The sequence below is a fragment of the Gallinula chloropus genome, assembly GCF_964237585.1.
Source record: "Gallinula chloropus genome assembly, chromosome: 17".
NCBI classification, from domain to species: Eukaryota; Metazoa; Chordata; class Aves; order Gruiformes; family Rallidae; genus Gallinula; species Gallinula chloropus.
The window spans coordinates 10,872,994-11,153,276 of record NC_140102.1 but is presented as its reverse complement, the minus strand read 5'-3'; the positions used below and the strand labels follow the sequence as shown (position 1 = coordinate 11,153,276).

The window sequence follows — 280,283 nt, the reverse complement described above, 5'->3', positions numbered from 1 at the left end:
ATAAACAAGCCCATTGACAAACACCAATTGACAAATGCCAGTTGTAACAATGGGGAGAGGTGAATTCTTCTTTCTGGAACATAAATCATAAAAGAAGAGACGTGGAGGGGAAAGGATCTGTGGTGTTTTCTGAGTAACATTCCAAGACTATCAGTGAGATGTGTTCAGCATCATTGAGAGAACCTCTCTTTCTCTCTGCAGTTTTATAGCACCAAAAGTAACTTCCAAACCAGAAAAGGAAGTCTCTCTTTATTTTACTGGTACTCTCTATGTTGTGTGAGTGGATATCTCTAGAACTGCATTGGTGTTCCTCTCCTTATGTTGTAGATTTTGGAGCACCTCTTAGTGCTTAAAATTTCGTCTGTTTGTTTTCCATAGAAGCTCTAGAGACACCACCTGTAGAACAGCCTGAGCTTCATACCTTGGGCAAAGGAGCCCTGAAGGGTTGGCTGCTCATCAAGAAGGAAATCCTGGTGGCACAAGAACAGGCTGTCCCTGTGTACTGGAAGAGGAGTCGGTGAGGAAGGAAGCCAGCTTGGCTGAGTGGAGAGATCTGGGAAGATATTAGCAAAAAGGGGGAAATCTATGAGCTTTGGAAGAGGGGGCAAGTGTCTTGGGATGACTATAGGGATGTAGTAAGATCATGTAGAGAGAAGTCAGAAGGGCTAAAGCTGAACTGGAACTCAGACTGGCCAGTTCTGTGAAAGATAATAAAAAATCCTTCTATAGATACATCAACAGTAAAAGGAGGGTCAAGGAGAATCTCCATCCCTTACTGGATGCAGGGGGTACATTAGTGACAAGGGATGCAGACAAGGCTGAGGAACTCATCTCCTTCTTTGCCTCAATCTTGAATAGAAAGGTAGGATGTTCCCTGGGTATTCATCCTCATGAGCTGGCTGACAGGGAGGGAGAGCAGAACAAAGCTCTCATGATCAGTGTGGAAATGATTAGTGACCTACTTGGCCAGTTAGATACCCACAAGTCCATGGGGCTGGATGGGATCCACCCAAGGGTATTGAGGGAGCTGGCAGATGTGCTTGCCAAACCCCTTTCCATCATCTACCAGCAATCCTGACAGACTGGGGAAGTTCCACTCGACTGGAGGCTGGCAGATGTTACACCCATTTACAAGAAAGGCCAGAGGGAGGATCCAGGGAACTACAGGCCTGTCAGTGTGACCTCAGTCCTGGGAAAGATCATGGAGAGGGTTATCTTGGGAGCTATCATGCAGCACATGTGTGATGGCTGGGGAGCAGGCCAAGTCAACATGGGTTTATAAAAGGTAGAGCCTGTCAAACTAACCTGATCATCTTCTATGACAAGGTGACCTGCTTAATGGACGAGGGGATGACTGTGGATGTGGTCTACTTGGACTTCAGTAAAGCCTCTGACAGCATTTCTCACAGCATTCTGATTGAGAAACTGGCTGCCACTAGCCATCTAGCTCTAACTCTGAAGAGCTCTCTTTCCTCTTATGTTTAGTACTGATACCAATGGATGTCACCCTCCCTTATCTCTGGCCACTGTGGATTCCTCGTCCATAAATGTTTTAGGCTGCTTACAGATCATGTAATTGTACTCTTTACTGGTTACATCAGATACTATGTGAGTGATAGTCAAAGAATATAAACCAGTTAATTATCCAGCACTTCTTGTTAGAAGTTCAGTGTTTTGCCTGTTGCTGTTTCCATAGTGTTATGAGGAGTCAGCCAAGATTTATATGGTGTTAGATTACTTATTTCCAGGGACATGACTAAAAGAAAGTGACCTTTTCAACATCATTTCTTACCTGCAGTCCCTATGAAAAGCAGTGCTGGCATGAGGTTTATTTGCTGCTTTTTCCATCTTTATAATCACAGAATTGTAGGGGTTGGAAGGGACCCCAAGAGGTCATCGGGTCCAACCCCCCAAATAATCACCTCTTTAGGTTTCTGGGCAGGTGGACAGTTCTTCCATGCTTCTTTCTTTCCAAATGTCTGCCTTGTTCCATATCCTCTTGATAAAACCCCTTCATTTTGCATGATGAACAGTGACTGTGTGAAAATCAAAACTCAGTGTGCATGTCTGCAAGTGGAGTGAACTGTTTGTAGAATGATGCTTTTTCTGGAAGACACAGCAAAATCAGAAGGCACTGTGTTGTGTATGATGATAAAGTTGAATTCTCTGCCTTTCACTTTCATTGGATTTAAGATTAAAGTGCTAGAAAGATATAAAGTCATTGCTCAATCAGTGGAGCAATTGGTTTATCAGCATTTTGTAAACAGTACGTTCAGTGAGTGTTTCTGGTCAGTGCCTGTTACAGAGGGAGGCATCCACATCCTTTTGTGAGTAATTGTCTTCATCTCCCATCAGTAAAACTACCCCAGTTCTGCAACTGGAGTCCTCTTCTTTCTGCCAGGCTAGGTAGGTACCCTGTAAAGTAGGTTTGAAATAATTGAGTAGGAGGAGAAAGCAGTAGTTGCTTATATATTGGAGCACAGTTGTCCAGTATAAATATATGAGCTTTTTAGAACTAAGAGGTGACAGATTTTTCCAGTGTTTAACACACAAGAAGGCTATGGAAAATAATATTATGGGATAATACAAAAACTGACCTGTAATTATCATTTTCTGACAAACTCCCGGTTGTTTTTCCTTTTCTGATGTAGAGCTTTTATATTTGTTGTGAAACAGAATGTTAGAGGTGCTTGTGAGTGGTGTTTTAATGTTCTCTACTGACTTCAGTCGTAAGAATTAGTTGGGCCTGTGCATACTCATCAGATGTCTGTTATTTCATCAGTATGGTTCATGTAGTTTAAGGTTTGTTTTCTGTGGATGTGAAATACCCTCCTGTGATCTTTAGAGGATTTCACAAACCATGCTGAAGGCCTGAAAAAGACTGCAGCCTGTTTCCTGTAACAAGTTGTTCTGTGGAAAAATATGAAACAACATAAGCATCTTGGGTTTTTTATCCCATATTTCTTCAGGATAAACCCCAGTGCAGTCTTATTGGGTGCATTTAATTCCTGGAATATCATCCTGCTGTTTTTCATTGTAGAATATTTAAGTGGACAACCAGGAAGTTAATGAAATCATACTGATGGAAAATAAGTGAGGATAGTTCTACCACATTGCCTTTTGCTTGACTAAGGACTTACCTCTGACTTACATGTAGCATGAAGCTTGCAGATACTAAAAGCAGGAAAGTGCAGTTTGAGTGATTTTGTAAAGACTAGGGGAGGCTCTGGCTCTTCTACCAAATCTCCACTGCAGCCCTCACTCTGTCAGAGCGTGGATCCACTCTTCTGAATGCATAATGTTTTAGAAACCTTGTCAGCTGGGATCTCTGGCATAGCCCTGTACACAGCTCATATGCAAACCTTATTAAAAAGCACATGATGTGTTTGTTGCCAAGGAAACATAAGCCATTAAGCCATAGAAGCATAATTCATAAGAAACAAATATTGGCTATTAACATCTACTTTCTCCACTAGTGCCACGAAACCTACATGAAATAGCCTTGCAGTCTCCTAGCTAATGGAACCAACATAACTGGAGAATAAAAAAGTAAAATGAGGAATTACAATTCACTGAGCTCCAAGTATGGCCAGAGCAATGAGGATGCAGGACTGGGTATGTTTTCTTCTCTTGTGTTGGTAGTCCACTGAGCACCTGTTTATCCTACTCCTGTTATGGTATATTATGAATCACAAGTCTTTGCCAAGCAAAACAAGATCAGGTCTACATTTTCCAAGAGGTCTATTTGGAATAAGAAATAAAAATTGGGAGTGGAAAAAGGCAATGGTAAAGCACTTCCTATTGGTTTTGTTTTAAATGTCTTAATAATGTAAAATTTACTTCTCTGAATGAAATATGTGTATCCCATTGTAATTAGTTAACTCACAGTGAGGTTAACACAAAATGTGGTTAAAGGTAGCATTTTTAATTTTTTCTGTTATGATCAATCTCAATTTGTTCTTAAAATCTAGAATCTGTTTTATTTCTCTTCATCCTTCTCTCTCTAGTAATTACATGGGATTCGTTACTTTTTTCATACTAATACTGCAAAGCACCTGGAAACATCTTGTGACGAATTTATGGCACCTACGTGTGCTACTCTGTGCCACACCTCCACTGTGCTTGTCTTCTAGGAAATATTTCTAGCAAAGAATGAGGAGGGCAGTGAATCTGGCTCAGTTTTTGACTGGTTTGAGCAGTTGCCACTCCAAAGTGCCATCCAGGACCACAGACAGTCAGGATGCTGAGGGTGGCCTGTGTTATCGTTGATATCTTGTGGTCATGCTTGTCAGCTTTGGGATCAGGAAGTCAAAGAGAAATCAAAGTCATTATTGCCCTTCATTCTCAGCTGTACCACTGATACTGAACTACCCTTTCTGTAGTTGAGAGAATTAATGTTGCTGTCTGAAAAACCAAAAAGTGCTGATTTTACTGTAGTGGGGCAAAGCTAATGAAATACTGGGATATGTGTAGCCTCAGGCTCCAAGTCATCCACTGACAGCTTAGTCTAATAAATCAGTTGTAGTCAATTAGTGAAGTCCATTGTCAGCTTTGCTCAGACTTTATTCAGGCACTGTACCCACAACTCCAAAGAGAGGTCTATGTAAGAGCTGAACAAACAGTGATTAGGAGCTTCCAGACTTTGTCCCCTCAGCCCTAATGTAGTTTCAGTTCTCTCACAGGCAATTTCTGTTCTGATAAGTCACAATGTAGTGGTGGCACTGATGTATACTCTTGCTTTCTCCAGGGTTTTATGGGAGTTTTCCTGCTATTAACTCCAAGGATTTGGCAGTAAGTATTATTAAATGAGTATATGACACCACTGACTGTTTTAGTGGTGTACCTGTGAGAATGTGCATTGAAACTCACTCTGGTTTGTGAGCCTACTGACAGCAGTGCACCTGAATGCAGAGGTGAGCTTGCCAAACAGCTCTGTGTAGCAAGGTGGCCTCTGGAGAACAGGAAATGTGTCAGAGATCTCCAGATAACATAATTTAGCTGAAATAGACCTCCAGAGTCCATAAAGGTAAAGGCTAACTTCAAAGTTAGATCAGATTGCTTGGGGCTTTGTCCAATCTGGTTCTGAATACCTCCAAGTGCAGGGATTCCTCAGTCTTTATGGGCAACCTATTTCAGGGCTTAATCACGTACACTGAATTCTTTCCTCCCACAACTTCTCCTGCTGCAATCTGTGACCCTTGCTTCTTGCCCTTGCACTGTGTACCTCTGAGAAGAGTGGCTGTCTTCCATGGAAATGCTCTTTAGATATCTGACGATGACACTTGTCTGAGGTGGTACCTCACAAGTATAAAGCAAGGTTCCCTTTGGTCAGCCCACTAGCTGTGCTCTTGCTTAGCCCTCACCAGTGCAGAGAAACATGGCCGTTGCTGACTTAAGTGAGTTTGCTTTTCACCAGGATCCTCTAGCCTGTCTCAGAGATTTATTCTGTCCCAGGTGCAGAACTTGTGTTTGCCTGTCCTGAATTTCCCAAGGTTCTTCTTGACCCATTCCTGTACCTTGTTGAGATGTCTCTGAATAACAGCCCTGACCTCCAGTGCATGAATTGGTTTCTTGTGTTTGATGTCATCTGTGAACTTGATGAAAGTGCATTCTGTGCTATTGTCAAGGTCTAGGACATTGATGAAGATATTAAACCTGATACATAACTTGTAACCAGCTTTCAGTTAGACTTTGAACTGCTGACCTTTGAGCCTCATGGTACAGCCACCTTTTAAGCTCGCTCATCCAGTCCAGACCTTGCCAGTTTGGCTACAAGGATGCTGTGGGAGACCATGTCAATAGCCTGCTACTCCTGATCCATGGAATCAATTAGTTTATTGTTGAAGGCAGACAGCTCCATCAGGCAAAATTTTTCCCTTGGTAAATCTGCAACACCTGTTCCCACTTGCCTTCTTAGTCCCCTGTGGACCTGGAAATGACTTCTGGGAGGACTCGTTCCTCTTCAAATAAGGAAAATTCCTGTTTTACCACATGCTCCTAATTTCAGTAACAGAAATTAAAGCTGCAGCAGCAAGTTGGTCAAAGACTTAGAAAATTCTGCCTTGGTAGCCTAAGAAAGAATCACCCTTTTGTTAAGTTTGAAGTCCTAACATCCATGAGTTTACCTCTATAATCTAAGAAACAACAAGTCTTATGAGGAGTGACTGAGGGAGCTGGGATTGTTTAGTCTGGAGAAAAGGAGACTGAAGGGAGACCTCATTGCTTTCCTCCCTGGTAGCTAGTGACAGGACAAGGTGAAATGGTCTGAAGTTGCATCAGGGGAAGTTTAGGCTGGATATTAGGAAAAATTTCTTTACCAAAAGGGTTGTTAGGTGTTGGAAAAGGCTGCTCAGGGAGGTGGTTGAGTCACCATCCCTGGAGGTGTTAAAAGAATAGATGCTGTACTTGGTGACATGATCTAGTCTTGGACCTAATAGGGCTGGATAGGTGGTTTTACTCAATCGTGAAGGTCTTTTCCAACCAAAACCATTCTATGATTCTGAGATTCTAAATTGGGACACATTATATTATGCAGAAGTTTGTGGAGAAATTTATTCTTTGAAATAGCTTCTTCCAGGTTCAATGTCAGGGAAAAAACACTGGGCTACTGGGAGGACACCTTTGCTTCCTGAGTGCCTGGGTACTGTGCCATTTTTGATCAACCATTTAAACAGAAATTGCTGGGCTGCAGCAAAAAGCAGCCTGAAACTGCCTAGCAGCTGTACTACAAGCTGCTCCTTTCCTTTGAAAGCTGGCAACAGAGATGCAGACAGACTCCCTTTGCTGAGAATTCACGTGCCTGCTCATCACAGAATACATCCAGTGAAAAAAAGGCAGAAGGGGAGGTGCAAAGGCTGCATTACTAGAACTTCTGTTCAGATGATGACAAGACATGTAACTCAAACCTGAAGGGTTTAAATTTACCAATCTAAGTGGTGTCCTGGTCTGATAGGAGCATCCAGAGTACAGGATCCTTCTGCAAGTGTACAGAACTGACTGGTCGATGCAATAGTTTGGAATGGAAGAGACAGCACTTACGGTATTGGGTGGGGAGCCCAATGCTTATTTGGCAGCAACCAGCATGGAGCAGGCACTGAGCAGTGAGAAGGGATATCTTGGGACCTGGGACAGCTGTTGCTCTATTTTCAGACAGTTTGGGACTTAAAACCTGGTGTCAGAACTTGGGAGGTGACACTAACCATGTGGAAATTTCTCAACTTGTTGTTATGGATGCACAAGTAGTAGTAGCAGGTTTTCTTCATGCAGCTGCAGGGACTTACCTTTCCTCTTATAAATTTGTCCTATCCTATCCTCAAAATGTTGAACAAATATATCTTGATGGATTTTTTTTTGACAGGTGACCCTTGTGAGCCATCACTCAGTTCTGACATACTGAAGCACCCTATGTTCAGAGTCACTGAAGCATCTCATCATGATGGAAAGTCTCTTCCATGGTAAAATGAGTCTCCTTTCTATTATTGCCCATCGTTCTGGACTCTTAAGGAATCATTAACAAGTAGTAAAATAATAGCCACTCTTAATCAGTTTGGTGTCCTGTGATTGTACAGGAACGTTTAGTATTTACCCCTTGTGATCTCTGAGAGGAAGGGTACATTGAAAGTACTGTTTCAGTCAAGTGAGGTCATTTCTAATGAATGAATGTGTAAAAATGTGTCTCCTAGTTTGGGGATTCAGCTTTCCTATAGAAACTTCTATTACTGATATGGAGGAAATATCTTAGAATTTTTCCAAGTGGCAATATAATTTAAAAACTAATGTTGGAAAGAATTCCAACAGGTTACAAATCTACAGTTTTCCAGCAAACATAAGTGTTTATTCACACACATGCTATTTCTCCTGACAACCAAAGGGCATCATTTCTTCATGTAGTCTTCAAACATTTTCTTTTTTTTTCTCTTTTTTTCTTCCCTCTTTCTTTTTTTCTTTTACTTTCTTTTCTTTTTTTTTTTTTTTTTTTTTTAATAAAGTGAGGTTTGCTTACTCTCCAAAGTATTCAGATCAAATTTTATCTGTGAGCACGAATGGAAACTCCAACTCTAATTGTCCCTCTGGGCTATTACCAGAGTGTCCTGGAATGCCAATCGCTGGTTCTATCAGCGATCTTTGCATGATGTTCCCAAAACATTTGCACTTCTTTTGCATAACCTTAAAGGAGGATTGCTGAGATCTGAGGAATTAGAAGAGATTTTTGCTATTCTGGGACTAATCTCTGAGAATAGATTGTGAATTTGTATTCCAGGGTTATGTAGTCCCTCTGGACATGATCTGTTTGGATGGCAATGGGAGCTACATTCTTCTCTGGGGTGACTTCAGTACTTAACCTGATCTACATAGGTAAGTCTTGCAGCCCTCACAGAGTTTCCAGTAAGCAACGTCCCAGTGCTATGAAACTCCTTAATTGAAACAGAGGTTCCAAATTTCACACACCCCTGTTAAACACAGTGTGCTACTTTGCAACTGCACCTGAATCACAAAAGTTCCACACCTGACCTATTGTGAAAGGTAATTTGAAGCTAACCACCTTCTCTTGCTGTAAGCATGCACAGAGAACCTGTCATCAGTGCTTAACTTCCTTGCCCAGTTACCACCCAGTTCACATTAACTATCTTTAGTATGTGTTGGGCTATCAAAAGCTTCATTCAGTGGTCCTTCTTCCTGATAGATTACCTTTTAGGGTTTTAAATACTGCATGAACGTGGCAAGCTTGTGGGGCAAAAGCATAGAGATTATTACTACAAGAGTAAGTAATAGAGTAAGTATAGCTCCCCAGTAGGCTGGATTTAGTAATGCTCTATTCTACATACCCATTACAGATCGTGCTGGGCCCTGAGCTCTCTGGCAGGTAAACGGGCTGTCAAAAGCTATCACAGCCCATAAGAGTTTTTTCCTTTTAGCAGCATTACCTGGGAAATAGGTGAAGTTGATGTCTTGCTGCTAAAAGCATTCTTGATTAGGCTCTTTTTGACTTGCCACTCCTAACTGCTAGTAGTTTCCTTCTCTGTCTTTAAAGAAAACTGGAGATGTTGAATCCCCAAGGAACCAATATGACAACTTTTAGGGTTTTTTTTTTTGGAGGGGATAGGAAGAAAGGAAAAGCACTCCAAGAGTTTTTCCTCCCCTCCGTTCAGTATTGGTGCAATTACCCTTTACATGGATGTCAGTGTTTCCTTTTACCCCTCTTGAACTGAATAATTTTGTATCTGACACTAAATGTGTATTCTAGATTTCAGCTACAGGTTGTGCAGTGGATTGGATGGATGGATGAAAAACATTAATGACTGGTTTGGGTAGAAACATTAATTTTTTATCAAATCTAGGGGTAAGAGCCTGATACCATTGAAGAGAAACAGAGAAGGACACAATGCTGAGTTTTCAGTTACATTAGGCTAATCCTTGGGTGGCTGTTTCAGGAATGCACAGAACAGCTGCAGGAGGTTTTCTCCCTGATGGAGAACATCCATAACTCAGCATCACTTTCATCCTCTGTGTTCTCTACATTCTGTAGCGGTTTGGGGAATACCCGCTCATCCAGTTAGTCAGGCTTTCTGCTCTTTGAGTTGTCAGATAACAGGAAAGATACGGCTTTTGAAGACAGTGTGTTCCTAATTTTATTCCTTCTTGTGTCCTAGTAGTGCATTCTTTGGTGGTAATCAGCCTCTGTGTTCCCTTTAACAAAGCAAGTGTCGATAACATTGAGAATGCCAATGACTTCTTGACTGTTGCCTCTACTTTAAGTACTGTTTGAAATGAAAAGCAAGCTCAGCACAGTTTTAAACGTGATGTCTAAAACATGGGCAACCTGTCCACCTGCAGGACTTAGCAGTGTCAAAAGTGGGAGAGCTGGTTTGTTTTTAGCAAGAGCTATAGGCATTATGAAGAGTTTCATTACTGTAAAGGGGCTATTACATTCAATTATCAATTTCTCTGTCTTTCTAGTTTAGCACCTTACATCCCAATATGAGGAAACAAACTTCATAGCACCTGTAAAGATCAACGTGTTTGTTTGTTCTTTTTAATGTGCTGGTGTCATCAGACACTCATCTGAAGAGGTAAGTGACCAGTTTATGCCTCAGCCAAAACCCCGGAAATGCCCACACCCCTCAGTACATCAGCTTCTCCTCAGTACGTTCCCATATACCTGGGAAAATCCTCACATAAATACACACAATTAGGTGTTCTGGTAAACCACAGGTGTTCTGTGTATACCACAGGCTGAAACAACATAGATCTCATGTATAAAGCTGTTAATCTGTGAGGTCAACGAACTAAAATTCCTTTTACGAATGTTCAGCTTTCTACAAAGTAACAATTACAATTTCTCCAAAGACTGCATCACACTGATTATGGGGGAGATTTAAATGATGAGTGGCTACTAGTAAATTCGTTCTATAAATCCTCACAGCTAATTTGGCAGTGCCAGTAAAATGATAAAATTCTCATATATTGAGTTTTCAGTTGTAGTAGTCACAAAGCTTTGCTGTGGCTGGTAATTAGCACAGTATCAGAAAGGTCCATGAAACGTTTTAAACAGAATGTATGTAGCTACTTGACTTGGATTGTACATCAGACTAGTTATAAACCTCATGATTAGATGTAACTTTAATCAGATGTGCACAGTCATTAATATTATGATTGGAGTAATAAGGATGTGCTGGTGAAAATGTATACTGTGAAACAATCCAAGTTTTGGATTTGAATGAGAGATTGCTTATAGCTACTGTTAGCTGTTATGGCTATGAGCCATGTGTCATTCTGCATTATAGTTTAATTGATTTAAGTTGTTATTTACATAGAATTTAGAAATTGGAGGGTGGATCTTTTTAAAAGAAGGGCATGGTTCCCTTGGAATTGATTTATTGCTTCACTCTAGCAGTCAATACTATGTTCCTTCTGTTCAGGGTGTCTTAGCAGTTCAGTTAGAGGTGCAAGATTCTGGAGATCTCCTATGCACATAGGATCAGAGCGTTTCATAAAGTTTTCAAGTTCTGTCCATGTCTTGCCCTCAATGATTAATTAAGAAAATATGGCATTAGTTTGTATTGTATGTTCCTTTAGTTCAGGGTACTTGGCTCATGAGTAAACTACTTTCCATACCTGCTGGGAAAGTTTACAGAACTTTTAGACACCAAACTAGGCTAGCCTTTCCCTGCAAATAGATGCTGGCTACTGCCTTAATGTCAGAAGTAGTAGTTTGGTTATAACTACTACAGTCAGTGTTAAGTTGATTATAAAGATTGCTACCGTAGACCATGTATTATTTTGTTTTGAGATTTTATAAATTGGCTAACTTCAGAAGGGATCTCCAGCTCATGCTAAAGTAACACTTGTGTCCCTTGTTCAGTTCTAGATTCTGGCAGAACTCAAAGTCTGGCCAAAAGATACTTCTGCACAAATGCATCTGGCAATTTATCAGTATCTTCTGCTTTCAGAGCATAATGAATATGTTGTGTGTTATATAGACTATAAGAGAAGAATCATACTTCTGTTCTAATGAGAATACTACTCATTTAAGAAGTTGCTTGTGGGGGACAGTGTGGCCAGTAGGTCTAGGGAAGTAATTGTGCCCCTGTACTCAGCACTGGTGAGGCCACACCTGGAGTACTGGGTCCAGTTCTGGGCTCCTCACCGTGAGAAGGACATTGAGGTCCTTCAGTAAGTGCAGAGAAGGGCAACCAGGCTGGGGAAGGGGCTGGAGGGCAAATCATCTGAGGAGCAGCTGAGGGAGCTGGGGATGTTTAGCCTGGAGAAGAGGAGGCTGAGGGGAGACCTTATCACCACCTACAAGTACCTGAAGGTTCTAGAGAGGGGGGCGATGGTCTCTTCAGCCAGGGGACAGGAGATGGGACAAGGGGCAATGGCATGAAGCTGTGCCAGGGCAGGTTTAGATTGGGTGTTAGAAAAAAAATTTTTACTGAAAGAGTTGTCAGGGCCTGGAACAGACTGCCCAGGGAGGGGCTGAGTCACCTTCCCTGGATGTGTTCAAAAAAAGGGTAGATGAGGTACTTAGGGATATGGTTTAGCTTACGATGGGAATGGTTGGACTTAATGATCTTCAAAGGTCTTTTCTAACCTTGTGATTCTGTGACAGTCTGGCCCTCTGCCTGGTGGCTAAATCTGATGACACTGCATTGCTCTGGGGGAGTATTTTTTAATGTGCCATTAAACTTCATTAGTCCCAGTGGAAATGTCAAACCCATCTCTTGCTGTTAATCCTCTGCCATTAATCTCCTGAATCAGAAGAATTAATAAATAAAAAATTCAAGTTACTTTATTTGCTGTCTTAGCCTATCTAGTAGGAAGAGTACAGTCCTTGGACTGTTGTTTTTATAACATTGGCAATGCCTGAGCACGCTGCAGGGCTGGGTACACGGAGTGATCACACGGAGATAATTTAATCAGTTCCTGAAGAACTGCATATCCACTCGTTTCAGTTCTGTTGGTCTATCTGCACATAAACTTATTTTATGTCCTATGATATTTTTCCTCTGAAAAGATACTAGTTAGAAAATTAGTCTAGAAATAGTGTTAATGGTATTTTTGTTCTCTTTTTTGTTGATAAGTAGGTGGGGTTTTTCATGTTTCTTGATTTGATCTGTGAAGTAAGAGTAGAATGACCTTGCTTTCTTTCTGATGACCTTTTAGGAAAGAATGATTTTTTTTTCCCAAATGATTTTTTTCTTCTACCTGTATCACACCTACTGAAGTTTGGATCTTTTTCCTTTTAGTAATTCTTCTTCTGCAGATTTTACTTTTTATTTTCCAACATTTTTGTTATGCTTCTGTCACTCATTCTTCTAATTAGACCCAAATTTTGCTCCCTTGATCAAGATGCACAAAGAGAGAAAGAACTTGTGGCACCAAACAAAAGGTGCTAAATGATCCTCCTGCCTGCTGCTCTAACTACCATCCTCTGTTATTAAGACTGTCTTAGGAAAAATCTGTTGGGAGCCTTGGAATTTCTGTTTTGTGTACTTGCACATATGATCTCTTTTCTTACTAAGTTCATACTACATGGATAGGAACTCAGCAAAGGAGAGGAAAGGCTTTACTAATGTATATAGCCCTCCACATGTAAAATAACTGAATTTTTGTCTGGCTTTGTCCTTTATTAATTGTACGATCGATTCTGTATATAAATTAGCATTTCTGGAGAGCATCTCTTAAAGAAATCTGCTCTATAAGGAAATTTGGAGGAATGTCAGAAAAAAGATTAGAGAGATCCTCTGTGGGAAGTAGTTTGCATACTAATGTATCTTTCTCTCTGTTTGTAGTTTGTTTTACTATTTGTTTCATCATTTGCCATCTTCAGGAGGAAGACTCATACACAAGTTTCTAAGGCACTAGGCTAAGTGGCACCAAGAGTTGTATTTCTCAAATTGTCTGTGCTACAACCCCACTTTCTAACGAGGACAGAGCATTTGCTGCTTCTGCATCGTTTCTGTATCTGCCCTGTGCCCCACAAGACAGTGATCCCCAGTCAGCCCTTGGAGTTTTATAGTTGGGTATGCAAATCCATTCTGTTTGGTCTCCATCAGCAATCTGATGTGTGGTTTTGAACACTCTGTAGCTGTTGTGCTCCCTTCCATTGTCTGTCTATTCAAGTATGAACAGAGATGTACACAGGAAGTTAAATATTATCAGACATGATCCAGAGGGGAGCAATCATTATAGACATGGATCACAGTCACCATGTTATGCTAATTAGACTAATTGTTTTTCTCACTCCAATTAAAGTCTCTCTTACTTCAATGAGTTGGCCTGGCCAACTCAGGACAGGAAGGATTAATGTCCACAATGTATCAAATTATTTGTCATTTTCTCTAGTATCAGAGCCCCATACTGGCTTGACCAGACACCTCAGAGTGATGAGAGCACCCACTGAAGCACACAGCTGGCTGAGGGTGAGGAAAAAGAAGTTATCATTGTGTCCTGATGCGAAGTTCACTCTTCTCATCAGGAGGTTTACTCATGCTTATCTTTGAGAGCTTAATACAAAGATTAAGTTTGGTTCAGCCTTTTTCAAATCTAGAAACTTGGCTGACCTTTCAGAGACCATTTATATGCATTCAATTCATTAAGTGATTCATTTAGTACACCAACAATTTGCTGAGTATAAAGCTTCTAAGTTTCTCTTTGGACTGCAGATGAGATATTAAGATTAAGGGCCTTGACAAAGGTGGCTCCCTTTTTTGACAGTCTTGTAGAGAATGTTTGGTTTGGGTTGGTGACTTTCATTGAAAAAAGATCTAAGTTTGTTTCCACTGTAGGTAAAGCTAGGGATTGCATGATTATTACTTTTTATCAGTTTAGAAACTGATTTTCCCATGCTGTTTCAAACTTTGGAGTCTTGATGTGGCCACACTAGGAGATGTGGACAGGAGGCTGCAGGGCTTGTTAGCCTATGAGCTCTTTTCTGCAGAGGTCTGGATGAGAACACAAGGTGCTTTATGGTAGATAAGTTCCTATCTAATGTTTGGGTTTGGTTTGTTTGTTTGTTTTGGGGTTTTTTTTATTTACCTCTGCAGAGGTGCAGAAATTGAATTGGAGAAAACCAAACTTTTTGTTAGTTGCAAGGAATCCACGTCAATCTTTGTAAAGAAGTGCCATCTACAGCCTATCTTAGGCAAACTGTTTCCTGATAGTTAAGGTTAGTAAATAAGTCTTTTATTTTCCTCTGAAATACACAGCAGGGAAGGTTGCAGGTAATGGGAATTTTGGATGCTCAGCAGCTTCCAGGGTTAATTTTTTCTTGTTGGATTTAAAGCTAACATTTCCCAGTCCTGTAAGACAAATGGAAGGACATGTTTTGGGATAGATGCCTAAACTATCAGAGGACGGGACTGTTTTATGAGAGTTTTATAAGATGCTCAAACAATAGTGAGCTTTTTGTTTTATTCTTGTAGGCAATCACACTTTATTATAGCTTCCTGGACTTTGATGCTTTTAATTAGCCACAATTACCAATGAGTAGTTTACCTAAGAAAAAATTGTTGCCAAAGCAGAGTGCCAGACCTCAATTTCAGCTCCCAAAGAAAAAAACACTGGAAGATTGGTCAAACTCACTGTGCTTTCTGTGTCCTGCACTGATTGTTCTGCTCAGTGTAACTTCAGGGTAACATCTTACTCCCAAAAGGCAGCCTAGTCAGCTGTAAATGAATAATGATTCCCTGGTTTTAAGCAGAGTAGGACCTTCAGATATCCTCAGAGCCCAGAAATCTGCCTGACACCTGTGTCTCTTGCTCTAAATATCCTGGATTTTCCTGACCTCTCCTAGCTCAAGCACAGGATCCCAGGCATGGTTTGGGGAAGCTTCCTTACTGAAAGCTGTGCAGATCTGTCTATGATCAGTGTGTTCCACATCTTTGTGACCAGTTATTTTGCTCAGCTTGATTCTGAAGGCAGAGGAACAAATAAAGGGAGAGCAGACCCAAGCTCTGACGAACTTTGAACTTATTTGAATGTGAAGCTGATTAGCTACAATAGAGAGAACCAGCACCACAGTCTAAACACCCTGAAATTCAGCACAGCAAACTCCTGGGTCTGAGTCCTGTGGCTCACATGCATCTTTACTTGTACCCATGTGAGAGATGTAAGCAGCTTCAGGTTGTCTCCTTCCCAGAAATACAGGGCTGTTTCTCCATTGAGTAATGCTGCTGAGTTCAGAGATGACACAGAGGGTGTCCCAGCTCCTGGACCCCTGGGTTTTCCCCAGGTGTCAGGTCACTCTTCACAGATAATTGCTTACCATCATCATCTAAAAGAGATGCATCTTCCATGACTAGATTTACAGGTACAACCACTTAAAAAAAAAAAAAAGTATTCACACACGGTGAGGTAAATATGTGGGTTTATTGCAGCTAAGCCACTCCTTTCCCTGCTCATTCCTTCTCAGATATCTGCTCGGGGATGTTAAAACCCTGAGTGCCTTTGGCAGGGGGACTGGACTCTGAAATCTGCAACACCTGTAGCAGGGGAGCAATATTTGGGAAGGAATTCTTGTCCAAGGAAAAGCAGCAGCTTCAACTTGTGTCCATTGGGAGACAAGTGAATCTGAAGTTAGATATTATATAAGACGTAGGGGATGACAGCAGTTTATCATTAACCTGAACTCTGCAAGAAGCATATAAGGAGAGAAAGAAGAAGAAAGCCAGAGAAGCAGCCAGGATGGAAACCATCATAAGGATCAACAATGCTGCGGACATCTCTGTTATTGTCATCTATTTTTTGGTAGTCCTGGCAGTGGGACTATGGGTAGGTTGGGATTTTATTTTATTTTACTTAATGAGCAGGTGGCTGACAGGGTCCTGGAAAAATAACTTAGTAAATGAAGATGTATAATTGCATAAAGGTTTTTGTGCCTAATCGAGATAGTTACTAAGTGCATGGTGGCAAAAATGCTGTCATTTGCTGGAGAGGGGATGGTGACCTGGGGAGGCATTGCTTTAAGTGGATGAATGGAACTTGTGGGGAGGTGAAATGATGTGGTTTGTGTGGGGAAGGATCAGTAAAGATCAGACTGGCAAGTGTCCCTGTAAGAAAGCCAGCTAGAGGCGAAGAGATGGGATTCAGCACTGCCCACGGGGCACAGGGGCTGCAGTGAGAATTGGTGTGAGGTGATGCCATGGGAAGTAGTGAGGAAAAGGATTTGGGGGAGAAGAACAGAGATGAAGTCACTGTGCAAGGAGGGCACTATGGTGGTGTAACAGCAAAAGTGCAGTTGTGACTGTGTGACAGACCAAGGACTGCAAAGGAGTGAGATAGGTGGAGATTTTGGGTGCCATTTGAGGGCAGCGTTACCGTGGATAGTTTTGCCAGCAGGACCTTGACTACAGGGAGCAGTGCCGTGGAAGCTATGAGGAAGGAACACTTTCAGGGGTGACAAGTGATGGCAATGACTTTCTATTCCTGAGCTAAGCACAGTGGTGCCTCCTGCCCCCACCTAGGCAATGCTGAATGTCCTGAGGAGTGCGAGGGAAAACTCTGTGCTTAATCTGAAGACAGAGCCCCGTGCTTCCACAGCTGATGGAGAAAGGCAGACACGATCCTCAGTGCTGAAGTGTTTGAAGATAGTAGGTCAATACTGTGAGCTGCAAAGCTGTAAACAGTGGAATGTCACTAAATTTCAGTCTCCTTGGGGCATGCTCTCCTGGTCACCTGAACACACCTGACCATTAAAAAGTGGAGAGGAGGCATTGTCCCTCAGTTATCCAGTGCTTGCTGGAGCATCCCAGGAGTCTGTTTCACAGCTCAGAGAAGCCAGCTGCAAAACAAACCTCCCTTTCTAGCAGCCTGCCAGTGTTTTGAAGAGCATGAAAAATTTGGGGTGTCCACAAAATGGACACAACCTTTTCTTTACATCTTTATCATGATAGTAGATGCTGAAAACGTAGCAAACAATCTGAAGCCCCCAGTATAAACCTGAACACTTTGTTGTCTTGCTGGAGGGAGCTAGGTCTTTGCCATGGAAGTCTGGCTGTTGCTGTAGTTGAACTTTGTATTAAAAGTCTCTGATCAAGAAGGGCTCATTGGTGGCTTGTCAGACAATTGTGTGCTGAGTAATTCCAGAACCATTTCTTTCCAGCAACAACATCCTCTTTTTTGGAGTAATGCTTTGTGTAGTTAAATGCAAATCTTTTGTATTTAGTTCCAGACTGATTTTCCCAAGTCTTCTTTCTTTATTTGCCTGTTCAAAGTCCACCAGAGGAGAGAAAGAAAATCCAATATTTGGATCAGGTTCATTAACAAAAATTGGATGAAGCTTCCCTCTACAACCCATCCCTCGACAAATACAAAATGAGTGTGGGACAAGCAAATTTAAGCTGGCTTCTTTTTTTTGAACTTCAGAGAGAAGCACATATAATGCTTGTGTGATAATAATCACATGAGAAAATGGATTTTTGTAGATATCTGCTGGGTCTGGATGGTTCTGAGTAAAAAAGCCACATACTTTCTCATAATAAAGTTGCAATGTATTATCTTTTTCATGCCTGATATTAAAGGCATTGCACTGCTGATGAAAGTTTCATATAAGCTTTTCTTTGAGTGATGATTTTTTTGTTCAATTTTATTTTAATATGTCCCACTGATGAAAGGTGATGTAATGAAGCTTGAATGCAGACCTAGATACAAAATTCACTGCTCAGTCGTATTATTTTCTTCATCATAAGCTTGTTCTTTTTAGCCATTCTATTTCTTCCACTTTACCTTCCCCATGTATTTTATCCCTCCATTCTAGCTGTTTGTGTATAGCATGCCTATTACACTAAAAACATCATTTAATCTTTTTTTATTTGTGGTTTTTTTTCCAGGCTATGTACTCAACCAACCGTGGGACTGTAGGTGGATTCTTCCTGGCAGGGCGAAGCATGGTTTGGTGGCCGGTGAGTGAGATGTATTGTTTATCTATACAAAAAGTGTGTGTGTGTATTCATCCACTTCCCTCTGACTATGTCTACCCTTTAAATATTAAGTATCTCCACAATACTGTTGAGACTGTGGTGGCTCTATCATGTAGATGCACTTCAAAGTCTGTCTCTAGGCACAGTGATACAGAGCAAACTGCCCGACAAAAGACTCCTGATAGGCAGGGAAAAGTGTTGGGCTCTGAGCTCTCTTGATTGTGACCCACTTGTTTCAACCTAGATACATTGGTAATGTCAAGGTAGACAAAATCCAAAGAATTGCCTTTCAGGACACTTTAAAAAGTCTTTATTTTTTTGAATTTGTTACTTTCACTGCACTCAAGCTGGGTCACTTTGAGATGATCACAGAGAAGATTTAATCTACTGGATTTTTTCCTTGGGTTGTTTCACTGTTGCTACTTTTGGTAACGAGTTCTGGTCTGAATGAGGAGAAGATCCTGGAAATATTATGGCAAGTTATTGGTAAATTTATTTAAAGATTATCTGTGACTCAGTGTTTGTCTTCTGTGAATTAATATTCTCTTCCAAAATGGAGAAAAGGAGTTACAGATGCAAAACATGTCCAGTCATCTAGCAGACCTCTGTTGGAAATTATATTAGAAGTAATTAGCTATTTCTTCCAGACCAGACACTCTGTTTCTTGTGATTCTTGTAAAAGAAGAAAACTTAGACAAACCTGCATTATTTGTATTACTTGTACATGCTTCCATGTGCTTGGATGGGAATTTTCAACAACCCCAACCTTCAGTCAGTCTCCAAAAATGGTTTTGCCTTTCGTTAGAGACTTTTGATTCAATGTTCCACCCACGTGGATTTGGGCACCAGGTCAGGGAGAGTGAGAGTAAATATTTCTTGTCTAAAAGATTAGGAATTTTCCTAAAGAAGGCTGCAGAAATACCTACATGTCTTTCAGTCTTATTGTGCTTCAGGGAGCTGCTGCCTGCCTTTAGAAAGGATTGGGACTACCTCTTTAATGACATAAAAAGATTAAAGGCTAATTACAGTAAAAAAAATTCCTTGTTTACTATAGTAGATCTAAGAAAATTCAGGTTCCACTGGAAGATCGAGGAAAGGGAAGGTTTCCAAGTTATTTTAAAATAAATCCCGTCATGGTGGAGGGAGGGATGGAGGGGGAGGGAGGGGGGAGACCCAAACAGATGACTCTCTTTAGCTGTCACTTTTATTAGTGTCCTGGTTTTAACTTTCTGCAATTCTGTATGCCTGACAAGGGTGAATATGAATGCCCTTTTGTGCAGATGTAAATGAAGGTGGAAGAAGAAAGGCAGGAAAGACTCTACATTAAAAACTGGTGTCTTGCTGCAGTGGCACTGAGAACTCCTAATGATTCTCCTGAGATCCAGGGAAGATTATCTAACATGGAGTTCTCAGCCAACACAAAGCCAACAAATTCAACTGGCTCCCTTCCTCCAGTGGGAAGATGAAAGGATGACCCCACAGTGCAGTGGTTGCTACTTAGCAGCATCCCTCTCTCTTCTTCCCAACCTCTGTGAGCTCAGCATGGAAGAAGTGCTATTCCTCAGTGGAGTCCTAGACCACCCCTTCCCTTTGGAATGCCAGGAGTGTCTTTTTACACCATTAAAAACAAACCCTTCTTGCTATTCTTCCTGGTATCACTCAAAATAAACAAATGGCAAGCACTCAAACCACAAACTAAATACCATGTCAGCAGCACCACCTTGGAAAGTTTGCCTTGGATAAAAAGAGATTCCAAAACACCTATTCCCACAGTTTAGCAGGTAGATGGGATGTCCATCACCTGGTGCAAACAGGGCCAAAATGACTGGGAAACCAATGAAAGTATAGAAAGTTCAGTCAAAGATCTCAGTTCTGCAGCAGCTGAAGCTGTGTGTATTGTTTCACTTCTGTGCTTTGGTGTTTCTGCTGTGCCAAGTCAGGACCATGTCATCACTCTGGAGAGCCAGATAGATTTCCAAAGAGAGGCAGGGTGGGGGAAGTTGTTTTGTAAGTGGACTCTTATTTATCAGATTGCAAGGATAATGACCCTTGCCATGTAATTGCTTTCTGGAACAGAGAAAAATGAAAGAAAAAAAAATCCTTCCACAAACTTGTTATAAACTTAATTCCCTTAAAATGCATTTTTCAGTGGTTGTGTGATGCTCTGTGCTCTGCAGGGCAGCCCTTAGTGGCTCTTCTCACCCCACAGGGGCAGGGGCTCATCAGCAGTGTGTTAGGATCTCTTACTGACAACCTGGGAAAGGGATTCCAGTCACTTAAATGACATGATAGCTGTGGCTTAGCTCATGAGCAGAGACTGGCTATTGGGGAGGGAGGTCAGTCCCAGCTGCGATATGGACTTTGTGTGTTTGGCAGTTACTTTGCCTGACTGTGATTCCATTTCTCAATGTATAAAGTAGGAGCAAGACAGTTATGATGGGCCAGATCTGTCCAGCTTTGTCTCTGGATGTTGGCTCCAGCAGAACCCGTGATGGTTGCTGAGTATTTTGCAGAACCTTACCCACTCTTTGTCTTTTCTGGCTGTTCTACAGAGGTAATAAGTTACTTCTGTGTCAGCTGACTGAAATCAATGCCCTTGTGTAGTGGATGAGCCAACTCAGTAGTTCCAATAGTTAATTAGGGATTGAGTTATATAATTACATTCTCACTGATTGCCAGAAATTGAAATCTGTTGTTGGTTAATCATAATAGTGTGAAATACTGTGCCCTTTCCACAGTCTTTACAGAAACTGAGAGAAAAATCATCAAGAAAACAGTTTTGGTCTCTGGGCTTTGAAGGAAATGTCTTCAGAAAAGAGACATGTGACTCTTCAAACACTCATAACCAGCTTTAAAAAAAAAAAACAACCCACAGAGAAGCTCAAGTAAAGTGGCAGCTTTGTGACAGTGGGCCCTGCCAACTGAACTTTAGCTTCTTCTGTTAGATGGAAAGGAACTAGGTTCATCCCAATACCATCTACCTTGGTAGGAAATGAAGTAACTCTTCCTGGAGAAGACTGAGCTTTGGCAACAGCCTCTAACCCAGGGTTAACAGGGTTCCATGCACAATTAAAAAAAAATATAAAACAACCCCCCAACTTGACTTTTGTAGCTTTCCTGCTCTGGAATTTTGTTCTTCAGGTTCTGTAGTTTTGCAGACAGTGCGACTGGGACAAAATTATGGGTTACCTTACATGGCTCAGTTCCTGAGGCATAAAGGCTGAGGACAAAGAGTGTCTGCTGGACATCTGAAGTCCAGCTATAGAAGGATTTATTGCACACCAAGTAGGAAGCATGCAGAGTCAGTGTAACTCAGCTCGTTATTGACACTTCTGTGTTGAACTTTGTGAGACAGGTAAGAAGAAAGGAAAAAAAGTCCAAAACCAAACAGATTTTTGCTTCAGTTCTGCATAGCTTGTTTTCCTGAGCATCAGAACTGACCAGTGGCATGATTTCTCTCATCTCTGCATCCAGCTGAGTTTCACATATTTTCAGACTTCTACCCACTTGCTGAAGCTGACACTACTGTGAAGAGCCAGGATAAGATTTGTATTTTCTTTGTTAGGAAAAATGGAATAAGAAGTAACTTATTTTGTCAGGTTCAGTGCAAAAAATAGTGTGAAATACAGTATTTGGAGTAAAAAGAATAATGAAGTAATCAAAGCAAAGCAGTGGTAGAAAAGGAAAAGTTCAGTGAAACGGATTTCTATAGAATCCATCAGAATTTTCCAGCTGGCTGGGAGGTGTTGTTTCTGTCTCAGAGGACAAAGGTGGAAAAGGTATCAGATCAGCCTGCTTGTGACTGACTGTGCTGTTCCAACAGCCGTAGGGCTTGTCAGAGGACAGGGACACGTTTGCTGTGTGTTGTATACCCACCTCTCTTGCTTACTGAATTGGGAGTTTATAAATGTGGTTTAAATTGGCAATAATGCAATATACAAAACTTGCAGAGCAAGTGGGAAAGAATAAAATCCTACACGCCTTTCTTAGGGTCTCACAGCCTTCAAAGGGTGGCAATAATATTTCATTGTAAGCAGTGTTCTGGTTTTTCCAGAGTGACTAAGGGTGATCCCAAAAAATCTCAGGTGGGAAAAATAATGTCCATCCTTCAGGGTAAAGTCACGTGTTGTAGGGAAGAGTTTGAGTTACAGAAAAGCATCAATAGTGTCAAGGAGTAGTTCTCAGAAAAGGGAATGAGAAATTTGTCCAGGGAAGAGGGATTTGAGAAGCAGGTTCTGCAGTGACCCATGGGAGGAGCGGTACCTCAGGGCAAGGCTCTGGACCTCATGCTGATGTGAGGGAGCCTCTGCTGCTCTCTGTAAAGGGCTGAGGGCCATGTATGTCTGGGACTGGGGAAGAGTGTGACACTGAGCTAGCTCTTTCAAACAGGAAAGTGGACATTAGGGGCACAGAGTATGTATTAGCAGGTCCTGAGATGGGGAAAAGCCAAGAACTGTGAAGTGCACGCTGTTGCTGCAGCGATCACTGATTTGCAAAGTGCATCGTATATGATTTGGAACTGCAAGCACCAGGATGCCAATGCATCCTTAAGTTAATGAAAAGAGCAAGGTGAAACAGTTAATGAATAACATGGAAAAAACATAGTGATCATCATCTGCCTGCTCTGTGGTGGTGCTTTTCCTGAACAGATTACTCTTGTTAAAACCTGACCTCTTAAAAGTTTTTAAAAGAGTTAATGTTCCACGTTGGCCTCAGGTTAGTTCAGTTTTCTGTCCTCTCTTTCCCTCTTGACAGCTTTTGTTCCTTTCAACCAACTTTCTTCTTCCCTTTTCATCCTAGATCTGTTTTTTAAATCAATTCACTAACACATTCCCTGGGAACAGCTGACACTTCTAGGAAATTGTTTCCCTCTGTCATCCTGTTTCAGCCTGGTGTTCTGTAGGTCATGCATAGGTGTATCGCAGCACCTACCAAATCAAGGAATTCCAGTAATCAGCCTTTTCAGTACAAAAACACCACTGCAGTGTGTTCTTCAGCAAGACAGCTTGAGCCCAGAGCCCGTGTGCCATCTTCCCTCACCCTTACAGTACGGTCACGGCAGGTCGGAAATCTCTTTCCTGTCTGGCATCACAGGGTGCAGACCGACCTGGTAAACACACCTCTTGCTTTAACCACGCTGCATTTTCCCATCTATGAAGCCATGTTCTACCTTCCTCACATATACACAACAATAGAAAACATCCTTTAAAATCTCACCTGTTATCAGCCTATATTGACCTTACAGTTCTGCCACACTGGGTGTTCCCTAATTCAGAGAAGAAAATTCGGACAGTGAGGGTGGTATCTGCATTCACATTGTTTTGCCCTTGGTAATTTTGCACTGTTGTGGTTTGGGTTTGTGTTTTTCTTTCAATGGGCTGTACTCTGTGTAAAGCTGGGAAGGCAGCATTGTCAATGAACGCTGCAGGATGGCCCAGCAGCTCAGGCACTCAGCCAAAGCTTCCTGCAGCTGTCAGTTCTTCAAGTTCTTCATTAGCTGCTTTTGTTACTTGGATCTGCTTGCAGCACATTTCAAGCTTTTGAAACAGGAGAGGGAACACATTAAATAAAATCAGTGATTAATGTGGTTAATCTTTTCTGGTGATTGCGTTTCTAGTAACCTAGTTTTAAGTCTAATTATTCATCTCCAGGGAAAGCACTGGACAGCAGTGCTAATGCTTGGTATAAATGGTATTTACTTCTTAACGATCATTGCTGGGAAAACACTGTTGCCATCACAGAGAGGTTAGAAGAAAAAAAATTCTTTATTACCAGTGATCTGTCTGGCTTATTTGCTAATGCTTGTTGCAACACTTTTCATTCCTGTGGAAATATCTGTCATATGACAAACTGGTTACATTTCTGTAGGGCACAACTGACTTCTAGAAATGTGTTTTAAAAAAAGACAAAGTAGAACTGAATGAACTTAGAAACAAAGGTTCTGTCACAAGAAAAGAACAGTTTGTCTGCAGAAAGACTGGAAGAAATCAGGAGATTAGGACAGGAGGAAAAAGTAAGCTTGAAGAAGGAAAAATTAAATCCTCTGAATTTTTTTTATGTTGCATATAGGAAATGGGGGAGGAAAACCTATTTTGTGATTAGACATCAGGATTGTGAGCTGAAGAGCATGGTTGCCCTTCCTGGCTGTGGCATAGGTCTATAGGTGGATTGCTATGATGAAATCCCCTTTCTCCTCCTGAATCTCAGACAATCATCCTTGTGCTCTCAGAAAGATTTACTGTGTTTTTACTGCCCCTCAAATAACTCACTTTGACTGCAGACCTTGAAAATTCCTAACTATTCCCCTTACATACATTTTAGGACCCCTAATATCTCCCAGTGAGTTGCCCACAAGGAATATTTCTCCGTTTTGTAAGGTGAATCCAAGCTTATTCCAACTGCATGTGCTTGGTAACTGCACAAGGAGAATGTGCCAGATGCAGGTCATGCATTCCTGTCTAAAAACCCATTTTTAAACACCTTGTGGCCTTGAGAGGTCTACCTCAAATTAGAGCATTAGAAGCTGATCAGCAGAGGGTCTTTTGCCTTCTTTCCATATGCTTTTATTTTTAACCCTGTTTCCCTTGTTTTCTTTGTAGCTTTCAGAGGAAATAAAGAAAAAATAGAAGTGAATAATACTCAATACTACAATACTCAATCCAACCTCTTCTTCACGCTCGAGTTCTCACCCTGCATCCTTCAATGCCTGACCTTATAAATTATGGTTGGGCATTTCGGCTGCTTTTAATGGTTTCTTTTGGAGGAAATGAAGCTCATACCTTTTCTCTTAATCTTTTCTCTTATCTGAGCTATTTGATGAAGAATTCTATCTTTTGGCACAATCTCTCTTTTGTGACTGGCTCCTGCCTGTCTGTAATCCAACACAAACCTTTAACTTGTTTGCATCTCTCCCTGTTCATCAATTCCTCTGTTCTCCCCGCTGTTTGTATGATCAGTGCATTATGTAGCAGTCTTACTGATCCAGCCTTAAATATAACTCCTTGATCTCCTATGTATCTTCCCAAAGCACTTTCTCTCAGCAGGTATTTCTACTCTACTACTTTCAGACTCTAATTCTGTAATCTAATATCTTTTGACTGAAAATGAGCCAAGTACAAAGTCTGTACAACTTTCACCGATGATACATTTAGATCCCTAGACTGTGGAATATGAAATAGGGAGTGCCAGCTTGGCAGGTGCGTATGCACTTACTGTGTGCTCCTTGAGCTAGGCAAATCACAGTTGTGTTCCCTAATTGTTTGAATATCACCCAAATGTCAGTCAAGTTTTGCCCATATTTTAAACTCTGTATTGGTTTAATAAACTGTTTGACTCACCTGTTTACGTTCACACTCCATCTCCTCCCAGTTCTCCAAAACAGACACCTGGAGTGGATGGTGCTCTTAGCACTGTGCACCTACTGCACACTTCATGTTAATTACTGTAGTTATGAGAGATCAACTGATATCAAGTAACTTAATGATAAATGGGATGGAGAATGACTTGGATACTTCTACCTACTGAGCTAAGGAAATATCATGCAGAGAATAAAAGCAAGTTCGGCAAGTTTTACTGTGCAGGAAAGTTAAACTTTTAAATTATTAGCATCTTGGTCTTTACTACATCTTGAACAATCTTAAATACAGGAATCTCTGTCTTTAGTGCATGTTACTTGATCTCCCATTTCACAGAACATTACAAGGTGGAAGGGACCTCAAAAGATCATCTAGTCCAATCCCCCTGCCAGAAGAGGTTCTCCTAAATTAGGTCACACAGGAAAAAAAAACAAAACCCCAAACTGGAAGAAGATCTTCTATGGAACATCTTATTCTTTCTGGTTCTTGTAGATATGATGGCTGAAGTCTCAGGTGCTTGAGAGGGAACAATAAAAAGGAGTCTTGAAAGTTGTCAAAGAAGTTGGTTGTCAATCATTCTTATCACTACCATCTGATGATAGATAGGCATGAGTTCAAAATGCAAAATAAACATTATTTTTTCAAGTTACCATGAACAGGACCTAATATTGCCAAATATTGCTCTTTCTGTCTCCAGATTGGTGCTTCTCTGTTTGCCAGTAACATTGGCAGTGGACATTTTGTGGGAATAGCAGGAACAGCAGCAGCTGGAGGAATTGCCATCGGAGGATATGAATGGAATGTAAGTGACCATATTCGTGACACCAGGATTGCCTTATAATTTAGGACTGTCAAAGTTTGTGCTCAGCAACACTTGTTTTCTGTACAGACAAGTAAGTGCCAATGTAATCTACTCTTTAGCTCATCCTCCTCGGTCCTTGCCCAAGCCACCTTCAGATGACCCTTTTCTGGCAAGTGAGGCTTTTAAGAGAGCATTTGAGTCAAACAAACTGGTATTCTCTTCTCTGTGCACATCTTCTGATTACATTTAAAGTGTTTACAGAGTGTGCTTTCAGGCTGCAGGATGTTGGAAAGAGTTTCTCACTTTTGTAATCCATAGTATTTTTTACACCACTTTGCTCTGTAGGAATTGTCGAAGGGGGTTGATTTCTTCATAGGCTGTAAGAAATTCTGAGCGTCTATCAACACTGCTGCACTCCACAAATCTTTTCCTCTTTACTTTCTCCTTCCTCTAATTATGTGTGGCTGTAGTATAGGGTAGAGATATCCAAGCTGACTTTAAATGAACTACTTGGGGTAATGTTAACAGTAAAGCATGGAGATTCACATGAGCTAATTCAGTCCATTTCCTTGTGTTCTCAGGCTCTGTGGGTGTGGATAATAATGCCTTTGTTCTGCTTAATTCACCTTTATGGAAGGGATTATGCCCTGACACAAAGGCCTTAATGAGCATACATAGGTTGATACTTTCCTTGCATTTAATTCCCTGCAGTGTAAGAAGCATACCACCCTGAGGGATTTGGCTTTTTTCCTCAGCAAGTAGGTGTTTGCTGCAAATAGTCAAGCACTCATACGATATAAATATTTAAGGAGAAGGATAAAAGCTAAAATGAATGCTGAGAGACACACACAGTTAATCTGTCTTCTTTCTCTATTTGATTACACTGGTCCTGTAAGGAACCCAGTTCCCCATCTCTTTGTACCAAAACTAAACAAAACAGAATGGGGATTGCTTGAAATTTCATGGTACTCAAACCTCTAGGACCTTATTTAAACATATCCACCTCTAACACTTCATCTCCTGGGAGATTGTCCCTGGACTAATATCAATACACAGTGTACAACAATTGTTGTTTAGGAAGAAGCAATGATGCATGTATGTATTTGAGCGGATACACTACATAGCTCATTACTTACAACATCGTGGGACTGGTGTACAGGTTAATAGACCTGGTGGAAATACTGCTTTTGACTGCATAATCTGATTTTCCTCTTGAAATAAACACTAAGTTTCTCTATTATCATCCTTGGGTATCACTTTTGTTTTACTGAAATTATATTTTTAAGTTACACGAGTATGAGAGCAGAAGCTGTCCCAGTATTTCTGGTCCATCTTATGGTTTGATCTAAGGGCAGAACTTAACAGATACAGTTTAAAAAAAGCCCTGTGGACAGAATAAATGGAGAGTGCAGCTCTGAGAGCAGGATTTTGTTCTATATTTGTCAATTTAAATATGTACAACTCTGTATCAGACAGCATTTGCTAGTCAGATAGTAAGAAAACTGTGAAACTGCAATACAATAAGATCTGTAGCTCATAAAATTGACATGTAACACAAAATATATTATAAAATGGTAATGTCCAAATACAAAATATTTTACAAGATGCCCATTATGTGAGATTGTTGTAAAACACACAGCCATCTCATGGAAACCCATTGCTGAAGGCAGTTAATAATCAAAATAATAACCAAAAGAAGTGCTACTCTCCCCAGTAGCTACATTTGCAGATGTCACAACATACCACTGTAGCATATGTGACTTAAGAGGGCTGGGATGGCCTGGGGCTGCTAGGGGAGTGGTGCTATGATAGTAGAGGGCAATTCTGTTTTCAGAAAATCATCTGTTTTACTAGAAAATGTGTTAATATCACATGTCCTTCTCTGGGACAACTAGCATGAAACCCAGGCTGCATTATACTGGACATTCCCAAATTCTGAACTGTGGATCAACAGACAGTAGTTCCTCCTGTCCCCATCCCCACAGTACTCAAGTTTATGAGGTTTCTATGTGCTGATTATTGGTCTTCATGAGTTCTGTCCTCTGCAGAGCAGAGTCTAACTCGGGTCATCTTGTCTTGGCTGCAGGCTCTGGTATTTGTGGTTATTCTAGGATGGCTGTTTGTACCCATCTACATCAAAGCTGGGGTAAGTCAAAACTGTTCTTTATGCTTCTCTCTGCTGCTCATGTTTGCTGACCAGTTCTTGAATATTGCAAAGCCATTATGAACGGCATAAGATCTGAGCTTGCTAGAAGTGTACTACAGTATGTCTGTATATATTTGAAATATGTTGACTCTCTGTTCCAAGACCTCTCTGGTCCAAGACCTGAGCTGAGAAGCACTTGGTACTCTCTCCTTGATCTCTTTTGATTCCTGGAGCTGCTCTTCCTTGCCCATTGCATTTGCAGCTCCCCTCCCTTTGCCCTCCGCTCTTATACTATCTGAGTAGCAAAAAGTTCTTCTGATTTGCTTTTTATCTGTTCCCCCTTATCTGAAACCTTATGTACCCTCCCTGCAGGTGGTGACAATGCCAGAGTATCTGAGGAAGCGTTTTGGTGGGAAACGGATTCAGGTCTACCTGTCAATCCTTTCTCTGATCCTGTATATTTTCACAAAGATCTCAGTAAGTAGTTTTACAGCATTTCTGCCATCCTATGTTGACCTAAAGAAAAGAAAATCCCATTTACAGTATTGCTCACACAACTGGTCAGTTGTTTCTGATTAGAAGCACTTGGTTGAATTAAGAGTGGTGTAAAAATTTGGGGTTTTGTTTCCTTAATTCTGTCTAGTAAGATTGTGTATCCAGATCTGTCCAGCAATCCAAGTGTCTTCCTCACTGTCTGCTGATGCTTGTGCTTTCTCCTTCTTTCTTAGGTTCTTAACGTTCACTTCTACTCATGCTCTCCTCTAGAACAAGTCAGAGTGGAGGGAAACTTGTCTTACATCTGTTATCTTAGTGATCTGTGAAACAGGGAGGAAAAGGTCACAACCTACCATTTTGTACCCTTTTGTCTGCTTTGATTCTCTGCTGCTTGTTTAACCATGTCGTTTTAGAACCTTTCTGTATTGCTTTGGGCACACAACCTCCCACTCCAAATCCCTGGCCCTTCTGCTAAGGGGAATGAACAGCTCTTTTTTCCAGAAGAAAGTGCTATTGTGTTTTGAGGAATTTTTGCCCCTGAATTTCATATTTATCTGTTTTAGCATGGACATGCCATCAGCAAGAGAGATGAGGTGGAAAGAGCAAGAGGGCTATGGAGAAAAAGAGTAATAAGAATTAGGAAAAAAGGGAGTGGGAAATGCAAAGGAGGGAAAAGATAACAGCTGAGGTGAAAGGAGGGGAGAGGAGAGATTCTTTTAATGGGCAAGTAGTTGATATAAAGTTTAAGGTGCTATGAAGTTAATGTTTATTAAGTAAGTGGTTGTGTTGCTGTGAAGTAGTGGAGAGAGCTGGTATTTTCCATATATCTTGAAACTACCAAGCCTCTGAAGAAGTCCACAGTTCAGGCATACCTCAATCTGTTGTTTTGCAGAAGTTGCCATGGCAGATTACTCTTTGCCCTCTGAATGGGAGCTGAGTGATAATAGTGCAATTTAAGCTAAAAGATTGGCCTTTTGCTCTCATTCTCACATCTTCACGATAACTGATCCTTAGAAAGGTTATAAATTAAACAGGTTGGTACTGTGGAGCTGGCCTCAGAGTTGAGTTTTCTATATATTTCAAAAGCATTAATTAATTTGCTGCTGTTGTGCTTAACTACCATCAGCAGAAATCCCAGGTATGACACAGAGTTCTGGCAGCTCTAGCAGCTGAGAAACTCTTTCAGTCAGATGACTCACAGTCCTATTCTGCAACACATGTTTGTAAAGGCCCATCAAGGTGTTATGTAGGTTCTGAATTTACTATCTTTTATTTCTAGCCTCTGTCATGTGTAAGGATCTGGTCATGGGATTTCACCCCATTTCAGTTTGAGTGTCTTGCTTCCAGGCAGGATAGGTTCTTCACTTAAGCTTCCAGTGTGGTCTTCTGCTTCTGTGGTCCTGTCTTATTTGGAGCAAAGCAATAGTTTAAAGATCCATACAGCAGCAGATTACCTGGGCCCCACTCTATCAGCTTCCTAGGAGCCAAATTATTCCAGATCTGCGTGGGGAATTGCCATGGAGCTGGGTCTCTGTGCCATGCAGGGGAAAAATAGGGTTTCTTTTGTTTCTCCCATCTGCCCAGAACAACAACAACAGTGTCTGTCCCACCCACAAACCTGGCTCTGGTTTCTGAGTATACAAACACATCTTCTGCACTGTTGTCTTATGTCATGATATTTCATAGAGCAGGATTTGCTGGTCTGATTTACTTGCCTTTTCTTACTTGGAGTGGGCAGGGCAGTCAGAGCTCATAGAGGTTTCAGGTACTGTCAGAGGATGTCAGAGTAGGTTTCTCTACACGGTGCTATGCAACACTCTGCCCAAATTGTCTCCAGCTGAATCAGGTCCAGAAGCAGAAAGGGAAGAGCTGTTACACCTGGGGCTGTCCCTAGCTGCTCTGCGCTGAGTAGGGATACACATGCTACGTGAATCTACACAGGTCTCTCTTCCCAGGGACACATTGTATATCCAAACATACCCCTGTGTTGACAGTCCATGACACAGCTGGCTTGGAGATTTGCATTTTACTTCCTTGACTGCTGTCTTTGCAAGCACTCCCTTGTGATCTTTGGGGCTTATTGAGATTTGATATAGAAGGAGGGGTTTCTGCCCTGCCCTTAATAGGCGGTCACACCTATCAGTTTGACTGGCAGTGATACTTACTGCCTCTTACCCTTGTAGGAGAGTGGCATCATGTTTCTGAGGTTGTGATTTCATGTGCTGCTTCCTTATGTATTAAAATATCATCTAATTATTATGGTGTTTTCCAAGGAACAAGAGAATGCATCAGGTCATGTAACTCCTGGCATGCTCTTTCTGGCACAGTGCCCACCACCACGTGATGATCAGATTCCCTTTGCACAGCTCTGTGCAAGGTCATTACCATTGCTCTCTTGTTTCTGCACATTTTCCATGTGTTTTTAATTGATTTCTCACCATTTCTTTTGTGGCTAATCAACCTCTTGCCAGACAAGGCCATGCTGCAAGGTGTTGATCTTTGGGATCAGGACACATGATCTCTGAGGCCAAAGGATTTCTCTTGCACAGGTACCTTGCATGTACATACATGCTTCCTAAGCATGCAGTAATGCCCGTAACAGCTTTCAGGGGCTTGCTGCCCATAGTTTGGCTGCTATTGGACATTAGGGAAAAAAATGGCATGGTAAAAATAAATCTTGAGGGAGAGTAATTGACTAAATTATGGCAAGACAGAAGGGAATTAAGACCTGAATGCTTTTGAAGAAATCAGAAGTTGTAAACTGGAATTTATAAGTGTGTTACAGCAGTTTCTTTACATCCATTGTGTGTAATTCCCATAGTAAATGAATGGGCATAGGCTAACTGGGGGAAGACAAGGGAGAAGGATAACCTCCTCTTAGGACTGTGTGGTGTAGGGGGCAAAGAGTATGTGCCACTGCCCTCTCTCCCAGATTGACCTTGCAGCCAGATTCACTCTATTTGCATGTGTTTGGCTACTTGTTCCTACATGGTCTGTGCGTGGCTGTGGAGAGATATCTTGTACTGCGAAGGAAAGATTTACTCTATTCCAAGATAAGATAAAGATTAAATAGTGTCCATAAAAGAGTATAAATGGAGAGACAAGGAAATATTGTAAGGCAGTAATCTAATTGGGAGGGAGGAGCAGTGAAGTTGGAAGGTAACTCAGCAATTCAAAGCAGCTGATACATTCCTTGGGATGCTAAATAATTAACTATACATTTCTTTCTGGGGGTCATTTTAAGACCATTAATATTTAATGATATTCAGGCTAGACTAAAGCCAAGAACTATAAAAGAAAGATCTGTGTCATAAACTGATCAGCTGTACAAAAAGATATTACATAGAGAGAAGGGTTGAAAGCTATGTATGGTTTATCAGGGCATGAGAGCTAAAAGTCCTGGTTCCCAGTTCCAGGCTAAAACCTCTAAGAAATCAGCTCATCTCCAGTTGCTCCAGAGGCAGTTTTGGGAGTGGGACCTCTGTTGTGATTCACATGGTTGTTTTCTGCATGTCAGGGCCGTATGGTTGGTGGACCTCTTGCTGCAGGTCCCTACTTCTTCCTCGTTCTCCAGAGTGAACTAAGGGTGAGATCATACCCTGCAGTCTCGGTTTCAGTGTCTCTGGAATGAAGAGGCTTTCTTCATCTGGCATCTCCCAGCTAGCCAGACTGCATAACTGCATATTAGTGTATCTGCCCTGCCTTCCCTCAGCCTACCTGTGGACAAAAGCGGTGCGAGTGCCTGTTCTGTGATCACAGGTCTGGTCCCGCAGCCTGGCTTGTGGAACCTCCCACTCCTCCAGCAAGCTGCCACGGAGCAGCTGCCCTGCAGTGACTTTACCCCACGGCACACAGCATCTTGTCTGATTTTGTTTCTCCATCCCTTCATTTGGGCAGTTCCTGCAGCATTTTGCCCCTCCTGAGCTTGCTGAATGCAGCAGGACTTGGACTGGTACCCGAGGGCAGGGCTCCCTGCGTGGAGCCCCCATACAGGTGGTGTGGGGTGCTGAGAGTTGTGCAGGTGGGATTGGACAGGAGCCCAGGAACTGGATGCTGAAGAGTAAAAGCGTAATTTACAGTAATGCATAAAGGTTGTTCTGGCTGTAAACTTGGATAAGTAACATGCAAATTATCTCTAAATAAGGAACTGATTTAATGTGATTAAAATTCCAGAGTGTTACTCTGAAACCTGAACAATTCCTTTCTTATGCAAGAGTTAAAGGTCTTTTCTGTCAGCCAGCCTATGTCAATTGTTCTGACATGATCTTAAAAGTAGAGATAATATAAGATGTTTGCCTTTAATCACCGTTTGTCCTGAACCAGCAAGACGAGCTATACCACATGTATGCAAGCAGTAAGGAAAAAATGCGACACTCAGAGAGTAGCATTAAACGGAGAGACCCACACTGTGTCTCAGAGGTGTCACAGTCCAGCCCCACACAGCAACCTGAATTGCAATTAGTTGTTGTCAAGTGCAGTATGTAGGCACAGAGCAGTGAGGTGACTGTCTAGCTAAAAGGATCCACTGAAAAGGAATTGGAAGTTCTTTGAGAAGCGTTACAATGTCTGGCACTGAAAGCACCCCAGCCCTGAGAGGAGACTGGCAGTTGTACTAAAACGGCCCCCTCTTTTCTTTTGGCTGTTTTTTTCTTGTGTTTGTGCAGTATTACAAAGGGCAGAACTGTGTATTTCACTATCATCATTATGGATGTGTAATATGCTATCACCACAGATTTAAACATTGCTTAATCTATCACTTTTTCTCTTATAGGCAGACATATTCTCTGGAGCTGTATTTATACAGCTGGCCATAGGGCTGAATCTTTATGTGGCCATAATTATCCTGCTTGCTATTACTGCTCTTTACACCATCACAGGTGAGTTTGCAGAACAGTTTGATAAATTAAAGAATTCAGGGGAACCAAAAAAAAGAAAAGAGGGGAGAAGTGAAAGCCTTAAAGAGGAGTTACTTACAGTGGTCTTTCTTTGAAAGAAAGGGGGGGAGAAAAGTAAAAAAAAAATTAAAAAATAAAGGATTTCATCTGAGGCTTTTGCACATAGACTAACCTATTTGTCCTGACTTTTCTTTGCCATTAGGTGGCCTTGCAGCTGTGATTTACACAGACACCTTGCAGACATTTATCATGGTCGTGGGATCCTTTATTCTCATGGGATTTGGTAAGTAAATCAGATTAATTAAACCGGAGTGTTAAACCACAAATCCCACAGTGTCTATGGAATGGATCCTGCAGCATGGTACTCTCTTAAGTTAACTAGCAGATTTCAGTTCAGTTTATCAGGGAAGAAAGTAGCCGTGTCTGCATTTCACTTCTTGGTAAGTGCTGTTGAGACAGTGGACCCTAAACCAACGTTTGTGAGCTGTACAGAAACCTAAAAAGAAAGGTCACTGTTGTATTTAGATTGTGTGTATACTTACCTTGTATGCTGTTTTCTGAAAATATTGATGTATGCTGGCTAGGGTTGCTTAACATCTGTGTTAAGGAGGTTTTCCTTCTCACATTCTCTATCTATTAAATACTTTATCATTACTTTTACTTTCTATTTTTCAGCATTTGTCGAAGTAGGAGGATATGATGCTTTCATGGATAAGTACATGAAAGCAATTCCCTCCAATGTCTCCTATGGGAATATTACGATCGATGCAGCGTGCTACATGCCCCGGAAGGATGCCTTTCACATCTTCCGAGATCCTGTCTCTGGGGATCTGCCGTGGCCAGGGCTCATCTTTGGTTTGAGCATCCTTGCCATGTGGTACTGGTGCACAGATCAGGTAATGCCTTGGAAATGCTGAAAACAAATTTCTGCAGTCTAGTGTGATCTAGGGATACTATTCCCCCATGGTAATTCAAAGCTGGGTCACAGAAATAGCAGTTATTTCAAGACTGGTCGGTGCCTTTTCAGTTTCTGGTTTCTAAACCCCTCCAACATGGAAAAGGTGTTCTTTCAATTTTTCTTACACTCTGTGCCCAGCAGTTTCTGTGTATAATTTCTCATCTTGTGTGTGTGACCATGTGTAAAAACACAGAGACCTTGTAATGTGATCACTTACTTAGGAAACCATGTATCAAATGATCCTTGTTAGAATGGGTCTAGATATGATTCCCCATCCACTAAGGCGAGTTTGTTTCCTGTCTCTGTGACTTCAATCTTTACATTCACAGTCTTGGGAGGATGTTCATTTTATGTCAGGTCTTACAGTCTGGACACTCTTCCCCAATCCACCTTCATTCTCCATAAAACCTACTGTCCCCTGCTCACACTGACATGAGTAAAGTGTGCTTCTGCAACTGTGACATGAGAATATGTCCAGACTCTAGCAAGTGATCTATCTGCTTTCTTAATTGTCTTCACAATTTGTAAACAAATGAACAAGCCCTACAATATAACTGTCTCAGGTGGTTGGGTAAATATTCCTTTTTTGGCTTTTTAGTCCACCTGCTTTAAGAACAAAAATCTTACTCTTAAACATACACCAGAGAAACAATATTTTCATTTCTTTATTTCAACTATATCAATTGATTTTTCAGTCAGCTTTCATTTTTCCTGGTGACAGAGATGGTGAATACACTCTGTCACCGTTACAGGGATTAAGTACTTTGTATCTGGAACTTGGTACATTCATAGAAGTGCTGTTCCTGGGGAGTCATGCCTGCTTGTTGTGTCTCATCAACAGGTTATTGTCCAAAGATGTCTCTCTGGCAAGAACATGTCCCACGTGAAGGCTGGGTGTATCATGTGTGGGTACCTGAAACTCTTGCCCATGTTTATTATCGTGATGCCTGGAATGATCAGCCGAATTCTGTATACAGGTATGTACATTTATACAGAAACTGAAATTCTTGCTGCCTAACTTTCACTGATAACCCTGTTAATTTCCCATTCTCTGTCTCTTCCAAGACACCTGTTAAACTGTCATCTTGACATCCGAATTGTCGAGGCACACGTATGCACAAAAAGTAACTGCACTGTAAGAAGCCACAGGTCTTCCTCTCTTTCTTGATCCCAGGTTTCTGCTAAACACTATTGCTTTAAGGGAGAGAAATTCCACAGTGTCCTCCCCAGTTGTCTGTTACAGCCCCACTCTGTCTGAATGGGAGAAAATGCTGTCCAGGACAGATACTCCTCTGGCAATCAGAGGAAGTGGGTCATCAGTCACAGAGACCATTATTTTGAGCCACGGGCAGTCCCGAGGGCAGCGTGGGGGAATTGCCAGTCTCCCTTCTGTTTACACATCAGTATGTTTAACAGCAGGCAGAGGAGAGAAACGCAGTTTGGAGGGAAGGGTCTTTGTGTTCTGTACACTTGTACTCTTCGTGTTGTTCAGTCCTGGTCTGATAAAATCAGGCTTGCTTTCTTGTTTGCTTTATTTTGGGTTGGTTTGGGTTTGGTTTTTTTTTTTTTTTTTGGTCCTGCAGGACTTTGCAGTATTCTTTTGGAGTGGAAAGGAAGAAGTTTAGAATCACCTTCCTCCTTGTCAGCAGACCAAGGATGATATCAAGCATGTCAATCCTGTGGTTCAACATGGGGATAAATTTTAGAAGCTCTACTAATTTGGGAGCAATCTATTGTTAATACGACCTTGTCTCACCCTGTCTCTTTGTCCTCTTCTCAGATGTGGTGGCTTGTGTTGTGCCTGAAATCTGCCAGAAGTACTGCGGGACTGCAGTTGGCTGTACAAATATTGCTTATCCAAAAATGGTAGTGGAGCTTATGCCAAATGGTAAGACACGGTATTGATTTGTTTGTTTTGTGAAAAGTGAGACTGTGAGACTGTGAAAACAGGTGATAGGGAGCCCACATCAGATTCAGTTAAATTTTTTTTCCTAAAACTATGTCCTATTAATCAAAGGGGTCGTCTGTGTTAGTTGTAGCTATGGGTACAGAATAGCTGCGTGCTGATAATGTCAGCTGGCAAACAGCAATAGAGCTCCCTTTCTGTGAAGGTAAAAAATAACCTGCTTTGCCAATGATTTATAAAAGACTGACTCTTTCTGAGTTGGAGACACACACCTGTAGCCCTTCTGCTAAACCCACTGAGGTGGGAGGGGAAGATACGTATTATCCCGTAGAACACCTGTTCAGTGAGAGAATAAAGCACTGCTCTGGGGAGGACTGCATTTACATAGGAGATAAATTTCTGTGGAAAACCACAGAGCTAAGGCTAGAAAGATTATGATATCATACAGACCATGGTATTTCCCTGCTATCTTTAGTACTTCCCCATCAGATTATAACTGATATACGCAGTGTTGTTAAAATACTACAGTGCTTCCCCTTACTGTGTTGACTAGATCACACGACCTGGAAAAGTGCTTTGCTCTGATTTCAACTCACCTGCAAACAAGAGAAATGACTTGTTGTAACTGTTGGGGCACGTCTGCTTAGTACTTTAGTACTTTTTTTCTTATTATCTCAGCATTTAGTCAGACAGCATTCACAAAAGAAGTGCCTATCTTCTAAAAGCTGAAGAGTTGCCCTGTCCCTGCTGGGAATAGCTTTTCCAGGGCACACCACTCTGTGTGCACTGCAGGAGAACATCAGGCAGGCATCAGCACAGAGGTTCCTCAGGTTCTGACTGGGAAGGTCCAGGCTAGCACAGTGGGCTGTGCCATGTACTGAGTCTCCGTACTGATTCTCATCCCAGTTCACTCATCGTTGTATTTCAGGTCTGCGGGGTCTGATGTTGTCGGTCATGTTGGCCTCCCTTATGAGCTCCCTGACTTCCATTTTTAACAGTGCCAGTACACTGTTCACCATGGACATCTACACCAAATTTCGCACACGTCCATCTGAGAAAGAGCTTATGTTAGCTGGAAGGTAGGTGCAGCCAGCGTTCCCCAGGCGTACAGACGGGCAGTAGATGGGGTACAGGCTGCGCCTTCCAGGTGACAACCTGCTGCTCTGGCAGTGTGCGGGCAGTGCAGCAGTGGCCTCCTGTGGCCAGACAGGCTGTCCCACAGCACCCTTCCCGAAAAAATAAGAGACCTGGCTTCCGATTTCATTGACAGTGGCGCATGAAGTAGCTAAACTAATTCTCAGTGCTTCCTACTGCATCCCGTGCTGCACAGAGCAGGGAACTACTCTAAAATATCTTCATAAGCTTTATGCCACACCATGCCACGGAATCAATGGAGGAGTTCCTCTTCATCTGCTATCTATTTGTCTTTAATCATAATGAACAAAGGAAGAAAGTGAGTTTCTACATTTTGATTGCCTGTTTAGCTGTATGCTGACCAATATTTGACAGACACAATATCCAGCCAGGATTTCTCTTGCTGGTTCAATGGTAATTGGCCATTATCATTGATTTTGCTGGTTGAAATGCAAAGAGGACATTTAAATTATTGATTAATTGCTGTTCTTTTTTCTTTCTGATAGATGCTTCTAAGCAGGTGGCTAATTGAATATCTGGCTATGTTTGCAGGGCATTTATGTTACTTTTAATTGGCGTCAGCATTGCCTGGGTTCCTGTGGTGCAGTCAGCTCAAAGTGGGCAGCTCTTTGATTACATCCAGTCAGTTACCAGCTACCTGGGACCTCCCATTGCTGCAGTCTTCCTGCTTGCTGTCTTCTGCAAAAGGGTCAATGAGCAGGTAAGTACAGATTAGGAAGCAGGTATGCTGCATGTTCCTTTAGCCACTGGGAGAACTGTGAGAACTGTGCTTTTTTTTTTTTTTTTTTTTTTGTGTGTGTGTCTTTGATTAGCAACTTCTTCCTGTTTATCTCCATCCTGCTACAGCCCAGGGATTCTGTATTTCCATACCCCAGGGCCTGAGAGGGCAGAGAATGGGTTTGAAGAAATTGTTCTTTTACCAGATTAGCAAACAGTCACTTAAGAGTTCCCAGATACCTCTAAAATTTAGGTTCTCTCTCACTTGGCCAAGGGTGTCGAACGGATAATTATGGGGACATATTTGAAAGTGATCTTTTAGGCTGTTGCTCACCAAACATATCACCTTTCACCTTCCTCTTGAGCACTACATATTTTCTCAAGAGTCTTTCAAACTAACTTGCTGTTGTTTTACGTGGTTTCCCATTGCTTTTAGGACCCAGCCTGGGAACCACTGGTTTTGATTTGTAGAGTAGTGAACTGAGAAATATTGTACCTATGCCTCTGTAAGTAACTCAGAAGGCATGAGGTCAGTCATATATGATGAAAAAGATCAATTCCATGCCTGAAATGACTCATTTTGATACCTTCTGTCACTTTGTCTGCAGGGTGCCTTCTGGGGCCTGATATTTGGGCTGCTATGTGGACTCAGTAGGATGATTGCAGAGTTTGCCTTTGGAACTGGCAGCTGCGTGAACCCTTCCAACTGCCCATTCATCATCTGTGGGATTCACTACCTTTACTTTGCCCTGATTCTTTTTGGGGTTACTACTATCGTCATCCTGGGAGTCTCCTTCATGACTAAGCCCATTCCTGATGTACATGTGAGTATTATCTCAGTCCTGCTCCTCAAGAAGTGGAACTGAATGAAACCACTCATTTTAAACACTGGTACTGGTATATTTACCTCCTGGCACTTCAGCTGCACTTATTGTATAGTCCTTGTGAGAAAGCAAAGGAAATAGTCTTCATTTATCAGTCACAAATCAGCAGTGATGCCTAATGCCCTTAGACAGCGACCTAACAGCCATTTGGGATGCCATGGTCTTAGTGCTTGTTCATGTGCTTGCCAGGCTGATCTGTCTCTCTGTAGTAAGGCTGTGGATTTACGATCTCGTTTTGTGTCACGGCAGCTTTACCGCTTGTGCTGGTCTTTGCGGAACAGCAAAGAAGAACGTATTGATCTGGATGCAGATGAGGAGCAGGACAGTGCTGATGAAAAAGATCAGGAATCAGGTAACTGGCGAATATCTATAGATTCTATCAATTTATTTGAGTAACCCTATTTTATTCCTGAAGAGGCATTAACATGCTTGGTATTCAAGGACACACTCCCTCACCCCTGACAACACAAGCTCAAACCCCACATATTTAAATGGCTGGTAAAGCTGCCTTTACCAATCTGTCAAGCTCACTGAAATCAGAAATGCAGAAAATACTGTGGTGACAGTTCTAGGACTAAAACAACGGACGTGCTTTAGGTCAGCCATTGTACACAGGCAGAACTGCGTGTGACTCCAGCACTTGGAATGAAACAACAAGAATTCACTTGGAAATAGTGGGTAGTAACCAGGACTGAAAGAGCAAGGACGTGGTGCAAGGCACCATGAAAGCAAATTGCCAGCATCCATCTGGGTAAAACCACCTGCTCTCTTTGCTGGGTTTCTGGCTCTGCTGCCAAGTTCCTTTTCATAAGTATCCTCAAATTCATTTATTTGCCTTTTAATTAGAACTGTAGAAAGTATAAAAAAAATGGAGTTTAAGCTTTGGAGAATGGTTTGCTTGTCCAATACCAGACCAAGGCTCTAGGCTGCAAACGGTACAAGTGTCTTCTGCAAAGACTCTCTTGCAACTTGTAGAAAATAGCTTTTTCCAGGTGGGCTGTGAAAAGACAATATTGATTTGATTCTTATACTGCCTTGTGCTAAAATGTTTCCATGTAACTATGACCATAAATCAGAACTGCTATATTAAATATTGAGGGTTGGACCAAATGATCACTTGAGGTCCATTCCAACCCCTACAATTCTGTGAAACATAGGAATGTCCTTGGTCCCAGAGATCTGCAGTGTGTGCAGTGGTCCATGCTTACATTTCATGACCAGTATGTTATTCCTTCCAGTTAACGAGGAAAATGAAGAAGAACCGGGATGCTTTAAGAAAGCGTACAACTGGTTCTGTGGCTTAGACCAACAGAAAGGACCCAAACTGAGCAAGGAAGAAGAGGAGGCACTGAAGAAGAAACTAACTGACACAAGTGAAGTGCCACTTTGGAGAAATGTTGTGAATATCAATGGCATCATCCTATTGACTGTGGCTGTGTTTTGCCATGCCTTCTTTGCATAAACCTCTTCCTACAGTTCTGAAATTGTACTGTGTTGTCAAGCAAAAACAATGACTTGTAGATTTACAGAGTTAGTATTTGCATTGCCTATGTTTGTAAAAAATCAGGGTGATTTCCTCGTTGATTTTCAGTAGTCTAATGATGAAGGCCACTGGGATTTCAAGAGAGAGAATTTTTATTTAGATATTGGATCAATCAAGGGCTAACCAGAGGTTCAGAACTTCCATCCAATGTTCTCTCTACTCGTGATACATTTCATATTTTAGGTGCAGAACAAGTCTGCATGAGCTGTATTTCATACCAGGGTTTGTGAACTACCTTTTAGGGTTGATTTTTCAACCTTTTTTCTTCTGATCATTCAAATTTCTTTTCCCTTTGGCTATTGATAATTTGATAACAAGAACCCACAATAATTGAGGGACCGTATTAGGAATTCAAACTAAATAAGTGGGTTCGTTCCCTCCAGGCATGGGGTATCCTAAGGATTTATGTATATACTGATGCATTTGACAGTATATCTAACTTTCCATTCTAACTGTTCCCCCTTTTTCTCAGTTTTCATTGTGCTGTGTTTCTCAGTGATCAGTGGAACATGAACCTTCTGAATCGATCACATTCTGAAATCAGGGAAAACATGTCTTGATGATCGATAAGAATTCTTCTTACAATAGATTCTCTGTTTAAGGTTAACTTCAAAAGGTCCTCCTCTCTTTATATTTTAATATGTATCTATACTTGAATGTGATACTTTTTTATACAAAATACATATATTATATATACACATGCAATACATTATATATAGCACTATATATATTATATATATTTAAAATATATATGTGTGTGTGTGTATATATATATTTATTTCTTAAGGATCAATTCCCATCTTGGTATGTCAAAGTTCATCTCTTCCCACAATTACTAGGGCCTCTTTATCATGGGGTTGGTGTTAATGTATTCCCTTTTTCTATGCACTGTACCACAAAACAATCCATATACATGGTTAAAAGTCCACAGCATCAGAATGCTGGGTTGGCATTTTCCTTTGAAGTGCGTTCGAGGGCTCTGTATTGCTTTTCTGCAAAGCTTTAAGTCTTTCTTCTGAAGATTTCATTAAGAAATGGAATTCATGCTGTATGACAGTGTAAGTTAACATATCATGAAGGAGAATAGCCACAGCTGTGGGATATCAGCTAAACCACTCTGAGTGTCTCCACGTGGTAAGTTGGATACCAGCTGGAGATGCAGAAAAAGATAGATTTAACACTTCAAAGCAAAAAGCAATAGATCTTTTTATCATCTAATTCAGCTTCCTGTGGAGTCAAGTGTAAAGAGACGACATCGCTTGCTCTAGTCAAGCTGCACCACAGTTCCTTGCACACGTACAGGGAGATGCTGCATTGTCTCAGAGCATTTCAGTGCGCTTCTACAGCAGGATGCACCGGACTGGCAATAACAGCATCTAAATAGGTAGCCAGTGTAATCTCTCTGCGTGTGTTGCACCACAATGCTGCTAACTCCTGCAGCTTTAATCACTCTCACTTCATGATCTTCTGACAGCATCTTCTCTTCATTTGGATCTAAACCAAAATGCTCTGGATTCTAGCACAATCACTGCTCTTCAGTGTAATCCCCACAGCACACTGAAAGGTTTTGCATAGGCCAGATCAAATCAAAACTATATAAATACCAGTGCAAACCTTTTCCTTACAGTTAATAAAGTGGTAGAGTATTTTAAAGATCATGGAATTAAATATATTTAATGGATTATGAAGACTTGTATGTATTAAAGTATTTGTATATTTTGAAGTATTTGCTGTCCACAAAATGATGGGATTTTTGTATCGTTTGATGGGAGAAAGTGAAGCAATTTGGTGTCTAGGTTTGGCTCGGGGTAATAGTGATGGATGACAAACCAGAAACACCTAATGAGGATTGCCAAGATCCCTCTTTGTGATGTTTTGTTACAAAAAGAAAAATATGGTGAAATTATGCAGCCACTTGGAAAAAACCCAAATACTACAAGTGATTTCCTGGCAGGCCTTTCGATGGCCTCACTGTCACTTCATTTTCCTCCCCAGGACTAAAGGATTTTGAAAAATGAACTTGGTTTCCCAGGGACATTCACTGTGCATCCTCAGCAGCCTGTTTTCACCTGGACTGACAACTGGATGTTATTGAGGGCAGAGGCCAAGTGGTTACATCAGGTCTGATCGCTGCTTAGAGCACTTCTCTGATTTTGTAGAACTTCACAGAAAAATTGCCTGATATTGCGGACAGATGATGAAACTTTTGATGTTTAGATTAATACTTAAGTGCCCCCTCAGGTTGGTAACTATTGCATCTTAGGCAGTATCACGATTTTAAGGAAGAAAGTTGACTTTTCCTCAGCTCTCAGAGGAACTCTGTCCATGTTACAGCTGTTGTTGTGGGATGATCTCAGACAAAACCCAAAAAGTACCTGACACTGGGCTGGCCATTCTCATGCTTTCGAAATGGGAGCAGTGAGTGTATGCTCATCCCCCATGTATGACTGTAAATGTCAAATACTTCTGGTTAGTGGAGAGACTCCAGATCCATGCCTGGCTACTGGCATGGCACACGTGTGTGGCATGTGCAGTGTAACACAACTGTATTTCAGGTGGTCCTAGGACATTCCCACTTATCCTGTCAGGTAAGATGCAGGGTTACAGCTTACTTTAGTGGACTTAAGTTAGATACAAAGATTTATTTGAAATGAACTGCACAAAATAAAAATTCACTCTAAGTGGATTACAAGACTGACACATAAGGAACACGCACTAAACAAACCAGATCTTCCCTTTAAGAGTTACTGCATGGTTTTCAGGCCAAGTCCTGAACAAGGGTAACCACTCTTCATTTGTTTTTGATCACAAATGCATCCAAGTAGCTCACAAATATTAAATATTTATGATCATGAGAACACTGTCCTCAGAATTTGGGTTTATCCCTATTTTGTTATTGAGAAAACTCACGCACTGAACTACAGTAACCATGGGGTGGTTTTAACCAAAATGTCTGCCCAGGGTGAATGAGGACACAGGTGCAAGTGCTTGCTGTGAGCAGGGCTCCAGCAGCAGCTGGGATTGCCTGTGGGCTCAGGTCGCTGCCTTAACTGGCAGAATGAGGAACGCTGGTATGAAGTAAAAGCTGACACAAAAATGAGGAGTGGAAAGTAAGGATAAATCTGTGTGTCACCAAGTCATGGCTGGCATTTGGGGGGAAAGCTGCAGAGCCTTCCTTACTGCCTTTGAAGAACTCATTGGCCTGAGGCACGGAGCTGGAGGAGGCTTCAAAGCTGGTCACAGCACAGCGCTGCTGAGGGAGGTTACTGCGCGGGAGCAAGAATCGGGCGGGTGGCCGGGAGCAGCCATCAGAGCGTTTCCCTTCTGCACTTCGCTTACAGTATCACACACACAGCGACAGAGGGCGATGTGCTACAGGGATGAGGGATGCAAACCCCTCACTTTGCACTTGGTGCTTCACGGCGTTTTTTCATGGGGTGCGTGGTGCAGGCCTGTGTGGGGTGTGACGGGCGGGGTAAAATGGCGCCCACCCCAAGATCGAGCAGCTGTTCTGATGAGAAGCAGCATAGCCAGTGCCTCAGGTTATTACTCTTGGTATTGATAAAGCGGCTTGTCTTTTTTGTCCCTCCTGGAGAACACTCCATCACATCATCTACCAGGGGAAGCTGAGAAAAAGAATTACATGGAGCAGTTGTGCCTGAGCCATAGTGCTGTGCATGTGCCCTACCAGCAGCTCCCCTGCTTTTCTTAAAGTATCTGGAAGAACTTTAAGCTGAGGTAAGTGTGAGCTCATCCTTTCTCTGCAGCATTTTTATTTACAGCACCATAGCCTATAACTTTAAAAAATGTAGCTTAGATTCAAAGTGTCTTAAACCAAATGATTGCATTGGGTTTTTTTCCTTCAAACTGCAAATGTGGTTTTGCTAAAAGCAGGCCCTGTGTGTAACCACAGCAAAGACATTCTGTGCTTCTGGTTTAATGCTATTAGCCAAATCTGACTTTTCCAAACCCTTTATTTTGTCTTCAGACAGACCTCTCACATTCATTTTTAGGTGTTTTGGGGTTTTTTTGGTCTGATTTTTTTTTTTTTTTAATGGGCAGTAAAAGTAGTCCCTGCTTTGGAACATGAAGAGCTGGAATTAAAAGCTGCTGCTTTCCAGAGCAGGCTAGAATGTTTTCCAGCTCCTGTCCTTCTGAAAGCAAATGGGGACAGGGAAATGAGTCTGTAATTCCAAGAACAACAAGCCATAATATTCTTAACCTTCTGGAAACTGTTAGGAAACAAACTCTAACACAAACTTTTGTGCATTCAAAATCAGTGCTGCCTGGGTGGGACATGAGGCTTATAAAAGAAGGTCTTGTTTCCCATGAGCACAGCTGCCTTCTCTTGGTAGTGCTGATAAGTGGTAGGCAGCTGATTTGAATACTTGGTCTGCATAGAGTGTAACTGAATTAATTCCAGTGTTGACCCCAGACCACATTAATTACATCTTGGCCTTAATAATTTTTAGCTTCAAGCTAAAAGGGCAAATTGTTTTTCACTGATTTTAAAAATCTGCCTAGGTGCTAATATCATCGCAGTGTAGAACATGGCGGAGCATATAGCACCAACAGCAGAGTCTGGCTGTATACACAGCATTTCTTTTGAAACAATGAGTTTAATTATAGCACATGGGAGTGCCGGATCCTGACACGTTAATTTAAGTATTTATAATGTGTAAGAAGCAATTCAAAAGGAACTTTAGGATTTTTGTTACCAAGTCTGTGGCAGCTTTATTATGGAGTATGCTCTACTGAAAGCTAAGTCAGTCCAAGGGAAAGCATTCATCAGCTGTGTTTCTTTGATCCACCTAATTGTTTTACTGACACCCAGGGTGCTAATTAATTGCCCAGCTTCACAAACTGGCGACTGTTGTCTCTCATTCCAAAGCCACAGACACTCCCCACGTGCGTTGTATTTCAGTACTTCCCCTCATGTTGAATCAGTGTTCAACACCAAGACCACACAAAGCTACCAAGCGTGTCTCCAGGACAAAACCTGTGACTTGGGCCAGCAAAATGTCCTAATTTGAGTGAGAATTTCTGGAGAGAACTATCAGTACTGCAGGTGGCAGTAACATCAGCGTCATCATCTTGGTGGTGAAGTTCATGGCGAACATGACCCAAACTGCCCCTGCCCTTGGACTTGCTAGGAGTGGCGACCCTTTCATTTTATGTCAGTAGAAGAATTTTAGGATGTATTTTTCATTTTGTGCACTGTCTTAAGGGCAACACTGCACTTGGCAGTAAAGTCATAACTGACAGAAGTCAAAATACTGCTCGGGTCAATGGGTATCTTGGATTAACTCCAACCCAATTAATAAATCAGCATTACTGTAGCTTCGGTACCTCTTATTTTCCTTTGTTTTAAGTCTTTGTGTACCTCAGAAGAATAAGAAAATCCCTAACCATACATTTTTAGATGGGAAAATTTATTATATGATTATTTGCTGAATTATAGAACAGAGGTTAGCTTAACAATGGGTAAGAGTTCTGAGAATTCCAATCCTAAAAATCCAGGTTTATACCATAGTTTTTCTACTCAATTGTTTTCACCTTGCAATTTCTATTCATGCCACCGGGTTGTTTTTTTCTCTCTCTTCTAAAGATGTTTTGGCCAACTTGGCCATTTGCTCTTTTTTTCACCATTGGTTTCTCTATTTGTGAAAACTTCTTCAAGGACTTATTTTTGATAGTTTTAATTATGTAACTACTCTTTCAAAGCTATAATCTCATTGCCCATCTTGTAATCACTGCTTGAACAGGGACATTCAGAAATACACTGAAACCAACATTATTGGGTGTTTTAGTAGCTCTTAACATTGGTGGATGGTCTTGATATCTACGTGCTGGGTTTTTGCCTTTTTTCCAAATATATGGGGGGCCAGTAGCATAAACCCTGTAATATTATATGTTCCTTCGTTTTGTGCTGTATCTTCTGATAAAAAAGGGAGTGTTGTTTCCTGCCAAATAGCATAAAAAGAATGCACATCTACATTTTCCTGGAGGGAAAACAACCAATGCATTGGTATGTTAGTTAGTTTTACCTATTTGCCTAATTTCAATTACATTTGAGATCTCCGAGGTCTTTATGAAGAATGTGAAGGGACATTTCAGATGCTGAATTGTGCCTGAGAAATTCATTTTAGGAGGAGATTTAGGAATCAGAATACTACTGTGGGAGTAATTGTGTGTTACATTTTAATATACACTGAAAAATGATTTTGTAGGAAAAAACTTACCTCTGAATTCAGGTTCCCTAGACTCAGGATTATAAAAGAGATAGTGAGATATTTCTTTGCTATATCAGGTAGATCTGTGCATTGTTCCTGTGTCTCCCATGCTGTGACAGGGTTTGCTACATTCTGTCTGTGCTGTTCACCCTCCTGCACTGGCCTCCTGCAGTGTGAGACACCAAACATCTGAACACTGAGGTAATACAGCTCTAGAAACACCAGAGATCATGAAAGAGTGTTCTGCAATAAACGGGATCATTTCTGCATCAGCTCGTGTTCCCTATAGCTTCATGTAGGCTGGTTAACTCTGCTGCCATTGTCGTGGGCTGTGCTCTGCTCCACCACCTGCAGCCCTTCCAATAAGTTGCAGCAAGCTGCACCACGCTGGAATGATAGTATCTGCAATCTTTGGGTCAGTAAATACAGCTCTGTAAGTAAGAAATTAGTAATTTAATAACGGTTCATGGCTGTTCTGTGTGCAGACTTTGGATTCTGATGTTTCTATAGGCAGTACATGGTCAATACAGCCCAACAGAATTACTGTTGGGATTGAAATACCCTGTTTTGTGTTGTTACATGTCAGAGAGCCAAAGAATCGCTGAGACAGAAGCTGGCATGTGGAAGGGGTGCCACGAGCATCCCTATATCTGAGTTCAGTTAGGGCTTTATTTTGTTTCTGCGTTGTGTGTGTACGTGAGACAATACCAGTTGTGTGTGTAGGACAGGACCATATAGAGCCTTGGTGGGAAACCCTCTTTAAAGCAACCATCAGAAAGCAGTACTTAAGGTCCAAGTCAGCTAAATTTCTTCTAATCAGAGGAGTTCAGTCTGGATGGTCTCATGTCTGCATCCCAACAAGGTCATTCTTTTGCTAACACATGAAGTGTGATACCTGAATTAGCAGGGAAGGTGGTGACATAAGTTGGAACTGGGCTAAAATGATCATTGTTACTGTGTCTTCCTGCAGCAGTTCTGTATGTATGGAAAAGCTGACTGTCCTGTGCTGTTCCCTAAGCCATTTGCTGAGCGTTTTCCCATGTTATGAAGCTGCCTGGCTCTGTGCTGTTGAGTTGGATGCACTCTGGCATCAATATGTAGTACGTATGTGTGCCTTATGTACGTAAAGTGTGTTTAAAATGCAGAGTTCCTCCGAGATCCTGCCCAGAGGGAACAAATGCAACTGACTCAATACTTCTGAATCATATCTTTATAGAAGAGGAAATTCACCCTTTGGTTAGGTTATGAGAGAGAAACATTTTAACTTTGATCACTGCTACAGTGTAAGCTTATGCTTTGTATAAGGATAATGCTGTTTACAGTGGCTGTGGGTTTCCACAGCAGAAAAACAGCCCTGACAAATAACCCCTTTATACAGATAATGCAGCTTCTTCGTAGCTACAACTTGGTTACTTCTAGATATAAAAATACGCTGTGAGAGCAAAACCTGGGTGAAAGCAAATGGGACATCCTATGAAGCTGAGCCAGCTGCATTATCGCCCCTTTCTTGGTCTGAGAAGGACCAGGATTTGTCCTGCTAGTTTGCCCAGACCTCTTAAATTACACACAACAGCAGACAAAGAGATTTGCAGTGTATCTGTAGTGACCTGCCTTGACTACACAGGGAGTAAAACACTACTGCATTTCCCACCACTTAAGTACCCATCAGCTCTGCACACAGGAACTACCTTATTTCCTTCAGGCAATTCGTGCCTTGTTAAATTGGCTTCCACAGTCAGCCTGCACTGTGTTATGCTCAGTTCCATGAAGTGAAAGGCAGCTGTTAATCATAGAATATATGAGGTTGTAAGGGACCTCCAGAGCTTGTAGAGTCCAACCTGCTTGCCAAAGCAGGTGCCCTAGGGCAGGTTGCACAGGGAGGCATCCATAAGGGTCTCGAATATCCCCAGAGAAGGAAACTACACTCCACAGATGTGTCACCCTCACTGTGAAAAAGTTCTTCTGCATATTGGTGTGAAACTCCTTGTGCTCCAACTTGAGGCCATTGCCCCTTGTCATGTCCCCACAGACCATTGAGAAGAGGCTGGCCATTTCCTCCTGTATCCCACACTTCAGATAGTTATAAAATTGACCAGATCCCCTCTCAGTCTTCTTTTCTCAAGGCAGAACAGCCCCAGCTCACTCAGCCTTTCTGCATAGGGTAGGTGCTCCAGGCCTTTAATCATCTTCGTAGCCTCTTGTGAACTCTTTCCAGGAGATCCCTGTCTTTTTTATCCCAAGGAGCCCACTCCAGGTGGGGCCTGACCAGGGCATAGTAGAGGGGAAGGATCACCTCCTTTGACCTGCTGGCCACGCTCCTCTTGATGCCTCCCAGGATCCCATTGACTCTCTTAGCCACCAGGGTACACTGCTGGCTCATGGCCAACCTGTCATCAACCAGGACCAGACCATAACATTTCAGATGGGGGTCAGAGGTGCTGGGGTCTGCCCCCAACAAAGCTTCACCAAGGGCTCCCCTAGTGAAGTCATTCTGACTTGATTTCCTTTTACCCTAAGTGTGGACAAGGGCAGCCCTGAGCCTGTCTCCAAGCATGTGGAAGGAGAAAAGCTGCCTGTTGAGGTCTACCAGTTTAAAAACAGGGGAGCAATGACCACAGGTAAGGCTGAGTGAGACATAAAGCAAGAGCTCAGAAGGGGCTGCAAAGTAGAGCAAGGCCTGCTACTCAAACTCCTCAAGAAGTCATTAGGTGACTCCTCAATGAGATGGACATATCTCATTGCAGGGACAGAGGTAAGCTGAGGGTTTTTTTTAAGGAGAAAAAAAGGGAGAGAACATTATGAAGAAAACAAAAAGGATCAGTTTCTTGTCACGGGGAATTTTTGATAACATGGGAAATAACCCCTTAGTGGAGAATTCTAGACTTCCTAACTTTTCTTTCCTCCCATTATTCTGCTCCTGACCTGCAATATGAGCCTGAAACAGTTGACAAATCACTTTTCAGAAGGAATTGATCCAGAGTAGCCAAAGAAGAGAGTTTTGGAGGTCTCATATAATCATGTAACTTTTACAGCCAGGCAACAACAGAGGGCAATAGATCTCTATGAAACATCACGTCTTCAGAAAGGTTTCCATGTGATGACGCTGATGGCAGCTCTTTCCACTGCCTCACAGGGGTCATTCAGACAGTGCTCAAACGTATCTGTATGATCTAGGAGCGTCTTGCGGCCCTCTGGTAGCTCAGCCAGCATAGTGAGGGTTTTGATTGCGCTCAGACGGGCTTTGCTGGTTTCCTCAGCAACCAACTTCAGTAAAGGTGGAATGGCTTCAGCACCTAGGGCTGAGAATCTCCCTGTAGAGAAATAAACTGGCTTTAAAATGTGTTACTGCATATTATCAACATGCTTTTGATTTGCTACTTTCTACTCCCTGCCCAGCTACAGCTCTGAACACCCCAGAGGTGCAGTGTGAAGAGCTAGGACATGCTTTGCTTTTGAAGTCCAAAGCTAGCTGCCAGCTGTTTATTTTTAAGAGAAAAAGATCTTTCTTAGTTAACTCTCTGCCTTGCGCATTATTAATGGCGTTTGCAACAAATTATGTAAGAATATATAAGGCACCAAATGATAGACAAACAATTTGGGGGGGGTGTTAGATGCCCTTAAGAACATCTTCCATCCTTTTATTTTTGAAGACACTTCAAACACTGAGATCCATTCCTGTGTTGCCTTCGGGAGCCAGGGGGCCGGTTGCAGAGGAGGACTGGAGCACAACTGCTGTTATTAAGTCTCTTATGTGTAATTACTCATTCACCGCTCTGAAAATTTAGCAGTTAGTATTTTCAGTGTCATGCCAGTTACTTGGGAGAACTACAGACCTGCTTAATACTCATTCCTCTGCCAGCTGTGTGAGAGGCTCTGCCTCTAACCACAGAAAGAGTCTCTAGAAAGTAGTGCTGCTGTGTTGAGGACTGGTGATTCAGAGCAGCTCTGGGTACGTGGATCTCTGTGTGGTCTGGACTTGAATGGAAAACGTTCCCCAGTCCGGAGGAAACGTTCCCCCATGCAGGTGGGGGAGATAAATAACTTCTTGACCTACTTCAAGCGAATGTCGTATGAAATAAATTGTCCCCCCTTGTCACTATAGGGGAGCAATTACAGTTGCCTGAGGCCAATATAAAGAAATGTCCCAATTTTACATTTTCAGGAACTATCAGGAACTGGTGTTTTGAGGGGGGCTGGGAGGGGAATCCAAAAGTTTTGTTACTAAATTGCCTTGGGATTAGATTTCCCTGTGTGTAAGTGTCCCGGCAGCACTGCCAGGTTCTCACCCTGAGGTTTGACAGTAGCAAACATCAGTGCTCCTGTTGCAGCAGCTTGGACTTCAGGATCTGTGTCTTCCAAGAGGCTCACCAGTGCAGGAATCACTTCTTCACACAGCACGCTCTTTCCCTCTGGATGAGTACTGTGCAGGAAAGATGGTTATAAGCTGCTTTTTTGCACTGTGTCTGCTAACCATGCAGCTACCCACAGCCTCTCCCCATGCCTGGACCCCTGCAGCCCTCCTCTGTTTCATGACAACAGTGCTGACACAGTCCTCCTCCCTGTTCTCTTTGGAGTCACAATGTTCTGACTGTTAGACAGATGGCAAGCATCACTGCCCAGCCCCAAGAGAAGAAAGGGGATGTCTGTTTGTGCCTGGTGTCTACTAAATCTGCTTGCTGATACAACACTGATGATACCACATTGACCTGTGTGTGTGGGCTTAACAATTTTTAGGTTATTTTTAGGTGATGTTTAGATTTTTTTACTGTCTACGATACACCGGAGATTGACAGGCAGTAGCATGTAACAGGAAGTAGGATTTAGTGTGCTGGTGGTCCTGATGGCAATGCAGTTGCAAACCTGGCTGTTGAACCCTATACAGAATAAAAGACCTGATGAATTAGGAGTCTGCAATTAATTCCTCTCTCTTTCCAGCCTCCTTAATGTGGTGAATATTTAACATGGCCAGGTACTGCAGGGACCTAGGACACAGCTGATGTGCATGTTCTAAGTGACTTCTGCTTGCTTTCTATGACTCATTTTAGCTATACTCTCTTTTTCTGTAAGACCTTGCTTTGTTTTCAGATAGTGAGAAGTATTTGTGGCCTTGGTATGTGTACTGTATGATCTGCATACATTTTTAAAATAGACATCTGTTGAGCACTTTTATTATATTGTGTGATTGCAGGACAGTGGACTTAAGTTGTTCCTTTCATCCAGTGTTTGATACACAGATTTAATATAAAGATTGCTTTTCCTGATCCATCACTGACGTACGTAGCAGCCTGTGTCAGAAAACTATTTCTGTCCTCAATCACATTGAAAGTTTTCCAGGACTTTTTAATTTTTAAGAGAGAGTGATTGTTCAATAAGGCAGCTTCTCCCTACCTCCACAGTGGTCAGAATCATGTGAAAACATGATTTCTCATGCAAGGTGTTTTCTCAGCAGTGCTACACCAGGAGAAAAATCCTGATTTCACTGCCAATAGTGACAACAAATAGAAGGAGGAATCACATTTCCTCATCTGCATCCACTCTCTTGGGTGATTTTTAGAAGTCTTCTAAACATCAGCATTCGGGCTGATGTTGTTTTTACACGTGAAATGTGGCAGCTTCAATGTGTAGGGAACACAACTGTAAACTAATGACATTGATCTGTTCATTAAATAAGCATTGTCTTGGGTTTTAGGTATACAGATAGATTTCTTTTACCCAATTGCTAGCAGGACCCAAGCTGCTTTACTTCTGATGGCCCCTGAGGAGTGTGTGAGCTTTTCCTTCAGGATAGTAATGGCACCAGTTGCTAGAGCTTCAGAAACCTCCATGTGCAGACAGTTGGAGAGTGTATCAAGGATTAGCTCCTGGATTTCATCTGGCTCAGACTTCAGCTTGAATGCAAGCAAGGGAATCAATCCAGCCTGTAGTATGTCAACAGTCCCTACAGAGGGGAGACAGACAGAACATGGGTGAGGTGTGAGTGCGTTTACTGGTTTGACCTGCACTTCAAATTCCTTAATAGGACCAAAATACATATGGTAACTTGTTTCCTTACATGGATGTGGGATTGAGAGATGGAAGCTACTACAACATTGCTCTCTGTTCATAAATGCCACCTTAGCGTTGCTTCCTCAGAAAGCTTCCCCAGCAGTCCTGTGAAGGTTTCAGCCCAGGTAATAACTGAAATGGCAGTTGCTCTGATGTTCCCAGTTTCCCCCAAACTGTCAGCTTTGTCACACATTTCTTTGTAGTATTTTTGTCACGGGGAAGATTTAAGTTTTGAGCTTACCATCAGTCAGCACTCTTGCTCCATTTCCTAACGAATTAGCTTCAAAGGTAGAGAAATCATCATTTGCCCTGCAAGTGAGGTCTTTGCTGTGAGCAAGTGTCTGATTTGTACCGTTTCTTACACTTCACTAAGTCAACACTGAAACAGCAATGCCATGGGAAAGCAGAACATACTGTCCACCAGTAACTATGTGAAAACAGATTTCTCCAGCTGTCTTGTTGCTAAGACTGATTCTTTGGTTGCTAAGTGAAATGTGGCTCCTTTCAAAGTGATTCATATATGGTTGGATAAGGAAGTTTCGTGGGTAAGAGTCATCAAGGTATTTTCAAATGAATCTCCACAGTCAGGGATAAAAGGCCTGGTGGGACAGAGGTTTTAATGGCCCTTGGTAGTGCACAGGAGAAAATGCTCAGCTCGACCATCAGGGAAAAACCTGATTCTAATCTAGAGGTTATTCTGTTGTATTTCTGAGGTTTTGGTGACATTGAATAACTTCTTATATTATGAACTCACTAGGATTCACTTTACTTATGCAAATGAAAAGAAACACCTAGGGATGAGGATGTCACAGCTTTTACTACCGGTGCTACATCTGGAGGTCAGTTACTGTGAGAATTCAAATCAATAACAAGGAAAACCACATTCAGACAATTCACTCTGGAAGGCTGACAACATTTTCAAGCAAGGTTTTCTCCTTGAGCCAGAAAGGCAAACCAGGAATAGCAAAAGAATAAATGTTAGCATCCAAGCAGCACCTCTGTCTTATCACTAGATGGGGGCTGGCATTTTCATAGCAACCTCCCCTCTCCCCTCTTGTTTATGTCCCCTGGAGGAACAAAGGGAATAAATTCTCATGGATCAGCTCCAGCCCCTTCATACTGTCCCCATGCCCCCACACAATGTGCTAAAGGAAGCCTGTGCTATTGGTCTGTCAAAGGACGTTCTCAGAGAGGTCCCTGAGAAGGCAGCAAAGCTTGTGCAGCTGACTCCACCCAGCAGTAAGTCCCTTGCCAAGGATTACAGGTGTTTGGATTGTGTGTTGGAAGGGTCATAGGGGGGTTAGACAACAGTAAGGATGTGGCTGGGAATACTCCCTGCCTTACGGAGTCCCAGGCAGTAGGGATCCCAGTAGTGAACTGCTCCCATGGAAGCAGCTTAAAGCAGTCTCAGATGTCTGTGAATCACATCCAGAACTGACTTAGCCACACTTCCCAAGGGGCTTTTGAAACAGCCCATAGAGGACAAGATTTTTCGAAGTCATCTTTTAAAATGTCTCCTGAAGCTTGTCATGAAAAGAAACCACACAGTCTGTGGATGTGCTCACACAGTCACCATGTAGGCTTCTAAATTCTGGGTTGCTGGGAAGTCAGTGTAAGATCAACATTTGGTTGGTGTGGTCTGAGGAAGATTAATGAATTGGAGGTGATACATTTATAAGCTGATACTCCCTGTAGCAAGCACCTCTCTCTTGTACAGTTGCTTTACCAGATGATCTATGATACTTTTGAACCAAAACAACATCTGGACTACTTGACCTTAAGGTACTTTCATTCTTTCTAGATAATATAACACCCTGCAGCAAAGAACTGAAGTTTAAACTCCATGCTCCTTCAGAGCCTTCGTGTAGCTTTAATTCACATTGAAATCAATCTTCCTTCAGACACTGTCACACTACGAGCATTCCATCATATCATTTCATAAGCAAACCCTTGTTCTTGCCCAGAGTGGTCAGCATTTGGGCTTGAGCCCAAAGAAATCATTGGTTCCTTTAATTTAACTTTCCATCTCTCTGTAGCAACTATGTTTGTACCATTCTGCCTACCTTTCTAGTGTTTGTTCTTTCCCAGACAGGTTTCTGTTACTAAGTTTGTCATTTGTTTTCAAACACTTAATAGCTCTTTTTTAACCCACTGCCTTTCCATTTTTAGTTTACTGCAATTCCCTCTTTTTCAGGGCTTGCTAAGTTATTCCAGATCTCTGGATCGCTTTGTCATCATATTGCCAGTAAGTACCATCAGCATTCAGATTTCATTTATCTAAGTCTGTGCCTTTCACTTATCTTCTAATATATTCAACCAGCATGTTCACCTAGATGGGCTGCTTTCATCAGCCCTCGTGTTCATTCCTTCTGGTTAATGTTTATTGACTTTCCTTGACTTGGTCATCCCTCACTCATTGCATTTGCACTTCATGTCATATTTTGGTTGCTAACCTTTACTGCTGCACTGCAGTCCTGAGTACAAAAATACACAACAAAGCCTCTTTTTGTTTCAATAATATGACAAGGTAATATGCAGAGTGGTGTTAGGATAGCTTTTATTTTGTGGAGCAATACGGTCAGGATGATGTTCTATGAACACTTGGGCTGTTTTCATGTCTTAAAAACATGTTTTATTTTACTAGGCCAGGTCTTTGTACCACAAGCTTTTTTATCTACTGTTTTTGTCAAGCTGTCCTATCTGAAATGCTATCATGCAACTAAAGGGAGCTTCCCAGATGTAAATATAGAAACAAAGATGAATTGCTTGACCTTGTCAAAAGTCTCAATGTGGTGAAGAGAAAAGAGGGTGGAGAGGAAGAGCCATCAACAACAACAGAAAGAGACTACCTAACACTGAGACTGAAATTTCCAGGTGGAAATTCGTCATGGTTTTCCTGAGGGAACCAAAGGGTGAAAGGTCTAAGGAGGTAAAAGGGAAAAGGGAGGAGACAAAACGAGTGGAAACTTGTTTGAGAGTTACTTGTAGAGCAGTCCCAGATCCTCACATTTTACTGAGCAAGCCGTAGGAGGGGAAGGTAAGCTGGTGTTTCTAGTCCTATACTGAAAAATGTAGTGGCATCCTCAGAATCTTGACTTTTTGTTAAAATACTGCCCTTTCAGAGGTAATTTATTGATATTGCAGATTGTGTTCTTGATAGCCTGGGATAGTGAAGCAGTAGGGGGGAAATGTTTTCAAAATGCAAATAGTTGCATTTGCAGCTGCATAGTTAACACCATTATTGATCTGTTTTTCTGAGAACTTGTAATCTTCCCTTGGGCTGCTTTTTATCTGAGCACTCATCTTTTCTTCTCATAACCCTCTGGCCACTCTCATCATCCCTTTCCTGACTTTCTTTCAAACAGGCCCAAAGAGGAGTTGCCATTTATTCTGTTCTCTCAGTATGGCCTGCAGGGCATGTAAACAAACCAAACTTTGTAGAAGACAAAGGACTCATTTATAGTACACAACAGTGACATTTTGTTTTGGTTTTCAATTACATAAATCGATTAAATCACATTACAAATCCTTTTCCTTACAAATGTCCGTTTTCAACTGAAAGCCATTTAAATGTTTGTTTTAGTGCAAAGGGTGTGCCTCATGCATGGCTACAAAGTGAGGTACAGTGTATTGTAACACAGAGAAATAACAGGTAAACACAGTTTCTATAGAACATGAATGTTTGGTTACCACCTCAGATGTCTCTCTGTGATGGTAATGACTATTTGAAATGTTTAGTAACAGCATTTCTACTTAGGAAGGAGCATCCAAAGAAAAGACAAAGCAGAGCCAGGCACAATTGGAAGGGAAAATGCTGCCTGGCATCACGGTGTGCGATTTGGTACATAGAGGCTGTGAAGTCCCAGGGTAGGAGCTCATGAGCTGTGAGTAGCCAAATGATCCTGACAAAATTTGAGACCTAGGAGCTCCCTTGCCAGCATGGCAATAGTTCAGCACCATTTCAGAGGTAATAGAGTGTCTGTTAAACTTGTGAGTGCTATAGCATATATTCTGTACACTTACAAGTGCTTGTATAACATTTCCTTTCTGAGTGACAAGATGACCACAGAAGATCTCTCCCCAGCACACCCTCCTTAATAACTTCTTGCTTGCTACTGTTTAAATTGAAAAAAAATAATTATCCTTTAGACTCCCTGAGAAGATTTCTGAGTCACCAGTCACAAGAGCATCGTTTGAGAACCCTGTAGTAGCTAATTTAACGTTAAGATTCAGCATTTTGAGTCTCAGCGCTTCCAGCATTAAGGCTGTGGCAGAGAGCAGATTAACTACTATAAAACTGGGATGCAATTTCTTTCTGGTGAGTTTGGAGCAGTAGGTAGACCACATTAAATGAAATAGAGCTCACCTGCCTATATGCTGTCAGCTTTATCTAGTCTTCTAACTGAAAAGGAAAAGTCTGTTGACATGTTTGAAAGTTATACTCTGAATATTTTCCTCCTCTTTGCAACAGTAATTCTCTGTCTTTCAACAATAACTTAACAGGAATAAACAGTGGTGTCCCAAAGGATGCCTATGCCTAGAGACAGAGTATCTCCTACCTTTCAGGACTGAAAGGTATAAAGTCCCTGTTTAAATGAAGTGATGAGCTACCAGGATATTAAGAGAATTGAGGAAAACAGTACAGATGTTGTTATTGGCCTAGAAATAGTAAACAATTCTATTTTGAGCCATTTCAAATCTGTGCATGGGCTAAATGCATTTGTCTTATGAGAGCCCTAGGGATTTACCAGGTATAAAATCACAACCTCAACAGTAGTGTCTGTCATATCCTCACTAAAAAGGCAGTAACTGTAAACTATAATAGCAATATGGGATCTGCTTATGAAATGACTGAGAATTTTCCTGCTAAGGATTTTGGGCTGTCATCTGAATGCAGGACTTAATAGAAATTAACGTTATTAAAATACAAAAAAGCAGTACACTGGAGAAGCACATGATGAGGCTGCCTCTGGGGATTCTTTAAAAATCCAAAATGTTTCCAGCATTAACGAGGAAGAGGAAAGATTCATCTGGTAAAGAAGAAGTTCCTAATCTTCAGGAAAGAATGAAACTGACTTCTCCATATTTTATTTTTGTTTTTAGAAACTTTGCTTTAGTGTGTGTGAAACTGTGTATCAAAGCACCACTGAACATAATTAACATTGAAACTATAAGTAATATCTCTGCAGTAGCTTCTCCATTATAACTCTGAAATCTAAGAAATGAATTAACTTAAGAAAGAAGATTGTCCTTTTGGTAGTAAATAAGACTGCTTGTGGTCTTCTACTTGAAAACAATGGGTTTAACCATCTAAATTGTTTGTGTGTCGTATCTGAAGTACTTCAAAATTCTGGTCTATCCCAGCATCTCTAGAAATCCTGGGAATGAATTAGAGTAGACTTGTGTTACACAGAGAGACAATTTCCAACCTGAAAAATAAACCTTGGCTTCTGTTTTTGCACAAGACTTATCTACAGGGTAAGATCAATAATTGACCAACCCAAGTACCCTACCTCTGACTGATATTCTTTACAGTAAAATCACCAAACACATCTCTGTTGTAGTGGTGCATAATCCATGGACTGTGGGTAGCTGGTCATTCCTACAGCATCAGAAGGTAGTCTCCAAAATGAAAGCACCTTTTCCTCATTTTAATCGACCCGTATTCTTGCATTATTATTTCCAGGAAAGTAAACAATCAAAATGAAGGTGAAATAGATGGAACAAAGTGGGGCTGGATCATACATTTTTTCCTAGTTCTGATCATTGATAATTTGCTTGCACAGTGAAGTACAAGCATTGCTATATTTTGCCCTCCAGAGCTTGAGCTGCTTACAGCTCCCATCTGATTAATCTTCTTTATGTTTTCTAAACTTAAAGAATTGAACATATCAACACACATATGATCATCCTATATACCTTAGTGTGTGAATGTATGTGTATACATATAACATGGATTCAACTGATCATGAATGCATATTGGTCACAGAAATGATGAACTTTCTTGGCTTTTATTTCTCTGACAAAGTACCTCTCCTTTACTCAGAGAAAGTTTTTTAAAAATCATAAAAATTAAAGACTGAAAAGAACCCAGAGGGTTTTTTTTTTTTATCTTGTTCTTTTGAATAAAGAAGGAAATGTCATCCTGAAATTTATTAATTTCCTCTACAGGGAAGACTTTGCCAAAATGGGTGAAGGAAGGAAAACAATCTGACACATGTACTGCTTGCGCCAGAGTCCTCAGATCAATTACTGTAGAGAAAATGAAAGCTGTAGAGAAAATGAGGTAACTGCTCCCAAAAAGCTGAACCTCAGCCATGGACTTGCTATCCCACTTCAGATATTCCAGGTCAGAATTTGTCCTTTTTTTTCCTGCTGGTCAGCCATGGAGACATGTTGCAATAAGATGAGACTAAAAGGAACCAGCGCAGCCTTTAACTGTAAGAAACTCTGCTGACATGCTGCTTCCATGTGTACCTGTTGTGAAACAGCACTCACAGGGAACACTGAATTCAGTGTATGTAACAGAATATGTTCAGAAGAGAATGTGGACCTTCACAAACACCAATGTAAATAGGCCATTTTATATTTCACACTGAGCAACTATGTCAAGAGGGTGGAAATGGTTAAATACTCTAACAAGTTTCAGTCACAGAGAAATCAAGCTGACATGATCAGTTTGACTGATGTTCATGTGATTAGTACTTAGGTGTTAGTAAATTTCAGAGATTCCAGTGGAGAAAGGTCTGTTCTGTCACAGAGGCTTGCGGTAAAGATGCGTGAGAGCTCATTTCCTACACAGATTATTGTCTGGCTGGGCAGGGTAAAAGCAATGGATGGGAAGGAAGAGGCAAAAAGTTCTTTAAAGTAATTCTTCAGGTCAGTTGAACAGTTGAGAAATCAATAGGCTTGGTGGGAGGAAGGATGCTTCCTCTTGGGAAGCTGTACGAGTCTTGGTATCAATCATATCGCTGTGGTGTTTAGACATGTGCCTATTTGGAAGGTAACCTTTGGGGGCCTGTGGCAAAGTCTTACACTAATAAAACCAGTTTTAAGCATTTAAGTCCAGCTGTCTTGCATGCCCTTAATGTGAGAGAAATGCACAATTGCAAGCTTCAGTTTTCAGAACTTCTGCCAAGAGAACAGAGTTTTTAAAATATCTTTTCCTCTTTTGGAGCAGAAGGCCAAAAGGTTAAAGCAACACAAATTAAGCTCAAGAAATAATTTTGTTAAATACCTTAAATTTCTGTAGCTGGAAGCTATAGCTGTGCAACTGGAATTCTGCACTACAGAGTGGCATTACATAGCAATACAGCCTTTGTAACATTTAAGTCACCTTTAACATTCACCTTTTGCAAGTAGTGAAATAACCTCGCTCATGCTCTGCTATAGGAGAGCAGGCATTTCTTCAGTTTTGGTCTTCAGGAGAGCTATTTAATTAAGATGGTGAAAATCTCCTTTGAACTTCCATAGTAGAAGTGAATCACAATCAATCAGAAAGGGAGTTACATGAAAGAGAAAGTGTCCTGTATAGATTTGATAATTCTACTGTCAAACAAGAAATAAAAATGAGAGACTTAAAGGAAGAAAAGATCGAGAATTAATTTGGTGTCAGATCCTGAGGAATTTAATCTTGAAAATTAACATAAACTAGTTTTGTATATATGAATCATTGCACAGGCTGAAAATGAACAGACCAAGAGACTGCAAATAGTGGTAGAAGACAACAGGAGGAGGTTTAAGGGAACATTAATTCCCCCTCATTGTATAGGTACTTAGAAGGGTGGGAGATTTATTTTTTGCTACGTAAAAAAAATGACCTGATAGAAACTGGAGAAATTGTAATGTTGACAGATCCACTGCTTTTATATCTGCTGATCTAGCATGCTGGCAGGTCAGTTTTATCCTACAGTTCATGCTGCTTACACTGGAGCCAAGATGAGCAGAACTGAATGGTTAGAGCTTATAAAACCTCTAGGAAAAACAGAATCCAGTCCTATAGGCAGGTGAAATCCTTTTCTGCTTCAGATGGTCTGGGCTGGCAATTGTCTTAGAAATGAGAGTAGAAGAAACACATCTTGATTAGAACCACGGGCCCAGATGGCTGCACGACATGCTCGGGGCTGTGCAGAAAGGCAGACTGATTCTCCACGTTCTGCCCAGAGCTGCATCTTTGCAGATCCCTCATTTTCCATGAGAAGCTGTGTTCTTAAGGAAAACCACTTAGACTACTCAATGAAAATAGCATTCTATTTTGAATGAGGTTTTACAACAGCGCTTTCCAGTATGTTTTAGTCTGTATTTTATTTCCAGCAGTGAAAAATGCCTAAATCTTAATTGAATACAAGACTGCCAAGGTGTGGGCTGCTTTGAGGATGATTTGTTTTTTGAAGTGCCTCCCCTGTAAATGTGGCTCTTGGATTGAGAGCCTTATTCCTCCAGTGAGCTGTAAATCACAGACGCTGGCTGAAAGCAGTCTATCATAAATAGGCACAGGTCTTAACATACTTTCTGATTAGAGATGCATTCTTGAATGAGTCTCTCTGAGTGAATGGAGGAAGGTGTTCTTGCAAAGAGACTTTTGTTACTTTTTTTTTTTTTTAATTTGGGAAACAACTAGTGCAGTAGGATTCAAGCCACAACAGCAAAAGGAATCTGTTACTTAACCTGGACTAAAATATTAGGCCTAGCTTCTGTAAACATACCAGATTAAGAACAGGCACCTCAACAGTGCTACTAATGGGTTTATCTTTAAGAACATCATACACAGAGTATTCAAAACACTGTGAAACAGAAACAGAGAATCTATTTGCAACAGTTTTAACAGATACCAGAAACTACTTCATCAGCTGATAGACATTACTGTTATTTTAATATGCTTTTGAAAACAACATTGTTATAAGCCTGAAAACTACATTAATTGAAAGATTTGATCAATTTATCAAGTTGTGTTTATCAATCAGTTCATTTGCTAGACAAAGTTAACATCTCATGCTTTGTCCATTTCATTGATTCCATCGCCCAATTAGTAAGAAAAGGATTCAGATGGCTAAATGTGGGTTTCTAATGTTATTTTAGTATCTGAGGAATTGCTTGGGCCTGTCAGGTATGACTTAAGACCTACAGGACACTTGGGCACTTGCAGGGTGCAGCTGCAGGCCAGATGGGATATGCTTAAAAGCTGAACCTGGTCTTAGAGATTTCTGTTTCCCAAGTCACTGCCATTTGTGATTTGAATTGATTTTGTGCATGTCATTGATGGAGCAAAAACTTTTTAAAAAGAGGAGCAGTAGATCACAAGACCCAGCATTCACATCTATGCAATTCTGTGTTAGCTTATCACTGATCAGTCATAGACCAAACGGTCTTCTGTGCATTTTTTCACACCTCTGTCTAAAAATGCTTCACAACAGACATAGTGATCAGTTATAACTGGCTAAAAGACATACACAAAGTGTATGTACTTCATAAATCATGGCACCTGAAGCCCCTGTAGTAAAGCTATCTGAACATCCCAGCTCTTCCATAGCCACTAGGATTTACTTGCGGGTCCTCAAACAATATTCTATGATTCTTTTGAGGCCCCAATTTAATACAACTTCAGCTGGCAGGAGCATCAGTGACACCACCAAAAAATATGTGAAATCAACACATTTCTTCTTTTTGTTTGTTACTGCAAATACTAAACAAAACCTAAATGCCTACCTGTATCCTCAAGTGGGAGAGACCTACTTTCAACTCCCTGCTTCAATGAATATTTCATCACTCTCACAAAGTGGAAAATCTTCAAACAGGAAGAGTGCAGGAGGGAAGAGGGTATCTCAGGAGTAACCAAAAGCCTGTTGCTCAGAGTACTTTACTAGATCTAAAGCTGGAACTTTTTGTTTTAAAAAGCTTTGATTTCAATAAATTCCTGGCTCTGTTTAATTGCATCTCCTTGGGTGTAATTCCCAAAGATTCTACATATTTTGATCTCAAGTGATTTATCAGTTGTTCACGCTTCACAAATCTTTTGTTATATACTTTACTAAATGATCCCCACTTTCTTTCAGGATTAAAGTTGGATGGGGTTTGGTTTTGGTTTGTTTTCCCCATTCTTTTGTCCTTAATGAATGAGGAAAGACTATCTTTTTAATTTTCTCCTAATAAAGGAGCCTTGAGGGACGAGTTTTTTACAACGAACTACGTTCCTTTACCTTATTTCATGATATTTGTCTGTAGCCTTTTTCCAATGGAGACTCTGAAGGAGTTGGTTGGGGTCCATGTATTTATCTCAAAGCTTAGGAGAAGTGTGGACCGCTACGTAAAGTTAACTGCTCAGGAAAGCCAACGTATCTCCCAGGGCTCCAGGCAAGCCTCCAAGCAGCTGTCCACCAGCTGCTGGATTTAATGCTTGTTTTATTAAACTTGGCTTCAGTGGCAACTGCTGATTCGGCAGTTGAGCCAGTGACTCTGAGCTGCACATGCAGGAGGTACGTAGTAAAACCATGAAGGAAGGTATATACTTAATGTGTTTTTAGGGTTTGCTTGTTTTTTTTCTTTTTAAAATGTTTGCCTGTTGGAAAACTAGAGGAGTACTTCTCTTCAGTTGATTGTGGTATTTGCAGCAAATTATCTGGGTTCATGTTCTCAAATTGCTCCCATGAAGTGATCTTATAGGAAAAGTAAAGAGTAAACAGCTGATACTAAGTGAAACCCTCAGTTGCTTGAAGGATGTGAGAAGAAAAGGGTGAAATTCTGGTAGAAAGTGAATTTTCATCCTAAAAGATAAAGCCAAATGAGGTCAGGCTGATACCACCTGCTGGAAGGTGCATTCATGATTTTATTTTTCCCCATCTCACAGTCACTGGTACAGAGCAACAGTATGCCAGATAGTTATAAATATCAGAGCCCAGTCATCCGTACTTGATGCTATTTTAAACTCTTCCACGTGAGAAAAATGGTTAAAAATAAAAATACAGCCTTTTTATTCTTCTCTAAATGTTCTGTTCAGTTCTTCATGCTCAAAGAGAATCACAGACCCGTCTATAAATATCTAACCCAGATCTACAATTGCTTGTTAAAAAGAGGGTGTTTGGTAGAAAATTGAATGAAATACAAAATGTCTTTTATTATATTTTTATTACAGACCAGATGTGGCCTCTCAATTTACCCTCTATCATTTGGAGATGTACATTCACCAAGAACATTGCATGTGTGCATATAAATATTTTGATGTTGTCATGGTATAATAAAGGGTAATTGATTAGAAAAATCCCTATGGGATTTTCCACTTAAGAGCAGATTTCTGGTTTAGCACTATTGTCTTCAAACTAAACATGTATGAATGCATCTATTTTCTTTGATCCCAAATTGAAAGCAACAGTAAACAGGCCAGGCTTTGGCTTTTGGTCAAGGAACAGCATGATCAAGTTGAGAGAAACTTGTGCAGTTAAGGGTTTTGGTGCAGTTAAGGGTTCCAGTAAGGTGTGTATTAGATGTTCCACCTCAACAGTCAAATGCTACTCCCTGCAAATTAGAATCTGCTTGATATGGGCAAAAGGGATGTGCTTTGACATGGGAGAGGGAGCAGGAGTTCTGGTACATCATCGTGGTTCTCTCAAATTCCTATTTACTATTTCCAGGCAACAACATTATGTAAAGTATTCACTTTCAGTATGTATTTATGTTTTCATTCCATATATATAAAGAACAATGGTTAGAGTAATAAGCTAAAGAGATGTTTTTATATGGCATTTGACTTTGGCATTTAATCACCTGTATATGCCATTTTGAGGTTTGTATTTCTCCTGAACTCCCATGGGAGCTCAGCTACATGCAGAGCAATCAATGCACGCTGAAAGGCCCCGACTGAGAATTTCTGGATGCAGGACAAAGTGAGACCGAAGAAAACCTAGACATACCTGCTGATTTATTTTTCAGATGAGTTGGGTTTCAACTCTGTCATTACTGAGTAGCAAGTTCCCATAATGTGGTGTTGAAATAATACCACCTGAACTTCTCAGAGACAGGCCTGTTCCATTACTTACGTACTACATGCCCGTAGTTCCTTTGCTGACAAAATCTGATCTACAGTTAGGTGCCTTCCTCAAAGCTGAGAGAAAGCAAGTGTTTTGTTATATCACTTGTGAATACTTAAAAGTGATGAAATCTGCAGAGAGCATATGAATGATGATCCTCCTTCCCAGGATGATGGTAGCTGATGCTGTTATTTCTGCCAAAGTCGGTTAATGTGTGAAAGATGCTTTTTCTCACATATAAAGTACTATACTGAAGATACATGTAATGTGACAGTTTCTATAGTAACTACTTGTTCTTTATGGAATAGCAGATTAAACCTGCACACCTTGTTATTGTTCTTTTATCCTATTATCTAGACTACTCAGTTACCACAGATACAATTTTTTATATTATTCCCTTGCCAACATGACTGACTGTAGCAGGGATTTAAGTGATTGCAAGTAGAGAGCACGTCTGAAAAACAAAACACTATTAGAATTTTAAAACTGACCACTATCTGATCACTTAAATGCACTGAAATACATGTGCATATATATTGAAAGCTAAAATTTGCAATTCTATTATTTGAGTATTACCATTTTTCTGGGAGAACGTTGCAAGTTTTGCATACGATGTTTCTCTTTTTTAGGATGCTAGGAGTTTACCAGGGCAACTTTGCCCAGTCTGGATGCACTGGCAAACTCTTCTCATGTGAACAAGACTGAAGATTCATTACTTATAGCAAAATTTCCCTCACATGGAATACTGATCCATGGCTCTACTTTTTGTGCAAGAAAAAGAATGTTGCAACATTGTGTTTTACACTAAGATATTTCATCATTATAACTTAGCGATGCTGCAGCTCCACTGGTAATATCAGTACTGCAAGTGACACTATTTACAGGAACCAGGTGCTTTCTGCACTGCATTGTGTTAGCCTTATTGTGGGGAAAACCGCCTGTGTTCCATCTATGTCTGAAAGTCTCTATTGCTATCTCCTGCAGAAGTGTATCAGTAACAAATGATGCTCATTAAATTAGGAGGGTAGGGAGAAATCAGAGCTGTTTGATCAGGGCTGCAGATTCAACAATGCAACTAGTATTGCAGTGCGGCCAAACGGGAAAAGGCAAAATATAAATGGGGCAGAGCCATTAATGAGATAAGTAATGACCAGTATCATTTTCTTGTTAAGGAAAGCTGCAGTGAGTTCCACATACACAAATGCAACAGACAGGAAGAGAGAGCGGCAGAAAGGGAAAAGCAGGAGAAAATACATGCCCTGTGCCGCCAGCAACTGAGTGATGGAGAAAGGGGAACGGGATCCGCAGATAAATTCCGTGTAACTAAACAAACCCTGTTTTCTCCCTTTACCCTTGATTGCAGCATTCTAACATGTATGTGGTTTATTCCCTCTACCTCATCAGTCCCCTGCAATGTGCCTTGCAAAATGAATCATAAATATGGTACTCCTGGCAGAGCCGTGAGCTGCACTGCTGCAGAGAACATGGACCCGCGCAGTAAATCCCAGCAGACAAATGCATCTGTGCAGCAGGAAGAGCCTCCGACACAAGGAAACGGAGCGCCTGTGTGCACGGAGATTATGTAATGCGGGAGGGCAACGCGGCGTACAGGGCGAGGGAAAAAGCCTCAGACCCCCGCGTCAACATTTAGCTCCTGTGCGCCACGGAGCCTCCGCGGGAGCGGGGCGGGGGCTGCGGGGCTCGGCCGCCCCCCGGGCAGGAGCCGCGCCGGCCCCGGGAGCCGCCCGCCGGCCGCGCCGCCGCTTCCCCGCCCGCGGTACCCCCCGCGTTGGCTTGGAAACGGGCTGGCAGCCTCCGACTCCTCCTCCAGAGCCAGCCCCGCGCTCCCCCTGCCCCGGCTTCCCGGCGCGATCGCTGAGCACCTCCCTGTCTCCCGCGGGGGGCCACCGGACAAGTGTTGCCATCATCGCCTTTAAAAAAAATCCCGTGGTTTTTGGTTGTTTGTTCTTTTTTTTTTTTTTTTAAATAGTATTTTCTAGGGAGAAAATGGGAAAGGACAGGTTTTCTGTCCTGCTTGAGCGGTGGGGCTAGTGTCTGCAGTCGTGGTGTGTCTGCTCGCTGCGAATCGTAGAGGCTGATGTGAAAAAGGGCCAAAGCAGAGAGGAGAAGCATCAGTGGATGCGAGCGTTTGCACTGATGGATTGAGGAGGTGGAGGCTGCCTGCCTGGAGCTGAGGAGGTGAGTGAAATATTCAGCTTTTCTCTTAAATCAGTTTAGTGATGTGCATTTCCCTCTCCATGTATTTCCAAAATAAAAGGGGACTTCTAAAGCAGGAAGGAAAAGATACCGTTTTGAACCAATAAGCTATGCTTTTGCTGGATGAAAGGAAAGATGAATGTCACTGTCAGGTAGAAATGTTTTGCTTGTGTGTAGAAAAAAAAATAGTAAGGGGAGACAGGCTGCTGATACAGTGAAAATGACCTTCTCAAGGGATACTGGCCTTCTGTCAGCTGCCGCTTCAGCTTGATCCCTTTTTCACAAAATTAAGTCATCTCCCTTTCCTCTCCTGGGTTGTAACCATCAATATCCAGTACCTGAGCCTTACTAAGATCCGTTGCGTTCTCTTAATGATTCAGAAAGGTAATCCATTAGATTCTGCCTATTGGGAGAAGAGCCTCCACGCTACGGAGCACCTCCTCCCAGGGAAATGCAGGCTGGCAAACGTTCCATCAGAAAAGGCTCCTGGCTGCTGGGTTTCTGTGAGAAATCCTGCTGGTAACAGTCACGTCTGCTCACTCTGGGATGTGTGGCTCTGCGGAGCTTGGAGGCTCTACCTCCTCGGGTGTGCTCGTGCATGCGAGGGAACGGGGAGGTTTTGTTATATCCCTCTGCACCTGTGGACGGCTCCCATCTGCAGTTGGGAACCACAAGTTTTTTGGTATCTTTGCATTTGCATTTTGGGTGAGTGATTCATACACAGAACCGCCAACCCTTCAATGTTACCTGAGAGCGCTACAGCCAAAGCCATGGCAGTTGGGTTTCTGCTAATAGTACTGATCGGATCCGGGGTTGGCTGTTTCACTGCTGAAGCTGTTTAACATGTGTTCTTGCAGTATGTATTCTGGAGGCTACTGACCTATCTCACAATGTTTTCCTGTGCAGGATTTGAGAACGTTTCACTAGTTTTCCCTTCAGGATCTCTGTATATCCCTTCACTGATTCTTGGACACTCATAACTCGGTTTTTATTTTGGCTCAGTATTTTGTGCCACTGTGGGTCACACCCTTCTGGTGGCCGTCAAGATTTCCTCTACAGAGGTTACAACAGCAGATCAGGTAGAAAAACACGGTACTGTGAGCATCTACTTGTGGATCATGAAGGAGTAAAAATGAGTGTGCATTTTGTACTTCCTTAGGGAAAACTGCTTCTGACTTTACAGATACAGACATTGGAAGTCTGAGCTGATGGCTTATAGCAGAAATAGTAGCTTTTCTTCAACAGGGCACGTATTTGCTAGCTGGGGAGGTACAGCTCTGCAGCACGGAGAGCTTTTTGCCATTAACTTTGCTGTCTCCATCAAATCATTTGGTTCTAAGCTATCATGCAAAAAGCACAGATCCCTGCCCTTGGATAGAGGACATTATTACAGAATAGGCCTGTGTGTACTGAAGTTCCAGTCTTCAAGAAGCCAGTGACTGGTGCAATCAAAAGAAAGCAGTTATATGGTATATTTAGGGGAAAATCTCGTGGTATCACCCATTGCCAAAGCACTGACTTGCATTTTCAATGAAGAATCTTCTTCTGTGTGCATATGCTTGTTTGTAAGGAAAGAAAAGCAGATTATTTCTATGTGAGGCCATGGACATTTCATTCTGACGATGGACCTTAGAGAGATGAATAAACTCACCGTACTACATAAAGAATGTTACACCTCTGTCTGAAGATTATGTGCTTGTCACTTCATTGACCACAGGTGATCAAGCTGAATGACCCTTCTGGAGGTATTACCTTGAATTTAGTAAGCCTTCGGTACAGCTTATGGTTTCAGCTGCAGGCCTTGGCTTTGAATTTAACTATGATAATCTAAAAATAACCAGCCAGGTAGTTCTGAAGGACTGAAGAGAAAGGGTTCTGGTTGTCTCAGTTCAGGTGACAGGTTGATGGGATAAGGTATGTTAAATTTGAAGAAATCTAGACAAAACTAGGAAACAGAAATTTGTCCCTTCTTAAGGAATCTACCTGCTGAGCAGTGGGGAAGGGGATAAGTAGAGGGATAAGGATAACAGAAAATTCAGGAGACAATAAAAGCTTAAATCCTTAAACGGTGAAGTCAGCTCTTCCTCTCCAGCTTAAGCAGAGAAGGATCCTGACAGCAGATAGTGTCTTGGTTGATACCAAGTGGTGAGGCAATGTAAAGGAATGTTTTTCTCCCCCCTCTCCGCCCTCCCCCCACCTTAAATTAAAAGAAAAATGCTCTCAATTCCTTTGGGTCGACTCACAGTAATTCCACCTATTAAAGAAACGATTCTCCAGATGTATGTTGAATCTGACCATTTCTGGTTAAAGTTTTGGTCCTGTTTTCATAGGCATGCTTGGAAGTTTTGTCACCAGTTTCAGTGGGAGAGAGCCCAGGCTCCATAGGAGCACGCCTGGTTTCACTGATCGGGTTCTCCCATGCCCTCTAGGAACAACACCACCGAACAGTTTTACAGCTGATTTCAGTGAGGTCACAGTCTCAATGACAAATGCAGTAACTCTGTTTGCATCACAGACTCTTAATTTGTAAATGATCAGTGAGTGTAATAATGTATTTTTTTACTGAGAAAATGGCAGTGTTATTCCCACAGGTTGATGTTACCCACCTTCTGCAGTAACAGCTTACTGCACAAGCAATTAACTATCTCATTTTATCTGAGAGAACTTTTAAACCAAAGCCCTTAAAAAGCAAAATACTGGCATACTTAGATACAATTGTATTATTTATACTCAGTGAGAAGAGTTTTCCTCTTTTTATTTTTTAAAAAAGGCTAAGTTTTGTTCCTTGTGATCCCCAAAGCACCCAGAACAAATCCACATCCATTAGTACATACAACAGATTCCCTTCAGTCTACTTGAGAGGAGACTTTTGAGTTATGCTTTGCATGTTATATTCAAAGTTCATGGTTTTATTAAACTTTACAGAATCCAAGAGTGGTGACTAAGAAGTCCAAATTTCAGCCACCATACTGATGAAAGAATAATCACAAAAGGGGAAAAACTAGACTGATCCAAGCCAACTAAAACTGATTCTCTTCTCAAAGTCCCTGGCAATTTAAGGTACGTGGAATACACACCGTGACAGAGAAGGGCTACATTCAGCTTTCCTTTATTCTGTTATTAAATCTGGAGTTGATGCATATTAGCAATTCAAATTATTTTAGCTTTATGCTAGTGTAATTGAGGACACAATTTCAACTTTGAAATGAAAGCTGTGGAGAAAATACTCTCTTCTCTCAGCTGTTGCTTTTCACCAACACTGAAGGGCATTGGAAAGTACGGTGGAAAGAAGAGCTTATCGACACGGCCCCTCATTTCTGTTACCTAGACTTTGAACATTTGTTGCTATTAAATACATTTAAATTTATAGTTAACAAGACACATGGCAAAATTTCAGAAGACAACAGCTTTCCAGGTGTATTTTTATGTTTGCAGCCCAGAGCATTGTCTGTGGTTCAGCAGAAGCTCGTCTCTCCTCAGAATCTCGTTTTATTGTTTAGTATTGGGCATCGAATGTGGTGTTGGAGAACACAGGTTTACGCAACAAATCCTATTTTCCTCTGCCCTTCTTTTCTCTCTAAGCCCCTTATACCAGAGCTGTTTCCCCTCTGGATTGCTAAGTCATCACATCAAAAAGACAAGTGTGATAACATTTCCAGACAATTCTACCTTACAGAAACAGCCTGGGAAATTACCAGTGATCATGTTGGCCAGTGGAAAAACATAGAGAGGCAAATTTGAACAATGTAATTAAAATTCTAAGCATTTCTTCTGCCCACATACATGAATGGTAATGACCAGAAAGTGAAGAGTATTTTCTAAGGAACTACAACTTGTTGATCTGATGTTTTTTTCAGTAGATTTATTAAATAGTAATTCCCTGGACTTGACAATTAATAGGAATTAATCTCATCACATTTGGAGACCTATAACATGGACATGTATATATGTGTAGTTGGTAAGGCTTCTGTTGATGGAGAGGAAAAAAACTTCCAGCAATGCCATTAATCAGGCTAATTTCTGACCACCCTTTTAATGTGAGATGAGCTGACCTCTGGAAATGACTCTCTCTCCACTGCCTGCAAAGGAAGCACTGAGTGACTAGCTCAGAGTAGCCACCTACATGCCTATGCTAAATCTGGACAGATGAATCCCACTCTTACTGTCTATGTTGTAATGTTTAACCAATCTTAACAAGTTAATTATGAAGATATTTTCATGGTTCACCATAAATATTGTAAGTAATAATGCAGTTGCTACTCCCTACCAACTAACCCTGATAGTAACTAGGGTAGCACACTGGTTTCTTCCTCTGACTGTATCTGAACAATGCTACTGTGCTGTGGAGGAGAGACTTCACTAAAACAGTACAAGTAATCAGAACCTTTTCTCTTGTTTTGATGAGTATGCCAGTCAGTATTCTAGCACATATTCCCAGCCTGTTTCTGTCCTTATTTTGTGTGCTTGCTTTCTGTCTTTTCAAACCATATCTAGACAATGGGGAATAACTACTTTTATCTGCTCAAAATGCATCAACAAAACCAGAATTAGACAGCACATCAAGTGTGGATGCACAAATGCAGTTGACACAGTTGTGTTGTGGAAGGAAAAAACACAACTGAATTGTAATGAATTCAGGTGAAAGTGTCATGGCATAGTAACAACACCAGCTGGATGTTTAGAGGGGGGTAAGGAAGGGGTTTTTGCTGTTTAGATGGGGTAAGTACCTGGTTATTATACTTCTTTTAAAAGACAAGTATGATTCAAAAGGATACTGGCATGTCATCTAAGGGAACATCTTTGTGAGAAGAATACAGTTTAAGTTATTAGGTTGCCTTTTTTAAGTAAGAAGCTTCTTCTCAGGATATTTGCCAGCCCAAGTCATATAATCCAAATGTTTGGACTGTATTAACAAAATAATATTTCGTTTGCATATATAACATCCATTTAAACATGTATGTGTATTAGAGTGGGGTTTTTTCAGTTTGGATATCTTATGAGGAAAGAAAGTCCAGGATATTAGCCACTGTCCTTCCCTAGTTTTATGCTGCGGGAGAGGATTCAGATGAATACTACAGAGAAGTTATTTCTGTGTCACCTAAAGCACTACAATCCATCAGTAAATTCATGCATATGATGCTTTGCCAAATGCATTCTAAGCTACAAAATACCAGAATAAACACTGTTGCACTGGAGCATCCTTCTGCTGCCACTGAGTTGACAGTGTCCCACAAAATACCTTTGCTGTGACTGGGTCTTGGCAGGCAGATTCTTTCTCGAGATGCCTCTCTGTGCCCAGGCTTTCCAATTTGGCAGAGTCAGGGTGCTGTGCTAGAAGCCATTTTGTACTGGGCAGATATTTATATATTCTTACAATTGCTAAGAACCTATTGAGCTTTCATTTCATATTGCTCAGCAGTGGTAGAATCTCACCTTCATCAGTCATTTCAGAACCCTATTTTGAACCTGTTTTTCAATCCATTTATGCCCATAAACAAATAAACTCACCTTAGTTTGTATTATGTTGGTATTTAAAATTCTAAGGCTAGCCTACTTCAAATTTGAACGATTGTTCCATTATCACAGTCTTTCTGTCCCTGACTAGATATGCATGTCTTCTGATTATGTTTCCTGCTGTGAGTGTTCCCAAAAGCAAATCTGAACTTTGCCTTATGACTGTGGTTACATAGGTGTGTCAAGTTTGCCTTTTGCAAGTGTGCTCACGAAGTGAAGCAGAATACTGAAAACTTTAAGTCATTTTTTAAAGTTACAGGAACAAATTCTTGACTACCAATTTCAACAAAGTATTAATTCCAGGGATTGGCAATTGTTGTTTTAAAAGTGGCAAAGTTTTATGCTAATATGCACATCAGTGCATCTTATTGTATCAGAATATTCTTTGTTTTCACATGTCAAGTAAATATTTAGTGGTCTAAACAAATGAAAGTATTAGGTACCAACATCAACAAGAGGGGGAATCTGTGACTTTTTAACACTGCAAATTACAATTTTCTGTTTTCCCCATGAGGACTGATGGCACACTGCAGCCCCCAACAGTGCAATTCAGTGTAATAGATGTTAAAACACTGATAAAGTAATAACCTGCCACTCATACAAAGAACTGAATTATTGGTTCTGTTATAGGCCCGTTCTCTGCCAGTGCAGGCAGGTTATAAACTAAAATTAAATGTTTGCAGAGGATATTACCCTGGTCTGTGATGAGAGAAGCCTTTCTCCTTGTTGTGTTGTGGCCTAGCAGCTCTTCCCTTTTTCCCACTTCTGCAGTCAAGGAAACCCATAACAGCCACTGATATTGTGGCCCCTTGGGATCACACCTGGAAACTGCTCTAATTCATGCCGAGATCTAGGCAGCTCCAACCTGGACAATGAAGGCTGGATCACAAGAAACTGTTCAGGTCTTAAACTTCAGAACCTCTATTCAGATCAAGACTAGGTTCTCTATCTTTTTTTTGGCTAATTCATGATGCTTTTCTAGTTGTGTCTTCTGATACTGGAAAGTAGTAAACCCCAAGTAGAAAATACTTCAGTATTCTAATTTTGAAATAATTTAGGCATGATCTGGAAGAAATGGGTGATGCCCATTATAGCAAAAGGGAAACTTGGGCACACAGTCATATGGAACTCTGGGAGTACCTTTAAGCAGAAATGATGGTCAGCAGGACATTCAACTTCCTTCTTACCTCTCAGAGGTAAGAAGAGGCCAAGTGCAGGGTCCTGTATGTAGGTTGGGGCAATCCCAAGCAAAATTACAGGCTGGGCAGGGAATGGATTGAGAGCAGTCCTGAGGAGAAGGACTTGGGGGTGTTGGTTGATGAGAAGCTCAACATGACCCGACAATGTGTGCTTGCAACCCAGAAAGTCTACCGCGTCCTCGACTGCATCAAAAGCAACGTGACCAGCAGGTTGAGGGAGGGGATTCTTCCACTCTACTCTGCTCTGGTGAGATCCCACTTGCATCCAGCTCTGGGGTCCTCAGTATAAGAAAGCTATTGAGCTGTTGGAGCAAGTACAGAGGAGGCCACAAAGATGATCACAGGGCAGGAGCACCTCTCTGATGAAGACAGGCAGAGAGTTGGGATTCTTCAGCCTGGAGAAGAGAAAGCTCCAAGGAGACCTTATGCCTAAAAGGGCTACAGGAAAGCTGGACAGGGGCTGTTCACAAGGGCAGGGAGTGATAGGACAAAAGGCAATGGCTTTAAACTGAAAGAGGGGACATTTAGATTATGTGTTAGGAAGAAATTCTTCCCTGTGAAGGTGGGGAAGCCCTGGAACAGGGTGCCCAGAGAAACTGTGGCTGCGCCTGGATCCCTGGCAGGGTTCAAGGCCAGGTTGAATGGAACTTTGGGCACCCTGGGCTAGTGGGTGTTCCTGCCCATAGCAGGAGATGGGACTGGGTGCGCTTTGAGATTCCTTCCAGCCCAAACCATTCTGTGATTCTATGATTTGCTCTGAGTAGTTCTACCAATACTATTATCTTTCTTCGAGGGAATTTCAGTCAAGTGAAATTCAAGTGAGCACAGAGACAGTAAGGTACTTCCTGATGATCCTGTAATCTACATTGCTTCTATACTTTTTCACTAGTCTTTCATAAGAATCAAATAGAAAAGGCTAGTTACATAGAAGTTTACAGTACTCCACAATAAAGGACTTACAAGATAGAAAAGGAATCAACAATCACCTGGTATCACCTATAGAACTACCTTTGAAGCACAGGGAAAAATCCTGCTCAAGAAAAACATCTGTATTTAGATGTTTAAAAACTAATTTTAATTTAGCTATCTTCGTATAACATCCTAATCTTGGTGTGCATTTCTCCAAATATAGGTAGTCTGTGACTAATCAAATCTTATCTGTATGACTGGAACTTTGGTTTTTGGATATTTTATGTTTTTATGATTTATCCATCAATATTTTTTCATAGAACTTATCAAAAGCTTATATGAACAAATCAATTCAAACACATAATAAAGTGCTTGTAAATATTTTTTAAAGGAGGCCAGATGGAATGCTGTCAATCTGTGCAGCACTGTTCGTATTCAGCTATGAGATATGATGTGTAAAAGTAATTTTTCTTAGACATTTTGTTTATTATCTGTCTTTACCTACATTGTGAAGAAAATTTATATTTGATGGAGTTACGTTGAGACCGTATCAATCTTGTTGTTTACGTGGTGTCTGCATCTGGTTTGTCAGAATCATGAGATGCAGATTCCATATTTTCTAAGATATAATTCAAAAGGGTGTATTTTTTCAGAGTTATCTAGTTATAAAAATCCATATGAAATACTATTTTTCGCTACAAATATTTTCTTCAGCTTGTATTAGGATTCATCAGAGGCAAGAGGAGATCCACAGAATGCAAACAGTAGAAGGTCAGGATTAAAAGATTTCAGAAAGTAACACAGGTGTGCCAAATTTCTAGGGTTTGGCTCTTCCTTTTAACTTTCACAAAAGCCTTTAGAAATGTCAGCCTAGGGATGAGGTCCCTCCTGCAACCACACAGAAGATGGTTAAAATTGTGTTTGTCCAGGGCACGCATGAGAACCGTCGATACAAAGCAAAATCCTACCTCATTCTTAAGAGCTGGGGGGAAGAAAGGTTTCAGAATAATCAGGGAGACACAATCAGTGTTATGGTGGCAATCTGCTGCCTTGTTCAGCTATTTCTATGTCATTCCTCCAACTCTATAACAGCAAAACTACTTAAAACTTTTACTGGATGCTTCCCTAGTGCATGAAGTCTTCAGTGGGCAGAAAGCTGACATAAACTGTTTCCTTTAGTCCTCCTGGGATATTTGCTGTAAAATATACTTTGGAAGGAGGAGACTGCTAGTAAGTGTGTATGTCACTGGCATTGAACCTTAATGGGACTGCTGCCAGCTGGAAGAAACTGAAACAAAATTCAAATTGCTTTAAGGTGGGTTGGGCTGAAAGCTCAGTCAGCTGTGAGCTCTGTAACTCTGCCCTTCTTTTCTGCTTTTGGTCGATACCAGCTATCTGCCTAAATCTGAGAGGTAAGAAATTTTATGTTCCTTGTTTTCTGGAATGTCTGTAGCTTTTTGGGTTCATGTTGGACAATGAGACATTCTTTTACTACTAAGATGCATCCTGTGGGAATTTTTCAGCCCTGTAGCAATGAAGATGCAAAAGCTGTTTAAAAGTCACAAAGTCACAGGTGGCATTAGGAGACAGTACCCTTGTCACCTTTTCTTAGTTACAATACTGACTCTGGTACCTAAATTTAAATGTTTTGAGGTATGCTGTAGATGAACCAAAGTGTAACAAAACCTGTACTTTTAAGCATGGTTATTCTGGAAGGCTGCAAGTGGTTATCAGCCAAGACATGGCGTTACACTTAACCAGTGGTGCCTGAGAACCGGTCACTGAAAAGGCAGAACCCCCTCACCCCACCCTGCTGGCTGAGTAACCTGTGTGGTCTCAGAGGTGTCTGTGTACTCTTTTAGCAAAGTTTTCAAGACAAATGCGTGTTCTACTCTGCCTTATGTGTGTTGGTCCTCAGTGGGTAGATCTGATTTGTGAGTTTAGGGTGTATTTGGAAGCTGGAATCCATCTAGCTGCAATAACTTTGCACTGTTTTGTGCACATTAGGATGTGCCTTGCTGAAAACCTTGCATATGACCTTCCCAGTGAGGTATGGATACGTTCTGAGTAACCTCCAGCATATGTATTATTTCTTATCTCAGGTCTGTACCTGTTTCTCATAGTTGGTTTTACAACAGTATCAGCAGAAAACTTCTAGTGAGCAAAAATAAATAAAAAAGGCGTCAGCTCTTTTACCAGCATCTTGTGTGTGTGAAATGCAGAACGCTGCCTGGAGTAGTTAGGAATCCATGGCTTCTTCCTGTGGTAAAATTTCAGCTTTAGGTGCCACCTTAATAGTAGGATACAGTGTTACCATAAGCAATTTTTTTCTGGTAATACTAGAAATGAGAAATGAATAACCAAGGATCCATTGCTGAATAATGAATAAACTAAAGGCTCGATTAGCACCTTTCAGCTTTAAGATAATTTTAGTGCCACAGCTATTTGAGTCAAGAAGAGATGTCACTGAGAGTAAAAAGAACAAAAGAGCAACCATTTGAAATGCTGCTGTTAAACCTGCACTGTGTGGTTACAGTCATATGTTCGTCTGGTTTGTGAAACTCTCAGTTAAGCTGTTAGGATTACCTGATACAGAAAAACCTGCAAAATTCACTTTTGTTACTGTCAACAGTAGTAGTAGATACCATGTATGTAGTATCATAAATCAACCTGTTAGTTCTCAATATTTGATTCAAAAGCCTATGTTAAACAAAATGAATGAATCAGGGTGACAAAATGGTGAGCTAAGCAATCGGGTACCTGGAGAGGAGGCAATGCTAGCTGAGTTGTGATACAAAAGGAAAACTGTTCTGACCTCAACATAGGAGAACTTGTAGGACAGGAGAGGCAGAATATTTGCAGACTGAAATTAAGGTCTAAAGAACTAGTAAAAATGCTGTCACGTATTTCAGTAGGAAGACGGAAATTGTGGTTGCATGGCTAGGGAGTTTGCAGGACTAGAGGGAATAAAAAATTTCTAATGAGGAAACATATACTGAAAATGTATTATACAACACAAATTTGAGTAAGAGGAGTAATTATCCTCCTCTCCCTTTCTCTCCACACATGCATTAGTAGGGTTCATGGAGTAGTTTGGATTGGAAGGGACATTTAAAGGCTTAGTCCAACCCCCTGCAGTGAGCAGGGACACTGGCAATTAGATCAGGGTGTTAATAGAACACCAAGAGAATCATCAGTATGTATTACAAAAACTTGGAGCTACAACTGCTAATACTAGGAGTAGTACAGTTACCAATGCACAGCTGAAAAATAATAAAAGACCAGATAAAACTGTGGTAGGATTTTGGTTTATCTCTAGTAATGAAAATAAATCTGTCTATCATGGATTATATGTTTCAGATTGCAGAAAATAGTTATTTTCAACCTTGTGTGAGGCTGAAAAATAACAACTTTTCACTGTCAAATCTAAATCACAGCACTCCTACATTATTATAAATACCCAGATTAAAAATCCATGCAAGCTCCTGCAAAAGATGAACTTGCATTTACCAGCTCTTTTTGTCACATATGCAGCTTTAAAATCATGACTGCTAACTGCTGTACAATACCTACTCTTTTTTTTTTGTTATAGTCAAATTTCTGTTCTTAGAATGATATGAAAGTGATCCATGATGCTGAGGAAATGAGTATGTGAAGCTGTTCTGACTAGGCTTTGTCACAGCCTGACTGACAATCGATGAGGTCGAATCTGTCTTCTTGTAAGGTTGACTAGACCCATGAACATAGTGAACACCAGCAGAAGCCAGGCTTGGAATATGTGCAGATAGGAAGAAATTAATCTTAAAACACGATGATACTGATCACGCTTCAGTATCTAGTAACACAGTAATTATGAGATCATATAAAAATGGGAAACTGAAAGTTAGACTATTCTATTCTTACCAGTTTTCAGCTGTAGGTATTCATATAGAAGAAGAGTATGAATCATGCACTAAATACTGCATTTTTATCAGTAAAACTGTCTGTGTTGCTGGTAGTTAGGTATCCTGCTTCAGTGTTTTTAAATACATTGTGTTTATCTTCATCCTGTTCAAAACTGGATATAGGCTCATTTGAAAGCCCACTGAAGCCAATTAAGACCTACTTTTATGGGAAGTGGATCACAACCATAGCATGTCAGAGGGTTTGGAGCTTTTTAACATTACTTTTCCCTTAAACAATGGCAATAGTATTTATTCTGCTGAGAAAGAATTATGGATATTGCCACCCCAAAGCATCACTTATTGTAGGCCGCTGTTTCAGTGCAACTACTGAAACAGAGTTTCTCTCACTCATATTGCAATCTCATTTAGTGCCAAGGTAGAGATATTCTTGATCTCAGTAGACAAAACAAGGTTGGATAAGACAAAACCCCTAAAAATTATTTAAGGAACTTTAACTCTGCAGTGTATGAGTGGTGGAAAAAACACGAATGCTGTTAGAGGTGCTTGCGCTGCTGCTATGTGTTCTCTGGGTAAACGAGGCCTTCAGTCTCTTCACATCGTTAAAACTGCACTTTCTCACTTCATCCACAACCCACTTGCTTATTCAAAGACATTTTTAGGAATTTAACCACTCCAGTGCTCTCTAATGTCCGATGCGTGTTTAACATAAGCTTGGTAGTTAGGGGTCTGCACAAAGCATCTCCAGTTCCTCTGGTTTGTGGTGGTGGGTGTGTAACAGCAGTAACAGCAGCTGGGGTGGAAGGAAGCTGCGATCCTCCCTCCAGAGAGGGGGAACTGGAAAGGAATCCTAGTAGCTGCTGAACCATGAAAAGGATGTTAGGGTCTTCATGGCAGCAGCTATTTGTGGGTTTTTCCTTTTATCTTTTAGGTAGAGAAGGGTGTTGGTGAAGGGAAAATGGTAGCTTGAGAAGTCAATGCATCAGGATATTAAAGCCCTTTTCTTTACTCTGAGTGAAAAAGAACTTACTTTATGTAGGTCTGTACAGAAATTCCTCTAGATGGCAAATGCTGTATTAGCTTTTGAAACAAGGGGTGAACCAGCCATTGTACAATGGTGTACTTAAAAGTTGCTGGTTGCAGTTATGATTTGTGAAGTAGAAGTATATCCGGTTTTTGGATTGTGCCCAGAGCAATTTCATATCAAAACCAGTACATGGGCAACTTCCTTCATATTCAGCTTATTTAAAACAACAAACAAAAGGGGCCTTTGAATTAGAGAGTAACTACGATAGTGGCTCAGCTGCCTGAGATGTACCTGCTGAAGCTCTTGCATGCAGCAGGATTGTAAGACTGTCAAAGCTTCTGAATTTCAAAAGAGAAGCAGCATGAGACCAGGCGTAGGCTGCAGCTGTAATCTGTGCTTGGTAGCACACAAGTCCTCTGCCATGAGTCACGCTTTAGAGAACACTGTGGATTCTGTTTAGCCTCTTGGGATTTTTTTTTTAATTTTAATTATTTTTTTTTATTCCACCCCGCCCCAGGCTGTAGTCTAATGCTTCTTCCACTCCCCATCTCTCCTTCTGTGGCCAAAATCAGGTTCAATGTCATCTGTTAAGATGGAACCTATGAAATCCATGGTTCTGATGTAGATACCTTCTGACATAGTTCATATGATTAATATTATATGTAGCCCAAGGCTGGAAATTGCTCTCTACAGTACCTACCAAATGCATCCCTGGTAACAGCCCTGCCTCTTAGGCTGATATTCACACTCTTTCTTCCTTCCTTTCTCTTGCTGAACTAGGATCAGCATTTTATTCCATTTTTATGTCTCTGTGAGGCTGGTAACTGCAGCAAGTTTGTCAGGTTTTCTTTGTCTTTCCCTAAATTAGACCATCATGGGAGTTATTTCCTTAATTCTTTCACACTCCTGCTTTCCTCTCCTCTTTTCCTTTTCAACAGTTCTTTGATGGTCCCTTGAATTCCTTTTTCACATTTCCAGTCCACTCATTGCATGGTCTCCCTCAGCCTTTCTGTGATTTCAGTGCTGATCATGTCTACTGAAACCATTCCCTGTATTTTCTAAAAACTCTTTGCTATGCCTCTGTCTTGCCAACTGCCAGCCCTGACTCACCCTCAGCAACACCTTTTCTCTACTAAAGCCATCCTGGTGGAAAGATGATGACTCAGCTGACTTTGTCTGCCATGGATTTTTTCTTTCTTCTTTTTTTTCTTTTTCTTCTCTCCCTTACCTTCCCCCACCCCCAAGTGTAATCAAATTCCACACGTGCAGCCTGCATTTCAAACTTCTTAGTAAAACCTTCCCCACTGGCCTTTGATTTTCTCTATGTAGATTTCTGCCAATGTGATATAATAAGATGTGCCCATCTGCTCATCTCAGCTCAAATTTCCTTCCTCTATCGTTATCCTTTCCTTATTTTTTCATGGATACAGAAGTTTCTTTGGTTTCTGTGTTTATATACCCTTCTGGTTTACCCTAGAAATCTTACCCAGCTTCTGTGACTTTACTCTCTCATTCTTTACCTTAATTTTTGTATCTCCTCTGGGGTTTTTTTCCTCTTAAAACCCACAAGCAGAACTACTGTGATCTATTTCTGTATAGGATCTCAAAGATGCTTTCTTATCCATCACCACAAATAAAACTTGTCTATTGTTGCCATGGTTCCCATTCACTGGAGCATCTTCTCCTTGCCTCTTGCTTGGCCTTGAGCTTCAATCTTTGAGTCTTCACTGGCTGGTCACATTAAATCAACTCCTTGTCTTCAGGGCACTGTTAACTGTTCCCAGGTTCTTACTAGAGATTCTGATTTTTAGATCTCTGATTTAGACCATTCTGGTGACAGTACAAGCGAAGCAAGTGTGGGTTTGCTGTCTTATGTGACCTTTTATGCACAGAAAGAGAAACTTTGTTACCCCATTTCAAATCTCTTCTTAACTTTTGCTGTGATAACTACTGAAATTTTCTTATGCTTTCATAAGCTTTTGTGTCCTACAGGGTAGAATGAATGCTAGGGATTCTGCCACTGTATTTGTGACCAAACTAGCTGTTTAAATCTAATAAGCTCCTCTCCTTAAGACCCCTGAAAGAGGAGTCTTGTGGTCTGTGAGTCTTAGCTTGTGAATCACCCAGATAAGAATTATGGTAACACCAGTGATTAAAGCTAAACAGCAGCTCTAATGAAGATATAACCTACAGTACTGTCATCACCTGAGATGCTTACAAAACGCTGAGTTGGTCATGCAATTTGTTTGTTGCTTTATTACAAACTTCTAAATGAGTCTGATGTTTGTGTGTCCCTGAAGCAGATGCTACGTGTGTTGTTTCTCCTCACCCTTGTCCAGCGGCCAGGATTTTCTGCACACCTACTGCTAGACCCACAGTAATATTCTTGTAATTCATTCTTTATGGAAGTCTAAAAGGTCACCTCTAAACTGACTGCTGGGGGAGGTTCTGGTCCTAGTGAAGCACAGGTGACTCCATGTGTCGTCACTGACACCACTCTGGATTTGCAGCAGCACAGCTAGAGCAGAACTATTGTATTTTTGGCTCCAGTCAAGAATCAGGCAGTATTAGGTATTGGGTTTGTTTACACTTCTCACTGTTTCACAGGAGTTTGTGGGTGACCTGTTGCTAAAACAGGTCATGATTTAAATGCCTATCAAATGGTGATAGTGTTTAGGTATCAGTACTTCACAGGATTTATGATTCTCACTTCCTGAAGTGGGGTGTGCCTAATTACAATTAAAAAAGAAATCCCAACACAACACCTGACTGGTTATTCATAACCACCATGGTACAGTTCGAGTTCTGGTCAGTGTCCTTCTGGTCCCCTGACCTGGCCTGAGGATTTCTGAATTTAAAAATTGTTGTTACTGTCTTAATATCTTCTTTCTTAACCTTGAATGTCATGCACACATAACTGCCTACAGGTACATGGCATTTTGGTTTATAGTTACTTGATTTGACTTAAGAACCCCTTCCTTACTCAGCAGCTTCCACTCTTCTGTAGCAGTTGTATGTGTGGTCCTGGTCTGGACACGCAATATATTTTAGCTAGACTGTGCTGTCAATATGAATTTCTTTTCTGACTTTGCTATTGCACTCATTTTATGTGTTACACAGGCATTAAGTCATTGCTTGAATCTACCTTGGAGAGTTGCTGTAGAGTTTAAGATCTGTTTCTTAAACAGAGATAGAGATGGATTGAGTGAAGAAAAGATTAATCTTTTTTTTTCAATATTTGAATGTATACAACACAGCTACCATCAGGGCCAACTATATTTGAAAACAGTGCATTTTCTGGTCACAAACAGAATCTGAAGTTGAGCTTCTAAGAAATGAAAATCACAAACAGGCATTGTATTTGAAAAGTTGAGCTTAGGGAGTTAACACCGTAAAGAAGCACCATGACAAAGGGGGGTAGAATTCAGTCATTAAATCACGCCGCTTCCTTCTTCATTCCTCTAACAGGGTATGCATTTTAACTGCTGTAACAAATAAACCACAAAAGACATCAGCTTTCTCTGCTGTGTTCTCTTGTTCATTTATTAAATCTGGCCTGTCCTTTTTTCTGGATCATATTATAGTGCCCTAATATGTAATTAAAAGTTTTGCCATAACTTGTATGTACAACTTCTGAGCACTTGAATGTTTGTCCTTAATATCCTTGAAAAAAATAATTTGGGAAATTTTAAGGTATTTTAGAAATAAGCCAGTCTTCTGTCACAAGAAGTCACAGGGATATCTGTACAGCTCATCTGTTGAGTTGAATCTTAGATTCAATGAAATGGGTGAACACCACCCCATTGTTACCCTGTGGGTGGAAAGATAGAGGGAATTATCAGAGATTTCCACAAATACATGCAGGCAGAAAGTTCATGATCAGGTTTGGTAACTTTGACTTCTGCTTCTGGCCCTGGAGAGACAGGCATTCCAGTGGATACAGACTGATACAGTTTTTCTTAATATAAAAGCTTTTCTTTCCCCTTTTCCTAAGCAGCTTCCAGATCAGGTATCCTAATTATGCTCACCTGGCAAAGGCTTTTTTAAAATGGAGTCTTTCTCTACTCTAGCTAAACCTAAAATGTTTTAAAGCCTCCAAGTTAAACTTCCCGTTTTGTGAGAATGGCAAATGCACACCTACATCATAAAGCTCATCTTCTGCTGAATTTCACATTCTTGGCTCAAAGTTTGAAGATATAGTAGAATTTTAAAGAGAAGTTCTCAATTTTTTCTCGTGTGGATGAAAAGATTTTTCCCAAACACTTGGTTTAGAAGTGCCCAAGCCAATTTTTATTTGAAAAACTCGTCCAGACATTTATTTAGAAATAGATATATGATTCAGAGACTTCCAATGTGAGCAGGTTACCAATGCTTTAAGCAACGGAAAACAGTGACATAGTATTTGTCAGCCAACTGCAACAAAAAGTTTTACTATCAACTGAAAGTTTGCAATAAGAAAAAAACCAAATCCAGTCTTCTTCCTCTGTCAGCCTCTTTCCTTCCTCTTTTAGGTTTTGATGATTGTCTGAAGAGAACATTGGTAATGTCTGTGGTCTGGTTTTACACCAACTTTATGCTGTAATTAATGCACTTTAGTCACCTTAAGTTTAAAGGGTAAACTAACTTCTGGAAATAATTTCTAGAAATTATTTCAGCTTTGCATTTATACTGCCTGTGTGTCTGGGACTCGTTCTGGCTGCTTTCTGTGATTCAAAAATCTGAGTGGATTTCCCCCATTCCCTATTAGCCACAGTTCCTTTCAAAAAAAAAAGAAAGTGTCTGCTTAATATAATGCTTGACTTCTTCCTCAGTGAACTGCCTTGGGTATTCCCTGATATATCATATTCCCTCATGTCTTTTTCATTAATAGTGTGAGAAGTGATTGAAAGTTAAAGTCTGGGGAGAAAAGAAAGGTTTTGTTAAAGTACTGGAATTCTCTGTGGATGTCTATAGTCATCAGAAACTGAGTACATTAGGTTAGCTTATGCCTGTGAGTCTTGGATGTGTAATGTGCTACTTCTTGCTAGATTTGCTTGTATTTGCTTTCACATGGGTAAAGGTTCAAGCAGGCAGGTCCACTGCCTTTCAAGTTTTGGGTAAGTAAAGAAAAGAAGCAATCAGAACCAATAAGCTGGGAAAGTACAGCTTGGGTAAGGCTTTGTTTTCTTCATTTCTAGTATATGCTCTGTAATATCGAATAGATGATCAGTCCTGAATTAACCAAGACTGCTGGCAACTATACCTAAAGCTGCTGCGGAAAAGTCTGCTGCAACCTTTTGAACTTCACCTAACTTTCATAAATTACATTCTACTGGGGAAAAATGACAGGTACCAGCTGGCTAACAGGATGGAAATACTTTAAAGACATGAATAAGATTAGCCTCTAGAGCTCTGTGTGTGCAGGCTAGTGGTGAAGCTAAATTATCTTGCATTTGGGGGAGAATATAGCTTTGTGCCTGCAGTGCCAGCTGAAATGCCTGCTGCCAGCAGCACACTGTACACAGAGTCTCTGTATCAACTGTGATAGTAACAGCCATTGGCTGCATCCTCAGCCTGGGAGCCATCTCCTTTCAGTAACATTTTTTTGGAGGGGGAACATCTTTCAAGGCAGATTCTGTAGCTCTGCATTCCATGAAAACCTGCCAGTAGCTACTGCACCAAGAGACAATACTCGACTCTTTCCGTGGGGAATGTCTTACAGTGGGATTGTGCTGTTGCAGTGTAGTCTCCTTCCTCCCCACCCCTGTTATGTGGGAACGTGCTAAAAAAAAGGGATAAGTGTAAACACAGAGATTGTTCTGAGCAAGACAGAAGTGATGGGTAGCAAGGCTAGATATGAAGCCAGCAATAATGGCTGGTTTTATTGGCTACAAATGTACAGGTAGAAGAGCTGGCTAGTACAAACCAGCCAGCTCAGTTAAATGGGCTTCAACAGGTTTATTACATAAACCAGCACCAAATTTTGCTCCAGGATCCTTCCCACTCCAAAAATGTACTTTTGGGCATTTCTTCCTTGATAATTGAAATAAATCATTGTTAGTTCTCAATTTGGGACATGTTAATTTATCTTATGGGAAGAACTACCCATTTTAGTCATGACAGGATAGCCCATACATATCACTGGATTTGACAAATATATTCATATTTTGAGTAGCTTCAATTTTCCATTTTTCATTTTTTAAATAAGAAAGTTCAGAAAGAAATGTGCCCAGTGAAAAGAAGCAGTAGGGCTTTATTATGTAGTAACTGAAAAGACTTTCATCTAATAAGAAACACTTGAATTTTTAATCTGAAACCCGATCTGAAAAACCAGAACAAATTCTAAGCTGCCTGATTTTCTGAGTGTGTTCCAAGAAAAAAAAAAAAACAAACAACTGGTGACAGGAAATTCATCTTTATGTAGCTGGGACAGTAAAATGCAGTAATGTAACACTTTATAAACTTGTTTGTTTGCTTGTTTTTCCCTGAACTTTAAAAAGGAGTGTCTGTGAAAGTGGAAGATGCTTTTCAGTGTACGTAGGAGAACTTCTTTAAAGAAATCAAACTTTCTTATTCTAGAGAACTGTTTGGAAATAGCATCTATGCCTTTGCCTTACAAAGCAGTAATAAAATCACCTGGTTGTATTCCTACTTGAAATAGTGATATCCAAATATCATAGCAGTATATGCAATAGGAATGACTAGAAGCTGAAAAAAGGAAAGTAAGTAGTGTAAAGTCACTTACACAGTGTTTACATAATTCTGGTCTTTCCTGCAATAAGGAGGTGCTACTCTGTCCTTTTCTGTGTTGAACATATTAATAAATGGGAAGCATTCAATATGGGAAATACTGTGGGAAATGAATGATGCATCTGAATGTGTTGTGGAAATATGCAATAGGAAATACTCTACAGAATGTACAAACTGTCTGAAAAGATTCTCTCTTTCCTGAAGCATCTTTCTACCAAATTATTTGTCATAAGGGATCATTAGGGCTAATAAGATGAAGTTTGAAGAGAGATCTATTTATACCTTATATGGGCATAAAATCTCCAGATTTATCATAATTACTGATTTATTTTGGAAGCAATATGTATCTTCTTGCTTCTTGTCTCTAGCAAGCCACTTTTTTTTTTAGGATGAAACTTGAATAAAGAGAGGGAGTTCCATATGTGCTTCTTTTTCTCTTTGATCAGACAGATGTATAAAAAAAATCGATCATTCAGTCCCCCTCCTAGTGTGGAATCATCTTCAATATGTATTTTAATGCTGTGTCATATCTACATTGAAATGCCAGTAAGCTCAGGCAGGAAAAACTTCCACAGCCTTCTAGGGCAAGTTTGAAAATGGAATTTGGGAGACTTAGTGTTATTAAAATGCAGCAGAAGTTCTATTTCTTTGGTAGGCTCTGAAATTTTTCTTGAGCTTCCTTCTGAGGATGTATCAGTGGTGTGTAGCTTAGCTTGTAAAAATACTCACTGAAGACCCTCTAGACACAAGAAAACAGACAGCCAGATATAGGTGAAGTGGGCTGGGGCCAGCATATGATGAGGAAGCTGTGATATCTGTTGTTGTGCTGTGCTCAGAGTTTAGTGGGAGCAGCAAGCCCCTCCTGGAAAGGAGGCAAATTGCCCCCAACCAGCTATTATTAATGTGCTTTCCCTCTGAGAGGTAACTGCCTCCTGCTGCTGCCTTCTGCAGAGCTCCAACTAGTAGGCTTAACCCCTAATTTGGAAAAGAGTAATTACTCTAAGTCCCTGAAAAGCTGTCAGCCCCTGCTTGGGGTGGCATTTCCCGTGCTTTTTGTAGGAAAGGTTCACCCTGTAGTCGCTGCTCTTACTGTGCCTGGAATTTCCTGTGTTAAGAGGGGAAGAGTGGAGGCTCAGAACACTTAGCTGGGCTCTGGAAAGCAGCTCACAAAGTTTGTTGTAGTAGTGTGTGGCTGCACTGACTGAGCAAGGCACAGGCAGTGTGTTTAACAGAGACGTTCTCCACAGGGAAGGGAGGTCTGTTACCATGTTCTGCAAAGATCTGTGACCGTCCCTCTTACAAAATCACGAAGCCAAGTTAATCACCTCCTTTTGCTTCCTAATTTCCTTATTTAAATGTTCAGCACAAACAGAAAAGATGAAAGAAAACTCAGAAGGACATCTGTCCAGCTATGGGATATTGATATAAATAGGCTGGGCAAAATACTTGTTGAGTCTGTTTCGTTTTCTGCTTGAGGAAAACCAGTCAGAGCAGGACTGTTTGGGAGAAGCACTGCCATAAGCTCTTGCTGAGGGAGAAATTGGGGCACAGCTCAGCACTGTTTGTTTTCATGTAGGTTTAGATAATAAAACACAGAAGGCTGAAAGGGAGATTTGATTTACTATTGTTCAGAAACCACATTTTCTTAGGTCTGCAAGCTTCAGCTGCCCCAAAGTTTTTGCTAGGGTTTTAGATTTTGGCTTTTCTTTACATATATTTCCATCTGTATTTTCTGTTTGGGATAATAAAAGGTTTAGAAGTCTAGAAGAGGAGGAGAAAGTGAGCGGTTTGCAGCAGAGTTTCTCATTTCATTCATTTCTTGTCTCATTGTTTGGCAGGTGGAAAGCACAGATTTACAGAGCTGAACTGGATCAGCTGAAGAAGTGGGGGAAGAGAAACAAAACAAGTGCAGCACCATTGAAAAGAGCTTCAGCTTTATCTAGCAGCATCACCACAGCAACCAGAAAATACAATTAAAAGACAAGGGCTAGAGCAGAGAAGTGAAAGTGCAGCTCCTAACCTCTGGACAGAAAGCAGCAAAATAATTATGCAGAACAGAAAAGAATATTTGATGGATCGAGCCAAACTGCGGCAAAGGGAAGCGTCCCTTCATTAACAGGAATGTGCCACTGTTTATGCACTGGAAAGGGGAGTGCCATGAGATCTACTGAAGAGACTATTTCTGTGGTTGCATATTTACATGTGTTTGCACCCCTGCAGGGACTGAATTAGGTGGTACAGGCATCTTGGATCATCAGGTATTGAGTAGTGACTTTTTTTTAAAATTCAGGGTGTACCTGGCGAGAGGACTGAAAGACACCACAAATCTTTTTCAGAGACGCAAAGAGAGTGAGACAATCTCCAGCCTTTCCCTTCTGTAACCACCTGCTGTACCATGGGATGTCGGCAAAGCTCTGAGGAGAAAGAGGCAGCGCGGCGGTCCCGTAGGATTGACCGCCACCTGCGCTCTGAAAGTCAGCGACAACGAAGAGAGATTAAGCTCCTTCTCCTGGGTACCAGCAATTCTGGGAAGAGCACTATTGTAAAGCAGATGAAAATCATACATAGTGGTGGCTTCAACTTGGAGGCCTGCAAGGAATACAAACCCCTGATTATCTATAATGCAATTGACTCCCTCACACGTATCATTCGGGCTCTAGCCACCCTTAAGATAGAATTTCACAATCCTGACAGAGCGTATGATGCTGTGCAGCTTTTTGCCCTGACAGGCCCAGCTGAGAGCAAAGGTGAGATTACCCCTGAGCTTCTGGGAGTCATGAAGCGGCTCTGGGCAGACCCAGGGGTGCAGGAGTGCTTTTGCCGCTCCAATGAGTACCACCTAGAGGACAACGCTGCCTACTACTTGAACGACCTAGAAAGGATCGCGGCACTGGACTACATCCCTACAGTGGAAGATATTCTGCGTTCTCGGGACATGACCACAGGGATTGTAGAAAATAAGTTCACCTTCAAAGAGCTGACTTTCAAAATGGTGGATGTGGGTGGACAGAGATCTGAACGCAAAAAATGGATCCACTGTTTCGAGGGGGTTACAGCAATAATTTTCTGTGTGGAGCTGAGCGGGTATGACTTGAAGCTGTACGAAGATAACCAAACAGTAAGTGCTCCTTCTGCTCCTTACCCTCTTTCTTTCTCTTCCATTCCCCCTCCCCAGTGTCTGGCCCTCCTCCCCCCGCCCTCCCAAGACAGTGATCCCCAAGTTCTCAGCCCTAAGGTGATTTCTTTCCCTTTACCTTAAATCTTCAATAAAAAGCCAGAAGCTCTGATTCCTTTATTTGAATAGTTCTCCCCACTGGACAGATTTATTTATTTATTTCATGTTACTTTTGAGAAATAGAGGTGCTTTTCACATGACAGCGGATTTGGGGTGGGGTGTTTCTGGAGCCTTTTAGCTAAATGTTTACCTGGTGAAGTGTTACTCCAAACAAAACTTTAAAAAGTAGAAATTAGTGACATCCTGCTGCACAGGGATGTCTAGTGACATCCTGCTGCACAGGGATGTCACCATGTTTTGCAAGTCCTTGGAAATCTAAAGCAGTAAGAAATAAGCATTGTCCCTATTTTTTTTCTGGGATTTTCAATCAGATTTTTGATGAAATTAATTAAAATATGGGTTTTAATTAGTATGGAACTCTCAAATCGTAAAATTATCTTTGACTTTTTATTTATATGGCTGGCTGGCCTTGTCCAATAAGTAGCTATTCCCGTTTGATTCCCTTTCATGATATTAGGTTTTGATTTTCACAGTATGCAAATGCAGTTAGCATGGAAAAAATATATGCATACTTACACATATGCTGTTATGTGTTTGCTAGCACATTCAGCTCACCCAAGGTAACCTTTACAGAGTTTTACTTGAATGTATTTTTTTTGACAGCCTTAGTAAAACATGATGCTTAAGAGATGGGAGTTTGTGGGTAGGAACACATAATGAGTCTATCATCTAGTGGCTCCTAAACATGATATTTATGTTTGAAAACAGCTGCCTTTCAGGAAGAATTAAAATCTCTCCTATAAAATCAGAAAGTTAACCTTAAAATGCTTCTGTGTCCCTTGTACTCCCTTACACATCTTCAGTTGTTTTACATTTAGAAAACTTGTTCACTAATATTGGTTCCTGGGTTAGTCCAGAACACTGGCCTTGTTCTTCTACAGCAGGTGCATTACCTAAGTGTTGAGGAGGAAATTGTTCCCAGAAACTCCTGTGCAGTGGTTTAAATCTAACTGGATCTCAGTAAGTTTACAGAAGGGTACCTTTCAGCCAGGTCAGTGATGTGGTTTTGGAAGTCGTCTGGGAAAAGGATTATGAACCAGACCGAACTGTTGCTCCTTATGAGATACCTTCCCCCTGCCCCCATTATGTGTGGTACACACATCTATATTAAAGTTTCTTTACAGAGTATCTGAAGTCAGATGTCCTATACATCTGTAGTATACTGTACATGTTATGTGCAAGAGCTGTATCTGTGTGACATCCTCTGGTGTTCGTATGGGTGTGACACCACTTTATATGCAGCTGTTTCCTTTTCCCTTTTTGACCTAAAATAATAATTTCAAGGAACCCCTGAAAATCTCACAACTGATTACCAACTCATTTAGGCTTCTCTAGAATGATGAAGTAAGAGAACAGGTTGAAAGGGGAATTTCCTGCGCAGACTTGGTGGGAGGAGTGAAGATGTCTGTTGCAAACCTCTCTGTTGTGAGTTTTGTCTACCCTGAAAGGTCCACTCCCCTGCCCTGGAGAGGGGGGCAGTGGTGACCTTCTTCACTATCGTTTGTTTTGTACTGAACTTGTGTAACATTGGCACAGTTGTATACCTGATTTTTTTTTTCATTGAAAATCAAGAGCTCCTGTGCCCTGTAAAGATGCCAAATACACAGTCACATATTTGATAATGACTGGAAGAACTGCAGTGGCTTTAATAGCTCCATGAAAGCCTCCCAAAAACTATGTATATTTTATAGAACACATGCTAATCACTACTATGTATGGGAAGTTGACAGCCATCACTGGATGGAGGAAGATGTTTACATTTCTTTACATTTCTTTCCAAGCCATATGAAAAATGCAAAACTAAAAAAAACCCCAAACCCAAATATCCAACAAAACCTGCAGAGCAATGCTTCCCAGAAACCTAACCCTTGGCTTTTTGTTTGCTTCTTTGTTTTTTCTGCCAAGCCTCTCACTAAAAACTTGTCTGTCCAACCAGCTCCCTGCCACAACACCCACCACCCCCAACCGGTATAACACAAGATCATCAGCAAAGAAAACAGGTGAAACTTTGCCCTTCCCATACCATCCATGGAGAAAAGGGGTTCTTTAAGTACAACTTTATACAGTCTTTTATCGTTATTAGTACAGTGCTGTTAAATTATTTCAACTCATACATTTAATTTCCTTGACAGTATTTTTGGTGGCTAATACAGTTTCTTTAAAGAGATTTTCTTATTAGATGTGAGCTAAGTGATAAGTTTGAGAAGCAATTATACTTAGGTTTGAACCAAGACTACGAAATCAGTTTCTAAAAATACTCCTTTTGTTTTGCAAGGTTGCCATGTATGGTTGAATCCCTTTTACATGCACATTCTGTAATCCTTTAGAGGGAAAAAACCCACCACCTTATGGTCAAGAACATTCACCTAAGCTGAAATTTGATAAAAGTTTTCAGAAATACTTGAATTTTATTGCAGATGAAATATGCATCATGAGTATTAAGTCTTCCTTTTTTTATTAGAAGGTGGTGAAGTGACAAGTTTGAGAAGCAATTACACTAGGTCATGAGAAATCTTAGACCAAAGAAATATATTTTAAGAAAAAAAGTTACCTAATTTTTAGTAACTTTGTAGGTTTTGTCTAGTCTTTCTAGTGCTCTCCATCATTGTCTCCTTATATTTGAGGCTACTCTATGATCATAGAATTGTCTCAAAGATATTTTTCCAGTAAACCTTGTCAGCACTGTTTGAATTGGGCCATTCTTCTTGGTCCAGCTTATCACACATAGAGCATGGTGACTTTAAAGCTTACCCACTGCAGTTCCATTCTTCTTCTCTGTACTACATTGACTGGGTCACCATTCATTGTCTTACATGTGGACTTACACTTCGTTATCTGGAGATTCTTGTCTTGGCATTAGCACCTTCCTGTTGTAACAGATTTCAGTATCTGACTTCTGTTAAGTAATCCCCTCTTGACATAAGGGAAGCATCGCCCCTAATTCTTTCTCTTCGTTTTTAAAGACATTAGGAAAAAGGTATCATATTTATACCTAGACCCTGACTAGGAGGTAGTTGGTTTCTTGCAATTCTTTAGACTTTTCCTGCCTTGTTCTTCAGATTTAAAAATCAAAAAGAACTAGCCCAAAGGGGGAAAAAATATCAATATACTCTGAAAACTCCTTATGTGTATTGATTTCAATTCCTTTATCTAGAATCCATAAATGGAGTAAGTGTCTGGGTTGTTTGAGAGTGACACTGAAGCCCACTTTCACATAGTGTTTTTAACAGCCTGAAGAGCTAATGTTCTTTTTTTAACCATTTTCTACAATTTGAAGTTCCTTGGTGCTACAGCTTATAGAGGCTACTCAACATTGAAATTCAGATTTTCATCATTCCTCAGCTTCTATGTGTATGTAACCACTGTCCAAGTATTTCCACATGTATAAAATTAAATTCTGCAGGCATATTTAGGCATATTTTTATGAACTGTCAATAAATTCAAACACAGGTGAAATATGTGAGAACAGCCATCTTCCTGACACTGCCACTGACTAGCATCCCTCTCTTTTTTGCCACATAGCATTTCAGGGATAACCTGACTGTATAAAGAACAGGATACCTTTGGCCTATATTTCTTTGGCTGCTTTATCCAAACATACATCCATAATTTTACCCTGTAGAGCATGGCATGTTCCAGGTGTTCTGAATAAACAATGCAGTGTTAAACAGCTCCCATGGCTGAACTGTGGGAGGAAGTACCGACATTGGTAGATCACTTGAACTGCAACACTGAGACTGCCCCTCCTGAAAAGAGCCTTACAAAGAAGAGTGTTGCAGAGTCTAAGATGCTTCCTCATATAGTTCTCTTTACCATGGATACTGTTAAATAAAACTAGACCGCTGCCAAACATAACTTACTGCTTGACAGAGTACGTAAGACCCTGGCTCACTTAGAAACTGAAAGCTGAGAGAACGATCTATATGAATATGATAACTTCTGTGCTTCCTGTTGACAGAAGTGGATGTTCCATGTGTGAGCTCTGTCCTTAATGAAGAGGCCTTACAATAATGATTGACAAACACAGTACAAATTGAGGGGGAAAACGAGCTAGTTCTGTATACTGGTAGGTCCTGACTATAGCTAACTGATGAAGTCTGAAAGGCAAGAGTGTTGTACTGACACCAACACGCAGAACAGAGGACAAAAATAATGTCCAAACTATAAGCTGCCTGGAGAATTTTTCCTTTGTGCATATTTTTAAGAGACAAAATAAGTTAAGCTTTATACTGCCTGAGAATATGAGAGAAGGGGAAGAAAGAATTTTTCTGGGGCTTTTGTCTTTCTCTTGCTATGCTTTATTCTGGGTATTATCACTTGCAGACACAAAAATCCTCCGAGTTAACAGTTTCTGGATCTGGCCAAACCAGTATTTTTTACTTTTCTGCTTAAAGTATGTGATGCTTAGTTGCTTAGTAAAGAGCAAGACAGTAAAAACTCTTATCCCTCTTTCCCCTCTGCCCCGTGTGTTTTCCTTTGTCACTCTTTCCACCAGTATTTTTCCTGCTTATCTAGGGTTATCTGCAAATGTGATCTGTGTCTGGTTTCATTTCCACAATGTCTTACACATTTTTCGCTGCCTAACACGTAATAAATATAGCTTTATCTTTCCATGCACATAGTTAGTATGACTCAAGTAGGTAACAGCTGCCTCCTCTTTTGACACAGTTGCAAAACCAGCTTGTACAATACCCTTGGAATGCTATTGATTTATTCTAAGATCATTATTCTTGACTAGCACTCTGAGAAGGTTGCCTTAGGTTTTTATATCCCCATGCTGATTTCTTCTCTATTATATCAAATAAATTACTTGTCTTAGTTTTCATGGTCCTTAGCAGCTGATTGACACATTCTATCTTTTATTACATATTAAGATGTCATCTCTGGCCTTTGATAATGTTAAATTATCAAGTGATCTTTTTTTTTTTCCCCTTCTTACATGTTGCATCCTGCATTAAGGAGGAGTTGCCTGTTAATATCTGTCTCATCTTTATTTAAATTTCTCCTTAAATTAATATGTGCTAGAGAATGTTAAATAATCTCTACTCTCTTATGTTAGTACTCCTGCCTCTCATCCTGAAAAGAAGTCTTCCAGTTCTTCCCTCCCCACCTATCTGTATGCACCCAGCTTTGTGTTTCATACCTCCTATCCATTCTGATGGATATTTTAGAATTTTCTTCTACAGGGTATAAATGCTATAGGGTTCTACACTGTTAGATTCTTCAAAGATACAGTAATAAAGTAAATAATGAGTTAAACATGTATGTGTGAGTGAGAATACCTGAGGTCAGTAGCTGCAACAGATTCATGCGGGGCAAGAGATGCCAAGCAAAGGTTGTACAGGTGTCTGCTTTCTCTGAAAATGACACTAGTTCAGTAAGTTTATGAGTATGAATGTTAAAGGAAAGCTTCTTGTAGGTAACTTAAAGCTTAGATATTTTTTTATTCTCTTCCTTTCAGCTATTGAGAGTGAATGGAAAAAGGAAAATTTAGGCTTTTTGGAGGATATATATATATATATATTTTTTTTAGTATAGCATCTTGTTAAAAGGAAGATGTAGATGGAAAAAGGCAAAATACAGCCTGCAGTGGGCCTTGCACAAAAAGAATCGTTGGGGTCATTATGGAACCTCTCAACTACCTAATAATAATTTACCTGGAAAACCTGCTATATGTTAATTGTATGAATTTTCCACTGAAATCCAATTTCTGCCAGGAAACTCTTTTTTTCAAGGAAACAAAATTTTAAACTTAGTTTCAGGGAGAAGAGAGAAAAGAATGTTCAAGGAGCTTATTTGTCTTTCCCTATACTTCAGCTTTTTCAGAGTGTAGTCTATTTGGAGTGCAGTCCTTTCTGGCATGAGGCTGTTTTCCTGCAATACTAACAATAACAGTCAGGACAGAGGGGGAATTGTGATACAAGTTATACACACCCTTTTAGCACCTGATAATATCAGTGGTAAAACCCCTGTATTGTCAAACATCTTCCTAAACAAACTAAGCCTCTGGGGAATCTGAGAAAAAGATTGACCTAATCTGTTCAGGTGCTCTCATCTTTTATGAAGCCTTTTCATTCCAAGATGTTTCATAGTGAACTTTGTGTGGGAGCAAAGCCTAGATGACTTCAGCATTCATTTGTGTAATCTGGCAGCACTACAAATGAAATTCTACCCTTGCCTTTCTTCGTATTCAAAACTGGAGAGCATCTATGTGATAAAGAATCAATTTGTGAAGGAAAGGAACTGAATTCTCAGCCTCTCTCAACTGGGTTGGAAAGTCATACCTCCTCTTCCCAAAGATATTGTCATAGAAGTGAAATTGGAGCACTGCTTATAACAAAGCAAATAGAGGAGTTAGAAGGGGAATCAACCAGAACAATACGAGATTCTCTTTGAGCAGGTTGCTGTCTTCATATGAAACCTTGCTGAAAATCACTTGCTTAAAAGCAAAGTCTTCATTTATCCTTGTAGAACCTCTTGAACAGTAAGGAATGCCTAGGGAAGAGAAGGCTGCAGGGGGACCTCATTGCAGCCTTCTGGTCCCTGAAGGGAGCAGAGAAACAGGAGGGGAATCAACTTTTTAAAAGGGCAGAGACTGGCAGGACAATGGAGGTGAAGTGAAGCTGAAGGAGGGAAGGTTGAGATGGAATATTAGGGGGAAGTTTTTTACAGAGAGAGCGGTGAGGTGCTGGAACAGGCTGCCCAGAGACGTGGTAGATGTTCCATCCCTGAAGGTGTTCAAGGTCAGGTTGGATGGGGCCCTGGGCAACCAACCTTGTGTAGCTCCAGGCCTGGAGGTTGGTGGCCATGCCTGTGGCAGGGGGGTTGGAACTGTGTGATCCTTGGGGTCCCTTCCAACACAGATTGTTGCATGATTCTATGAATGTGCTCATTTTTAGGGCGGTGAGGCGTACATGACATTTGTGGCCTAGCCTTGGATATTTAGAGGTTTAAACATCAGAGGAACAACTATCCATTGTACATCATTCAATACAAAGCTCAAAATAACTTTTTAAGAACCCTGGACCTGAATGAGACCATTACTGAACAATGTGATTAATTTACTGGGTATATTAGCTTTTCAAGTTACTAACATCATACAAACATATAAACATATTTTCAGTGCTTAAAGAAAACAGTGATTAGAGCCTGCATGAAGAGGGCATTTTATTGGCAAAATTACTTAAAAAAAATTACTACTACTACTACTACTGCAGGTGATTTTCAAGAAATGGTTTGTAATCGGTGTTGAGTATAAATATTTTACCAAGTAAAGCTACATGTATTTTCTGAGATTTCCTCCTATGCAAAAATGTGCAGAAATATGTTTCAAGCACAAATGCTCAGAAATATTTTTCCTAAGAAAAACTTGTTGTATGTCCTTAATTAAAATTTAAACTTTAGAAAGTTAGTTAGATTCTCTGAAACATAATCCATACCAAGCAGAGCATTCTGGCATTGGGCATCTGAAGCCCGATGCCGGAATAGACCAATGTGGGTTACATTCAGGACACTTCCAGAATCTACCAAGTGGGCAGAGAAGTGTTGAAGCAGCTACTTTGGGTTATTTCTGTAGCTGTGCTGAACAAAAAGTAGATAAAGGCTTTAAAAATCTCTGTGGTATCCCAGCCTTGAAGAGAGTAGTAGAGTACAAGTAGCCTTAAAAACTAGTAGAGATGCTGGAACAAAAGGAAAGGATCCGTACTGTTAATGCAGCTTCAGAGTGAGTTTTGATGCTGAACTGTTCCATTATTACAAGTCCATATTTTAGGTATATACATTCTTGTCTATTTCTGCTCCCCTAACCAGTAATACAAGTGCAATTTGGCATGTACCTGAGCTTCTTAGGGCAATCCAAAACCTCTCTGGGATGTTAGAATGCTTTTTCAGTATGTATTACCATTACATATTTTTCAGTGTATTCAAAATCCTCATTGACTCAGAAGACATCTGGCTTTGTTTGACAACATAAAAAAACCTAGCTAATGGGAATTTACTTACATGCTTTACTCCTAATGTGCAAATGTAAAAGGTTATCTAGCTTAGAAGAACAGAGTCATCAGGCATAGCTCTTCTACCTGTGAATGTAGAAAGATGCTGCTCCCTGAAATGGAGGCTGACAGAATTTTTCTGGTTGCTGGTAGAGTTGCTGCCTTACTCTTTATAGAGCAAAAAGGCTCATCTGAAATTTTACTCCTCAAATGCTATAGTATTCATTGGTCTTGCTGGGTAATGAGCAGGTCTCTCCTGTAATGTTTACTTATCTAGCTGGGAAATTGGTAACAGAAGAACTGGTAAAACATTTGACAAGCTTTTGTAAGGAAAACTGTGTGGCACGAAACAAGAAAAAAGGGTGTAATCTTGCATACCAAAAGCCCTACAGGGTTTGACAGGATTAGTAATAAAGAAAAACTGAAACAGTTAAATATTAGAAGTAGGCAAAATCCTGTATGAAATCCAGAAATACTAAGTACTCATTTCTGAAAAGCATTACAAGGTGAATACTGTCTGGAAAGTATTACTGCTAATATCACATTGCTGTAATTGTGCTTAAAATAGCTTGCAAGAATAGCTTTTGTTGTTAGTCTGATGCATGCATTGGTTAAAAACCTGGGAGAAACTAGTAACTTAGACTAGAATATGCAGAGACATGAAACAAATCCTACCTGGAATAAATATGGCTCTTACAAAGTAAAGTCACACCTTCTAAACCTGGTACGGGTTTGCTGGTGGTTGGTTTTGCTGTAGGTTTTTTGTTTGCTTTTTGGTGGGTTGTTTTGGTTGATTTTTTTGAAAGAATGAGGAAACATTCAAGGAGATGAATCCAGATACTGAAACCGTTTTACCTTAGAAAAAAAAATGGTGATAGATTCTGAGAGCAACTAGTCTGCTGTGGCTTCCCCCCGTCACTACAGGGAAGGCTTCTCTTGAACAGCAAACTGATTAAGGGTGGGAGTGGGATCTGATGGACAGTTTTTTTCAGCATAAGGAAATAGAAGAGGAGCAGTAGATGCTCAGCAACTTAGAGTGTTTAACATCTTCCTAAATGAAATTAGAAAGTTGCTGTTTGGTCTGACTTCCTATTGATACTTTCAGTGGTATTTTTACTGATATTTATTCTTCTGCACTATGCTGTCACAGGAAATTCCCCTTTTCCTCATGCTAAAGAATAGCTCCTTGGATAAGCTTATCTTGTATATCTCTGATGTCATTTGAGATGGTGCCTTGCATAAGGCCTGGTTTATTTTTTTGCATCCATTTTTCTGCTTTTTATCATTCTTTTGGATCTTGTTAATATGGAAGCATGGATGTCAGTTGCCTGCTGTGACCCTGCTGTACACTTTTGGAAGTTTAGGTAGAAATTCTGTAATTACTTCAAAAAATAACTAACATGATTTAATTTTATGGGCAGAAGAATAAAAGTAGTATCACTTATGACACAAAAATAATTGGAAGAGATAAATATTACTAGTAAGTAATCTCTGGTTTTAGGGGAATGTAATGAATTGAGGCTTTATAAGAACACTGACTTGCCAGTAAGGTATATTCCTGGAGACTTTATCAACTCTACTTAACAAATATAATTTTTCTAAACATTTTTTCTTGTGGTAAAATTAATAAGAGAATTACATCTAGTCATACAGAAATTTACATAATTTCAATGTTTTAACTAAGGTTTTGTTTATAAAACAGGTTTTTATGTTCTTGAAAATATTTTAGATAAATATTTTAATCATTACTTAAATAATTCTGACTTCCTCACCATTGCCTAATGTCTTCCCTTGTGGTACTTAAGAATCTTCTCCCCACTATCAGTTTGAATGAAAGGTTAATGTATTGCATCTTATCTTAAAGCTGGTTTACTATTTTTTGGAACAGAAACTTCTCACTTGTATAAAGCAGAGACACTTCCTTGCAGTGGATTCATTCCTTCTTTCACAGCTCTTAGTGCAGCCTATAGTTACATCTCAAGCAACACTGCCATCTTCTACCGCTCTGTAGCGCATCTGTGCCATGCATAGCACGTTCTGGACATGCCCGGCTCTTTAATTGTGGGAGCAGCCAGTCAGTGTCCTTCCTCTCTTAGAGAAGATAATTCTGGACACGTCCTGAAGGCCGTTACTGTGTGTTTGTAGTATCCTTCTGTGTTCCCAGGATTGACTGGCTTTGCTGGACATCCACAGCACAGGCACTCTCTGCGTGCAGTGCCATGTCTGGATACATAAAGTGAGAGTAGAGGGTAAGAGAGAGTTCATGGGAGTTGGCTGCTGCCACTTCCAGAAGGACTCAGGGCTGCTGAATTACCTTGTCAGGTCAACACTGCCCATGGACTGATCACTGAGCATTCTTGTTCTGTGGAGTGCTACACGACTGGTTTGCCCTTCATTCCTCTTGCTTATGTTCTCTTCTTTTAATTTGCCATTAACTGTTTTCTGCCTTTTATACAAATACCCTTATAGGATATTTATACTAATAACATTTTATACTAAACACTTCAAAGTTAACAATATGAATAGTATTTACAGATTCATTGCTCTCTCTGTATTTGCTTCCAAACCCGTTGGGTTGTTATTCTATTAGAATAGGCAGCATAACTGGACAGCGTTAGTGAAAGGAGGCTGTTCTGGTCCCTTGACAGGATGCTTACAATTTATTTAAATATTAGTTACACATGTTTGAAAGGTGGTGGGTTGTTATTTTAAGCTATGAAGTTCTGCAAATACAAATATTTGATCTCTGAAACATACCTAGTAATATTCTCATAGGGATAGTCTGAAGTGGCACTCAGTCTAGACTAAAACCTTTTCAAGTACAACTTTTCTGTGTTCTTTTTTGCATTGAAAATGTTCTGTGGATATAAGCCTCATCCTAGCCGAACCACATTTTGCTTGAGTTTCCTTTGTAAGGATCATAAATGGATCCCATCTCTGTTGTTTCTGTAAAAACCCCGAATTGAATTACTTACATGATTTAAAAAATCTCAGTGGCTTGGCACACAGCTGTAATTAATTCTGATTATGCTATATCGTTGTCTTTGTGCTGGCTGGTGTTTATGGCATGTTTGAATGTAATGTTATCTGTGAGTAAAGTTACTCTTGCTGTCATTAACCGAGATATTAAGTAAGCTTGGACATTAAACAGATCCCTGCAGATTCTGCCTGTACACTTGCCTGTATTCAGTAATTTGCATTTGTTGCTTCTGTTTTACTGCTCTTTCAGCCATTTTCAATAGGCAGAATAAACTTCATAGCTAGGAGCTTATTCTTCATGCTGGATGACACAGTATATCCATGTGCCATGGGTTTTCTTTTATTTTTTTTTATTGTGTGCTGCCAAGACCGAATACTTAAGCCTCCTTCTTGGGATAGGTTTTTTGAGTATCAAAATGCATTTTTTAAAGCTATTAATAGGCTTCGTTAAATTTTGAACCTGTCAACCAATGACAGTGTCCCCTGATTATACTTCAAAATTAGCAGACGATGAATAACTCCTCTACTCCAATTAATTCAGTTCTCTAACTCCTGTCACTTATTTTTTTAGATATTTAATCTTGGTACTGTCCTTTCTTTCCATTATTGAACTGATTGAAACAACGTGTTTTCAAAATACACAGTCCAGTCATTCTCTGTGTACTTTTCCTCATTATTTACTGATTGGTCATATTTGACGTTACAAATAGGAACCAACTCCCACCCATTTATCATCAGTAGAAATAAATTATTGGTAATAGCTTAACTCAATTTAGCATAAAATCCATGTACAGAAGGAGCATCTTTAGAAGAAAGAATCCATCAGTCCATCAGTTACGGGGAGAAATCTTATGACTAAACCTAACTTCACAGACTAACGTGGTGGTATGTCATACATATGCTACACTGACTTCCTGGTCCTCGGCATTTAGAATATTTTTTAACAACCTTATGTTCTCTTCTGCTGCTGTTTCCCTAGCAACATGGCATGGTAGAGTGTCGTATCAGTCGACAATGAGCTTTGCTTCAGCTGTGTCCTGCCAGAGCTAGCAGTGTTTCTAGCACTGAGCTTTCTCACTGTAACTGTGACATAGCAATGAGAGTTTCTTTCCATTAATATTTGCCAAAATTAGTTGGAAATCCATTGGTGTACATGTTTATGCAGTAGTGCCCCGATAGTATTGGCTAAGGATGTCATTGGACTTGTCTGAGTTGACTAATTTTTAAAATGCCTTTTAGTATTAGGTGTAGTCCGACAGTATGAATCCTCCTGGCAGTGATACAGAAAAGGATGGTTCTAATAGCAGCTTGCATTGTGCCTCTGCTGTTCTTCCCAGAACAAATGAAAGCAGTAATTAAAAATAAATAAATAAAGCTCCAACAAACCATACATGGAAAAAGGAAAACAATCAAAATGTATTGAAATGTGAGAGGTTCATAAAGGAACTTAACCATACGTTCAGCAGAAAGAAAACGAAAGGCTGACAAAACTCAGTGCAGTGTGGCTGTGCCTGAAATGTCCTGGAGGCAGAACTAGGCAGAGCTCTGCAGAGCGTCTGGCTGTCACTGCCATCCAGAAGTCCAGACTGAGACTTACAGCATTTAAAGAGGTTTCAAAAGGTTAATTTGTTTTGTTTAGCTAAAATGATTCCTGACTACCTGCTTAGTGTATAAGTACCTTAAGGAGCTCATATTTAAAGAAATATATAATCTAATAAAAACAAAAGGCTAGAAGAGAGGTCAGATAAATACCAAACTGAAATAGCCTTTTAAAAACATTTATTATTTTTTTAGGAAGGGGGCTGAACCAATTGAATTGGCTTTTCTAGAATATGTCAGATGTCATCAGCCACAAATGACTAGGCTTAGGATAGGGAAAACCCAGTAGATGGAAATGACCACAGTTATGATAAATGGAAGGACCAAAAGATCCAATGATTGTGACACTCTCAGTTTAATATTTATTTATACAGAGATAAAAGTCCAAATTATCCTTGTTGTTTTATAAATAAAATAATGCATTTCTGCTAATTCCTTCCATTTTAAGATCTTCCATCTTGATAAAGGGATTCTCTGTGTGATTGGTCTTTTTTTCTTTTTTCTTTCCTCTTTTAAGCAGCATAGAATATGGGAAGTGCAATTGCATGCATTTGGTGAAATGCACATTGAATGCATATATTAAATTATATAAACCTGCTGAGATTATCTGTAAATTCACCATTTAGGAAGAAAGGGAGGTCTCATTCTGTCCCTCCTACTGCTTCAACTCTTCAGTCAACTACTGCTACATCTGCTGCATGCTTCTCCCTCATTACCTGTGCCAGCTCTACTGTTCTTTGGGCCCTTTAATAAACAGATATAACTCAAAAACCTATCAGAAAATTATCCAGTATTTCAGTGTGGTTGATTTACTCCTGGAATCTTGAGTATATCACTTATAGAGGAGTCCAGTGAGTCCCAGATCTGTGTAAGGCAAACAGTAAGATCCCATGCCAAAATGCAGAGGAAAATCAAAAGGTAAATGAGTCAGACATCTCCATTTTGATATACTAACTCCTAGAGAAGCTAAAATCATCCTTTATGACTAAATCTTAATATAAGGTTTGTTATCTATGATGTGGGAAAGAAAACTCTGCTATTGTAGCTACAGAGAAGACATCACAGACCTCCATATCTGCACTTGACTGAATGTTGGGCTTTATGAGCTACTCAGGACGTTGTTGCTGGATGGTGTTACTGTTACCCACTGCTTTTTATTTGCGTTTGTTAAAGTGAAGAGTACAGGGCAATAGGATGATTTCTTCTCTAAATGCAACCACTTTAAATACTAGAATCATACGGTTGGTTTTTTTGGGGTTCTCAGTTCTTTTCTGTTATACTTCTTCAGGGATGAAATAGATGATGGATACATGGTAGGATGCAGTTAAATTTAATTCTTACTCCTACTCTTGCCTTCTCTCTTATTCCAGTATTTATTAGCAGCTGCTTTTTGATGCTTTCTTTTAATGTTATAATGTTTATCACAGTGAATTATTCACTATCTCAGAAGATGTGAGAATGATGGTTCAAAGATACAGAATGAAAAGCTTGTGCTGGTAGAAGTATAAGAGAAACTGTCAGAAATACTGAACTCCAGTAAACTCCCAAAGGAGATGCAAGAACAATCAGCTATACTTTTTCTTACAAGTAGATTAGAAAAAGTATTAACAAATAATGGTGTAGTAAATAGTCCAGTAAAAGATACAATTAGATGATGAAAATAATTATATCATCATACATGTGGCTTAATATTTGAAGACTTTGTTTTACTGGGGAGTAAGTACTGGGAATTCTATAGAACTCCAGCAGATTGTATTGTTGATGCTGATTTCATTTTAATAACAATATTTTTCAAATAACAAAGCAAATAACACTCTTATTACCAGTGATTTTAATATGAGCAAAGCCAGGCTCCAGATTTTAATTCTTTGTATTTTGCTTTCCTGATTAATACTTCTGTACTTCTGAGCTCTTTGCATTCATTATTTGCTGTGAGGAAATTGCTAATTTTTATTAGTACTAATTTTCCTTATTAATCCTGCACATTCTCAATTGCTTCCTTCTTTGGTAAATAGATCCTGGATGGTATCTTGTTGGAGTCTTTGCTTTCTGATTCATGAAGTTGAGTTTCCTATTTAGGAAGCAGCTTTATGTGCATGTTGTTACATCACTCAGTGTATAGGCACAATAAGGACAGGGAAGTTGTGGAACAGTGTGAGAGGCTGCAGACTTGTTTGCCAGTGGTTTAAGCTGAAGCAGGGTGTTAGATATATCGAAGCAGAAATTGAACTGTCACATAATTCTAGAGGAAACACTGTAACCGTCACCTATAACCATATTTACAAAGAGAATGGATAATGTGAAAGCAAGATTGCTCCACTTCAAAAGCAGAGAAACCAGCTCCACAGCGAAGTGCACTGAGACAAGCCTATCAGTGCACAGCCCCCACGTACCGGTTCTATGCGGAGAAGTGATCTGCCTGTTATCTCCACAGCCTGCTTTCTTCCACTCCAGTGTTATTCCCAAAATCCCTTTCCCTTGCACCTTTCCTTAGGGATTACAGCCTACTGGCCTTATGAATAGTCTTCCTGCATGCAACAAACTTCTACAACCAATTTCTGTACAGTCCATTGGTTAAAGCTTATATGAATCTGTCCGTGACAGTGCACTGTTCCAGTTACAGAAATCATACCAGATACCACAAATGTCTCCTAAAACATCCTCTGCTAATAAGACATGCTAAATATAAACCAATTTTATATTTCAAGAAATTAGGGGTGGTGGTGGTGGTGATTTCATTGTATGCAAACTTAAACAAAACAAGGAAACACAAACGGAAAAAGTTTTTTAAATTTTAAACCAAACTGGAATTTCAAAGTATATGGCCAATTTAATTGCTATTTTTCCTGTATTTTTTGCTTTTCTTTTGGCCAACAGACACTGTTTTGTAGTAGCTGAGCTCCTTTCAAATTATTTAATGCTTTTAAAGTGCACTCAAGAAAGCATTAGCCTATGAAGAAATCTAAACAGGCCTAACACAGCATATCAGTTCTCCTGTTCACTGATTAAGTGAAATAGGATGATGCCTTGAGTTAGAACGGTGTGACCTGTCAATCTGTTCTCCTGCCCGCTTATTGGTAAGAAACAATGTAAAGCAATGTTAGAAAAGAAACCTTTGGGAGATTATTCTAGATTCTATGAAAGTCTTGTTTAATTTCTAAATTACACAATGCTCATAATAAAAAGGAATTAATTTAGTTTTCTAAAACAGTTTAGGAATGGACAATAACAATGCTCTTTTAGAATTCTTATTAGAGAATTTTACACAGTATTTTTGCTGGAGGGTTCACCCTATCCTTAAGCAAATCCTTTGCGAATGTTTTAGTCTAGCTAGTGGCAAAAACACAGTATCATGTGCCAGTTTTTCTGCTTTTCATTTGCTAGCAATCATGCATTTATCCAGCATAGGGGTTCAAGATATGTTTCACATGTATCTTACAATTCTCACTTCACTGTCACTTGTTCAACGTGTGACTAAGTGAACAGAAAAATGAAAATCATTTGCATGCCAGAAGGTATTTAAAAAGGTCTAAAAGATAAAGCCAGGAGCTGAGGGATTGTACAGCTACAAAATGAAGAACAACAAAAAAATCATCATTAAAACTGGGAAAAGCCCATCTTGCTCATCAATGTGCTTGTTTTCATGACTGTGGTACACTGTGTTATCGCGTAATCTGTAGTATCACTGTTATGTCACTTTTTGTTAGTTGGCATGACTGTTAATAGCTTCTCCCAAAAGTGCATCACTTACACAGCAGCACAATGTCAGGTAAGGTGAAGGTATCCAGTAAGAGAAGATGTGACATAAGTCTTGGCTCGCAAAAATGATTATCTATTAAACTTGTAGGTCACACATATGATAATGGCTAATGTTTGTTGCCTGGTATCTGAAGTCTTTGCCTATGCATAAAACCTTCAAAAGTACCTTTTTTCTTTCACTTCTCTCCCAATTACAAAAAAATAATATTTATTAGCTTAAGGTTAGGTCACATAAATTAGTTCTCAGTTTTGCACCAAAGGCAGAAAGATTCCTAGTTTAACATTTCTGCAGTGGTATTTTTGCTGGAAGACTTCTGTCCCACGTTTTTGGATTTTTTGCTCCAAAGCTGAGAGCATTTATCTTTACTGGAAGATGACTGTGAGTGATTAGTCAGCAATTTAATTGAGAATTACCCTCAGTATGGGTTTTACAAATGGTATCAATTCAGTCAGTCGCAGATTCAATTTGATCTGAAGATTTTACAGAAATTACAATCCTTTTTGTACCGAGGGCATTTGCAAGGTGCCTTTTCAGTTTACCTTAGCCTAAAGATTCTAGGGTATGCTCATTAAGAAATGGTTGGTGATTTTACAACAGCTTGACAGGTTTTATTTTTTTAATTCTACCTTTCCCTATTGTGAAGGTGAGCCTCCTCTGAGCAACAGGGAAATTACTTGATTATCCAGAACTGCAAGCTGGAAATTGAGCTTTTTTTAGGTAATAAATCCTGGACATAAAATACCTCCACTGTTCTTAAAATAAAGAGGTAAACTGGTATCTGTGTCATCTTCCACACATAGATATGATTAGGGCATGTGACATCCCTGGTGACACAAAGAAGATAAAGTTAAAAAAAGTCAGCCTGTGCAAACAGCTGTGTAATATGACTGACACCTACAAATGCACCTTCCCGAAAGAACAATCTAGCTGTTGCTGTCTAAATCCCTTAACATGTTTACTCCAAGTATCTTATCTCCAACAGCTGCTTCATGTCCTCCTGTTCTGTTTCTTTGTTCATCAGACTTACACACATAAAACATACTTCCTCTAAATTCTTGGTATTCATACTGGTGTGAATATCTTGCTTCAGTGCTGGTATTTGTCATTCATTTCCCTGTCAAAGCCCACTTCCTAGAGCTGAGACCTGAACTGCAACATTCTAACACAGAATTGCATAGGAAAGGGTATGTGTTCTTGTTAAAATTTTAATTATCAGCAGTACTGAAAGATGCTGTCAACGGCTTATCTGTACTGACTGTACAGCAACTTCTTTCATTACAGTGTTCATTCTCTGTGTTCTGAACCCCTCATCTCAACTGCTCTTTCTTGATTGTTCTATCATCTTGCGTCAGTGGCTTAATCTTCTTGTTCTGTCTTGCTTTTCTCAGTTCCAGATGTGTATGACTTAGCAAACAAAAATTTCTTGAAAGAAATACTTAAAGACTTTTTGTATCTTAAAAATGTCTCAGGGTATTTGCTGCACACAGAGCTGAGATAATAGGTTTAACAGACTGGTATGTTATCCTTTTTATGAAAGTCATTCAAAAAAAGGATTTACTTATAAACATGTCAAAACCCATGCTGATTTTATGAATGCTAAAGGAGAAGGCAAAATCTTGCCTGATTGTCGTAGGACCCATTATACAGGTTTGAGAGATCTCAGAGGCAGGATATAGAGGGAAGAGGAAGAGAGCCCCTGTCAGCTAACACACACAAAACCACTGCTCGGTGACCTCAGGAAACAGTCTTTTAGTTTTTAAATAGATACTTTCCATGGGTGCAGAGAGTGGGAATACAGGCCATTTCGTCCCCATGTAGTATTTTCAGCAGCACGAAAAAATCCTGTTGGTTGTACCCATGGAATAGAGAAAAGGTGAGATTTTTTTATTTATGTGCTATTTGCGGACTTTACGTACCAAGAGTTACACTGCACTGCACAAACACAGCAGAGAGCTGACTTTAATCCTCTTCTGATTTTACTATGTATTTTTATTTTGCTTTATATATTTTACATTACATTACTATGTAATTTTAATGTGTTCCAAACCTTCTCTCTTTTCCTGTGCTCACTCATGTTCTCCAAAATGAGCTGAGGGGCATTCTGCTGCACTGTGGGATTGGGGTAATTCCTTTGCCAGCCTCACTGGCAAGGTCAGTTTATCAGGGAGCTGTAGCCTAATGCTGTGGCATTATAATTTGTCACTGGTCAGCAGCTAGCATTATGTGAAACATACAGCCACAGATTTTTTCCAGTACTCTTACAATACAAGTTTAATTATTATCATGATATAAAAACAGGGGTGTTGAATCAAAGCCATGTGTCCTTGATATGGAGCAGTTCTGATCGTAGCTAGAAGACAAATGCTTTGAGAATCTGAATGCCACTGTCTACATTTCCATGTTATGATGATAGATTTAATCTCACAGGATAAAAAGTTAAAAAATAGGAAAATGCAGAATATATCTAATGAAATTCAATTAAAAGCTAACTTAAATAATGGTTTATGAAGGAGACATGGAAATACAGGAGGTGTGTTTGTTTCCAGGGATGTTTAGATGTAGATTGGGTTAATATATCTCTATGCATTTCTAAGAGAGAGAATGGTGTAGTAAGTTCTAATAGCAAAATGAAATGTAGTATACAAAGGAAAATAATGATTTGGTCTTTTTCTCAGTCAAGTTGAAAAATTCCATTTTATAAAAATATTAGAGGCTTAAATTATATTTTCAACTTCACCCTGCTACCTTGTTTAAACAGCTCCTTGCTGGTTTAATCTGCAGTCAAAACTGCAGCTATTACTACCCTGAGTGTAATTATAGCTTCTGTCTACTAGCAGAGGAAGGACAGAAACTGTAGGTTACTGAGTGTTCACATTCCAAAGTGCACGGTCACAAAATAAGCTGTGTGCTTCAGTAACTATTATGTACCAGCCCTTTCCCTCAGCATTAATGGAAAAGATTGGGCATCTCTTTAAAAAAAAAACAAAAAATGCCAACAAATAGACACCATGACACTAGCAGACTAGAACACAGGCATTACTCTAATTTTCTCTTGATACTATTTGCTAAATTGGCTAATCCAGGGGATTCAGTGTCCAAAGTCTTTCTCCTTCAGACGTTAAATTCCACAAAGTATCTAGTGATCCAGTCTGAGACAAGATTTCAGCCACAGAATGATCCATGATAATTGTAAAGGAGTCTGTTAATTATTTCTCTTTCAGATGACAGGTAAAGAGAAGTTAGCTGGAGGTATCCTGACTAAAAAGGAGCAATGTGGCTTTTCTAAAATCCTATTTTGCTCAAGAAGAAATTTAAGACAAAAAGGCCACAATGAGTCAAAGAAATGTCACCTTGTTCTGAGAATACAAAAGCTATTCTGTACTCAAATCATTAAAATCCTTCTTTAAAACATGAATATTTAAAATAGAAAAAAGCATTGACAAAAAATGCTGATGTGAATAAGAGCACTGAAGGATTTTTTTTTTTTTTTGAGAAGTACCCTTACTTTTTACTTTAAAAACAACCAAACAAAAAGGAAAATAAAACCTCACAGGTCAAAAATGCCAGTGTTCCGAGCCTGCCTGGTGACACTGGAGCGCAGCTCCAGCTGCAAGATTGCCATCCTAAGGTGTATCTCATCTCTAGATACAAATCTCTGCTAATCCCATGAAGTTCACTTCGCTGGTGAAATGACAGGTCACCCCTAATATGTAAGATGAAAAAAATCGGGGTGTTTTTTGGGAGGTGTTTTTTCTGGGGAGGTTTTGTAATGGAATACACATGGATGGATGTTCTTGTACCTCTGCCATCGCTGGAGATAGACTGATTATAAGCTTTCCTCTAACCATTTCTCTGGAATCACGGCTCGCTTTTAAAGCTTAATAGCATGACACAGACACACAAACCTTTACTGTGGAGTCTGACATGATACCTGGAGAAATTACAGCATGTGCCCAAGCACGTTGTCTGTTTTCTGAACAAGAATTCATTCAATGCTCACAAATTATTTAAGTATGTCTAGTGTTTTTACTTTGAAATAGATCAGATAAACCTTGACTTACTGAAAAAATAGTCACAATAATCCTGTGTTTCACGTGTACTTATTACTTGTCTGTAAAAAACTGATTATCAATTCCACCGTGCAACTGAAATGGTAAAAATAACTCTTACACCCAGGAAGCCGAAGATAATGGACAAGCTATGGCTCTAAGCTTAGAAGAAGTTTTGTTCCATCCACAGCAAAAAAGTATTTAAGCAGTGGTTTGTATTTTTTAAAATAATGTACATGGGGAAAGTAGTGACATAAATTGCAGTTTCTGTTTATTGCTAGTTGCTAGTTTGAACTGGATTTTCAGAACTGCTTGTTGGAGGTCTTAAATGAAAAAAAGATCATTATTGGAAAACTCTGTGAGGCATTCCAGGCTTTGTACTTTTAAGACCTGTGATAAATGCAGCACACCAACTCATCACAACATTCTTCACTGGAATAAAAATAAGTTATCCTGCTGCAGATAGTCACAACTGCAAAGTGTAAGAAACAGGAGGTGTATTTGCCAACTACAGGGTAATTTGAGGATGCCTAATGCTGTGACATCAAAAACAAATATAAAATATGCTGTTTCAAATGGCCATGGGACAGTGTTGGAAAGGAAGGGCTGGTGACAGACTCCGGATTTAATGTTAATTTCCTTGTCAATGGTTTTTGACTGTTGAACAGCACAAATCATCATTATATCAGCACTGCAGTGTTGAGAGGCAGAAATATACATTGCTTCTCTACTATATTTTATGTTGACAGTATTGCACTGATGCTATAGTCTAGATAAGATGTTAGTGTACTGTAATCAGGTTTAGGTTTGCAGCAGATATAATCTACCAGGCACTGAAGTGGGAAGATTAGCAGAAAGGCTATCATGCAAATTAAAATTGGTTTGGAAAAATCCCTCTGTCAGAAACAACATATAAAACTTAGTCACTTGTACAGGGTGACTGTCATATTGATTCCTAACCTGGAATGTCTAATAAAGACAAAACTCTTCAAGAATGTATTTTGAAATCAGGGTGAATACGTTTTCCACCCAAAGGAAATCTTTCAAAGAGGTGTGATTCTTTGTATGCTCGGCCATGTCCTGCTTGCATCAAATCAGTGGGTTTATCCATTTTTTTAAAGTCCAAATTAGTGTGTGTGATAATGGACTTGAATCATTTGTGCTGCTGGCAGCACTTGCTTTCCAGCTCAGGTGCTTGCTTGTTGATGTTACCTGATTTGTTAAGAGTTTTAAAAGTTATTTTCATTTGAAGTGTTTAGAGATGTGCAGAGTTGGGCTGGTGAAGTTACAATGGTGCAGCTTAGAAGACAAAAACCTTGCCAAAAATATAAGCATATTCATTGTTAGTTTGATTGGATTAGATTTATATTAGTCAAAGGAAAACACAGAGCTCTAGGTGCTATCCTCCAGAATGTGTGAATGATATGTTGTATAATTATTTTAAGACCTGGATTTCTGACACTGGCATCTGAAACAAACATAAATATTTATTAAATCCATGGGCAGATGTTAAGCAGAAAGACTCTGCATTTGAGTATGAAAATGAGTATGGAGACCTGTCATAAAGTGAGCAAATAGATAGATAAATGTGCATGTACATCTATTATACACGTTCCTTGTTCACTCTGATACAGAGTAAATGTGTTTGCTCAACTGCCTCCCGAGGTATGTTAGGGTTGCATCTGTGCCAGTGTAGAATGCTGCATTAACTAATGCTGGTAAATGATGAAAGTCAGAAATCAGTGTATCACAAAGGACCAAAAATGGGTGTCTGTTAGAAAAAAAGCAATTTTGACTTTGTTCTTTCAGCATTTTGTAAAGCAAATCAAACTCACATGTAAATTTCTTCAGACCCTCACAACTAATGCAGGAGTAAGAAAGTGAATTTCTCCCCTCAGAGCAAGCATTGATTCAACTGAACAAATAACTGTTAGTGAAAAAAATTCAATCAAAACCAATCATTGAAACACCTAACTGAAAAAAAAAGGTGTAAAAGGCTATCCTTACAACTGCTACAAGTCTAATAATCTTTATGGTCTTCTACTTCAGTTGTATTACTGCCATCAAAAGTTTATGCTCTTTTATGTCTAAATGCCATGTCCTATACTGTTCCCTGAATATTACAGCCAAAGAAAATGGCCTCCTTTAATTCTTACCTAAGGTCTTCTTTTCTATTTCTTGTATCCACTATCACACTGTTACTACTGAAGGTCAATACATATCAAAACAAATTTTTATTTGGTTGTGTGTGTGTGTGTGTGTGTGTGTGTGTGTGTGTAAATATAAATCTACTAGCTATAGCAGCATTTGAATTTAAAAATACAGTTCTGAACATGGGGGATTCTAAAGTAGGTGTTAAGATGTGATTGACACTGCATGGGTTTATGTGCTAAACTTTCTTTACTGTTAATGTTGTATTCATCAAGGATTTTGAACTGCATTTGGTGATAGATGTTACTGTACTTATAAAAATTATTGGACAAATTTGTAAGTACCACAGAGTTATATCTGCAATACCTGCTATTTACATACATGTAGCATTACAGCAAGATTGGAGGCTGAAAATTGTAGTGTATTTTTAAGAGAATAGAGGATGTTTCTGAATATTTCATAAGATTCCATGAGGTGCTGGAGAGGCAGGACTGCCTAGAGGTGATGAGAATGACAGTCTAGACCGTATATTAAGAGCCCTTGCCAATAAGCAGACTGAAATCTCTTTAGTCCAGCTGCATGTGCTCAGACTGCTGTCATAAATCTCATCTGGCCTTGGGAGACAGTGTTGGAAATCACCCAGGAAAGGTTTAAGACAGATTTTTCAGGTTACTTGTGTAATGCCACTGCAAGAGTATATAAGATGAATGACAGACTCACCCAACCTACTACTTCCATAATGAAGCAAGATGAGTGTGTGATTCTGCAGTCAGAGGTAGTAAAGACATAATTTGGGCATGGCTCACAGTTTACCTTTGGTCCTGGTGCACAAATGTGGGCTTCTATCTAGGATGAGAAGTTAATGTGTTGGGATTCCAGAAAGGAATCAGTCTCTTTTTCAGTATATCGATCACTGTGCTTCTAGCACATGTAGTACGACTACTAAGACAACGAGATGTAGGTTTTTAATCAAAGTCTGCTTCTGTCTGTTTTTAAATAAATGCCATTAATTGTTACTTGCCCATTTTAAATTGAAAAATCTAAAATACTGCTAATGTGATTTTAATGGGTCTGCTCAAACATCAGGTTTATAAAATTATTTTCTCTAAGAAAAAGAAGATAGATTTTTACTTTGGGTTTAAAGATTTTAATATACTGGCTGTTGACAGCAATCCAAGATTTTCTGTTTCATGAAACACCATTTTTCAGTAGAGAAGACATTTTGGTTTAAAATATGTGATCATTACTATAATATGTGTCTCTGTAGTAAGTTTAAATCATCTTCTCTTCCCTTGAGAAAGATTTCAACTTCTAATGGCAAAACCTTAGCAACATTTTATTTTGCATTGTTCTAGGAAGTTTTGCATTTCAGATGGAAATTCCTGCTTTCTCTGTAGGCCAGACTTACACTACCTGTTCCTCCTCACCTGCTTGTGAGGAATGCATTCTGGGCCTGCTGTCCTCCAAATACTTTCACTTACATATATAATCATTTACCTACAAGGAGCTTAGCTTCTGACTGCCTCCTTCAGCAATACAGCATCTGCCATATAAACCATCTCCTTATCTCTTTATGAATATTTTAATGCCAGGAATATAAGCACACTTCTGTGCTATTTCCATGGAAACCTGAAGAGGAACTTAAAATGAATGTGATGGAAAACAGGAGTTGGAGGAGAAGGCCTCTTGAGTTCTCTTTACTAAGGCTAAGTTCAGGACTAACTGGACCAAAATTACTCTCTGTTATAATTTGGTACAAAATTAACTACAGTATTTCTGACCTAATGTATAAACACCAGATTGCAAATAGAGAAGCAGTACACAAAACAGACCCAAAATATAACCTTCTCCCTTTTATTGGATTGAATAGAATATCATTCCATGTTTCTTCAAGAAATCAAAGAAATGGACAAGTGATAAGCAGCCACACAAATAAATGAAGTCCCTTCAAGGTTGAAAATGCTAGTAACTTTGTTAGTTTTCCCCTTCTTTCCTCTGGCATAACCAATTCTCAGAATGTCTCTTTCTTGATTCAATCCAAGATCCATTAATTAAGAGTTCACCAACCAGACAGCAGTTATTTTACAGAGACAGCACTAAAAGTTGCTTTGTTGGAAAATGCATCAGGCAGGCTGCTAGGACTACTGCCTTGTGATTAGCATTGAGTAAGCTAATAACAGAAAAAATCAGAGGCTTAAACAGCGCCTTTTTTTCCTTCTCTGTTCCTCTATTCTGTTTGTTACTCAAATTGTTATTACTCTACTAGCACTTCCTATGATGTGACCATAATTCCTCTTGTATTCTCACAAGTAGTAATTGTGAAGCAACGGGGTAATTGGAAATAAACAAATAGTGCCATTTTTACTGATTCCCGAGAGCAGGAGAGGCCCATGAGACCCATCCTTGTGAATAATATATATATATATATATAATTCCACAGTTTAGGGAAAAACCCTACTACATAAAATTCCACTGGTAACAGTTGGGTGTGGATGTATAAAAAGAAGAGTGTTATCTTCTAGCATTGCAAATTCTAGGATTAGTATAAAGCACCACAAGAACTCTTCCCCAATGTAGGACAAGAAGGAATCTTAGACCAGTACAGTAGGATCAGCTTAGAAGCTACAGCCAAGATCCTTTATCAGATGCTCATGCATATATGCACACACCCCAAAATGGCCGAAGAGCCTTATTGTACCACTTTGGAGATGAGCAAGCTGGGGAGAGAAGACACTAACTCTGCCCTTCTGTAAATAGTAAAGTGGATCCTGATTTTTTTAAAAACAGTTATTCATTAGCAACCATCATTAAAAAGGAAAAATAATAAAAATCTGACAATTTTAACAACTTCTCCTTAATATTTGGCATGACCCTTGTCTCACATATATTTGTTTTCCTCCTCATTCCTTTGCAAGTTTAAATTAATTTGAACTGTGCAAATTCCTGTGCTTATATGAATGCTATGGACCACCCACCATTGGAAAGAGTTGATCAGCACTGTTTCTCATCTGGAACATGCAAGACTGGATGAGTGAGAGGGATGGGATTGAAGTTTAGATTGTGCAGCAGTGTGGGTGGAGTGGGGTTTAAGTGATCTGGTGAAATCAAATACTAAAGAGATAGTAAATGGGAGAATATTGTTGGTGTAACCTTATTTTTAATATCTTCTCTCTGTGTATTTTGATTCAGGCTTTATAGTGCTGATGGTATTTTCCATGGCCTGTTTGCTTCATTCAATGAATACAGTGGCTTTTCTATGATTAGTGAGGGTTTGTATGATAAATAAGACTGTCAGCTCTAGGAACACTGTGATCATCTGTTGCAGAGAGTGCAACATGTGGAACGCATGGAACAGAGGGTTATAGGAAAACAGAGAACGTTCATATGGCTAAAGCAGCTAAATGCTACTCTGAATAACTGCTAGATCCTGACATAGGTCCATGTTCCTTTTTGGTTCAAAATCTGATTCTTAAGTGAAAACTTCCATAGGTAATCCTGCACTCTTCCTTACTTTTCTCAAAGGGACCTATTTTGAGATCCTGTCATTTAGTTTGTAGTAGGTCTGATTACTCAGAGCTATACCAGTTTCCAACGATAGATTTAAAAACTAATTAAACTTTGTGAAATACATGTGATGAAAAATGAGTTTCTAGAAAGTTCGTTGAGTATCTAGGATTACTGGGTTCCTTCAAACCATAATTTCTCATTTTATAGATTGTATGATTCCCTATTTAGAAGTTGCTTTTAACAGTACTGCTTGATCTGATGACATGCTGTGGAAACAAGTGTAGCCAATGAAATATTCAGATACAATAATTATAAGCTTGAGAAGAAACCAGTAATTCTGTCTTTTGAGCTAGTCATAAATAGTAAGTATATAGTAAAGCATGAGTCTGTAAATTGAGTTGTGACAATAAAGGAAAACATTGACTAGCACATGACATTGTCCATTTTGCAAGATGAATAAAGCAGGGTTCAATGAAGAAAATCTACATGTTTGTGTAATGTGAGATTTACATGTGTAACACTATATAAACAACTGTGATTTTACCATTTGACATTTGAGCCTTTAAGCTTGCAATTTTGAAGTTATTCTAGTTTAGATCCTTTTAATGTTACATTCTAAAGTAAATTCCTGTAAATAGATTCTTACTGAAATTCTAATTATTTTTAGGAATACTTTAGTGATTTTGTTTCATTTTCTCTTCATGGCATACTGTGTATTTCTGTATATTTATAGTTTGTGGTGGACACTAGTTCTTGGGAGGTTAATTTCAAACACTGTGATGAATTATCTGACAATACTGAAGATGAATCGTGACCTTGATTTGATGTTCAGTGCTAAGTCACTGTTAGAAGCAGGAATCTACTATAGAATTGTAATGGATCAAGATGGTTGCAAGTTGGTCAAGCACTAGTAGATAATGGACTTCTAACATGACAGCCAGCTTACATTTCTGTTCTAAGGAGGTTTTTTGCAAGAAATCTTTTATGGAAAATGGTGTGTGCATGTAATGTTCTAAACTGCATATACAAAGCTAATTTAAATATATATATTATTTTATTCCAGAAACTTGTTATCATACCATTATTTATTATTAATATTATATAAATTTTATTTTTCTTTCTAATATGCTTTTAATACACATTATGGTGATCCTAAATGAAGAAAATGTACTTTTCTCACCTTATGAAAACTGTGATTCTTAAGATTGATAATGCAGTTTGTTGGTGCTAGACAGAGCCCTGTTCTGATGGTTTCAATTCTGCAGTGCTCTGTACCACCACTAGAAATATTCCAAATATACAGCATGTAATTGCAAACCAAAATGGACTTACTCAACCTTTCCTTTTAATTGAGGGAGGCTTTCCACGTCATTTACAAACTCAAAATCTGTTTGGACAGATGGCAATAGTGAGTATTTCCCTTATGCCAGGTGAAAAAATGTGAAGACATGTAGGTATGATTACTTTGTTGCTCATTTCAGCTGAATTTGGTAACACATATAATGAAATCGTGTCAGAAGAAGAGAGGTGGCCTTATAACCCAGGTGGTGGTGTATTGAACCCTCTGCTGAGTGAGCACCCACCCACATATGGAAATTGCTTAAAGACAGACACTGAGGGAGCCTGGCATTCAAGCAGTAGAGATCAGAAGAAAGCCCAAAATAGCCTGATGAAAAGGTCTGTGGATAATTCTTAGTGTCCACACAAAGTGGAAGAAATGATCCCCAAAAAGTTGAACGAATTCCACATCAAACTTAAATCTATTTTATTTTTGTTCTGAACAACTTCAGTATTAGTGCTTTACACCTGCAAGGAGATTTTAGTGTGTGACCATAATGTCTTTTAGGTTTTGTAAATTCAGTCTTGGTCAACCAGAATAATATTTACTTTCTCGTGTGTGCAGTCCAACAGACCAGACCTTCCATTACAAATATGGGAGAAGCACTTTTTTCAAAATACTTTGAAATTTCTTTCTTTTTATTCTTCTCCAATTAGTCTAAAATACATTCACAGAAATTATTACTTGAAAGTGATTTGATGTAAATTCTAGTAATGCTGCTTAAAACCAGAAAAAAATAATAAAAATGAAGAAAAGATTCTTTTTCCATGCTGCTAAATTGCCTCAGTACTACTCTCAGCTTATGCAAAAAAGGCCAAGATCAGATCCAGATTTAGACCCTCCTTTTGATGTTTCTTTGCATTTTTTTCATTTAGCTTTCTTTCTCTGTTCCTTTCTCATTCTTACTCTGAGGAGTGACCTATATGCCCTATAGCCTTTATGTTTCTTCCAGGTTAGTAGGTGGCAACCTCAAAGCCAGCATAATGGCAAGAACTGTGTTAGAATTATAGGCAAGGCTGCTAAAAGATCCGAAATAACCACTTGCTCCTGAAGTATGCTACATTAATCTTGCAACATAGGTGGGATGAAAAGGGAAGATAGCCATTGTTCCCACAAGAGCTCCAGCTGCACCAAACTCTGTAAGCATCCCACCTAAAATATCTTCAAAGATGCAATAAAGGAGTCAGTACTTTTCAGTGAATTTCAGCTGTTTAAGCAGTGAGGGCAAAATGCATCCTTCTCTAGATACCATGCAATCTGAGAAATAGTCTCATGTACTCTTTTTTTTTTTTTTAACCCTGCAGTGACTTTCTCAGTAAAAATCAGCATTTACCTTTGTGTTGTGTAATAGGCTGATTTTATTGTTCAGATGCTACTGAAGAGTGAAACTATTGGCACACTTTTTTCTGGTTCAGCATCAATGGGGGACAATTTGCTTTCCTCTCTTATTTTTGTCTTTTTTTTTTTTTTTTCTCCTTTCCCCTGGGTCTAAGAGTACCTCTCATTATCCTCCTGTAATTCATAGGCTTCAGTGCCAGACAACATACATTACTGGAGATTAGTACTTCTAGTTTCAAGACACTGCCTCTCTTTTGGTGAGAAACACTGCTTTAAGTAATGGTAAAGTTGTAAAACTCTTTTTTTTAACCAGACAAGACTGATGAGAAAGGCAAAGTTGTCTAGGAACTGTAGTCACTCTACATCTGTTATGTAAAAGAAAAGTTTTCACCAGCAGGGAATGAAACAGCTGATTTCACAAAAAGGGTAAGATGAGCTGGTCTGGTAGCCATAAAATACAGAAGAGTTGTGTGAAGTCACAGGAAATATCTGCACCAGTCTGTGCTTAACTGTGGGCAACAGTGGGTATTTGGGAAAGAACATGGGAATGGATCAAGCACACACTGATAATTCCTGAAATTCACCCGACCAAATAACTGAACGAAGGATTGCATCAACTTCTTTCCATTTAAGAGTCCTTTTAATTTAATTGGTTTTTGAACCCAATTACACTCTTATGACTTCTACTATTATTACTATTCTCTAACACCTCATGACAGAGTTTTACACTTAATTATGCACTGCAGGGAGTGAAGACTCGTCTGCTGTCAGATAACTGACTTTGACGTTTCTTACTTCTTGTATTATAGGAATTGGTGCAAAAATCATTCCCTATTCACCATTTTCATACTATTCATCATTTTATGAGCTCTACTGGGTTGTCTCTCAGCTATTTCTTTTTCCAAGCTGAAAAGAACTAGTTTATTTAATTCTTTCATATGATAGTCATTCCATAATTATGCTAATTCTTGCTGGGTTTCTCTATGTTTTCTAATTCCCCTAATTGTTACAAATGATCCTTCATCTTACTTATATCTATTAGTTTTCATAAATATCCAGACAGTCCTAATTCAAAGCTGGGCTTGATTGTGTTTAAATGGAAACCTACATAACTTGAGAAGTCCTTTTTTCTTTATATATAATAGTTTATCAGGTTGGACTCTTGTCACTGATGTTTCAGATTTCAAATGCTTTTTATGCAGAGAAATGGCATTCACAAGCACCAGAATTTACAATCTGTTATTGTGTTAAACAAGATTATTAGCCTTATTAGTATATTCTAGGGCCATACTGGTGGCAAAAAGTAATGGAATTCTTTCATTTAAAAAAAAAAAAAAGTGAAATCTCTTATGTATGTAATATAAAGTTTCACTTTAACTTAGGGAAACAATTGTCTGGGTTACAGGAACCAACACTCACCATGTTAACATCCTTCCCTGCCCCTAATGTGCATCAGAAAATTGTACATTTCAAAGAAGATGCAATGAAAAACATTGTTTCTTTACACATAATCTGTCAGCTGGAGATTGGGCTATGTGTAAACTATATGAAACGTGGGTTATCAGTAGTCAGTGATAGTGAATAAACATTTTTCTTTTTACTTGTGTATTCTCACGTGGGTTTATGCAATATATTTTAATAGATTTGGGGCTACTCTAAAGTCCAGAGAGCTTGAAAGAACAGAGAACAATAAGAAATAGGTATTCTACAAAGGCCAAAACTCCATTCTTTGACCATTTCCTTTTCATCCTGCCTTACCACCAGGGTAGGGTCAGGATAGTATAATACCATCAGAAGGATAGCCCTTATACTTAATTTGCTTCTTTGGGATGAGAAGTTTGACATCTGCTCAGAACTGCATGCATAGAATTTATTTCTCATTTATGGATTCAACTATAAAAATGTTTTTATAATTCATGGAATTACAGAAATGCAACCTGGATGTCATTTGTGAAGGTCACTTATCCGGTTGTCCCAGCTAACGTTGGACTACTTCCAAGAGAAATTCAGGCCAGTTATTGCTTTATCTAGTTGAGTGAGGAAAACCTCCATGGCTGGGATTTCACAAAATTACTAGGCAAATTGTTCCAGTGCTGTTCTAGTCTTCTAGTGATTTTTTTTTCCTCTGACATCTAATCTGAACCTGGTAAGCTGCAATTATTGTTCACTGCAGCTTACTCTTTCATCAGATACTGCTGAGAAGAGTTAACATCAAGATCTTTGTTGCTATGCTTCAAGTAAGCATTGGCTGTTATTAGAACACCCTTTAGACGCTCTTTTCCCAGCCCAAACAAGCCCAGTTCCCTCAGCCTCTCCTTGTTAGGTCAGTGCAGCATTAAGTTACTTACTGCCTAGACACAGAAGGTTGACATTAAGCTTAAAGGTCTCAAATGAGGACAGCTAAACTCCCGGACCACTTTATGTATAAACTATGCAACATTTCAGCTATGTTGAATATGTACTTGAAATGGTCCTTTTGCCCTTCAACTGAGCAAACAATCTAAAGGCCTGAAGTAAAACAAAAGCAAAAAATCCCACCCCAATTGAAATCAGTGAGTAAGCATTGAAATCAATTGGGATATGTGACCAAGAATAAAAAAGGTGGCCTCTATTACCATATATATAACTCCATCTAAGGTTAAACATTCAGATATTTACAATTAAAGTATGCATGTTCATGCTACTTTGGATATATTTTCAAGAACTGTAAGATTTTAAATCAATATGATTTTAACAAGAAAATGTTTTATGCTAAACTCCAGAGAGATACAGTTTGCTTAGAATACTGTACAGATCTTAAAATTCACCACCCCCAAAGCAAGCATAGGTATTATGTACTTCTAATTTGCTTCTTAGAACTAAGTTAAGAATTGTCATGTTTTGTAGTCTGGAGATCTTAATTTTCTAGCACAAAGATGCTGAAGATTTATTCTTATGTTTCTTTTATGGCATGTTTATCCTCTTAAAAGCATTTGCCCCTGAAAATAATACACAGAGAAGCACAATGCAAGCTCTTCTAACTCTTCTGTCGAGAAGCTTATGTAGCATAAAGCTTTGTTGACCTTTGAGGCAGTAAAAGGAGAGTGTTAACAGTTCTCTGCAGAGCAACTGAAACATAGCAGGCTTTTCTTTAAGGAGAAAATACAAGCTACATTCCCACCTAAATGATTAAATGGAGGCCTGTGAAAAGAGGCATATTCCATGATATGATTTATCTTGTGTACTTTCACTACAGCCCTGGCAGTGCAGCCCTGGCCAGACACAGTCTATGTGTAGATTTTGATATGTTGGGCCATTGTGAATTCTTTTGGCCTGTGTCAGCTGTAGTAGCTTTTGTTTATCTATTTGGTTTTGTTTACTTATTATGTCTATCCTTATTACTCCTTCACAGAAATGTAGACTTGTGTTGCTGTTCAATCAGGCACAGGACCGATGTTGTCTGCTCCATATTTGTACCTTGATGAGTATACCTTTTTCTAGAACTTTCCTCTGGACTTGTAATTCTCTTACAAGAATTGATAAATACAGCACCTATCATATGCACATTTTACAACTTCTAAATATAATTTGCCTGTACTTCTGCTTGCTTAGAAGATAAGTATAGTTAGTCACAAGCAAGAACTCAGTCTATATGTATTTCTCCACTTTTATTCTGCTCTCTTCTACGTAGTGGAGCAGCCTTTAATACCTTGGGCAGACAGACTGGTACAGCCTTTATCTGGATCTTCAAGTACTTTCATTGAATTAAGTGCCCCATTCTTTCTGATCCTTGAACTCTGTAACCTTTTCCTCTGTTCTTCCAAGACTTTTCTATATATCCTTTCTTTAGGTTCCCTTTAATTTCTAAATCCTAGAAGAAGCACCTGTTGTCCTGTTCCTTTGCTTGGAAATCCTCTGGTTCAAAATCTAATCCTCCTGTCAGAAAATTCAACCAAACTTCTTTCTCAGCTCAGGCACTCTCCTTAGTATAATAATCACAGCTTGATGTCAGACTGTACTTACTAGGATTAACAAATCTATTTTGTTCCTTATCTAGGAATATAAAACAGTTTTGATATATAGTATTAAAGAGTGGTTTACCCTGGTCTGTTGTTGGCACCCATACATAAGTGCTATAGAATAATGCTGAGCTTATCATGTATTCCTACAGGCATCACTTGCAGTTTCAGTCCATACCTAAAAGGTTGCAGGGATCAATTTTCAAAGACAAATGTTCAGGACTCTGTTAAAGTAATACACCCAATTAAATCTGCTTTGTCTACTAGTCTACAGTAAGCCTTAGTTCCACTAAATTCTTTTCCAGTGACAGCAATCATACACCATAAAATATTAATGATGTTTTCATTCTCATCCTATACAATAGCCAAGACTAGAGGTCCCTATGTAAGTCTCATTCATACTGCCCAGATTCAGTTATCATCTGTAGAATTTTCTGTAAAGACAGTAGTAATATTTCACAGAAAATGAAGGGAGACAGTATGTTGCAGTACTGCTTTGTCAGGTTCATTTTCCCTTTCTTCTCTGAAAAAGGTATCAAATATTGACTGCTGTCCCCTGTATCTGTTGTAAATCTTTATGTACAAATTGTAAGTATGAACAATTACAGCACATTATCTTTAGAATAATGAGAAATTAATTTGGTAGTTTACAATTTTGTTTGTTGGTATAATTCTTGTTCCTGACTTGACAACAAATCTATTAAAAAAAAAAAGAAGAAAAGAAAGAGGAGGCAAGCTTGTTTCACACTTAATGCTTTTTTTTTTGCCCTCTACCAAATAAATACGTATCTACCTATCCAAGATCATGTAAAATTCCTTCAGGGCTCCACTTGATTACATCCACATTTTTCAGCCTTATGTATTCCCATTTAATAGAAGAGATTCAAGATTCCACTAATGTAAAATTCTTTTATCATCCCTTGCATTTTTCCCTTTATTGCAGTGGCACAAAGTATGTGTTCATACATAATGTGCTATGTGAGTTTTCCACCCTCCTGAGCTTCACATTCCTCTTGTATGTGCAGGATGCTGAAAGGATTTTGGTGGGAAGGACAGAAAGAGATGACGTGCATCACATGTATATATCCATATGATAGGTGCTGTATTGACATAGCTACTTCTACTTATCTACCTCCTTCCTGTTTTGTTCACCACCAGGAATTCCTGCAGAGATTTTAAACTAATGTAGCGTATTACGGTGATGGGACAATGAGTTTTGCTACTTGTAGAGTAAGTTAAGCTGATAAGTGACTTAAAAATACTTCTTAAAGAATTCATAATGGGCCTTACCCTTCTCTGGCACCCTTTCTAACTTTGACTTTTTAGAATTCCCAACATTTTCCAGGAAAACCTTGGGATACCAGGATTGGAAAAAGGGGTTTCAAAAGGCAAAACAATTCTGTTTATACAAACCCCTGTTGGTTACCCAGTCCCTCCTGGGAGATACCAAGGCTAGAAACAGGTATATAAAGGACAACACAGATACAACGGTTTATCCCAGTTTCAGCCTCCTCAACAAGGTTCTTAATTTCTTTATTTCAGCAGTTAAGTCTATGTACTTATCTCCAACAGATAGTTTCTTCTTTTTGATTTTTAAATGAAAGCAATTATTTTTTGTAACTCATGAAATTATCAGCTTTCCCCATTTAGACCCACAGCCATCTGATCCTATGCATTCTTGTAGGAGTCTTCTTTCTTTGAACAAAAGACAAATCATGTAATAGTCCTTTTCTTTTTAAATCAAGTCTCTCTCATCCAGTACTCAAATAGGACTGCCTAACTGCTAGACATCAAGAACCTTTCAACTAGCACTCCATTTAGGCTTTTTTACAGGAAAAAGGTATCTCTTTCTATTTATCCAGGCTATCTCTTGCTTCTGAATCATCTGCATTTTTTTCTGCAAGATTCTTCTGCTTTTCCTCTGCCATCTACTATACATTTATTCAAACATAGTTTGAATTCCTGAATGACTGTCTGGGACAATGGTATTTCCTTGGTTTATTTTGTGGGCTGTCATTATTTCAGAATGGATTTGATGTTTTTGCACAGTAACCTTAAGGAGAAAACGTTTATGTCCAATGAATTCAATTACCTTTTTTCCCCACCACACCTTCTTCAAATACTTGAGTTTCACCTGCTTTCTTTAGAAGGTCTTTAAGTTGTGGATCTTTAAACAACACATTTGAAGCAGGAAAAAAAAGGTTCATGCCATTTTATGAAATAGCTCATAGCTACCAGCATATGCCAGCCACTGTTGCAAAGAAAAGCCTCAACAGGAATATACCAACAGCCTCCACTGGTTCTTCTGAGATTGTTATATTTAAAGATTTTCCAGCTATTCTGGAAAGCAAACATTATCATTCCTGCACCAATTTTATTCATCCTTGTTTATGGTTTACACAAGATAAATTTTATTTAGTTTAGCTAAAGGTTTTCACAATCTCCAAATGGCTACTTAAAATAATTATGAAAGAGAAATTATGATTGCAAGGTAAAGTTCTTGGGTATTTAGTTCAAATGGCAGTCAATTTCCTTATTTGTGATAGTTTCTGTCTTCATAGTGTTTCATTTTTAAGTTCAAAACGTTCTCAACTACAACCAGGAAGCGTTACTGTGAAAGCTGTGAAGAGATACTACATTCCAATTTGGCTCCATTTACTAATTGATTTTTCTAATTACTTGCTATCTTGATAACAGGGTCTTCCTTTTTGAAAACTCTTAAATGTCTGGAACTCTTTGCTGCTAAGCACACCTCTACTGTTGCAGAGGATGACCAGGGATGTTTGTTTGCACATTATTGGAAGAACAGAAGCAGCCAACTGTTCCTTACAATGTTCTTTCCCTTAAGCAACCCATTCCTAGTTCTCATACTCAGAGAAGAATTTGCAATTAGCCCCCAACAAGGCCATCTGGATAAGGCATTGGCATTATCTTGCTTGTACCCCAGCTTGTGTATTAGTATGAAATTACAGCAGCACATTTTTCCTAACCACCTGGCTAGCTACCCCCCTCAGGAAAAGACACTGCAGAGGAGAAGAATGCCTTTTCCTATTTTCCTAACTTTATTTTTCCTCCATGATAAAAAAAACAATAAAAAATCTATCAAGTCCTTTGTTGGTGTACAGTAATTTATTCTATTTTTAAATTATAAGAAGTCATAACCCTCTCAAGTTCACTTACCATATAAAATGTACAATAGTTTTACAATACTGATGAAACCAGAAACAAGCCTGTTGTGTTAGGACAGGAGCTTATGAGTCGATAGATCATGTATCTTTTCATTCTCTAATAAAACAAGATAAAACTTAATTTTAAAATAAATATTATTATATTACTTCTCATTAAATAAACAGTGAGTGATTCTTCTCCATCTCACAGCTGAAATCCAGAGTGGCTCTAGTGAAGTCAAGGGAGATGTGCTAGACACAACTGATAAAAATTTCATAAGAATTAGGCCCAAATTACTGTTACTTCTATTTAAAGCTAAAATCATCCTCTCACCTCTACCTTCCAAACAGGAAAACTGTCTAGCATACTTCACAGTAAAAAACAAAAATACCCAGACTCTAGATTATTATCATTCACTCTGAACACAGTCAGACAAATGGAGCACACGTTAGATTTGCAAATAATCTTGTAAAAGAAATACTCTTTTTTGATATCCCAAATCACTTCTGTACATTTACTTGAGACCACTGAGGTGACTGATGGTTTATGCATATGGTTTTCAGAAACCTAGAATACTGCCTATACAAAGGGCTGCAATACCTGCAGAATAATCTATACAGGAAATGCAGCCAGCACTGTTCAAACAGTGAATTCATTACAGGATAGAAGAAAACAGGAGTCAAATACTGCAGAAGAGCAGGTGGGAATTATAGAAATACCTATATGACCTAATTATAGAATCCTTATCCAAAGTAAGCATACATCTGAAGTACTGTACCTGTTGGCACTGTGAGAACGCTGACTGGGAGCTATAGCACATGTCTTTGGCAGAATGACTATATTAACTGATGCACAAAGAATTCTGTGTATAATCTCTGGTGCCTTAATTTCACTGCTTTCTGTTACTAATTTACAGAAAACGAAAATGTGGATTCTTTAAATGTACTTAACCAATAAATCTGACATAATATGTTTATACAGAATGGTAAAATATATGGCTAGTATCCAGTCTGCCCTAGTCAGTCTGTTTATTTGCAGGAAATAAATGAAAAAAGATATAAAGATAGACAAATGCCGTCTGGAAATAGTGCTGTGAACTTTTACAAAATTCATGTTCTTTGTATACATATGATAAAACAACACTGAGCATAAAAGTCCATCAAAAAGCAAATATGTTTTCTTTCAGTTGGGATGAATGTGTTAGTATTTTATCAGGGACAAATTCAAGAAGTCAAATGAGGTGGGGTTTTTTTATTTTACAAGAGGTATTTAAGAAAACAGGCTGCATCAGTGAGGGTAGGTCTAACAGCAGCTTCCAGAACTAATGCCAGGATCCAGAGGTGTATAAGAGGACACAGGCAGATGCATGAGAAAGGATGCTTTGGCCAGTTTTAAAACCTATGTTGAAATGAATCACCAATTGAACAGTCATGTGAAAAAAAGTGTTTTGAGGAATCAGCTAAAACATCTTGAAAAAAATAATTTTGTGTCTATGAATTAGTACTTTTTGGTAATTTATTTTTGTCTGTTGGAAGATCAGTCAATAGGTGGAAAGGGAGATGTTCTGTGAAAAGCCTTAAATAAGAGTTTTTTAAAATGTTAGGAATTACATATGGTGTATGTGAGCCCTTGAACAGTCTTACAGTCTTCTGTTTCTGCCAATCCAAAATACTTTTGACCATACTAAAAGTGTTGATTCCAAGGTTTTCTTCAAGAAACTTCACTCTCAAAAAAAATTAAATTCTGTATAAATTGATTTATTGTACCCTCTGGAAGCACTGGGGCATGAGGTATCGATAATCTCCAGGAATTTTAGAAGATAATTATGATATTTTTTCCTATTTATTTTTTTTCTTTTTTAAGAAAAGAAAATCAGCTGCTCTGCCCCTCAGATGGCAAAGCATGCCATTATATAAAAAGTTTAAAAACAGAAAGTTGCTCTTCCTCTGATGACTTGTCCCATGTACAAATCATTAATTTGGAACTGTATCTTGACATACTATTGATGATGCCCATCATTCACAACACCCCTCCCTTCCATCATGCCCTATGCTGATCAATAATGCCTAAACTTATTAATTAATTAAATTTGCCATATGGACTAAACTGAATAAATTGTATTAAATCTAAGGCACTCTCATGATCTGAGACTACTGCAAGTAAGAGTTCCTCTGAATAGAACGGGATTTATTTTCTTAATTTAGCAGGACAATTTTGCAAATTCATTTTGTCTGAAGGCAAAAAAATTATGAAAGATACATTGAGTTAAAAAAACAGACTCCACAAATCCATGAAACAATGTTCTGAACACTTTTTGTACAGCCTTTGTAGAGATTAGTTCAAAGAATAATCATCTGAATATATGCATCTCTCTATGGAAACATAACATAGAACAGATTTCCACACAAAGCTTTCTTCATAATTTATCCATGGTCTATCAGCAAGCAGACTTTACACAGCTGACTGTGCAGAGATTCTTTGCATTAGTTGATGTTAATTTGCAAGAAGAGAATAACTGGCAGAGAGCAAAAAGACTTTTCTAGTTATAAAAAAATAATAAATGCACATTACTGTAGGAATTCCTATTTTCAGCCTATGTTTGAGACCTCTGTCTCAAAGTCTATAAAATCTTTATATTCATTGTAATTTCGAGGGGGTTTTTATATGTTCCTTGTTTTGTGAATATTTTTTTCTACACGTTTTTCCCAACATATTTGCTAAATAGAAGAAAAATTAATCAAAATTTTCTGTCATGTGTCCTTTTCCTGCTTAGAGCAGGCAGATGAACCTGGCTGAAACAGAACAGAATAAAGCTCCACTTACTCAAGAATTATAATTTTATTAATAAAGAATATTGCTGGGTATTGAAAAAGATTGGAATAAAATGCCATGCTTATCACATTCTCTAGATATGAGTAGGACTACTTGGATAAAAGAGGGGGTTTCCTTTAAATAGAAAATACGAGCCTGTACAGCAAAAATTTTTCAAGTATATCTAAAGTTAGTCAGATCATGTTAATGCAACAAAGCCTAACCAGGAATAAAGATCAAAGTTGTAACATGCTGGAAAGCATTGACCTCAGCAAAAATGCTTGATTAAGATATTTTCTGTATATATTTTTGAGAACAGTGATATTTATTTTAATAATCTAGATTATTTACTATTGAAAGCATTACATTTGTTTACACCTGTAAACCGAGCAATGCCCTCGGCCTTCCCAGAGTACCTGCTACCTTGGACAGCTCCAGCTGTATCATGAGTAACTAAGAAAGGAGCAACATGGGAGGAAAAACATTCTGCTTTCAATTGTTCATAAATGGAGTTTGCCTACTCAGGGCAGCAGACAGAAAAGTTGTTAAATATATCTGGCTAAACTCAGCTTTCACCTATAAATATACAAGTTGTCTCATCACAAGAGAATGTGGTTCTTGTGTATTCTTTCAAGTTTTCCATTACACAATGGGAGGAAGCAAGGCAAGGAAAAAATCTGAGTATGTGTATGTGTTAAATTACACATCTAATGATGCAATATTACAGTTGTGCTGTAGTAGTTCTGTCTTTTCAAAAAAGAACTGCAGAAGGTTTCTGTGATGTGAAATCCTTAGATTGTACCTCCTCCCTTTTATTCAAAAAATTAGTTTATAGTGCTAACCTAAGTTTAAACACAACCATGTTTTCCCAAGTTACACCTATTGTTTCTAAATCTTCAGTTTTAGATTTTCCTCCATAGTTACTAAATATTTAAAAAAAATATTAAAGAAGGGGATAGTCTGTGGTAAAATGTACTGTATCAAAATAAATGAATTAAGATCCCTGAAATTTCATGGTCAGGTAAAATGGAGAGTCACCAAATAAAACCAAAATTGGTTTTTGCTCATTGGTAGACTTAATAATGTATTTTGTGTGCTTTCCACAGTTATGATGATACACTGTTGTTGACCCTGCTGTTTCCTCTCCTACAGAGTCGAATGGCAGAAAGTTTGCGTCTCTTTGATTCCATCTGCAACAACAATTGGTTTATCAACACGTCCCTCATCCTTTTTTTGAATAAAAAAGATCTGCTGGCAGAGAAGATCCGACGCATCCCCCTAACGGTCTGCTTCGCTGAGTACAAAGGCCAGAACACTTACGAGGAGGCAGCAGTCTACATCCAGCGCCAGTTTGAGGACTTGAATCGCAACAAGGAGACCAAGGAAATCTACTCACACTTCACCTGCGCCACTGACACCAGTAACATCCAGTTTGTCTTTGATGCAGTGACAGATGTCATCATTCAGAACAATCTCAAATATATTGGCCTCTGCTAAGAGTCCTTGGGCTTAATCTGTTTCTGGAAGTGATAAAAAAAGGGGCTAACCACTTCCACTTCTAGTGGAAAAAAAATGGGGCAATGCTTAGTAGCCCAAGGGAAAGGGGAAAACTGATGTATGTACACAGTTCCTCTTATGCCCCCTTAACCCACTAGATAATTTCACAAATATATGTTCTGGAGAGTGAACGCTTCCTCTCCAAAACAACACACACACACACACCCCCAGTGAAAGAACCCAAACAACCCAAAAACCCCAAACAAAAAAAAAGAGATTGAGGCCTATCTCTGTGGAGATGTTTTCACCACAGTCACTGCACTTTTATTCCATTTGTTTCATTCCATTTCCTACAGTGGGAGTGTCATCATGTTCTCTGTAAGAAATAATTCTTCATCCAGTGTCCTAAAATTTTACTGACATGAAGATATAAAGCCGGGGAATGATAGATGAACTGATTTGCAGGGTGTGGAGCAGAATGGTTGTGTTGTGGGAGAGGATAGTTTAAACCAAAAGCTACAGAACAGGAAAGTTTAAGCAAAATACTACTTCAAGTTGTAAAGATGGGCATGCACCCACAATATTGGTACACACAGCCAAACAGTATATACACATACATCATGTATGCACATGACTCACAGCATATACTATGTACACACTTCTGCTTTACTTTACTGTTTGTCATGGACACCTTGCCTATTAAAGGAATTGTTGGTGCGCAACTGTTCTGTGATTTCCAAACTAACTAGCAGCTATTTCTGCTCTTAAAGGCTTCAAATATGCAGCAAAACCACATGAAATCAATCTATGAATAGGCCAAATTAAGGTCAGTGTTTCTTCTACTGGTAAGGAGTTTTATACATCGAAACAGTCTTCTTTTACATCTTTTTTTTGCCAAATCTTGTGGTGTTTCACAAAAAACCAAACTCTATTTCACAAGTAGGTTAGTGTTCATTTTTTAATACAGATTTAAAAGAAAAATCACAAGGCAGTTTTTAAAATTATTGTTGTAGTGTCTGGATTGCTGAATGTGAAAGTTGCCAACGGACAATTCTGTTCCACTGCTCCAAATACATCCTGGGAATTGTAATATTGTAAGAGATTTCCCAAGAAGCAGGAGCCATGGAGATTGTGTAGTATATAGCCTCCAAAGTATTTTTTGTTGTTTTTTAAATTATTTTAAAAATGTGATGTATTATTAGAAGGTTAAAGATGAGCGATATGAACAATAAATAAATGTCTTGATATTTCAATTTAATAATTTAAATTATTTACAGTTTAGTGAAGTTAAGGAAACTGAAGAGATGCATTCCTCAGCTCCAGGTTTCATCTCATAAAGAAACACTACTGGATGGAGTAACATTCCGGCAAAAGTCTGAATGCATAAGAAGCTCTGTGGGACTATACTGGAAAAATCTCAAATGGATCATATAGACCTATGTCTTTGGTCAGTTGATTCTTTCCCCTGCCATAGAAAAGACTTCTTAAGGACTTCAGTGTAAAGTTGGTGTGTAAATATATGTTTGATAATTGTAAAGCACATACGTACACAGAGACACAGACACACATACACACTGGAAAATAATGTTCTACTTTTGTTTCCCCTATGTACTACAATTAGTGCAAGAAATCTCAGCCAAGGGCTCTAATAAATTTAAAACAAAATGGTTAATAACATCAACATTTAAATTGTCCACTTAAAAAAATAAATAATTCAAATGATACTGAATGTGTCTGTAGTGTTTTCATTATGTGTTATGACAATTACTTAATTGGATAATGCCTGTGAAGTTTTCTTTCTTTAATGACAGACTTGTGAGTTTTATTTGCTCCAGATCTTTTTCCTCAGTTTATTCACCAAATTTCAGCAATTTGAATCTTAATCAGTTACATTTGAGCAACTCTGTAAGATTTCAGGGATGTGTTCTAATTTAAGATCTTTAAAAATTCTGAATGTGTTACTGTTATTTTTTTTGGGGGGGGGGAGATGGTTAGCAATTTTAGGAAAGATGTTATAGACCAAGATAGGAAATACTGGGGAAGATATCCCATGGTAACTTTGCTTGAAAACTGCATCAATTCAAACTATAACAAGCTGCTTCTAGAACATCCTCTAACTGAAATCTTTAAAAACCTGGATGTGCACTAAGAAAAAGTGCAACTCTTGTACAAAGAGCAAAACCTCATAAAAATAACTTTTTAGAGAATGTTAGATAAATAATGTCCCTGGATTTTAAACATAATTTGACTTAGAATCCTTCACCCCATTAATCATTTCTAAATCCAGCTTAAAATATATGATAGTGTTTGGATACTTTCCTTTTTTGCTTCTCAGCATTTCTACAAATTGCCTTAAAAAGTCCTAATCCTTCTTATGTTTAAGAATCCTTCTTTTGATCTATTTGAAGATATCTAAATTCAAACTAGGATTTTTCTAAGTGACCTGGAGACTTAAGCTAATGATGAGCTGGGACTGCCAAGAGAACTACAGTATTCTTGAAGGCAGTTCAAGCCTTTTCCACCTTGCTGGAGACTGCAACCAAACCCAAAAATATTCTCTGAGGCTCAAGTAATGGGTTAAGACTTTCAAAACTCTTCAATCCAGACATAATTGATAATGAAGAAAAATCTATTTAATTTTGAATGGTGCTTTATCCCTGTACTGAAGACACAGGGCCCCTTTAAGCATGATCTGTCAGCTGTTACACCTGAAGGATAGAGGCAAGAGAGCCAATAAGGTGATGTTCTGAAGGTATAAAAGGTTTGTCATGCCACACAAGGAGCGTTTGGGTCTTGCTCCTAATGAGAAAGTGTTCTTGCTTGCTTCTGATATTTGCAGTCAAGCTGCTTGATTAGGTGAGTTTACTAAAAGCAATATATGGTAATTGCTTGTATGGACCACAAGGCTAGTACAGGGTTCTTAATTTACCATCAAAATGTTATCATTTACTTGAGAAACTACATGGTATTTCTAGTCTAAATTGTTTTTTATAGTGTAATATCCTGTTGCTAGCCAACTGAATTGGGAAACGATGTAAAATGAGTTGGGGCTTCTGGCTTTTGTGATACAGGTGAGATTTCAGACTAGTGAAAGAAGTAACAAGAAAACCCTGGCATTCATTAGAGTGTAGCTTCAGGGTAGGAAAGCTAAAAATGGAAGTGTAGTTAATTAGGAGGGTAAAAAATATATTTTAAAATATTATTTACTCAACTAAGATTCTTCCAATATGGGTATTACTGGCGCCCTACAGTAGAAGTGGAAGAACCTAAAGTGTTTTAACAAAGGTACAAGGGTATTTCAAAAGAAAAGGAGTCAGTTATATTATCATTGAATGAAAACTGCCTTGGGAAGGAGAAAAGAAACTGAAGCATTGTCATGGTTCCTACTTAGCTTAAGAAAAGCATAGGCATGTGGAGGAATAAAGCAGTAAATAATTAAGTTTAAATAATCAATTTATATAATCATGTTCTCTGAGTAGCCATTCCTTGCTATCAATAAAGCATTTAATTCTTATCATGTTACTCTCTTATCTGAAGAATTCAGGTTTTTAAAATAAATTCTGCTTTGCACAGAAGTAAAATAATTCTGTTTTCTGATTGTATAAGAACACTGAGGCACAGGGAAGTTAAAACTGAAGTCTGGGCCAAAAACAGGTGCTGACATGAAATCCCTTGACTCTTAGTCACCCACTTGGATAAATCATGCAACTAAATTTGCACCTATTTCATTAGTTCTCAGTTATCAGTAGTGCAGTGCACTGCCACCTGAAAAGACTGCATCAATACAGCTGGGATTTCACTTCACCTGGGCAACAATGACATTCACAGAAGAGATGTTCCATCTGCTGCAATAAGAATGCCATCTGTCCTTTTATCATTTGCACACTCCAGACAGCAAAACAAGGTCCACAGGGATAAAGGTATCCTTAAACAGCCCTTATCCTTAGATTCAATTGGTTATGATTTTCCAAGGGTGGAATAGTGGAAACGCTGAGGGTCAGTGAATTAGGAGAAATATTATTTCCTGTACTCTCCAAATAGACAAGTTTAAAAAAAATCCATTGCCCCATCCAAACCATGTCAATCCTTGTCGAAAAGTATTAAGTACCTATAAAAGACAGGACAGATAATGGCTAGGAATTATTAAACTTTTCCAGTATTAGCCATACCCTAGGGAAAGTGTTTTTTTTTTCTCTAGAACTATTTTTGCAGTTGTTATTGTTCAGGTCATTAATCATTGTGTAACATCTTTTCACTAACACTTCTAAGTATTGTGTGTCAAATGTTTTCACAGAGTTAAAGTCTTGCTATTATTTTTTTTCAATGTTCTTAATTTTTTCCTGCTGCTGGTTCTTCTCCTGTCGCCGTTCACGGCGTGGCGACCTGGTTCAGGAACGGCAACGGCGCCACACTCTGGCCGCACGGTCCATTCAGCTCGCAAACACCAATGTGGTGGACGGCAAATGGCGTTTATTAGAGAGGGGCGCGGGGCTTTATACCCCAGGGATCAGATGTCACTTCCGTCCGCTTACCTCACCGGCTACCTACTATTGGTTACCTAAAGAGAGGGGGGGGTCCTACCTTTCCGTACAGCCCGAAATCTTCCGACCGCCAGGCCCTATCTACCGACATTTCCCCCCTCCCTGTGCTCACTAAAACTACTTATAGTGCAAAGTGCAAAAGTGACATACAATACTGATATATAAAAAGGTGATAGCTTATAACAGTGTTGGACTACAGTAGTGACAATATATAATAGTGATAATACATAATAGCGATAATAATAGTGATAATATATTGTTAGTAATAATATAATAGTGGTAAGTTATAATATTGATAGCTTATAATGTTAGTAGCATAAGGCACATTAAGTGAATGATAGTCAGAGGTAGCTTAGACAGTAGGGTATACTAGGGACAACTACAGAACAGTAGGGGTAATGCTCAGTGGTTGCTTTCTCAAAGCATCTGTCTGTTTTCTACAAAGAGAATGTTAACCCTCTCTAGACGACTCTTGACGAATGCTGTGAGCTTGTTCAGTACGCAGGGTCCGAAAATCAGTGCTATTATGATCATTACAACTGGTCCCAACAAGGTAGATATTAAGGTGGTTAGCCATGGCGAGTAACTAAACCATGATCCCAACCATCCCTGTTGGGCCTCTCTTTCCTTTTTTCTCTGAGCTAACCTTTCTCTCAGTTGAGCCATCGAATCCCTGACTAATCCTGTGTGGTCAGCATAAAAGCAGCATTCCTCTTTCAAGGCGGCACAAAGGCCTCCTTGTTGCATGAACAGGAGGTCTAGTCCTCGTCTGTTCTGCAAGACAACCTCTGAGAGTGAAGAGACAGATTTTTCTAGATGGGTCATAGATTCCTCGAGTCTTTGCAGATCCTCGTCGATGGCAGTTTGTAGTCGAGCCAGGTCTTGGTGATGGTTCAGCATAGCGGTCGCTCCTGTAGCTGTGCCAGCTATTCCCAGGCCGAGCAGTGTTGCTATTGTCAGTGCTGTCAGTATTTCTCTCTTTTGGATCCTGTTGTCTGTTTCTCCCCAGTAATAGCTCATTTCTTCATCCGTATGATATAGGACCCTGGGAATAATCAAAACTTGTACACAAAAGTCAGTTGATGAGTTAAAACGCTTAGTGGACACACAGGGGGTTAGACCTGTCTGATGACAGATCCACATCCCTGATGCGGATGGAACTGCCCATTTATGGGTTCTATCGATCGGAACCGTTTTTGCACAGACTGCACTGTTCCAGCTCGCTAAGGTAGCATTACCAAAACATATGCCTTGGCCTTTAACCTGGTCCAAAGTGATTCCTCTCCGAGGTGTATCCCACTTGCACTGAGTCGGGTTATCTTTTGATGAGTAGCTAAAAGGAGTGTTGAGGGCAATACCCTCATAGTAAGGGGGATAAGCATCATAACACAGCCAACATGCCTTAGTAAGATTGGGGTTGGATCGATTCAGTGATAGGAAAGTAGCATCTAACACATCTAAGAACGATTTGCCAGCCGAAGGGTGAAAGTCTGGGATCGAATTGTCTAAGGGAACCTTTTGTTCGGCTGGTAGGGGACTGGTTGGGGCTGAAGTAGGAACTGTCAAGTTTTCTTTTCTCTGTTGGTTACTGCTTTCGATCTTGACATTGGGAACGATCGCTGGGGTAGTTCTCAGCTCCTTTCTTTTAATGAAGAATAGTCCTCCCCTATTAACGCCACCTTCCCAGTACCTAAAGCCCCAAGTTTTGCCATTAGTCCATCCCCAGTCATTCTCATTTGTTACATTGAGTATAAAGTATTTACATAACTCTCCCTCCTTGGGTCTTCTCACACCCGGAGCCCTCCAAGATCTCCCCACTACCGGTTTCTTGTACCTAACACAATTGTGAGGTCCGAGTTGCATTTGGAGGTACCTGTCTGGTCCTGCATCTGGTGTCCAGTCAGAGGCTATGGTCTCGCATCCCCAAAGAGGACAATGGTACTGACTAGGGGAGTAGCACTGAGGTCTGCCTGGATTAAAGCTAGGACATACATAGTACCTTGCATCCCATCGACACGGGTTCACTGGGAAAAGGTTACAAAGGTGTACCTTAAAGCTAGGAGGGCCTGAGGTGACGATTTTCTGGAGTATTTTATGATCCTCCATTTTCTCATCCTCCCATCTTCCTAACGTCCATTCCCGCGGCCGATGATCATACAGACCTGTAGTTGGCACAACAAACCCTAAAAGTAAAATTACACAGAGACATTGTGGCCCTTTGCCACGGGGACTGTTTCGCCGTTGTTCAGGTTCTGCCATCTCAGGAGTCTTGGGTGCAGACGGGATGTTTGCTGGGTTGTTGTCCTTCTCAGCCACCGGGGTGTATTGGTCACAGGGGCGCCCGATGATCCAGTCCTGTGGACAGAGACTCACCATTTTCATTAGTCTTATTCCGGAGGTCTGGCTTAATGGACTTAAGCGGACACCATTTAATTCTGCCATCTTTTTTAATGGCAGCGTACCCTCGCCCCGTTAGGACCAACCTCCATCCCTGTTCCCATTCTCCCAGCTCATTTCTGATTACAACCAGTGGGCCCTCCTCTAGTGCTCTAGTGGCCCAATGTTTTTGGGTAGGACTGTTTACCTCCTCTCCTCTGGGGAACTGATTCAGCGCTAACAGAGCAGTTGCCAATAGGCGTGTTTGGTCTCCTGTAGGAATGGCATTGGTAAAACCCTCTGCCTTTGCTAGCACTTCTAATTTAGATTTTACTGTTTGGTTTGCTCGCTCGACTATGGCTTGCCCTGTGCTATTATACGGGATGCCGTACGTTAAGGTAGTACCCCATTTCTGAGCGAATGCCCTGACTGTTTTGGAGACAAAGTTTGAGCCATTGTCTGTTTTAATCTGATTAGGAATGCCAAGCCATGCCATGGCAGTTAACCAGTGCTGAATGGTCGCTTTCGAGTCTGCCTTAAGGTGTTGCGTAGCTACGATCACTCCGCTAAATGTGTCTACAGTTACTGCTAGCCATGCTCGAGGTTTCAGTAGCTGACAGAGTGTAAAATCTGTCTGCCACACCTCGGAGGCTTTAAGGCCTCTAGGGTTGACTCCACTGCACCATAGCGGTGATTTCTGGCAGTGAGGGCACGTGGCTACTACATGTTTCGCGTCCGTGACTGAGATCCCACATCTCTTTGCTAGCGCTTTAGCTCCTATATGGAGAGACTCGTGTAGCTGACGAGCATCTCTCAGCGTCCACACCCCTTTTGCGGCGGCATCTGCTTTGTCATTGCCTGTTTGGAAAAGACCTTTTACCGGGCTGTGGCTGTTGATGTGTATGACTGATACGGTGCCTTTCCGAAAAGAAAGCGCTTCTTCTAACATTAAGGCTATTGCCGATGTTGACACACCAGGTCCTGACATGGCTAAGCAAAGCTTTGCTGCAAACATTGAGTCAGTCACTATGTTGAGGTGCTCTGTTGGAAACAGTTCGCACGCCAGCACAATGGCCATTGCTTCCAGCTGCTGCACTGAAAGCCCACAGTCAGTCATTTTAACGCAGTGCCATTTTTCTTCTGCTTGCCATACCGCAGCTGCCGTTGAGGTTACTGAGGATGCATCTGTAAAGACCGTTGGTCCCTGTTGGGGTCGGTCCAAGACCTTTTGTGGAAGGTCTATGTCGATAACCGCTAGCATCTGAGTCCACGGGGGCTTTGTAGCGTACCTAATTTCTCCGCCAAATCCCGCTAAGGCTATGGCTAGGTACTCTGACATTGCCACTGACTGTGCTGGGAGCTGTTTACGGAAAGGTAGGTATATTTTGTCTGGTTCAATACCTAGGTGTCTTAGGGCAAGTTTTCTACCTTTCATGATGAGGTTACCGAGGCATTCGACCCCTGGTGAGAATGCACGCGACGACTTCCCCAGGACTACCCACTGTACTGGTTGAGCTTTTTCAGGGGGGCCTTGGGCTAACGCCCCTACACCCCCTCCCTCTGTGAAGTGTACATACAAATCAAGTGGTACATCTGGGTTCCATCTAGTGAGCGTGCCCGATGATATCTGCTGCTCGATAAAATTGAGAGAGTTCGTTGCCTCTGCTGTCAAAGATTTTTGCTCCCATGCGTTTTTTCCCTTTAAGAGATCGTACAGGGGGTTCATGACTTCTGGAGGGATTAGAACAATGTTACGGAGCCATTGCAAGGATCCCACTAACTGCTGCACATCATGGAGCGTTTTAATGTTTCGGCAGATTTTTATTAGAGGTGGGGTTATGTAGGAACTTGTTATCCCCACCCCCAGGAAACTTACACATGGCCCCTTTTTGATTTTTGCGCTTGCAATTTCAAACCCATTCGATTTCAGGGTCTCTGAGACTGTTGTGACTAACTGGTCTACCTGACCTCCTGTTGGTGCAGCAATCAAAATGTCGTCCATGTACTGAATGATGGTCGCAGTCGGGTCGCTGTGCCGGACCGGTGCCAGTGCTCGATCAACCGTGATCTGACAGATAGTGGGCGAGTTGATCATTCCTTGAGGCAGCACCTTCCACTGAAAGCGCAGGTTAGGGCGTTGGCTATTTGGGAACACAACAGAAAAAGCAAACCGCTCCTTGTCCTCCTCGTGTAGAGGGATGGAGAAAAAGCAGTCTTTAATGTCAAGGACGGCACAAGGTTGCCCTTTTGGTACCATAGAGTTCATAGGCAGCAGTGTCTGAACAGGACCCATGGGTTGAATTCTCTTATTTACTTCCCGCAGGTCATGTAGGAGGCGAAACCCCTCACCAGTTCGTTTGGGTATTACAAAAACTGGAGTGTTCCATGGACTAGTAGAAGGCTCTATGTGACCTCGTTGTAGCTCGCGGTCAACTAGCTCGATAAGCGCATCCATTCGAGGCTTTGGCAGGGGCCACTGCTCGACCCACACCGGGTCGGATGATTTCCATGTTAGCTTAATTGGTGGGAGTGGGTATACTGCAGTGGCCCTTACAATAAATTTGTTACCCTGGCTTTCAGTAGGGCTAAAGCGTCCCTTCCTAACAAGGGTGGAACTCCTGACATGACATATGGAAAAAGGCTGATAGTTTTTTCTGGTCCCTTTTCAGTATGGAGTGTGATTGCTATCAATTGAGCGCTCTTTCTGGCTTGGGTTAGTCCCCCAACCCCGCCTACCATGGGAGCATTTTCCAATTTCCAGTGGGGGGGCCAGTGTGTTTCGGGGATAACTGTGACATCTGCTCCAGTATCAATTAAAAAGGGAACACTGATGGTGGTGTCATTTAAAGTATTATGGAGGGAGCAGACTCCCCACACCACTGGTGGGTTGTCACATTTTACAGCCAAGGCCACCCTGGGGTCCCGTCCCTGGAGGGTGGTTTCTGTTGTCCCTGAGGTGGAGGCAGGTTTGCTTGCAATGGTGGTTGGGCTATATAATTGGTCACTTGAGGTGGCAGGGAGTTTGGAATTGCCTTGCTCCATTTGTGGCTGATATAATTGGGCCGCCTCATATCCCACTCGGGAGAGGGCTGGGTGCGGCCCGGCAGTCCCCTCCCCTTGAAGTTTCCCTGATTGTTATTCCTGCAATCCTTGGCAAAATGTCCCCTCCTTCCACAAGCCCAGCACTGTCCCTTGGGCCGAATTTGGTGCGGGGGAAGCGTTGTTTGCAAGCATCCAGATTGGGGGCAATTTCTCCCGATGTGACCTGCCTGACCGCATTTAAAACACACTGCTGCGCTGGCTACTAGGGCGTGAACAGCTGCCTGGATTGGCACTAAATGTTCTTCCCTCGCAACATGCTTGATCATGTCTGCAATATTTGACCCTGCTGGCAGTGATCGGAGAATTTCTTTAGTTGCCGAGTTACACTGCTGACGTAAGCATTCTGCTACGACCGGGCCTTTAGCTTCCGGAGGCAGCGCTGACGAATCTACTGCTGATTGGAGGCGGTCCACAAATTGTGTGAAGCTTTCGCTTTCACTCTGTTTTATTGTGGCCCATGGTGATGGCTTAGCAATAGTTCTAGAGACTGCATTAATAGCTTCTCTGGCTGCACGAGTAGTTGCCGCGACCTCAGAGGCTCGTAAGCCCTGTGCTTGTGCCTGAGGGGTAAGCATTGCTGGATCTGTACCCATTAGCCGCTGCAGGCTAGAGCCACTCAGAGGATGACCGTTCCCAGCTGCTTGAGCCAGTAGCCTCACACAGTTATCCTCCCATTCTTGTTTAAAAACGATCATTCCTGCCCCGTCAAAAATTAATCTACAAGTTTGTTTTATATCAAAGGGAAGTAAGTCATCTCCTCCAAAAACCCCATCTATGAGAGTGGAGACCATGGCCGAATTAAGCCCTTTATCCGCAATTGCTTTAACGATGGCTTGTATATCCTTAGGGTTTATTGGCGAGTGAGCCCTCCGCCCCCTGGGCATCACCCGGACCGGGAACGCTAACGCGGCTGATGGTGCCCAATCGGCACACGCAATTTGTATTTTTTTCCAATCAGTAAGAGGAATATCTTCCTCTAATGATTCTTTTGTATTTTGGATGCGAATATTTTGGCGTATGATTTTGTCTATTCTCATTTCCTCCTCTGAGTCGGAATCGGTTGTGAGCTGCTCGTCCTGACTAGAGTCCGAGTCAGAGCCGGAGCTCGACTGACCGGCCATTTCCGGTGTTACCCTTCCTTTTGTCGGGCTCCGACCCCGCCCACCGCCTTTGTGGGTGGATCCTCTTTCCCTCCCCCTCGACCCGCCCCTTTTCTTGAGCGGGTTCCGATTGGCTCTCCGCCTGTCGCTCTTGTTCTTGTCCCTTCCTTCTCTATCTCTACCGCTCTTCTCCCCCCCTTCCTTTTCCTGTGATCCAAGAAGCTCTAGAATTTTCTCCGTTTTCGCGCGCGGTCCCCACCCTTCTTCGCCGGCGCCATCTTTGGGAGCACATGGCGGCGGCCATTCCTGAGATTCTGATATCTTAGCGGCTGCCCTAGCCTCCTCAGTTAGCCCGCCCCAGAAAGATTTTGCTCGCTCCTGCCCCTCTGTAAAGATTTTTGTTCGCTCCTGCTCCTCCGCAAAAGTTTTATCTCGCTCCTGCCTCTCCGCGAAAGATTTATCTCGCTCCTGCCTCTCCGCGAAAGATTTATCTCGCTCCTGCCTCTCCGCGAAAGATTTATCTCGCTCCTGCCTCTCCGCAAAAATTTTAGCTCGCTCCTGCCCACCCGTAAAAGTTTTAGCTTGTTCCTGACTCTCCGTGAGCGGATCAGGGTTCGGGTATGGAGGCGGCATATAGCCCTCTCGATCTTTGGGCTCGGCAGGCTTATCACCGTCTGGGGGCTGCAAAGTTTGTGTGGCCGCCCCGATGCCCAATTTTGGGGTGACCAACAAACATCCTTTCGCCGCCCTCCAAGTGTCCTGCTCTTGTATCGCTTTTCGGAGTGCCTGCACGACTCTCCCCCACGATTTCAGAGTTTTCCCACTGCCGGAGGACATAGTTTCCTCGGCTAAAACTTTAGTACATTTATCCCACACCTCAGGATGGAGAATATCAACCGGCTGGTCGATGACCCCGATTTTCAAAAGCCTCGCAACGGCGAGAGTAAAATCTTTAACCTTACACTCAATACCCCACTGCTTATGCAATTCCAATACGACCTTCACAAGGGCTTCCATCCTCCTTGCGGGTCCGAGGGCGTCCCCTCCGCCGGACTGGTCCTGCCGCCCGGCCGCCGTTCACCTGACGCAGGCGAGTTTCCCGGGTTTCCGGCACCAGATGTCGCCGTTCACGGCGTGGCGACCTGGTTCAGGAACGGCAACGGCGCCACACTCTGGCCGCACGGTCCATTCAGCTCGCAAACACCAATGTGGTGGACGGCAAATGGCGTTTATTAGAGAGGGGCGCGGGGCTTTATACCCCAGGGATCAGATGTCACTTCCGTCCGCTTACCTCACCGGCTACCTACTATTGGTTACCTAAAGAGAGGGGGGGGTCCTACCTTTCCGTACAGCCCGAAATCTTCCGACCGCCAGGCCCTATCTACCGACATTCTCCCTATTCTATCCTCTCTTGACTACAAATATCTATCCTATTTTTGTCTGTCTTCTGTCCATTAATTCTTGCCAAGTTGTTGCTTCTTCTGGAAATGTTGATTCTTAGTGTGCTCCTAATCCTTATGGATTTTGGTTTCTAATGATCCCACTGTTTCTGGAGGATACCAGTATATATACATCATTAAATTTAGGAATCAAAAATAGTCTGCAAGTGGATTTGCTTAAAATAACTACATTTTCCTAAATTACTCCCATTTGGAGAAAGACCAGGTGGCCTGGCATAGAGCTCACTGGAGTCACTGACCACTTCCCAGTGCACAAAACCAACTACACTTCATGCCAAATGCTTGTACAGTTTATGGGGTTTTTTGTCTAGTGTGGAACATATGGCTTTTCTGGCCCTGTAAATTACCTCTGCTGTAGAAAACATCAGAATTCTAGCTGGGGAACAGTATATTAGTTGCTGAATTCTTCCAGCTCATACAAGGTATATCCTATCTCATTATCTGATGTGAGGAAGACAGTTTCTTCTAAGTAGCCATCTGTCTGAGTCCATTTTCCAGTAACAAAATTCTACTTGAGTTATATTCAACCCCTTAAATACAGGCATGTATGTTATTTTTATCTAAATAAAAATAATACATGGCTTAGAACAACCCATATTTTCAACCCAGAGAGATTCTTTCATGGAACAGAAAAAAGTTTATTCAAAAGACATAAATATCAGGTTTCTAATAAAGTAACTCTCCTTATTTACATTTTTTTTTAAAAAAGGCTATGAAAGCACTGATGTACAGAATTTGCCAAATAATTAATTTGGCAATTATTTAATTGTCCTCTTTTCATACTGCTAATTACCTTTTCCTATTTTTTTTTGAGACAAAACTCCAGAACTGTTCCCTGAAACAATTCTCAATGCTAAAGATAATTTGATTCGGAAAACCTGATGCTTATCTGCCACCAGTACCTGAAGTGGGAGAGGTAAAATGAAGAAACGGATATCAGACTTTGCTCAAGGGAAGCCCCACTGAAAAGCAACTGTCACTCAGACATTTGTTTTCTGGGACTGTAACATGATTTGGAGGCTAATATTTATCTGGCACAGGCCTCTGCTCACCTCCTCTGCCTTCAATACCAAAGGTAAGTTTCAGTTTAAACAGGGACTGTTGCAGCTTGTTCTCAGCTTTTGCTGAGTTCTTAGCTTACAGGGGTTGTAGTAACCCTTTGATTCCAAGAGGCAACTTGATTTCTCCCTGTATAGTGTAATCTCACATTTCTTGATTGTCATCAAACTGATTTTATGATTGTGCCATCAGTGGCTCCTGACCTAAGATATGATATATTCAGATACCTACAGGGACAAAGATGGAACGATAAGAGTAGACCTGAGTGGCAGTATGGTGTACCATTACATAGCCTCATACATTGGGCAATGTATTTTGATTTATGTGAAATTCTTAATACGCAACACTTTATGTTTTGGCACCACCGAGAGCTACTGTTGCTTACTGCTATGGTAAGTCCCTAAATAGAAATTATGGTTCTAATATAACCCTTATTTTTAGTGCATTCTAGAAAGTAAAGTGTATAGCTGAAAACACTGGGGGGGGCGGGGGGAATCCCCCACTTCCTCTCAGGGCCCCACAGATAGCTTTTTAAATTACTTCTCTCCCCCTTCCCCCCCCCCCCCCCCCCCCCCCCCCCCCCCCGAACTAGAACTTGTATTCATTTTCCAGAAAATGTTTCCTGCTTATGTAGCTAAATTTCCAACCTACTTAGTAAATGCTCTGAGTTTGGGGGAATAGAGCCTAAAAGCAGGCAGGTATTTTACATTCATATTAGTTGTAGTTTACACCTCTAAGTCTCAAATTCATTGTCTAAAAGAGAATGTACAGTAACCACCAAGCCCTGAGGTAGTTTCCCTGTTTAAACCAAAACCTTTCCAGTCAATTGACGTTGTGCATCATACTCGCACCTAAAAACTCCAGCAGCAAAAGGAAACAAGGGGTAAGCTCCTGTGTTAGCCTACTAGAGACCCGACATCATTTGAATCTGAGTTAATCATTTCAATACAGCAGAGACTGAACAGCAAGGCTAATTACTGAATTATGCAATTCCAAAAGGGCTAAGGCAGCAGCCTTATCCAGTATGGGTGAATAGTTAATTATTAATAGCAATCTTAATAAATGTTGCTAATTTTTTTTAACTTCTGTTAAGTCGTCTTCTCCCTTTAAGTTTCCATTATGAGCCACATAGTCACAAGATGGTATCTATCTGTCTACACAAATAAAGGACAGAATTCTTTAAAGGCATTCAGATAGGTCAAAGTTTACTGAAGCTAAGTACTTAGCACATTTGATTTGAAAATGCCTAGTAAAATTAATGGAAAATCTGCTTTTCTACAGTGATTTTCACCAAGTTGTTTAGCTGACCATATTAATATCCTTAGTGACAAGGGATGAGGACAAGGCTGAGGTACTTAAATCCTTCTTTACCTCAGTCTTTAGTAGTAAAGTAGGATGTTCCCTGGGTATTCATCCTCATGAGCTGGCTGACAGGGAGGGAGACCACAACAAAGCTCCCATGATCCTCGAGGAAATTATTAGTGACCTACTTGGCCAGTTAGTTAGATACCCACAAATTCTTGGGGCCAGATGGGATCCACCCAAGGGTATTGAGGAAGCTGGCAGCTGTGTTTGCCAAACCCCTTTCCATCATCTACCAGCAATCCTGACAGACTGGGGAAGTTCCACTGGACTGGAGGCTGGCAGATGTTACACCCATTTACAAGAAAGGTCAGAGGGAGGATCCAGGGAACTACAGGCCTGTCAGTGTGACCTCAGTCCTGGGAAAGATCATGGAGAGGGTTATCTTGGGAGCTTATCATGCAGCACGTGTGTGATGGCTGGGGGATTAAGCCTAGCCAACATGGGTTGGAAGGAGGGTGTAGAGAGGTGGGCAATGGTCTCTTCAGCCAGGGGACAGGAGATGGGACAAGGGGCAATGGGCTCAAGCTGCCCCAGGGGCAGGGTCAGATCAGATGTTAGGAAAAAGTTCTTCACTGAAAGAGTTGTGGGGGCCTGTAACAGGCTGCCCAGGGAGGGGGTTGAGTCACCATCCCTGGATGTGTTTAAAAAAAAGGGTAGATGAGGTACTTAGGGGTATGGTTTAGCGTAGGGCAGGAATGGTTGGACTTGATGAACTTAAAGGTCTTACCCAACCTTGTGATTCTGTGATACGGATTCAATTGTTTAGGACTTTAAAAACTGTTGGGTTGCATGCATGGAAACATGTCTTTATTTTAGAATTCACATATGCTCAGCAAGGCTCTAAGCAATCATTTAATTCTTTTTTTAAGCACCAGTAACATAATAGAATTCCTACAAGAAGACACTTTCCTGTGAATTTAAATAGTACGGATTTTTGGTAATTTCTATCTACTGGCATTTTAATTTTAAAATTATAATGTTCATCAAATACAAAATTTTAAGACTAATGCTCAGGTTAGAAAATTACTGAAATTATAATAATATCATCTGGAAATAGAAGTTAGAGATCAGTGTAAATTATTTAGTGTGTAAAAGATTTAGAAAGCTATAAATTTATGTAACAAATATAAAGAAAGCATGTAAAAGATGAAATGACCTATTCTAGCAAGTCAAAGACCAATTCTCAGCTTGGATTTCTCCATTTAGACGGAAGTATTCAAAAGCTGGTGAGGTAGTCTCACTCTGATTTAATCAATGCAGTTTCTGTTTATCTTGCTGGAAACAAATGGGAATCACCAGAGCAGAACTAATCTCAGCCTAAACTAAGCACTTAGGATATGCCAGACTTTTTGACCCTGGATTTACTGATTTTTTTCTCCTGCTATACAGGAGTGTAGGATGACTAGCTCAATTGGATATCTGAAGTTAGGTATAATTTATCATGATTTTAACTTCATATCTCACCAAATACATTTAACAATTTTACTCAAGGGTAAATGATATGTGAGGAAAATAGCAGGGGAAAAAAGCAAATTTCATTGGTCTTTGCATCACCCCCAGGTTTTTTGTAGTTTTTGTTTGGGTTCTTTTTAAAATTCACCTCCTGGAAGCCATATTAAAGTATACATTTAAGGAATAGTACATATGAGTCTGAGGTTGAAGACACATTAATAGATAATCTGTGAAATATACAGCTCAATGGATGGTGTCCTTACTCGCTTGTCTCTTCCTACACCACCACTTGCAAGGAGTGGGGAAGGGATAAAATAAATTTTACAAGACTAGTACCTCCTACTACAGGGCTTCCACAAACCTTGTTTATGGTGTAATTAGCATACCATGATGAACAGCAGATCATATTTTTTAACAGAAGAGGACAAAGTCTTTTGATTCATGTACCAGAAGAACAAATTATCATTAGAAAACTAACTAAAAAAAATTAAGATGAGTAAAAATAGAAAAGATACTTGTTTTAAATATGATTTGCAAGGAAAATGGAGTAAAATAAATCTGGACGATATTACATAGGGAATCAGGTAAATTCACCTGCTTTGCCTGTTTGAATATTAAAAAACCTCCTACCTTCAGGTAATTTTGCCATCATTTCAAAAATCTGATGCGTGTTCTTCCGACAGAGATCTACGGGATCATCCAAGAGCTTGGTGAGGGCAGAAATTACTCCGTTTTGTATCAACCCTTGCCTACGAACAACATTGCAGGACAGATCACAGAATTATTAAGGTAGGAAAAGACCTCCAAGATCATCTCCTCCAACCATTCCCCCCCCCCCAACCTATACCACTAATTAAACCATGTCTCCAAGTACATCATATAACCTTTCCTTGAACACCGTGAGGGACAATGACTCTACCACCTCCCTGGGCAATATGTTCCAATGCCCAACCACTCTTTCAGAGAAGAAATTTCTCCTAATTTCTAACCAGTGTCCCCGGCACAATCTGCAGCCATTCCCTCTTATCTTGTTGCTACTTATCTGTGAAAAGAGGCTGACACCCAGCTCACCACAAGCTCCTTTCAAGTAGTTGTAGAGAGATTTAAATAAGTATAATAAAACTCACATTTGTGAGAGGCTTAATCTTAACTAAATACTTGTTTACATTGTGCCTATCTTGCCAAAATTTGGAAATTCATTTATTTCTCACTGAAATGTCTGTCTTGCTTCCCATACCATTTAGTAAACTCTGGAATTACACCTACCTGCCCACATTATGCATAACCATTATATAGAGGATTTGTGTTGTTTTTTGTCGGACAGTACTGTCATGATGTAGCAGCAAAGTCTTCAGGTTATCCAAGAATCCTATGAGACATGAAACCTCTTTTTAACATTTAACTTCAGCATTCATTTTAAATAGCAATATTCATTGAAGTGCAAACAATCAGAATTTTCATCTTGTCCTCAGTGAAATTCTCATTGACATATCTCAAGTAGTGAAGGAAGTTTCAAGGCCTGTTGCCAAAAATACCATGCTACAAACAAGCTGCTGATTTCTGTATCAAGTTAAATCCTTGCAAATATTTATTAAGTGGCATAACTCCAAAAATAAGTCAAGTCAGTGGAGCTATAGATGTTTTTACAAAGGCATATGTTTGCATGATTGACACTTATATTCTAAAATAACTTTCTTTAGACACAGCATGGGCTATGTAAAAATCGTGTTGCTTTTCACATACAAATAAATTTGGTGAACCATCAGTGATTATGTGCATGCACACAGAGTGCTGACGGAAGAGAACCCCAAAGAAATAAGAATCTTGCATTACTTCAGCAGTTACTGTTAATCAAACAATAACTTATTAACTTTTGACCATGATTATTTCTCTTACAAGGAAAAAACTATGAAGGAAGTAAATGAAGACAAAAGCACTGGCAAAGTGGAGGACAACTTCGGTGTTACACAATGACCTATATAGATACACAACAGACTTAAAAGTTGCAAGAAAAGTTTGTGGGGTTTTTTCCAAAATCCAAATTTAGGATTCTTCCAAGTGCTGGGATAAAGACTTTTGAAAATAGTGGTCACCAAATATAATCCTGATAAGGATATCATGCTTTGTTATATTAACATCTTAATTTTGTATAAATTCCAGGCATTTTTTGTTACAATGTATTCTATAATCACTGAGATACTTCTGAGGAGTTCTGCAATAAAAGCTCTGATGTTTCATCTCTCCAGTGAAGTTGGATGTGCCACGCTATCCACTGCTGAAGAAATTAATGGCAAAACCTGATGGATTTTGTGAAATAACTTGTAAACCTTATTTGAATTATGAACAAAAATAGTAAAAGCTTTATAAGAGGTTTTTTTTGCCTGCTGGTATTATTATGGGATATGAGTATTTTGAGCACCTCAAGTATGAAAATTCCAAGAAGGTACAGCTGTCATACATAGCAGAAAATGTCTACTTAAGAAAGAAAAGGAAAACAAAAAAAAGGAAAGGGGAAATTTTGCCCTTTTCTCCTGCTCTAGGATAACTTACAACTGCTTTCACCAACAAACCACTTACCTATTTCTATTGCCTGGTAGACATTTTCTGGGTCGTGGATCAGATCGCAGAGCGCCATCAATGCCCGCTGCTGAGTTAGCAGCTCAGGAGACTGCAACTCCTCTTTCAGTTTAGGAAGGGCCCTCTTGCCAAATGCAACAGGAGCTTTTGTGGGATCAATATGAGGGGGGAGGTTGGCTGAGATACGAGCATGTGCCATCCCAAATTTTCCTGGGGAGGATTCTCCTTATCCCTGAAAATACTGCAAAATGCACATGATGATTGGACAGCTAATGTGCCAAAAAAGACAACTACCACCTTTAAGCAGTGCTTTGTGTCCCAGAAGAGTTATTTTAGCAGGCATTAATTGCTCAGAAACTAAGAAAGAAGAGGCTGTTATGGTTCAAAGTCATCAGCATTGACGTCTGTTCATCAGCTGAACCGCCTTACCTGGTTTAATACTCTACTGCACTGTTCAAAAGAGAAAGCCTCAAACCGCAAGGTGAGGGAGGGGATTTGCAAAGGGTTAAAAGTGAAGTCGCCTGAGAAGGGGGTCAAAATATTAAAGCGAAAGCAAACAAAACATCACTTTCAAAATAGCCTGCTTTTCAAAGGGTTCTAGTTTAAACCCGCCCTCAGAACTTGCCGGCGTTCGGAGGAACCGGTGACGCCTGACCTCCCCGTCCCCTCGGTACGGAAAACGGCCCGCTGACGGAGGCAAACAGCCTCCGATGCTGAAAACTGCCCAACAGCAAAACAAGCAGCCGCAAAGTTAAAAGCGCTGCGCAACAACTGCACTTCTCTCTTCAAAACAAAAGAACGCGGTTAACATAATCCCCGGCGCCCTGTCCCTCCAACATGTCGCCGCCTCAGCCCCTTCCCGCTTCCCGCGCCACAGCTCCCGCGTGCTGTAGTTGCCACAGCAATTAGCTTTTAGCGTACGCCCGCTCCGTGAATAAAAACTACGCAGCCAAGCCTGCCGAGTCTGCTTGTGCGTCAACAGCGTAAGTAACGCGTTTGACGGTAGGTGATGTGAGAGAGCAGCGTCAAGGGCGCGGTTGGTGAATCGGAGGCCGGGGCCGCCGCAAACGTGGGGCTGCGGGCGCGGCTGTGGGGTGGCGCGACCCGGGAGGGAGCGTGTGAGGAGGCGATGGTGAGGCGCTGCTGAGGGGTTGCGGTGTGGAGCTCGTCTTACCCTCTCTGCCAAAGCTTGGAGGGAAGCTCTTTTCTTGCCCCCTGGTTTTTAAGTAATTTCTGTTGAACAAAATAGGGGAAAAAAAAACCCCAAAACCCCCCAAATCATCAGATAGAACAAAATGGCGGTTGAGTTAATGGCGAGATAGAGCAGGTGAGTGCCCTGAGGTGCAGGGGTTGAAGGGACCTCAGTGACTTTGGACTACTGTTTGTTTCCTAGTCTTTTCAAGAATGTCACTGTTAGCAGCTAGAATGTGTAGCAAGGGTTTCCTTATCATCCCATAGTTTTATGTAATTACATTCTGGGACTGTTCAGCCTGGAGAAAAGAAGACTAAGGGGGGACCTTGTTAATTTTATAAACATTATAAACATAAGCTGGTTTGTTCTGAATAGCTTGTACTATAAAAGGTTAGTACTCAGTGCAGATAGATAAACCATTGAGATGTTTTTCATTATGTTTGAGTAACAGTTATAATAATCAAAGTTCTTAAACTGGATTTTACAAAGCCAAAGTCATTCAGATCAGCCGGATTAAAACACACCACAGGAATAAGTTCCGGTTTGTTGATCTTCAAAATCCATAAAAGGAAAAATTGCTACTTTATAAAAGTATTTTCTGGAAAGGATTTATTTTTCTGCAGTATTTTACAGCAGACTATTTAAAATAGAGGGTTTTTTTCCCACAAATTAGGTTTGACTTCCACTAACTATATATTTGCAAAGTTTCATCCTGTTTTAATAGGAAGACAGTGAACTTTCCTCAGTGTAGAAGGGGTGGAAGATCAGAGACTTCTCTTATCCTTCAGCATTAACGCTGCTCTTACCCTTTTGGCATAAGTTGTTCTGTCTTGTCTTTCACCACAGTTTGAAATACTGATTTTGGCTAGTGGTCATGACATTAACTTATTTTATGTACAGCTTCTGAATGCCTTCCTCAAATTCTTTGTCCACAGAATCTGCTGGTGCAGTGTTGATGTAAGGAGGGTTGTGATGCCATGGAGACACTATCTTCCTAGTCCTCCCTAGTGATTGAATCCCCTTCAGCTCTGTAAGAAGAGAAAATCTTTGTCTCCGTGCCAATCTTTCTCAGTCTTTTTAGCAGCTTTCTATTTCTTAAATAATTGATCTTTATCCTCTTATGGTGTTGATTTGATAAAATGGGATATGTGTGTGTGAGATACAGATTAAATGTGCTAAATGTAAGTGAAGATGACCTCTCAAATTTAAAATGTTTCTGTTTGATTGCCTTGGTCCCTCCTGTACTTTAGATTCACTGAGGTTGTTGGATTGGTTTTCTGTTTTTTTTTTTCTGATAGCTTAGTTTGTGAAAGAGCTCTAGGAGATGAGCAGTGAGTCAGCCTACACCCCACAGAATTTGACATGCTTAGAATGTGATGCACTGAAACTAGGACAATATGGAGAAAACAATGGAGCATTTGAGACTTACAAACTGGCAGTGTTTTTCTTTTTTTATTATTAGAACATTATTAAGACAGTAATGTTGCGGTAAAGTCATTCAAACTTGACAGACAAAAGGGCAGGAGCCCACCAAAAAAGGGGTCTAGATCCCTCTAGTTTTACATGGTCACAACTAGCCTGGTAAGTAGAGCAATGCATATGGTAATAAATACTGTAGTGTCACCTTTTTTGGCAACAGACCCATCAGCTGCAAATCTGGATTCTGTGGGAGAAGTGGGTGTTTTGGTATGGTTGAGATCACATAAAGGCCTGAAGTGATTTAAAAGAAATTCCTCCACAAAAGAGAGCAAAACGTTAACTTTAAGTACTGGACTAGCAATTTAATTGAATATTGTAAAAAAAAAAACCTGTAAATGTTTTTGTTATACGCTTGTGTAAAATTTCTTGTCCACGTTGTTTTGCCCTTAACATTTTTCAGTCTGCTGCAGGAATGGGAGGCATTTGTCTCCTGGATATTCACTGGTCCAAGCCTGTTCCAGTGTTACCAAAATATGACCAGTAGAATTTGAGAGCTTTCTTTTGTCCTGAAATGTAAATCATAATGAAATAAATAACAAAGTCTTTTAACATCCTAAATTGCAATCTATAATACTAAGTGCTGTCTAAACTAACAAATTCATTAACAATACTTGCACACTACAAAAGAGGTATGTGAGTTCTTCCTTCTTGTCTTCCGTGTTTGGTATGTTAGACAGCAAGATAACTAATGACTTGAAAGACATTTAATAATTCAGAATGCCACATTGCTGACATGCACATCCTGACTGAGATGAAATAAAGTAGAAATTTTGAAAAAATCCCTTAGGAATGCCTTCCTAACAGCAACGATGGTTAATATTAGCACTGTAACAGTCCCCCACTCCAGTAGTTCCTTTTCCTGCTCATATTACCCATGTATACAAACTACTTTGCAGAAAACACAACTATTTTGTTATACAGGACTAGTGGACCATTTTCTTTATTAAGGAGCACTTACTGTTCAAAGGAATCTGTATGGCCACTAAAACCAGTTTGTTCTTTTAAAACTAGGGCCCTACGTATAGTTAGATTACTCCAACTCCGCCTTCTCGAGCTGGAAAAGAAAGGGAGGAAGGGAAGTGTTGCAAGCCTGTTGCTATGGCCACGTAGCAGCAGGCTGAGCTGTTTGTGTGGCTGGGATCCTGCTGCATCAGCTGCTGCACGGTGAGTCTTCCTTACACTTTGCTACATGTTCTTATTAGAAACATACTTTTGAATGCCAGTAAGAAATCGGTACCCTAATAAGGGTCCCCTCCCCCAGCAACCCACGAGGTTTCATTGCATAACCAAATTGATACGTCTCAAGTGGGATATCTAAATGCATTTGTGATATTCATGTGAACATTATTCTTCTTCCAAGTCAATCTAGTGATTTCATTCTTTCTGAGCTGATCTTGGATGAGAGTTTGATGTTGTGCCAAGAAATGTGGCAGCTTCATCTTTCCACCTTGTTTCCTCTGACCGAAGGAAATCTGGTATTCCATCACATTTATTCATATCATTTCAAACAATGATAAGCATGTTTTTTAAATTAAACACTGCAAAAGCCTTTGAGAGCTAAACTGCAAGTGCTTATGTTAAGAGAACAATTCTCTGCCCTCTGATGAAATTATAGTTGGTGCCTTGTAGTTATAGAAAGCCACTATTTGCTACTACAGCTGTACACACCTGTTACACCGGGGGGGTGTTTTAAGGCAAATGAAGTCAAAGAACTGTCAGAACTACTGAAAGAAAAAAAAGTTGAGTCTGTAAGAACTGTTAATACTTTTAATGACATTTTCCCTGTATCAAGCCAATTCCTGAATACTGTGTCTCTCTTTATGTATTTCCTGTCTCATAGAATTTAACTGAATTTGGAGGATGAAGTCCAACCTAATGCATTTGATTCCACCAGTTAGTAGGGACAGAGTAATCTCCCAGTTTCCCAAGGTAAGCATTCTTTATTCCTCTGGGTACAATATGTAACTTCTGCCACATTGAGCTATCTTTCCCTCGTGCTTATAGTGTTTAATGTACAGTTGGTAGATTCTGCTAAATAAGTTGGTTAAGGATTTTGTCCAAAGGTGAATGTGACCTCATATTCCCATTCATTGCTGATATCTTCAATAAAAAAATCCTTATTTCTTCTTTTAACCTTTACAGAAAGTGACTCTTGCCACAAAAGTGTTATCTTGTAATAGGTATCTTGTTATTTCAGCCAAACATTAATAATTACATGCTAATGTAATTACATGCTTGGTGTTCCTACACCAAGGGGAAATAAGAAGCATGGCTGATATTAAATATGCAAAAAGCCTAATTAGATCTATATGGAGGATTTTGCTGAAGAATTGGAGGCAATTTTAATTTTCTGTTTGTATTACGAATCTGAGTCATACAGTAGATCAAATGTAATAGATGCTGTAGAAGCACAGACAGGAAAGATCATTCATGCCCTTGGAGTTTTGTACTTGAAGTATAATGGAAGAATTGAGGACAGGGAAGGACAAGGAATTACCATTCTGTTTTTTCAGTTGTTGAAAAGATCCCTTTAAGGGTGTTAGAGTTTTTTCCATGCTTGATCTCAGCCACATATTTTGCTTTATCTTTATGAAATCTACCACAGTTACTTTAAGCAAATATGAGTTAAAATAAGTTTTCCTTATTTTTAAGTCATGCCTAATTAAACCTAGTAATAAAGACAGTGGCTCACATGAATAAAAGACTGTATTAATAATGATGTGCTAGTGATATGCTCCCACCTGTGTTTGTCTTGTGTGTCTTACCTTAAATTATCCCAGTAATCTACTTGTTACTGTACAGAATAACAAGAAAATGTATTTGATGCTGAAAGTTTAGCCGGTGTCTGCTGACACCCAGAAAGGTGGTTAAATGATGTCACCGTCCAAACAAGATCTTAAAAATATAAGTGTGGGGAAGCCTTACTGCCTTCTAGCCAAAGCTTTCCCTTTCTTATGCCCAGGGTATCCCTGGGCTTGACAAACTCTGAATTAATCTTCTCATCTGTTTTTTTCCTTGCTGATGTGACTTCTTGCAAAGCAGACATCAGGTAACTTATCCCAGTAGCTGCTTTCTCCTATTTTCAGTGGTACACACCTGAAGCCTGTCTGCAGTTCAAAGAGCATTTCCATGAGCAGGTCAGAACTGCTTGTCAGCAGAGCACTGGAACAAGTGGGTAAGTTAGTATTAAGCCAAGTCTGAAATTAAGTAAGTATTTTAAACTCTTTATAGCCTGCTTCATTCACATGCTTTTCCTCCCTCATTCCTCATCTTTTTTTTTTACTCTGGTATTATTTCAAGGCAGCTAAGCCCATGCATATGACAGTTCTCTGACCTGTTTGACAGTAAATGAATGAAGTATCTCTTTTTCCTGTGAGTGTCAAAGATGCTTTTGCTACTGGCATAAGTAGTGGTGAAAAAATAGGGTCCTTTTTTAGCAATAAATAGTTGTACAGCAACTTTGAACTGAACTCTTAGTTCAAAAGATTAATTGACTGTTCAAAATTACTGTTGAATTTTGCACATGCAAGTCAGCATGGCAACAAATTCTAGAGTAGCTATAAGGAGTAGAGCAGATCTAGCTTTGCTGTATTCTCTCATGTTCCAAGTGAGCAGTTAATATGTGATTTGTGGGGTGCATATAAGCATAGAGTAATTGTAAGTTGCTTGGAATGCATAAGAATCTAGCTTTAGTCTTTTAGAAATGCTCATGCTGAGAAGTTGTCTTAAATGTTTCCTTAAAACTGGAACAAAATTCTGGTAAGTATATGATGTTGAAAAATCTATATAACCTGCTTTATGTCCTTGTAATGTTCTTTAAGTTGTGGTTTCTTTTGTTGGGGATTTTTTCCACATCACCTCTCTCAGGGCTGTTAGTTTTACTGATTTAATTCCTGAAGCAAGGCAAAAAGGCTAAACTGTGTTAGAAATCATCACTATTCAGTTAAAATAAATAGCTGCATGCTTTAGTGATAAATGCTGCTGTGTTGCACTGTGAAGGATCTTTCATAAAGTAGAGCTTCTATGGATAATGGCAATTAGCTCACTATTCTTTCAAATCTGGAGTTGTTGATGATGATGAGACTTATTATGATATCCATCTTTAAGCAAAACTTTTTATTCATTTCACTGGAGAGTCTTTCTAAAAGAAGTTAAAGCCAAAATATTTTTCCCTGAGAGACATCAGAGAGTTTATTGCTTTTTTTGAATATCATTTGCTATCTTAGTTTCATCTAAATTTCTTACAAGAATTTGGATGATTTTGCTTGCAATGCCTGCTTCAGTGAATTGAGGCTTTTTTCCTCTCTGTGACCAAGATCTATTTGAGTTTTTATTTCCAGAGTAAACCAGCTCTCCAGTTCAGTTATCCTGGTAACAGATTATAGCTAAAAAGTTTTACATTTTGGCTTTGAGAAGAAAATTAAGCCACTTTCCTGTCACTGGTCTCTAGATATGATTATTATTAGGTCATTTTTTTTTCTGAGGCAGGGGTAGGAGGGACAAGCAACTGAGTGTTTTGTACAGTAACTGACAGGAATAACCATTATCTTCCTTTTCTGTTATCCCAAGTAGTGGAATATTTCTGTGTGGAAAGGTAGTCTGAGAAATTCAGCAGCTAATGGCTTTATTTAAAAATTCCTTGATATTCCATCAATGTGTTAAATTGTTAAATCTGGGGAGGCTTTTTTCCCCCCAGTATGAATTAATAGAACACACACACCACGAAGTCATCACTTAATGTTGTTGATTTTATTCAGTATTTTCTCAGTAACAGTTGATCAGGCAGAGACAGGTCAGTGGCTTAGGGACCTGTGGCAACCCAATTAGTGTTGAGTGGCACAAAAATACCTTCTTTTTTTCCCCAAATATTAGTCATGCAGTGTACCAGTCAAGAGTTGGACTTTGTAGAATATAGATAACTTGGATTCAGCATCACATGGCAGCCTGATATAACCAGAAATAGCATCAACAGAAGATTAATTCCTTTGTTTAAAAGCCATTCTTTGATACAAAGAATGTTAAACCTCTCAAGCCATTTTTGTAGCCTGTGTGCAGGAGCTGTCAATCCAAGTTTATGTCAACAAATACACTTATGCACCTGTACCTCCTAAAAGACACATTACATTTCAATTCTAAGAATGCAGGCTGAGTCACCTGAAGCCCATCTGCTGTATTCTGTGGGAGGACCCAGAGCAAAGAGGATAATTTGCCTGAAGCCAGCCTCAGATTAATATTGTTCCAGTTAGTCAGAAAATGTATTGGCTCTAACCACGTGGGGTTTTATGTTTCTTTTCTAAGACACAAATTCTGTACTGTTTTGGGTTTTTTTATCAACAATTTCTAGTTTCTGCATTTAGGATTTGATTTGTACTATTAAATTCAATGAGAAACTTGTGATTAATCTTAATTAAAAGGATGCAGATACTCTGGTCTTCTGTGCAAATTGCCAAATGTATATACTTGTAGTCAAAGCAATTTTACTAGAATAGAATTTATGTCCCACTGGATTATATTTAAGAAAAAATAATTGCAGAGTAAGAAATGGACCTTTTCTGCTGTAGAGGTTGGAGGGTTTTTTGGTGACTTTCTTGTTCTTTCTTACAATTTAAGACACTGATCCTGCAGCATTTAGGTAAACTGGAGTCACATGTACTCATCTGACTCACAGATACGTGTGCTCATCACTACAATTTAGGATCTAAAGAAAATTTTCTAGAGTGTGTTGAAAGTTTTACTAAAAACATCTAATGTTTTCTAATATATTTGTAACAGGCTGAAAATATCCAAAGTTGTTGTGGTAGGAGACCTCTATGTTGGGAAAACCAGCCTTATCAACAGGTACAACATATCTCAGCAGATGGCTTGATTCTACTTTCGCAAACAAATCACAGAATCACCAGGTTGGAAAAGACCTTTGAGATTGAGTCCAACTGTATTTGTCCTCTACTAAACCCTATCCCTGACCACCTTGTCCACGCATCTTTTAAATACATCCAGGGATGGTGACTCAGCCCCCTCCTTGGGCAGCCTATTCCAATGCCCAACAACCCTTTCCATTAAGAACTTTTTCCTAATGTCTAAATGTTCCAATGTTTTAATTCCTGTCCATTCAGAGTAGTACTTGATGGTTCTGTTCTTAGATAATTAAAGACAAACCAAATTCTATAGTGTGAGACAGACTTGCTATACCAACACCGGAAGTCATGCTTTGGATCTTCAATTGGTATATGTTATATTCTGAATTGTTTTTATCCAGTCAAATTTGATACAGTGTTTTCTTAAGAAATCAAGTCTGTTTCCACAAGAAATCCAGTCTAAAGGTTAAACAATCAGAAGGTACAAACAAATAGAAAAAAATCTTTCTATTGTCTGAGTCTTGGCATTATGTTTTCTCCTTACTTGTATGGTTGTTCACTGAAACATTTAAGTCATGCTTATGTGGGAACCTGTACTCATTTCTACAGTTGTGTGGCTGTAGAAGCAGCTCAGGTTTTTCCATAGCTTATAAAATAATGGAGATAAAATGCAGAATGCCTTAAAGAATAGTTATTTGACTCTTCACGAGATATTAAAACCAGGCCTTATTTTTCTGTCTAAATCCAGTGAATAGATCACTGAATTTCTGTAGCTTGTATCTATTGTCATACACAGCTTTCTATGTTTGCATTTTATTATCTCTACTACATTTTTAACTAGATATGGTAATTTTTAATTGTATTGATTAATCATTTGGGTCACTATTTATGACATTATTAATGACCCAAAATATATTCCCTTGTAACTAAAACTATAATATATGTTATTCTGATTCTCATCCTGAGAGTTTACTAAACGTGGTTTTGTCGTGGTTTAAACCCAGCCAGCAAATAAGCACCCCAGAGCCTCTCACACCCACCTCAGGTGTGATGGGGAGAGAATTGAAAGAGTACAAGTGAGAAAACTCATGGGCTGAGATAAAGACAACTTAATAAGTGAAGCAAAAGCTACTCCCACCAGAAAAGCAGAACAAGGCACTCATTCACTACTTCCCATCAGGCTGGTGTTCAGCTGTTTCCAGGAAAGCAGGACTCTTGTGCCTAATGGTTACTTAGGAAGCCAAGTTCCATCACTGTGAATGTGTCCCCTCCCTGCTTTCTTCTTCCCACTGCTTTTTATACAGAGTATGGTGTCATATGGTATGGAGTATCCCTTTGGTCATGTGGGGACAGCTGTCCTGGCTGTGTCCTCTCCCAACTGCTTGTGCAGAACATGGGAAGCTGAAAGGTCCTTAATATAGTGTAGCCCTACTTAGCAGCAACTAAAACATCAGTCTTGTTATCAACATGATTCTCATTCTAAATCAAAAACACAGCACTATACCAGCTACTAGGAAGAAAATTAACTCTATTCCAGCTGAAACCAGGACAGTTTTTTAGTTTGTTACGTGGTATCTCCTTTTTAAATTAGTTTCTTGATGGCTTTATATATGCTTCTGCAATGTCTAGCCACTCCACAGTTAATTCCTTTCCTCAATAATATAACTTAGATAGTATTAGTTTTGCAGTTCTTTGTAGCTGGGTGTTACTAGTATTTAGTCCCCCTTTTTTTATTGCAGATTCTGTAAAGATAATTTTGACCGAGACTATAAAGCAACCATTGGAGTGGATTTTGAAATTGAACGTTTTGAAGTAATTGGAATACCATACAATCTCCAGATGTAAGTTGAAACAATGTGCTTAAGTACTGTGCAGAGTAAAATCTCAGCAGAGCTTCTATTACCGCAGGCACTAGTGGAATAAAGATTTTATTTTTTTTAAATAATAAAATTGCACAAAGTGTCATCTGGAAAACAAGTTTTGTATCTGTACTTGCAGTTTTAGTAAAAATTACTGTCTTGGATTTCTCATCCCTAAAAAATGTTCAGTTTTTGTCAGTGAAAATTCATCTTGGATGTTTTGCGCCATTTCAGTGGAGTTCTGACTTTTTTTTTGGTCATATTTCTTGAAAGAGCAGTGAAAGCTTTTGCCACAGCCTCTGCCCAGGTCTACTGTTAGACCATCCTGTCTATTTGATTTTAGTAGGCACAATGAGCACGGAACTTGGCTCTGGGAGTTTTATTCCTGTAACTGGTAAGGTGTCCAATGATTTCAGTATCTGGTAGGGAATAATTAATTTTCCCCAAATCATAGACTTTAATGGGTTTTTTTAGAAAGTGAACCTGAAATCTTTGATTTTCAGCTTTGTTTTTGAGAGTAGTGGACCTTCTCTCACCTGCTTTGCTTCTGCTGAGGTATTTCCAGTGGCTAGCAATGTTGTTCTGCAGAGGGCATTATTGAATCACCTATTCTGTAGTACAACCTAGAGCAGAAATAAGATGATTTGCATGAGGTATTTTAGTACGTGAATCTTAACAAAGCCTTTCCACTCGGGAACAGTTTTTTGTGAGATGTCATTGATGTAAAGAGATGGTTAGTGGGATGTACTGAAAAACACTTGGAAATCCTCTTCCCACTGATTTTAGTGCCATTGTGGTTTGGACAGTTCTGCTGGGCACCGTCCTTTGGAATTCAAGTTCCTTGAATAATTGTAGCCTGATGTATCTGTATTTTGCCAGCTGAAGCAATAAGGTTCCTGAGCTACTAAACATCAGGCTGCATTACTTGCTGAATCTCCAGGGGCTGGGTAGAACATTTCAACACAATAAGCACTAGTGCCCCCTCTTGCTGAGAGGTTTCCATACAAGATAAACTTGCAAATGTCTGTGACTGCCATAACAAAGCCCCCAACCTCTGTAGTGCTGGCAGTAGCGATATCTAGCAATTGCAACATTCTTCTATATGCTAATGTAGGATTTAGCTAGTATTAGCACAGAAAACTCTCAAAATTAGCTTGCCCTAGAAATACAAGCAAATGGCATAGATGAGGAAAACTGTGTTTAAAAAAGGGGTATTACCATGCAGAAGAGATGCATGTTTGAATTGTCTCAAAAATAACCAGTATTTAAAAAACAAACGATAAAAGCAGAGTTCAAATGTCTTCATTAAATAATAGAGCTTTACTGTATTTCTCTCAGTAGTTAATGAATAACATGCTCCAGATGGTAGCACTTCTTTGGTATCACATTCTTCTCCAACTTGTACCAGTCTGCTGCTTCATTAGCATGTTTACTTAGGTTGCACTGGGTTTCATTAACCTGAAATTTCTTTCCCCCCCTCCCCATTGCACAGATGGGACACAGCAGGTCAGGAAAAGTTCAAGTGCATTGCATCTGCTTACTACCGAGGAGCAGAGGGTGAGAACAATATTAATTTGATCCTAACAGTGACAGAAGGTTGTACTTCATAGGGAAGCATACATATGTGCACAACATGCGTGTGTTGTGTGGTCTTCCTTGAAAGGTACCTGTAGGCAGAGCATGGTGGGATGGATTGTCCAGTATTGGAGACAATGTACTAAAGTTCATGAATTGATACTTTGTCACACCTGCAAGTCTGAATGTTCTGACAGTGCAGTGATAAAAATTGGTGCTTGTCTCTAGGGGGAGAAGAATTTGGGTTTGGGTAAGATTATTGCTGAAGTTAGAAGGGAAGACTTCTTGCATTCCTTTTGGTAAAGACAATTTCTGCAGGAATTGAAATGGTTGCAAGATAAAAGGAGTAATAGTGCTATAGACTGCAGACTATGGACAAATAGTCAATAAGGTAGAAGACAGGATTTCAGGCTAACTGGGTGCTGGAGAAGGGAGGGGAATGAGCAAATGGTTAGTCTTCCATCTCCTTTGTTGAATCTGCTCTTGCACTTTATACGTAAGCATTCTGTCTGTTTAACAAAATGGGTTGGAGAGACCTCTTATACACTTTCTAACTTTTTTCTGTTCTTGACTTTTATTGCAGTTATAATAACAGTGTTTGATCTGGCTGATATCCAGACTTTAGATCACACCAAGTAAGTGTCCGTATTTTTGGCTTATCCCTTAAAGCTTTTACAGCTGGTTTACTTGCCTTGGATGGCTGTGTTGCTGAGAACTTGCTGGATTGTGAGTGTGTTTTCTATTGGGCTAAGAAATGAAGAATGACAGTTGCTTTTTGGATTGTGTAGGGTGGGATTTTTCTTTTAAAAATGCAAATATAAATGCAAACTACTTACCCATAACTTCACTTGTACTCGGTGGATAGGAAAAGGCACTTCATTAAGAGCTTTATCCTTCCAAAACTAGACATGCAAGAAGAGGTGAAGTGCACTCCCAAAATGTGTTGATTGTTTTTTTCCCCTCCATTAGCTATAAACAGGTTGGCATCTAATGTAAATAGTGAAATCGATGAGATGCATGTCATGCATAATGTCTTAAGAGCCTCTCGTTTTTTAGGTAAACTGCTAGCCTGAAATGACTTACTTTCTCTAGTTTCTGTACTGATTCTGTTGAGAAAGAAGCTGTCAAAAAGAGAAGAGAGAAAAACCTGCAAATATATGTAGATACAGCTAAATTTACTGGTTCGGGTACTTGTAATGGTTTGGTTACAACAGCATGCTAATTTTTATGAGTAAACTTGTTTTGCTCTTAGTGCAGGCTGCAAAACCCTACGTGGATCTATGATCCACATTGTTGTCACCAGCTCAGAGTGTATGTATCTCTAACACACTGTTGTGACTGTAATGCAGGTACATGTTTCCTTACAACCTGTACTCTGTCTTATTTCAACGTGGATTAGACTATTTCCTTAGACTACTGCTGTGGTACTTAGCTCATTTACATAGGACTTTGTAAAATAATATATATATTAGTGTCTCTGCTTGGCTGAAAATAATTGAAGCCTGTGAACCTCCTTTCCCACACACTCCTTTCCCTCCTTGACTTGTGTTAGATGACTCAAGAGGAACTTGATTGCCAGAGTAACAAAAATATAAAAGCTTATGAGACAAGAATCACGCAGCCTTCCTAGGGAGCTGTTTTGTAATGCTGAATAGATTATTTCACTCATCTTTATTCCCATTTGTATCTAAATCTGCTATGTTGTTCATATATTTTTTTCTGCTTCTTGTTTTCTTATTCCTTATCTTGATAAAAACTTTGCACCCTCCTTTATAGCGATAAATATCCTCTCTGTGTGCTAAAATCACTGTTGAATTTGTACTCAACAGTGGGCATGTTTGAACTTTCCATTAGTGGAAAGCATTTATTCAAAGCAGTTGGAATAAATCCTGCTCTCTTTCTGCCTAGAAAAAAGGCTTTTGATACTCTCACATAAGTTCATCCTTTCACTTTTCTGGTGACCCTATTATCTGTCACTTTCTCCTATATTTCTTAGTCCCTCTGGCTGATTCTCTCATTTGTCTTTTGTATTTCAGACAGTGGCTAGAAGATGCATTGAGGGAGAATGAGCCAGATTCCAGCTTCATTTTTCTAGTTGGAACAAAAAAAGACTTGGTGGTAAGTAAATTGAATACAGATAAGGAAATTAGTTTTGCCCTAGTCCCTCAAGTTATTTCCCTTGCAAGTTGTACACAATGTTGTTGAGGAAAAAGACCTTGAGGGGAAAAAACTAAACAGAAGGAAAGGAGATCACAGGTAAATAGAACAGCACACATAGAACCAATTTAAGAAGATGCTTTCTGAAAAAAAAAAGAATGGGCAGTTAGTAAAATATCCCTACTTCCATTCTTTGCATGACATTTTTCAAGCAAATACAAACAGCTGAAAAGGCAGAAAAAAACCCAGTGGATCTAATGATCTCGAAGGCTTTGTTGTTGTTTTGTGTTTTTTAGGTGCAGTGTATTCATTCTTCAGGATCAGGGAAGAATTCTTTCTTAATTAAATGTGACATAATTTTCAGAAGAACAGGATACAATGTGTATCGTTCTGAGTCATGTGTTAATCTTTCTCTAGCCATCACTCCTTAAAGATTTCAATACAGACTTGCTGCTTCTGCTGTTTAGTTGTTGGGCTGGTGGGTTCTTGGTGTTTTTTTAAAATTTATTTTCCACTCCCTCCCTCAGCTGCCAAAGTATCACTTATGCAGTTTGTTTCTTACCATTCACTGAAAGTAAGTCCCAGAAAAGTGCATGTCTGTCAGTTTTTCTGGTACTTTGTGTAGCTTTTGCTGTTTTTTCTGAGTAACAGTAAAAGCTAAATGTGTCAGACCTCTGAGGACACAGATCTGAAGTCTTAGCTAGAATTCCTTACTGTGAATTAGTTTCTGTTCTTACCTTCAACTGAAAGGCAGACAAGATTAAAGCAAAAGATTGTGAGTTCCAGGTATCACTTCAATATGAAACCAGTGTCTTCCCAGCTGGATTGACTCCTGATGTCACATCATCCTTTCCACATTTTTAGGTTTCTTTTCTATTGTGCAGGGGTTCCTCACTGAAAGGCAATGCACAGAAAACTGTACAAAGATGACTGGTATAATTCATCACAAATGGGCTAGAAATGGAAAGCAAATAGCAACATATGGATGTGATTGATCACAGAGAACAAATGAGAGGGGAAAAGACCTGAAAATTAAGTTCAAGAAAGCAAAATCCATTGAAGTGGCAAGAAACTTCAGTTTTAAGAAAAGATAAGAAAGAGCAAAGAGTAAAAAGGGGTGAAGGCCATTGTGTTACAGCATAGTAAAATAGGTGGAGTGGAAAAAAGGATCTGACATAAAGAGAAGGTTGAACCCAAAGAATCAGGGTCATTAGTAGGTCCTTCAGTTTTTCTGCTGAGAATGCTTAGATGACAAGAATTTACACTGGGCTGTTGTCTTTATAGCTCCAATACCAGCTATACAGTTAGATACAGTGGTCACCCATGTTAACTATTGTTTTGTTTCAGTGCTGTGGCAGGTGACTAGAGACTTGCATTTGAAAGCAGTATTTAGTACTTGAATGTTCTTGTGATCATGTCTGATTGCAAGAGTTCTAAGGCAAGGCCAGAAAGGCTACTGTGGAAACCCTAATCATCTCAGTATAGGTGCTAGCAGTACCTCTATGTTATTACCAGCCCAGCTGTATTTCTTATATTAAAATTATTCCATGTTATTTACACAGTCAGATGCTGTGTGTGAAAGGACAGAGCAAGATGCCATCCGCTTTGCCAATGAGATGCAGGCAGAATACTGGTCGGTTTCAGCCAAAACAGGTGAGTTACTGTAAAGGATGTGAAAATAGCATAACAAAGGCTTATGTTAAAGTGGGAGGAAGTTAAAGTTCTTTATGCCCCTATTCCCATGCAGGTGTGAGGGTTTTTTCCCCTTTTGTTCTTGCATTTTTGTTGCTATTGGAAACTTCAGGATTAGAAATAGTTGATTTTATTTCAGCAGTTGTATGTGTGATTGCACTGTCATGTTTACAGAAAGGAATACTTGAGCTGCTGTGAGATGTCTAAGCATGTTTAATTCATAGGTAGTTACATAAATACACATGTGCACTGCTATTCAGCATTAGCAATGAAAAAAGATTATGCCACAAACTGAATTCTCTCTGCTAATGACTTAAAATAAAAGTTCAGTACAGGGTACAGTATTCCCAAGTAAGAAAATGAGAAATTCTCTCTGTATTGGTCAGAATGGAGGACAGATTATCAGAGAGGCCTTTTCTGTCCCACTATTGAGCAGTGACAGATCAGATGTGCTTTTTATGCTTGTTCCTGTGTTGCTGCACAGTTGTAAAAACACAGAATTTGTCCTGTTTCCTAGGGGAAAATGTCAGAGAGTTCTTTTTCCGAGTTGCTGCCTTGGCCTTTGAACAGTCCATGATAAAGGAGCTGGAGAAAGCTGCTGGGAATGTGGCCCAAATTGGGACAGGAAACCTCATCAGTATGTTAAGTTTTGCTTTTGGTGTGCATTTTCCTTGTTTGCAGTCTGAAGGACTGGGGAGGTTTTTCAAGCATTAAAGCCTGTTTCAAACACCTACAGGCATATTCGTGTCAGTGTCTACCTGAGTTCTAGCACACAGGAGTGAATGGGGCTGCATTCAGCTTTTGTTTGCCCTTAGTATTGGGTGGTATCATTTATGTGAATTAATTTTACAACTTTTTTTTTCCTACAGAACTGGAAAAGAACACGATGGAGATCCCAGAAGGAAACACTCAAGTCAGCCTGAATTGCTGCTAACTGTCAGCTGTTTCTGTGAGCACCATGGTTCTTTGTAGAACAGCACAGAGCACCTGGATCAATGAAAGTTCTCAAACCAGAGTTGGGAAGTTGTGTTTTTGGAAATGAGGGAGGACAAACTTTCTTGAAGTTCCCTTGCTGCTGCAGGCTCACTTGTGCAGGGTGATACAACTGTTACGTAAACCTTTCTCTCTCTGGTGGAGACATGAGATCTTTGTCTTAATGTGAGAAGACATTGCCAGTGCCATGTGCTCACCTGTCTGCCAGAAACACTTGTAGTCAAAAGTTATATAACTCTAGCATGTTGTTCTTCGATAATGCTCTACAGGGCTTAAATAGTGAAGTCACATCAGAGTAGAAAAGAAATGTCAGTTGAGAATAGAGGGTCCCATCCATATGCTTTTGCCTCACAGTATAAAGTAACTCTGACTTGCTTTTAAGCATTCCAAATATTTTAAACTGTTCCAAAATAAATCTTTTCACATAATGGGTGTAGCAGTACGTTTTGAAAACCTTCCCAGATAAGAATGCTATTCTTTTCCACTCTCTTAACTAAGAAAGAATGGTCACGTGAGTGTATGACATGGAAAAACTACATTTCATGTATTCTGCCTTCCAAAGAGGATGCAAAAGCCTTCTCTGGATTAATCTCCATGAATACTGTCTACATTCCAGTTCTACTTCGTTGCTAAGAGGGACAACATTTTTATTTTATTCTGACAGGGTTTTTTTTTGTTTGTAGTAATGCAACATGATTCTGGGACCATACAGAGTCTCAGTCATGAATTTATCCATCCCTATCAGTGGTAGGAACTCTGAGCTGGTACGGTTAGATTTGGTATTGGTGCTAAACTCCTAGTCACACTGTCTGCTTTTCCTGGACAAGATAATTCAATTACTAGATGCTGGGAACAATTTGCTCCACTTCTTAACAGAAGCAGTAATAATAGAGAAATAATACTGCCATTGTGTGAAAAGGCTTGCAAGTGTTCGTGGATTTAGAGACATGGGAAAAGATGGAATCCTCCAAAGTGGAAACATGCTTGTTAAGCCCTAACGTGCTTACAGTAGAACCTCTTTTCTGGACACGTTGCTGTGACTTGGTGTGCTGTGTGGATCAAAAATGCCATTGCCATGGCTTTGCCTTTTCACATACATCTTGACATAGTCTTGTGCAACTAGTTCTTTAGAAACTGCAACCGTTGTTTAATGGGAGATATTAGCTGTGAGTACCACTGAATTTCATCACAGTAACACAGCTTTGCAATGCTGTTCTGCTCTTTGGACAATGACTGAGCCCAATTAAAGTATTTTAGATTCTCTGCTGTTCCCCAACCTGTTTCGTAAGAAATAAGAAGTGGAGAGAAGATGATGTACACATTATTTTTATTACTTCTGTTTTCTTATGATGGAAGTTAGAGCAGCTTTGTGGAATATGATGAATAGAGGAAGGGGTTTGGAGCTCTGTGAACCTTGGGGTCACTTCCAACCCATGCCTTTCTATGATTCTATGACCTAGGAACTCTGTGTCTTTTTTTTTTTTCAATCAGGCAATCTTCACTTTGGCAATTGTGCCACTTGTGTTGGCAAAGATGCAAATGTAGCATTTGGTGGAGAAAATGAGTGTGTGTGGGTATGTAAGGAGCTATTTATCCAAATGTGTAATATTTTGACCTTATAATGTTCTGTGTATTTGTTCATCTCCCAAATCTGTTTCACAAGGATGACGAATGTGCACTCTGCTTGTATCACGTGCTGCACTGAGTAGGCAGCATAGTCATGGTCCCTCGTGTTTACTGAGCTTGAATGGGAGTAGAAAGGATGGTTCACTACTGCAGCAAATCATGTTGTCTAGGCTAGGTGCTAGGTTTCAGTGCAGGCATGTTGGTCTTTATAGCTGCAAACTGACTCAGTAACAAATCTAAGAAAAGATCAGGATTATCTCCCTAAGTGTTTCTTTCATTGCTGAGCTCAATTATTGTGCACAAACAGAGATGCCACCGTGTTGCTCGGAAAATCAACTGGGACAGGTTTTTTTTCTAGTGGTTGCTTGATGTCATTACTGGTTCATATCTTGTCAAACTCCAAAAACTTCATATACAAACAAAAACCTGTCAGTCATTAACCATCTCTTGACAATGGTCTGACTCCACCTGTTCTATGATGGATGGTTTGAGAATTTTTTTTTTTCTGGTGAGGGATTTGGGGTTGTGTTTTGGTGTGTTAATTTGGGGTGGTGGTGGTGTTTTTAGCCCCACTGAGTCTTGCTCTGCAAGGAGCTCAGTATTAATAATAATCTGAAAAGAATCTTGGATCATGTTGCAAATGATGAATTGCTTGGGAAAGCACAAAGGGAACTAATAGTGGAAAGAATTTTCAAGTTCTTAAATGTTTCTTTCTGGTCTATGTTTTACCTGTGCACGCAAAATCCTTAATTTCCATGATATTAAGGTATTGAAGAAGCTGTAACACTGTGGAAAACAGTGTCAGGATAACTGCATTAACTCTAAACACAGGTAGGCTAAAGTTGTGGGTTTTGTTCTGGATCGAGTCCTCGTGGTGATCGTGGCAACAGTTGCAGTGCCAGCTTCCTTGTGGATTTGCAGCTGAAAAATTGGAAAAGTGAAATAGAGAGGCAGTCTGAAGCAAAGTTAAAGAGCAACTGTAATAATCAATTTCCCCAACTAAGTACTGATGCTATGCTTTCCTTGTCTTTGTAAGTAGAGCTATTTGTTAATGAATTCTTGTTTAAACGCGTATTCATATCTATGAGCAAAACAACTGGTAATGGATCAAAAGCTGTTTAAGAAACAGTCATCAGACAAGCAAAGCTAAGGCTCTTATAGTAAGAAATTTCCTTTTAATTTTTAATGATGATGTTTCTGTCTTTTGATTGATTATTTGACACTTACTTATATTTTAATAGGTCAAATGATGCAGATCTTTTTGACTCCTGTTGGTTTCCAGCTCAGGGTCGTCTCATTGTGGTACAACTGGATTCCATTCTTCGTTAATATATCTATCCCCCTCTGTGCCTTTTCAGGTTTTCATCAATAGTTAGAGGTCATTCTAGGGAGTATAATACACACACTGATGCATGAATGCTGCAAGCTCCTCTCTGCATCACATCATCTGAGCATGTGAGTTAAAATGAAGTCTTGGGCAAGTTGAAGTTGTACCAGAATCTGCACTTTGTAGTGGAGGTGGTTAATCAGTTTACTCTGTTTTTTTGGTCAGAAGGTTGTTCTCATGTTTAGAGAACAGCAGTTTCTTGCTTCTAAGAAAGGGAGTTCCCATTTTTATGGATTTATAGAATGATTTAGACTGGATGAGTTTTCTCAACACTTACTGGCCTTGACAAACTCTACCACAGAGTACTGCTTTGTGCTACAAAAATATGGTTCCTTAGTTTCCTCCATATCTGAAATCCTGTTTTATTTCTCTTTAAAAAGGCTCTCGTTATGCGCTACCATTTTTTTTTCTCAGAAAAGCTCTGATTCTCATGTGGGATCATGCAGAAGAAACCATTCAGAACTGACGGCTCGAGTTGTAAGCCTAAACCGACTGGCTCCGCTTTCCCAGAAGAGGGAGCTCTATGGTCACATAGTACTGGTTCTATTTCGACTGAGACGGGCTTGGCGATCTCCTCCAGGCCAGCAGAGGGTACGTGCTGGACAGTATGTAGTTGAGTCTCTTGATGACAGGATTCTCAGTCTCGCATCACAGAATGTGTCTGCCAACATAGCTGTAACGAAACGTCGTGTCCTATTGAAATAACACGCTGCTGAATGCGCAAAGTATCAACAAGAATTCAGAGATCCCTTCAGTTCCCACTGGAATTTCTGATGTTGTAGTACCTCAGTAGACAAAGAGGGTGCAGGTGTTTAATAGCATTATTATTTACTAAGAGCTAGAGTGCAGAGGTCAGAAAAATGAACCCAAACAAAAAAACCCACCTCTAGATGTAAAAAACCTGTAACTAACAGTTCATTAGAAGCGATGTATGAATTTGGAACCCTTTCCCTGTGATGTAAAGTACCTGTCATTATAACCATGCCAGTACAGTCTTAAACTTCATATTACTATAAATACTTTGTGAATCAGAATTTTGTTTGAACTGGCACTGAGGCAAACAGCTTGTGAACAGAGTCAGTGCTAAAAAGACTTTTTACTTACCTGAAAGATGAAGATTCCTTGAAAGATTTAGAGGTATTTGCTAAACATACAGATTTTGTTATGATTTACACTGTAATCTATTTTCCATATAGGTCAGCTAATGCATGTTTTGCATTAAAAGCTGAGGAAACAAGTACAGGAAAAGAGGTTAAAGCCAGGAAACAAAAACCAAGAGGGATGAACTATGCAAAACTGAGTACACGATTAGCCACTTGTGAGATGTCTGAAAATAGCCAAAAGCATTTTGTTTGGCATATAAGAAAGCATGAAGAGAAAGGCTATAATGAATTATGAGACATTACCTATTTCAAAGGTAAGAGAGCTATTCCTGTGGACTTGTGTTCTTAATTCTTAGTACTTGTTGGGGCTATGTTCCACTTTCTTTTCTAATAACATAAACCAGAAAAGCTACCTCATCACAGACATGAAAGAACCAGGTTTGTGGGGCATATGAGGGGTATGTACTTCACTTTTTGTATTATCTAAGCAGGCCTTATGGAAAGTCAGGTGTTACTCTTACCATTTCTTCCAGAGGTTCAGTTAGTGTAGGGAAAGGATTAAACAGATCATGTACTGTGATTTCAGAAGGAAAGGATACAGGGCTTAAACAGATCATGCACTGTGATTTCAGGAGGAGTAACTTGTCAGCCAGACTTTTGTTCAAATTATTTGCCACCCAGAGCAGTGACATGGCACTGAGTTACTTGGGCTAGGATAGTATACAGGACAAAAGCGAGACTAGTGCCTGAACAAAGCAGCTTTTATTGTTAACATCACAGTGATTCTGGGGTCCCAGTTGCCCATCTCGGGAAATCCAGCTTGTCATTTATTGGCAAGGAAGGAAGGATTGAATGAATGACAAGCCTACTGCTAAGCAGCACTTACATTAGTGGGGGAAAACATGACCTTTGAAGGTGAGCTGCATCAGTGCCTCAGGGGAGAGGATTGCTGTGAACAGAAGAGAGAGTACAGAGACGTGCTGATGTTTATACATAATATATGAGGGCGTGGATGTATGGACAAGAATGGATACCTCCGTGTGCACACAGGGATGTGTGTGTGATACGTTCTTGCCCAGTCTTTTAGGTACAGTCGTGTCTGTGTGTGGCGATGTCCAGGCCTGTGCCTGCACGCCAATGTGTAGATCTCTGCCTTTGTCTCACCGGCAGCCGAGGGGAAGGGCGCAGGACCGAGCCCCCCCTTCCCTCCAAGCCCCGCGGGTCCCGCGGCCGCCCGCAGCCGGCCCGGGCTGCCCCTTTAAGAGGCCCCAGCGCCGTGTCAATCGCTGCGCCTGGCTCCTTCCCTCTCCTCCCCTTCCGCAGCGCTGCGATTTGGGGCGCCGCCGCCAGAGCCGGGCCGCGCGATGGGCAGCCGCGGGCAGCCGCTGCCGCGCCGAGGGGGCTCCCGCGGGGGCGCGGGGCGCCGGGGCACCGAGGGGTAGCGGCAGAGGCTGAGCTCGCCGCGGGACGCGCCGCCGCCTCGCCGCTCTGCGCGGAGGCTCCGGAGAGCGTGTGCGCCCGGAGGACAGCACAATAGTCGGGAGGAGGAGACAGGGAAAGGGGCAGGGGGAGAGGAGGAGAGAGAAAGAGAAAGCACAACACGGGGGCTGGCGAGGGGAGGACGGAGCCGAGGACTCGGGAGCGTGGCTGCGCTGAGGACCGTGCTCAGGACGGCAGCGGCAGGAGGTGGGTGGGTGGGTGGCGATATTTACCTTCCCTCCCCCGCCCCGAGCCTGCTCCTTTGTCCACCCACTTTGAAGTGCTCCGGGATCGCCGGGGTGGGAGCATTGTTGTTCGCTAGCAAAGAGATCGGTCATGCCGGGGAGAGAGTAGCGAGTGCGCGGCGGGCTGGGGCCGGCAAAAGCTGAAGGAGACGGGGAGGAGAGACTGCTCCGAGGATTGTCGGCTGCCTCCGGCTTCCCTGCATGGACCGTGAAAGAGACGCATTGAGTTGACCGTGCCGGAGCTGTTTCTTCTACATGTGAGATCCGGTTGGTTTATTCTCTCCACCTATCTCTCCTTAGCCTCCTTCCCGTATTCTCCACTTACTCCTGTATGCAAAATGGTGGACCCTGTGGGGTTTGTGGAGGCTTGGAAAGCACAATTTGCAGACTCTGAGCCTCCTAAAATGGAGCTGAAATCTGTGGGAGACATTGAGCAGGAGCTGGAGATGTGCAAAGCATCTATCCGGAGACTGGAGATGGAGGTCAACAAGGAGAGGTTCCGCATGATTTACCTGCAGACTCTACTGGCAAAGGAGAAAAAAAGCTATGATAGACAGAGATGGGGTTTTAAACGTGTTTCTCAGTTGCCTGAAGGGGGTGCAGAGCAGCAGATCCAAGACCTGCATCATCACCAGTCTGCCGACCAAGATGAATATGAAAAAAGCAAGTCTCACCATGGGGAGGAGAAGTTCAAACCCAGGATACCCTCTCTGCGGAAGCTGTCTACTCAGAGTGATGGGTCTGACCTGTCGCCTTTGGACAGCCCTCATCATGGAGAGGGAGAGCAGGACAGGTGTAAGTACTATGGTGAAGAGAAGCTGAAGAGAGTTGTAGAAGATATGGAGAACCGCTGTGATACAGATGGCTCTCCTTCAAAACATAGATCGGCTTCTGCTCGCAGGCTAGGGGGATCTGCTGAGAAGGAGGGACCATTTGAACCTATTTCTAAGGAAAGAGGGAACAGCACCAGTGTGGCAGCCCTAAGGTCCAATTTTGAGAGGATTAAAAAGGGTAATTCACATTCTTCTGGAGATAACAAGGATGTTGTTGAAAAGCCCTTTTATGTGAACATGGAGTATCATCATGAGAAGGGTCTAGTAAAGGTCAACGATAAGGATGTTTCCGATAAAATAAGCTCCCTTGGTAGCCAAGCCATGCAAATGGAACGCAAAAAGTCTTTGCACTCCCTCCCTTCTAACATGGTACCTAGCTTCAGCGAGTTCCAGAGGCCTGCTTACAGGGGAAGGGCCTCAGAGAGCAGCTTTGGCTATGATGGAGAATACGAGGATGCTGAACTGAACCCCAGGTTTCTCAAAGATAACCTGATTAATGCCAATGGCAGCAACCGCTCGCCTTGGCAGCCCATGGACTTTCAACCTTATCAGAGTATCTATGTTGGTGGAATGATGGGGGAAGAAGGGAAAGGACCTATTTTGCGAAATCAAGGCACAACTGACCAGGAAAAACATCTCACGTGGCCCAGGAGATCTTACTCCCCCAGGAGCTTTGAAGATATTGGAGGAGGATATACTCCTGATTGTAGCTCTAATGAGAACCTTACCTCCAGTGAGGAAGACTTCTCTTCAGGGCAGTCCAGCCATGTCTCCCCCAGCCCCACCACTTACCGTATGTATCGGGATAAAAGCCGTTCTCCTTCCCAGAACTCTCAGCAGTCCTTTGACAGTAGCAGTCCACCAACCCCCCAGTCTCAAAAGCGGCACAGACAGCAGCAGGTCATTGTGTCCGAGGCTACTATTGTGGGTGTACGAAAAACAGGACAGATCTGGCCAAGTGATGGAGATTTGCCTTCTGGGAGATGTCACCAGGACAGCTGCTTCCATGGAGATACAGGTTTGTACTATGTTTTTGTTCAGTCTTTTGAATGTATGGAGTAGGAAGTAGTGTCATGGAAGGGAATGGGAGAGGTTGTTCAGGTGATCTGGGGTGATTTGCTCTAAGGGGAACAACAGTTTAATGTGAGAAGGCCATGGTTATTTTGTAGTTGTCCTGTTTTTGGAAGGTCTTGCAGAAGTATATGTCAGACTATTTTAGGAATACAGCTTTGATTCCCAGATGGCTTCATTCAGGCTTCTCTTGAGAAGATCCACGGAGTCCCATGTTAATTGATTCTTTAAGTTTCAGTTTGAATACTGAGGTAAAAAGGGGCCAGAACTGTTCCATGTTCACCACCAGATCTTTCACTTCCTTGTATTCTTGCACCAAGGAGTAGTTAAACTCTGCCTCCAAAGTGGTAACGTGCCAGCATGCTACAACCTGTGGGTTTTGCTGGAGCTTTACCAGTAATGATGCTGCTCCCACAACCTTGTTTTTTCCCGTCTGTATTAATTGGAGTGCTAGTTTCTCGTTCTGTCTCGTGTCATCCTTCAATTAGAGCTGATTGGAGGTGATGATTGTGCAACCCTGTTCTTGAAGCTTTCTGCTATCACTAAGTTTCCAGCTTGGAATATCAGGAAGCCCCGAGGGAGAGCTGTTAATTTAATTTCAGCAGAGTCAAGATTTTTATTTGGGAAAGAATGGGTGATGTTTGAACCTGTTCTTATGTAAACCATTCAGGCATGCAGGCGTGTCTGTGGAATTGCAGTGGATTTATGGTTGGTGGAGGAGGCAAACACTGATTTATGTTGATTCGCATAGATTTACTGAATGTACGTGGACATCTAAATCTGTGTAGCAAGACACATAATGTCAATTGTATCTTGTGCTAACACCAGGAGTCTTCTATGTAGAAAATGAAAAATCATCAAATCCAGGAATGAAAAAAATCCAGTGTGATTGCTTTGATAGAATTCTGTAGTTCTAAATCTGTGAGTGATCTTGTGGGTGGCATTCTTTCTCTCTTTGAATCATTTTTTCAGTTTCTGTTTGAATCTGTCATTTTAACAAGGGCTTAACATGTTCTTTGTTAAAGTGGTGGAATTCCTGAAGTAGGTGAGTTGGGAGGCCTATCGGAGGTGATGTCACTTGCTCTGATTGTGGGAGTTCAGTGTGCTAGCTCTCCAAATGGTAACTTTTACTGGAAGGAGATGCCTGGTTTTACTTTCCCTGATGATTGTTTCTTGCCAGTAATACTTTTGGAGCAACAATGGAGGGAGAAGTCTTCCTTGCCCCCCTGCCATCCTTACATCCTGTTGTTGTAATATTGGAAGGCTGTATGGTTTTAGTGGATGCTCACTGTAGAGAAAACCTCAGCACTCGCCTCAGAGGGACTTCTTCCTTTTCAGACTGTATATGTAGACTTGTTTTCTATCTGGGACTACTGCATTCTTGTTCAGTTTTATGCATATGTTCGTATGCACTTGCAGCACAGGGGAGAGGCTGGGTCTTGTGCTGGTTTAAACTGAGCTGCAGCCATCTGTCTCTGCTCTTGTTTACTGATGCTCTTTAGATGACTGGGAAGCCTCCTGGCAGTTGCAGTTTTTGCAGAAGGAAACAAAGGGGCAAAAATAACAAAGGTTGATAAAGCTTGAGGATAAATTCAGCTTTCAGAAGGGCAAGAGAGAATTTTGATTTTAAATAATTTAGCTGGGATGCAGGACTTTAAAAAAAATGAAAAAAGGGCTGCTGAAAAGTCAGAATAGTTACAATTCTTGGTTAAGCTGGAAGGATTTGTGTCTTGTTCCTAAGGATGACCACACAATTGCAGGCAAGGACAGAATGTAACTGATCCACCTTCTGCTTTCACAGCATAGGGGGTAACATGGCAAGCTTAGCAGGAACCTTCACCAGATGGCTAATCATTACTGTCTTGCACATTATCTGGTGGCAACTTTTTACTTAACTGAAAAGGGTTATGCCTTCAGGAGGACTGTGTTTCTGATTAATTCCTACTGAGCATCATTTTCTATAAATTTTCTTTCTTTCCTGATTAGGAGGAATTTTGATCTGAAACCAGTTGGCAGGGTGTCTTTTTCATAAAACAGACAAAAGGCACGAGAGATCACTGTGGGATTAGCTGGCTGGCTACCATTCCCAACTATCATGCTCTGATGCAGACTGTTCTCCATCACCACGTGATACAAAAGCAGTTTCGGAGATCCAGCCAGCTTTTCCTGCACCTGTGGTTCAGTCACTGGTTCTGCCAGGCTTCCCTGAAGTTTTGCTTGAACAGAGAGTGAAGTTTGAATCACAGCAGGCTCTGGACAGCCTTAATGTTAATTAGCATCAAGTGGGATTTGTTCAATAGTATTTGGCTTCTTAGTGAATTCAGATTTTTGTGTGCACCCTGGCTTTGCTTTTCATGACTCTGACCATGCTGAATGTGGTGTGAACAGGTGTGATGTGAGCTTGTGTGGATGTGCCATCCCAGTGCATCTTGAGCTTGGCCAGCAGACACGTGTTTTGTCAAAATTCTTTCGTGAATTCTCACAGTCAAGTGATAATTTCCTACTTTTGTATTACAAAAAAGGACTAGAAAGAGGTCACCTAACTCTCCAGTGAATGGGATCCAAGCCAACATTTGAACTGGGTACTTGGAGATTGGTTATCAAAAAACTTAAATCAAACCAAGGCTTTTTGTTTTTTTCCAAGAAGCAGAGTGAGAGCTTCAGGGCTGAGATTTGGTAATAGCTGTACTTTCTATTAGATGGATGTACTTGGCAAAGATATTTATGCCTGGGCAAAGATCTTTATGTTAGGATGAATTATGCATCACTAATTTCCTGTAGTGGGAATAGAGAAAAAAAAAATATAACCAAGTCTTAACTCTGCTTTAAGCTTGAATATTTTAACTGTGATTGTGAAGGAAGATCAAGATCCTGAACTTCTTGCTACTATTTTTTGTTGCAGAGTCAGACAGAAGCTATGCACCTCTCCTTCAAAGAGAGGCTGAGGGAGCTGGGCTGGTTCAGCCTGGGGAAGAGGAGGCTGTGGGGGGACCTCATTGCAGCCTTCCAGTCCCTGAAGGGAGCAGAGGAACAGGAGGAGAATCAACATTTTAAAAGGGTAGATAATGGCAGGACAAGGGGGAATGGAGTGGAGCTGAAGGAGGTAAGGTTTAGATTAGATGTTAGGGGGAAGTTCTTTCCAGAGAGAGTGGTGAGGTGCTGGAACAGGCTGCCTAGAGAGGTGGTGGATGCCCCATCTCTGGAGGTGTTCAAGGCCAGGTTGGATGGGGCCCTGGACAACCTTGTGTAGCTCCAGGCCTGGAGGTTGGTGGCCCTGCCTGTGGCAGGGTATTGGAACTGTGTGATCCTTGGGGTCCCTTCAAACCCAGACCATTCTGTGATTGTATGATAAGGTGTGTTTCTGCTTATAATGAAGGGGAGAGTTGCATAGTGCCATTCTGCAGTGAGAGGGCTTCACAATGCTCTCAGTTGTGTCAATTTTGAAACTAGTACCAGTTTGTTAATTGAAGAGCACACTGGAGTTGTTGCTTGGCTTTATAGCTTGCTTGTAAGATCAGTGCATGTTGTCTCATAGCTCTGTATGTGAAGTGATTGTTATCTATCTGCATAACAACATGGAAACTCTTATCTGGAGTTCCCATAGATAATATTTACCTGTAAAGCTGCTGCTTCCTTAAAGGTGCCCTGGTAGTGACCTCTGTTCACCTGAGAGGATTTGGCAGTGCTTTCCAGAGAGTTCTGCTAGGGTCTCGCTATAGAAAGCTCCCAAAAGCCATAGTGCTGAGTATAAGGTCAGTTTGGGGATATGTGTGATTTAATTCCATTGGGCGTAAAGTTCTACTTATTTTAGCCTCTGCTAAGTGTGGGAGTGCTGAGTGTTCCTTTCTGAAGAGCATGGAGTGTTTTCAATATATTAGAGGAAAGAGTGCCATAATTTATCTATGCATATAAACTGCAAGACTCAAAATTCCTCTTATCTCAGTAGGGCAGAATGCCATGTGAAAGAGCATATTTAGAGCTGTAGATTCTTTAGGTTTTGTATGCCTTAAATGCCTGACCAGATATGCAAACATTTGAATTTCCTGCTTTTAAGGTAATCCTTGAAACTACTTAATTTTAGAGCTCCAAGAAAGCAGCCTGTCGTGGCGGAAGGATGTCCTTCTGTGCCGGTTACTGCGAGGGTCTGTTGAGGGTCTGAGTCACTTGCACATTCTGAGAGCTCGGATGAGTTTCTTATTCTGCTCTTCTTCCCCTTGTCCTTGTACTCAGTGGATTTTACAAGACAGTTTGAGAAGTGCTTTGTGGTGTTCTAGCAGGACAAAGATGACTTGTGAGGGAACGTGCCAGTGCTGTTGCTGCTGTTTAGAAACACAATTTTCCTTTGAGCAACTGAGGCAGACTTCAATGCACTGTGTAGTGATTCTTCCTTCTGAGGATCTGAAATGTAGGGACTTTCATAACATGCAGCTCATTTATTAATTTTAAGGTCTGGCCATAAGCTCCTGCTGACAGTGTGTACCTTACACTGGCTCAGGAATGAGGTTTACATTTTCTCTGACACTTGTTTAGTTCATTGGGCTATTACTTCTTAAACATGTTTTAATCCTTTGCGGTGATGATCAGTGGATTTCCTAGGAGGGCTGATGCTCCCCCCCTGCCCTGCTTTCCAGAGATTTAGTAGTTTTTGAGATTGAGCAGCTTTTGCTACCACTCCCCTTTTCTGGGAAGCAGAGAACCTCCTCTCTTTCTCTGCCGGTCTCCTCTTTCCCTACAGCAGAGTTTAGTGGAATCTACAGAGCTGCTTTACATCCCCAGTGACTATAGTAGACTCTGCAGTCCTGTTTGTTGTGTTTTTTCTTCCACAAGCAGTTGCTAACCTTTACCTCAGGCCTACCATAGGTAGTGGCATGCAAATAGATTTTATTTTTGGTTTTCTTAGGTTCACCCAAGGTCACAGAGTTTCTACTACCACAATATTCAGGTTCTTCTGCAATTGCAAAGCACCTCCCTTTGAAATGAGAGTGTACACCAACCCAGTTAGTAGTTGTCTGATACTGGAAAGCCCTGGAGAGTGCTGATGTGTCTATGTGAAGCTCATTTTTGTGGTCTGCAACAGAGATATCGAAGTGGGACTGGCTTTCCTATGGAGCAAGTAGACAGAATGCAAGTAATGGATTAGGTAGAAAGCAGCTCGTCATCCCTGCATAACTACCAACTGTATATAAGTGGTTTGGCAGTAGAGATGAGCCTGCTCTGTGCAGCTGCCATTGCTCAATGAAGGCCTTCCAGGCAGGCAGTGACCAACACACATGGAACGTTTGGGATCGCTGTAGAACTGAAGGTCAGGACCAAGTTGCAGCAGAGCTGTATGGTTATCCATGCAGCATCCATACTGTGATGACTGTGGACTAGAATGATATTCTGTATGCCAAAGCAGCAGGACCTAGGTGATTTCAGTGTGGTGGTTTCACAGAGCTGGGGCTAGAGCCCTAAAGCGTTGCAGCGAATGCCACACAGTGTGATGATATTAATGCCTTTCGTTTGAGCAGGAAATGTGTAAACAAGTGGAACCACAGTATTAAGTCTGTGGCTCAGTGAGCTGCTCCTATGGTCCTTGCTGACAGTTTGAAATTCTCTAAAAGCACATGTTTATAGCCAAAGGACTTGGACTGACAGAGGTGTGTGAGCTGTGCATCCATTCTACCACACAGTCTACTTCAGTCTCTGTCCAAATGGTTTTCACAGGAAAACCACAGGTTGCTGTTTTGTACAAAAGTTTGGTTCTGCCCTGAGAAGTGCCAGGGGAAGTTGGGATCATCCATGGGCTTACTACTTGCCCCAGTGCACTACCTCCTTTGAGATGGAGGCTTCTTTCAAGGTGGTTGAAGGAAAAAAAGAAGAAAAAGGAGTGGAGAAAACCTTGATGTTGTGGTGCATTGTTGCACTGATTTCGTTTTCTGGATTTGAAAGCTTTTCAGCTGTTTCCCCTTGCAGAACCAAAGGTGAGCAAGAGAGCAAAGAGCTGACAATAGGGATAAGCAGGGTAGAATTGGTAAGGGTTTGGAACTAATGAAGGGACTGAGCTGGTGGAGTGAAACTAATTGTTGTGTGAAGGAACAGGCAAACCTTGGGAGAATGTGGGTCTGTAGATTGCTTTTCACTGCCACCAGAAAGTTTTACTGAGCTGTGAACAAAGGTAGTAAAATAAGTTGGGTGAAGTGGTGAGTAGGAATCCTGAGCAATAGACTTGTGAGGGAGGAAGAGTAAGGCTTAGTTAGAAAATCTGCTAAACCTTCAAGTGTGGGTTAGGAAATGCTTATTTGAATATTGGGCAGCACACTATAGCTAATGATGACGCTTGAAGCATTGGGGGAGGGTGACGTACAATCCACCAAGCTAACTGAAAGACAGGTCAACAAAGGAGACAGAAGCCTGTGAATGTTTGGGTCCCACTGATAGCCTGGGAACAGGTCTCTATCCTCCAATTCCAGCACATTTAGCAGTCCACTGGTGCCCTCACTTTCTCCCCAGCCTCTCTGGGATAAACAGTTATGGTGCAGAGGCAGGGCAAGGGGGACCTGTATTTCAGCTTCAAGGAATTTTGGAGGTCAGTCCATAAAGGTTAATGAGGTGAGACTTGGCAAGCTGTTTGAGGGGAATTGCTCCATTTCAATTACAATAGGGAAGCATATTGCTATTCGTGAAAATCAGACTGTTGATTGGAGACACTGCTTATCTGGAGCTTGCTTTCCCCCAGAGAAGCCAAGACTAGTGGGTTGGTTTTTTTTTTTTTGACTGTCTCCTCTTTGATTTGTTCTGCCCAGCCAGATAAGCACAGAAAGAACAATAAGGACCTGATCCTGTTCTTTCCCTGGTGAAATATCATTGACTTGAGTAATATCTTGCTGGCACATGAAGGAAAAGAAATGGTGTTCTGGTGTAGGCTGAATGGTAAGTTTGCTGTGCAGATAGAGCGGTAGACTGCAAGTGACAACAGAAATGCTGGCATGGATTAATTTGGGTGAACTGCATGTAAATGAAGCAGTTACAAAACAGCAATTTGAGTGTCTTAAATTACAAAGCAGGTTTTGGCCAGCTCGCTGATAACAAAGTGGATTGCTTTCCTGATCATATCTTTAAATTACATGTGATGTGAAAGTAACCATAAACTGTAAGCAAATCCTTGAATCCTTACTGCTCAGGCAGTTTTACAAATCTGTAATTTCTCTAAACTTGTTTTGAGTTGGAATATATGTGTTTTAAACAGTACAACTGTCCCATGTAGAATCAGCATGGTGTATTTCTGTCACAAAATCTGGTTGAGGTTTGCAGATCTTCCTGTTACTAAAATAACAAAATCATGTCTCCCTTTTGTCTTACTCCCAGCTGCCAAAATGGTATCTCTCAGACCCTTTCTTAACCAGGTTATGGCTGATGTAGTAATTACATTATTGCAAATGTAATTGGAATCTCTGTTTCAGAGAAAGCTCTGCCCAAACGTGGCAGCTGGAGAGGAGTTAGTTGCTCATGGCTACATGAATACATGAGGAATAAGTATGTGTGAGAATCCACAATTATTGCCCTGTAGGAAGAATGAATTAGTAAAAGCTCAGTCTGTTGGCTAATACTACTGAATTATCATGGAATGGTTTGGTTTGGAAGAAACGTTAAAGATCATCTAGTTCCATCCCCTGCCATGGGCAGGGACACCCTCCAGCCCAGGATGCCCAAAGCCCCATCCAACCTGGCCTTGAACCTTGCCATGGATCCAGGGACAGCCACAGCTTCTCTGGGCATCCTGTACCAGGGCCTCCCCACCCTCACAGTAAAGAATTTCTTCTTAGTATCTAATCTAAACGTCCCCTCTTTCAATTTAAATCCATTGCCCCTTGTCCTGTTACTACAAGCCCTCGGAAATTGACCCTCTCCAGCTTCCCTGTAGCCCCTTTAGGTACTGGCAGGCTGCAGTAAGGTCTCCCTGGAGCCCTCACTTCTCCAGGCTGCAAACTTTCAGAGAGTATAGTCAATCCTGCTGTCCATGTCACCAAAAAAGATGTTAACCAGCTGAAAGATGAGATTGGAGGATGGGATCCTTGAATGCTAACCAGCTTTCTTGGGCCTCTCTTCCTTCCAGGGCCAAAGTCTGCTCTCCTGAATCCAGGGTAGTGAGTGTGCTCTGTGCTCTCCTAACTGCCCTAAGGATCTTGAACTCCTCTATGTCATAGTCTCTGTAGCCAAGGCTGCCCCTGACCTTCACATGCCCCAACAGACCCTCGTTGTGGGTGAGAACAAGGCCCAGCTTAGCATCGCATGGTTCTTGAGGAACTTTCTGGGCTGTTTACGCCCTGCTCCTCCAACAGATACTGGGGTGGTTGAAGTCTCCCATGAGGACCAGGGTTTGTGAACATAAAGCTGCTCCTATCTGTACGTGGAGGGCCTCATCTGCTCCATCTTTCCCCTTGGGTGGCCTGTAGCAGACCCCTCCCCTCCGATAAACCCTCAGTTGGCTGCTCACCCATCCTAAATGCATTGACATAGAGGTGATATACCCCCTTCTCCTCTCCATTGCCTGTCCTTCCTAAAGAGCCTGTATCCCTCCACTCCAACACTCAGTTGTAGGAGCCATCCCACCATGTCTCCATGATGCCAATGAAATCACAGCCCTGCAGGCAGACATGCATATTTGACTCCTCTTGTTTATTCCCCATGCTACCCATGCTTGTGTAAAAGCGTTTAAGTTGGACCCCTGATGAAAGTGATTTACAGGCTGGAGTGGCTGGAATTCTGATGTGCTGCACTTTGAGTGCTCTCCTTTCTCCTGGCTCTGGCCATCAAACTAGTAGGAGTGGGATGGATTAAGGTTCCCCTCCCCTGGCAACTTTAGATTCACCAGCTTGGTAAGCCTATGATTGAAGATGCTCTTCCCCTTTTTTGACAGAAGGACCACATCATCCCCCCAGGTTGTGCCTGTTGGTATTGCAGGCCCTTTGCTTGGTTGTTATCCTCTGTTATTTTGCTGTTTGCAATTTTGCAGTCATGTCACCAATCCTTGTTGATTCTGTTGTTTTGGGATTTTTTAAATTTTATTTTGTGGAAGGAGGAATTCTTTTCTAGGAAAGTTGTGGTGGATTTATTTTCCCTTCTAAAAAGAATATATTGAAGAAACCATCCTGTTTTGGAGTTTCTATACAGGTTAGGTCTTGCTCTGAAGTGTCCAAAAGCCCCAAATTATTTGCAGAATCATCTGTGACAAAGGGTAGTAACAACTGTAGCAGCGTACCACAGATCACACAGTGTTATCTGAAATATGAAAAGCCAGGTTTTGCTGTAGTTACTGCGAACAACTTCTGTGTTTGGACTTGGCAGCTACTCTGTGTTTGTGACCTGTCCTTGATGTACTCTGCAGCCCTAGCTCACTATGTCTGTTTACTTCTTTTTAGGGACTTTAGAATACTCTACGCTCAACACTGAAATGCAGCCACTTCTGTGATAGGATGTGTGCCAGCTATTATCTTATCAGAAATTATATACTCAGTTGGCTGCAAAACTAGGTAAAGAGTGCCCATTTTGAGCCTACAATATGGGTGAGGCTGGAGCAGGCTCTAGTTTTGGTAGTTTAACACACACACACCTCCCAGCTCCCCAAACAATACAACAAAAAACCCTCATGAACAGCAAACAAACCCCTCAGTTACCTAGAGTCACATGTGTGTGTTCTTTTAAAATGGGCCAGCAGCTTCCTATAACAATCTTGTCTGAAGAAAAATACCTCCCTCCCTGGAGCATCAGGTTTCAAACACGTCTGAGCTGCTAAAAAGTAAATGTGATTGGGCTGTTGTCACGAGGGAGGTGTAACGTACAAACACTGGGAACTGTATCTGCTGCAGTCTACAATTACATAGCCCAGTATGCCTTTGCTCAGGAGAGATAGTAATGGCCTGTCAGCCTGCCTGGGCTCAGGCTTTCCCAAAAGACATCGGATTATGGTGCAAAGTATGAGCCGAGGCGCAGAAAAGCATGGCTCTGTGGCTGTTAGCATCCAGCTGCCTCAGTTCATAGCAATCTTTCTTTGTGCTTCCTGTATCACTGGTCATGAATTTGATTTTTTGATAATGGTCAGCACTGAGGCAACTGCATGAAATTTTCAGTTGATATGCTGAGGAACGCATCACTGTTGGAAGACTTCTGTGTGTTCCTCTTATCCTTGCCCTCCTCCTCCTCTGCAGACTGTCTCCCTTGTTTAAATCATCCTACATTGAACACTGTGTGGGAGTTCCCTTTCCTTCCCTGTGTGTTGTGTATATTTATGCTTTGTGTTCTCCTGAGGTGGTCATTGGCTCTCTCAGTCTGGTAGGGATGAAATTGCTGTCATCACTCTGAGAAAACACAGTAATGCCTCAATCTGGCAATGTTCTATCATTGTCTGTGAGGAAACCGTGGTATTTGGATGAATGTATTTGTCTTGGCTAATTGTACTAATTACTTACTTGAATTTGTGGATTAGCCAGCAGAGAACATCCTGTTGTAAACTTCTATTGCAGTTCTCCCATTGAACCCTAATTGTGGTGAATACCGAGCCCAGTGCTGAGCTGTGATTAAAGGTACCCTGGATAAGGTGGTGTGCAGCCTGCACTATATCAGTGACTTCGGTGAGGAGCGGCACATCTTGCAGTCAGTTCCTTATTTTGCTTTCTAGTTTTTCTTTAATGAAAAGCTGAGGAGTGAAATCTGAATTGTGGGAAGGAAGAAAACCTGACAAGCTTTTGTCTTGATGAAAATACACTCTTCAGCCTTGGGACATAGATCATTTCTCTGGCCATAGCCATTCTCTAGTGATCATCCTAGTGGCTCCTGATACAGGGGTAGATGGGTATCAGGAAGAGAATGCTTTAGCCAAGTCCAGAGTATTGTCTCAAATGTGCTCTTGGCTTCCTAGCTCCCTGGAACAAGTATCTCTCAACTCACATAAGCATGTTTCTCAAAGAAGCCTTCAAGAGCTGCTTCTATGACAGAAAACTACTATACTTAGCACAAGCAATACGCTGAGCCTAACAATCACCTGAATAATTGTTTGGGCAAACCTCTTGTTCAGCCTTTTCTCCACTAGCTTCTTTCCTAAGGAGCTTACATGATTTGCAGTACACTTCATGCCTATGGCTAAGTAGTGTGGGTGCTCCATAGTCTACTGTTGCCCTCTTTTCTAGGTGACTTGTGGTACTTCCATTCTAATGAGGCCAAAGGACAGATGTTGCTAACAGAACTGCATGATGAACATGTATTTGATCAGATGGAATGGTCTGGTGTGGGAGAAAGGGGACTATGTGCTTAGTCCTCAGTTATCTTCAGAAGAGCCAGTGTATGCTCCCATCAACAGGGAGCCTGGGAACAACTTAGGCTACAGTTCAGTGTTTTCCAGCACAAGGCCCTTTGGCAGACCTGACTGATGGTTCCCATCTTAGACAACAGGGATCAAGAAAATTCCCTATTTTTCGTTTGTATTTAGATGGAGTATTGAGCTACAGGGCCTGGCTCCCTTCTTGAATCGATCTGTGCTGAATGACAGTGATGAGAGGCTGATTGCAATTTTGAGATTGTTTATATGGTCTGGTGCTCTTGTCATTCAGATGATGGCTGGGTTCTGCTTCATGGGAGTGCTGGAACTCTTGTATCTTATGAATTTAGATCAGGGCATACTGAAGAACATTATTTTCCACTTCCCTGTTTTCCTATGTGATGTTTGAACACAAAATCCAGAGAATGCAGACCTGACTCTACCACCATTTAGTCCTTGCAGAGGGACTTCTGCAGTTTGATTTGCTGAATTTCTTGAAGGTTCTCCCAAGTACAGCTGAGCAGTTACACAAACTCATAAGCATTTCCCTTTGCAGTTGAGAAACCACACCGCCTTGTATAGAAATATATATATAGGAAGTATGCATCACTTTGACTCTTTCTAATTCAAATAGATGTTGCAACTTCCGTATTCACAGAGTGAAGTAACTTTCTGTTAGTAAACTGATGGTCTGAGTAAACTAAAGATGTGGAGCTACTGGAGTACTGGTTACCATGAGGCCATATTGGAAACTTCAGATTGATGCTGATCCCTTTCTACTTCAGTATTAGGGAAGAGAAGATGATCTTGCTTTGTCTCCACTAATAGTACTTGTTCGTCTTGGCAGGGATAGGAATGGGAACACCCTGAAACAGAGCTGTACCATCTCTTAAGTATTGGAAGGAGACAGTAGGGGTGGGCGGGCATATATCCATAGAAGATGGAGATAGAAGGTCCTGTTGCAGCCTCCACCACAGAGTGAGGGATGTATCTCGTCTCCGCAGAGTTTTAGTAAATGGTGGTATGTTTCTCTCAGTATCCCCCCCTATTAGCTGGAGAGCTTCATGACAATGTCTGTGATTTGACATTGATTTTATGTTTATATTCCTGTTTGTATTCAATGTCTCTTGACACCAAAAAATTCTTCATTGTACTAAAGATTTCCAACAGGGGGGTGAGATAATGCTGACCTCAGCAGAGGAAAACATCTTGTGCTAAGGTAAATAATCAAGAAGCAGGTGCCTGTACTGTGCTGTGGAAGGCAGACAGATAGTCGTGCACCAAACTCAGCTCCAAAGTGAGTTCCTTGATTACTTCCAGGGGAGAGGGGTGCTGATGGACACCTCTGGGAAAAGCCACCTGGTAAGGTGGGATATGAATTATTGCCACGCAGTCACAGAGCTGAAGTCAACTTCCTGTTACCAGAGGTTTCCTGTATTGCTGAAAGGCTCAGAGTTCTCATCAGGAAAAAATATTATCCTAATGGAAAAGAGGGAGAGTTTGGAATAGCTAACAAGGAAGGAATGAGAGTGCTTAGTGAAGTTTGATAAAGTTTTATTTTATGCTATTTTTAATTTATCTACTTGGATTTTTTGGAAATTTTTTGTTTGTGGGTGGGGTTTGGGGTTGTTTTTTGTTTGTTTGTTCTATTTATCGGTTGGACACACCAATGGCTACTGTGAGAGCTCGAACAGTTATCTTGGGAAAGACTAGATCAAGGACTTGCCGATATCAGGGGATGTCTAGTGCCTGTTTTGCTGTGACTAAAGCTCCACAGTATTAACTGTATAATTTTGTATAACTACCTGAACTGGAATTTCCCAAGATACCTTGATTTTGAAGTACGGGCTTGATCTCTGACTTCAAAAGAGCTGATAGACTTTTCCCAGGCCCGGGTTATAAATGTTTGAGCACTTACACACATGCAGGTCACGCTGTCCAGTTTCCGTAGCGATACTGCAGATGTGGTTGAGAGCTGGCTGTGAGCTGTGCAGGGCGGGGAGCTCAAAAATGGGGTTCTGTTGTAAAGCTTCTCTTAACTTTCTGGGGGAATTGTGTTAGCTGTCCATATGCCTCTGCTGTGCCTCCTAGATGGGTGCTATGCTGGTGCAGTTTGGAAAGGGTTTTTAAATTTTGGTGATTCTTTCAGTGCCACTCTGTCTCTGGTGGCTTAAAAGGCAACAGAAAGTGGTAAGACGGTGTTTACATTGAAACAGCAGATAGGCTTTTTTTCAGTTTGTTTTTTGACCTCTGAGGTAGGACTCTTGTTGAAAAGAACTTTGGTTAGGTTGGTTTTTGGGCTTTTAGTACAGAGAAAGGAACCTGTATATTATGATCAATTTAGAGTATCTCAGACCATGGAAGGAGCAGCTTTACATTCAGCAGGGTGATCAGCTGTGACAAACTTAAGGTCTATTACACCATGGTGTGATTTTAGCTGCTTGAATGTAACTGACCTGTCATGTTTGTGTTCAGCAAACATGCCCTAGCCCTGACCTTGACTACCCCAAATTTATTCAGCCTTGAGCACTGACCTATACATAATTTGTTGTGGTCTCACCGTCTGGCCAAATGAAAATGCATACTGATGTGATCTACCCTGTGCATTGCTTTGTGCTTGATATGTAAACGTAATAACATCCATACACCTCTTTCCACCATTAGTGCCTGTCCTCCCTTTCAGTAATTGTATGAAACCTCTGTATCTCTGCTTAAGGCATGGAAGGAGACTTGGTTGTCTGTTGTGCAACTGCATTCTCAGAAAGCATGTGCAAGAAAAATCTGGACAGGAAGTATTTAAAAACCAAAATCTTTTATTACGTAGGTGTTTCAGACTGGTTTCAATGTATGTGCAAGTAAGTGTTTGTGCAAACAGGCAGTGAGGCAAAGACACAAGCAACCCTACAGAGTTTCACCTAAACTTTGTAAAAAAACCCCAACTTTCCTGTAATTAGATCAACAGCTGGTTAAGGAAATGTTGTGATCCTAAAACTGGTTTTCCCATTAATAGGCACTTGCCATTTAGGGCTGACGTACATGCCAAATAGGCTTGTTTAATAGTATCTGATGGTTGTTTTGTGGTTGTATGGAAACGTGTAGTATGTATGTAAAGAATGAAAAGTGAACTTTGAAGGAAAAAGAGCCTTGGGTTTATAACAAGCTTTTATCTTCTACAGTGATTTGCATAAATGCATTTGTAAGTGTTTTAATAAGGAAGTATGCAGCTTGGTCTTTTGAGGTGCTGAAGCTCAGACTTCTAGCTGAATTTTGGTGAGCCCTAATGTCCTGGAATCCAGTTTGGTGCACAATTCTAACTGACAAATGGATTAACTTCCTCTTCCTCCTGTTTAGAAATAGGCTTCTATCCATATATATAACTTTAAAAGGAAAATACTGTAAAAGGAAGAAAAGTGACAAAACCCCCTCATTCTGGTGTTGGGAGGCTTGTCCTTTCACTAATTTTTATAATGCATATACTTTCTTCCACTATTTGATTTCTTAATTCTGTGCTCCTAATAACATATTCAGTTTCCCCTCTAAATAATTAAGTTTGGAATCTGGGTTGCATTTGCCACTCTCTGGCTGAGATTGGTTCTGCTTATGTGTTGGCCTCTGGGTTTTCCATTTTTTACTTCCCCCCCCCCCTTGTTTTGTTTGGTTTAGTGTTTAAAATTCGAAGCGAGGGCTGCCTTGTCTTACAACATGTGTATGTCTTCCAGTATTTTCATATTGTGCCCCTTGAGGCGAAGTCTTGATTTAAATTGTCTTTGGTGATGATGCTTCATGCTGTGGCATGCTGCCGTGTCAGTTGTGCCAACAACTGTTCATTTGTAGGTTCAAGCTGAGAACTGCATCAGGGAATGTGGGGGGAGTGAAAGGGTGTGTGTTGTGTTCTGTTTTCTTTGGATTTTTTCCAAGCCAAAACCAAATAAAAATCACAATCCCCCCAAACCAAAACACAACTTCCCTCTAACCATGGATCCTGTCCGTCCTTCCCACAAATGTTTGTGTTGTAGCAACAACGAATTGCTTGGTGTTGGAGCAGGGAGTGTGTAAAGCCAGGAAAGACAATGTATGCTTAAACCCCAAGTCTTTTGGGGCTCTGGGGTTGTTAATTTAAATAACAATGGGAATATTAATGCTGAGAAGTCATGTTTAACTTCAGTAATTTCACTTCTGATTAGCCAGCTGCTTTGGGATTTCAGGAAGAGGTTTGGGGTATCCTTTGAGCAGTGTACCTCTGTCAGATGCTTGCTTTCTGCTGTTGGGGAAAGAAAAGGCAGCCTGAGGGGTTGCTCTTATTTTAAATAAAGTCTGTTTATAGGATAGATCTAAGTAGAATGCTAGGACTGGAAATGGGGAAAAGATATATTTACAGACAGGATTGTTTGTGAGACAGACCAGATGACACCTTGGTCCATGTGACTGACTCCCCTCCTAGTTACTTATATAAATACTTCATGGTTTTGATTATTGCATCAACAAATACATTGATTGGTTATGGCCAAGAGAAAATGGGAAAGAAAATACAATTATTCCTTTTTATTAAGACTAAAAAAACTCTCAAGTCTCTGCTAAATGATTGTTGAGATTGTAAATCATCTGGAGGGATTGTGTGAATGTCAGGTCAGCATAGCTTTTAGAGGAGAGTGGGTCATCTTGCATTTGGTTTCCAGGAGTGAATGTGAGCATGCTCATGAGGTAACATTTCATATCATCTTTTACGATGCGATTACTGTAATGAGACATCTGCAATATGACATCTTACAACTACATAGTATGCGAATATTTTCCCCTGGTTACTGTTTTTGGGGAGGGTGAGTTTTAGAGTTCTTGTTAGGCGTTCTTATGCTCGTTTGTTTTGAAATATAAAATGTCATTGTCCTGGCCTAATAGTGCAACTAAGACTTGTGTGGAATGGCATCATTTGCTTAAAAAGCTTAGGCAAGAACAAGGAGGGGGCCAGGGTCATCGGGAGGAAGCATAGGTACCTTACAGCATTGAAATGTCATTACAGTTTCTCTTTTTAATTTTGCTTAGGGTGTTTACTTGACTCCCAGATAAGATTTCTATTTTTACCATGAGTACTGGCTCTGCACAGATTTGTGAGCTTTTCTCACTTAACCCTGCTGAATTCCAGCCTGTATAGTAGCCAGGTGCTACATTTCTGGCTTCCACCTCCTTTTGCGCTCTCTGTTCCTGTTCAGTCCACAAACATGGGAAAAAAAGCCCCACCCTGCTGACTCACTGTGCCCAGAGCACTCCTGTATTCCTGAAACAGGATTAATATCTGAGGCAGCTTGAACAGCTCAACAGAGATGGGTCTGGTTCCCTTCTGCCGAACTGCTTTTTAAAACAGTTTCTTCTCTTAGGCCTGTGAATCTTGTCTACGTGCTCTACCAGGCCTCAGCCCCAAGGTGATTTCCTTTTCTCCCATCCAGTTAAAGGGCTTTTGCAACAGATACAACAGTTGTCGAGATCAACTAATATGTAGAATAATGATTTTAACAGGTTTATTCTGATATTGTGTTGGGTATTTAAGTAGATTCAACTGCATCATTTAATATGTCCTTGAAGATGCTTCCAAATGAAACCTGCTGTCAAATTCTGTCCTATCTGTGTGCATACCAAGTGTGCCTGGGAGATGTCAGGCAGTGCTGTAGGCAGTGGGGAGGGGTTGCTATTTATAGGGGCAAACTAGGAGTAGCAAACCACTTATGCTGCTTGCCACTGTGCTATCTACGAGTTGGTCTCAGATAATACTCAGAATGTCTAGTTGCTCTGCAAGGACTCAGAAGTTACTTGCCTCTTACAAGGACAGACTCACGTTCTGCCTGTTCCTTTCTTCCCCACCTTACAGAGCATGCAGTTGTCTAGTGGCTTGCCCCAGGGGCAGCTGTGCTACTGTATGTATCCCTTTAGTTTGTTTTGCTTTGGGATCAAAGGACTGTGTGAAGGCAAATGTCAATTATTAATTTTTGGTTTTAAAAATACACAAGGTGACACACTTTTTCCCTTTGACTGAAGTAAACAGCAGTCTGCTTCTTCCCTTCAGCATACTGTGCAGCCCTGTTGTAATGTCTCAGGTTGTGAGTTCTTGCAAACGAGTGCATCCTGCAAAGGGCCATATTTGGCAGTAAAATAGTCAGTGAAATGCCTGGAAAAGAACATTACAACCTTGAGCACAGCCCTTTGGAATGTAGCAGGTTCCTGATAAGGCAAAATTTGAATGTTTCTCAGTGAATTGGACCACTAGAAAGGAGTAGTGTTTTAAGATGGTGGGAGTGCTATCTTTAAAAAAAAAAAAAACAACCTTGGTTATTGTTTCAAGTATACTGAAATATAGTTTTAATTCTATTAAAGTCTGTGTGAAACTTGTGGGTAGGGTTTCTATATACTTTTTAAAAGGATAACATGTTGTTCTCCCGTTACAAAGTACTGTTCTGGAGGTTGGCTTAAAAAATGCACATAAGGATCCTCTATCAGTCTAGAGAGTGGGAAGGAGAAAACCCAGTCTAAGATTTTCTATGCCAAAGAGGAAGGATGCACACTATTAAAACTGGGGTTTTCTGTCCAAATCTTCTCTTGTATTATTGTGGTGATATGGGCCTATCTGCACTTGGGATCCTGCAGGTGCTTCAGAAAGTTGCATAAGTTAAACGATCTATGACCTGTTCATCCAGGGAAGAGGAGGCTTTGGTAATTCCAAATAAAGTGTCCAAGATCGACTGGGAGATCTACCCTGGACTTTTGTTCTTAGCTCTAGAACTTAACCTTTATGTCTCTACTACATACATCTCAGCTGTGAAGTGAGGTGGTAACACTGATGCTAAACAAGCTTTTTTGTGGCTCATCTCTGTCTGTGGTGGTTAGGTAGGTTTGGTTTAACCTTTGTTGTTTTCACCAGTTCTGCTAGAGCCCTGCAGTGGATAGGGCCTGAAGGGAGAAGTGAGGTAAATCCTCATAACCACCCTGTCTTGCCATTACTGCTGCTATTCTATTGGCTTGTTCCACAGTTACTCAAATGATAAAGAACCATACAGGTGACCACAGCTTCTTTTATGTAACTAAGGAAACAGCTATTTTTTAATTGCTAATGAATGTAAATGGACTGAAGCTATAAAGTAGTTTGTGTCTCTTTACTAGACGCCTTACTAGGAATCTCTTCTTTCTTTCTTTCTTTGTCTCCAAATGTTTCTATGGCACCTAGCATGGTAGAATTCAGGGGGTTGACTTTTGTTCTACTACACTGCCAGCAACACTTCTTTTGCCAATAACTGTTGTTAATTGAATTTTACTTTGCAGTATAGAAACCATGTGGCAGGAGAACATTTCTACCCCCTCCCCCCATCAACCCAGCCTTTAACTGAGAACAATAAGGGAGACAGGCTTTAAAAAAAGGAATCTGGTTTCCCTGTGCTACAGGATTGACTTCTAGACTAACCGGCTTTTCTTATTTACACTTCTCCAAAGGCAAATCTGTACGTTGGGGTGTTTTGAGGAGTGGGTTGATGTTGGTTTTGGGGGGCTTTTGTGTGCTTTTTAACTGCTTGGAAATGTCCATTTACAGTAAAAGTTGTTTGTGTTTGACTTGTTAGCCAGTCAGTTCCTGCCAGAACAGTAGTGCCCCTAAATTTTAAAGCCTTCCAGGTAGGTGTCATTAACATACTCTTGAAAGATCAGTGAGAGAAGCTGCTGTACTTACTCAGCAAAGGAATGCAACAATATTTTGAATGTGGTATACTAGTGAAGCCTGGAAAGTTTTAGTTTCACTAGGTTCTCACTGTCTGGTGGTCTATTTATGCTCCTCATACTTCTTGTTTTCTCTATCATTATTACTTCCAAAGCTCCTTTACTGGGTCCTCTGTTTCTTTTACCTCTTAAGAACTTTAAAATCTCAGGTTGCCAATACTCTGAATCTGCGGCTCCCTAAACCAGTCTTTGTGGGGAGTCTGTTTACACTAAGAAATAAGGTGATACCGTTTAAGGAAAGAGAATGTGTGGAAAAGTACCTACACAGCTCTCTTGATGTCCTTGTGAATAACCCTGCAGTTTGAGGCCCTCCTGGGTATGTACCACCTAATACTCATCATAGGCTTTTAATCACCAGCGTGCATGGGCATCAGTGTGGTAGACTTCCACATTCGCACTATGGAGGACTCAACTCCTATTTTGAGCTAGTGTTGGTAGGATTCCTGCTCTTCCTAATGCAACAGAAGGGAGAGCTTGATTTCAGTCTTGGGGAATTGCTTTTATCTTCAGAGTTATTCTCCCTTTTGCCCAGCTGTGCAGTCTGAGCTAGCCTATCTCCTAATCCTTTGCTATGATTTTAGTTGCCTTTTTCTTGACGCTCAGATACGTCAATTTTTTCAGCCCCATAAAGTAAGATTACTTCTGCCCCATGCCTGGGAGCAGAAATACATCTTCCTCAGAAGTGGCTTTAGTCATCTCAGATGCAGACTTCCCTCTTTGCTGACAGAGTTACTGGTTTTGCTGTTTTTCTTCTTTCTTTCTCAGTGCCCTCTACCATTCCAGTCTCTCCTGGTCTTCCTGTCTGTACATGCCATCCGTGGTTCAGTTTCACGTGTGATTAGTTTCCTGTTTAGTTTTGAGCTCTCTATCCTGAGCCTTATTAGGCCCTAATTGCTTTCTGATACCTAGGTAATACTCTTGTGTATGATTTGGTGACTAGCTTAGCCATGTAACAGAGCCTCACCCTCAGCAGTCTTCAAAAAACAAATGCACTTTATTTATGATTCTTTGTGTCCTTGTCTCAATGTTTTGCTTTTCAGTCTTCTCCAGCCATCATCTGCTGCTGGGACAGTGCAGTGTCACCTTTTGGGGCAGCCCTGTGCTGTGACTGATGGGGTGGGGCAGAGGGGAAGTGACTGCTGCAGCAGCCTTGGTGGGGCTGTGCATCCTATATGAATAGGAGCCTGTGAACTCTTAGAGGGGGCTAATGGGTTTGGTGGGGATGCTTCTAGCTCCATTTCTATTACAATGCTATTGCTTATCCTCTGTAGACAGCACATGTCTTTGAGAGTCTTGTGTGACTGGTGTGAGTCGGACTGTAGTAAATAACAATGTATGATGGGAGAGCAGATGGTTTGAGATGTCTGAAAGTGTTAAAACAGCAAAACTGCCCTTGATCTATTCAAAGCCAGTTGCTCTGTTATCCTCAACCTTTGATACCTCAGGTGTCCCCAGGGGTCACTGTACAGGTTCCCAAAGAGCTGCAGCTGTACTGAGTAGCAGTGTAGTTGTAGCAATTATACTGCATCTGGGTTACTCAATAGTTACAACTTTCATCAAGAACATTTCCAAGACTGCTACTGGGGGATGTGTAAGTAAAGGCTTAAGGAGAGGGCAGTAGATCTGTTGATTGCATCCTTCTAAATTGTTGTCAGGACCTTTTTTTGGTTTTCTTCTTTTTTCTGACAGCATTTTTCTGAAAATTGGGTATTCATCACTGAGGCAGTGGGGAGACAATGGCTGCAAATCAGCAGTGCAGCAAGAAAGAGTACCCAGGGTTATACTGCTCTGCTTTCATCTCTAAGAGCTACTGTGGCACCATTTCTAGGTACAAGATACAGGCAGGGCTTTTGCGAAACAAGTTGCTCATGATCCAAACGGACCAGGCAGAGGGAGGGTGAACAGGTTGCCTGTCTTCATCCTGAAATGCCTGACTTGTAAAAGCTGTCAGAATCTGGGGATATGCTGGAGGATAAACCATATTTACGTATCTGGAGGGTGTGTGAGAGAGGTGAGGTTAAGGGGAAGGCCTGACATTTAATCCCTTGCTTGCTGAACCGTAAAGCTTTGCTTTGTGTTTGGTCTGCTCCCCTCTGCTTCCCTTCTACTTTAATGGCCATGATGAATGACAAATGGAGGCAGAGCAGTGAAAACAGGAAACATAATCCCTCAAAAATAACTGGTGGGAAAGGAGGGAAGAAACTGTAAATAAAGGAACCCCTGCTTTCATGGGGCAGCCCCACAGAGCAGGAGTCGCTTGTTAAGCAGAAGGAGCTGCTGTTCTGAGGGTACCAGGGGGTTGTCTTGAACTGCTGGTAGGGAGAGGAAGGTTAGAAGTAGGGGAGCTGTTGTCTGTCCTGTATTTTTTTTCATTATTTTTTTAAAAGAAGGTTTGGAACCACTTGTCTTGCCTTGACTACAGTGTGAGTTTTGGATGGGATGTCATTTATAATCATGTATTATTTATAGGCTGTGGAGGCCCTCAGTTTTCCCTGGCTGTGAGAAGGGGCCATTGCTTCTGTATTGTCATTCAGTTGTTTTAAGCAGAAGAGCTGGGGGAGAGATGACTGCACAAGCTGTATGTTCACGGGGAGGGATGCACAGATGTAGAGCAGGTAGGGAGCTGGTTTGCCTCTGAGTACTTTTCTCACTTTACTGCCTCTGGACCCTGCACATAAAAAGGAATGGGAGACTCACAGTTTTGTTGCTCACCAGCAGAGCTACTGCTTGCAGGGCTGGGGGCAGCAAGAGCTCTGACACAACAAAAGCCTGTCTGCCTGTGGAGCGTGTTAGGAGTCATCACACTGCTGTTTGGCAGGGTTGAAAGCTCAAGGTTACCACAAAACTAGGTGAGTAGCTGTTGGAGCAGTGAAGCCTGCTTACCTAGAACTGGTAAACAAGGCTCTTCTGAAGCATGCTGAGGTCCCACCTGCAGATCGTGTTACTGGGGTCTGGAAAGGCAATTTGCCTTCTGCCTGCACAGAGTCCTGTTGCACTGTAATACAAGAAGCCTGAATCGAATGGGGTCCCTGTAGTATGGCATGGTCTAGTAGAAGGTGGGACAGTTGAAGGGAATGTGCTTTCCTGTTTGCATTTCTCCCATCCTCTTGTGGAAGATGAAGATGATGACTTCCTTTGTTAGTTGGTTTGAACTTTGCGTACTGTGCAAAGGGAGACCAAATCCTTGCCAGAGCTGCCTGTGGGTGTGTCCCAACTCCACCCCAGGACAACACTCTTCATCAGGGACAGACAGCAGCACTATACCACTCTGGCTGGCTTTCCTTTTTCCACTAGCTTTGGTTTAGATGCCTTTCCTGCAGCATGCTGGGCGTTGGTTTGGGGTTTTGTTGTTTATTTGTTTGTTTTTTTTTTTTTAAATCTGTATGGATATGGGAGCTCCAGCAGCTGTATATTTTCTCCTCTGTAATAGCTAGAGGCAGAAAAGAACTTACATGGATCAGTACTCTGAATCTATTGTTCCAAATTGGAGCCCTGGTTAATAGAAGAAGTGGTCTCGTGTCTACACGATCTGCTAGGTGAAGTTTGGTGGCTGGTCCTTGTGTGGAATGTGGCAGTGACATGCTGCAGTCTGGGCTTGATAAAGTGATACAAGAAGGGCAGGTGAAAAATTGGATGACATGACTGGTTTTTTTCTGCTTTCTTACCATTTCTGTTGATGGAGTATAGATCTATGGCAGTGTTTATTGAACTGTAAGTCAGTGCTAGAGAAATTTACCTGTGTGTGTTTTTAGCCTATTTCAGCCACTACTTGTATGATTGCCAACATATTAAAAAATTGAGAGATACCATTTGGGTGTCTCTTGCACTTGGGCCTCTATGTGGCTCTGCTTCCAATTCTTGACTTTCTCAGAGTCTGCTCCTTCTGTATTTGCCTCATGTAACCCCTGTTAATCCAAGAGTTTAATGCTCCAACTTCTGCTGCCTGTCTGGCCTCTGAAGTTTGCAAGGACACATTGAGAAAACAGCTGGTAGGCCAGCCGGCTGTTAGAAAAGAGAAGGTGTTGTCAAAGCTAAGCTGGTGTTGATTACCTGAGTTGTGCTGTAGAGATGCTGTACTTGGCTTGAAAGGCACGGGATGGGCCAGTGGTATGTCTACCTTTGAGTTTCACTGTTCACTTGAGTCTGAGGGAAAGTGATTGTTTAGCCAGATGAACCAAAGAACCAGAGGAAGGTGCAGAAAATTTTCGGAAAGGGCACACACACTTAGTGTGTTACCAGTAAATGTTGTCTAAGCATGTGGTGTTGGTCCTATTGTCCCCCCCCCCCAGTCACTATGGTACTTTTGCCCTACTGTCTTCTTTTAGGCTTTAAGGGCTGAGTTTGGAGGACGTGGCTCTATGGAAAACTAGTGTTCCTGTTGCTTAGATTCGCTTGCTGCTACTGCCACCCTCCCAACTCACTGCATTCTGGGTCTGCTGGGAGCTTTCACCTGTTCAGCTGCATCCCTTCTGTGGCTTTTAACTTGCCCCTTGTTCTGCTCCACCTGTTGCCTGTGGTATGGGAGCTGTTGCAGCCCCCATTGCGGTATCTGCTTGGTAGCTGCCTGGCTGTGAGGCAGGATTGGGATCCTCCAGCAGCTTGCCAGTGCTCTCATAGTGCATGGTGGTGCTTTTGGTTTGCTTCAGTCATTAGTCACCTGGATCTTGCCAAAGGCTAAGATGCTTTGTCAGGCAGGTTTTTCTCCTATCCTTACCCCAGAAGGGCTGCAGGCAGCCAAGGGTGTACTCTACTGCACTTTTTCTTTCTAAATTCTCCAGCCTTAGGTGACTTGGAATTTCCCCAACATTAAAAATTAGCTCTCAGAATAAATAGCTGCAAGTGAAAGGAAGGAAAGGACATCAATTCATGGGCATCTACGTGCTTGTTCCATTGCCTCCCCCGTTTTCTTGAGTCCTTTTTTCCGAGCTTGCTGATGCTCTCCCCTGGGTGTGTTAGGGGAGAGCACCATCCTCCCAGCCCCCACACCTCTCCCCCCACAGCTGCCAAATGAGAGAGGCACAAAAGATGTCTGTCCACTTGCTTTGTGGGCACAGCTGATGGCTCAGCAGTGCTTTAGAAATTTATGCTCTGCTACAGGTGCTGGGGAAGGAGTTGGGGGGAGATGAGCACTGTTTTCTAGGGGACTGGGGAGGGATTCCTGAATTTTTATCTGCAGCAGTGAGGAGCAACAGGAAGGGTTCCTCCTGCCACACACACCTATGAAGCATTTGGATCTTCAGCCCTTTCCTGCCCAATATAGCAAGATGGGGTTTCCTCTGCCAGATACACAGCTCTGTCTGTGAAATAACTGTAGGTTGGTGTGAGGGTTCAAGTGGCTTTGTCAAGGAGGCTGTGTGTGTCTGGAGCAATGGTTGGGTGTTTTGGAGCAATGGTTGGGTGTTTTTTTCTTTGTTTAGGCTAGAACTTTGTGGTCTGGTTTGCTTTTGGAAAGTCCTGTGCATGTTTTGGTGGTACTCTGTCGCTTGTAAATATTCATCACCTTCAAAGGCGTTAGTGTAGGTAGCTCTGAGCCCTTCATAAGAAACCTAAAAATACATATATTTTTAAAATACATGTTTAAGTACACATTGGGAACACCACCACTGCAAATTCTGCACGAGAAAGTCTATTTCCCCTTAGAAAGAAAGTGTCTCAGAGGCTGCAAGTTCAGCTCTGATTAGCAACCACTTCAATCAGTCTGCAATCTGTGGTAAATTGAAGTATACAGACAAACTTTGTTCTTCCACATTTGTTTAGACAGGGAAGGCTGGAAGGTGGTGAGAAGTAAAAAGAAGTGTGGGAGACACAGTGTTTTTCCCTGTGATAGGGGGGTAGAGAAGTTCTTTGCGTAAAGCCTGGATTGCTGCAGAGACACAGCCTGTCTGAGCTGTGGATTGTGTGAACTGTGACAGAACTTTCTGCTTGTGTTTTAAGAAGAAAATTGTCACCTTATGGGAATGTGGTTTGGATTTATAAAGTTAGAAAATGACTGCTCAGACAGGCATTCAGTGAAAGCTCTGAAGATGAAATAAACCCAAAGTTTTCTTTTCTTGTGTTTGTTTTGCTGGTGAGCTGATCAACAGGAACAGGATGATGGGCAGCTGTCCTCAGGTGCACAGTGAGTTCTGTAACTTGTGCACATCTCAGGGCAGCACATCTCAGGGCAGCACCCCTTGAGATGACACTTGGTGTCTCATAGCGCGATTTTCTGGTTTGAATGTAGTTTTATTTCTATCTTCCTGGCAAAGCATGAGGTGGTTCCTGCATTGGCTTGTTGCTTTCCTTCAGTTTAATGGTAACCACACCCAGAGTTCAAGCCCCAGCACACTTTACATTCCTAATCCTTTAACTGCTGAAATACTGGCCAGAAAGTGCCGAAAAATTTGGTTTGGGGAGTATGATTTTTTTCTGTGTGTGAGGTATCTGGGCATGGATATATAACCTCAAAAATCTAAATGAGTCCTGTATACCTATGAAATCCTGAAAAAGAAGGTTATTCAAAGCTCTGTCTGGTGTATTTGAAGTGTTATCAGTGAAACTTGGTGACTTGGGAAAGCCTTGTAGGACCAGCTCTGAAATCCTGTTCGCACCTTGTGTTGGTTTGTGCATGTGAACATAAAAGAAATAAGCTCCTTTTTGCTCAAAAGCTGGTCTGCAAAGTTTTAAAGCTAAATTGTTACAACTGAATGGGTATGTGATGGTTAATCGCTCTTTGTGGAAGACTGTGGGGTTTTTTTATCTGCAAAGCTAGATTTGGGAAAAAAACTTAATGGAATAGCTTTGATGGGAAATCTGCATCTTTTGGTTTACTTTTGTTTAGGTTTCTTTGCTGGTCCAGTTTTACAGCTTGGTCAAGGTCAGGCTTCATGTTGAAGCTGAAAACTCTCATTATGAAACAAAGGTGATTTATTAAATGAGTTGGCTTTGGAAAGGCCTCAGTAACATGACTTGTCTCTGAGCAAGCAGCCAGACTCCTCGTGCTGGTGTGGCAGTGATGTTCCCACAGCACTATCCAACTGGATTGGCAAGCTGTGACCTCTCCTGCCAGGAGCTGCTCCTTCTTGCCTTTGGTGTCCACTCCTTTCTGGGAAAGCCGTTCTGCTCTGGTCAGGATTAGCTATGTCATTTCTGTAGAAATACCCATGGAATTTCCTAATTCCACATGTCAAAGCAGCAGCATATGAAATGTGTGATGTTGCCATTTTTTTCCTGTAGCAATTTATAATCTGTAAACATGTGTGGGCCTATCATCAGGCAGGTTCTTCATTGACCTGGCATCCATCCTTCTAGTCTGTGCTGCCTCTGGGGTAATTGTTTTCAGAACCATCTCTTTGTCACCCTCCTGCTTCACAGATGTCTACTTAAACAGACTCAGGACTTCTCTGTTGTCCCTTCCGCTTGATGCCCTTGCTGTCACTATAAGGTGATGTAAAGGGAAATAGGTTTTTATCACTGCAGCAGTCCTCAGGCAGCTGGTTCTTCTGGTAGTGAAAAACTACTTCATACTCTCCAGGAGCCTAATGTCTTCAGACTATATTGAATACCTGTGTTACGGCTGCAGCCGTGATAAGCTGTAATTGCAACATGTACAAGTTGGTGGCTGACACTATTTTTGGGCACACATAATGTCCTTATCTGTGTTCTTTTAGGTAGCTGTTGCTGTCTGATCTTGCAAAAACACAAGACACACACTTCCTTATGCTATAAAAGATGTAGATCTGATAGTGCAGCTTGCCATGCAGATGTTATCAAATGTTTTAAATGTCTTACAGAGCGTATTAATTTTTTTTCTGATTTTTTTCCATTCAATGTGCAGAATTTTTTAGTGCTTCAATAATAAGTCCTTTTCTCCTCAATTTTTGTCCAGTCCATAAACTGTGAGTTCCTTTGAAACTCTTATTTCAGGAGAAAAGATACTCTAATTCATTGACATGCCAGTGTTTTGGGATCCAGTATTATCCACGTACATCTAATGTAAATTTATTTGTTTAGTCACCGTAAGAGCTCTGACCCTTTAAGTCTTTGGGACCATGTAACTTTTTTGTGCTTGCTTAATGTGAGAGTTTTGTGTGGAGTGGTCACCTGGAGCATCACATCTTTCTCTGCCACAACTGCCCAAGAAAATGTTGTCGTAAAGGGGAAAGTTATCCTTACTCACGGTGGAGTCTGTGCAGAGGCTAATGTATACCTTCTCTTCCAGAGTCAGGGTAAGGAGGAAAGGGCTCCTGCAGAGCTTCAAGCAGGCCCTAATTTCCTTAAATATTTAATTGCATGGTGTAGGTTACCCATTGATGTGTGTACCGTGTGGTCTTCCTTATCTGTGTATGCTGCACAGGGCGTACTGCTTGTATAGCCCCTGAGCATACTGTGTAACTTGTCAAATCTGAACCAGTTCTCAATTAGTTGCCCCAGGATTACTCTTTTTCCTCACTGAAGGGTACTTCCCTGCTTATTTTAATTATGAGTGTTTCTTTATTCTATTTTAAATGAAGCACTGTTTGGGTTTGGGGTTTTTTTCTTCTTTTTTTCTAAATTGACAAGCAGTCTTGTAGCACACTGCTTGGGGGGCATTGATTAAACAAAATATTTTGATTTGCTTGTTTAAGTGCTTTATTTTACAGAAACATTATGAAGAACCAAAATAGGTCAAATAATAAAACTTTGCTGTGAGGGTGCCTGAGCACTGTACCAGGCTGCCCAGAGAGGTTGTGGAGTCTCCTACTTTGGAGATATTCAAGACCCATCTGAATGCCATCGAATCATAGAATGGTCCTGGTTGGAAGGGACCCCAAAGATCATAGTATTCCAGCTCCCACCTGCCACAGGCAGGGGTAATCCTGCTCTACATCTATGTGATTCCCAGAGGTCCCTTCCAACCCTGTGAATCTGTGAATCTGTAAATGATCTGCAGATGCTACCTGTGCCTGCTTGCACAGGCTGAGAGTACCTTGCTTTGTGTGTTTGTGTTTCTGGAGGAGTGGTTTTATTGTGTTTTAAATTGGATTAATTTGCAAATTGCTTTCCTGTCTCTTAAGGAGAGTGTCCTCCAAAGCACTAGAGTATTTGACTTTTTAGTGTTTATTCTAGTGGGCTTAGTGTTTCTTCTAACCATATGTTCTGACATGTAGTCCCACTGGCTTCACTAAAAAACTTTCTGAAATGAATTACAGGAATCTTTTCTTAGTAACATCTCTTTTGTAATTTGTTGTCCTGGCCCGCAAATATCTCAAACTTTTCATTGGGAAAACCCAGTTTCTCAGGGAGGGACCAGACCTGTTAATTTTTAAACCAGCAGTAAATATTTTAGTGCATTATGTGTAGGGATCACCTTGGGAATTCAGATTAGAAACGCCTCTGAAACGTACAGGACCTGCAGAAGATCAGTGCTAACGAGCATCCACATAGGATTTGATTTAGCAGGAGAAACCAGCTTGGAAGTGGTAGCATAGAGAAAATACACATGAAGTACTAGACAGCATTTTGATGAACAGATCACATCCTTCCAGTGTGGAAACATTGTCTCAGCTGTTTGACTAAGAATTTCCAAATGTTAGATAGTACAGACTTGTTTTCTTGCATCTCATTTCTCAGACCTTATTCCATCTTAATTCTAAAGACAGAACTGGAGTTTTCTAATGGCAATTGCCATGCTGATAGCTGTCTTTAGGAATGTGGCAACAACTTAAAAGCACCGGGGAATGCGGTGCCTGAGCGTAAATGAGAAACACAGTTGCTGAAATGGGTTTAGGAATTCATTTAATCTGCCTGTGTATTTCTCAGAATGCTGTCACTTTATTCCAAAGGACAAACTTTTCTCTAGCAGGATTCACAGGGTGACATGGGTACAAGATATAAAGCAGAAGTGAACTTTAAAAGTGCATCTGTTGCATTATGGCTGGAGGCGATAAGAAACTGGGGCTTCACGCTGCTGTGCTGTTGGGAGTACAGCTTTTTCTGCCTGTGGTCAGCAGCAGACACAGTTAAGGTGTACCAAATAACTCTTCATACACCCTTCTTAAACTATACCATTGGATTTTGGGACAAAATAAGAAGCAGGAATTTCCTGACGTTAGTTGAAGCAGAACTACAGCATGCTTTTAAATCACACACACACACTGCTTTTTTTTCTCAGTCCCCTCTCTGACATTTTTAAGTGTTGCTGCCTGTACTTGCGTTTAAAGGATGAGATGGCAAAGCTTCCTCACCTGTGGTCTTCAAATTCCTTTGTGTTAAAGGGATTTAATATGACTAAGGGCTGGCTTAAAAAGCTTTGCCAGGATGTTTTGCTCTCCAAAGAATTGTTATGCACATCAGCTGTTGGCCATCAGCTTTGCTAAGGAGAACTAATTTTCTTTTCTGTGGAATTACAAGATTTGGTTACTTCCTTAACCTAAAATAATGTGCCCTGTTGCTTAAACCTTGTTAGTATGCTGAGACTTGCTGAAGAAACGTTTGCTTCTTCCACCCCTGAACCTGTCACACTTTCAGATTATCCTTGCATGTGTTCTGCTGGTAGAGATCAGGTGGAAAATAATAAAGCCCCCATGCTTATCTGTGGTCAGCACTGACTGGAAGGGAGGGCTTATCGCTCCTCCTCATGTGCCTTAGAGGAAGCCAGGCTGAAGCAGTGAAGCCCAGTTCCTAACAACAGGAAAACCCAGATTTTGACTTAGAGGGAATGATTGATTGGAGAAAACAACAACAAAAAAAGACAATAATTGGGATTGGTGTGAAGTGGCTGAAGCTGCCTCTGTGGTGTGCTGAGGTACAGCAGTGACCCAGCTGCAAAATACAGAGCTCCTGGAGCAGAGGGAACTGCTGAGGTTGGACCCACTGTCTGGTCATATGTGCTGGAGGTCAAAGAGCAGCATCCTACAGATTTATTTGTATTTATTTGTTGCAGTGACATTCTGTGGAAGCATGTGTAGCAGGTTTCAGCTCAGTGTAGACAGTGAGACTCCAGATAGTCATTACACAGCCTGTGTGTGTGAGCAGAGGGATGGTGGTGGTGGGATACATACAGGAGCTGGCTTAATCTTGTCTTTGTTAAACCTCCTTGTGTTGCAGTACCTTGACAGTGGAGCTGATGGTGTATTCCAGAGCATCATTTTAAGAGAAATGAGGATATATGAGAGAGGGATGCTCTCATACAATGACCTTCCTACCTGTAAACTCTAATAATAATAATGCATGAGGAAGTGTTCAGAAGATGCCAAGTCAATTACTGTGTACGTGTGTCCAAAGGCTCGCTGCTGGGAATGACATTCACAAAACCACAGCTGAAGGGAGTGGGTAGGGGTAAAGTGATAAATGGTATGAATTTGTGATGGATGCTGGTTTTTTTTTCCATGCCCTTGCAGAAGCTTTGATTAAAGCATTTATAATAGGAAAGGCTGAAGAAGAGGAGTAAAGCATGGCATCCAGAAGAGCTTGACTGCAAAGTACTGTATTGCAGCTTGGTGATGGTGGCAATATATGTAAGATTTTGGGGATATGAATTTATGTTTTTCTGTTGTGTGTAGCTGTGTGTTTTACAGGTTTGCACAATACCTTAGAGGTGTATAATTTTCCTTGCCTTAGAAAGCTGTTCCTGAATGATGATGTTTTGGAATTTCCCCTCTTTCAATTGAATTATTCTGTCCTGAGCTATCTAGACTATCCTAATTCACTTACTGAACTCTTCCTGCTATGAATAGTGTTATGTTACCTGCTATAATAGCTAATATTACCTGCAATAAGATCTCAAAATACTTTTTTTTTTCTTAGAAATTCCAAATACAAGTAGGTATTATCTCAGTGTAAAAATGGAGGGAGTCGAGGCATTGCAGGGTACTAATCTGGTTCTTCCTGAAGTCTAACTGCTCACTTACTGAACAAAATACCCCGATCTCCTCAGCTGTTGTCTTTGTCACATGTCCTGATAGTAGTGAATAAACCCCCAAATTTAGCACATCTGCACATTTTAGATAAAAAGTAATGAAAAATTATGGATGTTGGACAAACAGCCATTTTTCTAAAATGCTGGGGGCTCATCCCTGTTACATGAAAGGAAATGCTGTCCCAGATGGCTAAACACAAAGGGATTAGATATACAGCAGGATTTTGTGCCTTGTATTGTCTTAGTAACCATGGTGCCATGCTGTCAAACCTTGCAGTAGAGTTTCCTAGACACTTCTCCAGTGATTGCTGTGAATCACTGACTGGTTTTGGCTTTTTTTTTGGTCAGACTTGTACATATGCAAGATGTGGAGAACTGCAAATTCATTTTGCCACTTCTCATGAATAAGGATCTGCCCAAGTGATGCTGGAAGCAGTGATAGATTTTGCTAGCTGCCTGAGCAGTCTGATTGCATTGAGAACTGTAATGTTATAAGCAATCAAATTTCAGTTACCCGAATACTCCCAATTTCCACCAATCCCAGAGGCATGGAAAGTGCTTTCTGCCTTGGACTGCCTGCATGCCAGGACTTCCTTTTTCCAGCTGTCCTTCTCAGAGAAGCCACCTTCCCTTTGCCATCCTGTCTCTTTGGATTGAATTCTGTGTTTGTCACCAGCTATTCCACTCAGTTTAAATTTTTGTCCCTAGCCTTGCAGAGAGAGAAGCTTACCTAAATTAAGCTTTTGTCCTAATTTGCAGCTCTAGTTCACTCAGAGCAAAGCCATTTCCCTGTAAGTTAGTTTTATCCTTTGTGGCAGAATTTTGATCTAATTCTTATGTTACCAGGATCATCCATTAACTGCTGCCAGGAGAGGCAGGAGAGTTAGCTGAGCATGTATAATCTATTACACAGCTGACACTAGATGTGTTCCCCTGGTAAGGAGGAAAAAGGTTTCAGTTCCTCTAATGCAGTAAAAATCTCTGTAGCTAGGAATTCCTGTCCCTTTGGAAGGAATACTGAAGGAATATTCAGAAAGCATTAGGATTGGGTGCTCGCACAGAAAAAAGTTGTTTGATGGGTTTCTGTTTAAAGCACCTGTTTTTTCCTAGCTTCTATTTCAAGCCTTTTCTTCAGTGTTTTGTTCCATTTGTTCTGGGCTACTGCAGGATGTCTGGGCTCCATTTCTTGCAAGTAATCACAGCCCAAGAAATACCACTTCTTTTTCCACGTGCGAGCACGTTTCATCACTGAGAGCCTTGCTCTGTAGGATCACTCTCATGGGCTCTGCTATTTAAAGAATGGAAGAGTTTCTGTTGTGTGTACTGCTTCTTATATCCAGCATGGGAACAGAGGGAAAGTACTGGAAATGGGAATAGATTTGACTAGACCTGTTTTTGTGTTTAAGTAATTAAATATATAAAATAAGTAGCTGTAGTAGTGGATTGTGCTAGTTTTCAGTGACATGTGGTGAAACTAAAGCAGGAGGGGCTTGTCCAGTGTGGCTCCCTCCTTCCCTTCTGTTGAACTCAATAGCCATGGGCAGTGCAGAGGGAGAGATTTAAAATACCCACAACTAGATGGGGAGTAACTCCTGACATAACGGTTTCTATTCAGGGCTTCCTATCCTTTCCCCCACAGCCCCCCCTGCTTCACTTAAATATAGATTTTATACACAGCATTTGTGCCTATTAGTTGAGCTGGTTTTGGTAGGTTCGAAATGGGAACGTGGTGTTTTGAGGCTGGGCACTAAACCACAAAACTAGCTGAGCTGATTGCATGGTGCCTGAAGCTTCCTGGCACACGCTGCAGCCTTGGCCTCCCATTGTTTGCAGGCCTCCAGATGTGGAGGGCTGCATGCATGACCGATGCTCTTGGGTTCTTAGGATCTCTGTAATTTATGGGCAGCATTCAGCAAGAAGAGTGAATTATTAGCAGAATTCAGAGGAGGTGAGGATCTTTACTGGGTGTGACCTTTTTGAAGTTCCTTACCAAGCTGCAGAGGGCAGCCTGCTGTGTTGCAGGCCAGGTATCCTGTACAGGTATGGGGTGCAGCATTCTTGTTTTGCAAAAATGGTTGGGACAGTGAAATAGGCACATTCACATGCAAAAACTTTTCCAGCCTTGACTTCTTGGCAGACCCTGGAAGACCTTGTGGAGTAAGCAAGAGAAGTCTGAGGTTCTTGGAGGCATCATGCAAGAAGAGGCTTTATGTTCTGGTCAGAGATGAACAGTGGGAGGATGCAAGCCTGTGATTAGAGAGAAAGTACCGTTCCTGGGGGAGAGGGGCATTTTACCTCTGGGCTGTTTATATGCCTGAAAGATGAGTCTGGGTTTGAATAAGCAGCTGTATTCCTAGAAGGTAGCTCATTTTGCAGTGTGGACATTCTGAGGTTTTGCTGAGAGGTGTGTTTTGAACACCTGTCTTCTGAATGCACAAGCTTTCTTAATGCCTACTCTTGCACATCACTCCACATTCCCCAGTATAAGGCACAGCACGACTGCAAGCACTCCCATGTGCCAGTAGTATCTACTGGTTGTTTAACTGCACCTGGTGAGAAATAGCATCGATCAGTGATGTCCTTGTGAGACTACTTCATGGGATACTAAATGGGTGGTGGTCTCTGGTAAACACTGGTTCTGTTTGTGCCATTTACCTGCCCTGGAGTGGAGGAGGGGGCCTAAGCTCCTGTGTTTAAAGGGTGCACTGGGTTAAGCACCACTTGGTGCTCTGCTAGTAGCTGTAGAGTTAATATTGTCATCTGACAAGACCCCCTGTCGCAGTAACTGCTTTTCCCTGATTCTTGAAGGGGGCTCATCCACAGTGAGCGCGTGCTGGGTTGTTATGCCTGCTACCTAGTGTCTGTGTCATCCCCTGACACCGTCTGCTGGGAGAAGTGCCAGCCTCATGTAAAGAGTCCCTCTGAGAGTGGCTGATAGCCAGTAATCCCTTTAGAAAAGTCTCTGCACTGTGCTGCAGATCCTGCTGTTACTAAATTTTGCACTTCACCCTTGGCTTTTTGCCAGGCCCTGTGGAGAACTTGGGTTCCAAGAAGCAGTTACAGAAAAGGAATAGTGGCTGCTCTTCTCTGGGGACCTACCAGTCAGTGTTCATCCTTCCCTGTGGAAGGGAGGCAGCCATGGAAGGAGGCTCCTGTGGTAGGCTCAGTTTCTCATAGTCGAGACCCAACAGCAGCAGGAGTACTTCATGATACTTTAAATAAATAGTCCCTTGTGTGAGCACTTCAGGTCCCAAGGCTCTCACTGGTTTTGCTTCTGTGACCCTTTGTGCCTCTGAGGCAGAACATCTGCTGTGTGTGACTTCAAGTTCACTTCAGATTCAGTTTAAGGTGAAATCTCTAGGCTTTAGAAGAGGGATGTGGTGGTTGTAAGGTCCTGTAGTGACTTGTAGAAAATAGGGTAGTGACTACCCTATTGAACAGCCAAGTCCTTTGGTTAACATCCAGTTTATGTGGTGTCCAGGCCATCATATGCAGCCCTTTGACAAGGGTCAGCTATGGGGTTTTTATTCTCCTTTCTTATTCTCCTTCAATTTGTCAACATCGGATGCTAATCATAGAGAGAGGATAAACCATACCTAATCTTGCACTAGAATTGGACAGTGTGGATCCTCATGCTCCTGGTGAAGAGGGTTGTACTAATCAATGTCAAAAGACCCTTTCTGCTTGACATAAAACTGAGGATCGAGTACTTCAGCCTCAGAGAGGTATTTGGTGGACACAATACACCAGCTTCACCTATGAAGTTCTCACCTTGCTCACGGAATTCAGCTTTCAGCTTCAAGAAAACATAATGTTAGGATTCATTAATACACATGGGCAGGTGCTAATGAAACTTCACATTTTTTTCCTTGGCTGTTACATTTATGAGTATTTTGCAAAAGGAATGAGTTATGCTTGATTTGTTTCTCATTTCCTCTCATTCCCATCTGTTAAAAACAAATCCATAAACAAAAATGAGGCTATTCCATCATTTTTCTTCTCTACCAGGCTGCTGTTTAAAGACAGCTTGCCCTTTATAAAATGATCAGTTGGTACTGAGCTCCAGCCCATTTTTATTTTAGGATAGAAGAGGCATGTTTCACTTCCTGTAGCTCCTTCTGTGTCTAGCCATTTGTGTGGCTGATGTGAAACTAACAGCTTAAAGGGTGGTGATTATTAAGAGGAAGAAAGTGCCTTGAGGGTATTTGTCATCTCTTTTGTGTGAACTTTGTTTCTTCCATTGCTACTTGATGTCATTCTCTGTGGCATCTTTAACGCCTACTGTTTTTATAGTCTACACTTTTTTTAGATCGAAAGCTTCATTGCCAAGGTTCTCAGCTAAAACTTGCTTAAGTAGCTTGGGCTTAAGTTTTATTCTGTGAATTATTTGGGCTGTAGCAGTGTGGTCCCAAAAATTCAACCCCATGTCCTGTACCAGTACTGTCCTGTTAATTAACCTTCCAAAGAGACCTTCCTTGTTTTTATTCTCTACTTTTAATGGGTTTGGATTCAGGAGGAGAAATTAATATTTGAGATGGAAAAGGAGCTTCTTGAAGGTAGTGGCTGTTGTTTTGTGGTAGTAATGTTCTGAACACGATTTCTATTGCCATATACAGCTTTTGTAATAAAATCTGTGACCACAGTGCTGGGTGGGTGCATTTTATGAACTATATTAAACTTGAGCTGTGGCATGCACCACTCTCTGAAAGGAATCCCACGTTCAGGTTTTGGGGTTTTGTGTGTGTTTTCCATTCTGGCCAAGCCCAACTCCCGGGGCAGGAATCATCTTTCCACTTCATGAGAGCGGATACACCCTGCTTGGCACATCAGACAGCTAGTCCCACACAGGGACTCAGGAGTAGTACCTCTCTCTGTCTTTCTGCTGTAGTAATATTGACAGGAATCTTGTCTTCTCCCACTGCTCAAAGTTACAGCAAACCCATCGGAGTGCTTGAGTCTCGCAGACAGCGTAGTGGTTGTTTAAAAATGCTGCTGAAAATGGGAGTGCAGCATTAACCCAGGAAACGTTTGGCCTGCTGAGGTTTTGTAGAAAACAGTCACTGTGCTGCTGAACAGTATCTGCTCTGTGCAGCCTGCAGTATGAAACGTCACAACTTCTATTTCAGGGCTGTGTCAAATTGCTTGAAGCTTTTTAAGGCTGGACCAAGCATCAACACAACACATCTTCCAAGTTTCTGTAAAAGTCCTAGTAAAGCAGTATCTAAATATAGTGCTGATATACAAGTGTTCCTTTATTTTCCCCTGGTTGTGTTTTACTTGCTTCTGGTTGCACATTTATTCCATTAAAGAGAGTGAGGTTTTTCTCTCGAGTTTTCACTCAAAATATTTGACTGCCTGCAAACACAATATGAAAGACAAAATTAAAATAAATACATTTCCTATAAAAGGAATAAAGATAGGAGGCAGCTAAGCTTTAGAGCAGCCAGCAGGCCACAGCTGTGCTGCATGGAGAAGGCAGCCATCCTTCTGGGTGTGTGCGCTGTTATTGGCACAAAGATTCACCGTGTGTACAGTTTACTCAGTTCAGAAGCAGTATCTGTGCCTGGCTACTCTTTTTCCACTTCCAAAATGGTCCAGTCAAGCCATAAAGCATGGCCTGGATCCTCTCCCACTGTTGGGGGAGCATAACTGTGGGGATTTCTTCTGTTGTCAAGCGATTGATCCCCTTCCAGTGAGCAATTTATCCCAGCTAAGACTTTTGCCTGCTTCCCTATGTGCTGCTGGACTATTTCATAAAGAGTTTAGTTTGACACCATTCCTAAATCAGTTGTTTGAGGGTAGGGTGAAAGCATCTTCCAGTGCAATATAAATTGATGTGAATTTGTATTTCTCTGGTTTGTCTTTGAGGCCAAAGAATCTTTTGGGTCTGTATTCTATTTAAGGTGTCTGCTCAAAATGCTGAGCCCCTTTGTGTACCTGTAATGCATTTGGGCACAAAGTTCTGTTATCTCTGGCCCCAGAAAAAGGGCTTTTGAAGTTTTCTGTCTGTGGCTTGAAGGTTTTGGCTTTTGTCTGCAAAACTTGCAATTTTTTAATCTTCATAGGGATAGGTGGCCCTCCTTAGGGCTTCTCTTAGTGGTTTTTGGATTTGTGGATTGTTTTTCCTGTAGAAATGTGGATTTGTGTGTCAGTTCATGCGTAGCACCTATCAGCCAGGGTTTCCACAGCCACTGTTCAGGTGCCAGTGCATGCAGGCCTGCTGAGCACAGGATGCCTTTGAGCTCCTTGTTTGAGTGCTGGCTGCAGTGAGCAGAGATGAGCAGCTCTCAGTGGTCCCTCACACAACCAGCTGCTTCTGCTCCCCACCTGCCTGCCAGAGGCTTCTCAGGGGTGGTGGTACTCTGGGTGGCTGATAGCTCATGCAGGGCAGACCCTTTCCAACCACTCCACTTACTTTCCTTTTTAATGCTTTGTTCTCTGCAAAACCTTGCTTGTTAAGGGGGAAGGGAGGAGATCCCAGGCTATTATCTGTTAAGTAGGTTGTAATTCTGGTAAATAATTGATTTATTTTTTTTCAGGCTTGAAATCAGAAGCAGACCTTAAGTGCCAGTGTCAAACCACTCTGATTATCGCTCCTTCTGGAATTTCAGTGCTTCATCTTGGAGAATAGTTGTCTGGCTCTTTTGGGAGGGGGATGTCACTGGAAATGAAAGGAGAAAGTAACTCTAAAACCATATGGAGAAAGTGTTTCTTTTGCTATATTGTTATTAAAGTTCTCTTGCTAGCTTCTCTGGGGGAAGCTGATTCTCTCCCTCTGCTTCTGGCTTGTGTTATGCTCTGAACTAGCTGCTCAGACTCTACCTGGTTTCATTAAGCAATGGAATTTGGAAATGGAAGCGTTAACAGCAGCAAACGTGGTTGTTGGCTGTGTCTGCTCTGTCCCAGAGTGTCTGTGCTGTGCTGCTTCATCTTTTGAAGTCTTCTCCTGCTGTGCAGGCTGCTCAGTAGGACTCTGGAGTGGATTTGGTGGGTTCAGCCTGCGTTTTGGCACAGCCAATCTTGTTCCCAGATAGTTGGGACAACTGATCAGTCTTCTGTGGGAGGTGCGTGTGTATATATGTGTGTGTGTGTGTGTGTGTGTACACACATTTGGTGTAAATATTGTGTTTCTGACACTTTGTGTCCAGAGTGTTTCCCTAACTACCTTCTGCCACTACTATGGAAAGAGGTTTTGTGCAGGGAAGAGGAGTGTGAGGGCACACACACCACACCCCCCAAAATCCATTTGTTTTGTGGCTTGCTTGGGTACATCACCTGTGGTACAGCAGTAGTGCAAAGGCTTCTCCAGGCCCTACAGCAATGTGAGCTGTTCTCACAGGTAAGGCCTTCACCTGCATTGCTTTCTTCTCCTGAACTGTGTTTTCTGCATACCCTTGAAAAAGCATGTATGTGGCAGTCACAGATGTCTGCACAGGTAGCTGGGCTCTGCAGGGAGCCACAAGTGCTTGGTTCTTGGCCTTGGTGCGAAGTTACTGTATGAAACTACTTTGTGACTTGCTGGGCACAAGGGCCTCGAATAGTTTGAGAGCTACAGTCTGAGCAGGAGCTCTGCTTTGTATGTACAAGTTTGGGTGCAGAAGAAAGCTGTTGGGGGATACTATCTTCTACATAGGCTTTTGCATCTTTTGTTGGGACTGGTGTGGTCCTGTTTTCCTTTGGATGAAATTCATTGGTATTTTAGTGCTTCCCCTTGGCATGGCTTCAAAATCCCTTGTTGGCTCATTCATGCTGTGGGATGGCAGGGCTTAATGAAATGGTGGTGTAACACATCTGTGTTACCAAAATAAGAATTAAGAAAATGTGAACAGCAATGAATCAGACAATGATGCCGAAGTGTACACAGCATTGTTGGTGTCTGATGGGTTGCACCATGAGCTCAGACCAAGACGTCTGCCTTCTCTGCTGTTCAGCCTCTCTGAGAACTCTGACTGGCACCACTGTGCTACTTGTTCTTGAATCACATTTTTCTAAATTTATTCTTCACAGTCATAGTGATCAGAGGAGGACTTCCACTCCTAAAAGCAGATTCTGCAAAAGAGGCACACAGTTTGGGAAGCAAGGTGGTGTGGTATGTCAGGTGAGAACCTACTGCTGGCCCAGAACAAACCTTGATGTGTGACCCCAGTTACCCTCATCAAGTAGTTTCAGGGAAAAAAAGATGGGGAGTAGATGGTGTTTATGAATGCTGTTAGGGATCAGTGCCCTACCTTCGGCATCTTTAATTGAAAAAGTTCCTATAACTACCTTGCTGTGGTTCTGAATGGCACAAAGCTGTTGGGTTTTGTTCTGTAGCCAGATGACAGGAAGACGCTGAGCTTGGGCAGCAGCTGTGTGCAGAAAAGGTTGCTAGTGGTGTAGGCAGAGCCATCTGCCTAGCAAGACATTTAGCTTGGGTTGCTTGTTCTAGGCCAAGATGGTAAATCGATAGCTTATTTTTTACAGTGTGACAAGTAAGATGTCAATGGCTGGATTTACAGTGTAAACAGGAAAATGGTGGTTAGCTTTACTGGCTTCTTAATGTCCTAGCTGCATGAGTGAGAAAACAAAATAATATGAAAAAAACCTTAAAAAAGAAGCCAAAGCAACTAATCCTGAAAAAGGTTGAAGATCTAGAAACAGAACAATGTTCTTATCAAGCACATTTACTGTTTTTTCAAATAGACTTTAATAACCCCTGCTGCCTAGGGCTGGTCCTCCCTTCCCTTCTCACCAGCCTGTCACGTCAGTTAAACTCTTGTTTTAACAGGCATTTTCCTCTCTGCATGACAGGACTTTTGGCCTGCTCTAGTTAAATACAGGAAATGGAATATATACATTGTGGGGGTTTTTTGTTAACAGGTCCTCACGCTGTAGCAATTGGTCCATTTTGTTTCTATTAATTTTCTAATCTCTTCTACTTCTCTGGAGATTCCTGTTGCCAAACATTGTTTGAAGTGGCTGCAGAACTCTGAGACAACTGTGAAGAACAAAATAGTAAATAGCTTGTGGATGGTGGTAGGAATTTTCTTCCATTCACCTGACAAATGATAGAGCCACACTAGGTATGAGGGAAGTGCCCCCCCAATGCAGTTAGTACACGCCGTTTCCTTTTAGGCTTTGTTGCTAGATTTCTTTTTTAGAACTGAAACCAAGGCTGCAGTTTGAGCACAGCAGTGGTGCTGACCTGAACAGTCACATTTGCTCCATCCCACCTCTGTGCTGTTGTGCCCATGCATTGTGTGGAGATGATCAGTCGAATGGAATAGGGAACTGCTCTGGGTTGCAAAATAACTCTCTTGCCAGTTATTTTTAGCTTAGCCAGCTCCTACTGTGGTTTGCTGTGCTCCCTGCAAATGTGTTTGTTACAGGACAGTGGGGCAGATGTGGACAGGAACCCACAGACAGTGGAGACTGTATCCTAAAACTTCAGCCTTTGTAACGCAGCCCCTGCTTTTGTTGGGAAATTGTCTGACTTGTAGTTCCATCTCCTTACAGCTGTCCGTGGTTCATTGTTGTGTACTTGTTTGGGTTTGGTTTAAGTTCTTCACCTTATTTCTCATGGAAACCTTTTCTCCACTTGACTCTGCTTGCACCTCTGATCTTACCAGTGCTCACTACGGCTCCTGATGCCTGTGGTGCAGAGCCACGGGTCCTTCTGAATGTATCTGCCTGTCCATGTATTTTTATACTGAAAAAAGTCTTTAATTCTGAACAACCAGATCTAAAATTTACTTTTTGTCTGTTAGACTTGGAGTAAGAACAGCTAAACGTGGTCCCTGATCCCGGGGAAGGAATGGAAAAGAAAACTGGAAGGCGTTCCAGTTTGCTCTGGGTTTTACTTTGCCAAGAACATCCAGTGGCCTGACTGCCAATGTGAACTGAACATGGAAACCTTTCCAGCTTGCCTGGGAAAACACAGTACAGGAGAGGAATCTAAAGACATAGACCCTGGATGGAAACAGACTCACTTTCTGCTCTCCCCCAGGCAGGACTCTGAGAGGTATTCATCCATGTTATTGGGTGTTACATTGTGCCCTATGAGTTGGTGGTAAATGTTTAGGAGGAACAGTAAAATGAGAAAAAAAGCAACAGGAGTTCCACTGTTCTCAGCCCTGGCCTGCTCTGTGAGTTAAGCGTTCTCACACTCTTCCTCGAATGGATGGTACAGATGGAATTCCATCCTGCCCAGGATTTCTGGCTTTACCTGTTGGCAGCGTGTTTGCTGCCAGTCATGCAGGGAACATACCTTGTTCATGTGTGTGTGTGTTTACTCACTGATGTCCAGGGCTTCAAGTGATGGCGACTAAACCTTTTAAGTGCCTTGGAGGGTGTGTAGCAACCCATAGGACATGGACATTGTCAGCCATCCAAGGGAAATGTCCTGCAGTAACTATGGGTCCCTTTCTTACCTGATGTTAGTTATGTACAGCCCGCTGGTAATGTATCCTGAAATTCACAAATGGTTGTGGAGATGCCACATCTTCTAAACATGTAACATGTTTTCCTCCTAATCACAACTGTTACCCCCATTGAACTCTGTCTAGTTTGTGGTGTGCAAGGGTTGTGCTTCCCTCCCAGTATGTCACTTTGATTGAAACTGATCCAAGTGTCAAATGTCTCAGAGATGGGAATTTACACCTCTGCTACACTTCCCTTGCTGACCTCTGAGGCACGCACTGTGTGGAAGCCTGGCTGAATGTAATGTGTGGATGACAGCTTGGGCTACGCTCCTTAGCATGTCACACTCCATGGTTGCTAAACCGCAGTTGTCTGAAGCAGAGATGAGCAGTGGGGAGGTTGTGCTGGCTGGCAGAAGGGAAATCTTTGGAATTTGCATGCTACAGTGCAGCCTTGTCTGGAAAAAAGATGGACTCTCCTTGGATGATCAGGTTAGCTTCCCAATTTTTTCTCTCATGATTCAGACTATCTCAGTAGCCTTAGTGAGCAGTTCTTTCTGTCCTGTGTGAGGATGTTTTAGGCTTCCCTGTGGTGGAGAATAGTCTCAGCAGTCCCAGCTTTCACATCGTGGCCTGGTCATGGAACCACCCTCTGCGTGGGTATTAGATCTGTGTGAATGTTGAATCTCTCGCCAGGAAAACGGCAGTCACAGCAAAGTGCAACAGCATGTCACAGTAACAGACTGCCACAAACAGCTCAAACCTGTCCTCTAGTTTCTGCATGAATTCCTCATGGAATATATGGCCAGATTAAAGGATTCTGATCTCTTTTTTAGATGTCTAATGATCTTCGTTTGACACACCTAAAAGATTAAAAGTGGACTGCAGTTAATTCATCTTCTAAAGACTTAAGGGCGCTGTCTGCTGCAAGGATAAAGCTCATCTGTGCAGAGAAGAGTTTCTTGGAGGCTGGTTAATGCCTATGGCCAGAGATCCCCTGGGGGAGGGAGTGTGGAGAGAGCCACCAGCTATCTTGTTGCTTCTGCATGCAAGGTACACTGCTTTCTCCTTCCATCTCAGAAATAGGATGCAGCTCTCGCTCTCTACATGCAGGCATACAGGTGCACTCACATGTACACACACAAACACACCCTTGTCCTTACAAGAAAATGAAGCACTGGGTAAAATTTACGTGTGACACATCCTTGTTTCTGCAGTTGCTTAACAAGCTGCAGAGAGAGGACCTGTTACCGTGGGAGAGGGGAGGCTGCAAACTGAAATGGATATGGTGATTGCAGGAAAATCTGCTGAAGTTTTGGATTTGCAGAAGACCTTTTTTTCATTGCTACATAAGCTGTCATGCCATTCCAGTGTCCAGATATGTATTTAGAAACTCCTTTCATGGGGTACTGTTCCCCTTTCATCCTAGTCCCTAAAGAGCGTTTCACTGCAAGCTGTTACCACGCAGCACGCTTTCAGAGCCCTTTTCATGTCTGCCTGAAGAAGGAAACAGCAGCTTTGCTGCACTGTATGAAACTGCTTCTTCAACTCTGCCTGGGTTTTGTGTGCTGCTGGGTGTGTTCTGTGGGTGGACTGTGGGATGTATTTCGCCACAATCCTGCTTCTGCAACCCATGCTCCCAAGCAGCTTGTTCAGTAGGGATAAGCAAGAGCATCTTCTGTAGACGTTTTTCTTCTATGGCAGACGATGGGGTGCCTTGTAGGAGTCTAACCAGCACTTGATAGCTGGATTCTCCTTGTGTGCTTAATGGAGAAACACAGTTTGAGGCCGTAGGCAGGCCTGGTGCTAGCTTGGCTTTTGTTACATTTTGCCTTTCTGTTTTCATGCTCATCTAATACTAAAGAATGAATTTGCAAACTAATGGGGTTTTCTTGTTACTGAGTGATTTGGGTTTGTGTTTCAGTGGGGGCTTCAGGTTCTGTCCAACATCTGTACTTGTAGATGTACTATCTTTATGTAGAGAGGAGATACAGAGCACGAAGGAGTGAGTTTGGCTTGAATCTGTTCAGCATCATAGCAGAGCTTTTTTTTTTTTTAATCAATCTGAAAATAATAAAGCCATAGGGATTTGACATGGCAACCACATCCATTTTTTTTTCCTTTTGATACTTGATCTTCATTCTGGGACAGGCTCCTGATACAGGTAGACAGCACAATTGTTCGAGGATCTCTGTTCTGTGCTGAAGTATACAATGTATTGGGTACACTATTTCCTGGGTTTGGAGATGATGATTCAGAAGGTGTTGAGAAAGTAAGAAGATGCTTAGTTTTCCATAGTTTAACTCTTCTAATTTTTAGAAAGTGCTGCTTTATTCCCTAGGCAACTGCATTCACAGCTCAGCACTGTGCCCGGATCCCTGATCCTTCTCCAAGTAGCCTCAGCACTAAGAAATAAAATGACAGGATTCTGTATTGTTTCTTATCAAGCCAACAGCAGTATGTAAAAGCTGGAGCTAAGGTTGGTAAGGCAAATTAGTAACTTCAAGGTTATAAAACAGAAAAAGACAAAAAATGTGTTCTGGTAACTTGTCCTGAAACCAGCCCAGTGTAAATCCCAGGAAGTGACTAAGCTTCAGCCTAAAGGAAACTTAAGCAGTGTTTTGCTGGTATGATGTCTTCAGTTGCAGCACAAGCTTTTAAGTACACCCACCCCGGAACTACTGTGCTTGTATCCCTTCAGTTTGGATTTCTGTGCTATGAATGGATCAGAGAGCTGATCCAGCTTAGAAGGTATTCTTTGAGCTGGCTCAGTTCTTTAACTGGACCACAGACATCTGTGGGGTTGCAGAACTAAGGGGATAAGAGGGGAAAGGGCCATGCAGTGGTTTATGGCTTGGTGGGGGAAACCTTAAACTGCTGTTGCTGCCAAGACAATGCATTGTCAAACTATGGCCTCACACAATCCCTGGCATAGAAACACACAGCAAACTGCTGTAGCTCTTCTGCGCTGCAGCTGCGGGAATGTTTTTGGAATGAGTATAGACATTGCAAACTTGTGCTAGCCTTGGTACCCTTTACAATGAAGCCACAGTGCTGTGGAGGTTTGGCCTGTGGTGCAATTCCCCCTCCCCTTTCAGGAGTCTAGGTATTTACTTAGGCAGGTCTGAGCTGCTGTGGCTTCGCTGCTCTTTTAGTGGGATTAGCTGGAGCGCAGCTCGCTTGGAAGTTTCTCTGCACGTTGCTGTTAAGCCTCTCAAGTAGCTATGGATGTTGTGGTGCTGTGAAAGTATGACACATGCATTTGAACCATTGTGTGGCCCTGGATTAGATGCAGCTAATCTTTCTTTTTACTTAGAAGTAATTTCTTTTTCCCTTCCTGCTTTCACGTTAGATCCATGACTTGATTTCATATTGCCCGAGAATGAACGTGGCACCCAGCAGGAAGGGTGTAGGCAACAGGACAAGGGAACAGAGTTGCTGTGCTGTCTCTCAGTGGCAGTGAGTTTGTGACTGACTGTGAATTTGTTAAATTCTTCCTTTCATGCAGGTGAAATTTGAGGCAGTGAGGGAGAGGAGCAGTTTAGAAGAGGGGAGGAAGAGGAAAGTAAAGAAAAGGAATATTAAGTCTGAGGAAACCAAAAGCAAATGAAACAGGGACAAGGATGAGAAAGAGGTGAAAGGAGGGACACCATAACTGGGAGTGTGTGGAATGGACTCACAAGCTGAGAGGGCTTATTTCTTTAAGTTGCAGCTGCTGCTTTACTCAATGGGTGGGACTTCTTACAGGTTACCTGAAGAGGAGGAGAAAGGGGGCCTGCTGGTGAGGTGAGAGAAGCATGACACACCGAGTAGTGTCCTTAGTATCTCTCTCTGGTGCTCTCTCAACACAACATTTGAGCCCATCATCCTTGTATGCCTCCCCTTTTTCCTTAGCTGTCCCTTATCAGCCACTGTCTGTTGTTCCTGTGTGTTACCTTTCTCTAGCTTTGATGGCTTGGGTACTGATGACTTCCTGGCTGGCCCTAAAAGCAGAATAAGAACCCTCTTAATGCTCACCTAAGACACTGGTTAAGAAATCAGATGCTCTGATCTACACCTCAAGTTGTGCCAGGGGAGCTTTAGATTGGTTATTAGGAAAAATTTCTTCACCCAAAGGGTTGTGAAGCATTGGAACAGGCTGCCCAGGGAAGTGGTTGAGTCACCATCCCTGGAGGTATTTAAAAGTTGCATAGACATGGCACTTAAGGACATGGCTTAGTGGTAGACTTGGCAGTGTTAGGTGTACAATTGGACTTCATGATCTTAAAGGTCTTTCTCGTGATTCTGTCATTGCTGTTCGGGTCCAGCTGCTCTCCCACTTGCCATCTACAATAGCAGCACCCAGAGCAGTGGGGAGCATCTGTGCAGGTGAGCTCCTGGCTCTGATCTCTTTGCTCTGGTCCTTTTGCTCCCAGGTAGAGCCTGAACAGCCTGTGCAGCACTGTGCTGGATTTAGGAGATCTGAATAACCTAGTTTCCCTAGCAACAGTGGTCTCTTTAATCGCAGAGATACAACTCTACCTCTGTTATTAGTGTGAAGACTTGCTAGTGTATCTGGGTACAGTAATATTTTGCTTCTGTTGGAAAAAATGGTAGAATAAAACAAGAAGGTCCTTCTGCCTTGGAGATAATGAGAATCTCCACGGGTGGATTTCAGTGCTGTACACAACAATAATAGAAAGAAGAGGGATTATAACTATTTCTAAGCTTTTTAATGTGTAAAGGATCCCTGGAGGATACAGAAATAAAGTTAAAATTCTCCGTGGAGCTTTGTATGCACAGATCCAATGGCAGTCTGTGACACTGATAGATTGACACTCTTCATTCCTTGTTGAGATGTGTTATTTTCATTTTTATGCATAGGGAGACAAGGTGATTCAAAGGTAGACTGAATCTTGTTGTGAAGTGGGAATGAATCTCCTCTTTTATGCCCAAGTCCTCTACCTGCCTTTTCCTTTACTTTGAGAAAAGGTTTTCCTGTGCAGTAGGAGACAGAACATGTTATGGAAGGTAGAAGTGTGAAGCCTGTTTTTTAGCAGGATCAGGCGAGGAAAGTGAAAATACTGTGATTCACTGCAAGCCTTTCTGCTAATGTATTTTAGTCTGCATTTACTCCCCCATTAGCAGAAGTGGAGCAAACTGTAAAACTTGAAAGTGAGCATTGGGAGTGAAAGAAATAATCCTGCCGTAAGTTCTGCACAGCAACACGGTCTTGTTACTGCATGTGTGCAGGAGAAACTGGTTTGGAGAAGAGTAGCTTGAAGAAACTTCTGAAGGGAAAAGATTTCTTGCTTGATCAAAGGCATGAAGCCTACATAAGTTCCCAGCACTGATGTTTTTCCACAGATAATGCCAGTGTTAAATGGTCAGGAATACCTTGCAGGCTTCTTGGGTTAGAAAGTTGCACAAGGGACAGCTGAATGGAAACCAGGTATCTCCACTGCTTTGCTGAATTTACACGCTCTCAGGGTTCTTCTATTTTGATATTCTTATGTGGCACAAACAGTGTGGAAATGCAAGGAGACACCATTCTCTTTCCTATTTATAACTCTGGTTTCTGGAGTCAAAACAGTCCTGTAATGTTGTGGCCAAACAGAAGACCTTCTTCTATCTTGTGTGTGAGGAGAGTGTTGTTACTTTTCAGCGTTTCCTAGCCTGTTTGGGCAGTGCAAGATGGGAGCCATCCTGTATTCCTTCCCGTCTGCATGTTTTTAGCCAAAGAGCTTTTGAAAATTCCAGCATGAGCTGTGTTTGGTTTGCAGGTGGTGTAGCCATTATCCAACATCAACATGTCTAAAAATCTCTTGTTTGTGACCGAGCATCCTTATTTCAGCAACGGCCTTTCAAGCCTCTGTCTATCAAATCAACTTAGGTGGGTGTTCTCTAAGGAGCTGGGGAGCTCTGGAGACCTCTAACATCTACAGAAAAGTCCCTTTTCAGAGAACATATATCCCCTCTTTTTGTTTATTTCTTCTTTCTACGTTCCTGAGGTCTTGCACAATCTAGTGAGGCTTTTGAAGAGCTCTGAGAGCTTGAGCACAAGGTAATACCACGAGCGGGTGGGTGACATAAAACTCATTGAGCTTGTTAAAATAATATTGCCACGGTCCTTCAGCAGCCTAAAGGCCTTGTGTACAGCTGTTATTTAGCTGGGTGGTATTTGTTACGGGTTGAGACAGAGGCTTGCTTCTACAGTGAGTTTATTGTTGGATTTTCAGTATATTGTTTGTGTAAATTCCCCAGACCAGCTCTCCCTCCTGAATAAGCTACATGGATCAAGTTTTATTCTGTTCCACACAAAGTTCACATCCTTTACTGGAATGAGTCATGCTTTAACTGAGTTTTCTGTGAGGGAGGAAAGTGGGCTTTAAAATGTTACTCCTCCACCCTGCCTTAGTGATGTATAACAGGATTATTAGTATGCTCAGCAGCTGCTGCTTAGTATTTTCGCAGAACCTGGATATTTGTGAAAACAAGTAAAAATTGATTCCACTTGTGTTCGAGTGTGAATTTAATGCATAGGTTTAAACTTGTAAGACAAAAAAAAACAAACCCCAATCCTTTTGTAATGGCTTTGTCTTCCATAAGGCTGGCCTGCTACTGTGGCTATTTGTCATTTGGGGAGAAGAGTGTTGTTTTGTGACTTGGAACAGCTGAAAGAGGAGGGGGAGCTGGGCCATGCATGGTGCATGGCTATTACTGCTCCAACTTCTGGGCACTGGCAGGTAAAAGCATCACTTGGATGTAAGGTTGTTTCCAGCTTCTCCCAAGCAAGATGCAGTACTGCTCTGCAGAAAGCACATTTCAGTCTTCTGTGAATATTTCTTTGTGTGAAGAGGTAAAAGACCTTTTAACCTAGGGTGCAGGGGGGTGCTCAGTGTGTGTCCTTAATGTGTATTTTTGCAGAAGCAGTCTCTGTACACAGCTACTAGAGACCAGAACCGATTTTACTGCTTATCTTTCCTGCAGAAGTTCATTGACACTTTTCATACTCCCATCCTTTCTTGTTTGGTTTTTGCATCAGCACTGAGGAGGAGGGGCAGCCAATAGAAGATGCCCTCTGAAGATTTTATTTTTGGCAGGAGGCCGGCTCACTTGACACGTTAGACCTTTCCTTCCTAGTCCTCTTGTTCCAGAGAGATCTGGAAGGAGTTATGTTTCTCCCCTGAGCTATGTATTATCTATGATTGCTGAGCTGGCACAGGCATCATCTGTTCTTATTGTACAGTAAAAAACAGGTTCTGTTGCCCAGCCTACTAACCCCAGACTGCAAAACATTTATGGAGCCTGCAGAAGGATTTATTTTAATGCTAATGCTTTTGAAGGAAAACTTAAGGGAAGGAGCTGGAACTAAATGAACACTGATGTTAGATATTAGATATGACTTTATCTTTTAGGACTTAAAATAAGTAAAGTGAATGTTTGGTGACAACATGAGTTTAATTAAATTTACACCTCCGCTTGATCTATTTTTAACTATCACTGATTCTGGGCTCACTGGTAAGTAATCATAATAGCTGGGAGGCACGTGGTGCCTTGGTTGACCAGCCTGTCTCCTGCCCAGCTTGGCTCTGACCAGACAGATTTTTCCCCTGTGTTTTACAGATGCTTCATTCAGTGGCACACCACCCAGCTATGCGTATGACGCAGACCGTGCCGAAGAGCAGAGACGACATCATGATATGATGCCCTACATTGATGATTCGCCATCATCCTCACCACATCTCAGCTCCAAGAGTCGGGGCAGTCGAGACACCCTATCCTCAGGGTCTCTGGAATCGACAAAATCAGTGAGTCTTTTCCTGCCTTTTTGGAGTCAACAAAACCTTGTATGCTTTAAGAGAGAGCAAAGAGAGGGCCTACAGCACTGAAGGGCAGATTACCAGACATAATGTAGCGGTGTCTGATTGATCTTGTATAGTTAAAGCTAAATCGAGGCTTCTAGCTGATGTGAAGCCTAAACTTCAGGGATGAGTGTTGTGCATAGGATTTATAAGGCACAGTTTTTCACTCTTTGTGAATTTTAGTGGAGAGAATCAGGGATTAATTGCTGTTGAGAGGGTCTCTAAATACCAGTGAACTTAGAAAGGAAACTCTGGAACAAAACGTCCTGCATTCTGATGTTCATTCATCTGCGCATGTGGGTTGTCATTGGCTTTCACAAGGAAAATTAGAATTCTTTACAGGTAGTTTAAAGGCTTTGATAAAGTATCTGTAATATAAGATCTGTTTCTTTCACCTTGTGAAAATGGAGTAAGAGGAATTAAAACTCCAGAGTGTGGTGACTTTGGGTGGGACATGGGAAATGGCCACTTCCTTAAAACAAATTTGATTGTTCACTAAATATCTATCTATATAATCAATTGTGATTGATTAAAAAGTTCAGCAGGGACCACTTAGTCTAATCTGTAGTTTGATGTGGATGTTCAGGCTTGCTTTATTTTTGCTTCAGATTCACTAGCATGGCTATAGCTTGGGACTTAATGAACTTTTCTGTTTGTGAATTAGTCTCTGTGGAGGGGCTGCTGCTTGCCTTGGTAAATAACTATTGACTGCTGCCTTCACGCCCAAAAATGTCTTCATTTCAGGTTGAATTAATCAGTTTGACTTTCAACCTTTGTTTCTCTTTATCCTTTTGCTTCCTAGATTGTAGAACACTTCAGTCCCGAGTTGCTGTTCCCATAATATCTTTGTCATCTGCAAGCTTTTGGTTTCCCCAAGTCATTCATAAAAACGCTTATTAGCACAAAGACAACTGTCACTTCCTTTCTACTGTACTTCTAAGAAAGTGTGGCCAAACAACTTTGAATTCCCATATTGTAAATGACACTTTAAAATCTGTCATTTAAGTGGTTTAACTTGTGTTGTCTTTACATTGTTCTGTCCTATTAATTAGGATGTCATGTAAGAAGATGGATATATTGTAAATATCAGTGTACATGTAAATCAACACCATCACCTTTATCAGACAATTTTATTTATCTTCAGTCAAGCAATTTCAAGAGTCTGACAAGTTCCACAAACCAGTGCTGCTTGGCATTCATTCCATGCATCCTTCTATCACTCTTTATTTGGTAGTGCCATATCATGTGCTTCCTTACTTTCCTACAATGAATGTTAGATTAAGAAGCCTACTTGAGACACTGTTCTTGTTCTTTCTTAGCTGCCAGCTGGGGGAAAACCACAACAAAATGTATTGTCAAGATCTCTTAAGGCATTATCAAGTACATATATTGTGATGTTTGCTTAATTTTATTTGACTATAAAATATGGGATCTAGTTAGCTGCTTATGCAAAGTCTGTTAATTCTGAGATCCTTTTATATCTCTCGAGTTGGAATTATTCTGAGATGTAAGAGGCTTTTGAATGAAGAAATGATCATTAGGAAATTCAAAAGCTCCAAGAACATTTTAATATTGGCTTGAGATTTGCAGGTTATGTTTCTTAGGATGAAGGAAAAATTCTCCCAGACTAAACATGACTGGGAGTTTTCTTCAAAGAACCAGTTGTCATAGTGCCTGAGACCGGAGGCCTGGAAGGGACACTGCCTAATATTTAATCTTGTTTGAATATTGCCTCATAAGCATTTAACAGTAGTTAATTTCAAAGTTTTACCTTAGTAATGCTAGAAGGCTGCCTTTTAACAAATATTTTTAAACATGGCTGCTTTCTTCTCTCTGACTTTAAAAAGATGTTTTGTGGCTTCTGAAAGAAAGAGGTGTCCTGATGCAGATTTGGGTTTTAATCGTGAGCCTCAACTGCTTCAGTTGATCCTGTCTGTAAGTAGTTCACAAATAACAATGCCACTCAGACATTAGTAACAAGATTGTCAAACACACTGTGCTGAGCCAAGGACATAAAATGTGTTGGACCAGAAATACCAGCTCATGGGACTTTTCTATTTTCTTTTTTCACTACAGTTGATTAGCAGAAAACACTTGTTTTGTTGACATGCTTTTGCTTTTATAGTTGTCTCCTTGCCCTTTTACTTCTTTCTTAGGAGCCTGCAATTACTGCTGAAAATTTTGGATTATCTTTATGACCAGAGTATAGAAATGAACAGCTAACCACATGTAACCACACAGGACGTGCACTGTATTCACTACTTTGATAAAATACTAAGATTGTGAAGTCACTCACAAGTTAAGAACGAGTCAGGTTTCCCAGCCTCACCTTGTGCCCACTGCCTTGTCTGGAATCAGTATGATAACTTCCAGTCACACAATCCTGTTCTATTTTTTTTCCTATGGGGCTCCTGCATTGCTCAGTGTATATCATCAATGATACTCACTGGATTCAATGTTTTGTCTCTAGAGCTCTGTGTCCATCTTATTTAGAGGACACTGTGCAAACTCTCCTCTGAGTACAAAAGTACTCATTTCCTTCCAACATGACCATTAACTCCGAGTACAGTTGGAATGCTACACAGGTCTTAATTATCCTTGAGATGTTCCTGTGAGATAAGAGGATGGGATGTTCACTGACCACAGGAATCAAGGCAGACAGAACATAAAAAAAGCCATAAGCCTTGTGCCAGAGCAGGGTCAGATCAGATGTTAGGAAAAAGTTCTTCACTGAAAGAGTTATCAAGACCTGGAACAGGCTGCCCAGGGAGGGGGTTGAGTCACCATCCCTGGATGTGTTTAAAAGACGGGTAGATGAGGTACTTGGTGATATGGTTTAGTAGAGGACAGGTACAGTTGGACTCAATCTTAAAGGTCTTTTCCACCCTTGTGATTCTGTGAATCTGTGAAAGCATCTGCTGATTTTGGGTGCTTAATGTGAGATATATAATTTTCTGCAGTTTGCTTCACATTGAGGGTAAAATCCCTTCAGTTTCCCTTGCAACCAAGAGTTAGCAACATTCCAGTTGGGCACCCAAAGAATGGAAAATGCTACAAACAATGCTGGGGGGTTTTTTGTTTGTTTGTTTTTAATGTAATTCTGTGTAACTTGCTCAGCATCCCATAGCAGCAATCTGGTGTGATGTTCATCTGCCTTATCTGTGAGACCAGCATTCCTCTTGGAGACTCGGTTCTTGCTATCTGGATATTAAGGACATTTTGCTTTGACTTAATTATGGGTTTGCTCTGGGCTTTGTATTTTTCTGCTAAGTGTTGACTAAGTCCTCCCATCTCCTTATAGCAGCTATAGCCTTTGGCTGGGTAGTGTGTCAGGGTTCTACCTGGTCTACCCACCATCACAGAGCAGTGGCAAAAGCAGTGTTTCCAAAAGAGAATGAAAGGACACCTCCTGGACTCCTTGCAAAGGGGTCTCAAGTTGTTCCCTCAGTTTGTGGGTTGACCAAGTCCCAGCACTTTGTGTTCTGTTTTCCAGGAAGTGAGGGCCACCACTGATCTCCAGAAGGTTTGTTGATGTTCTGCACTTTGTTGTTTGGGATCTGTATTCCAATTCTCCCCCTACCACCTGCATCATATAAGCAGACAAAAATACACTGGCTGGTCTTACCTCCAAACTGCATTGCTTCAGCCACCTCTTATGTATCAGTATTCCACCTGCTATTGCACAAACTTCTGTTGCTATCCAGAGAGGGTGAGAAAAGGTGCACCAGCATTAGTTTTGCCTGTGACCCAGAGAGGGTGTAATCAATGTGGGTGTTCGCAGTGTGGATCTTGGCATCTCTGGTTCTTCATTTTTGTGGTAAGGAGGCCTTAAAAAATGTTTGCATTGAGCAAGGTAGGTCATACCCCCTCTTCTGGCTCTTCCAGAATCTCATGCTGAGTGGCTGATGCATATCCTGGCATAAAGCCAGCGCTTGTGCCAAACTCTGGCTGTTGCTCTGAAGCAAGCTGACAGGGGAAAGAGGAAAAAGGACAAATGGGTTTCACAAGTGTTTGTTTGTTTATTTAACTTGAGAAGTCATTTAATTTTCCTGAACCTTGCTTTCTGTAACAGTTGAACTGTTGTGATTGAAATTTCAAAATATTCTGGAAAACTCTTGGAAAATATCAGCCCAAATGTTTGCAGAATAAGGCAGTGCTGGTGGCTTCAGAAGTTTTCAAACAGTGTTTGTAATAGATAGTGATAATTCACTCCCAGAGAGAGAATGTGTCTGTCTTCCCCCTCCAGATAGGATGAAAAGTGGAGACGGTACCTGGATAGAATTAGAGGAAGACAGAGGGAGAACTTGCTGCAGCATTCTTGGGGCACTGGAAAATGTTGGGACAGATGGAAAAAACAATGCCTGATACCCTTCACTAGAGAAGAGTTACTGCCAAGTATTTTGGAGTGGGTAGCTTGCAGCTTGGAGGTTAAAGAGACAGAGAGAGGATGGGAAGCTTCAGCCCTTGTGATCTTATTGCTGCTGCTTGCCTGGGAGAGATTACGCTGCTGGGAAGAGTAGAAATAAGAAAGATCTTTCAGGATTGCTCGCTCAAAGGAGTGCAGGGCAGCCAGTGGAAAGGCAAGGCTGGTCCCATGCCCCATGAAATCAGGGGAGTCGCTTTTCTAGAGTTTAGAAGATGAGTGTTTTGCCAAAATACATCTCTCCAATTTTTGTATATATCATGCCCAGGGAGGCAGAAGCACTAAAGCTCAGGGACTGGCTGCTACCTTCTGTTCTGTTTGGGCGGGAAGTTGGCTGCTACTTGGAGATTTCCAGGTAGAATTTTATCATCTTCCCTTTTCTGCTGTGCAGGGCACGGTTGGCGCAGCATTGGCAATCATTGTCAGTCCTTAGACCAGATTCTTTTGTTCTTGCTATCTGCCAGCTATGCGGAAAGCTGGGCTGTGGAAGAGCAGGTTGTAGACTTTGTTCCTAGCCTGGTCCCAAGGTGGCCCAGAAAAGCTGACATCTGAAGCTACATCAGAAAATGGGATTATCACTCTGCTTGGTACCACTGTTGCTAGCTTGGCCTTCCCTCTTCAGCACTTCCAAATCTTTCTCCTTCCTTCCTCTCAGTATTTGGTTTTGTTTGTTTTGTTTTATTGTCACTTTCTCCTCACCACCCCCAACAGATGCAACTTTTCCTTTTTCTTCTCCAACTCTGCCGATCCAGGGCCTTGCCTGGATGTACAGCCCTTCCTGAGGAGAGCTGGCACACCACTACTCATGTTATAAATAATGTTGGCTCCTCTCCCTGCTCCTTCCCCTCCCTGCGTGGAGCACGATTCGCTTGATTACAGAATTTGCCCTGTTTAATATCACCGAGACAATGAGACATCTCCAGCCTGTTCAGCAGAAGCTTTCAAAGATATTTACACTTTAAAAATCGAAATGAATAGGTTTTCTCTTTTGTAGGCTGTCAGCCTCTCTGTGAGGTTCTGAGCTGTCCTTACGGGAAGCCTCTCCTTTGAACACATTGGTTGCGCAGCACATGAACACGCTGTACCAAAGGAAGGTCTGAGTGTTAAAGTGCCTTTTATACGCCCACTTTGAATGACTGATTCTCTTTGCAGAGCTGCGCCGGCAGCAACCACTTTGCAAAATCTTACGTGTTGTGGTTTCTAGACTCTTAATCTGCGTTCTTTTAACATTTGCAAGAAAACAATTATTGCTGGTAATTTAAACAACATCCAGCAAGCCCTGAATTCTTTAAACAGAGTGGGGAAGAGCTGAATCTGTCTAATCCTTGGAGCTGGTGGATCTCAGACTTGCAGTAATTGAATACAACACGCGATGCCAACCTGGTTAGTAAACTAAAGTACTTGGGCTGACAAGCTGTAAACACATTCAAAACAGCCATGGCTCGGGGCCAGTGTATGCACGCTCTCCAATATTTGTCAGCGCTTCTAACCACTCAAAATGGCCTTGGTTCAGGTTGCAAGATTGCACTTAAAACTGTGACTCAATCATTTGGGTTTTAAGTCTTTGGAATTGCAAGTAGCACCATGCAGTTGAGAAGAAAACACCAGGATAGGTATGAGACACCTGTGAAACTTCCTTTATATGGCTTTTTCCACCTTCATCTTTGTTTTCTGGTTTGTTTTTTTAAAATTGTTTTTCATGAGGAGTGGAAGCAGAGCCCTGACTTCTTGCTTGCTTGTTGAGAACGGGCTAGATGCTGGGTCCTCACAGCTCCCATGGCAGACAGACAGGAATGCTCTGGCTGCTACCCCTTGAGATAGTCTTGTAAGATGGATTTCTTCTGAAACATGTGGGTAGAGGGGTAGCCAAAAGATGGAAGGGCAGTGGAAGAAGGCTAGGAATTAATATGGGCATCAAAGATATAGGGACAGTCAGAACACTAAATACTCGTCAGACTTGTACAAATAAAAACCAGGCTAACCAAGCTAGGTAGGAAGTGTGGGACGGACTGCTGACCACCTGGCACTCCCTGCTGAGTGGCTAGAGTTTGCCAATACAGGCTGCTCCCACATCCTACTGGGAACAGCCCATCTGCACTTTGGTTAATAGGTGTATTTTTCCCTAGCTACTCTGGTCTGGTAGATGTGGTACCGGCTCCTCCCCTTGCTGCAAGTAGCTCAAAGATTCCTGCATCCTTCCTCCTTTCCAGGGTAGGGGAAAGGAGTCCTCAGCCTTGGAATGTCTGCCTAAACTGGTGGGGAGCTTGATACCTGTGCCTGGGATGTGCCTTCTGCCTGGAGTGATGAGACAGAGCAGTCAGTGAGCTGTTGTGGTCACAGTGTAGCTCTTTGCTTCCCTTTTTTGTCAGATACGGGCAAAGCAGAAAATGCCTTTGGCACTGGGTGCACGGCGTCTTGGCAGGCTGCACGGGGAGAGCGGAAGGACAGTCTCACAGTATCTCTGCCTGCTAATTGCTCTGTCCTGGTTTGGGTGAGCAGGTGAGCCTGTTCCCAACTCTGTAAGGAAGCAACGTTGTGATGCCAAATAATAAACTTGCTCTTTTTTCCTCCTGATGTTGGCACCAGCTCCCAGTGAACTTCTCAGCCCTGGGGTAAGTTTCGTAACAAGTGTGCCTTAGCAAGCACTGGGGCTGAAGGAGGACAGGGGCTGTTTTCCAGACATTTATCTAGCAGCAAGAGCTGCTGCTCAGCACAGCCACAGATGACATTGTGAGAAAAGGCCTCCCTCAGCAGGAAACTGTGTCAGGGCGCTGGCTCTCTGGGGGCAGCACAATGCAGGCCGCAGCGCCGTGGTGTCGTATCGATCCCTGACGAGGCAGGAGCAGCAGGACATCATCTTTTCACATGTGAGGAATCTGTATTTAAATTTGAGGTACCGTATTGGCAACCTTGTAATGTGCTGTGTGATTGCTGGATGAACTCCCCGGAGGGTTTCTGCAGCTCACAGCAGCCAGGCCCTGTGTTGGCTGGCTGTATCTGAGGCTGGAGTTGTGCAAGCATCACACTCGGAAAATGCTCCTCTTTAAAAAAGGTTAGGACAATACTGTAGACTTTGCAAAGTGACCTTGTGGTAATGGCCAGGAAGGAAAGCTTCTAGTGTGTCCTGGGAGATGTTTGTGTCTGAAAGCACATCTCTTTAAAAGAGAGGAAATTAACATTCAGGCAGAAAATGCTGTCTCTGTCAGCTGACGGTGCTCAGCAAGAACTGGATTGTTAATTAAAGCTTTTATTTGTGAAGAGGAAAACTGTTCTCAGTACTATAAGGCAAACTGTTGTGCCACTGCTGTGATGGGGAAGTTTGAATCATTTAAATAACTTCTTATTGTGTACTGCTCCTTACAGATGTTACAGACGTACCCAGCTGGTTTTTAAATCCTTACCTCCTCCAAGAGAACCTGCTAAAGATAATTATAGTGCTGTGTCAATATTGACCAGTTACCTCATCCTCATCCTCAGCAGTGGGGATTTTGGAGCACTGTTAGTTTTTCTCAATGCTTCTTTGTGAAGCTGCATTTTTCTTTTGCAAGTGGTGTGAAAAATCTTTGGAAACCAGGAGATATTGTGTTTTTCTTGCACCGGGGCTGCTGGGAGCTCCACACAGACAGCTACATCTCTGCCTCTTTGGATGAAGGCAATCTTTGTTAAACATCTTGGGGCTGTCTGTCTTGGTTCCGTGTCTGTACCATGCCTTACAAAATGGCCTGTGAGGTGGACATCCAGGCACTGCTGGTACAGAAATCAAAAGGAATGCTTGTAATGTTACTGCATGCTTCTGACTGAGCTATGACAGGCAGTCACAGGGGTGCTCTGTAGATGCACAGAATCAGTTGCAGCATTCATTTTCCCAAGTAGTTTGGCATTCTTCTCAAATCTTTTGAACATGGCTGCAGAATTACAAATTCCTAGCTGCTTGGAGATGCCCTTTCAAGATTTTAAAAGGCACCCGTGGCTCTTCCTGAACTTCACTGAAGGGGTGTGATGCAAAGACAAGTTCTTCTTTCCATGACTACAGTACCTGATGTGTTTGTAAATTTTACTCAATTCCTTAGAACAGCTTCTCTCTGCCACTTTTATTTAAGAGGTGGTGGTGGTATTTGACACCTCACAATTTTTTTATAAAGTAGCTGCTGCAAGGTCTTTTAACCTAGAAAATAGCTTGTGAAATTTAATGAAAGCGTTTAAAAATCAGGATGGTTATTGATGAGACTGAATCCAGAAATACATGGGAGCACGAGGATCCCTTTCTTTCTTTGTGTGGTGTGTAAGCTCAGTGTCACACTCAGAATGTGATAGTTACTCTAAGTTTACCTAGAGCCAAGATACCATCTCTCCATAATGAGCATCATGAGCATGGGCAGAGTTCAAAGCATAGCACACTAAACTAAACAGGGCTTTTTTTGTCAGCTATCGAAGGGCTTTTTATGTTCAGCCAGTCTTCCTGATGGTGAAATCAATAAGCTGAAGACTCCTCTGTATATTAATAGGAGTAGGATGGAGCCCCAAACAACCGGCCCAAAGCCCTTGAGAAGTACCTGCCCTTTCAGACCCTGCTGCTTTCTCTATTCTCAGAGACATTTAGCAGCATAAAAAGGTTGCAAGAATCATACAAAGCCATTTCTGTGAATGGCAGAAATAAAAAGAAAGGGAAATAAGATCCTGTAAGGAGAGAATGCTTCTTATGATTTATACCTTTTGTTGTTTGGCCACACTTTCTTCAGAGTTTATAGAAATACTCCATTTTGCTTTATCAGGTTAAACACTTTCAGGTAAGGGTTTGGAGGGGAAGGCTAGTTGAAATTGAATGGGGAGATTACTGCTTCTTTTCATGCTTGGCATTAGTCTTCCCTTGGTGTGTGCATTTGTCCAGGAATGTTTGGGGGGTTTTTATTTATTTTTTCTTCTCTTCTCTTTCTTCAGTTGTTTTGGTTCAGACCTCCTTCATGGAATCCCAATAAGTAAATCAGCATGTGCATTCCAAGCAGTGCTGATTATTCCATCCTCTAACTAAAAATAGACATTGTGCAAGCTGGCACTGAAAAATAATGTAGTGAATAGCAGGGAGTGGGAGAAAGAACAGCCATCTTAACAGCAAAGTCGGGCTGCAGCCACGGTGTGTTCCTGCACTTCTGTGTGAGTGGGGGGGATGAGCATCTGCATAGAAAAAGCATGGCTTTGGAGTAAGATCACAGAGAACCCTCAGGGGAGGGGGGAGTGAACTGTGCATAACCAAGGGTCCCTAGGATTTGTTTAAGAGGATGACTTTTGATATTTTAAGTTCCGTGTTTTGAACTTTGTGAAGAAGTCTGGATACCTGATGGAGCCACCTGAGTTGGATGACTAAATCTAACACCTCTAAATAACCTAAGTGACATCAGTTGCTAGTAAATAAAAAAATTCTTTAATGTCTTATGTTTGCATATTTCTAGAAACAGGACACTGAGAACAGGTAGGATTTTGGTTTGGCTGATTTTTTATTTTCAGTCTGAAAGTAAAACAAAAAAGCAACTATGCTGGGTGATACCTTTTACCCTGTCTTCATTACTGTGTTTTTTCTCTTCTCTGCCTTTCTTTTTTCATTTTTTCTTTTTTTTTCTTTCCCTTTCTTTTCTTTTTTTTTTTTTCCCTTTCTTTCTCCTTAACAACTTCTCTGCAGAGTGAGCCAGACCTGGAGAAAGGCCTGGAGATGAGAAAATGGGTTCTCTCAGGAATCCTAGCCAGTGAGGAAACGTACCTGAGCCACCTGGAGGCTCTGCTACTGGTAAGTGCTGGTGGCACATCCTGCTTCAAAGACTGCTTCTGGAATTCTCACTGCTACTTCCAGCCAGTTTCCCAGAACCTCATGTACCATAGGTTACAAGTTTCTGGGTGCAAAAGGTGCTGCCTCTTACTCCTCTTTTCCAGTAAAGAAAGAGAAGCTTTAAAGAAAGGACTGTAGGAGGCACAACCAAGGAGTTATCAGTGTGGTAGGATCCAGGAGCCCTGTCTTTCAGTATCCTGTGCTAATTATTAGACACGCTGCTGTACAGTCAAACAGAGATTAAGGAAATTGAGTGCAAAGGGATTTCAATCACACCATTAATATCCTGGGAAAATTCACCTACCAGGGTGGCTGATCCCCATGAGAGAGTTTGTTAATGTCTAGCTTTTAGGAGTTGTGAGAATGCAAATATCACTTATTAATAGGACAACAAACAATGCTCTGAAGGGATGTGTTGTAATGTGGCAAGGGTGAAAGCACTTGGTTTGCATGATAACAATTTCCTTCATTCCTTATTTCAGCCTATGAAGCCTTTGAAAGCAGCTGCCACCACCTCTCAGCCTGTGCTGACCAGTCAGCAGATTGAGACAATATTCTTCAAAGTGCCTGAGCTCTACGAGATCCACAAAGAATTCTACGATGGGCTCCTGCCCCGGGTGCAGCAGTGGAGTCACCAGCAGCGAGTAGGGGACCTCTTCCAAAAGCTGGTGAGTCAGCTACCATCCCTGAAGCTGCTGGTACCTCCTCTGTCTCACAGGTCCCGGGATGTTTCTCTTTGGTGACAGCACATTGACCAAAAGGATGAGAGCCCATAGCTGGATCAGGTGTGAGGCTTCTAGCTTTGCTACATTGTCCTGAAGGGCCTGCAGCAGAAGTGGATGTTTTGTTGCCTTTAATTAAAGACCCCAGCAAGCTATGCTCAAATGCAGTCTTGCAGAGATGTTGGATCTCCAGGTGTCTGCTCTCCTGTCAAGCCATTTGCTTCAGAGCAAGATGGGAGGATGGAGTGTTAAAAAGGGTGCTTTTTAACACTGACAGCTGAGTGTTTCTCATTTACTGCTGAGCTCCCTCACACATACTTCCTTCTCTCTGTGGTGCTTTGCTCTATCTTGTGCTGATTTTCTCTGTTGTATGATCATCACCTTTGGCTTTGCTTTCCTACCACTGTCCTGGCCTTGATATTCCCCTTGCTGCTGTGCTGATGCAGTCAGCCTCCTGCTGGGAGTCCTCTGCGCAACCTTAAGAAAATTCACTTGACTGCAGAACAGGACAAAGACATATACAGCATATTCCTGAGGCTGAATTAAAATTGCTGAGTTTGAGCCAGATGACAAATTGTTTACATTCTAGGAGATTCCTTTGGCCCCTTTAGCCTCTCCCCTAGCATATGCAGAGAGCAAAGGATTAAAGGAGCTGTTTTCTTCCTTTTTAGAAAAGAATCTCTGCATTCCTGAGGTGCCTCTGATTCTCAGGGTAGGAGTGACATTCCAGTGAGGGGTTTATTGGATGGGGAGTGCACTTTGCCAGGGTCACTCAATTGTTAGCAGCTGTGTAGCCCAGCCCCAGCCCCTATGGAGCAGGGGAAATATGGGCCTGGAAGATGATGTTTTCCATGCAGGTCAGCAGCTCAAGATCAAAATATGGGAATCTGCTTTTCACTGCCAGCATGTTTTAGCCAGGAGGGGTCAAGTTTGTGCCTTGGTGAGTAGTTCATGGTATGCAATTTGAGCAACTGGTTTAAGAAGACACAACCATCTGCTGCTGGTTGCTGAAGCAGAGCTACAGAAGGCTGCTGAAAGCGGAAGCCTCGCAAACCGCACTGAAAGTAGCACAGCAGTGAAGACAGCACAAATTGAAGAATATTTTCTTTACACCTGCTGGCTGTGGAGCAGGCTCTGACTCACTGTGCAGCTACTCGGCCTTTGTTTCAGACCATTTCTTGCTGACAGAGATCACAGGCCCAGGAGTTAAGCCCCTGGGCACTCTATTTTTCTGTTCCCCTGATTCTTGTGTGTGTGCCTAACGGAATCGTTGATTTTCTTGGATTGGTATTGGAAGCAAAGGAGCAAGCTGCCCTAGTGTGGGAAGCTTGGAGCCAGCTTAGCACTTTCAGTTCTGGCGGTTGGGTACCGTGTCAGTGGGAATTGCACGCTCTTTGCTGGGTGAGATAAAGCTAATAATTCTTGGCAGGCAGGGGGAAGCAGCTACATGAGAGAGATGGCAAGAACATCAGGAGCCAGCTGACATCTATACAGGATGCACATCAAATCTTTTGGAGCAGACAGTTTGTTTGTGGTCATGTCATGCAGTCTGATGATAAACATTGGAATCTGTGTTGTTATCCTGAGTTCCCCAGGGACAGTAATTTTCTTTAATATCATGCAAACCAGTAGACTGAAGTTAGTTGTGCATGCAAGGAGTTTTAGAATTTCATCTGACTGGCATAAAATACAATCCATTTCCAACATCAGTGACTATTATTCCACATTTTTCCTGTTGAAACTAAGGAAAAAAAAAAGATGCCAGGCATGTGGGAGTGAAACACGCTTCTTATTTTGGGGGAATATTTGTGTGTGTTATTTATAACTAGAAAGGGAAACACTTTAGAGCTGTTTTTAGAAATGAAGATACTTAACAAATATTATCAGCAAGAGTTCTCGGGAATGGAAAAAATGTTAACCAAAAGACAATTATTTCTATGAAAGCTTGTTTAATTTTTCAATGTGCTGTTTTCAGAAAACATTGACCAGCATGAAAACTGTGTCTGAGCATTAGTGCTTTGATTGGAAGCTCAGCTTTTAATGGAAAAGGTGTTTTCATGACAGCATGTCCAGAAGAGGAAGGCAAAAGCTTAGAAAGACAGTTCAGGAGAAGCAGGAACCAAGAGCTGCACAGGAATGGAGAAACTTTAAAGTTCCATCTAGTTAGCTGCATCATCCAAACCTGAGTGTCAAAAGTGCCGCAAAGGATCAGTCACTCTGACAGCAGCTTCTTCACAGAATGGGGCCCCTGTGGCAAATACAGATTCTATTCTCTCCACACTGCTGGGGTCAGGTCACCTCTGGCATAAGTGAGTGCAGTTTCCTTCAGCTTCAGTCATAACCATGTTGTTTTGTATGAGGGTTGAGATTAATTTGGACTCTTTCAGTAAAATGTGCTCTAGGAATAAGCTCTGTGTTTCTTAACCACTGTTAGCTGAAGTAATCTGCACAGGGATTGTTCTCCTGGCTGTAACACACTGATTATGAGCGAGAAGGAGAGGAAAAGGGCACTGTCTGTGGGGATATTAGCTGCTCTGCCTGTGCACCTCTTGGGCAGAAGTGTTAGGGAAGTTGCAGAAGTAAGAAGTTGAAGTGCAAACTCCTCCTCAATGGAGCTCTTCACAGCACTCCACCTGTTGGCTTACTACTGACCAGGCACTTGCAAGCGTATTCAAGCTGCTGTGTTTACAGCACAGCCTGTGCAGCTCCACAGCACAAAAGCAGCTCTGCAATCCAGCCAAGCTTGGAAGCCACCCAGGGATTTCCTGCATGGGATCTTATGTTCTCTGGTGTGAATATGGCTGCAATTCCTAAGTTAGCAAACAGGGTCAGTGCTAAGACTTGATGATAATAATGGTTTATTACTGCACTCCATCTTCTTCTGGACCACTTGTGTATTCCTTCTGCTGGAAAAACTGCTGCTTTCTGTCACCTAGTGCTGCAGTCATCTGCCTTCCAAACAGGTTGTGCTCTGGATGTCTAGTCTTTATTTTCAGCCCTGTGCTGCCCTGATAACAGTGTTCACTAATGCAGATGTGGGTTAACAACTCGTTTGGTTCAGCGCACCCATCATGCAAAGCCAAGAAGGAGCTTACTGGAGTCACATTTGTGCTGTTGGGCTGAATCATTCCTGTCTGATTCATATTTTGTGGCAAATAGCCAGCACCTCCAGTTACATCAATGAGCTAAAATATTAATAGATACTAATCTGGCAGCTCAGAAGGGAAAAATAGATGGCAGTAATAAGGATGTGTCATTCTCACAGGCTTCCATATCCTTCACAAGTGAACCTGCTCAGTGTAGATGGAACTGGCTGCTTGGGAGCATCTGCCCTGGTTAAGCAAAGCTGATAGGTCAGAGAGACACTTTCTGGGCCTGCTCGGCATTCCCTGCAATTCACTGGTGTGAAGGAACATGACCTGGTCATTAGGTACTGAGGCTGGCCATCCCAAACTGTTGTCTTCTCCAGCCTTTATTTTATTTTGTTTTGCTTCCTGCAGGCCAGCCAGCTGGGAGTGTACCGGGCCTTTGTGGATAACTATGAAGTTGCTATGGAGACAGCAGAGAAATGCTGCCAAGCCAATGCTCAGTTTGCTGAAATCTCTGAGGTAATGTGATGGTATTCAGACACACGAGCTGTCTGGGTCTGACTAATACCCTGTGATGTCACTCCTGACTGTCCTCCAAGTATCTCTGCAGCCCTGACTTCAGGAGGAGTTGTGAGCTCCCGTAGACTCACTGTTTGAGCTCATGTTCTTACAGCGATTTATGGCTAATAAATGTTATCACAGAGACAGCCTTTATGTGCTGTCCCCACCCAGGGAGTCGTGTAAAAACTGGCATTGCTTTGAACTTCCCAACTCTGTGCCACCTTCATGGATTTCTAGAAGGGAAAGCTATGCTTGAGTTTATCAAATCTTTCTCTTGCTAATGATGATGCTGACTGTGGTGTAAAAAGCCATCCTTCCATCCTTAATGGCTTACATTAAGGCAGTGGAATTGCAGGCTTCACTGGCACAGACAGGAGGAGAGCATTGCTCTGTTTAAAGAGGCAAATGTGTCAATTGTAGTCTGTAATATTATTCACTGGGCTGCTTTGGTTTCCTCTCTGTAAGAGGAGCACCTTGTGTGGAAATGTTTTAAATGCTTTTTCAGGCTTCCCAGGCCACCAGCTTTGCCTGCAGTACAGGGTCTCTTTGACTGTCTGTATTGTGGTGATTATACCTTGAAGGACTCAGTTGCCAAGAAAACATGAACTTCATGGATGTGTCCTTAAAAGCAAGCAGATAAATAATCAGAGCTGAATAATACTGGGGGCTTTTTTTGCTCTCAAACTCCTGCGTACATTCAGTACTATGTGTTGAGAATTTTATAATAAAGAGGTAAAACAAAACATGTTCCCTCTGTGAAACAAGGGAAGCAAGGCTATACTGAGGGGATACACAAGGGACCTGCTATACTAAGAGTGCAAATGTCTTCCTGAGGACTTCCATCAGGTTCTGGTCCTTTGCCTGACCACTTCTGTGCTCTAGTGGTGGCAACTCAGTAATGTAACTTTCCCTTCTAATACTTTCTTTCAGTATTAGAATGTATTCCATGGACATTCCCATTTGTTACTGGCAGTCTTTTCAGGTAGTGTTGTGGTAGTCCCTCAAAGACAGAACAGAGATTAAGGCCTCAGGGTCCTGGGCCCTGTGCAAATGCAATCTGATCCTTGTTTCTTGCTGTTTTCTGAAGGATAACTCTGAAATCGTGCTAGGATCCACTGTATTTGGAATTATGATGATGGTATTTTTGCATTTGTGTCCCAGTGAGGATTTCAGAGCTCAGCATGTTAATGCAGGTAGCTTCATGGTCCATGTGCAAAGAGAAGTCTCACAGGCATTGTTCCTTCTCAGCCATGGAAGAGAGCTGGCTTGTCCAAGTCACCCAGCTCTGAATACAGGTATAAGGAAACATAACCTGGGGGTACTGAATCCCAATCCTGTGCTTTATCTGTTGGTGATGTACACATGCTGTGACAACAGCTGCATCCTTACAGACATGTCTTTCCCCTGCAAGTGATTAAAAATCTCCACTATCCCTGTTCCTATGGGTGGTTCCCTGTTTTGCTGCATCTCTATTGACATATGCTCCTAAGAGCACTGCTTAACGTTTGAGATGTGTGGGTGCCTATGACGTGGCAATGGTGGAGGTTCCAAGAAGGAAAGCACGCTTTTCCTTCACTCACTTGAACTGTGGCAGGGCTGTCCTCCATTCACACTTAGGCCCTCTCTTGGAGGAGCAGATAGTCTCTTACATTCCCATGTCATATTTCAAGGTGATTGACTGTCTGCTACGTGGGTTTTCTTTTTCTTTTAGAATCTAAAGGCTAGAAGCACAAAGGAATCTAAAGATCAGACGACGAAAAATTCCTTGGAAAGTGAGTGATCCATGCACAGGAGACTGTGGTTTGTCAGGACTGTGTGGAGACTGTTGCCAAAACTCCACTCTTTCTTTTGAAATGCTGGAAGGTTATGGAGTCTCTTCTGGCTCTACCTGGGAAATGAGATCCCTTTTGCTAAGTAGTGGAGCTCGTGCATAATAAACTGCATGCATGCATGGGGAAGCCCCTGCCCAGTCAAAAATCTCATCAGTCCTTTTGGGTAAAACCAGGCTAACCAAAGGGCTGCTATGATTTTTAAGAGAACATCTGCTACCCAGTGATAGCATAAACACAATCCTAGCAATTATTGTTACATGGGTTTTGCCCTGTGGTAGCATCTAGAGAGCCTGGTCAAGATCAGGTTCCATGGTGCTTGTCTCTATGTACAGAAGTAGAAGACAACCCATGTTATAAGAAGCTTCCATACTCATTAATTGCCTTCCTGGTTTGGCCTGTTATTAGAATTTGGAAGCATTCATCATGTCATGCTGAACCCCTGAAAGGGGGGGATGCACTGCCACTGTTTCAGTGACCTCCTTGGCAACTTTAAGAGTGCAAGGCTGGGTTCTGAGCTGTGGGGCCAGCCAGAGAATTGCCAGAAGTGTGCCATGCTGTGTGCAGCTGTTCTGTACCACCCTGCTTGCTCCTCAGCCACTGTGTGGCAGGGCGTGCTCACAAGCGTGCATCCGTCTTCCACGGAGCGTGTTTGTTTCCTCTGTGCATTCATGTGTGTTTTATTGGCTGTGCAGCACATTAACTTTAGAGAAGGGAATTTTCAAGTAGCTCACTGATTAATAAACCTCTTCTTGTACATTCAGTTGCATTGGACAAGTTGCTCTGTAGGGGTTGTCGTTAGGTGCCTCTTCCTTACCTTCCTGCTACCTTTTTTTTCACAGCTCTGTTATACAAGCCAGTGGATCGAGTGACTCGCAGCACACTTGTCCTGCATGTAAGTATCTGAAGGGCAATTTTGAAACTTTAGGCCCCTTTCCTATCTTCTTTGCCCTTCAAATTTTCTGTGGGGCTGCAGGAGCTGCAAAAATAAACCTGTCACGTTGTGTATGAGCCCCTTCCTTTTACACTAAGGGGAGTCCGTAGGTATGAGCCTGCTACTTCTTCCGTGGTGCTACCAAGAAGTGCAGGGTATTAGCCCTTCCTCCAGAGAGAAATCCTTGCATGAATTTGTAAGAAGCTGGAGCATCTTGTCATACCGCTCTAGTTAGGGACCCTCAGACCTTTCTGCTTTCCAGTGCTCCTCACAGTTCTGTCCTTTCTGTTCCTGTGTCAGGACTTGCTCAAGCACACTCCAGTGAGCCACCCCGATCATCCACTCCTGCAGGATGCTCTGCGGATCTCCCAGAACTTCCTCTCCAGTATCAACGAGGAGATCACTCCTCGTCGTCAGTCCATGACTGTAAAGAAGGGGGAGGTGAGTCTTTCTGCTTTCATTATTTTCTTGGTTTCTAAATACTGGTTGTGCCTTTTCTGTAGAGCGGGCTAGGAAGTTAGGCTACTAATTTGTTTGTTGCTAAGATACAGTTTATGCAGTGTCCTTGTTCTCTGAAGGATGTGGTACAGCTCCTCTCTGTTTTCTGTTCAGAAAACAGTTTGGAAACTCAGAGTAAAAAGTATGATTAGACTTTTTTCCTTAGCATTGTTATAATCATCTGTCATAGATAATTTCTATGACGCATCGTGCTATGTGCTAAACAGATTTATATTTTACCTGCAAACTGAAACCAAACAGGAAGCCTTGGAGGAGAAAAAAGTGAGGAAACATCAGAAACTGAAACAGATTGGGAAAAACCACTTTCCAGAACCTTCATTCTCACCATAAAACTCATTTTCCACAGCTTCATTTCCAGAGAAGAATGTCATAAATGGGAATAGGAAGCAAATTAAATGGAATAGTTTGGGAAAGCTAAGGGAGGTGATTGATTCCCAAGGGTGTAATGTAAATCCCCTCAGCTCTACCAGAAGCTGGACTACCCCAGGAACTGTTAAGATGTGCAGTTCTTTTACCTGCATACAGTGTTGTGCAAGGAGGGCATAGAGATACACAGTGGTCAAGTCCTGCATGCCTCGGTGGGCTTGATTCATCTGCCTTGTAATTGCATCAGAAAGTAATTCAGTCCTTCCTGATGAGGAGAGGCCAGGGCTTACAGAAGTATTAGGAGAAAGGAGGATGTAAGAGGTTGGACGAGAGGTGCAACTCAGTATATATGTGAGAGGAATTGCAGCAGCATGCTAGAGACACTGGCTGATCAAATGTGACCCAAATTACCTGTACAAAACCATCTTTTACAAAGCCCAGGAGATTGTTAAGATACCACGAAGCTTTGTGATGTATTCCCAAATCTTGTCAGCTAAACATGCTTGGGTTTAGCTGTTAAACTGATTTTCAGCTGACAGAGATTTACTAGAAGCTGCAGTACTGGGAATTTGGGGCACCTCGTCCTGCAAGTCTTGCTCATTGTCTCATTTTGTCAACTGAGGAAGTCTGCAGCTGAGAAAAGGAGGGGCTGAGCAATTGGAGGCTGAGGGAGAAGCTCAGACATCAGTCACCAGGGCCTGAGCAATAGTAGATGGCCTCATTAAAGCGGATGCTGATTGAGTCATAGCAGAAATGCAGGCTAGAATGCCCCCTCACAGGGGAGGGTGCATTTTGTGTTCTCCAGCTGTCTGTCAGCATCTCAATGAGGGATGCAGGCTTTGAAAAGTGTCATGCAGAATCCTAATGAGGTGCCAGAGCCCAGGCAAAGGGGCAGACTCAGGAGGGTGATCCTGATGATCTCCTTTTGGAATGGTGTGTTTGTCAGATGTTAGCTGGGGAGGGTTGTCAGGATTGGGCTCAGCAGGGCTGTTCACATTCTCGCTGGTGCTGCTGTGACTCCATGTGGGATGTGAGGCAGTAGAGAAGAGGACATACCCCAGGAGAGGGCTGCAGGTGTGCGGAAGGGGACTGGGATCCCTTTGTGCTCTCCCTCACTGTACACAGCTTGCACTGAGCCCAGGGAAGAGAAGGACTTGCTTTTGATGCTTCCCAGAGTTTACCTTCCAGTCTGGGAGTGTGATGGATACTTGCTGTACTCACTTGGCACTAATATCCCACTTTTTTCAAAGATGTCACACCCCAGTTAACACCACTCTGTGTCTAGAGAGTAGGTATGTTCCCTCTCTGCTCTTCGCTACTCCGCGTGGGTTAGTGATGGCTGCTCTTTCCTATAAGCTACTCAGATTGGGGTCAGAGCTGGGTTTTGTTTATGCCTGTAAATCTTCCCTTTCCTACTTATCCTTTCCTCCCACTCGCCTTGCTTGTGCTTCCCCTAGGGTGGCAGGACACTGTGCAGTTTGCATCTCCTAATTGACGGCTCTCAATGCATAATGCATTTCTTATTTTAATGAATCACCAGCTTGCTTTGATGGCTTTTTTCATTATTTGTCTTCCTCCCATTGAAATTTCCTTGGTGGAAAGGAAGGAGGGAAAACAGCCCTTTCCCCTCATGTATTGCTTAGGTGCTGATCTCAGTTATCTTTTTCTCCCAGTCCTCGCCTTTTATGTGGAATATATTTCCCCTTTGAGTGTGTTGTGGGGAGGAGTCAAATCTCCTCTACCAGCCTCTTGCTTGAGCTCTTTTTTTCAGGATTGCTTTGAACTAGGGAAAGCAGCCAGTTGTTAATCTCCCTAGTGACAGGCTGCTAAGGAGGAGAGTGCGGGTCAGGAAAGACTTACAGGCTCATCAGCAGAGTATTCCTCCCCTTTGCAAAAAGTGATTCCCTGCTCCGGGAGCACTGACTTGTTCTGACCTTCCTGCTCTTCCTGCCTGATGTCAGGTGTCCTTCCTGCACACCAGCCCCCTGGTTCTGCTTGGCTCCATAGGCTGTTTCCTAATTCAAGAGATATGCATGTAAAGTGAAAGTTTATTGTGATGCAGAGTGATGGTTTCATGTGCTGGGCTGAATGAGTGTTTCAGGTAGTGCAAGGAGATGGCCACAAAGGAGTAAAACCATTCACCAGAGCTACAGACAGAGCTGCAGCAGGGAGGGCAGTTTTGGGCGGTTAAGGCTATGAACACATAGCTTGGTCATTGCTGTCTGCCAGCCTGTCTGTAGCTTGTGTTCTAGAGGAGCCAGGAGTGCCCTAGTCAGGCTACACAAGGGAGGGCTGCTCTGGCTGGGCTCTCATGTCTGTTTCCAACCAGCCCTATCTCTTGCTCCCTCCTTTTCTCCCCATCTTTCTACTTCTGTGGTTTTAGTTTTTTAGGGGTTTGTGTTGGGTTATCTGCACCTCTCCACTTTGCCAGCCCTCTAAATTACCCAACAAATGTGTGGAAGGAAGGAGCATCTGAGTAGTGCTGTACTTTCTGACTCTCTCAGTGTGGGTGGTGGAGAATCTTTCACCCCTTAGGACCACAGAGCAGACATCCTATTTGTTCACTGCTAATCCTTCTTCATCACTGTCCTCTTCACTTAAATAGGGAACCTGTTTAGTGTTCTACTGGGGATGGTCCCTTGGGGAAGCAGGAAAACGAATGCTTTGAGGTGTAGCATGTGCCACTATTATGAGCCTGATGAAGGGGGTGATAACCTTTCTAGTCTTATTAACACAGAAGGTATATGGACTGCGTGGGGGGGTTTTTTCCTCAACTAAGCCTGGATGCAAATGACTGTAGAGCTTGTGTCTTCTTTCCCTGCCAGAAGTGACGGCTTGTGTTTCAAGCTAATTCTGCCCATTCTTGTAAAGCAGGAATTAATGAAACTGCAAAAATTTGCAGAGCTCATTTGGGAGATGGTGGCTCCTTCTGATGCTCTTTGCAGGGGTTTGTTTCAGGGCAGTTCAGACAGACCTGCATAGTGGTGGCTGCCATTCAGCCTTGTCCCTGGCCATGCAGTCTCACCCTCTCTGAAGTGCTCACACTGGTATTTGTGTGATGCCACAGTGTTGTAGAGGAATGGAGCTGCCTGAAAACAAAGCCTTTTTGAGATTTGGGTCACTTCACTGGTGGAGTGGCTTGGTGTTTGGTCTCATTAGCACCAGTCCAGACACAAGAGGACTGACAGGCAGTTCCTTCTGGGATCAAACCCACTAGGTCCTATGTTGGATCTGCTTATGTTACTGTGTACCTTTTCCCTTGCACCATAGAGAAGAGGCTACTTGGCAAGCTGCTGTACCATGTTGCTAAATATGCCTATAAACTGCAGCCAAGGGACTGAGTATCACTGCCTTAGGCTCCTGTTTAAGCCAAGCCTTCTAGGGAAGGGAAGGGACAAAGGACATTTGCAAGGGAGCAGAAGTGCTGACTAAAGCTGGGAGCTAAGCTCGGACACAGGCAGCCATGCACAGCTTGAGGCCTGGTGCCTACTGCTTCTGGAGGCCTTGGGCAGATGTTGGCAATAGAGCAATCAAAAATGATCTTGGATGCTTCACACTGTCTTACAGCTGGAGTCAGAGCACTCCTGGTGACAGAAGCTTTGGAATGAAAAAAGCAAGGCTTTTGAAATGCTCAGAGAGCAGCCAGTTTATCTCCCTGGGCAGAGCATCCCTTTATTCTGCAGCGCTCGTCTTGCAACACACACACGCGCGCGGAATCGTTTTCTTCCTACGCTCTGCAGAAAGCCAAACCACGTCTTCCTCACTGACATATGCCAATACCCATCTCCTGCTTTTACCTTCCTCCTCCTGCATCACACATGTTCCAGTCCTCTCACCCACGCACGCTGCAGGCCTCTGCTGTCACCACGTCGGATGAGCTCTTTCCTCGGCACACAAGTGAGGAGATGGCCTTTTGTACAGCTGTGGCTCTGGATGAGTAGATTTTCAATTCTGCTTTTTGTAATGCATCTCAGGCAAGCTGGTCTCCTGCCACACTTCCTGGAGTTAAGTGGTACGTGACAGCAGCAGGATTTATCATATGCAAACAGCACAGAAACACTGTAGGATGAGCAGATGAGCATACAGGTAGTCGTGAGGTTGGTAGCAGAGGAGGGAGAGATGCTCACTGACAGAGCTAAGAGGAGGAGGACAGCAATAGGCAATTCAAATTGGATATCCAAACTCTGAAAGATGTACAGAGAGCGCTCTTTTGTCCAGAGCACTGAGGTGGGTGGGAGAAGAAGCAGGTGAAAACATGCAGAGGAAAGCAGGGCCTAGAAAGGAGACTTGGGATTTATACTTCACCGGTACAGCAGCCTTGCAAGAGTTACAGAAGGTACAGTCTGCCCAGTTTGAGAGGTTAAACATGATCCTAATTCACTCTGTTATACAAAATAGGAACCTTTCCCCCAGGCCTCCTGGAACATCTCTCTATAGATGAGCACCTGGCAGTCTAGGGGCTGTCTGTGGAAGAAAGGAGGTCACTCTGCTACTGTACTGCCACTCTGATCCCAGGCTTAAGTTTTCTTGGATGTTTCTTTGGTGTTTCTGTGGTCTGTATACCGTTTCAGGGTATTTTGAGAAACCTTTAGCATCTTTGGTAATCTCAGCAAACAGTATCTTTGGAAACAAGGAAGAGACACGCTAGTAGAGAAACTTTGTGTTTCCCACACAAAGGCTGTTGTATGTCATGTACAGCAGGATCACCAAGCCAAAAGACCTCATGTTTCAGGAGACCCTGTTTAACAGGAGGCCACCAAAGGAGCAGCTGTAGCTGGCCCTGGATGGGAGGAATTGACCAAAGTGGGCATTAGTTCCCAAACTTCTGGAGAAAGCCCATGGAGCAAAGGTGTCACAGGTGTAAGCCCAGCACGAGCCCTGTCTGAGGGGGCTGCTGGCTCCCCCTGGGTGGGGTAGGATGGGCTGACTCATGTCTGGAGGTCCGGGAAGGTGCCCTGCGCTCGCTCACTGTGGGGTTTGGCAGGGATCTGGTAGGCCAGTTGGGAAATCCTTTTATTGTTTCCCTCTGACCTGCTGAACCCTCCCTGCAAGATGAATCATTTGCAGCAAAGGATGTGACCCTTTGTTGGAAGCACTCCTCCTCTGCTCTGCTGATGCTGAGCAGCCTGGGGCATGCCTGTTGTGCCCAGTCCTGACGAAAGTCCTGTTTTCAGAGAGAAGCTGGTAGTTAGATCTAATATCAACCTCCACAGCCCTGTGAGGAGATTTCCTGACTTGATATTTTCTCCTGTCCTCTCCTCCCAAAATACTTGGTTGCTTTTGTGGCAGTTTACCCCTGCTGCTTGCTGAAGGGAAGGAAGCCTTCCCAACTAGCTCATGAGCAAGAAGAATGAGAAGTCTGGGAAGCTCAGTGTTTTCCTTGGAGCAGCTGACTGGAATACATCCCTCTCACCCATTTCCTTCTGTTCCTGTCAAGCTTAGGAAATGCAGCCTTGTCTTCTTCCCACCCAGCTCTTTTCCTGGGAGATCATGCTGATGAAGATTGTTTGCTGCCTCATGGTAGCACTGTGCCTCCTGTCAGTCAGGGCGTTTTGTACCCAAGTGTGCTAGGCAAAATAAACTCTGTGTGGATGAGTGGTACCTCAGTCCCAGATGGGAAGAGTGAAGGCTGTTGAATCACACCCCCCTTCGGCAAGCTTTCTGCTTGGGTTTTGGGGAGATGAGGGACAGAGAGCATGGCTGCTTGGAGGTGATGACCGAGCCCTGTGCAGCGACAGGTTAGTTGCAGCTACAAGAGGCAGAAGTGGTGGCAACTGGCAACCTGCCTGTCCAGGTCTGTAGCCTCGTGGCAGGGAATCCTGATGGGATCTTTTTTTGTGGAGGCCTGACATAAAGGTGGTTTCCAGTCACTGGTGCCTCCCTATGGACTTTCCCTTGACTCGAGGACATTCTTGTCTTCAAAATACTCTGGCCCATAGGTAATGGTACTGGAATACTGTCAGAAGCAGGGTGCTGATCTCAGGCTTGATGCCGTGAAAAGCCAAAATCAAAACTCAATCGTCTTGGTGTCTGCTAAGCAGGTATTGCAGCGCTGGGCAGCACAGGGGATCGCTGCACATCCTTTGCATAGTTCTTTGCTGACCAACTACTACTTACCATGTTCCCCGCTTCAGGCTGAGCATTAGTCCTTCACAGACCTCCCACAGCTCTCAGAGCCTGTGCCCTCTGTTGCCTGTGAAGAAACACACTGCTGGCCATGTTGACCTGTCTCTGCCACCAGAGATGTCTTCCCAGGCCAGGGTGCTAAGCTAGTGCTCTGCACTAGCCTGGGGTATTTTTCAGCTCGGAACTCGTGGCAGAGGGCTGGGCAGGGGGCTTGGCTGCTCTGGGACACCTGCATGTGCCCAGCAGTGGGATGGAAGGCTAGGTCAGGACTGTGCCAATTCCCTGCCAAGTAGGGAAGTGACAATGTCACCTCCTGCTGGGTAGCAGAGATGAGAGAGCTGTGAGAACATCTTTACACCTACGAACAATGAGCAGAGGTTGAGCTGGCAAAAAGCTGCTATTCTCATTGCCTCAGAGGAGCTGAGCTGATTTGCAGTGTAATTAATATGCATCAGATCTAGAAACCTGAGATCAGGGTTTCTTCTTTCTCAGAAAATATCTTTCTTTGCTTTGTTATTGCTCCCAAATGAAGTTCTTTGCAGCTGTGGAGAGCATGTTTGCTACTGACAAGGTAGCAATCCTCCTTCTCCTCCTTTTTATTTACTTATTTTTAAAGCTCAGTGTTTCTAGTTTCCTACCTGGGGGATGTTTGCCAGGCAGGAGGGGGAGGCATGCACAAGTGCACATCAGCAGCTGAGAAATTATTGCAGGCAGGCATTCTCTCCAAAACCACTGAGGAGAAGCCAGGAGGATCACGCCCACCTAAAAATAAACATTAACATATGTCCAGGCCTTTCAGAGCCTGAATCACTGCTGGATACCAGATCTTCACCAACTCCTGCCCAGAGATGGTGCAACAGTCTGCTAAGGAGCAGCCTTGCTTCCTGGCACTGTGGGAAAGGTGCAGTGTTTGCTGCTGCTCACAGGTTTACAGCACCTTTGTTTAATCAAAGACAGCACCAAGACAAGATGCCAAGGCTGCTGTGTGTGCTTTAGCAGTTCACTGTGGTGCTAGTGCAGCTGCAGATGGGAAAACACAGGCTCTTAGTCCGTGTCAGGAAGTTTAGACTGCTGTAGGACAGAATTATATCTGTAAGGGCATTTCTCTGCCTGGTGTTCCTTGCCACGATGCCTGCTGGGCTCAGGACTGATGTGGTTTGTTTTCATTTTGGAGAGCCAAGATGGGAAGGGTGGTAGGCGGAAGGAAAGGCAGCGTGGGGGTTTTACACTCCCACACCCTCTGCAGTAAATGTGTTCAGGGCTGGTTAAGTCACGCAGCAAACAGAACCTGAGAAGCAGAGGCACCGGTTCCAGTTTGGGTGCCCTGACCTCGCTGAGGTGAGCTGTTCTGCTGTGGCATTCTGCTGCTCAGCAGGGCACAGCTGTCTCTTGGAAATGGACAGTTTCCATGTCCGTGTTTCCCAGCATGGGGATCACAGGGATACTGGAGGTTGAGAGACAGTTGTAGTGCCAGGTCCTGATCGTGGGTCTGGAAGGCTGTCAGTCTGTGGGGGTGTTGGACAGTACTGGGTGGTATTTGCAGGTCTTTCCTATTCCCAGACACCACACAGTCAAGGCATACGTAATATGTATAATGTGTCACTCAGTGGTGTCCTTTCAGCTGGAGTAGCAAGGAAAGTCTGGGATAAGTACCTTAGCATGGCTGTGTGGAGAAAGTGATGGTTCCTGCTTGTTCTGGCTGTGAAGCCAGACAGCACTGACACTTACACATACTGGGGGGAATCAACTTTGCCCAAAGCTTAATACTCCTGACTCCTGTTTGAAGATGAGTGGGAGATACTTGTTCCAGATGTGCACTCAGATTCCTATTGATCCTGATGTTGGAGCAGGAGACCTGAGCACAGAGCAGAGCTTGAAACGCCGGGCTTGGTCACTGGTAACAGCATCTGTCTCAGTGCCAGACCTCCAGCCGTTTTGTCTTTCACCTATGGGGTCCCCATAAGGGAATTAGGAGAGCGATGCTTCTGCCTGCCAGTGTGTGCCTCTTATTTAGGAAGTTGTAAAGCTCCCTGGAACTAGAAACAGAAATAAAGGTGTCAGGGTTGTGCGGCTTCTTTGCATCTTCTAGGTTCAGGGAATTTTTATATGATATATAAAAGAGATTTAAATAAGCATGAGGTGGGGGCATATCCAGATGGTTCTATTTAAACACAGACTGGTAAGGGACTGCTGAGAAGTCTGCTAAATACACGATTTGCTCAGGAATCATCCCTTAGCAGCACTTGGAATGAAGAAGCAGCAACGGCATCCATCTGTTACTGGACAAACTACTGCTGTGAATGGGGAGCGGAGGTGTCGGGGAAGGTGTTCACTGTGCTTTCTCCCTGGTGTGAGGCGGCTTAACCTGAATTCAGTGGCTGGGTAGGCGACTCCTGAGAAGAGTGGTGTTTGCTGCTCTCTGCTGGCCTGTGAGGGGGTGATGGGCTGCCTGGTTCTAGCCCGTGGGTGAGCTGAAGCCGGGCAGTGACTCACGATAAATACCACTCGTGCTCAGGGATGGGTGTTAAGAGGAGCCTGAAGTCTGCCCCACACCCTCACTAGGAGAGGGGAGCAGCACCGAGCATATGGCAAGGAACCTGAGCAGCCTTTTCTCCCTGAATGAGGCCAGGTTATGGGATAGACACTGGTAGGAGTCACGTCTATGGAATTGTTGCCCCAGTGTCAAACCTGGGGCTCAGGGTGCACTAACCAAAACATTCTGTTCTGCTTTATCCCCAGCACCGGCAGCTGCTGAAGGACAGTTTCATGGTGGAGCTGGTGGAGGGGGCTCGCAAGCTACGACATGTCTTTCTTTTTACTGATCTGTTCCTGTGTGCCAAGCTCAAGAAGCAGATTGGAGGGTGAGGTTTGCCTTCTGGACTATGTACTTTGCATCTCAGCTTCAGCAGAACCCAGCAGTCTTGGCTGAATGTGAATACCCTACCTCTAAGCCCCAAGATGCAGTTAGTTAATGAGGTTGTTAATTTTGGCCTTGCAGCTGCAGCCAGTTACCAGTTTTGCAGAAAAATGGAAAAGATCTGATGAACAGACTGTGTGTGAACCCCAGAGTGCGGCAAAACCAACAGTTTTGTTCACATTTTTTGTAAATGAGGGGGGAGGAACCTGTACTGACATAGCTGCCTCAAATGAGGCTTCTCCATTTGATAGAGGTTCTGCTCTGGGATACCCCTCTCATCCTTGCCCTCCTCAAGTGACAAGTAGTCTCTGCCCCTTTTGAAGCACATCCTTGTGAGGAATTAACCTTCAGAAGAGTTGGACATTCCCAATAGTGGATGTTCCTGACAGGTGAGGTGGAGAAAGAATAAATCACGTCAAAGACCTGAAAAATGAACTGGTGAAAGCACTGGGGAATGATAATCTCTTCCAGTTGGATTACACAGATTATACATTTTGGTTCATCTGCCTCACTTGGTCCTCCTAGTGTAGGCAAGATAGACCTGGGCTTAGACCACAGGTAGCAGCCAAATTGGAGGCATGGCATAGCTTCTGAACTTGTCTTCTGCAGGGGCTTCAAAGGGATAGCATGCAGGACTCAAAGGGTTTGCAAAAGATCTTTGTGACTTACCATAGTATCATAGAATGGTCTGGGTTGGAAGGGACCCCAAGGATCACACAGTTCCAAACCCCCTGCCACAGGTAGGGCCATGAATCTCCAGGCATGATCTAGACAGGGTTGCCCAGGGACCCATCCAACCTGACCTTGAACATCCCCAGTGATGGGGCACCCACCACCTCTCTGGGCAGTCTGTTCCAGCCCCTCACCACTCTCTCTGGAAAGAACTTCCCCCTAATACCTAATCTAACCCTTCCCTCCTTCAGCTTCACTCCATCCCCCTTGTCCTGCCAGTGTCTGCTCTTTAAAAAAGTTGATTCCCCTCCTGTTTCTCTGCTCCCTTCAGGGACTGGAAGGCTGCAATGAGGTCCCCCTGCAGCCTTCTCTTCTCTAGGCTGAACAAGCCCAGCTCCCTCAGCCTCTCTTCGTAGGGGAGGTGCTCCAGCCCTCTGACCATCTTTGTGGCTCCTCTGAACCCTCTCCAAATTTCTACATGTTTCTTGTACTGGGAGCCCCAGCTCTGGACACAGGACTCTAGATGGGGCCTCACGAGGGCAGAGTAGAGAGGGGACAATCCCCTCCCTATCCCTGCTGGCCACCCCTCTTCTGATGGAGCCCAGGATACCATTGGCCTTCTGAGCTGCAAGAGCACACTGCTGGCTCATGTTAAGTTTTCATGTTAATTTAGGACTTCTTAGCTGAAAAGAACTACATCACAAAACAAGTCACTTTGTTACATGCTGCACTAGTTATTGTCCCTTCTATGCTTTCATGCTGGAAAGCAGCCCTTCTCCAGACCTTTCCCACATGGGAGTCATGGTGAAGTCATGCCCATGTCAGTATCCACTACAGTGGGAGGCGGTTTGTGCAAAGGGGGAGTGGGTGTTGCCAAAGACCAGTAAGAGTAAAAGGTTTGGACCTTCTGCCTTTCAGAAAAAGCCAGCAGTACGACTGCAAATGGTACATCCCACTCACTGACCTTAGTTTCCAAATGGTGGACGAGTCTGAGGCAGTGCCTAATATCCCACTGGTACCTGATGAGGAACTGGATGCCATGAAGATCAAGATATCCCAGATCAAGAATGACATCCAGCGTGAAAAGGTAAAAGGGGTCGAGTACTCCATGCCAAGTACAGACTTGGTGTCTCTGCTGAGTTGGGGTGCTGATAGAAGCAGCATTCCCAGAGCTGCACAGCATGGGGAGTCATGCCAAAACACCCTGTTCAGCAGAGGCTCGTAGTGCAGCTCTGTTAGCAGTGATATCCAGATGCTCTGCAGCCCGTTGTTGCTTGTCCTAGTGCACAGCTTGAATAATGATGTCCTGTGAAGAGGCAGAAACAAAAAGACCCTGTAGTTGTACCCAGTAGCTCCTCAGCTTGCATGGAACTGCCTGTGACTGCTATCCCTGAACATCTGTGTTAGGGGTGGGGCTCCTACACAGCAGACAAGCACTGGGAGTGTGGCAAGCCAATTTCTGGCTGTTAAAAGTATGATCCTGCAAATTATTTTGGTCAGAAGCCATGTACTTCTGAGTTCTTGCAGACTCAGTTATGCCTCTGAAGCTTCTTCTGATTTCACCAGTGTCAAAGCACCAGCAGGCAAAAGGAGAACACCAATTATACACACTGGACAGTCTGACACAGATACCATGCCCCTGGCCCAGCCTTCTCTTTGGTTACAAGGCATGTTTTCTCAGATGTGTTAAACTCCAAACTTTCCTGGAATCCAAAAGACAAATTAAGAGTTTGAAACCTGAAAGCTCGCTGGTGTGTAGAACAGGATATGAATAACATTGCTTGTACGGTGAGAAATCTATCCCCCACACTTCCAAAGAACATGCTGCCCTGTCTGGCTTTCAGAGAGGGCTTCTTGGAAGAGGTAAGATGTTAGGAGGAACATCGTGTGGAAACCTCTTACTCACAAGGTGCAGTTCTTGAAAATACCTGCTTCAGTGCACCGGTGCCAAACAACATATGTGGCTGGATTTGGGTCTGGGTTTTATAAAAGATAAAACTTGGGGTTAGCTGACCTCTGTTGGTAATGGGTTGCTGGTGGGTGGGAAAAAAAATTTGGCAACAGTTTTGGGCAGCTTCTAAAGAAGTTCCTTACAGTCTCCTTAGTTAAAGGATGCTTACGGACCTGACAGTGCCCACTGCCCAGGGACATGTTGCTTCTGCAGCCTCTGGAAGTACAGGGTATAGCTGAGACAGTGGCCACACACCTCTGCACCACCATGTGGGGCAGCTGGAGGTGGGAACAGAACCGAGTCTGAGTGTGGGGATGCTGCAGGTTAACATCTTCCTGAGCAGCCCTGGGGGCCCTCATGGCAGCATTTCTCTGTCCTGGGACCATGTGGCTACTCACAGAGCATCCACAGACTGTGGACCTAAAAATGTCTGCCAGTGTAAATGGGGACAGACCTTGGAGAATGACATTTATCCTCTGTCTCCTTCTCTCCCTCACCCTTTAGAGAGCCAATAAGGGCAGCAAGGTCATTGAGAGGTTGAAAAAGAAGCTGTCTGAGCAGGAATCCCTCCTACTGCTGATGTCCCCTAATATGGCCTTCCGGGTACACAATCGCAATGGCAAGGTGAGTGGCTCTTCTGGTTTCTTAGCGTCAAGGTGTGCATGTGCTGTTATACAAGGAGGTCTTTGTGCCCTCTACTGTCTGTCCTGAAAGCACTTTTCAAGCAGCAGAAACCTGACTCTTGCTAAACCAGAGGTTATGGTGACATCCTGTTAAGGCTATGACTAATCTCTATCACAGAGCATTACGAGTGGAAATGGACCTCGACAGATCATCTAGTCTAACTCCCTGCCACAGCAGGATCACCCAGACTAAATCACACAGGAACACATCCAGACAGGGTTTTGAAGTCTCCAGAGAAGGAGACTCTACAACCTCTCTGGACAGTCTGTCCCAATGCTCTGTCACCCTCACAGGGAAAAAGTTTCTCCTTATATTCACATGGAGCTTCCTGTGCTCCAGCTTCTACCCGCTGCTCCTTGTCCTGTCGCTGCCATCACTGAGCAGAGTCTGGCTCCAGCCTCCTGACTCTTGCCCTTTATAAACATGAATAAGGTCATCCCTCCGTCTTCAGGCTAAAGAGGCCCAGCTCCCTCAGCCCCTCCTCATAAGGAAGGTCTTCCACTCCCTTCATCATCCTGGTGACCCTGTTCTGGGCTCTTTCAAGGAGTTCTCTGTCCCTGAACTGAGGGGCCAGAACTGGACACAATATTCCAGGTGGGGTCTCACTGGGGCAGAGCAGAGGGGGAGAAGGGCCTCTCTTGACCTACAAACCACCCCCCTTCTCATACACCCCAGGAAGCCATCGGCCTCCTTAGCCACAAGGGCACAGTGCTGGTCATGGTCATCCTGCTGTCCCCCAGGACCCCCAGGTCCCTCTCACCTATGCTGCTCTCCAACAGCCCAGTCCCCAACCTATACCGGTACCTGGAGTTGTTCTTGCCCAGATGCCAGACCCTACCCTTTCCCTTGTTACATCTCATTACACTTCTCCCCACACAGCTCTCCACCCTGTCTCTATGTAACACTGTTTAAAAAGTAATGCCAGAGATCAGTGCCCTACCGCAGCACGGGCCCTGGCAGAGTAGTAGGAGCAGCTCTCAGGTAAGGTAAAGGTCTACAGCAGCTGCCTTCTAGACTCTCCTTCAAGTTCAAGACTTAGTGCACAGGACCTTGTGCTGCCAGGGACACAGCTGCTGTTTGCAGGGTGAAGCTCTGTCAAAGCCCTGACTGTAGATGCCTGTGTTGGTGCTGTGGGCACACTGCTGAGAAAGCACGCTGCCAGGGTCCTGCCTATCGCTGACAGAGCTCCATAGGGCTACTGACAGGACTGTATGTGCAATAATTTCCACTGGAGGAGGGTGGCAGGCAGGCAGGCCTGCTCCCAACAGCTGGTCAAACTGATGCACACCCTGTTTTCTTCTGTTTTCGTGGTCAGAGTTACACATTCCTCATTTCATCGGACTATGAAAGGGCGGAGTGGAGGGAGAACATCCGGGAGCAGCAGAAGAAATGTGAGTGTCCCTCACCTGGGCATTGGTATGAATGCTGGGACCTTGTTAGAGAGCAGGAGTCCAGAGGATGAGTTGTGGGGCAGGGTTCCCTGCAAAAAGAGAGATGTTTGCTGAAATCCATAGCACAACTTGGATGTCTTCTGTCTCTGCACATCTCAGCCTGTCTGGGGGACTTTTGCTTGCAGCAACATGTAGGAGATGTGTAGGGACAGCACGTAGTAAGCGTGTGGAGAGATCCTTTTCCCCTAGAGATGCGAGTTCTGTGCAGTTCCAGGTCAAGGGAAAAGCTGCACACTTTCACCTGGCTCCAGTCCAAAGAAAAGTACCTTTTATGGCATGGGTGGTTTTTGGCTTTACAAGAAAACATGAGTCCCCCTTGTTTCCTGTGAACTACACTGAGACTTTCCTACTCCCCAAGAGTTACTAAATATGGCTTCAGGAGGGCTGGGCTGCAGGAGCAGCACGGTGCTGAGCACCATGGTTCCATTGTTGAGCATTGCCCAGTGAGCAGCTATCCCACATCTGCCTAGAGTGAGGGTGTATGCATCCAGCCTCTGCTCTGAATTTTAATTCCTCCCTCTTTGAATCTCCTTGGCAGGCTTTAAAAGCTTCTCACTCACATCGGTGGAGCTCCAGATGCTGACAAACTCCTGTGTGAAGCTTCAGACGGTCCACAACATTCCCCTCACTATCAATAAGGAAGGTGAGGCCCTTGTTCTGTGCTTTCTCCTGGTTCAGCTGCAGTGAAAACCTGCTACATTCGTGCATTTCCCCCTCCTACTGTTTCATTTTGCTACAGGTTTCAACTTGGTGATGAATTACAAACTGAGAGTTCCTGGACAACAAAAGCTGAGACCATATGTACCACCTTGTGTAGTTTAGTTGAAGGAGATGATAGTGTACAAAAAGAGAGCAGCAAAACAAGAACAATCTGCCATCCCGATGTTATTTGATGCAACAATAAAAATACAAGCTCCAAATTACATGGCTATGTCTAAATTAGTAACGTTTCCCTGGACATTCTCCAATATATATTCATTGATTATTAAATGGTCTCTACATGGAGCCAGCGTGCCAGGGATTGGATTGCCTATTGGAGTCCTAGCCTGGGACAGCTTTTAACTATGCCTGGGAATGCTTTGGAAGAACAATAGTTGGCCAAAATTGTGTCAGAGACCATCCTGAATTCCTGCTTAATCTTCTAGGATAGACTTGGCCTACTTTTTCTCCTTTGAATTTGTTCCATGCTGACCCTAGAAATGTCATTGTAAAAAGCCACACATTGCCAGGAGGTGTAACAGTTGAAACTATACTGAGCCTGGAACAGTCCTTCATTGAAATGGCTAGGTTACATGCTCCTGGCATCCTTTTCAGGGACAGTTTGCCCTCTGCTCATTAACCCATGTAAAATCAGTTTCATCACTGTCTTTTGCTCTTGGCTCCTCTGAGTCTAACAATTCCTTGGATCTTTTGTACAGATGATGAATCCCCAGGTCTTTATGGATTCCTGAATGTCATTGTCCACTCTGCCACAGGATTCAAGCAAAGTTCAAGTGAGTTGCAGCTCTGTAACACACAGAGGTATTGATGGGGGTTAGATAATTTGGGTGCTGTGGCAGCTGGGTGTGGACTGGTTTAGGGCTGCAGCATCTGGGACGATGGTGAGGAGGAAGAGGGGTGATTTGGGGAACTGGAAGTGAAATTGGGGCACTGGTGTAGATTTAGGGGAATGCAAGTTTGTAGTGCTACTGTTGAATCTCAGAAAGAGCAGGCTCAAGCATGCAGCAGTATTTTCTAGGCCTGGTCTGTTGATAGTTTTAAAAAGCTTCTGTCTCTGTGTCCCCTCCTCAGATTTGTACTGCACGTTAGAGGTGGATTCCTTTGGGTATTTTGTGAACAAGGCTAAAACCAGAGTTTACAGAGACACCACAGAGCCCAACTGGAACGAGGTAGGTTGGGTGTTTCTTCGTGTGACTTGTTCCATGTGCCAAATATCAACGTGTGATGGGCAGAATACCCACAAATGGAAGAACTTGCTCTGTGCTCAGCACTTGTGCTGCATATGCTGCCTCTCAGAAAACACTTTTATGCCAGGTTCATTTGGCTGTCAGGGTTTGCAGAAGATTTTCTCTTGGATTAGCTGTAGTTAAACAAACATTTCAGTACAAATGAGTCCTGTCCAGCATTTCTTTTTTTAAACATGTGCATGTTTGATTGTGTTTTTTAAAGAGACAAGTGAAAATATGTTGAAAAGGGAGGTGTCTTTGTTGTGTTGTGAGGGGGAAGATAAGATTTTGCCTGTTTACAGCCAACTCAGACCTGCTGGGGAGCAATATTAAGTGATGTGTAGCTGAAACTCAGTGAAACCTGACTGAGGAGTTGCCTCTGATTTTACCATCTTACATATACAAACCAATTTCAGTTTATTTCTAGATGAACTCTGCTAGGGACAAGGTTTTGGTCAGTCTTTAACTGCTCCTTCTGGATGAGTTGTAAGGAGATTATATTGACTATTAAGAGACTAGTGTCCTGGTGTGATGTACTCATTGCATTTTATTTTCCTGGTGGCCTGCAGGAGTTTGAGATTGAGCTGGAAGGTTCTCAAACTCTGCGGATTCTGTGCTATGAAAAGTGTTACAACAAAACCAAGCTCACCAAAGAGGATGGAGAGAGCACAGATCGCATCATGGGGAAAGGACAGATTCAGGTAAGTCTGTGCTTAACTTGTTCCTCCTACTTGTTCCTCCTTACTGTAAAACATAACTGGACTTTGGGATCTCGGAGTGCCCTGGGGAATGTTTTTTCTGCCTTATGATTGTGTCAACATTGGAGACCTTTCTCTAGGTAGCAAGGTTTACAGTGTGATTCACAGGCAGGAAGTCAGCAGGTGTTTCCCTATTGCCTTGTCCCCTGTGCCTCCTTCAGTACTTCTGTGGAATAGGTGCTTTGTCAAGAAGGATTAGTTTGATCTCTTGAGTTGGCTGTTAACACGTTTGGAACTTCCAGCACAGCCTATAGGAACTGCACCCTGTTAGTGTGGAGGATGCTCTGCGTGTGACTGAAGAGGAAGCAATGAATCCACTGTCCCCTCCGCGAGCCATGCGGAAGAATTGCTACGTTCCGTACGTGCTAGGAGCTGATTGATGTGACAGCAAGGCCTTGGAGGACAGGCTTATTGTCCTGATAACTACCATGGCCACAGCATAGTGTCTGTGACAGCAGGCTGCCTCTGAGAGAGCTTTCCACTGCTGAGAATCAGCATGGGATGCTTGGTGTATGTGGCAAATGTGTGACACAGCAGGGGAGGTGATGAGATGGTTGCAGATGGACGCTGCTGTCCGGGAGCTGCTGTGTGATAAAGCAGTAAAACACTGTGCAGGAGACATCAGGCCATCGGTGGAGACTGACATGGAGAACATATGTGTCCCCCTCTTTGTCCTGTTTGTTGCACTGTCTGTCCACAGCTTTAGGAATGTGTAAGGGTTTGCTCTGAGGATACGTACTATGTGTTGGACTGGCTGTTGTACGGAGCAGTGACGCTGCCCAGATACCTCTTTTTTTTCTCTCTGGCATGCTGAAAAATGCCACCAGTTCTCCTCCATTTACACTGGACTCTTCATCACGCCCTGGGTGACAGGTTTCTCCAACATTTGCATGCTGGTCACACAGTCCAAGGCCGCTTGTGGGATTTCAGAAACAGCTCTGATTGAGATCGTAGCTCACCTTTACTCCAGAGGGTTCATTGTCTAAATGAGCTTCATTAGAGCCATTCCTTTCCCTCCCTCCCCACAGCCCCAAGGCTGCCATGCCATTTTCAGGGAAAACATTCCTTGCCAAATGCATGGTGGGTGTTTGAAAGACAATTTGTGTACAGATCAATAAATGCTAGTACAGCATGCCTCCCATGTATGGCTCTCAGGCTAACCAGAAATCTGTATGTCCCTTCTGCTGACAAAAGCTTATTTTCCATGGAGCTGAACAACTACAAAAGAGCAAGCTCTTGGCCCTGAAATGCCCTGGAGATTTCTGTGCTCATAACAGAGGACCCTGAGGTCACTGACCCTCTAAATCCTTCCACTGTTTTATATGGAATTATTTAAAAACTAATACATTGCTTTATTTTAACTACATTTTTTCTTAGGAGTGGACATTTTTATGCACACCACTTGTACATTCTGTTAAAACATTTTATTCTCTTAAAACATTTTTTACTTAATAAGTAAAAATACTCTTCAGTGATATCAAATATTAATTGCATCATGAGTCTTTTATAGGAACCTAAAAAAAAAGGTTTTGATTGATGTGCAACAGTTGCTTTCTGTTGTATTATAAAAAGCAAATGCAAAAGTTTATAAGGGGACTTGATGACCTCTCAGAACATCTCTTAATTCTCAGTGATTTGTGTCCCATCACACAACTTTTCAACACTATTGAATAACTGCAAAAAGATGTTGTAAAAGAGTCTGGTAAGATGTTGGGGGTGATAGAAATTATTAAAGGGATTTGTTTTTAAAGCAAATACTGTTTCTCTATTCAAAATGGTAATAAAGCAACAACAAAATGAGCTTAAGCCCTGTGGCTGAAGGTTAGCTGTGCTAACGCTGTCAGCATCTCTTCCAGTCACTGGTTTTATAGTCATTTTCCTTCAAGATTTTCCCAGGTGCTTTTACATTAAATTGTGTTTGCTTTAGAGTTGCCAGTGGATCTAGGGCCCTCTGTTTTGCTGTTGTTGTGCTGTCGTTACCCAGCCAGCGTCTTGCCTTGCGTGAAGGCAAGCCCTCTGAAGTTGGATGAGGTTGGGTTGGGTTTTTTTTCCTACATTCCCTTTAGTTAAAAACTCTGGGGACATCAAGAGTTGTGTTTGCATCCTCCTGCTGATAAAAACAGGGCAATTTCTGTGTTGGCCAAATGGCAACATATTGTTAGCCATGTATTATTGTAAATCTGCAACTTCCCACTGCTGGGACTTCTGACTCACCAAATTCTGAGCTACAGTGATGAAAACAATGCATCAAGAAAGACAAGGACTGTTTTGGCTGTGAAATGTTTATTAAATCTCTCCGTTACATAATGGCAATGGAGGAAGGAAGACTGAAAATTGGTCTGGAGTTTCCAGGAATGGGCAGTAATTTTAATAGCTCCCATTGCTCATATTTTCTTTTCCTCTGGAATATTTCATTTACCTGTTTTTATGGCCACACGCAAGAGCTTCATTGCCTGCCAATCTGCAAGCTTTATCTCTGAAAAATAAAACCTCAGGGTTTTAATATGGGAGAAGCTCCAGTAAATGTAGAAGTGAAGCCCTCATCAGACCACCTAGGAATGGCCGCCCTGGATGTGCAATGTTTAACTAGCCAGCATGTGTGGTTGGGGGCATCTGTTACATCTCAAGAAACGCTGGGATAAGGTGCCATTCCTACATACACTGTGAAACTGAAATTACTGGGGAGTTTGGGGGAGGAAGAAACGGGCATCATCTTCTGGAGCCCTGGTTCAGTTGTAAACCTCAGCTCCTCTCATTTGGAATTCTCTACTTTTTTTCTTTCTGCTGTTACCTTGCAGTCCACGTCCGGCGCTGGGAGGCCAGCCCGTTTGCTGGTGGTGTGGTAGTCGTGTCCCTGTGTTTGGAGTGTAGCAGCCTTTTGTTTGGTCCTGAGACTGTGTACCTAAGCCAGCACATGTGTCAGCAAGCCTGGCCTCTGCCCTGGGAACAGTCTGTATGAGTAAACTGACGCTTCATCCTGTAAACCAATCCATCCCCTCCCGTCGGTGCCTCCTGGAAATGTTGTTTCCTTTGTCGGGTTTTTTTCCTCTTTCTTTTTTTTTCCTCCTTCTTTTCTGCAGAATCAGCTCACACAAACCATTTTCTTCACCTTCTCAGCAGAGCTGGAAAATCAAAGAGGATATGACCTTAGATCAGTCATTCTGTGGTAGCAGTGCACACCATTCCTCTGTTGCCATGCAAAACAATCACTCTTATCTGCTTAATTATCTGGGCTGTCTCATAGCAGTGCACATGGCTATTTCAGATATCTAGATGTAAAACAGATTGTCACAGGCTGTACCTCCCAAGTGTCAGCTCAGAAAACCTTTTACACACTCGAGTTCATTTAAACAGTTGGCTCATGCAGAACAGGATCCCAGCAATGAAACTAGGGTGGAAATGAAGAAGGCAATGGGTCATGTCTAAAGCGTGATGGCGGGAAAGATTAACATGTCAGTGGGGAGCATTGAGAAGAAGAGGGTTATGGCTGGACTGGGAGTTTCCAGCAGCCATAAGACTGACAACATGTATGTCACATCAGTTACAATTAAAAATTGATGGAGTGTAAAGTTGCTAGGGAGATTTAATAAAGGGAGGAAGTAATGTGAATAAATAGCATAAAACACACTAACCTTAAGGTTGCCTCAGCCCTTGCTCCCAGGCGTTTAATTTCCACTAATGCTGCTTCATTTTTTCTGCTTTCTGAGTGTTTGGGCCTTTTTTCATCTTTCTCTTCTGAGGGATTGAAAAAACCCATCATCAAATTCTCTGTGGTGGCTTCTAAGGCAGAGCACAGACACTCTTCTTAGGGCCTGGCTTGGATCTGCCATTGACCAGCATCCTCAGTTTCCCTTTTCCCAGGTCCTCACCATTATGTTCTGCACATTCAGCCCCTACTGGCTGCTCTACACTAATTGTCTGTGTTAATTCAGTGCTAAGCTGTTGCAAGGGCCAGAGACTTGCACTCAGAAATCCCTCTGGTGCTGAGCTGCTTTGTTCTATTGTGTTCCGTGCAGGATGCAGAGAGGCATTTGCTTGGCTCATTAGTGCATTTGGGGCTATAGCTTGCCACTGCAGATACCAAAGAACAGGCCACAAGGGGTCTGGAGGTGCTGGGGGAGTAAAGACAAACTGGTTTGCTTGTACTTTTCCTGTGCAGCATGTGGATTTGGTGGCGACTGCGCAAATAAGCCTGTGAGTTACAGTCTTTGAGGGCTGGAGCAGGTCTGTCCTGTTCTTGCACAGGTCATAGAAACAACAGTTTTTCAGTTTCAGTGGAGATGGGACAGGTCCTTTCATCACTCAAACCAAGCAGCTGTTTGAAGGAAACTTTTAGAGGTGCAGTAAATTTCCCTGCTGAACTGATGTGGAGGCAGCCATTTCAACAGGGCCTCCCCTGCTCGAGCTGGCAAAGCGAGCATTATGTGCTTGTGTACTTGGAGCATCCTCCTTTTGGCACACTGTCTGTAGGTCTCATTCTTCTACACAGTGTTCCTTCTTCCAGGTCACTGATCTCCAAATCAGGCCAGAAGACAGCACGGACCCGGTTTGTCACAGGCCCTCTCTGTGTCGGAGCACCACATTCCCTAACGCTTTGTTTTCAGCCTGCTCTGTAGCCTGCCTGCTCCTGCTGCCCTTTCTCTGTGTCGCTCTTTCTGGCCTTACGAGGTCAGTCATCTGTAGGGAGCAGGACTGAAAATGTCCTCATAGTCTAAACGATGTTCATAGCTGACTCTGTTATTTTCTACTGCGACTGTTGGATTGTTAGGCCCGATCTTCCCATCTCGCTCAGTGGTGCTGAGAGCTTAGTCAAGTTTTGCCCTCTTTTTGGTGTCCTGGATTCAGCCAGGATAGAGTTAATTTTCTTTCTAGCAGTTGGTGTAATGGTGTTTGGGAGTTGGGATGGGAACAGTGCTGATAGCACCCTGATGTTTTTAGTTGCTGCTAAGAAGTCAGGGACTTTTCAGTTGTTCATCTTGCCCTGATAACAAGAAGGTGGGGGGCACCCAGGAAGCTGGGAGGGGACACAGCCAGCGCAGGTGACCCAAACTGGCAAAAAAGGATATTCTGTGCCAATGACATCATGCTCAGCATAAAGGGGGGCTTGTCCAGCTTTGGGACAGCTCTGAGCTGTACGGCCTGAGTTGTGCGGTTTGGTGAGAAACTGCATCATGTACCACCAGTTTCATATATGTTTGCTATAAAAGTTCTATTATTGTTATTTCTCTCTCTGCTGTCCTAGTAAATCGTCCTTATCCCAACCAAAGGTTTGCCTTTGGGTTTTTTCCTTTTCCCCTTCCCCCCAGAGCGAGCAGCTGTGAGGCGCTCAGCTCCAGGCTGGCGGCAGAACCACGGCGATTCGCTTCCATCATTTCCCTTGTGTATTTAAACAGCATTTTATTTTAAAATTCTTTTTTATTAAATTGCTGCTGCTGTTGTCAGGGATCTATGTGGGGTTGGCTCAGGTCAGCCAGGCCTGCTCCCTGGTCCTTGCTCACCGTAGCTGTCTCCTGCCAGCCCTGCACTGGAGGTCAGAGACAGGGGGCAAGAGGGAGCAGCAGGTATACCCGCAGTCCTTGCTCAGCACCAGGAGATACCCAGCAAGGGAGAGTTGCTGTGTGCTCCCAGCCCCAGCACACACTGCAGTCACTAGCCCTTTGCAGCCATACAAAATTCCCTCTTGAGGCAGAGTTGGGCTTTGTTTGCCTCACGCTTTTTAACAGCTATTTACTTGCTTTCATTTTGTGCAGCTGGGAGTTCCCCAAGCATCACAGAGACATAACTGGTAACACACAGTAGCGTAAATTGTAACTGGATGCTGCTGGACTTAACTTCACTGGCAAATCTTCAAGCCCTTTTACCCCTTCAGTCTTAAGCAATCTCTCCCTGCTGTAAATAATGCACCCACAGCTACTCCATCCTAAAAGCATATGGAAAATGGCTTCCGAGCTGGTGGGTCAGCTGTGGCTGTGGGTGTCAGTGGGGCCGTTTTGGCAGCCTGATGAGATGACTATTTAGGCAGCTGGAGAGCAAGCTTTCAGGAATACTGAGCATGGTCGGTCTTCATAGGAAACCAGACACTTCAGAAATGGTTTCCTCTTGGTTCTGGGAAAGAATGCAGTTGTTGAAAGAAACCAAACGGAAATTCAGGGAAGAACAGCCTAGATTCTGGCCAACTTCTAGGGACCTTGGCCAGCCGCACAGGCGGGGGCGGATCTGTTCCGCCAGAGTTATAAGCAAACCCTCTTGGCAAGCAGACTGTTATTTGGGCTTGCTGAAGCACTGAAGCTAAGCGCTGCTGCCCATTGGCCTCCTGGAGCTTTGCGCAGTCCCAAAATGTGGGAGCTCCTGGTTACTGACTATTCCTTACAAGGGATCTTCAGGAATTTCTGCCAGAGTTGCACCTACAGGAGCCGGTCCAATTCGACAGGAAAGCATGTGTGTGCTGGCAGCATCCCTCTCTGGTCTCACGTCCGTAACAAAGTGCGCAGAGATAAGGTTGGCCTGACTTTGCTTGTCTGTTGCTTCTTGGGGTCTCTCCAGTGTGAGCACGCTGGGAGAACTTGTTCTCTCTGCTGGTTGCTGTTTTCTGGGAAGTGAGGAAGGGTGTGGGGAGGACTGGTCTCTGTAGCTGTCAGCAGCATTGGGCTAGTTTTTCAATGATCTGAAAGAAAGCTTGAGCACGGTTGCATCGGAAACTTCACAGAATCTCCTGCCACTGCTGCTGTTTCACCATTTGCCTCTTCCTGTTGGGCAGCTCTGCTTTAACATGGGGTTTTGCAGGGGGGAGGAGCTGTGCTGCAGCAGCAGCTCTAGTTACTGTCTTTTTGTTTGCCGACCTCAGTAAACTTGAGACACAGAACCTACAGCAGTTGCCTGGTCTTGCTGTGTCTTGGTGTTCGAGCCAGGTGTTACAAAGCCATGTCAGGAGGCATGGAAGTCTTCTTGCTTTGGCTGGTTCTGCTTGCTGATAGGAGTCCCCATGCAAACAGGTCTGTTGAGCTACACTCTGTGGGCAGTCAGGTGCATTTGGACTGTCCCAGGCAGTACTGGAATGTTGTTTGGCTGATGCTTGAGGACTTCCATCAGAGGAACATAATCCTTCATTGAAGCTACTAGTTCGTAGCCAAGAGCTATGAAGTTCTCCGGCCTGGCTTTTTATTCCTGTGCAGCAATTTCACCCGCATCCACTCTCACCTGTGTCTAGAATGCAGAGGGAGACAGCTTCCTCTGTTTCAAATCAGAGTTCCTTTGGAAACCTTTCCTCCCCTTTTCTGACTCGTACAAGGGGCAACGGGTGCAAGCTGGAGCACAGGAAGCTCCATGTGAATGTAAGGAGCAACTTCTTCACTGTGAGGGTGACAGAGAACTGGGACAGGCTGCCCAGAGAGGTTGTGGAGTCTCCTCCTCTGGAGACATTCAAACCTGCCTGGATGCATTCCTGTGTGATTGAGTGTAGGTGATTCTGCTGTGGTGGGGGGTTAGGGTTAGATGAGCTTTTGAGGTCCCAACCAACTCCTAACATTCTGTGATTCTGTGTAGCCCTGTGGGATGGGGCAAATTTGTCTGGCTCTTAATGTGCCTGTTGTGCTAAAGCAATGAACACAGTCTCTCTTTTTATGAATACTGCAGTCATTGGCTTTCAAACAATTATTTTTCTCACTGAAGTGGCCTTTATTGTTGAGCAGACACTGCACACATGTTGCTGTGTGAGAATCCTCATTAGCCCTGCTCAGAGAACTACACAATATCCGAGTGTCCCGTAACCTAAACCCAGGGAAACCTTGGAATGTGTGTTTTCCTATGGAAAAGCTACATGTTGGAAGTGGTAGTGCTCTGCTCACTCACAGAAACGTCTCAGGGTAGCTGATTTCTCTGAAGTCTCTTTCTAGCTCATGGGTAACTTCCATGTTTTTCAGCTGGAGCCACAGGCATTGCAAGACAAAGATTGGCAACGCACAGTCATCTCGATGAATGGAGTAAGTATGGAAAACAAGTTAGCACTGCTTCTGACCCTCTCGTGGGCTTTCCTTCTCTGCTGTGCATTGCAGCATTAAAAAAAAAAAGGAAAGTGATTGAAAAGTGACAATGGTTCTCTCTTTTATCCAGGTTGAAGTGAAGCTGTCAGTGAAGTTTACCAGTCGGGAGTTCAGCCTGAAAAGGATGCCGTCCCGGAAACAAACTGGGGTGTTTGGGGTCAAGATCGCTATTGTCACCAAGTGAGCTGATGGGTCACTTTTCTCCCTGTTGTTTCTATAAAGCCAGCTGGGCAGTTGGTTGTGCCTGTCCTTGTCCTGCTGGGGGATCTGTCAGCCCAGTCTGCTCCACTTAGGCAGTAGCATAGATGGCTGTGGAAAGGAGATGCTTCATTCTCTGAGCTTCATTTTTTACAGGGGAAAAACCAGTGTGCCCACAGGCTTTGCAACCCAGGGTGTTTGCTTACAGCATATCAGAGTTCCAGAAATACCCCTTGCCCCTTTACTCCATAGTTAGCTGACTTGATCACAAATTTCCAGAGCTACTGAACAGGGCTGTTTCCTTTCCATAATCAGAAATGTTCAAATTTTTTGGATCCTATTGTATTATTTTAACCCCTGATCTTTTGCCATGAATCGTTTGCCAGAAGAAACCTGTTTGTTCTATTAGATAGTTTGGGAAGTGTGGCATTTCCTCCCTATGGAATTGCATTAACTGGAAAGCAACAGTGTTGCTGTGTATCTGAGGTTTGTTTGGGAATCCTCCGATGGCCTACGCCAAGTTGTAGATTCTAGGAGCAGTAGGACCTGGCCAGAAGCCTGAGTGCTCAGGGTAGCTGCAGAACAACCAGAGCCAGACTGAGGCACTCAGAAAACCCTTTCCAGTCTTAAAAGGAGTTTTTCAGCTCAGTCTTGATCGCCTGCTCAGCCTTTCTCCCACCCCTTTTTCCAGAAGAGTTTTGCACAGCAAAATGATTTTAGCTGGCTGGGCTGACTGGGGTAACTGGGATTGATGGTGGGGGCTGTACTGAACTCTTCTACCTGTCTGTCTTAAGGAGAGAGAGATCGAAAGTGCCTTACATAGTGCGCCAGTGTGTGGAGGAGATAGAGCGGCGTGGAATGGAGGAGGTGGGCATCTACCGTGTCTCTGGGGTTGCAACTGATATCCAGGCTTTGAAAGCTGCCTTTGATGTCAGTAAGTAATTGTCTCATGTTTTCCTTTGCACTGTGGGTACCTGTGTGAGCTCTGTCGGGTGATCCGCTACTCGCCACCCTCTCAGGGAAGAATTTCTTCCTAGAATCTAATCTACATCTCCCCTCTTTCAGTTTAAAGCCATTGCCCCTTGTCCTGTTACTACAAGCCCTTGTAATTAGCCTGTAATCCAGCTTCCCTGTAGCCCCTTTAGGTACTAGAAGTCTGTAATAAGGTCTCCCTGGAATCTTCTCCAGGCTGAACACCACCAACTCTCTCAGTATTCTTCAACCCAAGACATACAACAGGGTGTATCCTTATACCAAATAACATATTGTTACTCTTCCCAGCCCACGTGAAATGGTGGGTTTGCCTGCCTAGCCAAATCTTGGTAAATGGCAGTTGCCTTCCTTAGGGAAGCAATCAGAAGCTGTAATTTCCTCACTGTTCTGAGGTCTCCAAATTAATAGAAGTCCTTGAAATTGAGAATGTTTTGGGAAAACAAGCCAGGGAAAAAATTACTTCTAAGACTGACAAGGAAGGGTGTTTACAAAACTGAAGTTGGGTGGTCAGGGCTCCTGCGTTGTCGTCTTAACTCTAGACAGAGTTGAGATTGTAAAATTAGACAGTTTTGACCAGCCTTTGTAAAGCATTCTTTGACCTTGGCAGAAAATGGCTCTTTATGGGTGCTGCATTTAAAAGCATTGCATGTGTGTCCCAAACTGCGTCCAAGATCAGGCAGATGAAACACCTCCAAATTGCTGAGGTACAAACAGTGAAGTTATGCCCTACTTCCAGCCTCCACACGATGGTCCAAGGACTGCTCCAGCCACATGCCACAAACTCTTGATGCAAACAGTCATGAAGCCTGTGCCAAGTGCCCAAATTCACCCTCCCTGCGCTTTGTCTTCACTTTTTTTTGGTTAAATTTCTTCCATTGCAAAGATTTTAAAATTACTTTTCCCCTTTACATGAAATGCTGTTTTACATAAAGCTTCATTAAACTCTGTACCGGCTCTGCTGGCTGGTTTAGTTTAGGGAAAGGGGGGGTGGGTTTGTTGTTCTTAATAGTAACAAAACTGAAATGTGAGCCCTGAATATCCTATGTACTTTAACTATGCTCAGTGGGGAGTTGCCAGCCTCAGAGTCTCTTACTCAAAGCTGTCAGGGGCAGGGAATTGGAATAACAGTTATTGTTGCTAGCAAAAATTGAAATGCAGATAAATACAGTGGAGCAGAGCTTGTTCCAGATCAGGCTGAGGTTGTTGCCACAGCCTAACTAACCCTGGGGAGTGTGAGGTTCCCTCTGCTTGGTTTAAAGCTGTAAACTGTTTGCAGCACTTTCCAGTTGTCAGAAGGCAGCTCATTTAATCTGGGAAAATGTAAACAGGAAAACTCTCAGCTATTTGGGTAAAGAGAGAGGATAAATAATGGGAGCCAGAGCAAGAAAAAGAAGGAATGGAAGGCCAGCAGCTCTTTTACCCAGCTTCCCCTCTTCCTTCCTGCAGATAACAAAGACGTGTCAGTGATGATGAGCGAGATGGATGTCAACGCCATCGCAGGCACCTTGAAACTGTACTTCCGGGAGCTGCCGGAGCCCCTCTTTACAGATGAACTGTACCCCAACTTTGCTGAGGGCATTGGTAGGTAGTAGCAGAAATAACCCTTGAAAACCGGGTGTGTGCTAAAGATGCTGCTCTGTAGGAGGCTGCTCCTAGAGCAACACAAACCCGTATTTATACAGTTGGACAGAAGCCTGGAACAAGCTGTTAGGGAAGTGAAACGGAGCTCAGAAACAAGCCTTGGAATGGCATGGTCTGCCTGTGAGCTTGGATATGAGCAGACAATTGTCCTGCCTTTTCTGAGTCAAAACTGCCCAGTGCCTGAAAACCAGGTTCAGAACAGAATGACAGCCCACGTGCAGAGGCTCAGCTTGGCTTTTGCTCCATGCAGACCTCCAGGGAAGTGCTCTTGGAGGGGGATGGATAGATTGTCTTGTCTTGCCGCAGGGTGAAAACACTGTAATGGTTGAAAGTCTGAAAGCAGTTGGACTGCTTGAGAGAAAAGGCTTCTCTGCATATCTGTAAAATAAGGAGATCCTGTGGGGTATTGATGTGCAACTCTGACCTTCCAACCTATGATGTAATTACAGTCCATGACATCCATATTTGTTGGCTCGGGAAAATGGGCGGTCGGTCAAATTCTTGTTCACTGCCTATGCTGATATTTGTTTATTTTCTCTCTTGTAGCACTTTCAGATCCTGTTGCAAAGGAAAGCTGTATGTTGAATCTATTGTTATCGCTTCCAGAACCCAACCTTGTGACATTCCTTTTCCTTCTGGACCATTTAAAAAGGTAATATGTGGATCCTTAGACGGATTTTAACACATGAAGCATTGCTGTTCTGAAAAGAGGAGCCTTTTCCTTGAATTGGTGCTGAATTGCATAAATGAAGAAGTATTTGCTGATTTGCTGTGAATGCTCATCGGTTAACTATTGTCTCATACTCACTCACTGAGGCACTAAATCCTGAATTCCATCCCCACTCATACCAAAAGGATTAGAACTGACAGAAAGGGGTAACAAAAGTCTCAGGGCTTATCTAGTGTAAATGCAAATTCCTCCTGCAACATCACTGCAAATCTGCACCTGCATCTGGATACAAAGGGTTTTGTATAAATCATGAAGCTTTGGCTGTGTTTAAGTACTCGAGCCCCATGTCTCAGAAGGTGTCTGGAATCTAACATGATATATATTTAAAAATGCCACCTTTGCACTTCTGGAGGGGTCAGTTCCTTGCTTAGACTAGTCTTTCTGATCTTGTCTCTGTCTTTGTAAATATGGTTGTAACTGTGAAAAGTATTTCCATGTGCTTGATACCAATGCAGTAACCTTGCTTAATACGTGCACAATGCATGAATTTACAAAGGTGTTTTGTCAGCAGAGAGATGAAAGGTAATCTTGTGACAGAGGATCTGGATTCAGATCCAGGAAATCTGGGTTTTACTCACATTTCTGCTGCAGACTTTTCTGCCCTTGGGTAAATTTTTTAACCTGTGTGTCTCAGCTTCTCATTTATGAAACTGGGATGAAAAACATTCCTGTAGTCCTGTCCCACTCCTGTGGTCCCTTTCCCCATATTGTAGTTGTGTCACATCAAGGTATCGCTTATCTGTAAGTTCATTTAGGCACAGATGGAGACAGTGGTCTCTGAAATGTTTTACAAAAGGAATAATTATGGTTTCTTGCTTAAGGACTCTTCTAAACTCGGATATTTAAAATTATTTGCCTTGTTCATTCTTTCTTCCCCCAGGGTTGCTGAGAGGGAAAGCGTTAACAAGATGTCCCTGCATAATCTTGCAACTGTCTTTGGACCAACGCTGCTCAGACCTTCAGAGAAGGACAGCAAAATCCCTGCTAACCCAACCCAGCCCATCACGATGACGGATAGTTGGTCGCTAGAAGTCATGTCCCAGGTAGAATCCCAAATGTGCTGCTGAACCTTGCGAAGGCGATACGTGGTTAACTGCAGTCCTCCTTCTGTGTTTTCAGGACAGGGTGTTTTTGAGAAAATAAACAACTTTCACCCATACACAGCCATTTCAGACTGTAGAAGTGTCCTTCAGACAGTTCGGGCTGCTCCTGTACGAATGCAGCACACACACAATCCTGTATGTTTCCTGGCTGTGCACAGTAAGACTTTTTGTGGGCTGTCTCGCAGCGCCACGTTGCTAGCCTGGGATAAAAGGACCATCAGTGTGTTTTCACAGTGCTCCTCAACACTGAAGCCATCTTCACTTGTGCTCAGTAAAATTCTGTGCTAAATTTGGGTTTCTCTGGCCACTACTGCCTTTTGAAGGCAATGCAGAGAATTCAAACGTAGAGGCTGTTTTAGTGGGTCAGGCTGGTTTGTCCTTTCTTGACTGAGTAATGACAAACTAGGGTGTTTTCAGTGCAGTGGAACACCAACACCACTTTTGTACCCAGGGAGCCAAAAAGAGTGTCTCTGAAGCAACTTGTAATGTTCCTGCTGTTATATGCTGTATTAAAACAAATCCATAACTGCAAGGTGTTCCTGCAGAGAGGGCTATAGGCACGTCTGCCAACTCTCAAATAGCCAGGATGAGCTAACCAAGCATTATTATTACCTCTTTCTTTCCAGGTTCAAGTTCTTCTGTACTTCCTGCAGCTAGAGACTATCCCCACCCCAGACAGCAAGAGGCAAAGCATCCTCTTTTCCACAGAGGTGTAGGGGCCTGTGGTACCAACAGGACACAAAGAACTGCTCTTGGCATAAATCTGCCACACCCAAGAAAAAGACGACTGGTGTTTCTTCAGACCTGACTGGCCTGTTCCTGACCCGGGGGACTGTGGCCCTCAGTGCTTCTGCTGTTTGTTAACCAGAGACAAGCTGAAGAGAGAGGAGAAAAATCTCTACTTCGATTGGTAGGACCCGAACTGAACTGGAGATGGAGCTGTGCAGAGTCTCCACTAGAAGGAGCAATAGACACTTGAACAAATGCACCACAGAGTGTGGCTGTTATTCTTGTTGGGAATGTGACAGAAGGTATTCCTCATTTTATGGATTTAATTTATCGAAAAGAAACTTCAAGATTTCTACTGGACCACTTGATAGGATTCCCCTTTTGGGTGAGGGGGAGCTAAAGGATATATCACATCTGTGTCTTTAATAACTGCTGTTTTAAAAGTACTGTTCTAGGCCACAAAGATAGTGTTGCTTTGCGAGAGACGGGAAGGGTCTGGGATCTAACATTCCCTCCTCAGAAATTCAAGTCTTGATTTGAACAGGGTTCTAAAGAAATGAAACCGTTCTGTGTACTAGAACTGTTGGGGCTTTTGTGTTGAGGTTTTGGGGGTCTTTTTGTTGTGTTTTGGGTTTTTTTTGTCTCGCCGCCCCCCCCCCCCGCCCTTCCCTTTTACAACTCAAGGGAAGGAGATGCCCTGCTCTTGCCATGTTGCACTTCTGATGGGGTTTTTTTTGGGTTGAGGAAGCCAGACCCAGTGATGTAACACTATAAATAAATACAGTAAATTGAAGACAGGCAGGGAGGATTAGAGTTGGTGATTCTGTTTGCATGTAAAAGCAGGGACAATATTATCCAGGCAGGATTGTTAAATTCCTTAGACCCCACCAACTTTAATAAAAATCAGTTGATAAGACTGTTAATTCCCAACACTCCAAGGAAAAGATGGTATCACCACAAAAATAATTGAAGCATTTCTGGACAAAATAATAATCAATGGCTATCAGTTTGGCTGGCTGCTTGCTCCAGACTTTTTATCACAACATCTCTTTTTCATACTTGAATTTTTGGAGGCTTTGTACATTGCTTCTACAAGAGTCATTTTCTGACAGATACAAGTACTCTGATAAAGTGTCTCAGAATGTACTTTCTGGACAATCTAGCAAGTAGCATGTGTTGTGTCTTCCCCAGAAATTCCAACCCTGTTTTAAATGAGAGTGGTGAGGAAGTTTCTATGGAGCTGCACGCCGCAGTACAAAAGGTGTAGCCACATCCCAGCCTTGCACTTCCCTGCCTGAACAGGTGAAAGCCACAGGGCTGTCTCAGGCCTGAAGGGCAGCAGTATCTGCCTAGGGAATCTTTATCTAACTGCTGGGATCCCGAGCAGAGTATTCTGGCTGTGAAGCAGTTGTGCCAAACCTCCTGGGGCATGGGAGTGATTCCGTTTCCATAAACTACTCTAGTCCCTATTTTTCCTACCCAAACAAGCAGTGTCCGTTTAGGGGCATCTGTCCATCACCGGCCTGGCAAGAAGACAAGTGCAGCTTGAAGACAAGGGAAGGAATCAGCATGGGAAGGGGAGGGACAGAGTTTGAAAGATCGGTAGTTAGGCTGTCGACATCATTTCAGGGGAAATACAACAAGGAAAGCAACTCCTGTTGTGCTGAATTTCACGTTTTCTGATGGGTGATCTGAACCTCTCAATTGAAAAAAAACCCCAAACCCAAAAACGAGTCTTTCAGACAAATGGAAAGAAAAAAAAAAAAAATTAAAGAGAAATGATTTTGTAGTCACTGTAATTCTGACTGCTGCATAATATTAGAAATAATTGTACTGTGAAGTTGCAAATTCAAAAAGAAACCAATATGAATTTCAATTTTGTGAGTATATCAATATTTTGCATGCTTTGTAAGGATTCTTATAGGAATTTAATATTGCTTAGTATCCCTCCCTCCTTAGGTCTGGGAGCAAACCTTTGTAATGTAATGTACAACTAGAAATTCCTTCTCTCTTGTATGTATTTCCACTACATTCCAACTTCCGAACCCGTAAAACAGAAAAAGTGTTTATAGTAGGAGGTGCTTTGTAGGGGGAGGGAGGGAATGAAGGCAAGGAAACTTGAAGGCTTAAGATTTAGTTTTTATTCATTTGCCTTTTTGAAGGTAAGAAATAGTCACAATCCTAAAAAACACTGACTTAAGGGAAGTCAGGCAGACCAGTGAACCACACTCTCTGGTTTTGGTTTTATGTATTTGTTCTCATTTTCACGTAGCGGTTCTATGGCAATCCTTGTGCTGCAAGCTGCACACCTGCCCATGCCAAGCTGATGTTGGAGACACGTGAGGCAGTAGCACTGCTGATGACTTCAGTTAAAAGGACAAAACCCAACTGAACTACACCAGGTGGTTGGGCGATGGCCTTTTCCTTACGGGGTGTGGAATCTGTAGCTGCTCTTTGCAGTGTTGAAACTGGAAAGCAATACCATAATGACTGTGCCAATTTACTTTTGCCCAACTTTTTTTATTTTTATTTATATAGGAAATTAATTTTAATATTAAATTACTGATCTATAGCATGTAACCATGAGAAAATTGCTTTGGGTTTGGTTACTGTTACAGGTTGTTGCTTTTAGTCTCTCATTACAGTGCTCAATTCTAATGTAACATTATCTAACATGCAGGCATGTGGATCAGGGAAAAAAAGTTAATTTAACTTAACCCATTAATTATTTCTGTTAAGTATGAATATGTTTTCCCCAAAGCTGGTAATTTTGGGCTGGAAAAGATAGCACATCTTATTGCTGATGATGACATCGTGGACTGATTTGAAATGCGAGAATTGATTTCTTGAATTTCCTTTAATTTTACAATTAAGTTTTTTCAAAGTCTTATGTTTTCAGAAATTAAGTATTTCCAAAAGGCTTTTATGTTCTTTTCCCAGGAATGTTGCTTAGTTTTGTTTCTTTTTTTTTTTTTTTTTTTTTTTTACTTTGCTATGTTCTAATAAGCCTTACTGTACTTAAAAAGGGACTTGTAAAACTTGGCTTTAGAGGCGGCCATCTGATTTCTAGTCTATGTATTCCCTTGCTCGTTGTGTCAGAGAACCTAAACTCTTCCTTTTTCTGTATTAAAAGGTACAATACAGGCAGCATAAGAGTAAAAAAAATTACCCTTTACGTGTGTGCACTGGGAGTTTTATGCTCTTTCAGTTTCTAGTGTATTGGAGAGACCTTCCCAAAAGCGGAGCTTTCAGTAACAGGAATCTGAAATGTTAAAACGTTCCAGCTAAAGAAATTCAGGTGATTAGGAGTCTGTGTATCTCCAGTTTGAGGAGAGGAATAAGCATCAGTTTGCAGGCATTTAGAAACTGTTATAAAATTCTCATGGATTTTTTTTTAACACTGAATAGCTTTTTAAGTAAAATTTAAAAAAAAATAAAGCAAACTATGGGAACAGTTTTCAAGGATGGACAAGAAATAACAGTTACTAGATCAGTTTCAGCTTTGTGTTTGTGTGCGTATCTGAAACCAAATTGAAATACAACCATTAAAACGCTGCTGGTGTTCTCTGTTCCTGCACAATTTTAACAAGGTGAGGTAGTAGCTGAGCTATTTCAGGCTGTACTTTAATGCTGCTATTTTTCAGTGTATCAGCTAAGGGCAAACCACAGCAGTGTGGTGACTGTAGTTGCTGCCATTCTGACCGTCCATTGGTACCTGAAGGCAATGAGCACCCACCTACCCATCAGAGCCCCGGCTCCTTCCGTCGGCTGCGCGGGGCTGGAACCATAGAGTATGTTTATGGGAGATGTGGTGTTTTTACAGTTTATTCATTTTACCAAGATAAAGATCTGCTTTATGGTTGTTTATGTTTTCTCTGAGTTTATTTAAACAAATGTACTGCTCTTTAAAGCACAGATGGATCTCTAAATTTGTTTGTCACCCTTGTAACACTGGAAGGCATCACAATGTGTTCATTTATCTTAACGTGCCCATTCTTTCAAGCACATATAAAATATCAATTGATCATCATGGCTCTTACAAATGTTTAAAATCCGATGGCAAAGCCCCAGTCCCCTCTGATTCCTCACTGGTTAATGCTTTTGTTTCAGTGCTTGATCATTTACTGGGATAAAAACATGTGGCATTCTTATTATGGAAATTTTAGGAAGAAATGAGAACTATTTTAAGAATGACACTACTCTATTTCCTTCTACTTTAATTCAAGAAGACGAGGGCTTGTAATAACAGAAGACCAAAATTTTGATGCTATATTTAAGGGATTTGCCTCTGTTCCTTGAAGAAGAAAAATCTGGAAGAGATATCCTAAGTAGATACAATCAAATAACGCTAATCAAATTGTCGGTGTAGTTAGTCACTTGTTTATTCCCTCTTACAGTTATAGTCCAGGTATGTTTTGCTTTGTAAACTTTGCTAACGTAGTCACAGTGATGTTACTGGAAAAGCAAGTCTGATACTGTTTGCTTCCTTTAACGTGGGTACACGTGGCCGAGATACTGGGGCTTTAGATCAGCATGAGCAGGTCTCAGCTCTGAACGTTCACAGGCGTTCTGTGAAATTCTCACTGAACAGGATTAAAAACATGCACTGTCCTTACAACCAGGACAAGCTCTAAAGCACTTACAGCTCGTGAGTATTCCTTAACACGGTTTTAGGGAAGAAAAGTAACACAAATGGCAGAGAGGCATAAACAGGAACCACTCAGATCATGCGGTTTGGGGCTATAACGAAGTCCTTACTTCACGTCACAGAGGCGGCTTACATGTGAGCAAAGATCATCTTGATACTGAATAAACACTAACACGGGACTTTAGCTACTGTAGCCTCCCAGATCTGACGTGCTGCAACCCCTCTTTCTTGCTACTGAAAATTCATACTTCAGTGCTATGAAAGGAAAGCTTATCACTTGCTCTCTACCTCCCCCTCTCCACTCCCATGGCAATAGATAAGGAGGAGCAATAGAGTCTGTATAACCACAGAAAGCAAACCTGAGAGTACGTGTTATCTTGACTCTCCTTCCATGACCATATCACTATTTTAGGCCTTCTAGGTCAAGCAATTACATAAACACTATTGCCAAGAATTAGAAAATTATTAAATGACCTAATTTGCTTGTCATTGCTTCTCTTTATCTCATCACAGAATGGCTGGAGACCATTGTAAAAACATGCAGGTGAATATTTTCCATGTCATTTATTTCCTACCCTCATGTTTCACCTTTCAGTAGGAAAGACCTCTGCTTTTCCAACAGAAACCACTGCATAGCACTGTACTGTAGAAACTACCGCGCTGGGAGGTTCAGTTTGTAGCAGAGCGATCCCTGGAGAGAACTAAATATCTTTCTAGTCTCTGGTGCAGAACAGACCAGGTACTTAGAAAGCTCTGGGTTCCTGTAGGCCTGGTTTGTGAGATAAGTCAGATTCTATTATTTACACCTCTTCAAGCATGCTGGAAATTAATGAGTTAAGTCCCCAAGCCTAGCAGAAGGGTTTGCTCTACTGCTCTGTCTTAACTGCAGTCATGTTCAAGTCCTCTTGTCACAAGTGGCTCATCAGAAGGGAGAATACTTTTTTCCCCCACTAGAGCTTTTGTTTGTGCAGTTGCTGCAGTCTTTTTCTGTCCTTAAGATGTTCTGAGAACCCAAGCGATTCTACAGCTGAGCCATTTCTCTCATGTGCAGAATGATTTGGATTACAGGGCCACATTATATCCCTGGGGATGTATGGAAGGGCAGGCTTGTGTACACAACAGCTTCCTGCCTGGAAGGCAGGAGAGGGTGCAGCAGATCTCTGCAGCTGACCCCAAAGAAGGATCCCAGGGGTAGTAAAGCCCCCTGTGAGCAGATGGCTGCAGCCCTTACATACTCACATCTCCCCTGGGCAGGCTGAGTGAGGCCAGAAGGTAGTTATGGGAAGAGACTCGTCCAGTTCCTTCACAGTGCACCCAACTGAGTGATCAAATGCCAATCTACACAAAATAGCTTAAACTGTCTCCATTTTAGTCCCATTTTGGGAGAAATTGGGACTACACTAGCTCTGGGCATTACATAAATAGTCAGCTGACAACTCTAAAAACAACTTCAAATCTAGTAGGTGGTAATGTCAAAGCTGCCACAGCAAAAGGACATTTCCTCACACCAGCCCCTTCTAACCCTTTATTTACTGCTTCTCTCAGCCTAAGGGAATTCTTGTTTTGGGCTTCAGAGTTATGTATGAAAACATGTAGAAGCCACTCAGAAACAGTCATGTATTTGGAATCCTGGACAAAACTTAGTGATGCAGGGGCAGATGGTTCAAGGGTTGAGATAGCAGTACTAACTAGGCAGGAAAAAGAGAGTAAGGAATTGTGTTGGATGACTCAGAAGCACCACAGTGGAACAGTGAATTTAAATATGAACTCACAGCAGGACACTGTGAAATGTCCTTTCTGTGTTTGTCCAGCAAAAAACCCAACAAACCCAAGCCTTTTCATGCCTATAGTGGTTCTTATCTCTGTGTTTATAATCCGTGAAGAATTCCAAGGAAAGGAATTAAGGCTATTTATTGAAATATAAATACAATTAAATGATATAATTAATGCTAAATTATCAGGTATAGAAAACAACTTGTTATTGTTTGGATAATTTTGGATTTCATCAGCGTTAATATTGTTAGCATTATTTTAACTCTGCCATGTTAGGGAGTTGGTTTTTGACACTCAATACTGCTGTTGCTAGTGCTTCAGTATCTCATAGTCCTCTGTTTCTGGAAATGGAAAATCTAATCCAAATAGTTTAATACTGAAAGGTGTTGAAACTGTACTGCTGAACTTCTCTCATTTTAAGCCCAGAGAAGGGAAAAAGGAAAGGGAAAAGAAGGGGGAAAATTGTCATTCTGGATGATTATTATTACTCTTTAATTTTCTGGGAAAAGTGGTATGAAAAAGAGATCCAAAAACTGTATTTGGGAAAAAAAGAAGTCTAAGGCATTTGTAGCCTTTCTTTGTACACAATGTTAAATAAAATCTCCTGTATCTATGTTTGTCAGGTTCTTTTGGTCTCATTTAACTAAAACTAAATTAAACTGAATGTCTGAATTGCATTCAACCAAAATTGCTAGAGGTATGGCATTTGACATTGGCGTTTCAAAATAACAGCTATTTCATGTTTTACAAGGTAAATATCTTAAAATCTAAAGGTTAGTACAGGGTTACTGCTGAATTAAACAACATAGCGTGTGGAAATAGTTTTATGTGGAGGCAGAGAAGTAGCTGGGCAAAACAGTCCATTTTCAGCTCTTGTAGAAGTACAGCTTCAAAATGCAGCTGGTCTCAAACCTCATAACCTCTACCTTTGTGTGCAGAGCACTGTAGTTGTAGTTACACATTTGCTAAGAAATCAGCTCTGCCCTCTGGCTTTTCAAACTGTGTGACAAGAGTGGTTTCTGTAGGAATCAATGTGGAAGCGGAATCAGTTACTTAAATGAAGCTCTCTTGGTGTGTGATTGAAATCAAGTATTATTTAAATTATTAATGTAGTTAAAGCCCACATCTGTTTTAATGTAGTCCAAATGTAATATAAAATTTAAACACCTCTATAATAGAGAGATGCCTGCTTGGAGGCTCTCAACTAATTTTCATTCAGTGTGGACCACAAAGATGGTACATCTCACTGGCAGTATCCCAAGTAGAGAAAAACATAGCTGACTGTGCAGTGCTTCAAACTATGCTGAAATGAGATGCAGGTCCAGGAATAAATGTGCCATGCTTACCCCTAAATTAGGAAAATAATGGGAAACTGGATGACTATCGTGAATACTTCCTATCAGCTGTGTATCTGTTTAATAGAAAAGAGTTTCAAACTAGTTCCTAGATGGCTTCAATGTGGGATTCTGTAAAAAGGTCTTCAGGTAATCAGAAAGCCCACCCTCTCAGTGCAACCCCATCAGACTGTATTAGGGTGACCTCGAGCAAGCCTGGGTGGTGTGGCATGTCTTGTCCCAGGTGCTGGCCCCTACCACATGCTCCTACCACATCGTACTGCTTCACCTGTCCCCCCGGCTGGTGCTTCTCAGCCCCTTCTCCCAGTAGCCTTCCCCTTCCTGGACCCTGGGAGAGAAACACTGCCACTGGTTTGAGTGGAATGGCGGATTTCAAGTGTGTGGAAATTCAGTCAGCACATGCTTGGGGCATGCTACTCCCCTGTAACCAGAAAGAACAAACCAAACCTGAGGTTGGAGCAGGATGAGAAAGAACACATGGGTGCATAATGACCATGGATGTTCCATGCAAATTGCTACAGGACCCCTCCTGAGCAGGTGTCTCTTCACTTTCAGGCAGCCCTGGCCTGCTTCCTGAGGCTCAGACAGGCTGCCTGAGGCAGCAGCTCCCCAGGAGCCCTGCAGGATACAGGGATCAGTCTGAGACAGGATCAGCTGTACCTGCCCTGCTCCCCTGAGACATTTGTCTGCTCTTTGTTAGAAGCCTCCAATTATGGAGATTCTGTAATCCTCTTGGGCGATCTAATCCAGAACATAACCACAATGAGAAGGTTTTCCTAGTAGACAGCTGAACCACTCTTGCACACATTACAGGATATAATGCTGCAACATTATGCATGTTTTTCAGTGACCTTTTAAGTTCCTCAACTAGGACACCAGCCATATGCACCGTCAGCTAGCAGCTTGTTCATTAATTCACTGATCTGAAAGAACCACGTTCTCTTTTCTGCTGGAAAAGAGAGCAGAACCCCTTTGTGGGCTACAGGGAGAAATACACTATACAAAATAAATGTA

The 280,283-nt window shown here is 41.8% G+C and overlaps 5 protein-coding genes across 8 annotated transcripts; 4 read left to right on the top strand and 1 right to left on the bottom strand.

The window, feature by feature from the left end:
• Window positions 1-16,185: 16,185 nt before the first annotated feature.
• Window positions 16,186-41,194, top strand: SLC5A1 (solute carrier family 5 member 1; the record flags this gene model as incomplete). 3 transcript variants are annotated; one of them, XM_084272027.1, is made up of 15 exons in its annotated part: window positions 16,186-16,272; window positions 18,330-18,401; window positions 26,472-26,576; window positions 28,663-28,722; window positions 29,095-29,199; window positions 33,989-34,094; window positions 34,315-34,395; window positions 34,788-35,008; window positions 35,912-36,047; window positions 36,851-36,958; window positions 37,905-38,055; window positions 38,663-38,831; window positions 39,457-39,672; window positions 39,982-40,084; window positions 40,971-41,194. In XM_084272027.1, 15 exons carry the CDS (start codon window positions 16,186-16,188, stop codon window positions 41,192-41,194), a joined length of 1,944 nt encoding a protein of 647 aa, XP_084128153.1. The 3 variants fall into 3 exon arrangements, with proteins under 3 accessions (XP_084128153.1, XP_084128154.1, XP_084128155.1); XM_084272029.1 differs by having other exon boundaries at window positions 16,210-16,272; window positions 39,982-40,057; XM_084272028.1 differs by lacking the exon at window positions 36,851-36,958.
• A 9,392-nt stretch (window positions 41,195-50,586) lies between these two features.
• RSPH14 (radial spoke head 14 homolog) lies at window positions 50,587-149,783 on the bottom strand (the record flags this gene model as incomplete). Its single annotated transcript, XM_084271921.1, has 6 exons — window positions 50,587-50,819; window positions 51,795-51,928; window positions 53,221-53,446; window positions 147,638-147,756; window positions 148,274-148,376; window positions 149,585-149,783. 6 exons carry the CDS (start codon window positions 149,781-149,783, stop codon window positions 50,587-50,589), a joined length of 1,014 nt encoding a protein of 337 aa, XP_084128047.1.
• GNAZ (G protein subunit alpha z) lies at window positions 89,466-130,552 on the top strand (the record flags this gene model as incomplete). The annotated part of the gene is made up of 2 exons (XM_084271920.1): window positions 89,466-90,188; window positions 130,208-130,552. 2 exons carry the CDS (start codon window positions 89,466-89,468, stop codon window positions 130,550-130,552), a joined length of 1,068 nt encoding a protein of 355 aa, XP_084128046.1.
• Window positions 149,784-154,085: 4,302 nt separating the features above from the next.
• On the top strand, window positions 154,086-166,327 carry RAB36 (RAB36, member RAS oncogene family; the record flags this gene model as incomplete). Its single annotated transcript, XM_084272124.1, has 10 exons — window positions 154,086-154,184; window positions 155,342-155,430; window positions 158,028-158,093; window positions 159,850-159,951; window positions 161,462-161,526; window positions 162,128-162,179; window positions 163,581-163,662; window positions 165,264-165,354; window positions 165,911-166,030; window positions 166,263-166,327. Exons 1-10 carry the CDS (start codon window positions 154,116-154,118, stop codon window positions 166,325-166,327), a joined length of 801 nt encoding a protein of 266 aa, XP_084128250.1. The 5' UTR covers window positions 154,086-154,115.
• A 6,204-nt stretch (window positions 166,328-172,531) lies between these two features.
• On the top strand, window positions 172,532-271,480 carry BCR (BCR activator of RhoGEF and GTPase; the record flags this gene model as incomplete). Of its 2 annotated transcripts, XM_084271865.1 has the most annotated exons (24): window positions 172,565-172,801; window positions 172,958-174,077; window positions 223,056-223,240; window positions 233,392-233,496; window positions 234,018-234,203; window positions 237,758-237,865; window positions 239,619-239,679; window positions 240,579-240,631; window positions 240,971-241,111; window positions 250,421-250,542; window positions 252,189-252,357; window positions 253,726-253,845; window positions 255,221-255,296; window positions 255,895-255,999; window positions 256,775-256,849; window positions 257,148-257,245; window positions 257,872-258,003; window positions 265,980-266,039; window positions 266,170-266,279; window positions 267,092-267,231; window positions 268,737-268,871; window positions 269,478-269,583; window positions 270,542-270,704; window positions 271,391-271,480. In XM_084271865.1, 24 exons carry the CDS (start codon window positions 172,565-172,567, stop codon window positions 271,478-271,480), a joined length of 3,897 nt encoding a protein of 1,298 aa, XP_084127991.1. The 2 variants fall into 2 exon arrangements, with proteins under 2 accessions (XP_084127992.1, XP_084127991.1); XM_084271866.1 differs by having other exon boundaries at window positions 172,532-174,077.
• Window positions 271,481-280,283: the final 8,803 nt, after the last annotated feature.